We start from the raw sequence: 219,560 nt of genomic DNA, 5'->3' as shown, positions 1-219,560 counted from the left end.
TAACCAAATAATGCTTCAAATATAATGTGCAGAATAATTTTGAATTACGTTCCGCTAATGAATTTGCTTTTTTGTTCTTAAAAGTATAATAAAGTTTCAATTATATTGCTTAATATTTCGTATAAATATAACCGTCTAACAATTTTAACTGTACTAATGCTCAAGTATCAATTTTCAAGTTTTAAACTGAATGATTTACGATGAGTAATTCGGTTGTAAAAATACCGGCATGTGCCTTATCTAAAGGCACATGCCGGTATTTGTAAATAAATACCGGCAATACAATAAATCTGTACTTGTAAATTTTTAGTTTAGTTGTATCTTTGCAACTAGCTTGTTTATAGATAGATGTGCATTGTGCATTGCTTTAATTTTGAGTTGTGTTGAAATTTTGTTGTGAGTAGTTATAATTATTGTAGTATTTTTTTGTTGTTTGTTTTTTTGAAACTGTCTATTTGTGTATAAAGAAAATGTTTAGACCATGGGAAAAATCACCTACAGTTTTTCGTGCATGGGAGCAAGAGAACTCAAGTAGTAGTAGAGAAAGTGTAGTAGTCAACAATCTTTTAAGTGTAAGTGATACAAAAAAAACGGGTGTGGCAGTCCAGTGGGACTGCCGGTAGAAGTTATACTTCTATACACGCGTTCGCTGTTAAACATTTATATAGGAGTCAATCTGCACAATCATTACATATGTAATGCTATAGGTAAGAGAGAGCAGAAATAGAAAAATAATTAGTTATATAGGTATATGGTGCATCGTTTGCTGTATATAAACATTTGACCTGTAATAGGAGTATAGTAAATCAAGGAGTTGAATGCAAAAAAAATTACACATACTCTGCAGTAAAATTCATTGTTTATTTTGTTATTAATATAAAAATTACAATACAATAAATACACTGCAACATAATTCAATATAATAATATAATATAAATTAAAATGTAATATTCATAAGTATTTAAAACTGCCAATATACATAACTTACTTTACAAAGATAAAAATAAAAAACCAACAACTCGAATTATGTTGTAAATTTTCATTTTATTTTAAAATTTATGTTTTTTGCGTATATTACATATATTTAATAAGATTAACGTGAGGTTTTTAAATATTTCAAAAATAAATTCATTTGGGATTCGAACTCACAACCACCAGCGTATGAACCAAACACGTAAAGGATTTGCCAATTAGACATGACACTAACGGATTTCAAAATTGAGAGTTCTCGGTAAAACAGTGAATATTTTGAAATACAAAAGCCTAAAATAATTATAAACGTTTAATTTTAAATAATACAAAACATATAATAATATTAATACATGTTATATTATATATAATATTATATATATATATATATATATATATATATATATATATATATACATATATATATATATATATATATATATATATACATATATATATATATATATATATATATATATATATATATATATATATATATATATATATATATATATTGTGATGATGTATTATTTGTGAATGATGAGCAATGAGTGTTTTTTAATAATAATATATATATATATATATATATATATATATATATATATATATATATATATATATATATATATATATATATATATATATATATATAGTAAACTCTTAAATATTGGGGAAATCTGCAAGAAATACTCTAATGTGTATCAATTGTTTCGCCGAACGTTTTCGCCAAAGAGAATTAATTTGGCTTCTTCAGGGCTGAAAGAGAATAAATTATAATTAGCTACCATATATTATCTATTAAAACATTATTGATCTTACCGTAACTTAGAATTGTAGAGTTAGAATATTAAAAAACTTTGCTAGTAACATAGTGGTGTTTTTTGTTACTATGTGCAAAAAAAGTTTTTTATAAGGATTGAAATGTATGGTAGCTTCGAACTTGACACGCAAAGGCTTACCCAAGGTTAATCGAAAACCCAATGCAACTACATTTAAAAGGAGGTAATTCTTTGAATTGTCGGCAATAACTAAATTTTTGATTTTTAGATAGTTAAAAGTGAGGTTCTGTTTAAGCCAGAACGCAAGCGCTGACAACTTCAGTAGGTCGTATGAATCTTTATGTCGTTAAGGTTCATTGGTAAAAAACGAATGAATTTAAATCCCGGTAAAGGGAAATATTATTTTGATTTTCTTTATTTAATTATCTTATATTGTTCATGTATTATTGAATCTTATTGAGACGTATCTAAGAAAAGCAAGGGAATGTTATATATTTTTTGTTAATGAAAATTAATTATAAAGGTATGTTAGTTGTTAATGGATATATCAGTCAAGTTAGTTATCTGTGATATAGTATTGTTCTTGGTATCTGATTTAAGTAACAGGTGGTATATATCGCTTAGATTCTTGATGTCACTCTTAACATTAATGGAGAAATCGTTAAGGAAAATATAAGACATTTCAATGAACTCTCTTTTAGATTTATTGTTCTCACGGTGGAGAATTGTGGTGTTAGTATAGTCCATGAGATGACCAGTGGAATGGACACGTTTGGCTAATGCACAACGGTCAGGGTGAAGTCGAGAATCATTTTTGTGTAGTGTAATACGTGATTTCAATAATTGAGATGTTTGACCGATGTAGGAATTGTTGCAAGAGAGACATGGAATGTTGTAGACAATATTACTAAGCCTATCTATGGGAGTCTTATCTTTTATCTTAGAATAAAGATTATTAATTGGTAGGGCTGATCTACAAGCCACATTAAGTTTAATGTTGTTATTATTATTGCCAAAGCTATTTTCAACACTTTTCAGAATCCTTGTTAACCCCGGAGTGATATCTCTGAAATATGGTAATGAAAAATATTTGTTTATAGGATATATGTTTCATTACCATATTTCAGAGATATCACTCCGGGGTTAACAAGGATTCTGAAAAGTGTTGAAAATAGCTTTGGCAATAATAATAACAACATTAAACTTAATGTGGCTTGTAGATCAGCCCTAACAATTAATAATCTTTATTCTAAGATAAAAGATAAGACTCCCATAGATAGGCTTAGTAATATTGTCTACAACATTCCATGTCTCTCTTGCAACAATTCCTACATCGGTCACACATCTCAATTATTGAAATCACGTATTACACTACACAAAAGTGATTCTCGACTTCACCCTGACCGTTGTGCATTAGCCAAACATGTCCATTCCACTGGTCATCTCATGGACTATACTAACACCACAATTCTCCACCGCGAGAACAATAAATCTAAAAGAGAGTTCATTGAAATGTCTTATATTTTCCTTAACGATTTCTCCATTAATGTTAAGAGTGACATCAAGAATCTAAGCGATATATACCACCTGTTACTTAAATCAGATATCAAGAACAATACTATATCACAGATAACTAACTTGACTGATATATCCATTAACAACTAACATACCTTTATAATTAATTTTCATTAACAAAAAATATATAACATTCCCTTGCTTTTCTTAGATACGTCTCAATAAGATTCAATAATACATGAACAATATAAGATAATTAAATAAAGAAAATCAAAATAATATTTCCCTTTACCGGGATTTAAATTCATTCGTTTTTTACCAATGAACCTTAACGACATAAAGATTCATACGACCTACTGAAGTTGTCAGCGCTTGCGTTCTGGCTTAAACAGAACCTCACTTTTAACTATCTAAAAATCAAAAATTTAGTTATTGCCGACAATTCAAAGAATTACCTCCTTTTAAATGTAGTTGCATTGGGTTTTCGATTAACCTTGGGTAAGCCTTTGCGTGTCAAGTTCGAAGCTACCATACATTTCAATCCTTATAAAAAACTTTTTTTGCACATAGTAACAAAAAACACCACTATGTTACTAGCAAAGTTTTTTAATATTCTAACTCTACAATTCTAAGTTACGGTAAGATCAATAATGTTTTAATAGATAATATATGGTAGCTAATTATAATTTATTCTCTTTCAGCCCTGAAGAAGCCAAATTAATTCTCTTTGGCGAAAACGTTCGGCGAAACAATTGATACACATTAGAGTATTTCTTGCAGATTTCCCCAATATTTAAGAGTTTACTATTTAACTAATCTGCAAAGATTAAATTTCTTTTCTATATATATATATATATATATATATATATATATATATATATATATATATATATATATATATATACATCTAGCGGTTAATGTAAGCTCCTTCTAAAACGGTATTATACTAACTCCAGTAGAATATACACCGTGTATATTATTATCTAAGTAGCGCTTTATGTAGACTCCGACCAACATGTAGGATTAAGTGGACTCCACAACAGGATAAACCATTTTTGGGATCCGTATTTACCATTTTACTTATGCTTCTAAACTCCTGAGATGTTGCCAATAATTGTATTAGTAGTAGATTTTCAAATTTTACAGCAGGTACATTTTGGAACTTGAAATTTATTTAAATATCCATCAATTTAGTCATGGAAGAATTTCAGGATTATTTAGCTAATGTAGTTAAATATAAATTGTTAACCGACACATAACTTTATTTTACTTTTTAGGTTTAATAAACAAGGCGGTAATTTATGTTATTTATTTTATATATTTTTAAACATAAGAAAGTGTCTATTATAAACTTGGAAAAGTTAAATTTTCATTTTTATTAATTAGTATTTTTTTATTATTAAGTAGTATTAATAATTTAGGCATTGTCACTAAAACATTTAGATCATAAATTTACGTACATCGGATAGAGTAATCGTGTAACAGTTTATGAAAGTAGAAGCCCCTTCGGTAGGATTATAATGTTTGTTACCCCATTAATTAAAGAAAACTCTGGACAATAGTGAGGTCTTTGTAATTTTTCGATTACTGCAGTTTATGACATACAATATTTGTTTCATAGCGTAGTTGAATTTAAACTACAATAATTTATAAATCAATCTTTAATAATATACTTTTTTACTGTCTAATTTCAATAGATATATCGATTTTTAATTAAAATATTTAATGCATTAAAGTCACGTAGAGATTTTTACTAAACATTTAATTTTAAAGCTATTATTATAAAAGTCCAAAAAAGTATAAAGGTCTAGGGAATTCAATATTTTCAATATTCACACTACTGTGGCTATATATGACAGAATAGATCATGTTCGTTACACATACTAAATCTTGCCCAACAGCGAAGACGGATATGAAAAATATCAGACATGAGGAGTGTTATTTGTCAATCTAAATTCTGCTTACGACACCTTAAATTAAAGCACATTTCTCCAAAATCTATGTGATATCCCCTTAGGTAATCAACTCACTTGTATTATCCGCGTATGCCTACACAACAGAAGATTTTCCGTATCACTCAATGATAAGAATAGAAGATGAAGATGGAGAACGTAGTAGAACGGTCTCCTTTGGGGTACCGTAATGGCATCTACATTGTATAAAATTTACACAACCCATACCAGTAAATACTAGGACTTTTATTATGTAGACGATACATCTATTATTGCACAACCAAAAAATTTTGTTGCTGAAGTGGAGAAAAATCTAAATCATATCTTAAACACAATAAAAATAGATTATAAATCAATTTTAAGCCAAACCCTGGAAAAAGTCAGGCGGGCTCCTTCAATATCCCTAACAGAGACGCTTTCACAAATTTGAACATATACCTGAACCAATAGTGTCATGAAATCCTTAACCACACTTTGTAATTCACAGAACTTTGTTTAAAACTAAATGGCAAACTAGAACCAGAAAAATATTATTCTCCGCGAACTTGTCAGCTAAAAATGGGAAGCACATCCTTCCACTCTTAAAACGTAGACGCTTGAACTCTATGCTTCTGCTGCCGAATATACCTTGCTTGTATGGGTGACATCAATACATACTTAACACGTATATTTAGCTATAAATTAGTCAGCCAAATTCAGCGGATATTAAGACTCACATCCATACATAAGCTCTACAATATCGTAGTTATCAATCCACCTAATACCCGAAGATAAGTAGCTAGAGAACAAAAGAAACAAAGTCTAGATTCGTAACATCCACTCCACGAATAACAACCCATTTTATGACTAGAATCGAGGAAAAACTAGCTAGACCAACACATCTGCAAGACATACAAAAAAAATAAGCTGCTTCTCGCCATCTGAACCCTCAAAAGGAACTTCCTTATGGTAGTTATCTTCCTTAAATCTGCAATGAGGACTCTTGCCTGCAAACACCGGTTAACCTTTGTGAATCTGGGGTGATACAAGATTCATTACACTTTCTTAGTTGACTTTGCCATTTCAATCGCTCTTTTATGAAGGGACAAGGTTTATTTATTTGAACTGAACATGTAAAGTACAGTCAGTAAGCTATTACTTATATTGATCATTGCAAATTTGACACTAACTACACTTATATTGACTACATATTACCCCTAAATAGGAGATAAAACATTCAGAAGTATGTAATATGGGTGAAGTGGTATAATTGTTGTTAGATAAATTAAGCATTCTTTTCTTTTTTGTGCACTACTATCCATTTTTACACAAAAATCTTTATTTTAGCACTTAAATATTTATTTTGAGATAACCTTCTATCCAGAATTATATGTAGTTTCGCTTAGCAAATTCCCATCTGTCAACAAACGCACGTGTTGATATTCGCCGTCTCATTCGTCAAGAGGCTATTAAATATAATTTATTGCCTTAAGCCAGACAGATTCTCATGTTACAGATCCAAACTTGCCAGCATGTTTAAATTCAAATTATATCGTGTTGATTTTTAAGTTAATATATTGTGTTATATTTATGTTATAGTTATTGTTAAGTTATTTACTGGTCGTGTTATTTTTTAGAGTTTAGTTTAATTGTGATTTAATGATTAAATTTCAAGAAATTCTTACACTAATAGTTTCAAAAGTAAATATTTTTAAAAATCATATGATACACATCAGTACGACCCTATTTGGCTTTAACGTGCTTCTGTTGACAATTGGGAATATGTAAAATGAATGTAGTTTACCTTATTATTACCAGCCGCTAGCAGAAACTAGCTATTTTATGTGTTTGATCCGGCAACACTCAAGAGGTTTTTTACTGACGTAAACAATGTTTTCCCGCTAGTTCTTGCCTGGTTCTTGCATGGTTATTGTCACATGGTTTAGAGACAGTGTTGTGTGCGTATGAGAGTTCAAGTTTTACCAACTATTCTTTGAAAAACCAACGTTCGTGGCGATTAATAATAAACGTGAAAACGGTAAGTAATATTTATTTAATGTATAGTGTAATAATAACACCGGTATATAGGTATAGGACCGGATAACTAACTCAAAGCTGTAAATACATTATAGATAATTCTGTCACTTAACCTATTATCTAGGAACACAAGAAAGCCGAAAAGCGTATCTATACAAACGGCGAAGTTTAAGGCACTCTCAAGCTTATAAAATAAAAAATATACATCGTGATAATACCTACATAATTTTATAGATACAGGGTGTTCTAAAATATGTATAGCAATTCATTGTTTCTAATCAAGCAGTTCATAACATGTACATAATTTTACTGGATACAGGATACATTACACACCATTTTAATGTATACATACATGGATACATTAAAATGGTGTGTTGCAAATCGCCGTGCATATTTTGTCGAAATTAACAGTAGATTTCTTTTCAGAAAAGTCTCGAAGCAAAAAAATTGTTCAACTCGTCCTGGACAATCAAGCAAATATAGAACCTACACAATTTGGAGGTGGCTGTATTATCAATGCAGAATCGCTCACCATTGTACCAGACAATCAGCTCTTAGATGCCATTAATTTGGACCTAATTGATCAAGGTGACAATTTATTAATAACCGACAACGAAACAACTGATAACTTGCAACTAAATTCTATAAAGCTAATCACATTACAACCTGTTAATGTCTTTGAAGGTGAAGAGGAAAGTAGTAATATAGATATTTGTTCAGGAAATCCTTCTCGTGAAAATAAAGGTGAAACTGCAGTAAACGATGAAAACAACACTAAAAATTTTGAAAATGAAATTGAAAGAGAGACCATCCAACGAAGTTATAATTCAGCTACCACTGATATTCAAGAAGATATTGCTGAAGAAGTTGAAAATGAAAATGAGGCTGAAAACAAAAATGAGACAGAATTAATTAAAAATGAGAGTTCTGGAAAAGGAGACATGAAAGATGGAAAATTCAAAAATAGTACGAGAACTGAGCGCCTGCTGGTTCAGCAGGCGAACCGCCTTAAAGGATATGAGTATACAGGTTGTCATAGAAAAGGGAATGAAATAACTAAAAATATTTTAAAAAATGCAAGACAAATCAAACAACGATGCAACCATACATCTGTACAATAAAAGAGCAAACGATCCTACCTTTGTGGGCTTTTCAGTGAACAGGTAAGACAGATTATTTTTAAAAAGTTTTGGAAGATTGCATCGTGGCCAGAAAAAAAGATGTTTGTGAAAGGATCAGTGACAACACGGAAAGTGATGCGAAGAAGAAAAGATGTGAAGAACCATAACAAGAAAAATGAAGGACACGATATTTTCTTTCAGAAAGTAGATGGTGAGAAAATTAAGGTGTGTCGTAAGTTTTATATAAACACCTTATCGATAGGAGAAGGTACATTCAAAAGGTGGGTCAATAAAAATAATTATCAGCTAGACAGCTCGTCTTCGGATGCAGAGGGTAAAGATCTGCTTAATGAGTCTGAAATACAGTCAAAATCGAGACCCGATTCCGGTTTAAAATTAGATATTAAAAGATGGTTAGATATATTACCGAAGGTTCCTAGCCACTATTGTCGTTCCACTTCGACAAAGATCTATTTGGAGTCTACTTTTAGTTCAATGAAGTATTTACATGAGGTTTTTAGGAACTGGTGCACAATTCAAAGTATTACACCAGCGGGAAAATCTTTTTTTTTAAAGGAAGAAAATATCGCTATCCCCCAACCATGTAAAGACCAGTGTGACGTATGTACTAGCTATAAGCTTAAGCAGATTGCTGAAGAAGATTTTCAGCATCACTTAAAGAGAAAAGATAAAGCAAGGGAAGCGAAAAATTTGGCGAAAGGCAGGGCCTCTGGCAGAACATTAGTTTTAACCATGGATCTACAGAGTGTACTTTTGTATCCAAAAGTACTTGCTCCTAAACAAAAACTTCAGCTCCATAATTTCACCATGTATATTTTGAATAATAAGGATGTGTATCTATATGTTTGGCATGAGTCAAACGGAGGTGTCACGGCTAATGAATTTACAACTTGCATTACGGATTTCATTGTTACAAAGACAAACGAATTTGACGACTTTATACTAATTTCAGATGGATGCAACTATCAAAATCGGAATCGAATTTTAGCTAGTGCATTAAGTGATCTCGCTGTTCGAGAACAAACCACAGTTGAGCAGTTGTATTTGGAAATGGGCCACACCATGATTTAAGTCGATAGCGTCCATGCAACTCTTGAGATATATTTTATTTTCCCAATCAACTCGCCATCTGATAATGTCTAAAAAATGAGAGCTGCTCGCCCTGCTCAGTCCTATACCGTTAAAGTTATAGATTACTCATTTTTCAAAAATTTTGAAAAACAACAATCCATTCTTAAATCATTAAGACTTGGAAAACCCGGAGGTCCAACAGTTACAGACATAAGGGCACTCAGCTACATTACAGTGGGTGAAATATATTTTAAAATTAACCATTCAGATGAATACACACTTTTGCCACAAATACGACAAAATTCTCAAAACATACACACTCAGTTATATGCCAGCTCAATTCCTATATCTGAATCTAAGTTCATGCATCTACAGGATCTTAAAGATGTTATAGAAATTGATTACCATGCCTTCTACGATTCCCTGCCCTATAATGGCAACAGCGAAGGATCTAAAAAGAGAAAAGAAGACGAAAAAGAAAATTCAAGCAGTATTGCCAAAAAATAAAAGGAACAGGAGTTAAGCAGAAGACGGTTAAAACTTAAAATCTAATCTTATAGGTTTAAGTTTTTATTTTGTATTACTTTTCAATAAAACTGTTGTTTAGTTATATCTCAGCTCTAAAATAGAGTTTTATTTTTTGTAGGCGAAACCTCCGTTGTGTTGATATTGGAATCGAACAATATTCCCATGTGCAAAATTTCACCAAAATATTTCTTTATCAAATAATATAATTCAGTTGATCACTTCTACCTCGTTCGACAAAATCTATAAAGTTTTTTGTTCCTCCTGAACATTTTCTATAATAGATATACACATAGGAGGTTTCGCCGTGGCAGCGATGAGATGACACTGTCATATCAGTAGGTTATGATTACGGTCACGGGGCTCTAGGCACAATGTATGGGGACTCTTTGTCAGTTGTCACTACTTGTCAAGATCATTGTTAGAACATGGGTTTTGGGACATTGTTGATTCTTGGAGACTTTGTTAAAAAGTATGTTTAAATAAATGTATTAAACCCAATGAAATATTATTACTTGGCGCAGTCTAGTGGAAATTAAACAAAAATCATGGAAGCAAGGTTACCAAATCCATTATCATTTGAAGGCAATGTGGCCGAAAATTTTAAACGATTTAAGCAAAGTTTTGAAATATATCTGATGGCATCAGGAAAAAGTGGTAAAAGTGATGAAGTTAAGGTAGCAATTTTACTCAATTTAATTGGAGAAGAAGGCATTGAGATTTATAACAGTTTGGAATTAACAGAGGTCCAACAAGGAAAGCTAGCAGATGTATTGGAAGCATTTGAGTCTTATGTTACCCCTAGAAAAAACGTGGTTTATGAAAGATATTTGTTTTATAAGCGCATTCAAGAAGAAGGAGAGTCTTTTGACCACTTTTTAACAGATTTAAAAAATAAAGTAAGAAATTGTGAGTTTGGTGTTGAAGCATTTTCAATGGTCAGAGATAGAATAGTATTAGGCACCAATAGTAAGGATGCACAACAAAGCATGTTAAAAACAATTAATTTAGATCTGACTAAAGCTATTGAAATATGTAAAATGCATGAAGTATCCCAAGCTCAAATAAAAGAAGTTCAGAACAGCTTAGAGAAGGTGAAAATTGAATCAATTGGAAGTAAAGTCAAGCAGGGGCATAATTCAGTCCAAACAGTCAGGGGTGCCAGTTCTTCTAGAGGTGAATTTAACTGCAGAAACTGTGGGAGTGTCCATGGACCAAGGAGGTGTCCAGCATATGGAAGAAAGTGTGGTAAATATGGGCATTTTGATAAAGTGTGTTATCATGGTAGGTTAGTAAGAGAGGTACAAGTGGAAGAAAGTGAAAATAATGAAGTATATGATTTCATGATTTCATCAATCACTGTTAATGAAATTAAGAATAAAAATAATAAAGACTGGATGGAAAATTTAAAAATTAATAACATTGATATACCCTTTAAAATAGATACAGGGGCACAGGTTAACATTTTACCCAAGGTTTTTGTTGAAAAAGTTTGCAAAATTAATGAATTCAAAGAAACTAAGGTCATACTTGAGACATATGGTGGTTTTAAGATCATTCCTTTGGGTATAATAAAACTTGTCTGTAAATATAAAAATATTGATCATTTATTAGATTTTGTTGTTGTAAAGGAAAGATCAACACCTATCTTGGGTTTATGTTCTACCATAGAGCTTGATTTAATTAATAAAATTGATAACATAACACTGCATTCTAAAGAAAAATTTGTAGAAATGAATAAGGATGTTTTTTCAGGTTTAGGTAAATTTCAGAAAAAATGTAGTTTAAAGCTTAAAGAAAATGCAGTGCCAGTGGCTAGGCCACCTCGTAGAGTCCCACTTACAATCAAGCCTAAACTTAATAATCAACTAATTGATCTTGAAAAGCGAGGAATCATAGCAAAGGTTGATGGTCCTACGCAGTGGCTTAGTAACCTGGTAATTGTTGAGAAAACTGATAAATCATTACGTATCTGCCTAGATCCTCGTGACCTGAACAAGGCATTGGAACGGGAATTTTGTATAATACCTACTGTTGATGAGATTCGTTCAATGTTACAGGGTAAGTCATTTTTTACAGTTCTAGATTTTAAGGAGGGTTTTTACCAAGTAGAACTGGATGAGCAATCCAGTAATTTATGTGCTTTTGGCACATATAAATTTTGCCGCCTGCCATTTGGTCTTAACATAGCACCTGAATACTTCCAGAAATTAAATTCTGAAAATTTTGCAGATATTCCAGGTTGTATAGTCTACTTCGATGATCTATTAATTTGTGGTGAGTCAATAGAAGAGCATAATAATACACTGAATAAGGTGTTAGATAGGGCTAGAGAACTAAATGTGAAATTTAACCCAAACAAAATACAATATTGCGTTGAAAGTGTTAGATACTTGGGTCATATCTTTGATAAAGATGGGATGAGAGCTGACAACAAAAAAGTAGAAGCGATAATAAGATTGAAGGATCCAGAAAATAAAAAGGAATTACAACAAATTTTGGGAATGGTAAATTATTTAAGGGCATTCATTCCAAACTTGTCAGAGATTTCCACGCCCTTAAGAGAACTCTTAAAAAAAAGTAATGCATGGGTATGGACATATAGACATTCTGATGCACTAAATAAAATAAAAGAAGTAATTATGTCAAGTAGTGTGCTTGCCAATTTCAATGAGTAGTTACCAACTGTGATACAGACTGACAGTAGTAGTAATGGCTTGGGGTGCTGTCTCTTACAGAATAACAGACCGGTAGCATTTGCATCTAGGGCGCTAACGAAAGCAGAGTCAAATATGAGTCAAATTGAAAAGGAGTTCTTGGCAATCCTTTATGCATGCAATAAATTTCACAATTTTATCTACGGAAGGAAAGTGCAAATTGATTCTGACCATAAGCCTTTGGAGGCATTAATGCATAAAGGCATTGCGGACATAATGTCGCCGAGATTACAAAGGATTAGGGTAAGATTATCTAAATATGACATAGAGGTAAAATTTAAGCCAGGCAAGTTCATGCATGTGGCAGATTTATTATCGAGGAATTTTATAAAAGATGAAGTGGATGATGATAAATTTATTACAGAAATAGTTCATACTATTGACATGACTGATGAGAAGAGAGAACAATTTAGGACTGAAGTGGATGCTGATGAGGATCTGAAACTAGTAAAGAAATATTGTATACAAGGGTGGCCCAAAACTTTGTCAAGAGTAAGCGATTCAATTAGGTATTATTATTATATAAGAAATGAACTATATTTACTTGACGGACTAATATTTTACAAAGACAGAGTTATAGTCCCAAAAATATTGAGAGAGAGCATGCTAAGATTATTGCATTCAAGTCATTTTGGCATTCAGAAAACCCAACAGAGAGCAAGACAGATATTACATTGGCCACAAATGAACAAAAGTATAGAAGACTGGGTAAGAAATTGTAGCAAGTGTGAGATATTTAAAAGTCACAATGCTAAAGAACCACTATTACTTAGAGAGTTGCCTCAAGCACCTTTTGAAAAGGTAGCAAGTGATATATTAGATTATGGTGGACAGTCATATCTAGTTCTGATCGATTATTTTTCTAAATGGCTCGATATAGTGAAAATTAATTCAAAAACTTCTCAGGTGGTCATCAAGGAGTTAAAGAAAATTTTTTCAACACACGGAATACCCTATGAAGTCATCTCAGATAACATGCCTTATAACTCGTGGCATTGTCAGCAATTTGCTAAAGACTGGGATTTTCGGTTTGTAAAGTCCAGTCCCCGCTATCCACGGTCTAATGGGCAGGCAGAACGAGCCGTTCAAATTGCAAAAAACATGCTTAGAAAGTGTGACGACTTAGATATGGCGCTCCTGGAGTATCGAAATACTCCAATAAATGGAACAGATAAAACACCGGCCCAATTAGTGACTAACAGGGTTCCTAGATCGAAGCTACCATCAAATAAAAAGCACAAAGACGTTAATCTAAAGGAAGAGTGGGAGAAACTAGAGGCAAAAAGAAACGAATATAAAAATTATTATGATAGAAACACCAAGGTAAGAAGAGAAATAGTGCCAGGAGAGAATGTAGGTGTCAGAGAGGGTAGAGAATGGAGACCAGGTAAAATTCTGGAAAAAATAGATGAGGCACCCAGATCTTATTTAGTGCAGAAAGAAAATGGGGAAGTGGTCAGGCGAAACAGTTATCACTTGAGGCCTTCCCTAGTTAAAGCGGAAATTAAGAAGAATACTGATTTCGCACATAATGATAGATCATTAAACTCCTCATCTGGGAATCAGAGTTGTGGAGTAGAGGAACCTTCAACCTCCCAGATGAATGCTGAAAATAGAACTAGTGCTAGAATCAAAAGGCCTCCAGTGCGTTTTAAGGACTATCAAATGTAAGGGGAAAGATGTCATATCAGTAGGTTATGATTACGGTCACGGGGCTCTAGGCACAATGTATGGGGACTCTTTGTCAGTTGTCACTACTTGTCAAGATCATTGTTAGAACATGGGTTTTGGGACATTGTTGATTCTTGGAGACTTTGTTAAAAAGTATGTTTAAATAAATGTATTAAACCCAATGAAATATTATTACTGACACATAGGTTAAGTTGTAAATTTAAATATACCTAAGAGCCCCATCAGTATAATTTTTCCGTATTGTGGTATTGCGACCTCATATACACGACCTTATAAACTCATACAGTGTTGTCAATTCGCTCACTGCGCATTTTGATAATTCGGGTACAGAATACACCAATCCAACAAGAAGCGAAAGCTTTGTCGGTACCTTTGATGTTTGGAGTGACAGTGACAGTTAAACTACTTAGTACACTAAAAAAAGTAATGAAGAAGTTGTTGAAAACTGTAGTCAAACTATAGTTACACTGAGAAACGAAGTGATCATTTTTTAAGTAGAATCTGTTTTGTATGAATTGTATTTTTTCTGTAAAATTTAATACAACTTATATATCAATTCTGTACTGATAATTAATTAAAAAAACTCCCAAGTCAAAAATATCGATTGGTTTTTTTAACAAACAAATTAACATACCAAAAGTATTTTCGTACGTTAAAAACGGATAAAAAGCGATTAAATTTGAGAGTTAATTTCAAAATAGAGATGAAAAGCAGTTGATTTCTATTACTTTTTATCGTTTTTTTAAGGTTAATAAAAAACTTCATCACTCAAAATCTATATTTTTGACTCAAGACTTTTGTACTTATCAATACAGAATTATACTTTTGAAATTACTATTAACTATGTCTTAAGTTGCTGACTTTTTTTTGTTTCCTTTTGGGGAATTTCTTTGAATGTGAATATCTATTAACCTCCAACACCACGATATTTTCGCCCTCGTTCTACGCTGCGCGTAGAAACTCTGCAGCTGCGGCTAGAATGACTGTATACCCCTTCGATTTCTTTCTGTGCATCTGGGGTCTCTGAAACTTCTGGTTGTACTGTACTAAATTCAATTCGCCAGGACATATCAAATTTATGGTAGGAAAGGGTAAAAAGTTGTAATAAAACAGAATATTAATAGAAATTTATTGTAATTAATATACACGTATACCCCTTCGATTTCTCTTTCTGTGCATCTGGGGTCTCTGAAACTTCTGGCTGTACAGTACTACTTTCAATTCGCCTGGATATATCACATTTGTGGTAGGGAAGGGTAAAAAGTTGTAATAAAACACAATAATAATAGAAATGTATTGTAATTAATACTAATAATAATGTATACTGAATATCGCACCTCTGTTGCAATACCGCCACAACTCCGAAAAAGTGAATTTTGGTTTTTTGGTCTAGAACATCTACAAAAACGTCAATTTATGTAGTGCAAAACTGCCACAAAACAAAATTCAATAAATGTTCACAGTATAATATAAAGTGTCTTTATGACATTTTAAAAATATTAAAATCACAACCTGCAATACTACCACATTATGAATTGCGGCAGTATTGCACAAGGAGATATCAGTCTAGTCGACTACAATACCGCCACATTTTACTTATGGCGGTATTGCATCAGTCTTTTGGATTGTATTCAGTCTCATTTCCGTTTTGTTAGTGTGCATGTGTACTTTATTTTAGTGTTTTTCGGTGTTTTATAACCCGTTTTTTAGTAAAGTACAGTGATTTTAGAAAAAAATGAGTGGATATTCAAGAGGAAGAATAATGTTAAATCTTGTTTTACAAGAGACTGATGATTATAGGAGCCTTAAGTATTAGGTATTGTTTGTCAGACTGTATGGTTTCAATTGAACCGAAGTATCGATCTTCAGCTTGTAGTACACCAAGACAATTAAACTCAGCTTATTATGTTACTCTTAATAGTGGAAAAATTAGAATCTGCAAAAAAATGTTTATGAGTACATTTGACATAGGTGACAGGTTTATTCGTAGTGTTAGAGATAAATGTAAAAATTCTATAATTGACTACGATTTTAGAGGGAAACATCAAAATCACCAAACAGTTGCAGCAGAAATTAAAAATGATATACTTGATCATATTAATAGTATCCCTAGGATAGAATCTCACTATTTGAGGGCCCAAACGTCGCGGGAATATATCGATGGAGGGCTAAACCTTGCATCAATGCATAAATTGTACAGAGAGAGATGTGAAAAGGAGGGTAGAGAGGTAGCAAATATACATTTATATACGAAAATTTTTAATACGGAATTTAATATCGGTTTTTTCGTGCCAAAAAAAGATCAGTGCTCGATCTGCACAGTCTACAAAAACGCAGAATGTAAAGATGACTTGAAAGAAAATTATGAGCAGCATATAAAATTAAAAAATGATTCTCGAAAAGTAAAGGAAAAAGTTGCTTTAGAAGCTAAACAGGTTGAAATCGTTATGGCTTGTTATGACCTTTAAGCTGTTTTGCAAGCTGTTTTGCCATCTCCTGTTGGGAAAATTTCAATTTTTTATTATAAACGTCAATTATCTTCTTATAATTTTACAATATATAATGTAGGAACCATGAACGGTTATTGCTATTTTTGGAGTGAGTCAGTGGCACATAGAGGATCTAACGAAATTGGAAGTTCTGTGATGAAGTTTCTATCAGAACACAGTCGTGGTCAAGATGTTGTGTTCTATTCGGATAACTGTATCGGTCAGAATAGGAACAGACTGATATTATCTTTGTATATATTTTTTGTAGGAAAGTATGATATACTATCTATTACCCACAAATATTTCGCTGTAGGACATGGACAGAATGAAAGAGACAGCATGCACTCCGTTGTAGAAAAACAAAAGAAAAGAACCCTAAAATCTGAACCCATATACATTCCTGCACAGTGGGTAACTGTAATTCAAACGGCAAAAAAAAAACTGGGCAACCATATTCTGTTACGGAGATGGAAACAGCAGATATTGTAGACTTAAAAGATCTATCCCAACAATATGGAACTAATTATAATGTCGATGTCTTTGGTAATAAAGTTAGATGGAACGATATAAAAATATTGCGTGTTACAAAGAAACAGTCTACTAGTTTTCAATATAAGTATATGTATGATGAAAACGAGTCCTTTAAAACAGTAGTTATTCGGCGTACTACACGTGGTTCAAATGTTGTACTAAAAAAAGCTTTTGTTACTCCACCAAAAATTTCTGCTGAAAAAAAAAAAGATTTAGTTTCCCTCTGTGAATCCAATGTCATACCAAAGAGCTACCATCCTTTTTATTACAGCCTGAAATCTTAAAGCTTGAACTGTAGATAAAAAATAAATTAATTGGGCATAATTTATTATTTCTAATAATTCTATAATACTAATTTTTATCAATCAATTTTTTATACTTTCATACTTTTATAATTAATATTACGTTTATAATTATTTCACTTTTTGTGAAATAGTAATTATTTTTTGACAATCTATTCTGGTGTACAACGAAACTTTATTGCAGTTTTGTATGTAGCAATCGTCGGTTTTAAGTTACATCTGACTAAAACATACTCCATTCCGTGATGCAATACTGCCACATCTCATATTTAATTATTAAAATATTCAAAATTATAATAATTTAATCAGTTACTGCTTGTTTTGTATTTCTACAGTCACAATAAGATTATATAGAATGCAATGTATCAACAAAAATAAAACAATATACGTTTTTTAGTTTCTATACAAGTTGTTTTATTGAACAGTAAAACTTAAAACTGCTCTCCTGTAAAATTTACTAATTTTTACTTATGGCGGTATTGCAACAGAGGTGCGATATGAGTATGAAGCATACTGAATACTAAATAAACATGAAAAATCACTGAAGTAGAGCTACCATAAAAGTAGCAGCCCTTGTGCGTGAGACTTAAAAAATATATATACAAACAAACAAATATTTAACAAATGTATAAATATAAACAGTTACATATGCGCACTTACAAAAATAAATTCATTTTAATATAGCATGCGACATAAATATGTCAATAAATTCAAGAAATGTTATAGTTGGTAAACAAAGTCTATTTAGATATTTTTTTATTTTATTTTTTTATTGTTTTTAATCCATTGTTTTGTTTCCAATCCATTGTTTAGTTTCATACTTATATCTATGTTTTTTATAACTCCTAATTTGTTTTAAATTCTCCAGTAGATAATTGTATTATTTGGGCCCTATGTAGCCAACATAGTACGGATTTATTACATTTAGGTAAAATTGCACTATTCCTTGTATAACTAGTTGGATGCGCATGATTGCTAATGTTTAATATAATATCCTTTTTGTTCCATGTAGGTATGTGTATAAGGGCTTTGTAACAGAACAATTTACGTACAGTTAAAAATTGATTATTGTTGTATAACAGTTCGATGTAATATCTTAAATTTTTTTCATAAATAATTCTAATTAACCACTTCTGAATGTTTATAGAATGCAAGTAAATATTCCTTATTCCACCCCATTCTAAAAGACTGTTACGGAGAATTAAAACATAAGTGCAGTTGCAGTGAGAGTGGGTGCAGTCGTCCACATCTTTATTTGAGAAGTGACAGCAGATGAAAAAAGAAGAAGACCATGAAGTTAGAGATAGACTTTACTTTGGACAATCCTTAATTTCAAAATTTAGGATTGAAGTTTCTGATATCAGTGTTAAACCAATAAACTTACTCGCATATTTAGCGAATAAGTTGCTTATAATTAAGATATTTTTAATCGTCTGATGCTAATTATTTGTTAATATAGGAGACAACATTCACACAGTAAGTACTTACATATTTTTTTAAGAAATAAATGAGAAGTTAAAACTGATTATTTTAATTAAATGTTGCAATTTTGAATGTTGTTTGTAAAGATAAAATATTGTAATAAGGAACAATTTGTGTTTCGCGTTCTAAATATGACAAAAACAAGTGAATTATTTTAGTAACTTATCAATCACTCTGTATTAGGAAATAAAAGAAAACAATAGTAAAAAATAAGTTTATTTATATCTACATACAGTATACCACAAAATATATCGATCGTGAAATTGCAAAAGTTCGTGTTAATTTAATATATTGCAAAAAAAAGAAAGATTTGTATTTCACTATTTTTAAAATATTCGACTTAAAGTAGGTATAACGTCAATGTAAACTTAAAAATAATTATGACCATTTTCAGTACTTCGTGAAATAAATTGAGATTGTCCAAGTATACATTCTTTTATATTTACAATTTCTTTTACAGTGGGTTTGCTTATATGTTTTGAATTCATAACTTGTTTCTTTTTTTTCGTGGAATAAAATGTTAGCTGCTTTTTAATTTTTTTATTATGAGGCTCTACATTAATTGTTGTAGGTGAAAACTTTGTGATTGTATTTAGGTTACATTCAACCATAGTATTTTCATTTTTTAATGTTTTTACAACATGTTTTAAATTGTCTGCATTTTCAATTAATTCTATATTGTGTTGTAGTTTAGAAACTTCTATTGTAGCATGTTTTCTCAACTGTTGAATATGGTCAGTAATATTATCATTATTTTGTGACAACGTTTTTAAATGGTCTACAATTTCTACACTATCATCATTGTCACTAATACCTAAATTTATATTTCGTTCAAGCGACTTCTGTCTTAAAATTGAAGCTGTTTGACATTAATGTAAGATAGGCTTAACGTAAACCTGGTAACTATGTCAAATATGTCAATGTCAAGTCAACACCACTTCCCAACGGGGACAATGGGCGACATGATCATGTTGTAATGTATGAATATTATTAATATATGTTCAGCCAATACAGTAGTTTAATTGAGACCTTATTAACATACTTTAAACATGGCGCAGTCAATTTATGGAATCTACGTGTCCAAGGTTAAAGTTAAGTGCTAAGTTTATTAAAAAGAAAAATTTAAGTGTTCCCAAAATGGCAAGCATGGTCAATGGAATAGGTTATGTTAAGTTACCCCAAGATTTCGACCTCCAGGGTCAGAGTGCCGCTTCTGAATGGAAGTTTTGGAAAATTTCATTCGAAGATTATTTAGTAGCAACAGGACAACACGACGCTGTAGATCAGGTGAAATTATCCATCCTGCGAAATATTATTGGCCATGAATCAGCACGGATTATGGCTACTTTTGTTATCCCTGATGAAGAACTAAATAAGTATGAATTCACAATGCAGCTGTTAGATAAGTATGTGAACCCAAGAGTTAACGAATGAGGTACAACTTTATAAAACGAGTACAAGAAGATGGGGAGACATTTGAACATTTTTTGACAGAGTGCAGACATTTGGTTAGAAGTTGCAATTACAATGCCCTAGATCCCGATGAGTCATGTGAAGACAAGGCATTAAGAGACAAAATTGTTATGGGAATTAGGGATCCGACCACACGAGAAGCCCTCCTGCGAATAGACAAATTAAGTTTAAATAAAGCTATAGAATTCTGCAGAACAAGTGAGCAAAGTAGATCTCAAAATTTACAGTTTCAATATAACACAGGAAATATTAATCATACACAGAAGATAGAGAAAAAGAAATATGGTATAAAGAAGAAACCTTGGAATGAAGAGAAAGAAGTTGAAGAAGAAGTTTTTTTATGCAGAAGGTGTGCAAAAAAGCATGGTCCGAGGGAATGCCCAGCTTATGGCAAGAAGTGTAACAAGTGTGGACTAAAAAACCATTATGCAGTTGCCTGCAAGGTCAAAAATATTAAAAGTACTGAAAAAGATGATTGTGAGTCAACCTCTTCTAATGAATTTTTTGTAAGAAATGTTAACAGCAGGAAAAAGGTATGTAATGTTGATTTGATAGACACTTGGGAAGAGTATATAGAGGTTGAAAATTATAAATTGAAAGCTAAGTTAGACACAGGGGCAGATGTAAATGTTATTCCTTTAAATGTTTATAAAAAATTTAATTGTCAATTTAAAACCAGGCCTACTGAATATGTGTTAAAGGCATTTGATGGAAATGTGTCTCATCCTATAGGTGTAGTAAATTTAAATGTAAAATGTAAGGGTAAGAATATTTTTGAAGATTTTGTCATTGTGGATGGTGCAAGTCAGGTTCTGATATGTGGACAAACATGTTTAAATTTAAGTTTGGTAAAACGTATTGATTCTATAAAAATAAATAAGATAGGCCGGTCTGATTTAACAGATAAATTTATCAATGAAAATTTTGAAGTTTTCACAGGGTCACACAAATTTCCTGGCACATATGAAATTACAACAAATGATAAATTTGAACCAGTTTGCTATCCACCTACCAAGTGTCCAATAAAAATTAGAAATTCACTTAAAACTGAGCTTGATAGATTAGTCCTAAGAAAAGCAATTGTTAAGGTAGAAAACAGACCCCAGGGCAAGTATTAATAGAATGGTGATAGTCGAAAAGAGTAATGGTAAATTAAGAATATGTTTAGATCCCTCAGATCTGAATAAACATATAGTACACAAACCTAGAGTTGGGGAGTCCATTGAGGAAATATGTTCAAAATTATTAAACAAAAATGTATATTCTGTTTTTGATTTATCTGAAAGTTATCACCAACTTTCAATTGATGAAAATTCTTCATGGAAATGTTGTTTCTCTACACACTATGGAACTTACAGGTTTTTAGTTTTACCTTTTGGGTTATCAAATTCTCAAGACCTTTTTCAAGAGGCAGTTGAAAAGCATTTTGGTGATATTAAAAACATTGTAGTTTGTCATGATATGATCATAGCAGGGGCGTCTCAAGATGAACATGATCAAGCGGTCAAAGAGGTGATAAATAGAGCAAAAGAGGTGGGTGCTAGATTTAATAAAGAGAAAATTCAATTTAGCAAAAAAGAAGTAAAGTTTATGGGACAAATTTTTTCTCATTTAGGAATGAAAGTAGATCCTGAGAGGACAGATGCTTTGTGTAAATTAGAAACTCCAAAAAGTAAATTAGAGTTACAAAGAATAATAGGTTCCTTTAACTATATTAGACGTTATGTTAAAAATATGGCTGAGCACATGCAAATTTTATGTGAACTTTTAAAAAACAATGTAGAATGGCAATGGTTGCCTAAACACCAGGAATGTTTTGATAAGTTAAAGAAAATAATTTCAAATTCTCCAGCTCTGGTACCATTTGATCCAAATAAAAAGATAGTTTTGCAATGTGATGCATCCAAAAATGGAATTGGGTGTTGTATGTTTCAAAACTATGATGGTATGTTGAAATTAGTTGCATGTTCATCTAGGTCTATGAATGAACATGAAATAAATTACAGCCAGACAGAGAAAGAGTTATTAGCCATTTTTTATGGTACACAAAAATTTCATAACTTTATTTACCAGTGTGATGTTGATGTCCAAACAGATCATAAACCAATAATTTCAATTATGCAGAAACCAATATGCAAAATTGGGTCAGTAAGGTTGCAACGTTTAAGGCTAAAATTATTAAAGTACATATTAAATATTTATTATGTTCCAGGAAAGCATATTCAATTTGCAGATATGCTTTCTAGAGCTAGTTTAAAGGCACAAACCCTTGATTTAGAGATGTTTGATATGGTTCATTCAGTCTCACTATACTTACCAATGACAGATAAAAAAATATATCAGTTCAGAGAAGAAACCTCTAAAGATAAAGTTTTGGCTACAATTGTTGATTTTTATTATAAAGGCTGGCCTAAAGAAAACAAGATTCCAGAGTATATAAAGCCATATTACAGTATTAAAAATGATATATATGTTGAAGCAGGAATTGTTTTTGTTGAAAATAAAATAATTGTACCAAAATCTCTAAAACAGGAAATGATTACTCTGTTACATAAAGGTCATATAGGAACTAGTAAAACTATTAATAAAGCAAGATCTTTATTTTTTTGGCCAAACCTTAGGGATGATATTGTCCAGTTTATAAAAAAATGTAGAATTTGTGAAAAATTCATGCCAAATAATTATAGAGAGCCAATGTTAGCACAGTCAATACCAAAATTGAGGTTTAATAAAATTGCGGCTGATATTTTGGAATTTGGTGGTAAATCTTACTTAATTCTAATAGATTATTTTTCCCATTGGATAGAGATGCTATCATTAAATAATAAAACATCTGAAGTATGGCTTCAGATGTTTTATTGCAATTTATAGATGCAATGCAAGATGTTTTTTCCAGATTTGGCTATCCTCAATTTTTAATTGCAGATAATTTACCATTTATATCATTTAAGTGTAAAAAATATTACGATAATAAACAAATTACAGTCCTGACATGTTCACCTCATTACCACCAAAGTAATGGCCTTGCTGAAAAGGCTGTAGGAATTTGTAAACAAATTTAAAAAAAAAGTTTTACAGAAAACTCTGATTATCGTGAGTTAGTTTTAGAATATAATAATACTGCTATTATTTCATTAAGTGCATCTCCATCACAAATATTAAATAGTAGATCTTTGAGAACAGAAATACCAGTAAATAGTGAACAATTACAACCTAAAATTCAGAATGAGATTTATAAACTGTTATCGGACCAACAACAAAAAACAAAAGTTCAGTATGATAAACATAGTAAACGTACACCAACAACTTATAAAAGGGGGGATGATGTAGTTGTTAAGAGTAGTGTTGATAAAGTATGGTATAAAGCTGTTATTGTAGAAAAAGCTAAAGAACCCAGATCATACTGGATAAGAAAGGAATGCAATAATAGGATAGTTAGAAGAAACACAAGACACATAAGACCATCACATACAAAATCAGATGTAGCAGACATGTATCTTGAACCTGAGTTGTATCCACACACAAACCCAAATAGTTATAAGGATAATGATAATAATGATTTAAATAATGTATGTATTCAGGATAATGATTTAACAAATTTGTTTAATGAACATAGGAATACTGATATTGTAAGTCCTCATTATAGCTGCTCAAAAAATAATGATAGTAAGAAATGTAATGTTTCAAAATTCGGACGTACAATTAAACCTAGGGTATGCCTTAATCTTTAAGGGGAAGGTGTTTGACATTAATGCAAGATAGGCTTAACGTAAACCTGGTAACTATGTCAATGTCAAGTCAACACCACTTCCCAACGGGGACAATGGACGACATGATCATGTTGTAATGTATGAATATTATTAATATATGTTCAGCCAATACAGTAGTTTAATTGAGACCTTATTAACATACTTTAAACAGAAGCAACACTATGTATGTGTTTACATATTGTATGTTTTATAGAAAAATCTATACAATTACAACTAAACGAATGAATACATACATGACATTTAGAGCATGTTAGGTGACAGCATGGTTCTCCATTTTTGCCACTTCATAACTTTTTATACTGGAAGTAGTCCTGCCTAATTCTGATACATACCACATATTACTACTATTTATATTTTCAATTATATTAATTTGATTAATTTATTTTATTGCAGTTCTATGTCTTTTGTTTATAAGCTGTATATGTGATGAATTTTTTCCTTTTACCTTTTTTAAGATTCGCTCAACAACTTTATCTCTAATGAATTTATTAAGTGCATCAAGTCCTTTGTCTAAACTTTTTACCTTTTTACCATCTAAATACACATATTTTATAATTTTATGCATGCTCTCTAATCTCATGTTTGTATTAATTCCTGCATTTTGACGGTATGAATAAGCCCATAGTTGAAAATTTCTAGCATAAGTATTCAAGAAATATTCACCAAAATTTATTGTTTCTCCATCTTCAAATGTTTGCTTCATAAAATTTGGTAACAGTTTCTGAAATTATTTTTTATCGGTTACAGTATGTAAAATTTTTAAAGACTGGTATGCCATGCACAATACAATTGCATATTAACTTCACCCATAATTGACCTCCAAGCATTATAGAAAACATGCGTTATATCTGTCATAAATACATTTGGTGTTAAAACCCCCATTTTATTTTTAATTGTCTGAAAAAATTATTCAAATATAAGAGTGTCTTTTCTATTTGTTAATAAACATGCACCAGGAAACCCTTCACCCCACTCATCGACAACTACAAGAGTTGTTAATTCGAAATCGTAACCATTTAAACCGTGTGTACTATCAATAGCCACTATATTATTGCTGAACTGCAATAACATTTTTTGTTGTGATACATTCATAAGTATAATGCAGAAATCATCTTTTTTAAGCAAGAGTTTTCATCCACTTCACCTTGTGCTTTATATAATAGAACTGGATTATGCTCTAAATTCATGCATTCTTATACATACATATCAACACTAACCGCACCTGTAACAAAAGAATATATTTTTAGTTGATGTCAGCAGAATAATTAAATTTCATAAAAACTTCTAAATATAAAGTACCTTGAACATGTCTAACTCCATCCTGAATTTGTATATTAAATGCGTTTTTAATATTGTGTATATCTTTTTTGGTAAGCAAATCTATACGCTTTAGTTTTTCATCATTAAAATTATTTCTGTTATTGTCAAGAATTCTAAAAAATAATAAGTGTATGCAATTAACTTCATATACCTACATAATAATCTAATAAAATAGTTTACCTTGTTACACTTACACCACTATTTTATTTAACTTTTGTGCGATGTTGGCTCTTTCTACCTTTGGTACTGACAAATGTTGAATATCAACGCTATGACCATAATGTGTCTTATCAAAGATTGCCTTTACTCTAGAATTAGTTTCATTCTTTATAAGTTTGATCTGACTAGTACAAGCAACATTAATTTTCTTAGATCCTTGACACTTCTTCGTTCTTTTCCGAATGTGGGAAACTTCACGACTTTTTCCTGCAAAATTAAAAATAAACAAAAAATATTATTTTGTTTACAAGAGTAACTGATCTACTACAATCATAATATACATCTTTAACGGAAACTAAAGAAGCTAAACCACGAGGACAAATGTATTCTGCGTTGGAAACACTTTGAAAGTTTTTTAACCAAATCTGAAAGTCTAGAAAAAAATAATGTAAGTACCTAATGATATTTAGAAAGTAAATGGATTTATACTGACCTTCAATTGTAGAGAATTCGTACATCTCTCGTTTCATTTTAAAATTATGACAATCCTCTAGGTGCCCTACTAATTATAGTCGTAGCCTAAAAGAAATATTGCATCCCTCTAAACACTTAAACGATGTCACATTTTTATCATAAGATATTATTTGTGCATTTAAGCCATGAATTTCCTTTAAATGTCTATTCAGATTACTCTGGCTTGAATAAACTTTTGAACATTCTTTGCACATTACAACCATAATTATCTTCAACCAAAAAAAAACCCGCACATAAACGATAAACCAAAAAAATAAAGAATTGATGAATTGATATACTTTGTAATCGAAAATCGAAAGCGCGGTAAGATCTTTTCTATACTATATCTATGGTTATGCTAATTTCTGTGACTAGCCAACTTGGCAACGTTGGATTCTCTTCTACATTTAGCCGCTCCTTTTTGAGGAGTAGAAGTACATTTTGTTGTAATGAGTTGTAATAAGTTTGTTTCAGTGATAATTTTTCGACTGTTCTAACAACCATTCAAATTTAGTCATTTTGTGTCATGTGGAACAATTTCACCAAATCATGTCAACATTAGACTGATAATTGCATTCAGTGCAATTTTCAATCCCTATGACAACACGATCGAGTTTGACAACTTCATCCAAATAAATTTCAAAATGTCACGTTTCGGCAATGAGAATGTTCAAAGTATAAATGCGCTAATCAAAGAAAAAATTCCCAGAAATACAAAAATTATCCGCCGAATATCCCTCGGACATTGATGAATGCCTCATAATTTCATGACAAATTTCTCAAGCTCGTTGCTTGGTAACAGCACTCAGCCTTCGGCTTCGTGCTGTTACCAAGGAACGTGCTTTCGATTGTCATGAAATTATCTCGTCTGTTATCAATGTCCTAGGGATATAACTACTGAAAATAAACTAATAGTAAAGTAGTGTATCAATTTCATGCAAGCGAGTATCAAACAAGCGATTTACCCCAACATTTTTTGGTCCAACGAGACGAATAGTGAGAAAAACCAGTGCAAGCGATTAGAAACACGTGTAAATTAACCTCAACAAAGGTGAGTTTTTCCTTATAATTTCCATTTAATTTACCGTTACCATACATTTCCTATATTTCGAATTGAGTTTTATTTGAGTTGAACTAGTACTAAGATGAATTCCGAAATTAACAGATTAATAAGGGAAAGGGGCATATTAAAAGGTCAACTGTCTAGGCAGAGTAAGTTTTTCGAGAATCTTTCGGCGAATTTAGACGATAGAACCGCCAAAGAATTAGAAGTAAGATTAGACAAAGTCGAAGGTTTATACGCAGAATTTAATATTAAGCAAGAAGCAATAGAATTAACTGAGACGGCAGAATCTGGATTACAAGAGCACGAGGACGAGAGGGAATGCTTTTGAAAAATTATACTTTGCACTAATAAGTAATATGAAGTCAAAACTGGATAAATTTTATACTAGCAATAGTGCAGTCTCTTCAGGTTATAATTTATGCGATACTCCAATTCAACAAAATCACTCGATTTGCCCGCGATAAAATTGCCAAAATTCAGTGGCAGTTTTCAACAATGGATAGAGTTCAGAGATTCATTTAAAGCCTTAGTTGACGATAACAGTACATTGTCTAATATTCAAAAATTTTATTATTTACGATCATGTTTGAGTGATGAAGCATTAGGGCTTATAGAATCAATTTCAGTTTCGGAGAATAATTATATAATAGCCTGGGATTTGTTAAAAGATAGGTACGATCAAACGAGTTTATTAATCCATAGTCATATAAAAGAATTATTTAAATATCCTGTTATACAAAAAGAAAGTCATGTAAGTTTGAGATCATTTTATGATAGCTTCACTAAGAATTTGCGAGCATTGCAAGTTTTAGGAGAGAACGTAAACATGTGGGATAGGTTATTGATTTATTTGTTTACTAACAAGTTAGATAAATATACTCGTCGAGAATGGGAACTATTGAGAATTGAGGGCGATTTGCCGACAATGATTGATATTAATAAATTCTTAAAACAAAGATGTGAATTATTAGAGAAGCTTGAAGTTTCAAATGTAGTTCACGATAATACAAAAGAAAAAGTTCAATTTAAAGGTTTTAATAACAAATTCAATAACAATAAAAGGAATGCATTTGTAAGTACTTATCAAGCGGGATCAGGTGCGGTAACTTGTTATGTTTGTAAAGGAAAACATACTATTTTTCGATGTGAAAAGTTTTTAAACCTATCCCCAGCTATGCGGTTACCTGAGATTCGTAAATTAAATCTATGTAAGAATTGTTTGAGACCCGGACATGACATTATGAGTTGTAAGCATTCAGGTTGTAAAGCTTGCGGAGGTCGACATAACAGTCTTGTACATGTCGATAGTTCTAGGGATACTAGGGCATCTAGCGATAATACAAGGGAAAATAATAATCATAAACAATCTAGCGATAATTGCAGAACTATTAACAATGACAATCGAACATTACAAAGTACATGTGAAAATCATAACAATACACAAGTAGAAAGTAGTCATACCTGTTTTAGCGAGAAAATTATGACATCACAAATGCTTCTGTCAACAGCCTTGGTCAATATTAAGGACAGCCAAGGCAATGTACATGAGTGTAGGGCTCTGTTAGACAGTGGATCACAAAGCAACTTTGTAACAAGGAGATTTTGTGAAAAATTAAATATAAGTATGGAGTCAGTTAATTTTAAAATAATAGGAGTAGGGCAAGCGATATCCAAGTTAAATAATCGAGTGAAGCTAAATATATCTTCTTGTACAAGTGATGTCAATTCAGTTCAGTTATTGATTGTTTAGTGTTAGAAAATGCTGAACACAGTGACGTACGGTACGGCTTCAGCTCCTTCTATATATTATTCCTTCCATATATATATATATATATATATATATATATATATATATATATATATATATGTATATATATATATATATATATATATATATATAAAGGTCGTTGTATATGGATGATTATCTAGAAGGAGCAGATAGTGAGCATGAATTACTGACTTTACAAGCACAAGTGACATCCATTTTAGCGAATGCAGGATTTCAACTCAGAAAATGGCTATGTAACAAAAAACGATTATTGAAAAAATTCCAAGTAGATACAAGCTTGAAATCAAGTGTCTTAAATATAAACAATGGAGAGACGAACAAGACATTAGGGATATTATGGGACTCTGAATCTGATTCCATAAAATATTCCTTGCCAGTATTTAAAACTTACCAAGCTATCACGAAACGCATTATATTGTCGTCTATTTCGCAGATTTTTGACCCTCTAGGTCTACTCGGTCCTATTGTAATAGTTTTGAAATTATTAATGCAATCACTATGGCAAGAGCGGTTCGATTGGGATGAGAATCTTCCCGAAGAGATAGTTAATGTATGGTTAAATTTCAAGGACGACTTAATGAATATTACTTATCTTACCATACCCAGAATGGTCACAGTGTCTACGTATGTACCTGTGGAATTGCATGGATTTGGCGATGCTAGCCAAAAGTCTTATGGTTGTTGTATATATATATATATATATATATATATATATATATATATATATATATATATATATATATATATATTGATTTAGAGTATCAGCAATCGGTCAGGAAATAAAACTCTATTTGTTCAGTCTCTCAATATTTCGTCACGATTTTGTGACTTCTTCAGGAGAAAACTGTAAATTTATTAGAATAATTAATGATTATATGTAAACAAAATGAATATTTTAATACTTACAACTATAAGAATGAAAATTTTAAATTTTTTTCTGGCATATCTAAATAAATGACATATTTTTGTTTGATTTTATTAAGGAGTTATGATAACCACAATATGTTATAGAGTGAATTCCCGTTGTACAATTTTCAGCGAGTAGGTTAAAATAAACAATTACTATGACAGTATTATTCATTTTATAAAGAAAGATGGAATTATATATTATTTAGAAAGATGGAATTAATAAAATTGAGAAAGAATCAGGAACACGATAAATTGATCTATAAAATGTAATTGATGGTATGTAGTCAGTTACTGCAATACTGATATTTAGGAATGTAATAAAATTATAGGTACAGTTACTAGAGAATTACTATAATAAGTATGTGTTTAAAGGTTAAGATCTATCATATTATATATTGTTTAGTATGTTGCAGTAGATATTACTTAAATGATTGGTGTCTGTCTTATAATTGATAGATTCAGGAGTTTTATTAATGTGTACCATTTCAAGGAAAAGCCGATTTTTATAATTATCAACTTGTTCCAAGATTTTTACATTATTAAAGTCAAAGTTATGTCCTGTCTTCAAGTGGTGGTCCACTAAGGCACAAGAGTTTTTTTGTATGTTACAGTCACTTTTGTGTTGAGTGACACGTTTTTTAAGCCACTGTTGACTTTGACCAATATAACAACTTTGACATTGACTGCAATTTATTCTATAAATTATATTACTCATTAATGAATTTGGAGTTTTAACTTTTATTTTTGTGAATAACCTTGAATTTAGAAGTGGATTGTATTTAATTAATTTAATGTTCGGAAATGTTTTGAAAAGTGGAACAATTTGGTCTGTTAAATTTTTTATGAAAGGTATTTTTTTATATGAAACTGGTTGTGGATTATTTATTAAAGCTCTATTGTAAAAGTTAGTGTTATAAATAAGTTTTTTTAATATATGTTTTGGGTAGCCATTGTTTAAAAACATTTCAAAAAGTTTCTTTAAATTGACATCTAGGAAACTCCGATCACAGATTGTCGTTACACGATTTTTCATAGATACAATTGTGTTAAATTTTTGACTTCTAGGATGATTAGAATAATAATTTATAAATCTGCCGGATGCAGTATCTTTTTGATACCAATCTAATATGATTTTTTTATCATTAGTTCTTATGACTTTGGTATCTAGAAAAGGTATACTATTTTCATTTTCATATTCGACAGTGAATTGATTATTTTGATGGAGTGAATTAAAGATCGTTTGTACTGTCTGAATATGGTTGAATGGTACACTGCATATTATATCATCAACAAATTTATAAATAAATGCTAGTGAAAACGGCAATTTTGAGATTCCAAGGTCTAATAAATGGTCTAGGATAATTGTTGCTAATAATAATTGTCATAGTAATTGTTTATTTTAACCTACTCGCTGAAAATTGTACAACGGGAATTCACTCTATAACATATTGTGGTTACCATAACTCCTTAATAAAATCAAACAAAAATATGTCATTTATTTAGATATGCCAGAAAAAAATTTAAAATTTTCATTCTTATAGTTGTAAGTATTAAAATATTCATTTTGTTTACATATAATCATTAATTATTCTAATAAATTTACAGTTTTCTCCTGAAGAAGTCACAAAATCGTGACGAAATATTGAGAGACTGAACAAATAGAGTTTTATTTCCTGACCGATTGCTGATACTCTAAATCAATATTTAAAACAGTACGGTCGAAAAAATAATTTGAAAAATATATATATATATATATATATATATATATATATATATATATATATATATATATATATATATATATATATATATATATATATATATATATTGTAAAGACTACGACCGTCAATTTATATTTCTAAAGTATTCAACTAGTGAATTCAGAGGTTTAATCGGTCATTCAGGTTGGCAAATAAAAAAAGAAGTCAACTACTTCATAAGTTTATCGAAGACGTTTCGCTTTATATTTCTAAAGCTTCATCAGTTCTCTAAAATATAACAAATGACATAGAGTTTATAAGAAATACAGATGTTTATAGTTCATAACTTACATAATATTAACTATACCGCGATTAGAGCTATGTGCTTCGTTGCTATTAGCACAGCTGGCACAGAGAACAATAAAGGATTTACAAATTAAGTTTGATAAGTGCTATTTTTATTCGGATTCACAGATAGCATTATCATGGATAAAAGGTCCAGCTAGTAAGTGGAATTTATTTGTAGCAAACCGTGTAAATGAAATTCAACAACTAACAGATGTGAGTGGTTGGTATTATGTAGCTACTGATTAAAATCCCGCAGATCTCGTCTCTAGGGGTATGAGCGTTGATGAGATACTTATGTCAAATTTGTGGTGGAATGGTCCTAGTTGGCTAACTACAAATGATCTAAAAGAATTTATATCTAGTAAAATCCTAAATTTTGAAGGCTTACCAGAGCAAAAGGCTACTGCTCATCACTCAATATTAATTGATAATTTTAATTTATTCACACGTTTTTCAAATTTGAATAAACTTATTCGAGTAACAGCGTATATTGCAAGATTTATATTCAATTGTCAATTAAGGCTAAAGGTGAAAGATTTATGCGATAAGGAAAAAAGAGTGGGCTTATTTACTAGTAATGAATTAAGAGACGCACTCGACATAGTAGTAATCTTGGCACAAAAGGAGTCTTTTCCTGAAGACTTTGAAAGATTAAGTAAGGGTTTAAGATTGAAACACAATAGTACCTTATTATCTTTGAACCCATTTTTAGAGAATGGTACTATCCGAGTGGGTGGCCGGTTGCAGAAGTCAACCTACGAATACGATAAAAAATATCCAATAATTTTGTCACCTAAACATGTACTAACACGTTTAATTTTAAAATCTGAGCATCAACGATTGATGCATTGTGGGCCAACTATGTTGTTGGCTTCGATTCGAGAAAGGTTTTGGCCAATATCTGGACGTAATATTTGCAAGGGAATTGTCAGGAACTGTATCTCATGCATTAGAGCAAAACCTATACCTGGTAATTACGTTATGTTATGGGAGAATTACCAGCTACACGAATAACACAATATTTATATATATATATATATATATATATATATATATATATATATATATACCCGGTATTTAGGCGTTCCACGCCCTTCCGGTAGGGATCTATGGAGGAGTATCACCTAGCCGCAAGCCCTTATCTCTTGCCGTACTGCTCCACCATAGGCCGATCAGATACCAGCATATTCTAGACTAAGCCGCAGATCCATTTTAGAATTTTAAACTACTGCGTTAGCCTTTTTGTTTTCTATTCACCGGGCCGGGGATTTGAACTGACATCTCTCGCATTGAAGCGAAGGAGAAGCCAGCCGCCCAGCCCGCTTGGCTATCCGATCGACACAACATAACACAATACTTACCTTTCATTAATATAGGAACGGATTTCGCTGGTCCGTTTTTGTTATAAGATTGATTATCAAAAATCAAGCGATATCGGAAGAATTCAATAGTTACTTCACCGAGCAAGGAATAGATTGGCATTTCATACCTTCCAGAGCGCCAAATTTCGGAGGGATCTGGGAAGCCGGGGTTAAGAGTTTTAAATTTCATTTTAAGAGGGTTGTGGGAGAAGCACATTTAAATCTAGAAGAATTTCACACAGTACTGGTTCAAGTCGAATCAATTCTTAATTCACGTCCTTTATGCCCTATAACATCCTCTCCTGATCAGTTAAATCCTTTGACTCCCGTTCACCTTCTTCTGGGAAGAAGTTTAGTTTCGCTGCCAGACAGAGATGTCAGTATACCAGAAATGTCAGATACCAGAAAATCGTCTCAAGCGTTTCGAGCGATTACAAAAAATTCTCCAGCATTTTTGGAGAAGATGGAAGAGAGGATATCTTGCTGAACTACAAATCAGAAGCAAGTGGAAACAACATTCCGAGAGAACCATCCAACCAGGAGATATTGTCCTAGTGATAGATGAACAGACTCCAACCTTAAGTTGGCCAATGGCTAAGGTCGAACAAGTTCATCCAGGAACTGATGGAGTAGTGCGAGTGGTAACAGTCCGCATAAACAATAAAATGTTTAAACGACCCGTATAAAAACTTTGTATATTACCGACTGAAGCACAGGACATAGTTGAAAGTGTTAACACGTTTCAAGGCGGCCGGTATGTTACGGAGAATTAAAACATAAGTGTAGTTGCGGTGAGAGTGGGTGCAGTTGTCCACATCTTTAGTTAAGAAATGACAGCAGATGAATAAAGAAGAAGACCATGAAGTTAGAGATAGACTTTATTTTGGAGAGTGGAAGTACATTTTGTTGTAATGAGTTGTAATAAGTTTGTTTCAGTGAAGATAAAGTAATAGTAAAGTAGTGTATCAATTTCATGCAAGCGAGTATCAAACAAGCGATTTACCCCAACAAAGACCATCATAGGCGTGGATAAACATAACCTGGATGGGAATAGAATAGAAATATGCTTTATTGTCATTGAAAATTTTACAATTTTATGGACAAAGCTTACAACGACTCGGAGAAAAAAGACAATAACAAATTGCTTAATCAACCGTAGGAACTAATAAGTTTAAGCTACTTTGGGTAATGGTGACGCACGGGTAAAGAACCTTGCAGAATATAATTTAGATTTGTTTACTAACTTAGTGAACGGGATCGGTAAATAAACATCAAAGGTTGAATTTTCGGTGGAGTAGTCATGATTAGGTCTTGATGATGGAAAGACATGTAGGTGTTTACGAACTAAGCAAACAATTTCTAAAATATACAAAGAAGAAAGTGTTAAAATCCCTTGCTCTTTGAAGTAGACTTTGCAATGTGTTGTTCTTCTGAGGCTAAACAGATACCTTATTACTTTTTTTTATTTAAGAAATTACAACGAATTGGGCAGCTGTACCAGAAACCCTAAAAGGAATACCACATCGAAGATGAGACTCGAGCAAAGAAAAATATATGCAATTTTGGAAGATTCTAAATTGATTGCCTTTGAAACAGATCTTATTGCATAGCAGGCTGAGGCTAGTTTCTTACTTAAATCGATATGAAGGGACCATTTAAGGTTGCTGTCTAAAAAAATACCAAGAAATTTTACAGAATCAACGGTACTGATCTGGCTGTTAAGAGTTGAAGAGCCCTTTATAGGATAATGTTACTGTTTTATCCACGTTAAAAGAGAATAAATTAGAGTCGGACTAGGTTTAAGCTGAAATGTTAAATAAGGTTTTTAAAATGGAAACTTTTAGATACAAAAATATATAAAAAACAAAACGGCTATAAACAAGAAGTAGAACAGTTTAAAAAATTATGTGACAAATTTCCTAATAAATTGTGAAATCTCAAGCACTGTTGTAGAAAAAGGTCCCAAAGGCCAGAGGATATACAAAGAAATACAAACTATTCGCTTTAACATTATACATTTTGGACCCAATCCTTAAAACTTTTTGAAAAAATTCTTTATTTACCAACTAAATGTTGGTTGGAAGATATGACTGAAAACATTGTTTGTAAACCTGGATTAACTCAGACCTCTGTATTTAATGATATCCAGTTTAAAGTTAAGACTATGTCAGAATTGGATAAAAATTGTATTATATGCATTGATGAAGCTGTGCTTAAGTCAAATCCAGATGAAGCCATATATGTATGTTATAAATAATTTTATAACAATGGAAATGAATCACATGGATGTTTAATAGGAACTTCTTTCATTACATTTATCAATATTGTATGCTTTAAAATGTGTCAATAACAAACTACTATCTAGTTCTTCAATTTCCTTTGAATATTTAATACATATATGACAAACATGAATATTGAGAGCCTTTTTAATTAAATAACCACATATATACTGAAAAGCATTTTGGGTTGTCAGTTTTTCTGTTCTGTAATCACAATCTGGAAGCGAAAGAGCCTTCACTGGAGAGTATGGTTGACTACAAATTTTGTTTACATTTAAATCCATTAAACGTTTATCTAAATCATCTTTGCAATTCATTTTGTTAGAATGCATGGAATTTCAACCTTGTTATAATTTTCCACACAGTCTTGGTTAAGTCTTCTTGTTTTTAAGTATTTAAAATCATAAGACAATAAGTTACCCCAAAGCTTTTTAACACCATTAATTGTTTCAATCCAACACTTTTTTGATCGCGAACGACATGTGACATCTTTTCCTGTTTTATCTAATATTTTCAGTTTATGTACCAAATCTATCATGGAATTTAGGTAACTGATCTGAAAATCAGTTCCCTCAAATACATTTTTAAATTTGTTAGGATTATTCTTATCAGTAGAATTTAAAATATCAAACAGATTATTAAATTTTTCAATGATTTCTGTTGTTCCCAATGCATCTGATGGAAGAATGCCAAGAGAAATATATGTATACATAGAACTTGCAACAGTGTTACTTAAAATTTGAGATGTTAGTTTTACTCGCGTTTTTTCAAAAGATGTAGGATATATATGGGAGTGTGTTAGTTTTGGTGCACACTTATAAAACTGCTTTGTATCTTCATGATAAAAATTTCTATAAATGACCAAGATGTTTTTTTGTCAAGATGAAATATATGAACAATTTTTTTTTATTGACATCAAATTCTGAGTTAGTTGAAGAAATCCCCAGTAATTTACTCAATTTTAGAAAATTCGATCCCATATCAGTAACAAGACAATTCACATAAAAACCTGATTGAAACAGTTTAGAAATACATTCTTTTTTTTTTATTTAAAACACTTATACCACATCAACCACGCAGGGTTGTTAGTGGGATGACAAACACAATAGTTTTAATACGATTATGTACATTAAAAATGGTATAATACAATTTTATATCTTTTAAATAACTTAATACGTTTAAATTTTTATCTGTCAAGATGGATTTGAGGTCGTCTGGAATTCCATGCATTCTTCTTTGATTTTGGAAACATGGTCAAACAAGCAGGAAGTGTTTCACTGTCAATGAAGTGGAGCAGTTATGGCAAATTGGCGGTGGATTTTTGGTGATTAAAATTTTGTGTGTGACAGCAGTATGACCAATTCTTAAACGGTTTATAATTACTTGATCTCGTCTACTTGTGGGGTTATTCAAAGAGCTGTTCACCTTTGGGCATATTGGGTTTAATTTGGTTACTGAATTTTCCCAGTAATTTTGCCAAATGTTATTGCAATGATCTTTAATCAGATATTTCATGTCACAATAAGGATATTTAGTAATTTTTGTAGTATCTTCTAAGTTGATACGGCTTGTAGTTGCTAGTTGATCTGCTTTTTCATTTCCCCAGATTCCAGTATGCGATGGTACCCAAATGAAAGCTATGTCCTTTCCCATGGAATGAAGTGTTTCTAATTCATTTTTTACTGCTTGTATAATGGGATTTGTTGTATAAATTTGCTTTAATTTCAATAACGCATTAAGTGAATATGTAATGATGACGCACTCCATATTGTTACTCGCTTTGAAAAAAGTTAAGGCTTTTAATATAGCTGTGGTTTCACCTGTGAGTATACTACAATTTGTAGGTAAGTGTATGCTGTAGGAGTTTTCTTCATCAGAATAGTGTTATGTTTTTATAATTTCTTCTAATTTATTGTTTTCATTTATTTATTAAAGGTTCTATTTATAACACTTACAAATTTATTAAAGTCTTTATTACTAATTTATATTACACGAACAATTATACAATTTTTAATACAGGTGTTACATTTTATTTTACGCGGCGCGAATCTTCAGAAACTAACTGTTTTCTTTCCAACAAAATTTCTCTTTAAATATAAAACACAGTTATTCGAGAATGCGGCGCTTTCTCATCGAAGACCCCAGACTGACTCGTCATGTGACTCATCATAATTCAGGTCTAGAGGTTTCTGCCGGCAGGTAAACAAGCGCCGAAATGACTAGAACAAAAAAAGAATTAGTCATAATATATTTACAGTTTTAAACGCCATAATTATCGTACCAATAGTAAGCAGCAGCATGTCCATCTGGGGTTTTAGAGGCGTCGGTAAAGATTTATAAGTAGTTGGGGTAATTTGATATGATTTCTGCAAAAAGATGTTTAATTATCGAGAAGTTTGTATATGATTTCTTAGTGTTAGGTCAATGGTAAGTAGGCGGGTTGTAAATGGAGGAGAGATTGCATTTGTATATAGCAATAGACTAAGTTGATCCATGTTAAAATTTGTGACTTTTATTCTTTCTATTAGAGGAATACAGTTTGCTGTCTTTTTAAAAGAGAGGATGCCAGGGTGGAAAATTTGAGAGAAAAGAGGATGTTGTTTTTGAATTGAAATTTTGGTAATATAGTTTAGTGATAATTGTTGTCGCCTTATGTTTAGAGGTGGCTCTTTAGCTAGAACTTGTAAACTACTAGTGGGACTAGTTCTAAATGCACCAAGTGCTAATCTCAAAGCTGTAGATTAAATACCGTTAAGCCTTTTTAAGGTAGTTTTGCTTGCACAGTTATAACAAATGCAACCGTAATCTAGTTTACACCTAATGAGTGATTAATATAAGTTTATTAATATTTTAGTATCTGCGCTCCAAACTTTATTAGACATAATTTTGAGTATATTTAAGCTAGATTGACAGGAATGTTGTAGATTTATTGATATGCAAGTTCCAATTTAAAGTTCTGGTAAAAGTTAAACCTAGAAAATTAACTTCTTCTGATTGTTTTAATGCTAAATTATTTAAAGTTAGGTAAGTTGAATACCGAGATGTTTTTATTAAAAATTATGTAATGTGTTTTTTCTGTAGAGAAGTTAAACCCAGTTTTTAACGTTCAATTTTCAATCCGAGTTAAAAATTTTGTAAAATTTTAGTTGCCGATTTTATATTGTTTGATTTAGTATAAACGACGATGTCGTCAGCATAAAGACTGGCTTTAATTGGTGCTCTAATTTCATGAATAACACTATTAATAGCTATTAAGAATAATGTTGGACTTATGATGGAACCTTGAGGGATTCCATTATCTAATGTTCTTGTTGAGCTTTTAAGACCATTTATTCTAATTTCTAATTTCTGATCGATTATTTAAAAAATTGTTTACAAATGCTAGTATATTACCTTGAATCCCGTTATCGCTTAGATTTTTCAAAATGCAGTGTCTCCAAGTTCTCTCAAAAGCCTGGCTTATGTCAAAAAAAAATAGCAATCAGTTTTTGGTTGTTTGCAAAAGCTTCATTAATTGAGGTTTGTAAAGTAACATGGTTATCTTACGTCGATCTACCTCTTCGAAAGCCACTTTGATAAGGGGAAAGGAGATTATTATTTTCCAGGTGCCATACTAGACGAAGGTTTAAAATTGTTTCCAAGATTTTACACATACTACAGGTAAGCGAGATGGGGCGGTAAGAAGAAGGCTTATCTTTAGGTTTGTGTGACGTGATGATGGGAATTATTACATCCTGGGACCAAAGATCAGGAAATTTATGTTTTAGAAAACAAGTATTAAATAAATCTAGTAAAACTGGTTTAGCTGTAAATGGCAAGTTTTTTTTATAAATATTGGTGGTATGTCATCTGGTCCAGCCGAGGCGTTTTTTAAATCAGAAATAGCAAATTCTAATTCTTGAAGAGTTATAGCAATGTTTAAAGGATCATTGGTATCGTTTATGGTGATAATAGAGGATTCTATAGTTTCCTTGTGCGTTAACATTTCCTGAGGTATATCATTATTACTAGAATTTTGTTGATAAATATCAGCAAATGTTTCTGCAATAGCTTTGTGACAAGTAATTAGTGTTTGACCATGAGTTAAGGAGTTTATTTGTCTAAAAGAGTTGGAACCTTTGAGTTTACGAATTTTAGACCAAATGACAGCTGAAGGGGTCGATGAATTTATAGAAGAGACATAATTTTCCCATGTATTTCTTTTACTTTTTTTATGAGATATCTCGATCTTGCTCTAAGTTTTTTAAAATTAAGTAAGTTTTCTTCAGTATTATGCTTTTTAAGTTTATTAAACGCACGTCTTGTTATAGATAGAACTAGTGCGATTTCGCTGGTCCATCAAGGCACTGGTTGTCTATTACAGAGTTTAGTTTTACCGATATTAGTATAAATAATATCATCAGCTTCTGTTATGATATTATTTAAGGACCTAATGTCAGAGTTTATGTCACTGCTTAATTGGAAATTTTCAATTTTCATTTGGATGTCGATCTGATAGGAGTTCCAGTTTGCATTCTTTATTTTCCAAGATTGATATATTGGTAATTTAGGAGATTGAGATTTATTAAGTGTTACATGAATGGGGAAATGATCACTGCCGTGTAGTGATTCTAAAGTATTCTATAAGAGATAAGTTGACAATGATTGGCTACATAATGTCAAATCTATGGCGGAAAATGAGCCGTTGTAAAAGTTAAATCTGGTCGATTTTCCATTATTAAGTACTATTAAGTCTGAGGAATCAATGAAATGATTTAATAAATTACCGAATTTGTCAGTTTTATGACTTCCCCATGCCGGATGATGGCAATTCATATCACCTAAAATTATTTTTGGGTTTGGAATTGGATATATAAGATTTCTAAATTCTTGTAAATCGAGATCGTTGGGATAAGGCAGATATATATTGCAAATGTTAATATGTTTTTGGTAAGTAACTGTTACAGCTACAGCTTCAAGACTAGTACGTAATGCAATTGGTTTAGCTTGTATATCTGTTCTAGTGAAAATAGCTACTCCGCCACTGGCTTGGTGTGCGTTTCTATTTTTTAGAAAACATTGATAATTTCGGAGATATATATTGGTATTTTTAAAATGGGTCTCTTGAAGACAAAGTATTTTAGGAGATAGTTCATTTATTAAAAGTTTTAATTGTTCAATATGAGTGTAAAACTCATTAAGGTTCCACTGTACAATAAAAGAATCTGACATTAGATTTCCGAATAGCATTGCGGTTCATCGGACTCTTCAATTGAAGATGTTTTATTGGGGTTTAGTTTCTTCTTTAAACGGGTAATGTTGTTTTTTAGTTGTAAATTGGAGATATAACAATGGACGAAGTTAAGAATATCGATTAGTTCAGTAGCTTCATTGGAATAATTTTTGGAGATTAATTCGGGATGTTGGGCAGGTAGTATGTTTTCTAGGAAATCGCAAATCTCATTATAATTTAGAATAAATGCGGGTGATCTGTTCTCTATTTTGTCTTTTGTTCGTCGTTTTTTGTTTTTGTTCGTTTGTTAAGAGAAAGAGTGAGTTCATCGCGAGAAGTTTTATCTGATTTTTTGGATTTTTTCTTGGGTTTGTTTAGAGTAGGAGGCATAAAAAGTTCTGTGTTAGTTTGAGCATTGTTTTCAATAATGTCTGGAGAAGACGATATTTGTCTTTTAACTTGATTGGTTTTACTAGCAATGTTTATAGAAGGTGAATATGTTCCCTCTGCTAAATTTTTGGTTAAATTATTTGAGTCTGATGATGTATTGGGAGGCTTTTGGGTAGTGTTGGTTATAGGTGTTACTAGAATAGAGTCGGTTTCCATTGTTACATTTGTTTGCTCATTAGATTCCTGAACTGTTGTTCTAGATAGGATAGGTGCTAGGGAAGGGTTTAATGGGGTGAGATCAGTTCTGTGAGGACATTCTGCTTCTTTGTGACCAATAGTTTTACAATTTGAACAGTTATATCCATCTATGGACAGGTACAGACGATACAGGGTGTTGTCATGTGATATATTAAAAGAATCGGGGATAGAGAGATTTTCTAGGGGAGTGATAAATATTTGCCTTCTAAAACTGAGGACATGGCTGTATTCTGTTTCTGACATACCTATTCTTAAGATAGTCATCTTAGACACAGCAATGATACCCATCTTTTGTAGTTATGCTTCTATAATGTTGTTAGGAATTGTAGGACATGCATTAGATACTATGAGTCAGTGAGATCAGTTCTGTGAGGACATTCTACTTCTTTGTGACCAATAGTTTTACAATTTGAGCAGTTATATCCATCTATGGACAGGTACAGATGATACAGGGTGTTGTCATGTGATATATTAAAAGAATCGGGGATAGAGAGATTTTCTAGGGGAGTGATAAATATTTGCCTTCTAAAACTGAGGACATGGCTGTATTCTGTTTCTGACATACCTATTCTTAAGATAGTCATCTTAGACACAGCAATGATACCCATCTTTTGTAGTTATGCTTCTATCATGTTGTTAGGAATTGTAGGACATGCATTAGATACTATGAGTCTATCGGCTGGAGTGATCAATTTTCTTATTTCTATTTGTGATTCTTTTATGTTTACAAACTTGTAGGAGTGGAGAAGTGAGTCGACCATGCTTTTTGAGGAAAGATAAATACAAATTCGGTTGTTAGAAATTCTTGATGCGAAGATGACATTACGTGGTTCTACTAGTGATCCTACTGCTATGATGTAGTCGTGAATTTTGGTATCTTCCATACTAGACAGGACAATAGCCTGTTCTTTTGTTGGGTCTTTAAAAGAATTTATTACACTGGAATAGGAGTTTAAAGATGAAGCTTTGTGGTTGATTCATGTTGATTGAGGTAGTGTTATTTAAAATAATATTGTTAGAAGTCATGATATTTTAAGATGCCGTAAGTCCGGCCCTGCCGCCAGTTCGAAAACTGGTCGTCGTTCCGGATTCAGACTCAAACTTGTTTTATCTTTGTGTATTTTGCAGGTTATATTTCTGATAATATTGTTTATAATAATGTAATTTCGAGTACTCACGTCAGTCTATATTGGTGAGCACTAGTGTAGCACTATAACTTTTTGCACAGATGAAATAAAAATTTTTGAAAGGTAATTTACCATTCAAAATAATTTTATTTTTGGACGGCTTTAAACTTCTTTTATAATAGGAAGAAAGTGATTTGCTTCAAAGGTAGTAATCACAAAGAAATATACTAGTTGTTGTTTCCAATTTGAATATAAGCCTCGAAACATTATCAAAAGTATATTTTGTGCAACTATTGATTCCTTTTTCCCATTCCCTATATCATATAGACCAACAATTTCATCACGACCTGTATCAAAAAATAAATTACTTTTAATAGACATTTCATCAATAAAAATACTATAGTGCTTGTCCTGATCTAACATTGTGTTCACTTTTAACTTTAGGGCATCAAATAATTGGTCATCAAATTTTCAGTAATTTTTTGAAGACTTCGTTTTGAGGACAAATACAATATTCTTTCCATAAAAGCATAGGCTCTTAGGCCCAAAAAATATAGTGTTAATGCAAATTGTTTATATTCATCAGAATATCTTCTACTCTTTGGAGGTTTAGTTTTTAAAATTGCTTGAGCTTTCACTATCTGTGCTGGGGGCTTGTTTAATAACTTGTCACACATTTCTAACACATTTCTAACATAACTTGTCACACGTTCTCATGTCATTGCTTCTTGTTTTGTCTAATAGTCTTTTTCCGGTTATTCTTTTTAGTATTCTCATCTCATTTGTCTCCAAATATCTGTGCTTGTATCTGCTCTTGTTCCTGCTGTATTTATGCTCGATTGTCTAGTTTTAACTGTCTGTTTCATCGTATTGTGTCTAAGGCACCCTGCTTCTCCACTTGACTGTGTTACTTATCCCTTTATTTTCACTTCAATATTGTTGTTTGTCGATAAGTTTGTTCCCATATTTAAAGTTTAATACTTGTTTTATCAGTTGGTTTCCAATCTTAAGTTTTCACCTTGTTGGTTCCATTGACAATACTAAACTTTTCATAATATGACCATAATATGCGATATAATTTTCATATTAAATCGTTTGGCTTTGGTATTAAACTGGTGTAGTATTCTTTGGAGATCATCTTCGTTCTTTGTTATCAAAAACGCGTCATCAGCATCGCATATTATCTTTATCACCTTGTTTGCCGTTTTGGTATGTTTTTTTTTATTTTTACTAGCTTGAAACCTCTCAATATTATATAAAATATAAAAGATTAAATATTAATTACAACTGGACTCCCATGTCTGATTCCAGTTGTAGTGTTTATAGATTCTGTTTTTTTCTATTTGAACTTTTACTTCGGTTCTGTTTCTTACCTGAAGGTTCTCTATTATTTTTATGAATCCAGTGAAATTATCTGTTGTACAGTATGTCTCACTCTGTCAAAGAACTTTTCTAAATCAACAAACCTTTGTAGGCTAGTTTATTGTATTATTATACACTTCCCTGCTCAAGATACTTATTCGTCTGATATACAAATCGTTTTCTTCAGATTATTTGATATTATTTTTATTAATAATTTCAAAATAGTACTTAACAATTCCAGTGTAAGTATTTGGGTCGCATTTTACTGTTTGTAAAAAGAGAAATCATAATACTCGTTCTCCACTCCTCATGTATTCTTAATGATCTTAACCCTTTATTAAATTCACAAGGAAACAAAGTTCCTGTATTTGGCTGTATACCATATATTAAAAATTTTGAATAAAATCCTTTATAAAAATCCTTTATAAACATAGCCCAACTGGGTTTTTTATATACCTTTTTATAAAGGATTTTATTCAAAACCTTTATTAAATATTATGATTAACTGTTGTATAAGCCATATTTTATTAGTTCCTTTTCTGTTTTTCAACTTTGTAATGACTTCTTTTATCTCATGTTTCTATCATTTACGTTAATTCATTTGATTTTATTTCTGAAGTTTCAAACGCATGTTCAGTTTCCGTTGTTCGGTTTATTTGTCTAATATATTGTAATATTTTTATTAATCTAATTTATTCTTTTTATTTATTATCAAAGGTTCTACACTTATAACACTTATAAGTTTATTATAAAAAAACAGACTAACACCTGGAGTTCGGTGTCTTTAAAGATCTCCTCCACCATATTTCGGATAACCCTCCAATCTAATTGGCGGCACTCTAACTTTGGTATGGCTAACTTTTGCACGTCGGACTCTAGTACGTGCTCTCTCAATTGAAATAAGGCTTCTCATACATCTCGGTAGGTCACGGGCAGTGTCTTTTGTTACCAGGTAGAAAAGGTAACGTGATGCATCTTGGAGTTTCAAGGCTTTCCCGGGAGCTGGCACTTGGCACTGAAGTTCTGCAACTCGACCGAACTTCCTTCGAAATACGGATGCCAACCCTGGTGCGTCTTTGATACTGGCCTGGATGGTAAGGGCCAGCGAGTAGTTATCTGAAAGCGCGAGTAGATCTTGCTTTTCTTCAGTGGTAACACCATGTCTTGCTTTTCCGGTACCTCCATAGGCACCCATAAATTCCTCAAACGTGAGGTTAGACACATCTTGGACTTGATTTACTTTCACTTCTTTATCTACGTCGTGGCCACCTTCGAAAGACGCCAGCCAGTTATGGTGTACTATCATCGGCTTTCCCATCGGAATCTTGCTTATTCGGTAGATGACATCGTTGATCTTCTCCATAATGAGGTATGGACCTTCCAAAAACTGCTGCAATTTAGAAGAACAACCTTTTCGCTTCTTGGGATTATAGAGCTAGACTTTGTCGATCTTCTTAAAGCAACCCTTTTCGGCTTGTGTATCGTACCGTTTCTTCATTCGTTCGCTAGCGATCTGAAGGTCTAAACGGACCAACTAATGTACATCGTCTATTCTTCTTCGTAATTCGATCACATAATCTTCACTTGCTACATCTTCTCCAGGTCGACACCCAAACTCTAGATCACAAGGTAGCCGCATTTCGCGTCCGAATAGGACTCGTTCTGGTGTCTGGCCTGTTAATTCGTTAACAGCAGATCTGTAGGCCATTACAAAGAACCGAAGATATTGGTCACAGTCCCGCTGATGATCGGACACCATCTTTGTCAAATACTTGCCAACTGTCCTATTCATTCGTTCTACCATACCATCCGATTGCGGATGATACGCGGTAGTTCTTGTTTTCTTCATGCCTAGTCTATCACATATTCCTTGGAATAGATCGCTTTCGAAGTTCCTGCGTTGGTCACTATGGATCTCCAAAGGCATCCCAAATCGGCTGATATATTCTTGGATCAACTTATCTGCAACGGTGGCGGCCTTCTGGTCTGAAAGTGCGTAAATCTCGACCCACTTAGTGAAGTAATATGTACTTGTACCAACATGTACTTGCCTCCATTTTCACTTTCTGGAAATGGCCCAGCAATGTCCAAAGCTATTCTTTCAAACGGGCTTCCAACATTATATTGTCTCATACAAACTCTCCTTTTTTTGTAAGGCCCGTTACTCATAGCACAAATAATACATTTATTACACCAGTCTTTTACGTCGTCGGAACTGTTCATCCAATAAAACCGTTCCCGAATTCGCTGAAGGGTTTTCTTTACACGAAAATGCCCTCCTGATGGACTGTGGTGTAACTGACGAAGTACTTCGGCTATTCTGCTCTTTGGAATCACCAACTGTCTTCTCTTCTCTGAACCGTCATCATTTTTCAGGACTCGTTTGAGCAAGCTATCTTCCATGATAAATGAGTCCCACTGGGCCCAATACGTCTTAACTACTGAGCATAGGTTTGATATTTCTTGCCAAGGTGGTCGACGGGTTTCCTTTTTCCATTTTCGAATTTTCTGTACAACTGGATCTCTCTATTATTCTTCCCTTATCTTGGTAGGCGTCCAGTCGTCGTTGACCATCGTTGTTCTTAGCACTGCTACTTTCTTGGATTCGGTTTTGTTGCAGTGGGAACACTCTGCTGGGCATGGCCTTCTGGAAAGAGAATCAGCGTTTCTGTGGCTAACTCCGGCCCGGTGCTCAATCTTGAAATCGTATTCTTGGAGTCGTTCGATCCACCTAGCTATCTGACCCTCTGGATTCTTAAACTGCATCAACCACTTAAGGGTGGCATGGTCGGATCGGAATAAAAACTTTCTTCCATAGAGGTATTGATAGAAGTGCTCTACTGATTTCACTACTGCTAGAAGTTTTCTTCTCGTGACGCAATAATTCCGCTCAGGTTTTGAAAGAACTTTACTAAAATATCCGAGGACTCATTCCTGTCCTCCTTGAATCTGAGACAGTACTCCTCCAATTCCCACATTACTTGCATCTGTATCTAAGATAAACTCTCCTTCTGGCAGTGGATACCCTAAAATTGGTGCTGTTATTAAATGCTTTTTCAAGGTCTCAAAGGCATTTTGGCAGTCTGTATCCCAGCGGTAATCTCTTGTTTCCTCTGTAAGTCGCGTTAATGGCTTAGCGATATCTGCAAACTTCTTAATAAACCTCCGGTAGTAAGTACATAGTCCAAGAAAACTTCTTACTTGATGTTTGTCCGTTGGTATTGGTCATTCCTTAATGAAATAGATGTTTCCCTTATCCACGGCCACTCCTTTACTGATTATATGACCCAGATAATTAACTTTACCTTGAAATACCTGGCACTTCTTGGGGTTTAACATCAATCGGGCAGTTTTAAATCGATTAAAAACGTTTTCTAAATTCTTCAGATGATCTTCAAATGTCTCCCCCAAGACGATTATGTCATCTAGGTAAACCAGGCATGTTTTCCAAGATAACCCTCTCAACACATTTTCCATAAGCCTCTCAAATGTCGCAGGAGCATTACAGAGTCCAAATGGCATAACGTTCAATTGCCACAATCCAGATCCTGTGGTGAAGGCTGTCTTCTCTTTATCTACTGGGTCCATTTCTACCTGCCAGTATCCAGACTTCAAATCCAAAGTAGAAAACAATTTACTTCCAGCCAATGTGTCCAATGTGTCGTCGATCCGAGGCAGAGGATAACTATCTTTCTTGGTAACGTTGTTCAGGAAACGGTAATCCACACAGAACCTCGTCGTTTCGTCTTTTTTCTTAACCAGGACCACCGGAGGGACCCATGGGCTCGTAGAAGGTTCTATCACCCCTTCTTTCTTCATTTCCTGAACAATTGTTTCAGTTTCCTTTTTTTTCGCCTGTAGTAATCGTCGAGCTGTTTGACGAATTGGCTTAGCATAACCAGTATCAATTTTATGCTCAACAACGGTAGTTCTTCCCGTCTTTCCACCTTTCGGTACGAAAATATCACGATACTGCCAAAGAAATTTCCTTAATTTCCTTTTCTCCATCTGATTTAGAGACTGTTCCGCAACTGCAACTATTTGGTCGAATTTGTCGTTGGAATTATCAGATGTTGTCGCTTGACGGATTATGGATGTCACAAGTACACAAGTTCCTACTTTTGTCCCTTTCTTGATGGTCACTGGATAGTCATTGACGTTGATAACTCTCACAGGAATTTCTTTAGCCGAAGTCACCAAGTCCTTTCCAATTATGATTCCACGGCCAACCTCGTCGTCATGGTTCCAAGGCTCCATCATAACAGGTGTCCCTTCGTCCACAATTCCCTGTAGCCGCGCTAGTATGATCGTTTCGCTTCTCGCAGGCATGACTGTATCTTCTTTAATGGCTGCTTGCACAGTGTTGTCATCATGTGGATGAAGAAATACTTCCTCGTTGTCAACTTTGATTACCTTATTCTTAAAATCCAATTGGAATCCATGCATATTCATTTCGTCCATTTCTAATATAACATCCTCTTCGATGTCAGCAACTATAACAGTATGGACGAACTTTTTGATTGAATTGAATTGAATGAACTATGGATTTCTTCATGAATGTTGGCATTTTCACATGTAGCGGTCCGAAGTCGCAACCTCGTTGGTAACAGTTTCTTACGGCTGTTTATAACTGTCGGGCGTATAATGGTTCTGGTCGCTCGGGTATCCACCAACAACGTATGCCTTTTACCATTTATTTCTCCATCTACATATACACTATCTTCACGACATTTCAAAGAAGCTATTAGTATGAGAGGGTCTTTGAAAAAGTTCCGGGTCGAAGCTGCCCCCCTAAGGCCGACCCGTTCTTGTTTTCCTGGTGGTGAGTTTCTTGATTTGCGTCGTACCTAGGGTGCTTACATGAACTTCGTACGTGTCCTATTTCGCCACAATTCCAGCATCTTATGGTCTTCGTTTTTTTGTATATCATACTTTTCATCATTATAACGAGCTGGTCAAGTTTATCTTCATCTCCTTCCTCTTTTACAGTCCTAACTTTACTGTACCCGCCAGAGGCCTGCATAGCTGACTCGTATTCGAGGGCGGCGGATAAGATATTAACCAGCTTCTTGTGACGAGCTTTTCCATCATGTCTTCGGGATCTGTTGGATAAGCATATCGTACTAATCTGGCAATATCTACCTTCTAGTCTTGAAGAGCCTCATCTTTCTCTTGTCTTCAATTTTTAAGCTGCGACTGATATACATGCTCCAAATGTTCGTGGCCATATCGCATATTTAACCTCTTCTTAAGTTGTTCGAAATCATCCGTCTCCTCTACGGCTATGGTCTGAAGCACATCTAAGGCATCTTCTCGAAGAGCGATAGTCAGGTTTACAGCCTTTTCTTTTTCAGACCATGCATTCGCTCTTGCGGCTGATTCAAACTTTTTCATGTAGTTGTTCCATGATGATTTTCCATCGAAAGTTGGGACTTTAACATAAACAGAACCTCCACTTCCTTCAAATTTCGGCCGTGTTTCCAACTTACATTTCGTCTCGTCTTCTTTTGTCTTTATTGTAATTGGCTTTTATCCTCTCTCTGCTCTCCCTATTTCCTCAATCTTTCTTTCCATCTCTTTCATCTTTGTTTTGAAGGCCAACTTATCGGCAGCAACTTGTTTTTTAACGAAGATATTCTGTCGCCCAGGGCAGATATCTCAGAAGTGACTTTAGAGATTCCCGAAGGGATGTTAGTAGAAACTTTGCTTTCCAGAGAAGAAATCTCGTTAGAAACTTTGTTTTCTAAAGAAGCGATGTCGCCGGAAACTTTCAAAATATCACCAGAAACTTTGTTCTCTAGTTTCGAAATCGACGAGATGAAAGCATCTTTAAAAATATAAGTTTCTGGATTAAAACTTTCTTCCTCCAAAGCGTTCTTTAGTCGTTGGACTAACTCAGCCTTTTTTCCGGTAGAAGCTAATTCTCTATCCTCGAGATATCTTCTTAAATTCGTCACTGTGAGCTTATAAATCGTAGTCATTTTCACAATTTATTTACTATTCTACTTTTCTGTCACTACTTGTAATATTATTATTAATCTAATTTATTGTTTTTATTTATTATTAAACTTTCTACACTTTATTTAAAGTCTTTATTTGTACAATATAACTAATTTATTTTACACTAATAATTATATAATTTATCTACGTGCGTTACATTTTAACAACTCGACGTTCAAAAACTAACTAACTGTTCCTTTAACTAAAATGTCTCATATATATAAATAACCGTTAGTTCTGGAATCATGGCGAAGAATCGATGACCTTCCATCGAGGGAACTCCATTAAAAGCAGGTTTTTTATCGGAGGGGACCCTTTGGCCACTACCTGGGGTCTCCGCCGGCCGGTGTATGATCTAGAAAATACTTGAATAGAAAAGATATTAGTAATAAATATGTTTACAGTTCTGGCTCCATACGATGCGTCATCATCTACCGTAACAATATTATGTTGTCCATTTTTTTTATTGATGTGAATAACTTCTATTAATTCTTTAATTTCTATTCTTTATCCCTCTTATGAACTTTCACATGTTTTATTGTTTTCTTCGTCCTAATTAGCCCATGTACTTTGTTATGAACTTTCTTATATTCATAAGTCTTCTGCGTTTTTTCAGATCTATATTTCAGATACTTAAGCATTCTTTTTTCTTCAGATATATATTGCTATACTTTGGGTAAGCATTATAGTGTAAGTTTCCTTTTATTTAAGTTTGAGGTTCATTTTATTCCTCCGAGTGTCTTGTTTGTTTTATGTTGTTTTAATTATTTTCCCAACTAACTTAGTTATCTTCATCCCACGTGATGCTTTGTTGTTAAATTTTTTGATCTAGCCTACTTTGATATAGTTTTTTGTTAAATTTTTCTCTATTAATTTTAGTTTCTAGTATTAGTGGTTTATGTTTATGTTTCTTCATCAAATTAAGATGAATTTTTCCCAAAACTAAATTGTAGCCAGTCTCTATGTTCGCTGAGATCAGGCTTCGTACATCTAATACTTGTTTGTACTGTTTATTTGTATTTGTAAGAATATGGTCTATTATTGCATTGTGTCCAGTTGTGTTAAATATTCTTAAAAAAGTATTACATTGACTTAAATTAACCAAAATTATTATATTTCTTTCAATAAATATCAGGTTCAAATTTTTAGAAATCATAAAAATATTGTGTCATTTATAAGTGTCTGTTTAAAATACAGATTACTTAAATATTATACTTTTGCCGTTTTTAAAATCATAAATATATTTTGAGGTATCAATAACGGAAACAATCGCGAAATGACAATGAGCAATAACTTTGTTAGCTTAATCAGGAAATGAAGAGGGGAAACCCCGAATCACAGAATACACCAACCCAACAAGAAGCGAAACGAAAGGCTTTTTCGCAATCCAAATTTCTTTGCGCATGTGCGAATCCGCTATGTTCTAATTAGTTTAGTTGTCAACCTCAAAATTGTAGTTTGTTTACTACTTGTTTACGTATTGAGAAGTGTTGTTTGGTGTTTGTTTTTTAATAGTTAAAAAGAGTGTTTATATATATATATATATATATATATATATATATATATATATTTTGTTGTTATGATTCATTTTATCAGCCAAAGATAAAACTAAAAATTACTAAATAGACCATTTCATTAAATTTTCAAGATAGCCTGGAAAGTTGTTATGCTATGTAAAATTTAAAATAAGATTGGTTTTCCTCGAGAAAAATTAGTTACAGATGCGGATAATTTTTATCGATTACAAAGGCGGGGATTTGCTGTAGTTTTAAAATTGACATGAGAAGTTAAAAGCCTATATTAATATTTTTTAAATAATAACTTTTCTATTTCTCAACCTCGAGCATATAAGTTTTAAGAACACCCTGTATAAGACAAAATTGTGTACAAATGATTATATTTAGTTTTAAGAAAGTTTATTCGGGAATTGTGTATTAGCCCCAGAAACAGTAAAGTCCACATTAGAGAATAGGTAATTTAGATAAGAAAGTTTTTGTTTGAACTAAGTACCCAAAGCCGAGGTCGAGGGTAAATCTATATAACAAAGGAATCGATTATTGATTTTTCAAGAAATACAGTTAGTAGACATTATTGGTAGTTAAATTATACCTGGATATTATTATTTGTAAAGATAGAAAAAATACGTTTGATGTTTAGATTAGGATTAAGATAGTTGGAAATTTTGTTTTCTTTTGAAATCCCTAATGGCATTGTTGAAAAGAGAAAATAGTTTGGTAGAAAAATACGTCATGACTGAAAGTTGTTTGATTGGCTAAAATTGGTAAAGAGGAAAGGGAAGGACTGGAGAAGGAGTGAGAATGAATGAGAAGAAAAGACAGTCTGTTTTGTTCGATTGAAAGGGATGGTCCTGTTTGGTGGTTAGTGTACGAAAAAAGGAAATTGCCGGTTTTGTTTGTTTAAAAGTGACCAGTGTAAGAAAATTGGAACGAAGAATTAGGTCAAGTTGAGAGATAATACAATTCCTTGAATCAAAAGCATACAGGAATCGTTAGGTAAGTACTGTAAAAGGCGGGAACACTGCAGCAGGAGAAAGCCGTAACGATTGCAGGTACGAGGCATAGCAGGAAAAGGAATACGAGGTGACAGCAAGCAGGGACATATTTGGAAAATGTAGACAAGTTTCCTTGGATCGCCACAGCAGCAACTACGGAGAATTGTTTTTGGTATGAGGACATTTTCGAAGCTACAGTGAAAAGGTCAGTCTTAATTTGTTATGACAGAAATGAATGGTTTTTGCGTATTAAATACCACAGTGCATATTTACATAAACATTTCAATATTATAAAAATTTTTTTTTATCTCAAGAAAAAGTTATCATTTAGACATCATTATAATTTCTTGTATCCGTAATATTGATAAATCCAAATATTTTATATCAAACTAATTTGGGTCAAAAAAGAAAACAAGATTCATAGTTTTAATATTGGTTACATACAATAAAAGATAAAGGAGTCATTGATAAAACTTATATGATTAAACATTTAATACAAATTGATAAAATAAACGAATTTGTTATGTCAACTTTGAAATTCCTGTGTATTATTTATGTCGTTTTTACCTAACCTTTTATTAGGAAGCCACTAAGAAATCTTTTTTGAACCTACGAAACAAAGTAAGTACTAAAATTATTAATGAGCCCTGAGATATATAATTTATAAATTTTTTGTTTTGACTTTGATTAATTAGATAGTTAGTAAATTAATTAATTGTAGTAAATTAGTTTCACAAGTAAAAATAGAGTCAAAAATAGAACACAACAATATATATATATATATATATATATATATATATATATATATATATATATATATATATATATATATACATATATATATATTAAAGGTAAAAACGACATAAATAATACACAGGAATTTCAAAGTTGACATAACAAATTCGTTTATTTTATCAATTTGTATTAAATGTTTAATCATATAAGTTTTATCAATGACTCCTTTATCTTTTATTGTATGTAACCAATATTAAAACTATGAATCTTGTTTTCTTTTTTGACCCAAATTAGTTTGATATAAAATATTTGGATTTATCAATATTACGGATACAAGAAATTATAATGATGTCTAAATGATAACTTTTTCTTGAGATAAAAAAAAATTTTTATAATATTGAAATGTTTATGTAAATATGCACTGTGGTATTTAATACGCAAAAACCATTCATTTCTGTCATAACAAATTAAGACTGACCTTTTCACTGTAGCTTCGAAAATGTCCTCATACCAAAAACAATTCTCCGTAGTTGCTGCTGTGGCGATCCAAGGAAACTTGTCTACATTTTCCAAATATGTCCCTGCTTGCTGTCACCTCGTATTCCTTTTCCTGCTATGCCTCGTACCTGCAATCGTTACGGCTTTCTCCTGCTGCAGTGTTCCCGCCTTTTACAGTACTTACCTAACGATTCCTGTATGCTTTTGATTCAAGGAATTGTATTATCTCTCAACTTGACCTAATTCTTCGTTCCAATTTTCTTACACTGGTCACTTTTAAACAAACAAAACCGGCAATTTCCTTTTTTCGTACACTAACCACCAAACAGGACCATCCCTTTCAATCGAACAAAACAGACTGTCTTTTCTTCTCATTCATTCTCACTCCTTCTCCAGTCCTTCCCTTTCCTCTTTACCAATTTTAGCCAATCAAACAACTTTCAGTCATGACGTATTTTTCTACCAAACTATTTTCTCTTTTCAACAATGCCATTACGGATTTCAAAAGAAAACAAAATTTCCAACTATCTTAATCCTAATCTAAACATCAAACGTATTTTTTCTATCTTTACAAATAATAATATCCAGGTATAATTTAACTACCAATAATGTCTACTAACTGTATTTCTTGAAAAATCAATAATCGATTCCTTTGTTATATAGATTTACCCTCGACCTCGGCTTTGGGTACTTAGTTCAAACAAAAACTTTCTTATCTAAATTACCTATTCTCTAATGTGGACTTTACTGTTTCTGGGGCTAATACACAATTCCCGAATAAACTTTCTTAAAACTAAATATAATCATTTGTACACAATTTTGTCTTATACAGGGTGTTCTTAAAACTTATATGCTCGAGGTTGAGAAATAGAAAAGTTATTATTTAAAAAATATTAATATAGGCTTTTAACTTCTCATGTCAATTTTAAAACTACAGCAAATCCCCGCCTTTGTAATCGATAAAAATTATCCGCATCTGTAACTAATTTTTCTCGAGGAAAACCAATCTTATTTTAAATTTTACATAGCATAACAACTTTCCAGGCTATCTTGAAAATTTAATGAAATGGTCTATTTAGTAATTTTTAGTTTTATCTTTGGCTGATAAAATGAATCATAACAACAAAATATATATATATATATATATATATATATATATAAACACTCTTTTTAACTATTAAAAAACAAACACCAAACAACACTTCTCAATACGTAAACAAGTAGTAAACAAACTACAATTTTGAGGTTGACAACTAAACTAATTAGAACATAGCGGATTCGCACATGCGCAAAGAAATTTGGATTGCGAAAAAGCCTTTCGTTTCGCTTCTTGTTGGGTTGGTGTATTCTGTGATTCGGGGTTTCCCCTCTTCATTTCCTGATTAAGCTAACAAAGTTATTGCTCATTGTCATTTCGCGATTGTTTCCGTTATTGATACCTCAAAATATATTTATGATTTTAAAAACGGCAAAAGTATAATATTTAAGTAATCTGTATTTTAAACAGACACTTATAAATGACACAATATTTTTATGATTTCTAAAAATTTGAACCTGATATTTATTGAAAGAAATATAATAATTTTGGTTAATTTAAGTCAATGTAATACTTTTTTAAGAATATTTAACACAACTGGACACAATGCAATAATAGACCATATTCTTACAAATACAAATAAACAGTACAAACAAGTATTAGATGTACGAAGCCTGATCTCAGCGAACATAGAGACTGGCTACAATTTAGTTTTGGGAAAAATTCATCTTAATTTGATGAAGAAACATAAACATAAACCACTAATACTAGAAACTAAAATTAATAGAGAAAAATTTAACAAAAAACTATATCAAAGTAGGCTAGATCAAAAAATTTAACAACAAAGCATCACGTGGGATGAAGATAACTAAGTTAGTTGGGAAAATAATTAAAACAACATAAAACAAACAAGACACTCGGAGGAATAAAATGAACCTCAAACTTAAATAAAAGGAAACTTACACTATAATGCTTACCCAAAGTATAGCAATATATATCTGAAGAAAAAAGAATGCTTAAGTATCTGAAATATAGATCTGAAAAAACGCAGAAGACTTATGAATATAAGAAAGTTCATAACAAAGTACATGGGCTAATTAGGACGAAGAAAACAATAAAACATGTGAAAGTTCATAAGAGGGATAAAGAATAGAAATTAAAGAATTAATAGAAGTTATTCACATCAATAAAAAAAATGGACAACATAATATTGTTACGGTAGATGATGACGCATCGTATGGAGCCAGAACTGTAAACATATTTATTACTAATATCTTTTCTATTCAAGTATTTTCTAGATCATACACCGGCCGGCGGAGACCCCAGGTAGTGGCCAAAGGGTCCCCTCCGATAAAAAACCTGCTTTTAATGGAGTTCCCTCGATGGAAGGTCATCGATTCTTCGCCATGATTCCAGAACTAACGGTTATTTATATATATGAGACATTTTAGTTAAAGGAACAGTTAGTTAGTTTTTGAACGTCGAGTTGTTAAAATGTAACGCACGTAGATAAATTATATAATTATTAGTGTAAAATAAATTAGTTATATTGTACAAATAAAGACTTTAAATAAAGTGTAGAAAGTTTAATAATAAATAAAAACAATAAATTAGATTAATAATAATATTACAAGTAGTGACAGAAAAGTAGAATAGTAAATAAATTGTGAAAATGACTACGATTTATAAGCTCACAGTGACGAATTTAAGAAGATATCTCGAGGATAGAGAATTAGCTTCTACCGGAAAAAAGGCTGAGTTAGTCCAACGACTAAAGAACGCTTTGGAGGAAGAAAGTTTTAATCCAGAAACTTATATTTTTAAAGATGCTTTCATCTCGTCGATTTCGAAACTAGAGAACAAAGTTTCTGGTGATATTTTGAAAGTTTCCGGCGACATCGCTTCTTTAGAAAACAAAGTTTCTAACGAGATTTCTTCTCTGGAAAGCAAAGTTTCTACTAACATCCCTTCGGGAATCTCTAAAGTCACTTCTGAGATATCTGCCCTGGGCGACAGAATATCTTCGTTAAAAAACAAGTTGCTGCCGATAAGTTGGCCTTCAAAACAAAGATGAAAGAGATGGAAAGAAAGATTGAGGAAATAGGGAGAGCAGAGAGAGGATAAAAGCCAATTACAATAAAGACAAAAGAAGACGAGACGAAATGTAAGTTGGAAACACGGCCGAAATTTGAAGGAAGTGGAGGTTCTGTTTATGTTAAAGTCCCAACTTTCGATGGAAAATCATCATGGAACAACTACATGAAAAAGTTTGAATCAGCCGCAAGAGCGAATGCATGGTCTGAAAAAGAAAAGGCTGTAAACCTGACTATCGCTCTTCGAGAAGATGCCTTAGATGTGCTTCAGACCATGTCTGCTTCTTGTCGATGTTACCAATATTGATATAATATATATATATATATATATATATATATATATATATATATATATATATATATATATATATATATATATATTATATCAATGGTATGCCAAACCCGGAATACCATTGATATAATATATATATATATATATATATATATATATATATATATATATATATATATATATATATATATTGTTGTACTTTTGAATGTCCATAAGCAATAAAAAACCGATATACAAATTTTATTACTTAAATAAAAATTAAAATTATTGATATTTCATAAAGACACGGGCATATAAATTTTCAAACATCCTGTATAAGACAAAATATGTATTTTAAGTTGTTCGAAGAATTGTTCATTAGGCCTCAGAGACAAGACTTTCAAATATTATCGATAAGAAATTTAAATAAGTCGGTTATTGTGGAATGGATTTACCCGGAATAAAAGTGTATATAGAAAGTGTTTAAACAATAGACCGGGATTTGCGGTGGTTTTTCTCCCCGAAAGATTATATCGGTAAAAGTTTATTAACAAAAGACATTGAATTGAGAAACAGGTATCGTTTGTAGCTATTAGTAAGAAATATTTGTAAAGCAGATAGATTTAGTTAGAATAATTAAAGAATGTTGTTTTCTGGAATTACCCGAATGACGTTTTATAGAGAGAGTTGGTTCAATTTTTTGAATGCAAGGAGGTGGTGGTTTTGGCTATGAGATAGGAGAGAGGAAAAAAGTTGGTTAGTCAGTTTTCGTCGTCCAAGAAGGAAGGAGCTTTGTGATTTGTGTTTGTTTGAAGTCCCGAAGACGTAATTTACCGGGTGTGTTTATTTGCTGTGTAAAAGCTGACAGTGTGAGGAACGGGGTACAGAGAGATAGAAAAACCAAAGGGTATAAGAATATTAATATCAGACGAAGCCGGAAACATTTGGAGTTATAAACAGGCGCGGAGATTGGCTCAAAAGGAGGCTGCATAGACTAACACGAGTTGTTGGGTTGCAGACACAAGGACAGATAGGAGAAAGGTGTACGTCATCTGGACCACAATAGGAGCAGAAGCAGAGAAAGGATTTTTTTTGTGGCGTGGCCATAGAATTGCAACGGCAGAGAAAGAAAGGTCAGTCAATTTTCATTAGAGCAGGAGTGTGGTTTTCATTAATTAATTAAATAAATTGAATAAATAATAGAGACAGTTAATTTTGCGATCATTAAAAAAAAAGAATTATAAAAAGAGCTTAGTTATAACACATATTAAAAATCAATGTAAAATAACATTTGGGTCCATGATAGAAAACAACTTCTCATATATTTAAAGTTAGTATATTGCAAATATTACAGGATTGATTGTTATATAAAATTTCATTAAAATAAAGGACATCTCACATATAGTTCAGTTGAAATTCTATGTATTTTATTCAGGTCATATTACCTATCCCAATTAGGAAGCCAATTGGAAAATATTTTGAATCCACGATCAAAGGTAAATAGTACAAGTTAAGTAGCCTGAGATTGTAATTAATTAATGCTGAATTATTGTGATTAATTGGAGATTAGATCATTTAATAAATATAGACAGGAATTTTTCTAAATAAGCAATATAATACAATTTAAATAGCATAACAAAATGGCCCCCAACGTGTAAAGCTTTGAAAAATATTTCTAGTTGGCAAATTTAAAAGGATAGGAGTAGACGAGCAGATATTTGAAAGTTTATATGCCGTGGATAAAGTGAAATATTATGTAAAATTTGAGGACATAAAGATTTATATATTTTTTTTTAAGATACAATTTACCATAATTGATTTATTCGTGATATTGACAATTTATAGGTTACCATAATTGATTTATTTGTGTGATATTTACATTTGATAATTTTACCATACTTGATTTATTTGATTGATTTTGACATTTGATATTTTACTATTTGATTTATTTGTGGGATATTGAAATTTGATACTCGTACTCAAGAGTTATTACATTTAAACAAGAAAAGTCCCGTTTGTTGCAACAGACCAGTAGAATTTTATATTTGGCGGGGATAAAAACATAATAAATGCCAAACACAAGAAACAAGAGCAAAGAGAACAAAAAACAAGAAGATAAATCAGAACAGGAAGAATATTCAGACCAGGAAGACGTATTAGACATAACAGTAATGGAGGCAGAAAAACAAGAATCGGGAATAGAAAAATTAATACAGATGATGCAACTCCAATCACAGAAGATGGATGAATCACAACAAAGAACGGAACAAAAATTGGACAATTTGGAAGAAAACCAAAGAAAAATGGAACAAAAAATGGAAACGCGTATGGACAAATATGAAAACGAAATAAAAGTCTGTTTAGAAAGAAGTAGGGAAGAAACAGAGAGGAAACTAGAATTGCAGAGAGAAGAAATCGAAACTAAAATGAAGGATATTCAGAGTATGCAAGAAAGGGAATTAGAACAGATAGAAATAAAATTTGAAAATGCGCTACAAGAAGACCGGAAAGAAACGGAAAGGAGATTTAAACAAATTGCAGAGATGGAGATAAGAGGAGTAGAAAGAAAGGAAGTCATCGTACATAGCACAGAAGACGTAAAAGTACGATTTGGCGGGGATATAAGGAAACTACACCCAGTGCCTTTTATAAATAACCTAAAGGAAAAAGTCAAATACATAGGACCGTTTGCAACAGCAAAGGAAACCATCAGAAACCATCTCAAAGAAGAGGCAAATCTTTGGTTTGTCAGCAAGGAAGAAGAATTTGACAATTGGCAAGATTTTGAGAGAAGATTCTTAAATTATTTCTGGGGAAAAATCCAGCAACTACAAGTAAATAAAGAGTTACAAAATGGAAAATACCATGAGAGGATGGGCGTATCAGAAAAGATGTACGCATTACAACTCTATAATAATGCAAAACATTTGCAATATAATTATTCATCAGAACAATTGGTAGAGTTGATATCGCGACACTTTGAAGATATCTTGGAAGACCACATAAATCTCCAAAATTACAAGGACATTGACAGCTTATGTCAATTTTTGCAAATGAGAGAATCACGTAGGCATGAAAGAAGAGAAAAAAGACCGCAAGAAAATTATAGACAAAGAGAAAACCAAGAATATAGAGATAGAGGTCAAAATTTTAGAAGAGATTATACAAGACGAGAATTCATACCTAGACGGGGATACGAAAATAGACCGAACGGAAGAGAGAATTATGAACCCAGAACCCAGAGATGGAATGAAAACAGGGATCGGGAAAATCAGAGTAGAAATAACCGCCCATACCAAGGAAACAGATACAATAACCCACGGAATGAACAGGAATCTCGCGGTAACCGATACGGGAATGATAGACCAAAAGAGAACAGAAGAGAAATAAATAATATGCAAAGAGAAGAAAATGAATATGAGAGAGAAGATGACGGGCGAGAAAACACAGAAGAACAACAGGCGTGTTTTCAAGAAGGCGCTCACTAAAAACGAAGAAACAAACAGGAATTTTTTGTCACCCCAAGGAATTTATTAAACTGGCAGGAAACAATGAAAAGAGAAATGGAGTTAATTTAAAATTTGTGGATGGATTTATAAATGAGAAACCAATTAAAATTATGATAGACACAGGCTCTGAAATAACACTGGTCAACAGAAAATTAATCGAAGAAGTAAATTTAACAAGTCTAATTTATAAAATACCTAGGGTGAATTTAGTGGGCGCAAATAAACGGACATTGGCAACAATAAATGAAGGTATACGAGTAATGGTACGATTGAGAAAAAATATGTATGCACTTCAATGTGTAATAATGCCGAATATGTCACATGACATGATTGTAGGCGTTGACGAATTAACGGAAAAACATGTAGTGATCGACTTCAAAACCAATACGATGAAAATAACAAAGGAAAAAGAAGAAGAACATGATAAGGAACAAGAGAAACAATTACGGACGAATCAGAGAAAGAACAAACGGTGGAAATGAACCTGGTGACGAAGAAAGGAAAAGGAAGAAAGAGGGGAAAAGGTCAGAAAAAGATCAAAGAAAAAAAAACCTGGGATTCCTCAAAAGATGAGACGAGCTCAGGAGAAGAAGATGGAAAGATTTTGACAAGAAATGAAAGCAAAACTTGGGATTCCTCAAAAGAAGAGACGAGCCCAACAAAAAAAAACAAAGGAAAATGAAGAGGACACAATGGAGACAGTGGTGTTTTAAAAAGACAACATAATAGCTGACGCTTTAACACGGGACGAAGATACAGGAAAAAAGGAGACAATTACATTACATGTGGGATTGAATATATTGACACAAGACGAAGGGATATTTTCGTTAAATGAGATAAGGACCGACCAGGAAGGCCTAGAAGAAAGAGAAAAGAGAAGAGCAGAGCTAGAAAACGAGATATTTTTTAAGAGAATAGACGGAAAGGAATTATATTTAGTGACACCGACATTGGCAGAAAGAATCATAAAGAAACTACACGAGGAAAATGGACATATTGGCAGTAGAAAGGTATGGCTTGTGTTTAGGGAAAACTACATCAGTCGACAAGATTACCGCATTGCAAAAGAGATCACACAGAAATGCGAAGTATGCCAGAGATACAAGAGCAGGAATTTTAAAAACGAAAATATTGCAAAGAGCATTGTATCCCGGAACAACCTGGACATTATAGCCATCGACATGTTAAGCGATCTAATTGTGACCACGCAAAGGAACAAGCATATTCTGGTGATGGTGGATGTGTTCTCAATATACGTGAAATTATATAGTTGCCGCACCACAAAAGGGAAGGAATATTGAGAAAAATAGACAATTTCATCGCTACGGTAGGAACCCCAAGAAAAATTTTACTAGACAATGCAACGTACTTCCGAAATGATCGTTTCAAGGGACAGCTTAGAGAACGGGGAATCGAGACGAACTTTGTAAGCATCAGGCATCCCCAAAGTAATCCTTCTGAGCGATTTATACAAGAGGTAACGAAATTTCTTCGCATTGCAACGGATGGTCAACATCGGCGATGGGACAGAAAATTGGGAGAAATAGAGATGTACCTAAATTCCATGCCAAGTACAGTAACGAAAGAAACACCAGAATACATCATGAAAGGCGTCATGCCGATAAGACCGTGGGAAGATCCAGAACAAAGAGAGTATCGACAGGTTATAGAAACGGTTCAGAGGAGATTAAGAAGAAGCAATGAGAAATACATCCAGAGACAGGGTCATAATAGGAAACGAAGACCAGTAACTTTCCAAAAGGGTGACAAAGTAATGGTAAGAGCATTAAGAGTGTCAAATCTTCAGAGCGGTATTTGCGCAAAATTGATGCCTGTTTTCGAAGGACCATACATAGTAAACAACGAAGATGGAGTAAACAGCTATGAGTTGAAACATATGGATTCTGAAAAGATCAGAGGTATTTATAATATCCATGATGTATATAAATATCACGAACGAAGATTTAAATTTGTATAAAGTAGATAGTAGGATAGGATAATACGTAGCATAAGTACAGCTAGCATACAGGAAGTGCGTTTTAGTTTGCCTCGAGAAAATTTAGTTGCATAGATTGATAAATTTTATCGATTACAAAGGCGGGGATTTGTTGTACTTTTGAATGTCCATAAGCAATAAAAAACCGATATACAAATTTTATTACTTAAATAAAAATTAAAATTATTGATATTTCATAAAGACACGGGCATATAAATTTTCAAACATCCTGTATAAGACAAAATATGTATTTTAAGTTGTTTGAAGAATTGTTCATTAGGACTCAGAGACAAGACTTTCAAATATTATCGATAAGAAATTTAAATAAGTCGGTTATTGTGGAATGGATTTACCCGGAATAAAAGTGTATATAGAAAGTATTTAAACAATAGACCGGGATTTGCGGTGGTTTTTCTCCCCGAAAGATTATATCGGTAAAAGTTTATTAACAAAAGACATTGAATTGAGAAACAGGTATCGTTTGTAGCTATTAGTAAGAAATATTTGTAAAGCAGATAGATTTAGTTAGAATAATTAAAGAATGTTGTTTTCTGGAATTACCCGAATGACGTTTTATAGAGAGAGTTGGTTGGTAACGATATACGTCACAGAGGTGGATGATTTTTATTGGTCAATTTTTTTGAATGCAAGGAGGTGGTGGTTTTGGCTATGAGATAGGAGAGAGGAAAAAAGTTGGTTAGTCAGTTTTCGTCGTCCAAGAAGGAAGGAGCTTTGTGATTTGTGTTTGTTTGAAGTCCCGAAGACGTAATTTACCGGGTGTGTTTATTTGCTGTGTAAAAGCTGACAGTATGAGGAACGGGGTACAGAGAGATAGAAAAACCAAAGGGTATAAGAATATTAATATCAGACGAAGCCGGAAACATTTGGAGTTATAAACAGGCGCGGAGATTGGCTCAAAAGGAGGCTGCATAGACTAACACGAGTTGTTGGGTTGCAGACACAAGGACAGATAGGAGAAAGGTGTACGTCATCTGGACCACAATAGGAGCAGAAGCAGAGAAAGGATTTTTTTTTGTGGCGTGGCCATAGAATTGCAACGGCAGAGAAAGAAAGGTCAGTCAATTTTCATTAGAGCAGGAGTGTGGTTTTCATTTATTAATTAAATAAATTAAATAAATAATAGAGACAGTTAATTTTGCGATCATTAAAAAAAAGAATTATCAAAAGAGCTTAGTTATAACACATATTAAAAATCAATGTAAAATAACATTTGGGTCCATGATAGAAAACAACTTCTCATATATTTAAAGTTAGTATATTGCAAATATTACAGGATTGATTGTTATATAAAATTTCATTAAAATAAAGGACATCTCACATATAGTTCAGTTGAAATTCTATGTATTTTATTCAGGTCATATTACCTATCCCAATTAGGAAGCCAATTGGAAAATATTTTGAATCCACGATCAAAGGTAAACAGTACAAGTTAAGTAGCCTGAGATTGTAATTAATTAATGCTGAATTATTGTGATTCATTGGAGATTAGATCATTTAATAAATATAGACAGGAATTTTTCTAAATAAGCAATATAATACAATTTAAATAGCATAACAATATATATATATATATATATATATATATATATATATATATATAAAAGAAGTACTTATATATATATATATATATATATATATTATAAACACTCTTTTTAACTATTAAAAAACAAACACCAAACAACACAATTCTCAACACAAACACAGTTCTCAATACGTAAACACGTAGTAAACAAACTTCAATTTTGAGGTTGACAACTAAACTAATTAGAACATAGCGGATTCGCACATGCGCAAAGAAATTTGGATTGCGAAAAAGCCTTTCGTTTCGCTTCTTGTTGGGTTGGTGTATTCTGTGATTCGGAGTTTCCCCTCTTCATTTCCTGATTAAGCTAACAAAGTTATTTCTCATTGTCATTTCGCGATTGTTTCCATTATTAATACCTCAAAATATATTTATGATTTTAAAAACGGCAAAAGTATAATATTTAAGTAATCTATATTTTAAACAGACTCTTATAAATGACACAATATTTTTATGATTTCTAAAAATTTGAACCTGATATTTATTGAAAGAAATATAATAATTTTGGTTAATTTAAGTCAATGTAATACTTTCTTAAGAATATTTAACACAACTGGACACAATGCAATAATAGACCATATTCTTACAAATACAAATAAACATTACAAACAAATATTAGATGTACGAAGCCTGATCTCAGCGAACATAGAGACTGGCTACAATTTAGTTTTGGGAAAAATTCATCTTAATTTGATGAAGAAACATAAACATAAACCACTAATACTAGAAACTAAAATTAATAGAGAAAAATTTAACAAAAATTTATATCAAAGTAGGCTAAATAAAAAAATTTAACAACAAAGCATCACGTGGGATGAAGATAACTAAGTTAGTTGGGAAAATAATTAAAACAACATAAAACAAACAAGACACTCGGAGGAATAAAATGAATCTCAAACTTAAATAAAAGGAAATTTACACTATAATGCTTACCCAAAGTATAGAAATATATATCTGAAGAAAAAAGAATGCTTAAATATCTGAAATATAGATCTGAAAAAACGCAGAAGACTTATGAATATAAGAAAGTTCATAACAAAGTACATGGGCTAATTAGGACGAAGAAAACAATAAAACATGTGAAAGTTCATAAGAGGGATAAATAATAGAAATTAAGGAATTAATATAAGTTATTCACATCAATAAAAAAAATGGACAACATAATATTGTTACGATAGATGATGACGCATCGTATGGCTCAGAACTGTAAACATATTTATTACTAATATCTTTTCTATTCAAGTATTTTCTAGATCATATACCGGCCGGCGGAGACCCCAGGTAGTGGCCGAAGGGTCCCCTCCGATAAAAAAGGAACAGTTAGTTAGTTTTTGAACGTCGCGTCGAGTTGTTGAAATGTAACGCACGTAGATAAATTATATAATTATTAGTGTAAAATAAATTAGTTATATTGTACAAATAAAGACTTTAAATAAACTTATGTGTAGAAGTGTAGAACCTTTGATAATAAATAAAAACAATAAATTAGATTTATAATAATATTACAAGTGGTGACAGAAAAGTGAAATAGTAAATAAATTATGAAAATGACTACGATTTATAAGCTCACAGTGACGAATTTAAGAAGACATCTAGAGGATAGAGAATGAGCTTCTACCGGAAAAAAGGCTGAGTTAGTCCAACGACTAAAGAACGCTTTGGAGGAAGAAGGTTTTAATCCAGAAACTTATATGTTTGAAGATGCTTTCGTCTCGTCGATTTCGAAACTAGAGAACAAAGTTTCTGGTGATATTTTGAAAGTTCCCGGCGACATCGCTTCTTTAGAAAACAAAGTTTCTAACGAGATTTCTTCTCTGGAAAGCAAAGTTTCTACTAACATCTCTTCGGAAATCTCTAAAGTCACTTCTGAGATATCTGCCCTGGACGATAGAATATCTTCGTTAAAAAAACAAGTTGCTGCTGATAAGTTGGCCTTCAAAACAAAGATGAAAGAGATGAAAAGAAAGATGGAGGAAACAGGGACAGCAGAGAGAGGATACAAGCCAATTACAATAAAGACAAAAGAAGACGAGACGAAATGTAAGTTGGAAACACAGCCGAAATTTAAAGGAAGTGGAGGTTCTGTTCATGTTAAAGTCCCAACTTTCGATGGAAAATCATCGTGGAACAACTACATGAAACAGTTCGAATCAGCCGCAAGAGCGAATGCATGGTCTGAAAAAGAAAAGGCTGTAAACCTGACTATCGCTCTTCGAGGAGATGCCTTAGATGTGCTTCAGACCATAGCCGTAGAGGAGACGGATGATTTCGAACAACTTAAGAAGAGGTTAAATATGCGATATGGCCACGAACATTTGGAGCATGTATATAAGTCGCAGCTTAAAAATCGAAGACAAAAGAAAGATGAGGCTCTTCAAGAATATAAGGTAGATATGGCCAGATTAGTACGATATGCTTATCCAACAGCTCCCGAAGACATGATGGAAAAGCTGGCCGTTCAAACGTTTATTGATGGTCTTCGTGATCATGAAATGCAGAGAACACTGCGATTAGCTCGTCACAAGACGCTGGTTAATATCTTATCCGCCGCCCTCGAATACGAGTCAGCTACGCAGGCCTCTGGCGGGTACAGTAAAGTTAGGACTGTAAAAGAGGAATGAGATGAATATGAACTTGACCAGCTCGTTAATATGATGAAAAGTATGAGATACAAGAAAACGAAGACCATAAGATGCTGGAATTGTGGCGAAATAGGACACGTACGAAGTTCATGTAAGCACCCTAGGTACGACGCAAATCAAGAAACTCACCACCAGGAAAACTAGAACGGGTCGGCCTTAGGGGGGCAGCTTCGACCCGGAACTTTTTCAAAGACTCTCTCATACTAATAGCTTCTTTGAAATTTCGTGAAGATAGTGTATATGTAGATGGAGAAATAAATGGTAAAAGGCATACGTTGTTGGTGGATACCGGAGCGACCAGAACCATTATACGCCCGACAGTTATAAACAGCCGTAAGAAACTGTTACCAACGAGGTTGCGACTTCGGACCGTTACAGGTGAAAATGCCAACATTCATGGAGAAATATATAGTTCATTCAATTTAATTCAATCCAAAAGTTCGTCCATACTGTTATAGTTGCTGACATCGAAGAGGATGTTATATTAGGAATGGAGGAAATGAATATGCATGGATTCCAATTGGATTTTAAGAATAAGTTAATCAATGTTGACAACGAGGAAGTATTTCTTCATCCACATGATGACAACACTGTGCATTTATTTATTTATTTATTTATTGTATGGCATACAATAAGAACACATATTTAAAAAGCAATATAAAACATTACATGGAGAATTACAAACAAACATCTAATGCATTAATATAGTCTTAAACATTTTCGGTCGCATTCAGGAACTCGTCAAAACTCCAGGGAACCGCCTTCGGGGGCATTCTTCAACAATGTGACAGACGGTCTGTCGTTGCGCACCACAGTCACACTCCGGAGTAAGGGCTTTTCCCCATTTATGTAAGCTGTCAGCACATCTACCGCTTCTTGTTCTTATTCTGTTTAGCGTTGTCCATGTACTCCGGGTCAGTTCAAAGCCTGGCGGTTTCTGTTCGATACAGGCCATTTGCTGTGCTTCCTGTGGTGAGTCGCGCTCCCATTGTCTTCTCCAAGCGTTGGTGAGGTCGAAATGTTCCTGATGTAAGGAGGTGGCCCTTAACATGACCGGATATCTGGAGCGCAGTCTGTTCATTTCGATATCACGCCTATCATGGTGGATGGGTAGTTGATGGTTAGACTGGATTTTTCGATATTCTCTGAGAAGGGAGTGACTTCTTCGTAGTTTCGGCGGTGGAATGTGACTCAGGATGGGAAGCCAATAGTTGGATGTTGGTCTAATTGTACCTGAAATCATTCGCAGTGTCTGGTTTAATTGGGTGTCAATAATCTTCGTGTGTTTGCTATTGAGCCATACTGGGGAAGCATATTCAGCTGTCGAGTATACAAGTCCGATAGCAGATGATCTGAGTACGGAGGCTGAGGACCCCCATGTGGTACCACATAGCTTTTGGATTATATTATTTCGCGTTTTCAGTTTTGCTGCCGTTCTTTGTAGGTGTTCTTTAAAACTTAAAGTTCTGTCAAGAGTCACTCCAAGATATTTTGGTGTTGAGTTATGAGTTAGTAGTCTGTCTTCAAAGTGAACGGACAGTTTTTTGTTGGCTTGGGCATTATTTAGATGGAAACAGCACACTTCGGTTTTCGTCGCATTAGGCCGTAGCCTCCATTTGCGAAAGTATTCGCCCATAATGGCAAGGTCATCTGTTAGTATTGTTTCTGTAACTGCCATGTTATTATGTCTTGCTGCAATGGCCCAGTCGTCAGCGTAGCCAAATTTCTGCGAATTTGTCCTAGGTAGGTCCGCGATGTATAAATTAAACAGTAAGGGTGGCAAAACAGATCCCTGTGGAAGTCCATTGCTGAGCTTCACATAACACTGTGCAAGCAGCCATTAAAGAAGATACAGTCGTGCCTGCTGTTATGATGGAGCCTTGGAACCACGACGACGAGGTTGGCCGTGGAATCATAATTGAAAAGGACTTGGTGACTTCGGCTAAAGAAATTCCTGTGAGACTTATCAACGTCAATGACTATCCAGTTGTTGCCGTGAGGCGTGGAGGGCTGAAGTAGGGCCTGTCTCCTGCTCTACGGGCTTCTTACGGTCACGGGAACTGGACCAGGAAGAGCTACGAGTGTCCACCATCTTAGGTTGAGCAGTTCGTCTGGTTCTGACTGGTCTCGTAGATGATACTTAGATTCGTGTATGTTTCAGCTTGAAACTGTCACAAATCTGAGGAGTTTTATGGCTTTTGAGTGCGAGATCGCGTTGCGAAATGCCACAGAAAAGCGTAATAGTGCAATATACATATATATGTATATATGTTAAATATGTAAGTTCGAAATGGGTGCAAACACTTCTTGTGCTTAGTCTACGGAGTAGAAGTTCCACAAGCGTGTTTTCTGCACGAAAGATAACAGAAAATATACGGAAATGTTTGTGTATACAAACAGAAAACAGAATGCAACAATAAAAGGCAAAAATAGGTGAGAGATTCCTTAACTTACGGAAGGAATCCTCGAAATAACTTGTGCCTCCTTAACTTACGGAAGGAGACAGCAAGCACACAGAAATGTATAAATATTTTGAGCGTATGGTCTCTAGAAAGAGAGATATCGCAGCGGAAATATTTATGTTAATAAAAGCAATAATAAAATAGCAAACGAAATAGGAATATATCTGAGCGTATGGTCCGCTAAGGAGATATCGCAACGAGATATATTCAAACAGTAAATATGCAATAATAAAACAGCAGAGGAAATAGGAATATACCTGAGCGTATGGTCCACTAAGGAGATGTCGCAACAAGATATATTCGAACAGTAAATAAGCAATAACAAAATATCAAAGAAAAATGAGAATATATCGGAGCGTATGGTCCACTAGGGAGATGTCGCAACAAGATATATTCAAACAGTAAATATGCAATAATAAAATAGCAAAATAAATGGTATTTTCTCTTTTCTTTACGAAATATCACAGTAGAAAAATACAACAAAAATACATATATATATCAAAATGCACAGAAAATATAGCAATAATATCAGTATCAAACAATGGTACATAAAAGGCAGAATCTAGGTGGATGACTGGCACCGTACCTAGAGACTTAGAATACGAGGGTGAGCTCGAACTGGCCGACTACAGAAAATCCACCTTCTTTTATACTCGAAAATCCTTTGTTCTGAAGGATTGTGACATATGAAAGTGGACTTTCCGTAAGATCGACCAATGAAAAAAATTAAATTGCTCAAAAGGTGGAATAACCCTTATTCCAACCAATGAACATATTTTCGTGTTTGGAGATGTTTCCCGTACGCTGATTGGTCGGCAAATGCGAGCGCACGGGAACACAGTGACCATCAAGAAAGAGACAAAAGTAGGAACTTGTGTACTTGTGACATCCATAATCCGTCAGGCGACAACATCTGATAATTCCAACGACAAATTCGACCAAATAGTTGCAGTTGCGGGACAGTCTCTAAATCAGATGGAGAAAAGGAAATTAAGGGAATTACTTCGGCAGTATCGTGATATTTTCGTAAGGAAAGGAGGAAAGACGGGAAGAACTACCGTTGTTAAGCATAAAATTGATACTGGTAATGCTAAACCAATTCGTCAAACAGCTCGACGATTACCACAGGCGAAAAAAAGGAAACTGAAACAATTGTTCAGGAAATGAAGAAAGAAGGGGTGATAGAACCTTCTACGAGCCCATGGGTCTCTCCGGTGGTCCTGGTTAAGAAGAAAGACGGAACGACGAGGTTCTGTGTGGATTACCGTTTCCTGAACAACGTTACCCGTTACCCTTTCCGTTAAGAAAGATAGTTATCCTCTTCCTCAGATCGACGACACATTGGGCACATTGGCTGGAAGTAAATTGTTTTCTACTTTGGATTTGAAGTCTGGATACTAGCAGGTAGAAATGGACCCAGTAGATAAAGAGAAGACAGCCTTCACCACAGGATCTGGATTGTGGCAATTCAACGTTATGCCATTTGGACTCTGTAATGCTAATGCGCCATTTGAGAGGCTTATGGAAAATGTGTTGAGAGGGTTATCTTGGAAAACATGCCTAGTTTACCTAGATGACATAATCGTCTTGGGGGAGACATCCTTCACACATTTTCTCTGGGAGACATTTTTCAGATCATCTGAAGAATTTAGAAAACGTTTTTAATCGACTTAAAGCTGCCCAATTGATGTTAAACCCCAAGAAGTGCCAGCTATTTCAAGGTAAAGTCAATTATCTGGGTCATATAATCAGTAAAGAAGGAGTGGCCGTCGATAAGGGAAAATCTATTTCATTAAGGAATGACCAGTACCAACGGACAAACATCAAGTGAGAAGTTTTCTTGGACTATGTACGTACTACCGGAGGTTTATTAAGAAGTTTGCAGATATCGCTAAGCCATTAACGCGACTTACAGAGGAAGCAAGAGATTACCGCTGGGATACAGACTGCCAAAATGCCTTTGAGACCTTGAAAAAGCATTTAATAACAGCACCAATTTTAGGGTATCCACTGCCAGAAGGAGAGTTTATCTTAGATACAAATGCAAGTAATGTGGAAATTGGAGGAGTGCTGTCTCAGATTCAAGGAGGACAGGAACGAGTCCTCGGATATTTTAGTAAAGTTCTTTCAAAACCTGAGCGGAATTATTGCGTCACGAGAAGAGAACTTCTAGCAGTAGTGAAATCAGTAGAGCACTTTTACCAATATCTCTACGGAAGAAAGTTTTTAATCCGAACCGACCATGCCGCCCTTAAATGGTTGATGCAGTTTAAGAATACAGAGGGTCAGATAGCCAGGTGAATCGAACGACTCCAAGAATACGATTTCAAGATTGAGCACCGGGCCGGAGTTAGCCACAGAAACGCTGATTCTCTTTCCAGAAGGCCATACCCAGCAGAGTGTTCCCACTGCAACAAAATGGAATCCAAGGAAGCAGCAGTGCTAAGAACAACGATGGTCAACGACGACTGGACACCTACCAAGATAAGGGAAGAACAATAGAGAGATCCAGTTGTACAGAAAATTCGAAAATGGAAAGAGGAAAACCGTCGACCATCTTGGCAAGAAATATCAAACCTATGCTCAGTAATTAAGACGTATTGGGCCCAGTGGGACTCATTTATCATGGAAGATAGTTTGCTCAAACGAGTCCTGGAAAATGATGACGGTTCAGAGAAGAGAAGACAGTTGGTGATCCCAAAGAGCAGAATAGCCGAAGTACTTTGTCAGTTACACGACAGTCCATCAGGAGGGCATTTTCGTGTAAAGAAAACTCTTCAGCGAATTCGGGAACGGTTTTATTGGATGAACAGTTCCGACGACGTAAAAGACTGGTGTAAGAAATGTATTATTTGTGCTACGAGTAACGGGCCTTACCGAAATAGGAGAACTCCAATGAGACAATATAATGTTGGAAGCCCGTTTGAAAGAATAGCTTTGGACATTGCTGGGCCATTTCCAGAAAGTGAAAAAGGAGGCAAGTACATGTTGGTAGTAATGGACTACTTCACTAAGTGGGTCGAGATTTACGCACTTCCAGACCAGAAGGCCGCCACCGTTGCAGATAAGTTGATCCAAGAATATATCAGCAGATTTGGGGTGCCTTTGGAGATCCATAGTGTCCAAAAAAATTAGAGGCATTTGAACTGTGGATGTATCGCAGAATCCTGAGAATATCATGGACCGAGAGAGTCACAAATGTCGAGGTCTTGAGAAGAATGAATAAAGAAAAGGAAGTCATATTTACGATCAAAAAACGAAAACTGCAATACTTGGGACACATTACAAGAGGCGAAAGATATGAACTGCTTCGAATAATTATGCAAGGGAAAATAGCAGGAAAAAGGTCCATAGGAAGGAGACGAAACTCCTGGCTAAAGAATCTACGGGAATGGTATAGCTGTAGCAGCAACGAATTGTTTCGGTCAGCAGTTTCGAAAATACGTATAGCCCTGATGATCGCCAACCTTCGGAACGAAGATGGCACTTGAAGAAGAAGTGACCAACGCAGGAACTTCGAAAGCGATCTATTCCAAGGAATATGTGATAGACTAGGCATGAAGAAAACAAGAACTACCGCGTATCATCCGCAATCGGATGGTATGGTAGAACGAATGAATAGGACAGTTGGCAAGTATTTGACAAAGATGGTGTCCGATCATTAGCGGGACTATGACCAATATCTTCGGTTCTTTGTAATGGCCTACAGATCTGCTGTTAACGAATCAACAGGCCAGACTAGCCAGAGTCCTATTCGGACGCGAAATGCGACTACCTTGTGATCTAGAGTTTGGGTGTCGACCTGGAGAAGATGTAGCAGGTGAAGATTATGTGATCGAATTACGAAGAAGAATGGACGATGTACATGAGTTGGTCCGTTTACACCTTCAGATCGCTAGCGACCGAATGAAGAAACTTTGTTCTTCTAAATTGCAGCAGTTTTAGGAAGGTCCATACCTCATTATGGAGAAGATCAACGATGTCATCTACCGAATAAGCAAGATTCCGATGGGAAAGCCAATGCTAGTACACCATAACCGGCTGGCGTCTTTCGAAGGTGACCACGTCGTAGATGAAGAAGTGGAAGTAAACCAAGTCCAAGATGTGTCTAACCTCACGTTTGAGGAATTTATGGCTGCCTATGGAGGTACCGGAAAAGCAAGACATGGTGTTACCACTGAAGAAAAGCAAGATCTACTCACACTTTCAGATGACTACTCGCTGGCCCTTACCATCCAGGCCAGTATCAAAGACGCACCAGGGTTGGCATCCGTATTTCGAAGGAAGTTCGGTCGAGTTGCAGAACTTCAATGCCAAGTGCCAGCTCCTGGGAAAGCCTTGAAACTCCAAGATGCATCACGTTACCTTTTCTACCTGGTAACAAAAGACACAGCCCGTGACCTACCGAGATGTATGGGAAGCCTTACTTCAATTGAGAGAGCACGTACTAGAGTCCGACGTGCAAAAGTTAGCCATGCCAAAGTTTGAGTGCCGCCAATTAGATTGGAGGGTTATCCGAAATATGGTGGAGGAGGTCTTTAAAGACACCGAAGTCCAGGTGTTAGTCTGTTTTTTTTATACAACAATCATTTTTATACAACTGGAATTTGTAAAAGAGGGTCCAGTTGCCGATACCAGCATACCGTTCCAGTTCCAGTCCCGGCAAGGTTCCATGAGGAACCATCTTTTAAGAGGGGGGCAATGTTACGATAGATGATGACGCATCGTATGGCTCAGAACTGTAAACATATTTATTACTAATACCTTTTCTATTCAAGTATTTTCTAGATCATACACCGGCCGGCGGAGACGTAGTGGCCAAAGGGTACCCTCCGGTAAAAAACCTGCTTTTGATGGAGTTCCCTCGATGGAAGGTCATCGATTCTTCGCCGTGATTCCAGAACTAACGGTTATATATATATATATATATATATATATATATATATATATATATATATATATATATATATATATATATATATATATATGAGACATTTTAGTTAAAGGAACAGTTAGTTAGTTTTTGAACATCGCGTCGAGTTTTTAAAATGTAACGCACGTAGATAAATTATATAATTATTAGTGTAAAATAAATTAGTTATATTGTACAAATAAAGACTTTAAATAAACTTATAAGTGTTATAAGTGTAGAACCTTTGATAATAAATAAAAACAATAAATTGGATTAATAAAAATATTACAATATATTAGACAAATAAACCGAACAACGGAAACTGAACATGCGCTTAAACCTTCAGAAATAAAATCAAATGAATTAACGCAAATGATAGAAATATGAGATAAAAGAAGTCATTACAAAGTTGAAAAACAGAAAAAGAACTAATAAAATATGGCTTATACAACAGTTAATCATAATATTTGATAAAGGGTTAAGATCATCAAGAATACATGAGGAGTGGAGAACGAGTATTATGATTTCTCTTTTTACAAACAGTAAAATGCGACCCAAATACTTACACTGGAATTGTTAAGTACTATTTTGAAATTATTAATAAAAATAATATCAAATAATCTGAAGAAAACGATTTGTATATCAGACGAATAACAAGTATCTTGAGCAGGGAAGTGTATAATAATACAATAAACTAGCCTACATATGTTTTGTTGATTTAGAAAAGTCCTTTGACAGAGTGAGACATCTTGTGCAACAGATAATATCACTGGATTCATAAAAATAATAGAGAACCTTCATGTAAGAAACAGAACCGAAGTAAAAGTTTAAATAGAAAAAACAGAATCTATAAACACTACAAATGGAATCCGACATGGGAGTCTAGTTGTAATTAATATTTAATCTTTTATATTTTATATAATATTGAGAGGTTTTAAGCTAGTAAAAATAAAAAAAAACATACCAAAACGGCAAACAAGGTGATAAAGATAATATGCGATGCTGATGACGCGTTTTTGATAACAAAGAACGAAGATGATCTCCAAAGAATACTACACCAGTTTAATACCAAAGCCAAACGATTTAATATGAAAATTCTATCGCATATTATGGTCATATTATGAAAAGTTTAGTATTGTCAAAGGAACCAACAAGGTGAAAACTTAAGATTGGAAACCAACTGATAAAACAAGTATTAAAATTTAAATATGGGAACAAACTTATCGACAAACAACAATATTGAAGTGAAAGTAAAGGGATAAGTAACTCAGTCAAGTGGAGAAGCAGGGTGCCTTAGACACAATACGATGAAACAGACAGTTAAAACTAGACAATCGAGCATAAATATAGCAGGAACAAGAGCAGATACAAGCACAGATATTTGGAGACAAATGAGATGAGAATACTAAGAAGAATAACCGGAAAAAGACTATTAGACAAAAAAAGAAGCAATGACATGAGAAACCTATGCAGAATAAAAGAAAAAAAGAAAGAAAGAATAACAGGCAAAAGATTATTAGACAGAACAAAACGCAATGATATAAAAAAACTATGCAGAATAAACAATATTAACAAGAGAAATCATAAGATTTCCTACTTGGCGAAACTGAATTCAAATCTTTACCACTGTGCTTTCTACAAGTTGCAAAGCAGACAATATTAATTAATTGATACAATAAAGCAAAAGAAAATGGATCTGCACATTAGCAGAATGGTTCTACATAAATTTCCGTTTAGTTCTAAATAAATCTTACCCTTTTATTAATAAATGAAAACAAATTTGGGTAGTAGTAAAGAAATTTATTTTAATTGTATTAAAAATCTAAACAAAAACTAAATAAAGAATATTTTTTTATTAACGTTGCGAATGGCAATATTAGGATCACAGATTTCCTATTATTGCCACCCATGTCAATATTAGGCACTTCAGAACTACGGTTAAAAGTAACACATTTTTCTGAAAAATAAGGGCAATTAAGTAGTATACCCGTAACAAACATTTCTGAGAAATATAACAAGAACATTGAGGGCAAGTAAACTTTTCTTTGCCATCTTTAGTTAGACCTACACAGGCCTCGTGAACATAATGATGGCACACTATGCACAAGCGCATATCTTCTTTACTGCAGATGTTACAAAGGAAACAAGACCACGATTCTTCATTACTTGATTTCTTTGTCGTACTACTAGTTGCTTTTTTAACAACTTTGGTTGGTTTATTCAATTTTGATATTAATGCGAACAAATCTTTGGTAACTTGCTGGGCTTTACTGTTTAAAGCTGGCTTTCTCTTCACGATGGGTAATTTAATTTCCGGTGTAATCAGCAGTCCTGTATCTTTAAAAGAACTATTTAAGCATTTAGAGTCAGGAGTTAGTCGACTGTCATCTTCAGAGCTGCTGCTCCTCTTTTTTCATAGGTTCATCTTCACTAGAGACATTGTCTTTTTTTATTATTAGTTTTCTCTGGCACGTGATATCCGCTTATACTCGCCTCGTTTTTATATGCGTGTGCAATAGACTTGCTAGAACTTTTAATGACATCTGATAAATCTTGGGAACTACTGTGATTTACTCCGTCTTCTTCTCTGTGAGTGATCAAACTTGGTGTAAAAGCAGCTTTGTATAGCGTCTGTTCTAAAGGGATAAATGCCGGTGGCTGCAAAACCGGAGATCATGCTTGATGGTGTCATTCTTCTTCAAGTGCCATCTCCGCGGCGGAGGTCGGCAATCATCATAGCTATTCGGACTTTTGAGACGGCTGCTCTGAAAAGTTCATTTGATGTACATCCGTACCACTCTCTCAGGTTGTCATTGCTGTTAGCCAAACTGGAGTAAAAATTTCATCAAACCTCATTTTGGTAATCGCCTTGCCAGGGTTTGTTGTTAAAAACTGTAGTACTTCTTGGTCCCAAAATGTCTCAAAGCTTTTAAACACTGATTTGTCCATAGGTTGAAACTCGTGTGACGTGTTGCTAGGAAGACAAAATAAAGTTATGTTCATACAGTTAGCTGCCTCGACTATAGAAATATCTAGGTGACTTTTAGCTCCTTCAAATATTAATAGGGTAGGACAAGGGTTTCTGAATGAAGAGAAATGGTCAATCCACAAAACAAATGCTTCGCATGTCATACTACCTTTATTTGTGACAATAGCTTTTGAGCCAGGGGGCAAGTGATCAGACCAGTCAGGTTTAAACCTTTGGCATTTAAACAGTACAAATGGTGGTCCAGGTTGACTAAGCGCATTTCCGCAACCTACAATTGACACGTTTTCTCCGTGATCGGGTGCGGTTAAATGTACCCGTTTTGCTCCCCTTTTAGCAAATACAATTTGTTGCTTATGGATTGCCAATCTGCATCCTTTTTCGTCCATATTATATATGCTACTAGGTTTGTTAAATAGGTTTATAACAAAAATTATTGACGTAGGATGCTGTCAACGGCTGTCATATCGACATCCGCCATTGTCATATTGTCTATCCAGCAATCAACATGTGTGTATCTGCATAATATAGTTTTTTAATAATGTAATCTATTGTTTTATTTTAATCAGATTACACCGCATCAAGTAATGTGTTTTATTATTATTTACCTCAACCTGTGCGTTGCAACTTATTTACAGTAAAGTTATTACGAAATGAACACTTATTTCTTGAGAATCACATCCCAATCCTAACTTCACCTTAAACCTGGCGTCCCAACTAGTGGCCGAGAATGAAGATTATTTCGTGTAAGTGTTAAAGTGCATTTAATACCGTAGATTTCGCTGTAAGTATTTTTTTTTGAATCATTAACCCTACTTTCACAGCATGGCACCCTCCATTTCGCGCGGTTTTACGCTTGTCCATGCCGGCATATCGATTTTGCATCGACGTGATCATGACAGTACGGAAATCGATTAATTTCGATTATTCTAGCGAATATTCGTTGTCCTTTGTCGTTGTACGCAGTGTTGCCTATGTCCAACATAATTTCGTAGTTCTTCAAATTTTTTCAACATTTTGTTACCAAATGTCATCGAGTAAGAATCTATGGAGAAGCTATGAGCATATTAACGTGTGTATTAAAAACGGCGTAGGTAGGCGTGGCTAACGATGATACCAATATGGCGGTGGGATCATGGCCGGACTCAATAATATTAAAACTACTATGAAAATATGACTAGTTATTAAGAAGATTTAATTATAATCTAAAAAAGTGCAATACATTTTTAATAAACTATGATTTATTTATGCCGTGGTAAACACTAAAACACGATATATTATACATAAAGATAAATTATAACAGTCAAATACTATTAATTTATTCTCTAAAGTACGGGCCATTACTTTGTTTACATATTTGTATACTAACCTGTAGAACGATATTCCTGAAGATTTTTTATTAACATTGCTTCTGCTACTGCAACTACGTTGAGAACAAGAAACCATTATTATGCACTATCACAATATATTATTACAGTTTCTATAAAAGTATTATAAAACTAAAAATATTGGAAAAACAACAAACGTAAACAAATATATATATACGATCTGTCAAAAGTGTCAAAACAATCTTAACGATATGGCCGAAATAAGGTCGTTTTTAGTCACGTGATGCCCTCTCCATAGATTCTCCATAGAACTCGATGCCAAATGTAAAATTTTATCCAATTTGTTTGGATTTTCAATTAAAATATACCTATAATTATACAACTTTTTCAATAAAATAACTTTTATTGCGTATAATTATACAATTTTTTCAATAAAATAACTTTTATTGCGTATAACTATACAAGTTTTTCAATAAAATAACATTTATTGCGTATAATTATAAAACTTTTTCAATAAAATAATATTTATTGCGTATAATTATAAAATTTTTTCAATAAAATAACATTTATTGCGTATAATTATACAACTTTCTCAATAAAATAACTTTTATTGCGTATATAATAATATTAATAATGTTTAGTAATATAATAATAACGTAATATAATAATAATAATAAGCGGTATTAGGAGGACGAGGACTTATTGATATAAGCGAGCAATTAGAAAAACAGATTACTAATTTACGAACTTATTTTCAGGTACAGGCTGAGACATCTACTTTATATCGAGCAATTTGCGCAGTAGATGATACGACGCCGCTTAAACTGAGGGAACAAGAAATGCGCATAAACAATCTTACTAAGAACGAAAAAATGCGCATCTGGATGGGTAAACCTCTGCACGGGCGACATCCGAATGAAGTCAGTCAAGACTATGTCGACAATATAGCGTCGAACTATTGGCTGACATCAGGAAAGATGTTCCCTGAAACAGAAGGTTCATTACTCGCCATTCAGGATCAGGTTATACCAACCAAAAATTACCTGAAATATATCGTCAAAGACCCTCAGGTCCAAAACGAAAAATGCCGATATGGATGTCAAGCCCAAGAAACCATCCAACATCTTACCGGGGGCTGCCAGGCATTTGCTGCAACTGACTATAAGGAACGGCATGACTCAGTAGAAAAGATCCTCCATCAAGAGATAGCTTTTAAACTGGGACTTCTACAAACAAACCATCTCCCATATTATCAATACGTTCCTGAGATTATGCTTGAGAATGACAACTACAAGCTATACTGGGATCGCACTGTGCTCACAGACCAAACTGTAGCACATAACAGACCAGATCTCGTGCTAGTTAATAAACTTACAAGACAAACAACACTAATCGATGTGGCGATACCTAACAACAATAATCTGCGTGTTAAGTACAACGAAAAGATCGCCAAATACAGAGATCTGGAAATACATATAAGAAGACAATGGAGAATGGAAAGTACCCAGACGATACCTATTATTCTTTCTACCACTGGAGTCATCCCGAAGAACCTTCTAGAAAACATAAGAAAGCTGGGTCTAAATGAACATCTATATGAAATCATGCAGAAAGCTGTGCTACTTTCGACGTCTAGATGCGTTCGAAAATTTTTGGGAGATACACCGATGTACCAAGTCACCTAGGACTCGATAACATGGAAAGAGTCCCACCAGAGCTCAATCCTTTTGATACCGTAGGTATCTGGGATGAGTGAATTTTCCCCTTAGAGGGAGTGTGAGCCGTATGGCTAAATCTGAATAATAATAATAATAATAACTGTGTTATTTGACTGTGTCTATTAATGAAAACATTTTGCGTCTCTATTACAAGGTGACGAACCTCGGTCGAGAAACGATCGGCTATCGACAACAACTGTATGCCGAATTTTGCAGGGAGTACCCAGAAATTCAAGTATCTGAACAGCGAATAGCAGCTCAATACCGGGTAATTATAAGAAACAATCTTATCCCAGAGGCTAGACGCGATACCATCAGAAGCGAAGTCGAACGGGAGATTCATAACCAAGAGCTAGTTGTGGATCAAGTCTATAATCAAATCCCTAATGAGCAGATTCCTGAGCCCATCATACAAGAAACTCAACCTGTTAATACCCAGCAGGACAACAACGAGTTGCATGATAGCCTGGTAAGACAAATGGCACGTGCCGTACAAGAGTTTAATGGTACAAACCCACTTAGCAGACCACCGCTACCAAAAATAAACTCTTGTAAGAAACTAGGGGCGCTGTTACAAATTATGAACACTGAAGTCCTACCCAATTATATAGTGGAAGCCCATTTGTCCTTATTATCAATACGTCCCTGATAGAATGCTTGAAAATGACAACTACAAGCTATACTGGGACCGCACTGTGCTTACAGACCAACCAGTGGCCCACAATAGACCCGATCTCATACTAGTTAATAAAATTACTAGGCAAACAACACTTATTGATGTGGCGATACCCAACACCAATAATTTACGTGTTAAATACAACGAAAAGATCGCCAAGTACAGAGATCTAGAAATACAAATCAGGAGACAATGGAGAATGGAAAGTACCCAGACGATATCTATTATTCTTTCTACAACTGGAGTCATCCCGAAGAGCCTCCTAGAAAACATAAAAAAGCTGGGTCTAAATGAACATCTATATAAGATTATGCAGAAAGCTGTGTTACTTTCGACGTCCAGATGCGTATGAAAATTTTTGGGAGATACACCGACATACCAAGTCACCTAGGACTCGATAACATGGAAAGAGTCCCACCAGAGCTCAATCCTTTTGATACCATAGGTATCTGGGATGAGTGAATTTTTCCCTTAGAGGGAGTGTGAGCCGTATGGCTAAATCTGGATAAAGATAAATATGTCAATATGTCCCTGACAGAATGCTTGAAAAAGACAAATTCAAGCTATACTGGGACCGCACTGTGCTCACAGACCAATCAGTGGCACATAATAGACCGGATCTTATACTAGTTAATGAACTTACCAGGCAAACAACACTTATTGATGTGGCGATACCTAACACCAATAATTTGCGTGTTAAATACAACGAAAAGATCGCCAAGTATAGAGATCTAGAAATACAAATCAGGAGACAATGGAGAATGGAAAGTACCCAGACAGTCCCTATTATTCTATCTACTACTGGTGTTATTCCCAAAAACCTCCTAGCGAACATAAAACAGCTGGGTCTAAATGAACATCTTTATAAGGCTATGCAGAAAGCTGTACTTCTCTCAACGTTTGGATGTGTACGAAAATTTTTGGGAGATACTCCAACATACCAAGTCACCTAGGGCTCGATAACACGGAAAGAGTCCCACCAGAGCTCAATCCTTTTGATACCGTAGGTATCTGGGATGAGTGAATTTTCCCCTTAGAGGGAGTGTGAGCCGTATGGCTAAATCTGGAATAATGTTTATTAATTTTTCATATACATTGTATAAAAAAGAACAATAATTTAAGTATGTTATTTACTCATCAAAAAATAAACATCTGGTACTACCCGTTAAAACCAAAAATGGTCGAGCACGGGCGTCGTGTGTGCAGTGTGTATTTGATACATTAACAATCCAATAATTACATATAAATAATTAAATAAATCTAATTATACAATAATTCTGTATTTCAGTTATTTCAGTTTGTATAACGCATTTTTATGTTTTGATGATGAAAATTATACTTATTTTAATTTTATAACTTTCAGGTAGGTTATCAAAAACTATTACTAAACAGTTTAGTTACTATTACTACGACTGAACTATTATTTGCTTAATCCATTAAATTTTGTATATAGCTGCGATCCAAATTGAGAATATATTTTTTAAATATTGATTTTATTATTATCAGTGAGTTGAGAGTAGTTAGGTATATTTTATATTTATCAGGTAAGGCATTAAATATTCTTGGAGCTTGATAAAGGAGGTATCTTTGACCTAATCTTTATTTGCTACTTCCAGTTTTAACATGTTTATTTGTTTTATTGCGGGTTTCATAGGGGTGGCATAGTTTATGAAGTATATGTTTTCTATTATATATGTAAACTAACATGGAATACATATATAGTTGTCTTGTGTCCATTACTTTCAGGGCCGTTCCTGGCGAGTATGCAATGAATGCCCCGCACTCAGGCGCTAAATTTTAAGGGCGCCAAATATTTGGTTACCATTACAAAAATATTCTTACTTCTAAAACAAAAAAAGTCAGTGTTCAGTATTTCCCCGGTAAGCGCTAAAGCAATCACTTCTTCCGATTGCTATTCCCTATTATAATACCAAAATTACTAATTCAATTACCATCCTACAATTTTATTAGTGGCAGCACACGACGCGCCGTCTAATGCCGCTCGCCGCATATATTTATTGTTCTTCATATGAAGTCGAAATTAGAGAACACTTTCTGGGTTTTTTCAAAGTTTTAAATACTAAGGAGAAGGGCTCTTCAATTTTTTAAAAGAAGAAATATTATCAAAATTTAAAATAAACTTTGATGACATGAGAGGTCAGGATTACGACAATAGGGCAAATATGTCTGGCAATCATGTGGGCCTTCAAGCTCAAATTCTAAAAATTAATCCCAGAGCAATGTTTTTACCTTGTTCAGCTCACACTTTTAATTTAAGTATCAATGATGCAGCTAAAATTTCGTATGAGACTCTAGGTTTTTTTTTTCAGTTATTCAGGAGTTGTTCAATTTTTTTCTGCTTCACCCTATAGAAGGGACATTTTAAAAAGGAATGTACCAAACCTAACTTTAAAATCAGTAAGTGAAACACGATGGGAAAGCAGAGTCAAAGCCATTCGCCCTCTTAGGTGTCAATTCCTCGAAATTTGTAAAAGTTTACATGATTTGGTGGAAGATAATTCAAGATATATGAACACGAAACATTCAGCAAGGCCACTATTAGACAAAATTAAAACGTTCAAATGTATTTTTTCTATTATAATTTGGTATGATTTGTTAACAAAAGTTAATATAGTAAGTAAAATGGTCCAGAATCCAAATACAACTTTAAATGAATGCCATACAGAAATAAAAAATCTTATTATTTATTTCACTGAAACAAGGTCAGACAAACATTTCGAGATTTCATGAATGAGTCTTTCTGATAGCAGAAGCAGAAGAAAGTGATGTAGAGCAAACATTTCCATTATTAAGACAAAGAAAGACGAAGCTTCAGTTTTCGTATGAAGGTACAGATGAAACAGTATTCTATCCAAAACAAAAATTTAAGATCAGTTTTTATTTTCAAACTTTGGACAAAACAATTCAATGCCTACAAAGACGCTTTGGGGGAATATAAGTGTCACGATTTATCTGGACTTTTGGGTAATTTTCAAAATCTAGATTCTGATCTAATTAAAAGATCATGTATGGATTTGGATTTAGCTTTACAAATTCAACATGAAGGAAACGTATGCAAAGATATTGATGGTCTTGATTTGCATAATGAAATTCTGTCATACAAAGTTCTTAACCCACTCACAGACTCTAGCAAAATTTCGGATTCACCCATGGATATTTTAAATTATCTAACAAAGAAAAATTTACAATCCTTGTTTCCAAATCTATATATAGCCTGCAGAATATTCCTGACCCTTCTAATTTCGGTGGCATCTAGCGAAAGGAGTTTTTCAAAGCTAAAGCTCATGAAACATTATTTAAGAATGTCAATGTGCCAAGAAAGGCTATCAGTTTTGGCAGTCATTTCAATTGAAAATAAAATTTATGAGGCCATTGATCACAATGAAATGATTAATGAGCTTGCATCTGTGAAAGCACGACGTGTCATGTTGTAATTCCAATATGTGTTATTTAATTATTTTTCACTTGGTATATATGTATTATTTAATAAAGTTTTTTTGCATTGAGAGTATCTCCTTTCCGTTATTGTTTCATGTTATATTGCAGAATGCCTTATTAATGTGCTAATTGAGTGTTTTCTTTCTTACTGTTAACTTACATAATAATATTGTTTTAAAATGACCTTTTTTCTTCATTTAATTTTGAAAATAAAACCTTTTTTTAAATTGGTTCGTTTTAGTTTTCTTTTTACATTCATATCGTATTTTCAATCATATCACAAGAACATGTTATGATATAGGTATCTTAAAAACATAATATGGGGGCGCACAAAAAATCTTGCACGCAGGCGCTCACTACCCTAGGAACGGGCCTGATTACTTTGGCTTGAATAAATAGAAGATGACTTGAGTAAGTACGTTGTTTATATAATATTATTTTTAGTATTCTCTTTTGTAAAATATCAACTTTTTTTAAGTATGTTTTTAAAACATCACCCCAGCCAAGTATACCGTATCTAATTCTAGACTCAACAAGAGAGTGATATAATATTTTTAAATATTTTACGTCAATTATTGATTTTATATATTTGAATTTTGGAACTAAAGCTCTCAAGCATTTTGCTAGTTCATTCATATGCTTATCCCATTTTAGATGTGAGTCTATAGTTATGCCCAGATATTTTATATTAGAGGTTGTTTTTATCGTTATGTTACGTTCCATGCAGTTAATGTTTATATGATTAAATGAAGGTAGTGATACTTTGTTACTACAAAATGGAATAACAAACGCTTTTTCAAAGTTAATTGTCAATCCTTTATAATTGAACCATTGAACTATCTTAAACATATCAACTTCAATTTTATTTTTTAAATCTTTCCAAGTGTCTGCACTATACATAATAGCAGTGTCATCGGCGAAACTGATTATTTTTCCTTCGGTGTTTACGTTATATAAGTCATTTACATGTACGTTAAATAAAAGTGGACCTAAAACTGTTCCTTGGGGTACACCACATTGTAGAATGAGCTGATCACTGTAAGTGTTATTTACCTTCACAATTTGTTGTCTTTTGTATAAATAACTTTCTGATTTCTAAAATAATCAAATCAAAATGCTCAATAAATAAATAATTTATTGAGCTGATTTCTGTAATTAAGATAGTTAGTTTTTTTATCTATATTATCTGGATCTTTGACGTATTTGTGATAGAGTAAGTTTTTAGTATTTATAGATTTCACCAATCCAGCTGTTATCCAAGATTGACGCTTTAATTCGCGTTTTTTGCATTTTCTAATATAGCTGTTCTTCTCTATAAGTTCACTAAGAATTTTACATAATAAGTTATATTTGGCGTTCACATTTTTCAAATCATTATATTCTTTCCAGTGATAGTTTTCTAGATCATTATTTAATTTTTTGTAGTTTATAGCTTGATATTCTTTAGTTACATTATTTAAATTTTGCTTTAGATCGAGCGGCATGCATATAACGGTTGCTTTATGATCGGTTATACAAGTTTCTACAACGGCTGCTTTAGATTCATGATTACACTGTTTTATTACTTTAACAAATATATATGATCCAGACAGGTTTTGGAATTACCTTGTATTCTAGTGTATTTGCTGATCATAGATTCAAAATTGTAGTCGTACATCAAGTTAAGATATGCGAAGACGTTCTCATCAGAGTTGTCTTTAATATTAATATTAATATTAATATTAATATTAATATTAATATTAATATTAATATTAATATTAATATTAATATTAATATTAATATTAATATTAATATTAATATTAATATTAATATTAATATCTCCAAGTACTATATGGTAGTCGATCTGTTCAGTTTTTGCTTGTTCTAGATATTGTTCTAAATGCTGAAGAAACTCTTCTACATTAAAAAGAAGGAGAACGGTAAACACAGGTGACTAAGCATCGTTTTTTATTTTTGAGCGTAATAAATACTTGGATTACTTGACAATGTCCGATCATTACTAAGTTGTGAGAGTATACAACATTCTTTTTTATAAAAACCACTACGCCATCATTTTTATTGAAATTATAATCTGTATGTACAAAAGTATAATTTTCGTTATCATAATATTTAACATCACAAAGTTTAAATGTTTCTGTCAGTACGATGAGATCAAAATCCATATTTAATTGGTGTAATAGAACATTGAATTCGTCAAAATTTTTTGTTAGACTCCTGATATTTTGGTGAATAATTGTTAGGTTTGATTCATTAGTTCCTAGTCTAACAAATTTATTTAATTGCAATATATTATCGAACTCGTGTGTATCAAAGGGTTCAAAGTCTACATCTCTTATAAACTGATCCATGATATCCGTTTTACAAACCTTTATGTATATAACAACAATAAAAGAAAAATCACACTTATATAATTTAACAAAAAAAGAAAAATGACAACAAAAAAAAATCAAAAATATAAGGACAATTAGATCAATATAAATAGCTTTGAGAGTAATTATTTATTTATTCGATGCAGAGTTATGCCGTGTTTTATATGTTGATTTATTTTTATCTGTACCAACGGATCTTTTGGTTGGGGTCGTCTTTCCACTAACTGCTGTTGTTGATGATGTAGTATTCAGCGAAGGCTGGTGTGGAATAACGCTTGTATTTCCTCCGGTATTTCGATTTTTATTTGTTTCTTCTCTGCGATTTTTCTGGTTTTTATTTTCTAATATATTCTCGTCTTCGTCAGAGAGGATCTTTTTTTTTCTGTTTCAAATGGATGTGTTTCTCTAGTATAACGAGGGTTCCCGGGGTCACTACTTGCAGGTTTAATATCTATTGTAAGAGTTTCTTCTTGTTCTTTCAGTTCTATGGCTGTATACGATTTTCTGTTTATAATAAGTTTATGATTTTTTATATAACATATATTTGTCTTGTTTTGCCTAGCTAGTAAAAGGTGCTTCCGCAGAATTTTGTTTTCTTCCTGTTGTTGTTTGGTGAGATCATGCGATATATTTATGTTCGATCCTTTTAGATTTCGTAAGTTTTTCAGAACTTTTAATTTTGTGAGAAAAGATATAAATTCTATTTTAATCGGACTATTTAATTGTTTTCCTAATGCGTAAGTGTTGTTTATCTCGGTTTCTTTAATATTTAATTTTAATGATCTGTTTAGTTGATCGATAATATATTGTATATTTAGCTCCGGATTTTCCCTAACCATTCCATAAATTATTATGTTGTTACGTCTGTTATTATTTTCAAGTATTTCTACCTTTTGTTTTAGTTCCAGATTTTCTTTTTCTAAATGTTTTATTTTATATTCAGTTTCTGCAACATTAAGTCATAATCGTGTTTCTAAAGCTTTAATTAAGTTTTTCAATTCACTATTTTCTTTTCTTATTTCTTCCAATAGATAATTATTTGAAATTTCGATCTGTTCCATTATTTAGTGTATGGTCGCCTTTAGAGCATGAATGTACAAGACAATATTAGGATGGTAGTTTTTTAACAGCAATTATAAATGAACGGTAATTAAGAATTAGTGACTGGTTTTTTCGTTAAATCTGATTTGATTGTGAGGTTATAGTTATTTGCATTAATTATATTTGCATTTAATTATATAACTCTTTCAATAAAATCTTTTTATTGCATATAATTATATCCCATTTTCAATAAAATAACTTATTGCTCATAATTATATATCTTTTTTCAATAAAATAAGTGTTATTGCTTATATAACCATTTTACTTTTACAATAAAATAATTTTATTGCATATTTAGTGATATTTAATTGTCTGTTACATCTTGAACAATGGCGAAAGCCAATTCACAAAATCCTACAGGAGAGTGTTCTGCTCCTGCTATATAGTGACAATGTCCCAAGATCAGTTTCAATCTCTAGTTTCAGTACTTACTAATTCTAATAAACAAGTATCTGAAGATCTTTTGGTACAAATCAGAGATCTTACGAGAACTCCTACACATATGTCAGGTGGAAATTTCGTTAAATGTACTGCTCGCTTTGATGGTACTGTTAACGCTGATGTTGAAGCTTTTCTTGACAATGTAATCTCTTTTAAGGACTGCTCCCAAATAACTGTTGAGAATGCTCTTCGTGGTTTATCCATGCTGCTTAATGGTTTTGCTGCTACATGGTGGCAAGGTATTAAAAATACAGTTATCACATGGGAAGATGCTGTACAGGCCTTAAAAGATGCCTATTCGAAAAAAATTCCGCCTCATTTAATATTTCGAGAAGTATTCTCGCGTGAACAAAATTCTAGTGAACCTACTGCATTATTTGTCTCCCATATTCGAGCTTTGCTTGCACAATGACCTTATACCTTAACTGAATAGGTTCAGTTGGATATGGTTTATGGCTTACTGGTACGCAAATTACGAAAAAGGCTACCAAGAAATAAATTTCAAAACTTTAAGGAACTTTTAATAGCATCTCGAGAAATCGAAGCATCCTTAAAGGAAGGTTTAGTTGCTACCGACTCTGATCGTAGACAAAAACCTCAATCAAATCAAGAAAAGGACTCTTGCAAAATAAAATTCAAATCGAAGTGTACGTTTTGTAAACATTTTGGCCATATTCAGTCAGAATGCAGAAAATTTAACAGTATTAGTCAAAAGACTAAACCATCTAATTTTAATGATTCAGTTAGCACGTATGTATCTCCTAGTCGTCTAAATACGAATCCTAGCAATTCAAATGTACCTCCTCAACGTTCTTCCAGTGTAGTTTGTTATGGTTGCAATACTCCTGGTTATGTTCGCAAAAATTGTCCTAACTGTAAAATTTCTGTAAATCCTATTACTACAGAAGCAGCCTCTTCTATAGAGCTTCTTTTAGCAGAAACTAACAATTTGAATAATCGCTCCCTCTTACCCGTAAGTGTCTTAGGTTTGAGTGGTTGCGCATATGTTGATACAGGAGCTAAATGTACTATAGGTGGAATTAAGCTATACCATCATTTTTTAAACAAAGGTCTACACTATGTTTCCAATGAAATGAGTTTAGTGCTTGCTGACGGTGTAAGCCGCACAGTAACAGCTCATATTTTTGAATGTTTGGATCTCCTATTAGATAGATCCATACCTACAACGTTTGTTGCATTTCCTGAGCACACATCAGCTAAAACTCTTCTTGGCATAGACTTCTTAAAAAATGCTGATATTATTATTAATATCCCTCAAATGAAATTCTCATTTGCTGATTCTCCTAATGTTCAACATAAATTATTACGGGAACCTAACTCCTGCAATGCTTCAATTAACCTTCTCGAACTCACTTTACGACAGGACGAAGCCTCACAGTTAAATACTTCTGATCGTAGTACCTTACAATGCTTGATAAATCAGTACAGTGGTGTTTTTATAGAACATAATGAACCTACACCATTTGCTGAACATTGTATTAATTTAACCAGTGATATTCCAATCGCTGTGCCTCCTTATAGGACAACTCCTCAGAAAGTTGAAATACTCAAAAATGAAATCCATCATTTATTGGAAATGGAAATCATTGATGAATCCGACTCAGCTTATGCTGCACCTACTGTGCTCATTCCTAAAAAAGACGGTACTTTTCGCCTGTGCGTCGATTACAGACGCCTCAACGAAATAACTGTACCAGATAGGTATCCTCTGCCGAGGATGGACGATCTGTTGCATGCGACAACACAGACACTATTTATGACAACACTAGATTTGAAAAGTGGTTATCATCAAATAAGTGTTCGTCCATCAGATCGAGATAAAACTTTTATTAATCCTTTTGGTTTCCGAAACAGCTGACATGCCTATACCACACAATGTTAAACATGTTTTATCATTTTTACAAACTTGTAGTTGGTTTCGACGTTTTGTGCCAAACTTCGCAGGTATATCCAAACCTCTTTCAGACTTAACTAAGAAGAATGTAGCATTTGTTTGGGGACCGGCACAAAACCAGGCTTATGAAACTCTTAAAAGATTGCTTACGCAAGCTCCTATTCTGCAACAAGCAACTTTTACAAACTGTTTTATAATAAAAACAGACGCAAGTTCGTATGCACTTGGCGCATGTCTCCTCCAGGGGGAGGAAGAAAATGAAAAGCCGATAGAGTATGCAAGTCGCTTACTCACAGCGGCTGAACGTAACTATAGTACGACAAAGCGAGAAGCTTTAGCTATAGTATATGCAATTAATAAATTCCGGGGTTACATAGAAAGTTCGCCTATTATTATCAAAACAGATCACCAACCACTGAGATGGTTGATGACCTACGAATTGAATATGTTCTCGGACGAACGAATCGTCTCACCGATATGTGATCAAGGCCTATCTGTGGTCCAGACACGAAAGATATTTTTGACCTCTGTACTATCGCAATGGATGTATCAACGATGAGCAATAAGAAACTTAGAGAGGAACAGTTCACTGACTCACAGCTTAAAATAATTATTAATTGCCTTGAATCGGAAGAACCTGAATTAGTAGACATCACCCGATATACTGATCGCGGTTATGTCATGAATTAAGGAGTCTTGTATCGATATAATCAAGACCTTGAATGTGAGGACGCTCAGTTAGTAGTGCCTCAAAGTAAAATAGCCGATGTTTTGAAAGAGTGCCATGATATGCCCATCTCAGGACATTATAGTGTTGAAAAGACAATTCAAAGAATTGCTCTTCGTTACTACTGGCCTACTATTAGACGAGATGTCATAAAGCATATAAAGAAATGCATCGACTGCCAAAGGTATAAACCTTTGAATCTGAAACCAGCAGGTCTGATCCAGACACCTGTATTGGCACAACGCTTTGAATGCGTTGCAATTGATTTAGTGGGTCTAGTACCTGACACTGAAAAAGGAAACAGATGGATTTTCGCAGTGGAAGATACTTCAACGAAATGGATAGAAATATTCCCGTTAAAACAAGCTACTGCGGAGGAGTGCACAAAGGTACTAATAAGCGAAATATGTTTACGATGCGGCACCCCTCGTAGAATAATAAGTGACAACGGGCCCCAATTCGTTAGTAAAATAATGCGGCAGTTTACATACTGCCTAGGTATTCTGCAATCACTCATTCATGTTTATCACCCCGCTTCAAATCCGGAGAAACGTAAAAATCGCGATCTAAAGATTCAGATTTCTATATTAGTGCAAAGGAACCATACTAAATGGGATGAAGTGCTACCCAGTATTCATTTTTCCATGAATACGGTACCAAATTTAGCTACCGGTTATTCCCCGGCGTATTTGAACTTTGCACGTGAGCTACATACGCCCACAGATGTGCATAAAGACTTACGAGCTATTATCGCGAGTAAAACGGTTATTCCTGAGATAACGCCGTACTTGCGCAGACATACAGACATTTTACCAAGTGCGCGTGAGAATAATGAGTTACGCCAAGACGCTTCGAAACTGTACGCAGATAAACACTTTCGCGAAACCGTTGTGTTTAACAAAGGACAGAAAGTTCTCGTAAAGACTCACATCCATAGTAAGAGTGATGCAGGACTGTCTTCCAAATTTGCGCCGCGTCGCGATGGCCCATACCTTATCCTTAACCAACTTTCTCCTACTTCGTACGAGTTAGCAACTGTAACGCATCCGGATATAGCAATTGCAAAGTACCATGTATCTGCTCTCCATCCTTTTGTGGAGGATGATTCCAATTCGCCTCTAACACCTCTACATGAATTACGTAGTAGAGGACGACTTTTAAGCACGTTGCAGAAAGGTGTTCAAGATGAAACCAAAGGGGCTATCCCAAAATGACACCTAAAGCCAACGCAGCAATCGGCAAGTTCTGGTGTACCTGAAACCACAGCCAGTGACCCCAGAAGTACCTCTTTGACTGCAAAGAGTAATGGTTCTAAGCAAAGACCCAGGCGTTCCTAGCGCCGTCCTAAGCGTTACCAAGACGCCCATGAATGATGCCCGAGGTCTATCCCAAGCCCTCGCCAATAATCAGTTTTCTTCAGTATCAGTCATATTCTACTTCTGATCCAAAGGGGGAGGATGTAACAAAAATTATATTTGGCAACCCTGTTACCCATTTTGACTTAGGATGCTGTCAACGGCTGTCATATCGACATCCGTCATTGTCATATTGTCTATCCAGCAATCAACATGTGTGTATCTGCATAATGTAGTTTTTTTCAATAATGTAGTCTATTGTTTTATTTTAATCGGATTACACCGCATCAAGTAATGTGTTTTATTATTACTTACCTCAACCTGTGCGTTGCAACCTATTTACATTGAAGTTATTAAGAAATGAACCCTTATTTCTCGAGAATCACATCCCAATCCTAACCTCACCTTAAAGGTTTACTTTTTCTATGGTATTTCTCAACTTATTAAAAAGTCATCGACGATTGTTTAATTCATTTTTTGGGCTCGAGCCATATTCATTTGTTGAGATTTTCGTCTAGCTACGTCTGGATGCCTGCATAAGAATAACTGCCCTTCTCTACGAGCTTTATTTGACTCTTTATGATTTGTTGTAGCGTAAGAAAACACACTTTTCATAAGAATCTTGCTTGTAATAGGAATATATACCTCAGCTAATCTGTGAATTCTTTCAACAAGATCATTTTCTTGTCCTGCAGATAACACCGGTGATTCCAAGTTTTCTTACGGGATTTTGTGTTCTGTGATGAAGACCTAGCGTTGAGCGAGGAATGTTATAATGCTTGGGAGTACTTTTGATGGACATTCCGTTCGCTATGGCTTGCAGCGCCGAGCGTAGATCTTCTTCTAACCACTCAGCTCGTTTTCTTCGCATTCTGCAAAAAAGTTTAATATTTAGTCCCTAATATTGCCACTGGCAATATTAGGAATTATTGGCGGTGGCAATATTAGGAACAAATGACGTAAAGAAAAAAAAACCGTAACTTAAAATCCAAAAAATTTTAATATATTTTGCGTAGGGTCAACGGGAAAACAGGTTTATTTATAACGAGATCACGAAATACAAATAGCGAGCTCCTACACCATAGACTAAAAACACCGAAGAGAAAATAAGTTGCTGATAGACTAGACAAAGAGACTTACCCCTGTTGCCACCTTACTTGCAACGTCGATACTATCTGTGAGATAGAGGGTGGCAGTATTAGAAACAGTGACAATATTTAACGCACATACCTTAGTTAGAATAGCCCCGGAAAAAAGAGATAAAACGAAATTATCCACACGAATAGGAAAAAAACGGGCAATTTGCGTATATCAACAAAGAGGAAGAAGTCATTATAGTTCATTGAAAAGTTACATTGAGATTACATTTTTGAGAGGGCGCAATTATCTTTTTTGATATATGAAGTGGTAAGTATAAACTTAAGTTCAAGTTTGTAGGGTCGCCACCCTTGTCGCCCGGCGCTATCTAGGAAAAAGTGGAGCAGAGGGCTTCGAATTATTCGAAGCTTTTGATTATTATAGGATAAGAACTAACAAAGAGCTCGAAGAACTTTACCCAGACGCCAACATCATAAAAGAAATAAAGTCCAGAAGACTCCAATGGGCAGGACACCTCAGAAGACATTCTGACGAATAAACAGTAAGACTGGTGTGCCAAAATGTGAGATAATATAATAATATCACAGACTGATAACTACAAAAGTAGATTATTTCTTGAGATGTATTACATTAACAAAAATAAAAACACTTTAAATTATAAAACGGACACTGGACAGTTAAGTAACATATATTGTAACATATTGAACAAAATTTATAAATATTCAAAATAGCCAACATTCATCTTAATAACAACTAACCTTAATAATTCATCAAAGAAATATTATTCTTCTAACTTTTCTTTTATTGTTATTTCTATTTTTACAATTGAAATAATTTTAGTTTTTTATCGTATAGCTGTAACGAACGTGCTTAAGACAATTTAATCTTGACATTCAATATTTCAAATACTTCAATGTCAGTTTTTATTTGCGAAATCTTTTAAATTCTGTGAGTGTTTTAAAATTTAAATAAATGGCGAAATATTGAGTAATTTAGAAAAAAGAAAGATTTTTATTACAGACCACTTTACCCGATAATTCGAACGTATTTATATATATATATATATATATATATATATATATATATATATAATATATCTATATATATATATATATATATATATATATATATATATATATATATATATATATATATATAAATATATATAACTGTTTTGGATGGGTTGGAGTCAATAAAAGGGCTATTGGTTAACTATTTTTTTAATCTCGAGCTTTCAATTGTGTTTACAATTATTATCAAGAGCTAAAAAAGACAAAATATCTTACAAGGTTGAACTAAAAAGAAAAAACAATTTTTGTTAACTTAGCAAATAAAAATTAGTTTAGTAAGTAAAAATTGCTTAAAAATAAAAATTTTTACTTACTAAACTAATTTTTATTTGGTAAGTTAACAAAAATTGTTTTTTCTTTTTAGTTCAACCTTGTAAGATATTTTGTCTTTTTTAGCTCTTGATAATAATTGTAAACACAATTGAAAGCTCGAGATTAACAAAAATAGTTCACCAATAACCCTTTTATTGACTCCAACCCATCCAAAACAGTTATATATTTGTTCCAAACGAGTCACAAGTACTTCTTTTTTCTTATTCTTATATATATATATATATATATATATATATATATATATATATATATATATATATATATATATATATATATATATATATATATATATATATATATATATATATATATCTCGAAAGCTCGAGATTAAAAAAAATAGTTAACCAATAGCCCTTTTATTGACTCCAACCCATCCAAAACAGTTATATATTTGTTCCAAACGAGTCACAAGTACTTCTTTTTTCTTATTCTTATATATATATATATATATATATATATATATATATATATATATATATATATATATATATATATATATATATATATATATATTGTTAGAATCTCCAACATAAAAAGTGGATGTTGTCCTATAGTTGTTCTGTATGAAGTGGCATTGTTGACAGTTCAATGAGTAATGTCATAAATAGGTCATAAACTACTGTCAGTCAAGTTTTGTATTGTTCTGTATGTAAGAAGGAATAAAGTATAATTGTTGATGGCCAGACGTTTATTGGTGCATATTTCCTAAAGTACATATTTCCTTGTCTCTTGATGTCTTCAAACTAGAAGGAGGACTTCACCTAACTTAAATTATAACAGGTTTTGGGCCCAGTCCACGTGTGAACTGTGAACAGGTTAGGTTCGTACTTCATTCAGTTTTGTTTGTTGTTATTGTCGGTGAATAAAATATGGCGACCAGCAATAACGATTATAAAATTCAAGTTGACAAACTCGAGTGTCCTGAAGACTGGGCAAAATGGAAATGGCACGTTTCGATGTTATTACGTTCGTATTCACTTGAAGACATTGTAAACGGTATATGTAAGTGTCTTGAGGTTAGTGAAGATTCATCTTCAGCGGAAATACAGAAGCATCAGCAATGGTTAAAAGACGGTGCGAAAGCGGCAAGTTTGTTAGCAGGTCCGCTAGGAAAAACTACTGCCGAGCTCGTGTTGACGTGTACTCACGCTAGTGAAATATGGGACAAATTGCGTGCGAGATTTGAACGTAGCAGTATTAACATGTTAATTGAAGCCTTTTTTAAAGTCCAACGTGATGAAAAAGAAGATATTAGTACACATGTTGCGAAGTTGCAGAAACTGTTTGTAGATTTAAGTGATGAACTGCAGAATCATGATGAAAATGTTTTATCCGAAAGAATGTTAAATGGTCGGATCTTATCAACTTTAGGTAAGGACTTTGATAATTTCAAAGATTTGTGGGACACGATACCATCAAATAATCAAACTTTGAATTTACTGATTGAGAAATTGTGTACCATTGAATTACGTGACCAAAGTACTGTAGAATCTTTTGCGTTCGTTGCACGCAATAGCCCGACAGAAAAATACAATCAAAACCAAAGTATGAAGTCAAAGAAAAATGTACATTATGCAAAAGAAAAATTTCCATGTCCTAAATGCAAGAAATTAGGCCATTAGGCGAAAGAGTGTCCGTTGAAAAAATCAGCTGAGAATTTAGGTAAGAATAAAAGTGATGATACTGCTTTTTTGTCTGTTGTTTTAAGTGCCTCATCTAACAATTGTATTGAAGCTGGAAAATGGTATTGTGACAGTGGAGCCACAAATCATATCACTACAGATAAGCAATATTTCTCATCTTATACAGAATTTGCTGAACCAGAAAGTATATCACTTGGTAACAAGGATGTATGTATGTTAGCCCATGGACAAGGAACAGTGAAAATTCAAACGCATCTGAATAATAAATGGAAAGGTGCTGACTTGAAGAATGTTTTTTATGTTCCTGAAGCAAGTGCTCATTTGTTTTCTGTGAAAGCTGCTGCACAAAGGGGTTTTATTACAGTACTTGATGCAAAAGGTGTAAATATATATGATAAAAACACTTGTGAATCTGTAATGACTGGGTACTTCAAAAATGGCCTGTATACACTTGATATACGTGTTATGAAACCGACAAATCCCGTTCAAGTAAACTTAGCAGAGTCAACAGATATGTTGCAAGTGTACCATGAAAGATTTGGTCATCAGCATAAGCAACATGTAAAGAAGGTATTGAAAAAAATGAATATAGACATTGATGGGTGCAAAGAAAGCTTTTGCGATGGATGTGCAATTGGAAAAATGCATAGATTGCCATTCAAATCTAGGATCAATCGACCACAAGTCACTGGTGAGCAGATCCATGCAGATGTAAATGGGTCCATGTCTATAGAATCACTGGGAAAAGCACGTTATTACGTATGTTTTAAAGATGACTTTAGTAAGTTTCGGAAAGTTTTCTTTATGAAACACAAAAGTGAGGTATGTACTTTCTTAGAACAATTTTTAAATGAAGCTAGTACAGATGGCCATGTAGTAAAGCAACTGAGATGCGATGGAGGGAGAGAGTTTGGCAATAGAAATTTATCTGAACTTCTTGCGAAGAGAGGTATAGAGCATTGTATCACTCCACCCTATACACCTCAGCAGAATGGTATTGCTGAAAGGGAAAACCGCACCATTGTAGAGTGCGCACGTTCCATGTTAAACACATGTAAGTTGTCCAAACAATTGTGGGCAGAAACATGCAATACTGCAGTGTACATTCTGAATCGTACAGGAAAGTCATCAATTGAAAGTAAATGTCCCTATGAATTGTGGTATGGAAAGCCAATTGGAAATTTGAAACATTTAAGAATATTTGGCACTGAATGTTATGTTCACGTTAACAAGAAGTAAATTTGAGGACAAGTTGATATATGGTTATTTAGTTGGTTATGTGAATGACAGGGATGGTTTTAGGATATGGATTCCATCTGAAAGAAGAATCGTATCGAGCCACGACGTACGATTTAAACCCTGAGGTTATATGCAATTTGCGAATTGTTGAAGTTAAAGCCAAATTAGTGAACCAACATCAGTCGGAATGTTTTAGTGTGAATGAAAACTCCGAAGAAGTAAAAAGTGGTATCGGTGAAATTGTGGAATCTGAGAATATAAAAAGTGTAGAAGAAAGTGTGAGTGAAAATCAAGAAGTGAATAGAGAAGAAAGAAATAGTGATAGTGTTCAAGAATCTAAGCGTTACCCTACACGTGTTAGAAATAAACCAAAATTGTATAATGATTTTTTGTTAGATAAAGATCTGGAAAATGTACCTGATCTTGCCATGTTTACTGTGTCAACTGAATTTGAGCCCACAAGTCTTTCTGAGGCACTGTCAAGTAGTCACAGCCATGAATGGAAATTAGCCATTCAGAATGAATTGACAGCTCTCAGAATGAATAATACTTGGGAATTGGTTGATAAACCTGCAAATACAAATATTGTTCAGAATAAATGGGTGTTTAAAATAAAGAAAAATGGAAAGGGTGAAATAGTAAGGTACAGGGCAAGATTGGTGGCAAAGGGTTTTACACAGAAATATGGGGTTGACTATTCAGAAATGTATTCTCCAGTCATTCGTTTTAGTAATTTTAGGCTTTTGTTAGCGATGGCTGTTGAATTAAATCTAGATACAGTTCATTTAGATGTGGAGACTGCATTCCTGAATGGTGAGATTAATGAAACCATATATATGGCTCAACCTGAAGGTTTTGATGAACCAGACTTGGAAAATAAAGTCTGTCTGCTCAGGAAAGCTATATATGGTCTCAAACAGTCTTCGAGACTGTGGTATAAAAGGGCATACCAAATTTTGTTAAAGTTGAATTTTAAACAATGTGAAATTGAACCATGTATTTTTGTTAAAAATAGTGAGAATTTAATCTTTATTGTAGCACTCTATGTAGATGATTTTTTTGTTTTTTACAATAATCATGATGAGGTTAAAGTTTTGAAAAATGAATTAGATAAAAACTTTCATATTTAGGATTTTGGTCCAATTACACATTGTTTGGGTATGAAGATAGAGAGAAGTGGGTCAGAGTTTGAATTAAAATTAATTTAAGAACAGTATATTGATCAATCTGTCAAATAAACGTCAAAGTGTAAATACGAACTCAAAAGTTCTCCGCATTTTAAAGTTTAATTTCAGATAGTTTTACATATAAACTCAAGTTAAATTGAGTTGTCGATTAACTTTGGTCGAGTGTACATCGAAAACAATTAGGCAGTGTGAATTATAAGTACCATGGTACCAGTTTTTATGTAATATCATTGTTTAAATAGAACTAACGTTTTACGTTTAACGTACATCAAAAAGTAGAGGGCTTAAAAACTCTCTAATAACTAGTTTTCGATTGTTATATGGTTGCGTACAAAGTGGCGCCAAATATGAATATTTAAATTTATTTGAATCCTCTTCCTTTGTTAACGCTTCTGATGATTTCATCTATGATCAAATTGAAGAGCATGGGGCTCAATGAATCCCCTTGTCTTTTTCCGCTGCCTATTTCTATAGGTTCTGTAAGTTGTTTATCTATTCTAACTTTCATTTTGTTGTTTTGGTAGATGTTTTCGATAGTTTTTATAATATTTAGGGGAACTTCTCTATATAGGTATAAATAGAGAAGATGGATTACATCTTTGAGTCTTACTCTGTCAAACGCTTTCTTTAGGTCAATCAGGCACAGAAATACTGGTCTATTATACTCCTTTTTTGAATCGTAGAATTAGTTCGCTCGTTCTCCATTCTTCTGGTATTTTATAATTCTATTAATTAATGTTGTTAATTGTTCTGAAATTGCTGCTCCACAATATTTCAATAATTCGTTTGGTCGTCTTTACCTGCTGCTTTTCTATTCTTCAGGGTTTTAAGTATTTTCCGAACTTCCTGTATATTTATACTAAGCTCTTCATTTGTTGTAATTTCTGGTGTTTCCGGTTCTAGCGTCGGTCGTTTTTCTTCCTCCAATTATTATAACTACATAAAATTATTTAGTGGTATTCACGTAAAATTCGTAAATCTGGAAAGATTTGGTGATAGATAGATTGTCAGCAACAAATGTTGCTTCATACCTCATTGTGTGCGTACCAAGTTTATGTAAGGAAAAGCCAGATTCAGAAACCCTGTATATATCCTTCAGTAACTGACTTACTCTTCCATTCCCATGCTACTTTAACTTTATTATACTGGCTCCAGCGTCTGTCAGAATTGTTGCCGATGTTCGACATAGACAGTGACCTGTATATTTGTTTAGATCGCTCAAACCCAGATATTTTTCAATGATGAAGGAGATTTTTCCAAATTTATTTTTTCCAACTGGTTGTACAGTATTCGCAGAAAAGGCAAATAAATGTGCTGGACTTTATTTCTCCACAGTCCTCATGTGCTCATCTGCCACACTGGTAACACTTTGCCCATTGTTCGCCATATCTATCGTCGAAAAATTTGCCGGTGCAAAATAGACATTCCGCGTCGTTTTCATCACTTTCGTCGGACGATGAATCAGCTAATGGAAGGTCTTCACTGTTGTCTGAGCTTGAACTTGAAGAAACTTTCCTTTTCCTTTTTGATGTTTTGCCTTTTGATGTAGAAGGCTGACCTACGTCTTCATGTACTGGTATTTCTTCTTTGGGCGTTGCTGTTTCTTTTTTGTCTAACACTTTTTGTTGAATTGTTTTTTCTGGAGCTAACACACAATCCAAGTTTTTCTGGGGTTCTAGTTTTTTCGTTCTGTCAACTTTTCTCTAATTCTTCTTTGTATGGTGTTAGAGTAATAACTGAAGCCTTTCCTGATCTGGCATGTGGTTTTTTAGTGGTATCTATCTTGTATGTAGGGATTGGACAAATGTCTTTCAGAGAAACAAATTGTTTATGAGGTATTGATGGATTAGTAGTTATATGTTCTCGCATTGGATGATTTGGTTGTTCATGGTTTGGTTCTATTATTTGTTCGTCCATTTCGTTTTGTATTTCCAATGTCTCTTGAATTCCAAATTCAAAGTCAAAAAAATACGGCGACAAATAGGGACCAGTCCAGTTTTTCGGAAACCATTGCAAGAGATTTCCATCGTCGCAGTTTTGTTATACGCTTTACAAAAAAAAACTGGCAATGGCATAAGGCGACACAACACTCAACTGATTTTCTCTAAGCCAGTTTTCTATTTCTTGTGCGAAGTAAGTTTTCAGAGGTGCCATAAAAGCAACATCCAACTGTTGCATCTTATGTGTAGAATGTGGTAGGAGGCAAATAATCGTCACATGATTCTGCTTGGCCAAATCTATTAGAGCAACATTTCTCGTATGAGAATCGTGACCATCAAGGACGAGAAGAACAGGGTGTACATCTGAAGGTTTAGTGAATTTTATGAAGTGTTGAAGCTATCTAGTGAAAATATCTGCCTGTACCCAACCTAACACGTGGCATTCTGCCACTGCTCCAGTGGGAGCCCCTAGCATCAAATCTATTTTCATATTTTTTCTAGGAAAGATTATTAATATGGTGGTACGAAATCTCCTACAGCTTGCCTTTTTCTGCTGACGTAAGTGACGAAAACTGCTTCTTCCCTCTCATAGAAATTACTTTGCTATGTTTGTGCTGAACAATTGTAAGGCCTGTTTAGTCCACATTGAATATACGTTGTGCAGGGTTAGTCAGCTTAAGATATTCTGGTTCATACAGATCAAAGAACTTGGATACATTGTCAGCAGTAAACGATTTTACTTGAGCCAATAACATTGCTTAACAATGCTAACAGAGCTTAACAAATGTTAAGCAATGAAAACACAATAATGAACCTTCTTCCTCTTTCTTCTTGTATGTAGGCTGTAAAGCCTGTTTCCTCTTCAATATTAGCATCCTAAATTGTTTAAATTATCGCACCATTTTTTTCTTGGTATGCCAATACTTCTTCGTCCATTTGGTGACTTCATCATCATCATCAATCAGCCCTGAGTTGTCCATTGTTGAACATAGGCCTCCTCTAGACTTTTCCATCTGCTTCTGTTCTGCGCCTCTGCTATCCAATTGGTCACGATTCTTTTGAGGTTGTCGGTCCATCGCGTTGGGGGTCTTCCTCGGCTTCGCTTGTTAGCCCGTGGTCTCAGAAAAAAGTCTCAGCCCATAAGAAAAATTCAGAATCTCACACTGATATACTATCAGTCAGTCACACGGATTCTGGGGGGGACAAAATTCTGACATATTTTAGAAAACCATCTAACAGATATATATCTCTAAAAATTGCAACTTTCAATGCAAGAACCCTGCTATCAGAAGAAAATTCATAGAACTGGAATCTGAACTTGATAAATTTGGTGACTTATCTCGTGCTATTCGTACTATACTATTCTCTGCCATTCTACTAATGTGTTCGTTCCACTCCTGTTTCCATTTTATCACCCATCCATTTATGTCTTCTATATTGCATGCTCTTCTTAATTTTTCGCTTCTCTCCCTATCCAACAGATTTTTCCCTGATATTCGTCGGAGTATTTTCATCTCAGTTGTTTCTAGTAGTCGTCTCGTTTTATATGTGTCAGGTCTTGTCTCCGCCGTGTATGTTAATATAGGTCTTACTGCTGCTTTATAGATTCTTGTTTTTGTGTCTTGTCTTTAGTGTTTGTTTTTCCAGATTGTGTCATTAACAGATCACGCCGCTTTACTTGCTTTTAAGCTTTGTTGTACTTCTTCAACATCTCCGTAACTAGTTATATCTATTCCCAGATATCTAAACCTTGCTTCTTGCTTTATTATTTTCCCATCAATTTCAATTTTACATCGTAGTGGGTATTTAGATGTTGTCTGTCATACATTTGGTTTCTTCTGCTGATATTATCGTATTGTATTTCTTGGCTGTTGTATTGAAGATGTGTGTTAATCTTTGGAGCTCGTCTTCTGTCTCTTCATGACCTCTACGTACTGCTTATATTATTTCATCCATTATTATATTAAAGAGAAGTGGGCTTAATGAGTCACCCTGTCTGACTCCGCTTTGTACTGGTATACACTGTGTTAGTTTTCCATTTACTTTTGCCCGTATTCGATTATGTAAGTAGATGTTTTCGATGGTCTTTGTCCGGTCTATAAAATATAGATATGCTGGTTTATTGTACTCGATGGCCTTATATTGTACTCGAAAATGTACCAAGATGACAGAAAAAAAATAAAAATGTATAGTTATAATGTTTGAAAGTAGTCATAAAATCGTTAATAAGCACACGTTTTAAGACGGGGATTATAATAAAATATTACAAAAATGTTTTGAGTGAACATTTATTTATCTAATTCTATAACATTGTACATATATAGCTTCTCATTACATAATTTAACCTAATAAATATTCTATTCTGAAATTTTGATAGACTTTGAGATGATAAGTTGTTCATTTGTTTATCCTCGTTAAAGTTAACTACTACTAACTTTAAGCTAAAGTTAAGCTACGGATAGGTACCTTAGAGCATGGCGGTTGTCATCAGTTCAAGACGTTGGCTTTCTTAAGAAAATGATAATTAAAAGTAATTATCTATTCTAGTTTTTCTTTGATGGCGCTCAAAGTGGGAAATATCTTATACAACCTGTAACAAAAGAACGTATTCATATCACATGTAAGTATTTTATTAAAATTAAAAATGAATATTTGATTAAATTTTCTTTGATTTAAATGAAAGAAACGCTTGTTTTATAACCTTTTGTTGATCGGAATGAACAAATCCAAACTGATTTTTAAATATTTCTGTTTCTTCGGGTATCCGTCTATAAATTCCTTTTTCCCATGATTTTATGGTAAAGGTAAGATATTGAAAATTTTGAACATTGCAAAAAGAACTAACCTCATATTTAGGTTAATAATAAAGAATAAAACCTATTTCACCAATCTTGAATGAATGTGTTGTAATATATGTATATTATTATAAAATAAAAACTTACCCAGAGGACTTCTTCTTTGAAGAGTGCGCTAAGATTTGCCCAATCAAGTAAACACCAAGAATGACTTGAATCACGTTAGCCAAAGCGTCAAACCTGAAGTTGTGTTTGGAATATTGAACATTTGTATGTTCTTCAGCATATCTTCTACTGTTTGGTACTAATTTTACAACTGGTACAGATCGTCTTTCAATCGAATTGTGAGAAAGCGGCACAGCTAAAGCGTCACGTGTTTGTTTAGTCAGGTCTTTCACTCGAGCATCATTCTCTCTGATATTCCTTTGTATTGGTATTTGCCTTTTAATATTCCTTTGGACTGATATGCAAGTTGAAGTTTCCTGCTCAGAAACGCCGGAATTGGGTCGAGCTTCTGTTGCTTGCCTAGCGGAGTCACTTCGGGCTAAGCTAGCTCTTAGTGGGAGATCTCTTACTGACCATGATGGCATATTAAAATTTCTGGAGTAAGCATTATCATAGCGATAGTGAGTTTCACCATATCTTCTAGAAAATCTGCTACGGTCGATATATCCATGATGGATATGTTCTCTGGAGAATTGTCGTTCGCGTTGATTTCTTTCTTCGTGTTCCCTGTAGAGGTCTAATCTGTCCTCAGATCCAATGTTGATGTTTCTTTCACGATTTTGCCTGATTTCATTCATGTTGGCATCTAAAAATTGCATCGAATGATAACCGTTGTTTCTATTGTTGTGAGTTAAGCTAGATCTTACTGAGCGAACATCTCTATCTGAGATTCTTCTTTCCACATTATGTTCATTGAAGTCTCTATAACTATTGGGCACCCGTTCTATATTTCTTTCTTGGCTATTACGGAAACGTCTTGTTAAGCGATTTCGTGATGGTCGTGCATCTCTTGTCGTTTTAAAAGTTGTTCGCTTCTCTTGATGTCCATTTCTATTTTCATTTAAATTGTTATCTTGATTGTACCTAAAAGTCTCTTCCAGAATTCTTTCTCGGTTTTCCTGGCTACGTTCATGGTTTTCTATATTCCTTTGCCGATTTTCAATCATCCGCTCGCTATTTAATAAGTTTTGTTCATATCGTGATGGACTGAGATATTCGTTACGTAATTTTAGCATTCGTTCATGGCTTGGTTCCCGGTAATTTCTAACTTGAATTTCCTCTCGACGTTCTTGAAGTTGTCTTTGTTCGTTTACGCGTTTTTGGCTGGCCCTCATATTCCTTTCAACGCGCTGGTCTCTGTTGTTTAGATGACGTTCATGATTTTTGCGAAGTTCTCTTTGTCTATTATTTCTGGTTGTTACTTGTCTTATATATTGGTCTTGTTGTCTATTTTCTCTAGATAAAGTCTCTCGAAACATTTTCTCCTTACGAGTGTTAAGAGACTTCGGTTGGCTTTCTCTGATATTCTTCATTCTGTTATCGGACAAGTTGTCTTCGCGGCTTTCTCGTTGTACTTTATTTTCTCTTGTACCTCTTGATCGTCGATCATCACGAAATAATCTTTCTGGTCGGTTATCTAGGCTTCTAACACGTTGTTCTCCATCTAGTCTTACATCCCGGCTTCTTCGTTCATTTTGAACGCTTCTGATAGGAATAGTTATGCCAGTAGCTGGTGTAAAAAGGTCTCCGTCATTAAGTGATACTTGTTCGTCGCTCCAGTTGTGGTTCAGACGATCAGGTTGGATATCAGTGTTTCGGTTTGTGAATCTAGAGAACAAATTTAATATTTGTTTTATAAACATAAAATTTTTTAAATATTTAATATTAAATATTTAGGTGCACTCATTGATAAGAACGGCTTGGGAGCAACCAAGATTAAACACCGAATTAATCGTGACGTAAAATTGTAGGATGTCTGAACTCCTTATGGTGGGATCGCAAGATTTTTAAAAGGAACAAAAAAGAATAGGGCAAACCATCGTTGAATCAGTTCTTTGTTATGACTCTGAAGTATGGAAAATTAATGCAGACCTGAAGAGAAGATTGTTGGCAGTTGAAATGGATTATTTGAGAAGAAGTGCTAGAACATCAAGGCTGGAAAGAAGACCAACGAATCTATAAGAAATAACATGAATACTACAGAAACGGTCATTGATACAATAAAAAGAAGAGGTTTAAAATGGTTAGGAAACGTATTGAGAATTCCTGATGAACGTTGGCCCCAAAAACTTCACAGGTGGAAGCCTCCTGGAAGAAGAAAAAGAGGTAGACCTCGACGCTCATGGAATGAATTAGAAGTTTTTGATGAAACTACAATAAAGAGAATATTTAATATTCATAGAAAATTCTTTCGATTATTAGAAAGACAATAAACAAAATATATAGGGACAATATTAATATATAAATAATATAATAATTACGTCCACTGTTAATTACTATAAATCAAAGACAGAAGTCTACAACAGCAACTTTATTTGATCTATTAATACTGAGAACTATAATTTTTGTAGTGTAATATTCCCGAGCTAATCACACGTACCGTATCAACTGTTAGCTTGAATAAAGCCTTACTAAAAATTTGAACATTTGCTGATCGATAACAAAATCATAACATAATAATTTATTGTACTTTTCTAATACAATACAATATAAATAAAATATTTAAAATATATCTTTTGTTTTTATGTAATCAATGATTAATAATATACTAATATTTGTATATATAAGAATACTTTTAGTATTAAATTTTCTTAAAAATTTTAATATTTCTCAGCCACTCTTAATGCATTTCTTTGATTCTGATACAAAATGTTGCTGCTGCTTTTATTTATAAATAAACTAGCTGACTCGGCGAACTTCGTACCGTCTTAGAATTAATAAATATTCTGTTAAATTATTAGCTAAGTTATATTAATTATTTTTTTATATTAGATCAAGATAATTATGTTCAATAAGAGTTCAAAAAATAACTTGTGCAAGTGGTAACAAAGTAACCATTTGTTGAGTGGGTTCACTCGTGTCAATGATTTTCACTGAAGTACCTGGTGATATTCTATATTTTTCATAGTGCTGCCAGGCGCTAAAATGAAAAAAGTGAATGGTTTGCCCACACATCAACATATTACGTACAGTTGACCATGAGAAAAACAATTATTATTATATATATATATATATATATATATATATATATATATATATATATATATATATATATATATAAGATGTATATATATATAGATGTATATATATATATATATATAATATATGTATATATATATGTGTATATATATATATGTATATATATATATATATAGTAAACTCTTAAATATTGGGGAAATCTGCAAGAAATACTCTAATGTGTATCAATTGTTTCGCCGAACGTTTTCGCCAAAGAGAATTAATTTGGCTTCTTCAGGGCTGAAAGAGAATAAATTATAATTAGCTACCATATATTATCTATTAAAACATTATTGATCTTACCGTAACTTAGAATTGTAGAGTTAGAATATTAAAAAACTTTGCTAGTAACATAGTGGTGTTTTTTGTTACTATGTGTAAAAAAAAGTTTTTTATAAGGATTGAAATGTATGGTAGCTTAGAACTTGACACGTAAAGGCTTACCCAAGGTTAATCGAAAAACCCAATGTAACTACATTTAAAAGGAGGTAATTCTTTGAATTGTCGGCAATAACTAAATTTTTGATTTTTAGATAGTTAAAAGTGAGGTTCTGTTTAAGCCAGAACGCAAGCGCTGACAACTTCATTAGTTCGTATGAATCTTTGTGTCGTTAAGGTTCATTGGTAAAACACGAATGAATTTAAATCCCAGTAAAGGGAAATATTATTTTGATTTTCTTTATTTAATTATATTATATTGTTCATGTATTATTGAATCTTATTGAGACGTATCTAAGAAAAGCAAGGGAATGTTATATATTTTTTGTTAATGAAAATTAATTATAAAGGTATGTTAGTTGTTAATAGATATATCAGTCAAGTTAGTTATCTGTGATATAGTATTGTTCTTGGTATCTGATTTAAGTAACAGGTGGTATATATCGCTTAGATTCTTGATGTCACTCTTAACATTAATGGAGAAATCGTTAAGGAAAATATAAGACATTTCAATGAACTCTCTTTTAGATTTATTGTTCTCACGGTGGAGAATTGTGGTGTTAGTATAGTCCATGAGATGACCAGTGGAATGGACATGTTTGGCTAATGCACAACGGTCAGGGTGAAGTCGAGAATCACTTTTGTGTAGTGTAATACGTGATTTCAATAATTGAGATGTTTGACCGATGTAGGAATTGTTGCAAGAGAGACATGGAATGTTGTAGACAATATTACTAAGCCTATCTATGGGAGTCTTATCTTTTATCTTAGAATAAAGATTATTAATTGTTAGGGCTGATCTACAAGCCACATTAAGTTTAATGTTGTTATTATTATTGCCAAAGCTATTTTCAACACTTTTCAGAATCCTTGTTAACCCCGGAGTGATATCTCTGAAATATGGTAATGAAAAATATTTGTTTATAGGAGTATCCGAGACTGGGTTCCCACTTAAGACATCAGGATCAGCATTGTTAGTCGCGAAGGAAGGTGAAATATCTTCGTCATGGATAGTATTAAACAAAATCTTATTAACTAATGGTGTTGGATAAGCGTTTGAAATAAAAAGTTTCTGTAGGATTTGTAGGTTTTTTGTATGAAATGAAGGATCTGATAGTTTTGTTACTCTATTTTTCATCTGTTTGATTAAGTTGACTTTGGTAGAATTATTATGGTATGAGTTGTAGTTAAGGTATCTACCAGAATGGGTCGGTTTTTGATACCAATCTATTTTGATGTTGTTGGTTTCCCTGATCATCCTTATGTCGAGAAAGGGGACGGACCAATTACCATCTTCCCTCTCTATAGTGAACTGGATGTAGGGGTCATAACCATTAAAAGTGTCTAATAGTTCATCTACCTTGTCATTGGGTATAGCCAAAATGATATCATTCAGATATTTTTTACGTTACTTACGATACTTACGATACTTGACGTTGTATCCTTATTCAGCAATGTTCATCTAGGAATATGTTTGACATCAATAGAGATCAACTGGGACCGTATTAGAGGTTGTTGTTCCATGTCTTACGACAGATTCATCAGCATCGTCGAATTTCTCTTTAACAACACTTACTTCTCATTTAATGATAAATTCTATCAACAAACTTTCGGTACCCCTATGGGAGCTAAGATTTCTCCTATCATTGCAACTTACGTTATGGATTATGTATTAGACTCAGTCATTCCTTTACTATCCTTTAATATTCCATTTATTAAAAAATATGTGGATGATATCATTTTGGCTATACCCAATGACAAGGTAGATGAACTATTAGACACTTTTAATGGTTATGACCCCTACATCCAGTTCACTATAGAGAGGGAAGATGGTAATTGGTCCGTCCCCTTTCTCGACATAAGGATGATCAGGGAAACCAACAACATCAAAATAGATTGGTATCAAAAACCGACCCATTCTGGTAGATACCTTAACTACAACTCATACCATAATAATTCTACCAAAGTCAACTTAATCAAACAGATGAAAAATAGAGTAACAAAACTATCAGATCCTTCATTTCATACAAAAAAACCTACAAATCCTACAGAAACTTTTTATTTCAAACGCTTATCCAACACCATTAGTTAATAAGATTTTGTTTAATACTATCCATGACGAAGATATTTCACCTTCCTTCGCGACTAACAATGCTGATCCTGATGTCTTAAGTGGGAACCCAGTCTCGGATACTCCTATAAACAAATATTTTTCATTACCATATTTCAGAGATATCACTCCGGGGTTAACAAGGATTCTGAAAAGTGTTGAAAATAGCTTTGGCAATAATAATAACAACATTAAACTTAATGTGGCTTGTAGATCAGCCCTAACAATTAATAATCTTTATTCTAAGATAAAAGATAAGACTCCCATAGATAGGCTTAGTAATATTGTCTACAACATTCCATGTCTCTCTTGCAACAATTCCTACATCGGTCAAACATCTCAATTATTGAAATCACGTATTACACTACACAAAAGTGATTCTCGACTTCACCCTGAGCGTTGTGCATTAGCCAAACATGTCCATTCCACTGGTCATCTCATGGACTATACTAACACCACAATTCTCCACCGTGAGAACAATAAATCTAAAAGAGAGTTCATTGAAATGTCTTATATTTTCCTTAACGATTTCTCCATTAATGTTAAGAGTGACATCAAGAATCTAAGCGATATATACCACCTGTTACTTAAATCAGATATCAAGAACAATACTATATCACAGATAACTAACTTGACTGATATATCTATTAACAACTAACATACCTTTATAATTAATTTTCATTAACAAAAAATATATAACATTCCCTTGCTTTTCTTAGATACGTCTCAATAAGATTCAATAATACATGAACAATATAATATAATTAAATAAAGAAAATCAAAATAATATTTCCCTTTACTGGGATTTAAATTCATTCGTGTTTTACCAATGAACCTTAACGACACAAAGATTCATACGAACTAATGAAGTTGTCAGCGCTTGCGTTCTGGCTTAAACAGAACCTCACTTTTAACTATCTAAAAATCAAAAATTTAGTTATTGCCGACAATTCAAAGAATTACCTCCTTTTAAATGTAGTTACATTGGGTTTTTCAATTAACCTTGGGTAAGCCTTTACGTGTCAAGTTCTAAGCTACCATACATTTCAATCCTTATAAAAAACTTTTTTTTACACATAGTAACAAAAAACACCACTATGTTACTAGCAAAGTTTTTTAATATTCTAACTCTACAATTCTAAGTTACGGTAAGATCAATAATGTTTTAATAGATAATATATGGTAGCTAATTATAATTTATTCTCTTTCAGCCCTGAAGAAGCCAAATTAATTCTCTTTGGCGAAAACGTTCGGCGAAACAATTGATACACATTAGAGTATTTCTTGCAGATTTCCCCAATATTTAAGAGTTTACTATTTAACTAATCTGCAAAGATTAAATTTCTTTTCTATATATATATATATATATATATATATATATATATATATATATATATATATATATATATATATATCATCATTCTCAACATATTCTACCGATTATGGTGTAGCCTCCCTTACATATTCATTCTTCATATCTGCCCACGATTGTCGAAAATTCGCTTTTCTGTGCCATGTTTTCATGGCTCATTTCATGTTTCATTCAGGCTTGTTTCCTTATATCATAGTCCCATTTTAAATTTGGACGCCTTCTTGGTCTCTTGACGCCTCTTGAATATCACATTGTAATTCTAGTGGACCACCTATTGTCAGATCTTCCCGCTAAATGTCACGCCCAGTACCATTTTAAAGATTTAATTCTGTGGAATACATCAATAACCTTGGTTTTCTGTCTGATCCATTCTATTCTCTTTGTTATACCTAGCATGCATCGCTCCATTAATCTTTGAGTGACTTTGAGTTTCGATATTATCTCTTTCTTTAGTGTCCAAGTTTCGCAGCCTTATGTCATAATTGGTAGTTTACACTGATTGAATGCTTTTTTTGTTTTTTTATCTTCAGGTGGATTGGCATCTTCGATTTGAATATAACTGCATTTCTACCAAAAGATGTCCAAGCTAGTTTTATTCTTCTGTTGATTTCTGGAAGTAAGGAGCCAGATTTATGTATTAATTCTCCCAGGTGTACATACTCGTCTACTGTCTCAAGTGCAGTGTTGTTTATTATTATACCTTGAACATCCACTAGCTCGTTGTACATGGTTTTTGTTTTTGTCAAGTTCATTTTTAGGCCAACTTCATTGCTATCTCATTTAACTCGCTTATAAGTTCTTGTAGTTCTGCAGGATTATTGTGCTTCAGTTCATTTTGCTGAATGTATTTTTTTGAGTTGCAGTGAAGAGCTTTGGTAATATTGCGTTTCCTTGTCGGACGCTTCTGGTAGTGGTAAAAATAAATTTTTACCTTAGCTTTTGCTTGTTTGTATATATTTGCTAAAGTTTCTATGTACGGTTTGTCAATGCCTTGGTTGGTTAACGCTTTTAGCTATTACTGCCTTGGGATATATAGAATCGAAAGCCTTCTCGAAATCTATGAAGGTTAAAGCTAGCGGTATTTCATATTCTTTAGCTGTACTCATTCTCTACGGCACAAGAAAAATCATAGAAATAAAAAATGAGAAAACGTCACCGTCCGAGACAGAAAGGAAATAAGCGAGGTCATTGAAAAATTCTACACTAAATTATACTCGGCAAATACACAACCACAACAACGACGTACTGAACGAACAATAATTAACACCGGCTCAGAAGAAATACCGGACATAACCGACTATGATATAAGAATGGCCCTAAATCAACTAAATACGAATAAATGTCCGGTAGAGGATAAAATTACAGTCGAAATGTTGAAAATTGGTGGAAGAAAAATAGAACAGTGTATTAAATATTTTATTTAATAAAGTAATTGATGAAGGAAAGATTCCTCAAGAATGGGACAACTCCGAAGTCATTGTACTATTCAAGAAAGGAGACAAAGCAAACATCGAGAATTACCGTCCAATATCCTTGCTCTCACATCTGTATAAATTACTAACTAAAATCATAACCAACCGCCTAACACATAAGCTCGATTTATATCAACCTATCGAGCAGGCTGGATTCAGAAAACATTTTAGTACCATAGACCACTTGCACACCGTAAAAACACTGATAGAAAAATGCACCGAGTATAATGTTCCAATTCATATGGCGTTCGTCGATTTCCATAAAGCATTCGATTCCATCGAACTATGGGCAGTGCTTGAATCTCTAGAAAATGCACGTATAGATTCAAGATACACTAACATAATTAAAAACATATATGAAAATGCCACCATGCAGATAAAGCTGGACGAAAGCACAAAAACTAATCCCATAAGACTACAAAGGGGAGTAAGACAAGGAGACACCATCTCTCCCAAACTATTTACCCTTGCTCTAGAAGACATTTTTAAGAAACTAGAACGGAACAATAAGGGTATCAACGTCGACGGATCATACTTAAACCAATTGCGATTCGCAGATGACATAGTTTTAATAGCCGATAATATCCAAGAACTAAATGATATGTTACAACAATTAAATGCAGTTTCAGGAGCGGTAGGCTTAAAAATGAACTACAGTAAAACAAAAATACTGAGCCGAGACCAGACAAATATAACAATACAAAATCATACCATAGAAAATGTTGAACATTATGTATATCTAGGTCATGTTATCAAACTAGGAAAACCAAATCAAGATGCTGAAATTAAAACAAGAACACAACTGGCATGGGGCGCTTTCGGCAAATTAGCATATATCTTGAAAAACACCTCCATTCCTGTAAACTTAAAGAAAAAGGTGTATAACACATGCATACTACCAGTTTGTACTTACGGCTTGGAGACAGTAGCCCTTACCAAAAAATCTGCTAAAAAATTAGAAACAACGCAAAGAGCAATGGAACGAATCATGCTTGGAATATCACTAAGAGACAAGATTAGAAACACCGAGATAAGACGTAGAACGAAGATTAGGGATATTGTGGAAGAAATTACAAAAATGAAATGGCGCTGGGCAGGTCACGTAGCCCGATATAATGACAACAGGTGGACACGGAAAATTCTAGAATGGAGACCAAGGACGACAACAAGAAGCATGGGAAGACCTCAAAAAAGATGGGTAGATGACATAAGAACAGTGGCAGGCAAACAGTGGATTAGATTGGCGCAAGATAGAGAAAGATGGAAGCAATTGGGAGAGACCTACATTCAGGAGTGAATGGAAAATGGTTGACAAAGAAGAAGAAGAGAGAGCTCTACTCATTAGTTCTCGAAGCGTATGAATATGATCTATGGTACTGAATCCACTTCTGAAGACAGCGTGTTCTCTCGGCTGTGCAGCATCTAATACGTTTGTTAATCTGTTGTTGATGATCTTTGTAAATATCTGTCTATACGATTGGTAGTAGACTTATAGGTCTGTAGTTTTTGATATCCTCTTTGCTACCTTTCTTGTGAATGAGAATTATATTTGCTGTATTCCAGTGGTCTGGTATGCATCTCGATCTTAGGCAGTTCGTAAATATGCCTGCTAAGATTTTCCAGGTTTTATTGCCAGCGTATTTAAGCAGTTTCACTGTTATACCATTTATTCCAGCTGCTTTACCGCTTTTCATTTTTGCAATTGTCGATTCTACTTCTTCCGGAAGGACTTCTGGTACATCTTCTTGGTTACTGATTACTTCTTCAAGTGTGTCAGGGGCTTTGTGTAGTTCGTTGCAGAATTTAGTTACGACTTGTATTATTTCATTTCTGTCTGTAATTCTGGTGTTTTCGTTTGTTAGAGCAACGATTTGCTCCTTTCCAATGATTAATGTTCTTGTCTTCTTATAGTTTTTCCTGTTTTCGATTGCATTTTCTACCAGTCTTTCATTGTATTTTCTTATGTCTTTCTTAATACTTTTCCTTATTGTTCTTCCTTATTAAGTTCTGTGCATTGTATTTTCTGTATGTTGCTGCTTTCTTTCATTTCTCTTCTTTGTTTTAGCATTATTTTAGTTTTATCAGACAGTTTACTATGTTGATTTTATTGTTGCTGGCCTCCGATTTCTTTGACACTATCAAGAATAATTTCCATTAATTGAGAGCTGTCTATTTCTTCTTCTTCTTCTTCTTTCTCTTTATAAGCAATACTCTTTGTTCATTGGCGGATTAGTACCTCTATGGAAGGTTATTATTCCATCTTTTGCGCGGTAGCCCGATATTTCTTCTGCCGATTGGTGACTTATCTCTTTCTATTTTGACGACACGGGTCTCCTAAATTCTGCTTATGTAGTTATTCTATTCTTTTTTTTTATTTTGTGTCCATTCATTTATACATTGTACGTTATATTTTCTTCTAATGTCTTCACTTTTCTTTCGATCTCCCAGCGTTTTTCCTGTAATTCTTCTCAGTACTCTCATCTCCGCCGTTTCCAGTAGCCTTTGCATTGTGGCTGTTTTGGGTCTTGTTTTTGAGGCATATGTCATTATTGGTTTTACACTGGCTTTATAAGTTCTTGATTTCATCTCATTGTTAATGTGTCTGTTTCTCCATATAGTGTTATGATTTTTTTACTTGATCTCTCACTTCTTTGTCCAGGTCTCCATAGCTAGACAGTATAATTTTCAGTTATTTTATTTCCATTACCTGTTCAATACTGATGCCATCAATTTCTATTTTACATTTGGTTGGTACTTTGCTGACTACTATTGTTTAAGTTTGCTTAGATGATATTGTCATATTAAATTCTTTTGCTCTTATGTTAAATCTGTGGACCAGTCTTTGCAGACTATCTTCATCTTGGGCTATCAATATTGCGTCGTCTGCGTAACAGAGTATTTTGATTTCTTTGTTTCCCATTCTGTATCCTCTTCCTTTGTTATCGCTTTTGATGGTTTCATCCATGATTAAATTGAAGAACATGGGGCTCAATGAATCCCCTTGTCTTATTTCGCTGCCTATTTCTATAGGTTCTGTAAGTTGTCCATCTATTCTGACTTCCATTTTGTTGTTTTGGTAGATGTTTTCGCTAGTTTTTATAATATTTAGGGGAGCTTCTTTGTTATACAGAAGATGGATTACATCTTTAAATCCTACTCTACGCAGCAGGTAAAGACGGGATACCAAACGAGTTACTGAAATATTGTGGAGCAGAAATGACAGAACAATTAACAACATTAATTAATAAAATTATAAAACACCATAAATTACCGAAAGAATGGAGAACGAGCGAACTAATTCTATTATTCAAAAAAGGAGATAAAAAATAGCCAAAAAACTACAGAGATACTTATAAACTTATTAAAAACTACGCTAAAACTTACGACTAAAGTTTTACAAGTGCTAATAAATCAGAGGATAAGTTTGGCACTACACTCACTAGTCACTGCACTACTAGTGAGTGACTAGTGAGTGTAGTAGTGTCTGGGGGCTCGGGAGACTGAGACCTCGGATGTCGGAACGCCACAGATGCCTCGGATGCCACAGGATGTCGAAAGCTCGGCCCAATGGATATCAACGCGGTTCATCCCGGAAGACTGGTGAGTTTAATATTAATTTCTATAATAGTATTAATCTTAGCTCTAGGTTTAATTGTACTAACCGCGGAAATCTTTCCGAACATATATATATATATATATATATATATATATATATATATATATATATATATATATATATATATATATATATATATATGTATATATATATATATACATATATTTATATATATATATATATACATATATTTATATATATATATATACATATATATATATATATATATATATATATATATATATATATATATATATATATATATATATATATATATATATTCAGCCAACAAACATTTAAGGATTAAATGGCTGTGATAATCGCTGATTCTAAAATATATGACATCAAGGAGCGGAAGTGAAATGTATTCTTCAAAGATAAAGATAGATAATATCTCTGTAGATAATAAATCAAAGTGTTAATAGTAACATACTATCCCAAAGAATTTATATACTATCCATAATGTATGACGTATATTACTTGTAATTACATTTTTTTTTCTGTAAAATGTGTTTGTTGTGAAATAAATAAATAAAATATAATGACACTCCAATTTTAGAATATATATTACAAAGGCAGTTCTAGAAAAAGACTAAACAATGATCAACATCTTTCGAATAAACCTAACAAATCTCTTTCAGATTTTAAGAAATGCTTGTATTTCTTAGCAAAAAGGAAAAATAAATCACATATAAGAAGTAACGATATAATGTCAAATACAAAAGTTGGTAAAGATGAAAGATATGAGTAAAATAGATAGAAAGTAGCATATAAAGGAAAAGTTACTTACCTATCGGTTCCAGTTCTAAAACTTCGCCTGTCATATAAGTTTTCATAAAGTCTGTCTTTCTCGTTGACCTGACCCCTGGTGTCTTTTCGAAAGGGCATTTCTTCGACGAAGCTCTCCACTGACGCACGGCTTCCTCGGATACTCCTGCGGTTGATATCATTTCTGCTTAAATTCTCCAAAAATCCAAAAGTGGTGGAAGTCAAACAAATAAAAAGAATCCAGACGGACTTACTGCAAATGAGTTTTTCAAACGGCAACATGTTGGACAGGAACTGAGGACTATTTCTCGTCTTTCGAGGTGGCTTGTGTGGTCAAGTTGGTGTACAATGATTAGGTCTTGTATGTTGTTGTGTTCTGCGTCGTTATGGTGGATGTAGCCGGATGATGTGATATTTATAGGGTTTCTCAAGTTCAATTTCATACTCGGCTGGGCTTTAACTTGTTAAAAACCTATTTGCAGCAAACTGTGTGCGGTTGAAATCAATTTAGGGCTGAAAGACGCACTACATTTAATGTAATTGTGATAAATTTTACATTCTGGTACACTGTAAGATTTCTTGGGGCTGGTTTGGTCCGAATAAGAAAAGTTTCGTTTAGTTGTTTATACATATAAGGATTGTTCGATCTACGTGACCTTACAAAGAAAACGCAATTTAATTTTTTTCGACAAAAATATTTTGTTTTTAAATATTCTCTTGCTCGCCTAATATACTAATAGTGTTTGTAGAGATCCGTTTCTGTAAAAGGGCGCAGACTCATTTTTTTGAACCCTGTATTGCCCCTTGTAACTCTTAAATTACGTATTTAAAAGAGTCATAAAATACTTTTTAAACCTGATATTTCCGTAAACTTTCATTGTTTCTAGAGGTTACAGACAGATGTCTACCACAGAACATTCCAATCATACAGAAGGTCATATTTTATGCATAGGTTCTAGCAGTTGTCGTGTGTTGTTGTTAGTAGTGTTGCAGTATTGTAATAGGTGATTTTGATCACAATTTCAAGTACTTTCTATACTAGCTGACGAAATAAAAATAAATAAAACTAAAACTAAGTACATTCTGACTCTTATTGTAGCAAATATAGGCTCTGATAATAAAATATTAGGTATTTTCTGAGTAAAAAATGTTGTGTAACTTTAAAGTTACAATGGTCCATAATGTACAATATACTTTTTTTTGCAGGTGGTAACAGACATGGAACCTCTTTGTATAAAATTATTTTATGGTAAGAAATAACTAAATAATATTCAAATTAGAGGCATTTATGGATATGACTCTGAAGATTCCATCCTAGAATCCGACAGTGACGATGATGAAGTGGTATATATTTCAGAAAATGTTTGTTCGGAAGAAATGAGCGTGGGAGATATGGAAGATAATAATGAGAACCAGAAAGATGATAATGAAAAAGAGGATGACAATGACGACGAAAATGACGTGTAGAATCTCAGATTATCACATAAAAATGAAGTAATAGTCATTCTGTACAGCCAATTCAAACTTTAAAGGCAGTTTACCACCAAAACCTGGAAACCCGTATACTCCAATCAAGTATTTTAGAACGCGTATTTTGGACAATATCGTTTATCAAACAAATCTGTATTCTACCCAAAAGAACACCGAACAAACTTTAAATGTGGACAAGAACGAAGTAGAATAGTTTTTCGGTGTATGTTTGTTCATCTCAGTGTATGGTTTACTTTCAACTAGAATAGGTATTGTACAAAATGTACTGGAGAGCATCAACTCGAATTTCAGTTGTTGCAGAAACTATGAGTCGGAATTGCTGGGAACAAATAAAATGCAATATCCACTTCAATGACAATAGTCAGATAATTCCCGGAGAGGAGTTATACAAAATCAAACCGCTTTTAAAACCAGTTATAGCAAATTTTCGGAAAATTCCAATGACAGAAAAATTTAGAATAGATAGAATAATTTTGAACTGTATATTGGTAAAGAAGATCATCCAGAATATTTACCAAATGTTGGAGTCAGCGGATATGTGGTTCTTTGATTGGCCAGTATAGTTCCAAGAAATGCTTACCATAAGATATAGTTTGATAACTGGTTTATAAGTATGCAATTGCAAATTGAACTAGACAATTTGGGTATTTCCTGTGTAGGTATGGTGCGTCCTAACAGATTGAAAGGATGTAATTTCTCTACCGACAAAGATATGAAAAAGGAAGGGGAGGTTTCGAAGAGCTTATCTAGAAGAAAGAAGGAATGGTCCTTAAAGCAGTCAAATGGAACAACAAACCGATGAGTTTACTGAGTACGTTTGTAGGCACGTATCCTACAAGTCAAGTTTAAAGATGGGACAAAGCAAAGAAAGAAAGGATTCTTGTCGAATGTCCTAACATTGTAACGTTTTACAATAAACGTACTAAATCTACGTACTAATTCGTACTAAAAAGTGGAACCACCGCATTTTGTTCCATATATTTGATTTAGCAGTTGTAAATGCTTGGTTACTTTATAGAAAAGACATGCAGTTACTTATATTGTTCTGAAGCTATTTTCTTGTGGCATTTTAAATTAATTACTATTTAAATGGGAATAAGCCACAATTAAAGGTTTAAATACGTTTATTGACGTTTCAATTTCCACTTCGGAAATTGAAACGTCAATAAACGTATTTAAACCTTTAATTGTGGCTTATTCCCATTTAAATAGTAATTAATGCAGTTACTTGGTATAAAAAAAACGATGAACTAAGTGTTTTAGATTTCAAAGCATCTATTGCCGCTTGTCTTTGTCAATAGGGTAAAAGGGTAAAGAGAGGCTCCAAGAAGAGAGGAAGGCCCCGTCTATCTATAATAGAACAAGAAATAGAGTAGAAAAGAAAAATTTAAATAATTTACCTTAAATGATATTTTATAAGGCTTCAAGATAACTGCAGAGTGCCTGATGACTTTAGTGTTTATATCATAACTTTTACTATTACTTTTTTTAAATATATGCTCTTTCACGTGAAAAACTTGATTTGCCAGTACTAGATTTTTCCCTTTCTTTTCCTTTTGTGGTTGAAAAGATATATTATGATGAATTTTGAGAAACCCAGTTTTTAATACTACATTTATTTTGTACATAAACTGCAAAAATATAATTAAAAAGTTAATTATTAATAATTGTCAATTTCGCATGTATTTAACAATGTCAAACATATGTCATATGTTTAACCTGAAAATTGGTAGGTCCAAAACTGTCAGATGAAGACGGTAGGTGTCGCGTCAGTCACGCACGGAGCGAATAAAAGTAAAAATTTTTTTGCAGTTAAAAAAAATTGACAGTACACAGTCTGACAGTACAGGGTTAAGTGATTTGTAACGAGTTTGCTATCTTTTATTTACACTATTTCAATTTTAAATTACGAAAGTAATGTTGCTGTTTCACTTTACCATCATTCCTGTTTATGTGTAATCTGCATTCTGGAAATCAACAAACATAACCTAACTAACTAATAATTTTGTGTCGTTCGTTAATGTTTACCAATTTGTCATTTATCATCTTTAATTCTTAAAATAAACCTTTGTAACAATATTTTTGGGTTCTTTCTAAACAACAGCTTTTTATAAAACACCTTAGGTTTATGTATCTTACAACGTAACCAAAGATTTTATTTTATTTACTTACAACCATTGGTACATAACCAAAGATTATAAGATTAATCGTCCAAAAATCTCAGATTACCTGACAAGCTAGTAAGTATGACAGAAGTATGACATAGATAAAACGATAATTAGCGTTTCGGAAACCCAAAATACTTCTGACAGGCTGTTAATCATCGATTATTTGCTTGTTAGATTAGTTAATGTGTGTTATGTGATTGAAGTTTGATCGATGTTTCTGCAACTCAAAATGCATTTAATCGACTGTTAACAGTAGATTACCTAATTTTGATAATGATCAGTCTTTCGGAAACCGGCTGTTTTATAGTCTCTTAATTATTTAATTTATAAACAGTCATTTTACACTAATTTATTTACGCTAAAATTAATTAATATCACAATGTGTTACAAGTTTATATTTTTCTAACAATACGTTCAGACTAACTGAATCTAAATTAGTTTCATATTTATATAATTTAGAGCCAATTCCATGCTGTTCTTTAATTTTCTATTAAATGTACTAGAAATAACAGGACTCTTCCGTGACATCACGCAGATACCTGCTCCTCGGGTCTAGAAAGGACTTGTCGCTTTACGGCTATTGTGGCATCGGCATTGTTTACTTGAGGCATTGATTAAAAACTACTATAGTGTAATTATTGTGTAGTTTTTAATATATGCTTGCGGTGTGAATCAGATGAATCAAACAGGTAACGTAACAGATTAATAGTATTACTTAGAAGTACTTAGCTTCGAGGAACGTTGGATAAGTTGCATTGCTGGCGTTGAGCTACGCTAAAGTATTTAGATGTATATGGGAAGGTGTGTTATCTTGATAAAAATCCTTCTCCTTTTTAAAATGGATTTGCAAATATATATATATATATATATATATATATATATATATATATATATATATATATTCTTTGCAGATTAGTTAAATAGTAAACTCTTAAATATTGGGGAAATCTGCAAGAAAGACTCTAATGTGTATCAATTGTTTCGCCGAACGTTTTCGCCAAAGAGAATTAATTTGGCTTCTTCAGGGCTGAAAGAGAATAAATTATAATTAGCTACCATATATTATCTATTAAAACATTATTGATCTTACCGTAACTTAGAATTGTAGAGTTAGAATATTAAAAAACTTTGCTAGTAACATAGTGGTGTTTTTTGTTACTATGTGCAAAAAAAGTTTTTTTTTTAAGGTTTGAAATGTATGGTAGCTTTGAACTTGACACGTAAAGGCTTACCCAAGGTTAATCGAAAAACCCAATGTAACTACATTTAAAAGGAGGTAATTCTTTGAATTGTCGGCAATAACTAAATTTTTGATTTTTAGATAGTTTAAAAGTGAGGTTCTGTTTTAGCCAGAACGCAAGCGCTGACAACTTCATTAGTTCGTATGAATCTTTATGTCGTTAAGGTTCATTGGTAAAAAACGAATGAATTTGTTCATGAAATGAACAATGTTTCAATGAACAACATTCATTTTTCAATGAACAACATGTTCAATGAAATTCATTCGTTTTTTACCAATTAACCTTAACGACATAAAGATTCATACGAACTAATGAAGTTGTCAGCGCTTGCGTTCTGGCTAAAACAGAACCTCACTTTTAAACTATCTAAAAATCAAAAATTGAGTTATTGCCGACAATTCAAAGAATTACCTCCTTTTAAATGTAGTTACATTGGGTTTTTCGATTAACCTTGGGTAAGCCTTTACGTGTCAAGTTCAAAGCTACCATACATTTCAAACCTTAAAAAAAAAACTTTTTTTGCACATAGTAACAAAAAACACCACTATGTTACTAGCAAAGTTTTTTAATATTCTAACTCTACAATTCTAAGTTACGGTAAGATCAATAATGTTTTAATAGATAATATATGGTAGCTAATTATAATTTATTCTCTTTCAGCCCTGAAGAAGCCAAATTAATTCTCTTTGGCGAAAACGTTCGGCGAAACAATTGATACACATTAGAGTCTTTCTTGCAGATTTCCCCAATATTTAAGAGTTTACTATATATATATATATATATATATATATATATATATATATATATATATATATATATATATATATATATAAATGTTTTGGATGGGTTGGAGTCAATAAAAGGGGCTATTGGTTAACTATTTATTATTATCAAGAGCTGCTAAAAAAGACAAAATATCTTACAAAGTTGAATTAGAAAAAAAAATTTTTTTTGTTAACTCACCAAATAAAATTAGTTTTGGTTAATAAAATTGCTGCAAATACATTTCAAAAAGAATTAATACAAAAATGTCCTTATCTAATAAATGCTTCTCTGAAATTTTAATATAATTTTGAAAACAGTTTCTTAACACAAAAACAATTGAATTTATAAATAATTTAAAGTAGCGACCAATATAATAATATCTTTTTCTGTCCTCTAAATGTGTAAAAGATTAAATCTTCTAGCAAAAGCTGCTATCGGTTTGTTGAATTAAATGGCCAAATATATGATCTAGGAGGACAAATTCGTTAAACTTCCCGTGCTCGAATCGGTATCAATAAAGTATTAAAGAAGATTTAATCTTTTACATATATGTATATGTATAAATATATGTATATATATATATATATATATATATATATATATATATATATATATATGTGTATATATATATATATATATATATATATATGCATATATAATATCAAAATACAGAGAGGAGTCCGCCAGGGTTGCGTGCTGTCCCCACTACTTTTCAATGTCTACAGTGAAGCGGTATTTCAGCAGAAAAGCGCCGAAGTTTTAAATAACTTACGCTTTGCAGATGATACAGTAATAATGACGGATAACAACAATGATTTACAGAACGTAATGCAACGACTTAATGAATGCTGTCATGAGTACGGACTGAAGATAAATTTAAAGAAAACTAAATGCATGATCATGACTAAATCTGCACATGCAAATATCCAACTGACTATTAAAGATACTGTAATTGAGAGTGTTAATAACTATAAATATTTAGAAGCGTGGATAACATCAGATGTAGACCAAACCAACGAAATTAGGACCCGCATTAAAAAAATTTTTTTGTTGTCGGGATATAAGGTTAGAACTACGCCTGAGAATGCTTCGATGTTACGTGTTCTCTACTCTTGTTTATGGATTGGAAGCGTGGGCACTAAAATAAGTCCATCTGAATAAGTTGGCCGCCTTTGAATTTTGGTGTTACAGAAGAATCCTACGATTATCATGGATTCAAAGAATGTCAAACGTGGAAGTAACTAGAAGGATAGGAAATGAGGCAGAAATAATATTAACTATCAAAAGACGAAAACTTGAGTACTTAGGACATGTGATGAGAGGGCAAAAATACGCATTATTACAACTTATTATTATCAAGGCAAAATCCGAGGAAAGCGAAATGTGGGAAGACGAAGAATATCCTGGCTTCTTCGGAATATCCTTCGGAATGGGATGGTTTGAATGCAGTAGTGCAGAACTTTTTAGAGCGGCAGTCAACAGAGTCCGCATAGCCATGATGATTTCCAACCTTCGATAAAAGATGGAACTTAAAGAAGAAATATATATATATATATATATATATATATATATAAATATATATATATATATATATATATATATATAAATATAAATATAAATATAAATATAAATATAAATATAAATATAAATATAAATATAAATATAAATATAAATATAAATATAAATATAAATATAAATATAAATATAAATATAAATATAAATATAAATATAAATATAAATATAAATATAAATATAAATATAAATATAAATATAAATATAAATATAAATATAAATATAAATATAAATATAAATATAAATATAAATATAAATATAAATATAAATATAAATATAAATATAAATATAAATATAAATATAAATATAAATATAAATATAAATATAAATATAAATATAAATATAAATATAAATATAAATATAAATATAAATATAAATATAAATATAAATATAAATATAAATATAAATATAAATATAAATATAAATATAAATATAAATATAAATATAAATATAAATATAAATATAAATATAAATATAAATATAAATATATAAATATATATATATATATATATATATATATATATATATATATATATATATATATTATTAAAAAACACTCATTGCTCATTAAAATATTCACAATTAAAACATCATCGCAATTTGGCGCCCACCGCGGTGGCTCTCAATTTAAAAGAATTAGTTTGGGAAGATAAGTGCTCTCATATAATTAAATTAATTTTCATTAGAAAGAAAAAAATTATAGATTTTATTTTTAATTATATTTGAACAAGTAAAGTCTCAGAATGCCTCAAGGAAAGAAAGGTACAAGAAGCAAAAAGAATGAAGAAGATGTGGAAGTAGAAATACAACCTGTACAAGAGGAGATTTTAGTTCAAGTTCCCCAAGATACTGCAGAAATGAATCCAGAAAGAGAGGAAAATGTCAATATGGCAGCTTTGATGTCAATAATGATGCAGATGAACAAGACAATGGAAGAGAATACGAAAAAAATTGAAGAGAATTCTAAAAAAATGGAAGAGAATTCAAAAGAAGTCAAAGAAGACATGAAAAAAATGGAACTGAAAATGGAAGAGAATATGAAAAAAATGGAAGAGAATTCAAAAGAAGTCAAAGAAGACATGAAAAAAATGGAACAGAAATTGGAAAAAAATTATAGAAAATTAGAAAAGAAAATAGAAGATAATAATAATAAAATTGTAAAACAAATAGAAAAACAAATGGATAAAAAACTTGAAGCTGCAGAGAAAAAAGTAGCAAATGAAATAAAAAATATACGGAATGACTACAAGAAAAGGATAGAAAATGAAAGGACAGAAGTAAATAGGATTATTCAAGATAATAAGATAGATATAGAACAGAAAATAGAGTTGCAGAAATGTAACTTAGAAGTAAAAATTAACGAAAACAGGAGAAAGACAGAAGAAAAATTATACGATATGCAACAAAATATCCAAATAAATAATAATCAAATAAGAAATGTGGAACAGAGAATATATGATATTTCACAAATAAGAGACATAGGGAGACCTTACTTAAATTTAACAAATGAGGCTGGGATTAAATTCTCTGTTAATATAAAAAATTTGCATCCTCGAGTATACATAAATAGTTTAAAACATAAATTAAGATTGGTGAATAATATTAATGATATTAAAGATTACATTAGAATGACACTAAGTGATAATGCGGCAACTTGGTTTGCCAGTATTGAAAATTATTTAGATAATTTTCAAACATTTGAAAATAAATTTTTAAATTATTATTGGGGTGAATTAGAGCAAGCCAAATTTAGAGAAATTCTATATTTTGGAAAGTATAATCACAATTTAAGATCAAATATGGTAGATTATGCATTAAAACTGATAACGGTTGCAAAATATTTAGAACCACCACTTAGAGAGGATGAAACAGTCTTAAATGTATCTAGACATTTTGATGCCGATGTTGTGCAAACAGTAACTGTACAAAATATTCAAACAATGGAGAGTTTTATTAATTTTATTCAAAGAATACAAAAAATTTATATGACAAGTAATAATAACAACAATAGAAAAAACAATAATAACTTTCAATATAATAAGAATGATAATCAACAATATAGACAATCATATAATAATAATAGATATGGTGATAATTTACAAAATTTTAATAATAATAACAATAATCAAAATAGACAGAATTTTAATAACAATACGAGTTATAATAGACAACATTTTAATAACAATACTAATAATAATAGACAAGATTTTAACAATAGAAGAAATGCAGAACGACCGAATTACAACAGACAGGTAAATTGTGCACGAAGGAATAGAAGCTGCGAAGACAGCGAACGAAATAGTACAAGGCAAGAAAATGTGAGTAGAAGTCATAGGAGGGAAAGACATAGGACATCAGATCCAAGTGGTCAGATACAATCTGACAATTCTAACAATCAAAACTTTGTTCAGTAAACTTTCTGAATTACAAGTTAGCTATTGCTATTATGAAAAACCTTCTGAATTTATTTAGATGAAGATAAAATTATTGAATCTATTAATTTAATTTATATAAATTCTATGGCCAAAAATAAAATGATTAAAATTATGATAGACACTGGTTCAGAAAGTACTTTAGTCTCGGAGAATTTTGTTGTTGGTTGGTGCAAATAATAAGAAGTTGGGTGAAATTAATAAACTAGCAAATTTTAAAATTAATATTCTTAATAAAGAAATTAATATGCAAGGATTTATTGTCAAGGATTTATGTGTTGATATATTAATGGGAAATGACGAATTGGAAAAGAAGAACGTAAAGATAGATTTTGAAAAAAAAATATTAACTTTGGAAGGGCAAATAATTAAGTTTATGCAGAAAGATGAGGTGGAAGAAGGAATAAGAGTTGATAGGATATTATTAAAAGAAAATAATGATGTTTATGAAGAAGAAATGTATTTTGATGATAGGGAAATGTCCCAAAAGAATGTAAAGAATAATTGTAGTGAATATTTAAGGAATGGAAATTTTAAGCAGATGGGTGCCTACGAGGTGGAGTGCGTAAAATTGGAAGCAAGGAATAATGAGTACATAATGAAGAATAATTTAATTTGCAAAGAACAAGATGTGATAAACGTTAATTGCCCTGAAGAATATAAGTCAATAGTAGTTTCCATATTGCAGCAACATAAGGGACTTGTCAATAAAGAAAATAGAATTGCACAAAATTATATCCATAGTATAAAAGTTAAAGAAGAAAAAGATTTTAAAACAAAATCATACCCAATACCATATAAATACAGAGAAGAAGTAAACAGAACGATTAATAATATGTTAGAAGATGAAATCATTGAGAAGGCAGATACACGTTTCATAAACCCTATAGTAGTAGTACGTAAAAGATCAGGTGAAATCAGGTTATGTTTGGATGTAAGGAATATTAACAAGATTACTGAAAAGCAATTTGAAGCACCAATGAGTATAGATGGAATACTAGGAAGAATTACAGGAATGTCATTTTTCACTAAAATCGATTTACAGCATAGTTTCTGGTTAATACCTCTAGAAAGAAAAAGTAGACAGTATACGGGATTTCAGATAGATGGAGTAGTATATCAATTCAAAGTAGTACCATTCGGACTTCAATCATCTTGCAGTGTTCTATGTAGATGTCTTCATGATATTCTGGATCAATATGAACATTTTGTAATTCACTACATTGATGATATATTAATTTGTTCTAAAACGGCTGAAGATCATGAGAAACACCTAAAAATTATAATCAACAGATTAGACAAAGTTGGACTAAAAATAAATCAAGAAAAATGTACATTTTTTCAAAAAGAAGTAATATATCTAGGTTATAAACTTAACACTAAGGGAATCGAAATGGATCCAGAACGGACACAGGTCATTCAGGAATATAAAACACCACACAATTTAAGAACTTTAAGAGGATTTATTGGAATAATTAATTATTATAAAATAATGATACCAGATCTAAGTATAAAAGAAATTCCATTACTTGAACTGCTGAGGAAAGGTGTAAGATGGAGATGGGATCAGAGAAGAGAACTAACATTCCAAGAAATCAAAAACATTTTTCTGTCAAATTTAAAAATATACCATCCTGAATACACAAAGCCATTTATATATTAAGAACAGATGCATCAATAGAGAGATTTTCAGGGGTATTATTACAAATACATGATGGGGTCAAATACCCAATACAATTCATTTCAAGAATTACAAAGCCACATGAAAAGGGTTACTCAGTTTCAGAATTAGAACTAGCAAGTATCATACACTGTGTTACAAAATTAAGATTTAATTTGTTGGGTAATGAATTTACTATAGAAATAGATCACCAAGCTTTAACATCTATATTAAATAACAAATATGGAAACAGTGGAGTACATCGGTGGAGTCTAATACTGAGTGAATATAGCTTTGAAATCAAATACATTTCTGAAAAATCCAACATAGTGGCAGATGCTTTGTCAAGGTTAGAAAATACACCACAAAAAGGGCAGCGAACAATAAAAATTGGATTAAATCAGTTAGTAGAAAGTACTGGATTATATTCTAAAGAAGAAATTATAAGAGATCAGATCAATTTGAGTGAAAAACAAAAAGTCCTTAAGAAAGATGGAGTTTATTACAAAATAATAAATGGCATAGAAGTATATGTAATAACTAGAACTTTGGCAAGGAAAATATTGAAAAATTTACATAACAATTACATGCATATTGGTTCAAGAAAGCTATGGATGCTATTTAGGGACAATTATTTTGCAAAGAATGATATAAGTATAGCAAAAGAAATTACTACTCAATGCCAAATATGTCAAATAAACAAAGAAAAGAATTTCAAAAACCAGAACACATATAAATCTAATGTTGTATATGAAAAACTAAATACAGTTTCCATAGATTTCATTTCAAATTTAGTTCCAAGTCCAACAGGAAAAAAGCATATACTAGTGATAGTTGATTTATATACAAAATTTATTAAACTATATCCCTGCTCAAGAACAAATGTTAAAACATTGAAATTATATATTAATCAATTTTTCGAAGAAATAGGACCATTTATAAATTGCATAATAGATAACGCTACATATTTTAACAACCAAAAATTTCGGGCATTTTGTGAGAAAAAGGGAATCAACATTCATTTTACAAGTATCAGACATCCTCAGGCAAATCCTGCAGAAAGATATATTAAAGAAGTTATAAAATATTTAAGGATAGTATGCCAGGATCAACATGAAACATGGCAGCAACATATACCACAAGTAGAATATTTTTTAAATAATACACATAATAAAATACAGAGGAAGTACCAGAATATTTAATGTTTGGCCATATAGGAAACAGAAAATGGATTAGTGAATATAATCAGGATATGTTAGAACAAGTAATGCAGAAAGTGAATAACCGAATTAGGAGGAAAGCTGAAAAATATATCAGAAGACAAAATCGAAAAATAAAAAAACCAATCACATTTCAAAAAGGAGACAAAGTGTTAATTCGTTCACTTAGAAAGAGTAATGTTAGAGGAAACCGTTGTAAGAAATTACAACCAATGTTTGAAGGTCCATACAGAATCGAAAATCAGAATGGACTAAATAGTTATGTGTTGATAGGTACAGATAAAAGACTTAGACGGATTTTTCAAGTTAATGACATTTTTAAATATTATGAAGAGATTGAATAATGTTTTCTATATTTTTAACACTAATATAAAAACACTAACAGTTCACTGATATATCCATTTTATTCAATATATTTGATTTGTTAAATAGATGGTAGATTTCATTGTTGTGAATCAATTTGACATCATATTTGTTGATTTTATCCATATGGAAATTGTTTGTGCCCCAAAAACCATAATTTGGGGTTAGATACAGAATTGATTGTGTAAATGTCTTTCTAAAGATAATATGAAAAGTGTAAAACTTACCAATTTATATTGATGAAAGTTATTTTGAACGGAAAGATGGAAAATAAATTGAAGGAATTCCTAGATTTTGTCTATAAATAAACATAACACAATATAGACCATTAGGTTATATTTTTATTCTCTGATATAGCCTCCATTACTCCATTTGACATGACAGTTTGACATAGACAGACAACAGGGATGTATTTAATAGAACAATTTTAAATAAAAAATTGAATTATTTAATTTATTATATTTACTTAGGTATGTGGAGCAGAAAATTAATATTTAAAAGAAATAATATGTGAATTATTTATTTTAAAATTAATTTTGGGGTATTGAGATGATATTGAATATAGGAGAAAGAAAAATAGTGTTTAAAAAAATAATTTATAAGTTATATACTAGATAATATTAGATATAAAAAGTATTTGGTTATTTCAATAAGTTATATACTATACAATATATTTATATGAGGGAATTCTTAAGAAATTAGCATATAATAAGTGTAAAAAGTTTTTTTTATATTATGATATATTTAAGTAAGCCATGTGCATAGGCAACCAAATATACTCTAAAAGTGACAGTTAAGGGATGGTTGCGAATGTAGAAGTAGAGTTATTTATTGGTTTGAGATGTTTAATTTACATATAATTACGGATTTGAGGTAGTGTAGTTTATTAATTTAGGATGTTTAATTTACATATAAGAATTCTCTAGAACACAGAAGATAACCTTGTTTGCGAAATAGACTATTCGAGAAGGTTCATATATGTAGGTAATAGAACAATTCGAAATGATTTCTTGCCAGATGGTTCTGGAACATTGAAAAGGTATAAATACTCGGTGATTTGGATTCAAGGAGGACAGTTACTATGAAGTCAGTATAAAGTCAGTCAGTCATTAAGTTAGTAGGTGATTAGTCAGTCAGAATTAGGAAAAAAGTATAAAGTATACAATAATCAGTGATTTAGTATTAAAATTTGATAGTATTGGAAAGTATATTAGAAGAATATTGATTGGAGATTAGTAGAAATCAAATTATTATGGTTATATGGTCAATGGAGATTAAAAGAAATTAAAATTATAATAGTTATATGGTGATTGGATATTGGTATATTAAAAAGAAGAATAAATATAAATGCTATTAAGAAGAAAAATATTTTAAATTGGTGGAAGCTGATAATTGGAAAAAGTAATTTCACAAAAACAAGGATAACCGAGGCTGAGAACGAAGACTTTGAGTGGTGATTAAAATCTTTATTTTGGAGAACAGTTTCATTTAGGCATTCAGTGACAGAAAGGTACAAAATTTTGTTAACATAATTTAATTAGTGTCATAAGAATTTCAATTTAAAGATAGTTTGTTTAAAATTTACATTGTCTATATAATTTAATTAGTTTCATAAGAATTTCAATTTAAAGATAGTTTATTTTAAATTTTACATTGGTTATGTTAGATATATGAGTGCGTTTCATAATAGATACAATAAAGATAATTTCCAAAATTGCTTACAAACTAATTCTTCGAGAACCGCGATAAAAACCCTATATATATATATATATATATATATATATATATATATATATATATATATATATATATATATATATATAGTATTAAAAAACACTCATTGCTCATTAAAATATTCACAATTAAAACATCATCACAATATTGATTATATTATATATATAATCAATATTATATTATATATATATATATATATATATATATATATATATATATATATATATATTATATATATATACATATATATATATATATATATATATATATATATATTATATATATATATATATATATATATATATATATATATATATATATATATATATTGAAATGATATTGGACGTAGGAGGAGGAAAAATAGTGTTTAAAAAATTAATTTATAAGTTATATACTAGATAATGTTACAAAAATTATTTATATGAGGGTATTTTTAAGAAATTAGCATATAATAAGTGTAGAAAGTTTTATTTTAATAATTATAATATTATTGTAAATATTTTAAATATATTTAAGTGAGCCATGTGCATAGGCAACCAACTATACATTAAATGACAGTTGAATAAGAATTTACGAATATAAGTGGGGTTATAATAATATGTTAGTTTAAAAATGTTTAGTTTATATATAGTCACTGATTTAAGTTTATATTCTGATCTGAAAAGCCTAAATCTCGATAAAATTCTCGATAGAAAACTAAGGAATTCTCTAGATCACCGAAGATGGCTTTGTTTGCGAAATGGACTGTTCCAGAAAATTCAGACATGTAGGAGATGGAACAAATCGAACATGATTTCTGGCCAGATGATTCTGGAACATGGAAAAAGATATAAATACCCGGTGATTTGGAATCAGTTATCAGTTACAGTTCAGTCAGATGGCCAGTCAGTTAGTAAGAAAGTTAGTTAGAAGATAGACACATTTAGTTAGTGAAGTCAATTGTTCAGTAAGTTCAAGATAGTCAGAAGGTCCAGATGTTCAATATAATAAGTTTCATGAAGATTAATAAACAGTATAAAGATAATATTATTGAAGATTAAAAATTATGTTATGTAAAAATGATAATTGGATAATGGAAGAAAATATCAATTGAAAATTAAAATTATATAATATTTGGTGATTGGAGATTGGTGTATTAAAAAGAAGAATAAATATAAATACAGTTAAGCAGAAATATATTTTAAATTGGTGGAAGCTGATAATTGGAAAAAGTAATTTCACAAAAACAAGGATAACCGAGGCTGAGAACGAAGACATTGAGTGGTGATTAAAATCTTTATTTTGGAGAACATTTTATTTAGACATTCAGTGAAAGAAAGGTACAAAATTTTGTTAATATAATTTAGTTCGTGTCATAATTATTTCAATTTTAAAGATAGTTTGTTTAAATTTTACATTGTCTATATAATTTAATTAGTTTCATAAGAATTTCAATTTAAAGATAGTTTATTTTAAATTTTGCATTGGTTATGTTAGATATATATGTGTGTTTCATAATAGATACAATAAAGATAATTTAAAAAAGTGCTTACAAACTAATTCTTTGAGAACCGCGATAAAAACCCTATATATATATATATATATATATATATATATATATATATATATATATATATATATTATTAAAAACACTCATTGCTCATCATTCACAAATAATACATCATAACAATATATATATATATATATATATATATATATATATATATATATATATATATATATATATATATATATATATATATATTATTATTATGATTGTTTATTTTGACTTTAATCTTAGTTTATTGAGCCAATAAAAAAGAATTATAACTTATTTGTTATCAAAAGTAAAATAATCCTTATATTACCTGTGTTCGATGGATTCAAAAGATTTTCTAGTTGTCTTTTATCGGGATAGAGAAGAAAGGATAAGAATACAAATATATTATATTACAAAGATTTACGTTTCTTTATTTTATATGAACGAATAAAACAATTATTAAATTCTGTCGTTATCTTATCAATCAGCATACAAGAAAATAAATCAAATTTTTATAATAATAAGATTATAAAGCTACATACATTTATATTACGTGAAAACCAATTTTACTTAAAATTTTCTTTACTTGAAACAAGAAACAACAAAACTTTAAACTTTTGATTAGCCTAACAAAACTTTAGTTCTTAAATTTGAATGCTAATGACCATGATGTCAAACCGATCCTTCACAGATATAAAATTCAATTGTACAAACACTTACAGCTTATTTTCTTCTTGAGTTGTATGTTGGAACATACCCAGAAAAGTCCAGTCTCCTCAACGATGTGATCCCTCCTCTTTGGCAGCTCGGCTCCTTCTTAACGTCTCTGCAAACCTCCTGCAGACTACACAAAAAACACCTGATTCACTTCTCCAAACTCAGCTACTTATTTATGACACCAGGACCTCCTTTTGTCAACTTGATGCCGTAAGAATACTTTCACATATACTTTATAAAATGCCCACGGTAGATATAAGGACCTCTTTTAATCTACTTGTTATCTCCTTCTGCAAACTATTCACTTCTTTTCGTTACGCCGATATCCAAACTCACGAAACACACCCTATCTTGAGACAAACGACTCTTTCCTTTCGATCACCAAAATATAACTAACTCCTCCGGTCTCCTGATCGGCTCACAAATTCCCATTTAAAAACGGCCGTCCAATCAAAAGCTCAAATTGTGTTTACCATATTTTGGAAAAACCTAATTTCGGTTTCAGAGAAAAACTAAATAGCTTACTTTAAAATTGGTTTTGTCAATACACAATTTATACATATTTTAAAAGATTAGAATATGGTTATTTAATACTCGACTATACAAACAATGAAAAGATTAACTAGGACAGGTAAAATGTCTTCTAATTCTAAACAAAGGTTTTTTTTGATAATTTTGTTTGAAACGGAAAAAGGTCGTTTGCCAAACAAATTTCTATTCTTATCTACACTAAATCTTATCTTAAATTACTATATACATTTTTGTTTATAATGATATCTTAAAATTTTATTCTGATGGATATTTTTATTTATTTTTCTTTGGTTGGGAAAGAAACCTTTTCACCTTTTTTGAAAGTAATTGGTCTTCTTTTCCTATTTTGGTCTTGCCTCTGGATATATTTTTCGTTTGCTCTCCGCAATCTTTTCTGCACATTTTTCATTATCTGTGTGTATTCCTTTTGTTCTCTATCTTCCCATGGTCTTAGTGGCATTATACCCTTCATTATATATTCTGGGGTCTCTTTCGTTACGGTACTCGGGATGGTATTTAGATACGTTTCTACTTCGGCGACTTTCCTATCCCATCGTCGATGATGACCCTCTGTTGTAATCCGTAGAAACTTCGTCACTTCCTGTATAAACCGTTCCGAAGGATTACTCTGTGGATGTCTGATGCTAACAAAATTTGTCTCTATTCCCCGTTCTCGAAGTTGTCCCTTGAAACGATCATTTCTAAAATATGTTGCATTGTCTAGAAGAATCCTTCTTGGTGTTCCTACGGTGGCTATAAAATTGTCGATTTTTCTCATTATTTCTTCCCCTTTCGTGGTACGGCAACTGTATAATTTTACATATTTGGAAAACACATCTACCATGACTAAAACATGTTTATTCCTCTTCGTCGTCATAATTAGATCGCTTAACATATCTATTGCTACAATATCTAATTTGTTGCGGGATATAATATTTTTTGTAACGTTTTCATTTTTGAAATTTCTAATTTTATATTTTTGACAGATCTGGCACTTTTGTGTAATTTCTTTTGCGATGCAGTAATCTTGTCGGCAAATATAATTTTCTCGAAAAACCAGCCAGACTTTTCTGCTACCGATATGTCCATTGTCTTCGTGTAAATTTTTTACAATCTTCTCTGCCAATGTTTGTGTCACCAAATATAGTTCCCTTCCGTCTATTCTCTTGAAATATATGTCGTTTTCTATTTCCGCTCTTCTTTTTTCTCTTTCCTCCAATTCTCCTTGGTCTCTTCTTATTTCATTTAATGAGAATACACCTTCTTCTTGTGTCAAGATATTTAGTCCCACATGTAACGTAATTGCTTCTTTTTTTCCTGTGTCTTCATCCCGTGTTAGCGCGTCGGCTATGATATTGTCTTTTCCTTTCATATACCGGAATTCAAAATCGTACTCCTGTAGTAATAGAATGCCTCTATGTATCCGATTATTCACCAATCGGTTCTTCATGATGTGAACCAAAGCGGCATGATCCGTCTCGATTGTGAATTTAGCTCCCAATAAGTAATATCTTAATTTGTTTACACAAAATAGTACACTGGCAAATTCCAAATCTGTCACACTATATTTTCTTTCGTGAGTTTTGGTCACCCGAGATATAAAACATATTGGCACTTCTTGGTCGTTTTGTTTCTGTGACAAAACTCCTGCAAACTTTTGTATTGACGCATCAGTTCGGAATATGAATGGTAGATTATAATTGGGGTGGTATATTTTTGTTCCTTTTGCAAATTCTTGTTTTAATATTTGAAAAGCCTTCTCCTGTTCTTCTTTCCAATTCCATTTTATCCCTTTCTTCAGCAATTTTATTAGAGGAATTTCCTTTTGGCTTAAATCGGGAATTAGTTTTTTAAAATAATTGATCGTGCCAAGAAATCCTCTCAATGTTTTCAAATTCGTTGGTCTTGGATATTCATCAATGAGCTTGACTCGGTCTTCGGCTAAGCTAACTGTTGTAGTGTCCAATTGAAAACCTAGATAAATTACTTCCTTTTGGAGAAATTGACATTTTTCGATGTTTAATTTTAATCCCGCTCTGTCCAATTCTTCCAGAATTATCTTTATATGTTTCATATGGCTCTGTATATCTCGTGAAAAAATCAACAAATCATCGATGTAATGGACTATGAAATTTTCGTATCGATTTAAAATAGAATGTAGAGCCCGTACCAATGCTGCACAAGCGCTTTGTAAACCAAAAGGCACTACCTTGAACCTGTATACAATACCATCAATTGAGAACACGGTATAGTTTCTACATTTTTCAGCTAAAGGTATCAACCAAAAACTATGCTTTAAATCAATTTTAGAGAATATGTGTGATCCTGTAATTCTTCCAAATATGGCCTCGATGTTTAGAGGTGATTCATATTGTGATACCGTGGGCTAGTTGATATTTCTGGCATCTAAACATAGTCTTAATTCTCCACTACTTTTTTTTACTATTACAATTGGATTAATATACGGTGAATCACATCGTTCAATTATTTGATCTTCCAACATTTTATTAATTTCTTCTTTCACCTGTTGTCGATATTTATATGGGATCGGGTAAGTCTTCGATCGAAAGTTTCCCAAGTTTTTTACCTCAAAAGAATGTTCGTACTTTTTTGCCACTCTGTTTTCCTCATTTATTAAAGTTTCGTGTTCTTTTAACATCAGACGCACCTCATTTTCTTTTTCTTCTCCACATATCAATTTTCTTTCTTTTTCCTCAGATTCTTGACACATATTTATCGCACATTTTTCCTCCTCTTTTTCATCAATCTCTTCCTTAAATACCACTGTTTCAATCATATCCTTTTCATTTTCCTTTGTTGACACTATTTATTCTTCTTCTTCGGGGCTCATTCCTTCTTTTGAGGAATCTCCGGTATTGACTTCCTTTATCCTTTTCTTAAGTTTTCTTCCTTTTCCTCTTTGTCCTTGCTTCGTTGCCAAATTCATTTCCACTGTTTGTTCTTTTTCCGAATTATCAATTTTCTTTTTCCCATGTTCATTTTTCTGTTCTCCTTCATTTTCTTCTGTTAGTTTCATCGTATTATTTTTGAAATCTATGACTACATGTTTTTCTGCCAGTTCGTCCACTCCTACAATCATGTCATGCGACATGTTTGGCATTATTACACATTGTAGTGCATACATTTTCTCATCCAATCGTACCCTCACTCGTATTCCTTCATTTATCGTTGCCAATGTCCGTTTATTTGCACCCACCAAATTTACCCTTGGTATTTTGTAAATTAAATTTGTCAAACTCACTTCTTCTATTAATTTTCTGTTTACCAATGTTATTTCTGAACCGGTGTCTATCAAAATTTTGATTGGTCTATTTTTTATGAAACCATCTACAAATTTTAAATTAACTCCTCTTCTTTCCTCATTATTTCCTGCTAATTTAATGAATTCCTTCGGGTGACAAAAAATTCCTGCCTGGTTTTTTGGTTTTAGTGGGTGCTTTCGTAAAAAACCGTCTGTTGTTCTTCCGTATTTCTTCTTTCATCGCTGTGTCTTTCATTTTCATTTTCCTCTATTTGTGTATGATTTACCTCTCTTCTGTTTTCTTTTGGTCTGTCATATCCGTTCCGGTTTCCACGATATTCCTGTTCATTTCGTCTATTGTAATTTCTGTTTTCGGGATATGCGCGTGTGTTATTTCTGTTGTGATTTTCTCGATCTCTGTCCTTATTCCATAGCCGATTTCTGAAATCATCATTTCCTCTTCTGTTTTCCCTATTTTCGTTTTCCCTCCTGGGAATAAATTCTCGTCTAGTGCAATCCCTCCTAAAATTTTGTCCTCTATCTCTGTATTCCTGAGTTTCTCGGTGTCTGTAATTTTCTTGTGACCTTCTTGCTCTTTTTTCCTGTATCCGTGATGCCCTTATTTGTAAGAATTGGCATAAACTATCGATGTCTTTGTAGTTTTGTAGATTGATTTGATCTTCAATTGTGTCATCAAAGTGTCTTGCAATCAACTCTACTAATTGCTCGGATGAATAATTGTATTGCAGATGTTTTGCGTTATTGTACATTTGCAATGCGTATGTTTTTTCTGATATACCCATCCTCTCATGGTATTTCCCATTTTGCAACTCCTTGTTTATCTGTAATTGCTCTGTCTTTCCCCAGAAAAAACTCAGAAATTTATTTTCAAATTCTTGCCAATTTTCAAATTCCTCCGCTTTGCTGTCGAACCATAGACACGCCTCATCTTTGAGATGATTTCTGATCATTTCCTTAGCTGTCTCAAAGTTTCCCATGTATTGTATCTTCTTCTTTAGATTATTCATGAACGGTACGGGGTGAAGTTTTCTTCCATCCCCGCCAAACTGTAATTTTACCTCGCTTGTTCCCTGGATAAACATTTCCCTTCTCTCCCCGGAATTTTGTTCCTTTTTGATTTTCTCCATTTTTCTTTCTATTTCTCGCATGTCTTCTTGTAAAGCCATTTCAAATTTTGTTTCTAACTGTTCTAATTCCTTTTTCTGTACAGTCTTAATATCTTTCATTTTAGTTTCTATTTCTTCTCTCTGCATCTCTAGTTTCCTCTCTGTTTCTTCTCTGACTTTTTCTAAACAGACTTTTACCTCATTTTCATATTTGTCCAAACGCTTTTCCATTTTTCTATCATTTTCTTCTAATTTTTGTTCTATTGCTAGCCTTGTTTCCCGTTGGTTTTCTTCCATTGTCTGTTTTGTTTCAATTTGGTTTTTCTCTATTGTTTGTGTCTGTATTTGCATCATTGCTAATAATTTTTCCAGCATCCCTGTTTCTTTTCTTTTCTCCATTATTGTAGCATTTCCTTCATTATCCGATCCTTCATCAATAATTGTTTCCTCTTCTATCTTATCCTCTTTCCTTTCTTGCGTTTTGCTTTGACTCCTTGTGGTCGACATGTTAGTTAGATTATTTATCCCCGCCAAATATGAAGCTTTGAAATTTGTGCAATAATATCCCCGCCAAATATGAAATTCGAGTAATGTTGCAAAGACGAAAACTGTTCCTCTTATCCCAAATACAATAAATTCAAATAAATGCAATAAAATTTTAAAACTTTTGTCAGTTGTAAAAATCAATCAAATATCATAAATTATATCATGTAAAAATTTGTACCTAGAGAAATTTGAAATGTAATGTCATAAAAGCAAATATTATAAACTTTAACCATCGGCAAATAAATTTTCAATCAATCTGCTTTCTTTCTCTATCCGTTTAAATTTTAACTAGAAATACTTTCTACGCCTTACACGTTGGGGGCCATTTATTATGATTGTTTATTTTGACTTTAATCTTAGTTTATTGAGCCAATAAAAAAGAATTATAACTTATTTGTTATCAAAAGTAAAATAATCCTTATATTACCTGTGTTCGATGGATTCAAAAGATTTTCTAGTTGTCTTTTATCGGGATAGAGAAGAAAGGATAAGAATACAAATATATTATATTACAAAGATTTACGTTTCTTTATTTTATATGAACGAATAAAACAGTTATTAAATTCTGTCGTTATCTTATCAATCAGCATACAAGAAAATAAATTAAATTTTTATAATAATAAGATTATAAAGCTACATACATTTATATTACGTGAAAACCAATTTTACTTAAAATTTTCTTTACTTGAAACAAGAAACAACAAAACTTTAAACTTTTGATTAGCCTAACAAAACCCCAGTTCTTAAATTTGAATGCTAATGACCATGATGTCAAACCGATCCTTCACAGATATAAAATTCAATTATACAAACACTTACAGCTTATTTTCTTCTTGAGTTGTATGTTGGAACATACCCAGAAAAGTCCAGTCTCCTCAACGATGTGATCTCTCCTCTTTGGCACCTCGGCTCCTTCTTAACGTCTCTGCAAACCTCCTGCAGACTACACAAAAAACACCTGATTCACTTCTCCAAACTCAGCTACTTATTTATGACACCAGGACCTCCTTTTGTCAACTTGATGCCGTAAGAATACTTTCACATATACTTTATAAAATGCCCACGGTAGATATAAGGACCTCTTTTAATCTACTTGTTATCTCCTTCTGCAAACTATTCACTTCTTTTCGTTACGCCGGTATCCAAACTCACGAACCACACCCTATCTTGAGACAAACGACTCTTTCCTTTCGATGACCAAAATATAACTAACTCCTCCGGTCTCCTGATCGGCTCACAAATTCCCATTTAAAAACGACCGTCCAATCAAAAGCTCAAATTGTGTTTACCATGATTTTGGAAAAACCTAATTTCGGTTTCAGAGAAAAACTAAATAGCGTACTTTAAAATTGGTTTTGTCAATACACAATTTATACATATTTCAAAAGATTAGAATATGGTTATTTAATACTTGACTATACAAACAATGAAAAGATTAACTAAGACAGGTAAAATGTCTTCTAATTCTAAACAAAGGTTTTTTTTGATAATTTTGTTTGAAACGGAAAAAGGTCGTTTGCCAAACAAATTTCTATTCTTTTCTACACTAAATCTTATCTTAAATTACTATATACATTTTTGTTTATAATGATATCTTAAAATTTTATTCCGATGGATATTTTTATTTATTTTTCTTTGGTTGGGAAAGAAAAAGTATGACAATATATATATATATATATATATATATATATATATATATATATATATATATATATATATATATATTTATATATATATATATATATATAAATATATACATATATACATATATATATACATATATATATATATATATATATATATATATATATATATATATATATATATATATATATATATATATAATATATATATATATATATATATATATATATATAATATATATATATATATATATATATATATATATATATATATATATGTATAATTATATAATTATATGTATATATATACAGACATAATAGTTAATTTTATTTAAAACATTCACTAGAGTCCCTTTCCTGCCGGAGACTGTAAAAGTACTGAGGGGCTCCTCGAAGGTGCACAGTTTATATTCCTGATGTGCATGCTGTATTTGTACGGGTTGGTTCTAGTTCGGTATTGGAATTTTTTATGCATCTTGACAAAATTTCGATTTTTGGGCCTCTATTTGGGTAAAGGGCCTCCTAGGGACAAAGAAACTTGTTAGTGGAACGATGAAGTGCAACAGAAGGTTAGAGAGAAGAAAGAGGCTAGAAAAAGGTATGACAGGTCTAAAAGAGAGGAATATATATATATATATATATATATATATATATATATATATATATATACAATCTGACAAAGAGGGAAAGATCATCTGCACAGCTGTATTATGAGTTGGAAACACTAGAGGGGATAAAAAGCTTATAGGCATTGGTAAAGCAAGGAACAAGTCATCAAAAGACGACTCACGTGCGGCAGATTAAGTGTTAACAATCTATGTTGAAATAAAGCAAAAGTAGTATGAGTAGTAAATAATTTTAATGAGTCATACGCTCAAAATATTTTTAAAAATTATACACCGGAGAATACACAACAAACTTGAGCATTACATAAGTGACACACAATTTGGATTTAGAAATACACTGGGAACGAGGGAAGCCCTGTTCGTTGTGAATGTACTTGTGCAAATATGCATGGATGTTAATCAGCCAGTATATATGTGTTTCTTGGATTACAAGAAAGCCTTAAGTTCAGACATAACCGTCTTATCGAATTACTTGAAAAGATAAACTTTGAGAGACATCAGGATCATTAGCGCTATCTATTATAATCAGATCGCTGTGGTAAAAGAGAACAACGTCTTTTCAAATGAAATACAGATTGAGAGGGGCGTCAGGCAGGGCTGTGTCCTGTCTCCTACTTTGTTTAATTTGTATTCAGAGGAAATAATCCAGGAAGCACTAGAAGAACTAACTATGGGAATAAAAGTAAATGGCCGACCAATCAATAATATACGGTTTGCCGACGACACTATTTTATTAGCGGAATGTCTTGAGGATTTACAACAAATGGTTGACAGAGTGGTAGAAGTCAGTGAAGAAAATGGACTGTCCCTAAACACAAAAAAGACACAATTTATGGTAACTACAAAAGTCCGACAGCGCCAAGAAAACATAACAATACATGGAGAACAAATTAAAAAAGTTAAAAAATATAAATATCTGGGTACAATAATTAACGAAAATAATGAGTACACAGAAGAGATTAAGGCAAGAATAGAACAGACAAGAAATTCTTTCAACAAACTGAAATAAGTACTCTGCAGCAGGGACATTTTAATTTCTTTAAAGATAAGACTTCTAAGATGCTACGTGTTTTCCGTATTATTTTATGGGTTGGAGGCTTGGACTTTAAAGAAAGATGTTTCGGACAGATTGGAAGCCTTCGAGTTATGGGCCTACAGAAGGATATTAAGAATAAGTTGGGTGGATAGAGTCACGAATGTCGAGGTATTGAGAAGAATATGAAAATATAAAAAGGTTTTAAATACAATTAAAGTCAGAAAACTGCAATATCTGGGACATGTCATGAGGGGCGAGCGTTATAACTTGTTGCAATTAATAATGCAAGGAAAAATACAGGGTAGAAGGAGTCGCGGAAGAAAACGCATCTCCTGGTTGAATAATTTGAGAGCTTGGTTTAATTGCACTTCTGCTGACCTCTTTAGAGCAGCGGCGTCGAAAGTGCGAATTGCCATGATGGTTGCCAACCTTCTTAGAGGAGATGGCACGTGAAGAAGAAGAAGTATGAGTAGATAGTTGTTTCTGTTTTGAACTGAATAGGTCACACGCTGTCTGACATGTGTTAGAAAATAAGCTAAATTATTTCAGTTTTGAACCAGCCTTTGTCACGTTTCTTTTAGGTTATGTCAGTTTGAAAGTAATTGTTAACCTTTATGTTTTTAATTATTTAGAACAATATTAATGCCGTTATTTTGTGTATTTTCGTAAGTTTTACAAGTATTACAATGTTGCCTATAAGTAGAGGTAAAAGAATTGGCATTATTGGCAGTTGTTGTCGAACTAAATAATACTGATGAAAATGAGCCATTAAACCAAATAGTGGATGAAATAACTTTTTAGAAAGAGGTAAGCCGTAAGTAGTACTAGTAGTATTCTGTTTATTGATAATAGGTACATAAAAAAGTTTTTGTTTTAGGGTACTACTAAAAACGTTAATACGGATAATATAGTAGTAGAAATTAACATTGATGGGAATGTTGAATATAATAACCAAACTAATAACAGCAGTGACTGTATGATACCCAGTTAAGTGACAATCATATTATTCATGTTGGTAACAAGATGGCATGACAGGAGGTGACAAGACAGGTTATTAGGTCAGACACGGTTGTTAGGTTAAGTTACTGGCATGTGAAGTTAATATAATTGTTGCTTATACAATTACTCAATCTAGTATTTGTTTTATTTATTACACCTTCCATCAGGCTTATACATGGTGTCAGGTGTGATAATCTTTGCGTGGTGTAACCATTTCTTGTTTGGATAGGTACTCAACTGTAACCTTGTATTGTAACACGTGAGTATCATTTTTTGGTATCATCATGGAATCCACGTTTAAGCCACCTGAATCTCTAGTATTAGATGGGAATATATCTGAAAACTGGCGCAAATTTAGCCAAAAGTTTGATCTATTTATGATAGCTACGGACCTAACCTCCAAACCAGAAAGTAAAAAGCTGGCAGTTTTTTTAAGTCTGGTGGGTGACGAGGCATTAGAGCTGTACAACACCTTCACATTTGACGAAAATGAAGACAGAACAGTAACTTGCGTAAAAAAATCGGTTGCCTGTAAAGTCGGTTTTACGGGCGAAGATTTTACGTGACAACGTCTTTTTCTCGGTAGAATATTTATTGATATGAATATTATTAAATTGCACAATAGTTGTTTGCAGTTGAAACGCGGTGTTTCTTCTCAATCGACTGAATTACGATTGATTGCAGAGTGATTTAAACTACTAATTTACCTATAAACTCAGTTTCTCAACTTTTGTGTCAATCTAACAATTAATCAATCAATCATAGTTTACGATAATGAAATATTAGTGTACAATTATTTACCTTTATTGTTGTAGTTGTTGTAAATGACGAATCTAAGCACTCCACATTTTCACTACAGACACAGCTGACGATACTTTAACCACACGTGTGAACTTGTATTATGACGCTTTCTCGGTTTTCCAACGCCAAGAACGCTCGAGAAAGACAGAGACACAATCACGCACCGATTCAACGCGCCTAATTCTCTAGTGCTGCGTGCAGCGGACCGATCATGTTTGAGTGGGAGAGAGACGCAAGGCATTCGCCGGTCCGGCGGGCCTCTCTCTCGTTCGGTGACTCATCGTAACAGACGTGAGCGGGCTTTACACTTTTTCATGAGTGACTCCGAGCCACAACCTAATTTAAGACGTTGTCACGTCAAAAGAAGTTTGAAGAGTATTGTTCACCAAAGAAAAATGTCATATTTGAAAGATTTAAGTTTAATAGTATTAGCCAGCAAGAAGGGCAACCATTTGACTCGTTTGTTACAGAACTACGGAAAGCCATTAAAACAACAGAGTATAGCCAACAAGACCAGATGATCAGAGATAGAATAGTAATGGGCATACACAAGAAAGCAACACAAGAAAAACTGCTCAGAGAATCAGAGTTAACGTTAATGAAAGCAGTTGACATATGTCGAGCGATAGAAATAAGTAAAGACCAGTCTAAAATGTTACAAAATGAGTCATTAATAAATGCAGTTCAACGAAGAGAACCAAGATGTGATCGTGTGTGTACCAGATGTGGATAATCATTTGAGAGACATTCGATGTCCTGCTTGGGGTAAAACATGTGCTAAGTGTCAAGGCCATAACCATTTTGCAAAAGTTTGTAGAGAAGACCATAAAACTAGTGGGAGCAATATGAGAATCAAAGCAGAAATTCCAAGAAAGGCGATGAAAGAGCAGAAGAAGAAAGTGCATCAAGTAACAGAAGCTAGTGTAAGTGATGTGCACAGTTCAGGAAGTGAGAGTGAAGGTAGTGAGTATCAGTATTTTGTCAGGTCAGTAAACTCTAAATGTAAACATGAGGTTGGACAAGATATGTGGTCAGCTGATATTTATGTTAACAATAAGCCTGTGTCATTTAAATTAGATACTGGAGCTGAGGTAAGCACATTGCCTTTAAGTATTCTCAAAGAAATAGCCCCAACAGCACATATCCATAAATCTAATATATCATTAGTATCATATGGGGATTCAAAGTTCAAAATTAAAACTGTGGGTAGAGTTACATTAACTTGTGTTATTAAAAATGATAAAAAAGATATATCTTTTGTAGTTGTAGATACAAAAAATCAGGTTCCTTTGCTGGGGTTTAAGGAATGTATAGAATTTAATTTAGTCAAACGGGTAGATTCATTAGTAAGTTCAAAATTTAAAAATTTAAATGATTTAGTAACAAAATATGCACATGTGTTTGAAGGTCTAGGAAAATTTCCAACAAAACACCATATAACCTTGAGAGAAGATACCAAACCTCGAATAAGCACCATAAGACAGGTTCCACATGCTTTACGAAAACGTTTAAAAAATAAACTGCGTGATCTTGAAGCGCAAGGAGTCATAACAAAGGTAGATAAACCAACAGAGTGGGTTCACCCACTTGTCATTGTGGAAAAGCCAAATGGTGACTTAAGGCTATGTCTTGATCCAAAAGAACTTAATGGGGCCATCAAGAGAGAACATTTTCAAATTCCTTCTGTTGATGAAATTGTAACTCTACTTGGTAGAGGACAGTTCTTCACCGTTTTAGACATGAAGGATGGTTATTGGCAAGTGGAGCTGGATGACGAAAGTGCAGATTTAATGACTTTCGGCACACTGGTGCCTCAGAAGCAGAACATGACAGGAACTTAAAAAGGGTTCTTGACTGTGCTACCAAATACAATATAAAGTTCAATAAGTCCAAGGTACAGTTCAAACAAAGTAGTGTTAAATACATGGGTCAAATATTTTCAAAGGATGGTGTGAAAACAAGTGATAAATATATCAAAGCAATCTTAGACATGCCCACACCAGAGTGCAAACAAGATGTTGCAAGATTTTTAGGAATGGTAAAATATGTAGCCAAGTTCGTACCAAGCCTATCAAAAATATCTGCCCCGTTAAGAAACTTGACAAGATTGGATGTAGATTGGCAGTGGTCAAGTGAGCATCAAGATTCACTGGATCAACTAAAGCATCTCTTGACTAACTCGCCAATCTTGGCAGTATTTGACCCAAAGAAACCAACAGAAATTGAAACAGATGCATCACAAGATGGATTGGGGGCATATTTGTTGCAAGAAGGCAGACCTGTGGCCTTTGCATCAAGGAGCCTTACAAAAACTGAGCAGCAGTATGCTCAAATAGAAAAAGAAACTCTAGCTATTTTATTTGCTGTAAAGAGGTTTCACTACTTTGTCTATGGAGCTTGTGTAAAAGTCCACAGTGATCACAAACCACTGGAATCAATTTTTAAAAAAGATTTACAGTCAATTTCACCAAGAATCCTGAGAATGAGATTAAAATTATTAGATTATGATTTAGTTGTGTCATACAAACCAAGGAAAAGCATGTACATATCTGACACACTATCAAGGGCATTTCTAAAAAACAACAAAAAATCTGTTGATACGGAGATAGAGTTTGCTGTTCATTCAATTGTCAATGATTTACCGCTATCTGAGGAACGAAAAAATCAGTTTCGACAACAGACAATAGCAGACCCCCAACTACAAGTTGTTTTTGATTTTATCATCAGTGGTTGGCCAGAGCAAAAATATAAAATTCCAGAAAATGTCAGAAATGAAATCCATCCGTTCTCCTTGCAATACCTGAATTTTCATCGAGAGAAATTTTTATACACGATCAAGTAAGGAATTTGTCCTAAAAAGCATTAAAACATATATTCATTATAACATTAACTTGTTTTAGGTACAAAATTGCAATATTATTGAAGAGATAAATGGTAGTGTTACTGTGGAATTAGATGGTAATGAAAATGCGCTTGATTTGTTGATAAATACTCAGGGACCAGCTGCAATTTTTGAAAAAAATGTTAATGAAGACTGTGCTGACAAAAGCCAAGAGAAAACCTATTAAGTTTATCAAGTTGCTACCCGGTAAGCAAAAAAAAATGTTAATTTGATGTAATTTAATATTTTAGTATAATTTAACTTTTTTATTATTATTTTAGAGAGAAAATGGCGGAAATATCTGGAAATGAATGAGGAAATAAATTCTAGTGTTGGTGATGATACCATAGATAAAGATTATATCGTACTCGACACTTATGGAGCAAATACCAGTTCTAGTGACAATGAACCTGAGAACTATAATGAAAAAGTTGCTGAAACAGAAGAAATGTTGGGAGAAGAATGTGTTAAAGAAAAAAAGAAATCTAGTAAAAAGTTTCACAACAAAAAAAGGTGAAATAATTGCAGCACGAAGTGTTCAATTAGCTTGTGGGCCCAAATGCAGATTCAAATGCAGTGAAAAAATTAATAACGAAATACGTTAAGAAATACACAACAGTTTTTGAAAAATGGGCAATATTAATGACCAGAGAGAGTTTATTTTAAGGAACATATCTGAGTTAAAAACAAAATACCAAAAAAGTTGTCTGTACGAAAAAGGTCATACAATTTCGTTTATGTTCTATCAATGAAAATGAAATTGTAGTTTGTAAGACATTTTTTATGGTACACTAAACGTCAGTTCAAAAATGATTTTTATGGTTACGAAAAAAAAATCTCAGGATGGATTTCTGGAAAAGGATAAACGTGGCAAGCATGGACACATGGGAAGGGCTATTAACCCACAGATAAAAGCCGACATACGTGAGCACATAAACTCATTTCCATTTCTGTCGTTCAAGAACTACCAAAAAATATATAGATGGAAGTCTTAACCTGTCCACTATGTACAGATTATATAAAGAACAATGTGAAATACTACAAAAGCCTTATGGAAAGTATAATATGTACTCTACAATTTTTTCTACAGAATTCAATATTAGTTTTTTTTAACCAAAAAAGGACCAATGTGCCCTATGACATAGCTTTAATACCGTTACGGGAGAAGAGAAAGAAAATTTAAAAATGAAATACGAAAATCATCAATTAGAAAAAGTGGAAAGTAGAAAAAAAAAGCTGAAGATGTGTCAAAAGCTGTTTCCTTGACTGATCAAATAGTTACAGTTTATGACTTACATGACTTACACAGTATTAAGTGTACCTTGTGGAGAGGTTTCACATTTTTTTTATAAAAGTCGTGTATCTTGTGACAACCTCACCGTGAATGGACATTGGACAAAAAAAGGGTTTCTGCTATTTTTGTAACCAGAGCATTGCTCAACGAGGTGCAAATGAAATAGGAAGATGTGTACATTATTTTCTAAAAGAGCAAAATGAGAACCAGGTAAAAGATATTACTTTTTACAGTGATAATTGCAGTGGGCAAAATAAAAATAAATTTATTATTGCAATGTACATGTACCGTGTGCAGTCAATGAAAAAAATCGAATCCATTACACACAAATTTTTAATAGCTGGGCATACCCAAAACGAAGGAGACAATATGCATTCCTTAATAGAAAGGGAAAAAAAAGCTTAAGACCAGCCTGATTTATGTGCATGCTCAATGGAGTACTATAATAAAATTAGCCAAAAAGACCTGCCATCCTTATAGAATTAAAGGCATGACGACTGAGGAATTTCTGGACCTAAAAAACTGACTTCCTCTTTGGGAAACAATTATAACATAAACAAACAACTGGAAAAAGTTTTGTGGACTGACATTAAAATTGTTGTGGTCAAAAAAAAATAACCCATATATTCTTTTTTACAAGACATCTTATTCTGATGCTGAATACAAATCAATCAATATAAAATTTAAGTCTCCAAGAAATAAATCAGTACGTAGTTTATCTCAACTTTATACTGGACCTATTCTTATTGCATCTAATCTTAAGGACGGATTACTAGAACTTTGTGAGCTCAAAGCTATTGCTAAGGTACACTGGAATTTCTACAGAAATTTGTTGGAGCAGGAAAATAAAAAAAAATATATTCCAGCAAATAATGATAGTGATTGTGACGAGTGTGAAGAAAGTGAAACATAACTAATATTTAATTTTAATTATGTTTAAAATTGGAATAAAATATTTAAGTTATACTATTTTTTATTTCCTTGTTTAGAAACACCGTCAATTTTTTTCGGTTTTTTTATTTCAAAACAGAAATAACATGAAATTTAAAAGATTTGTTTTTTTTTTCTTTTAATTAGGTATGTTAGAGTCCACTCAATTTTGGGCGCAAACCAAACCTTAATATTCTTTGGTAATAAGAAAGGTATGGCGCCTTTTTATGCCTGTAAGCATTCGTAACACATTTTCCAAACATTATTTAAAGAACCTAACATTGGTTATGGGCCCAGAAAGAGTAATGTGTTAAAAAGTTTATTTTCAGTGTGAAGCTTGTGAGGTTAAGTTTCTGAAAAATAAGTTCTGCTGTAAGGCGGTGGCGTGGTGTGTGAAAATAATAAAAAAAATATAATAAAGTCAATAAGTATGTAAAATCGACACGAAATTATTCCTTTCAATGGAGGTGGATTTGATAATTGGAAATTTCGTCTGTATTCTGTGTTGAAACCAATGGAGTTAAATGCTGTCTTACATGAGGTACCGGCTAGTACCCGAGATGATGATTGGAATAAGAAAAATCATAAAGCCTGTATGGTGATAATTCAAAGTGTAGCAGACTCCCACTTAGAGTATGTAAAAGAAACAGAAGTTGCCTTTGAAATGATAACCAAATTAGAAGCCATTTTTAGCAAGAAAGGTATGTGCTCTAAATTTTATTTACTGAAGGAATTATTAAATCTAAAATATATCTATGGTACTGATTTGCAAGAACATTTTACAAAGTGTGATCGTATTTTTCGAGAGCTTAAAAGTCTGGGGAGCTATTTTGAAGAGTCAGATATTGCATGTTTTTTGTTGCTATCCATGCCACATGATTTTGAGGGGATAGTCACAGCTATACAAACTCTATCCGAAGCAGACCTGAAGATTGAATTTGTAAAGAGTAGGCTATTAGAATTCAGCTCAAATAAAAATAAAAATGTAACTAAAGTTATGCCATCATCATTTAGTGTGACTCAAAAAAGGTGTTAAATGCTTTAAATGCGGTAAGATGGGCCATTTAAAGAATTTTTGTGGTATAAAGAAGCTGTTATTACTATTAAAAATGTGCTGTGTGTACCTGGTTTACGAGCAAATTTGTTATCAATATCAACAATTGAAAAAGCTGGTTTTGAAATGAAATGTTTTAATAATAAAATTGTCATTAAAAGAGGTAACTGTATTTATGCTGAAGGTAATAGAAGTAATAATCTTTATAAAATCATTTTTAAGCATTGTAATTCTGAGTATGCAAACTTAGCTGTTGGTAATGAAAAAGATCTTTGGCATCAAAGGTACGGCCATTGAAATTATAATTCATTGTTACAAATATAAAATAAAAATTTGGTTAATGGGATGCAGTTTGCAAATGATGGGTTGTGTGATATCTGTGTAAAAAGCAAACAAAAGTGTTAAAAGCCATATTTTTCAAAAAGTAAAAAATCAAGTAGAGTTCTGGAAATGATACATACAGATATTTGCGATCCTATTACACCAGTATCACATAATGGTAATAGTTATTTTGTAACTTTTGTAGATGATTACTCAAGGTTTGTCATGGTGTATGTAATTAAACATAAAAATGAGGTATTTAACTGTATAAAAGATTATGAAGCAAAGGTAACATCTTTGTTTTGTGGTAAGAAAATTGCTAAAATAAAATGTGATAATGAAGGTGAGCATAGATCAAAAGGTTTTGTAGATTTTTGTTCACAAAAGGGCATTCAAATTTTATATACTCCACCATATACTCCACAACTCAATGGTGTAGCAGAAAGAATGAACCAAACATTGATGGATAGAGCAAGATCAATGATTAATCAGGCAAATATAGAGAAGTCATTCTGGGAAGAGGCAGTGCTTGTATCAGCCTTTATAAACAACATAATACAATCATGTTTGAATAAGAAAAAACTCCTTATGAGTTATGGCTAAATAAGAAGCCAAATGTTAGCAATATGCGAGTTTTTGGATGTATAGCTTATGCAAGAATTCCAGATTCTCTTAGAACAAAACTGGATGATAAAGGTTTGAAGTGCAGATTTATCGGCTATACTGAAAATGGATATAAATTATGGAACGAAAATGAAAATAAATTTGTTCACAGTAGAAATGTCATATTTGATGAGAACAATTTTAATTATTTTCCAGATAGGAAACAAACTGAAAATGATTGAGAAATGTTAATGGCATCAGAGATAAAATTGCAAAAGGGAAGATACAAGAGACAAATGAAATAACAGAAACAGAATATGTTTTAGAAGATATGGAGCAAAATGCTAGATCAAAAAGACAAACTAGGTTACCTGCTAAATTCGTTGACTATGAAATGGACATAAGCTGTTTGGCATTTCTGAGTGAGTTCTCAGATGTTCCTTAATCATACTATCAAGCACAACAAAGTTCAAATTGGAATAATTGGGAAAATGCTATTGATTATGAACTCAATGCGTTAAAAGATACATGGGAATTGGTAGAAAACCCAGAAAAAGAAAATGTTATTGGAAACAGATGGGTATTTAGACTCAAGGATGATGAAAAAGGAAAATGTTTATATAAAGCAAGATTAGTTGCTAGAGGATTTGAACAACATGATTTTGGTGAGTTTGGTCAAATTCATGCTCCAGCTGCAAAACTTTCAACTCTAAGAATATTATTGCCTATTTGCAATAACTATAATTTGGAATTAGAACAACTGGATTTTAAAAATGCCTTTTTACATAGTAATATCAAAGAAAAACTTTTTATGAAAATTCCAGAAGAATTAATAGTATCAGAAGAGGACAGAAGTAAGGTTTGTCTGTTAAAACAGGCAATCTATGGTTTAAAACAAGCTCCAAAGGTATGGAATGAAACATGTAATGGTTTTATGTTAAATTTAAAGTTTAAAAGATCAAAATGTGATTATTGTTTATACAGTTTTCTTGATCAAAATGTAAGATGTTACCTTCTTCTGTATGTTGACGACATCTTAATTGCTTGTAACAATATTGAATTTTCAACTTTCTTGAAGGCAAAACTCTGTGAAACATTTAAAATTAAAAAATTAATCAATGACATATTTAACTTTTTAGGCATTAGAATTATTAGAGATTTAGAAAATAGGACTACAGTCAAAATCGTTTACAACGACACCGGCTATAACGTACAATCGGATATAACAAACAAAATAGTAGGTCCCATAAAATGGCATACAAAAAACGCATTTACATATATTGCTTATAATGAACAAATCGGTTAGAGCAAACGTATTTCTTGGAACACTAGCAGTTAAAATATTGGTTACAGCGTACAATTTCAAGTACATATGTGTACCTCAGATGATACAACATCCATTTTTTTCAATTATGACATTTTTACACACTGTATAATAAATAAATAATTATAACCAACGCATGATGTAAATGACAGTAGATACAATGTTCAAAATAATATTGTTTCCACATCTTAATAAATATGTTTAAAAGTGCTATCCTGTAAAGTTATGAAAATGGACATTATAGTGTTGTATTTCTCACAGGTATTACCGATATTTACTATCACGAAATGAGAAGTAAGGATTTATTAATTTATGGTTATAGTACATCCGGGCAGGCATCTACACTTGATTACTTGTCCTTTAGACATTTAGACCTCCCAAGACGGGTCCATTGTATTGCAAAATTTTGTTTATATTACACCATTTGGCACAAGCCAAGAGTTTCTGAATTTAAATTCAGTTGTGTCTAGCCTTCACAGAAAACATGTCACGGAAACAATTTACTATTGAGGAACAGTGTGGAATAATTTGCAGAGTCGATTCCGGTGATTCCGCGAGTTTGATTACCCGGGAATTTAAAACGTCACGCTCAATAATTTCTGGAATGATGAAACGGCGAGAGAAAATTATTATGCAATTTAATAAGCGTGAAAAAGGAAAACGCGTTCGGTCATCAAATCACAGTGACATTAAAAGTGCTTTGCTCGATTGGTTCAAACAACAACGCGCAAACAATGTACCCGTGAGTGGGCCGATGCTTCAGGTAAAGGCTGACGCTTTCGCTGTAATTTGAAGAAGGATTTTAAGTGTAATGCTTCCTGGGTTCAACGTTTCCGAGCTCGCCACAATATTGTCCATGGAAAAATTTCAGGTGAGTCAGCAGTTGTTGACAGATCAATTACAAATGACTGGGTTGAAAATGTGTGGCCTACACTTAGGTCCGGTTATAGCGATGATGAAATTTTTAATGCTGACGAGATGGGGTTATTTTTTAGACTCACACCTGATTACACGTTAAAGTTTAAAGGGGAGAAATGTTCCGGTGGTAAACTCTAAAAAGGGCGAGTTACAGTTCTTGTTGCAGCCAACATGTCCGGTTCCATAAAAACGAAGCTTTTGGTGATAGGAAAAAGTAAAATGCCGCGTTGTTTTAAAAACGTAAAAAATCTCCCTGTTGATTACGATTTCAATAAAAAAGTCTGGATGACGTCGGCTATTTTTGAAAAGACTTTAATAAAATGGGACAGTGAACTTTTACAACAAAAGAAACACATAATTTTAATTGTCGACAACTGTCCGTCCCATCCCCCAGTTGACAGGTTAAAACAAATTAAACTCGATTTTCTGCCTCCAAATTGTACGTCCGTATTGCAGCCCATGGACCAAGGAGTTATAAGAAGTCTTAAAGCATGCTTTCGGAAAGAATTGGTGTACAAAATCATCGAAAAGAGACAGAATACCGACGATACGAAAGTCAGTATTCTTGACGCTATACTAATGATATCAAAGGTATGGGAATCTGTGCGGAAGGAAACGATCATCAACTGTTTTCGTTTTTCCGGCCTAACTAACCACTTACACCCATCCGGAATCGCATACAACGATATTGCACAAATAAGTACGACCGAAGAACTGTCAGATATTGACATCGTACTGAGTCACCAAACTAGTAAGAAAACAATGTACTGATAAGGCTGATGAAGAATTTGAAGATTTCGGCAAAATCTCTACTGTTGCTGAAGCGTATGCTGCTTGTTCCACCATAAGAGCATTTATTAAGACTGCTGAAACTTCCCAGAGTGTGAAAGAATCGTTATCGATTGTTTTCACATCAACTGAAAAAATGTTTTTTTTTTCAGAAGTTTAAGGAAGGCGACAAACAAAAATTACAGACTTTTTTCATTAAATATTCAGGTAAAATGTTCTATTTACATATTTTGTAATACATAAATGTATGTATTGTCTTTTTAAAAATAAAAAGTATATGTATGCCTACATTTTTATAATACAAAGATTTTGAGAAGCCATTATATTATGAGTATACTTTATTGACTACTTATACTTATTTCAATACATATTATACATACAGATTGAACGAATTTAAAACGGAACATACGAAATCAATGTATTTCGGCTCAACTCCGCTCTAGGTGGTTGGCCAACAAAAGGTTGTCAAATAATTATATTATAAAAATCCAATACTTCAGCGGGATGCTGGATTCTGAATTCATTCAAGAACAAGTCAAAACTCCACCCAAATAGGTTGCCTAGAATCACTGTGAAAACTAGACTAAACAAGCAGTTATTATGCTGTTAAACCACCTATCGCTTCCTTATAGTCCAAGAGATAGAGCCGAAATTTTGAACTGATCAGTAATATGACATTTCTCTATTGGAATATATTCATTGTAACTGGGTGCCTTACAGGCACCCAGTTACAATGAATATGGCACCAAGAAACACCAAGGCACCAAGTAAATATGACTTTAGTTTAAAAAAAAACATTATCATAATATCATTTTAAAACTACAAAATATTCTATAAAAGATTCAGACGATGACGTAAAGTTTTATCAAATGTTTAAGAAAAGTTTTTCTAAATTTTTTTTTTTCTTATCGGAAAAATCATTTGAAAATTTTTGGAAAAAAATCATGGTATAACTGACAGAAAATCGAAAGGATTCTACAAATTAGATTTTACCTCAAAAAATTACGAAAATTCATTTACGGAAATTTTTTTGGAAAATTTTGACAAAAACTCTACTTGACGCTTCTCAGAATAGTAACAGAAGTGAGCATACAAATTTTCAAATCAATCGGTATAAAAATATCATAATAAAATCAGTTTGAAAATTGTTACCGAACCTAAAATGCGCAGGCAAGTGGTACATTTGACCCCGTTTTATGGCTCTCTGTACCAACCCAGCTGTCCGCCCTTTTGGATTTAAAGTTTCTAGGGGCTAAATAATGAGCCATGAAAATGGCAGACATATTACTTATCGTTAATTTTTCCCCAAAAAATTGCAACTTCACCCCTGTCCGCCACCCCTTATTTATCCACTCTCGCGTCCGCCCTTTGGGATTTCGTCTAGCTAGTTATACCAAGATCTTACTCTGGGCAAATTTTCAGCCATATTATCGATCGTTAATTTTTCCGAAAAAAATTACAACTTCATCCCTGTATAGCCACCCCCTGTGCCACGAGGGGCGTCCGCCTGTAAGGCAAAGTCTTAACCCAGTTACAATGAATATATTCCAATAGAGAAATGTCATATTACTGATCAGTTCAAAATTTCGGCTCTATCTCTCCGACTATTAGGCAAGCTCCTCTTTCCTTTATCTGAGCAGTCAGAGGGATATTTTGAGCGGTGTTGCCAATCTCATTCCTCTAGATGTTTTTCAAATAAGGTGTTAACCATAAAATATTTACAAGAAAGAAAGGAAATAACTACAAACCATTAAGTTTATTTTTGTTATTAGTCTGTTGTAGTAGATTGGTAAATACAATGAAAAATATAGGCAAATATCCGATTTATTTAAAGATACGAAGATATAACTCTCAAAAAGATCCGCAAATCGGATTATTACACGGCGATTGGCAACATTGACTTTGGGCTGCGCTATAGAATATGGTGCGTCCTAAAAGGAGACAGATAGTTGAACGATATTTTATACAATGTCTATCACCGGGTATGGATTTATTTTTGTCCAAGTTTTATATTGGTCCACTATTTCAAATGCAGTTCAAACAGACATATATATTAAATTGTATGTTCCGTATAATTTAAATTCGTTCAATCTGTATATATATATATATATATATATATATATATATATATATATATATATATATATATATATATATATAATGGCTATACACCCCAGTGTGGGGTTAAACCGCAAACGCTTTCTAGATCCTATTTCTTAAGTGGATCAGTCTTTTTTGTTTATCTTATCTTCTTGACAATATCTCTCCATTTTTCCCTGTCTCTAGTTCTTCCTCTCCATTATCTGACTCCTGCCCTTTGGAGGTCTTCTTCAACTTCTTGCAGCCACTTTGATCTCGGTCTTCCCCTTCTCTTTCTTCCTCCTGGATTCCATTCTATCATTGCGTATGTCACTGCCTCATCGCCTGCTAGCCAAATGTGATCTAACTATCTAACTCTGCATTGCTTTATTTTAGTTACGATGTCTTCCTTAATTTCTGCATTTGTTCTGCTTCTATATTCATTTTGCTCTGTTCTGATTGGTCCTAGTATGGTTCTCATAATCTTTCTCTCTGCTATTCGTAAGTCTTCTTCATCTTTTTTAACCATAGTCATTGTTTCTCCTGCATATAATAATATTGGCCTAATTATGGTGTTATAAATGCTCATCTTACTTTTTTTAGTCAGTGTTTTGCTTTTAAGTAATCTTTTATTTGCAAAATAAGCTTTATTCGCTGCTAATATTTTTTCTTTTATTTCGGATTTCCTTTCTCCGGATTTACTTATTGTAACTCCTAGGTATTTGAAGTATTCTACTTCTTCAAACTCAGAACTTCCTATTTTGATTTTTTCTTTCATTGGTTTTTTCCCTAATCTTAATATTTTTGTCTTTTCTTGATTTAATCTTAGCCCCATTACCTTCCCTTTCTCTCTTATTTCTTCTAGCATTTCTTTCATTATTTTTCTGTTCTTTGCAATAATAGCAATATCGTCTGCATATGCAATTATTTGACCACCTCTTGTTCTGAGATTTCCTTTATTTATATTTCGTAGTACATATTCTAATGCTAGATTAAATAGCGTTGTTGATAAGGCATCTCCTTGTTTCATCCCTTTATTTATAATGAATTCCTCTGTCTCTCCTCTTTGTGTCTTTATGCTTATTTTTGTAGTTCTCATTGTCATTTCTATTAATTTTCTGAGTTTATGTGGAATTTTTAATTTTTTAAGTGCTATCATTAATCCGTTCCTTTTAATTGAATCAAAGAATGACCCTATCATAAAAGATTTCTTTTTCGTCTGCATTGCTTGTTTCTGTGGGGGCGTATAAATTCAAGACTGATATATTAAATGGTTTGCTGTTGACTCTAACATAGGCCATCCTTTCGCATATTGGCTTGAAATTTATAATTTTCTCTCTTAGGTGCCTTAGTATCATGAATCCCACGCCTTTTTTGCCCTTGCTTCTTTCCTCCTGAATATAACATTGTAAAGTCTTGTTTATCAATCTGTCCCTGTCCCTCCCAGCGTAATTCTTGCAGTGCTGCAATATATATTTTATATTTTTTGAGTTCTTTTCCTATTGCAATTTGTCTTCCTTATCAAATTAAAAATCTGCCCTTATAGATACTCACAAACAGCTGGTAAATGGTATTCTAGAAAAAACCTTAAGTGATAGGTATTCGTTGCGTTTTAATCACGTTGTCACATTGGATACAATATATAGAAGTTGAAAGGTTTTATGTTTTATTATGTTTAATTATTAGAAATTATTATGTTGAAGTACTCAGTGGTTTTATTAAAGTGGTGCAAGAGCTATTGCATATCGATTTCGTTGCTTGTTACTAGCACATATTTCTCTGATTTTGTATTTCCTTATTTTATATATTTTTTATTATATCGTCATCAATAATATTAAATAAAACGAGGTTCAATTTGTCTTTCTTGCCAAATTACAAATCTGCCCTCATAGATACTCACAGACAGCTGGTAAACGGTATTCTATAAAAAACCTTCAGTGATAACCCAGTCGCCGGCGCTCGTTCCACAGTGATATTCGACGCCTAAATGTTCGGTAGAAACCAAAGACTAATGAGGTCCCTTAAGCTAGCGGGGACACATGAGCGGAATCCAATTTAACCTACGTAATACTTTTTCACCAATTTTTCACTAATTTATTACCACCCTAATAATTTTTCACCACCAAACCACTCTTAATAGGAGCGATTCTGCTGGCTTAAGGTTTAAGCTAGCAGAATTCAGAAAAAAAACTTTTTGTTGATGGCATATTTTTTCACTAATTTTTCACTAATTTATTACCACCCTAATAATTTTTCACCACCAAATCCCCCTTAATGGGCACGATTCTGCTGGCTTAAGGTTCAAGCTAGCAGAATTCAGAAAAAAAACTTTTTGTTGATGGCATATTTTTTCACTAATTTTTCACTAATTTATTACCACCCTAATAATTTTTCACCACCAAACCACCCTTAATGGGAGCGATTCTGCTGGCTTGAGGTTTAAGCTAGCAGAATTCAAAAAAAAACTTTTTGTTGATGGCATATTTTTTCACCCATTTTTCACTAATTTATTACCACCCTAATATTTTTTTTCACCATCAAACCACCCTTAAGGGGAGCGATTCTGCTGGCTTACGGTTCAAGCTGGCATAATTAAAAAAATATTTATGATATACCACAGTGTTCTGCTAGGTTTTTACGAATTTATTACAACTTTAGTACCCTACTACCCCTTTAACAAAAATTAAATAAATTTGTTTTTTCGAAAATACTTTAATATATTTACACGGTGTGTGTGTGTGCGAATGTGTGTGTGTGAAAAACACTTCTGTTGTAATAATTGGTATATTTAATTAAAAATTACTACTTACCTATTACTTATTAATTACTTACTAAAAGTACTACAAATTTCACTGAAGATGTACTGATAAGTCCGAAAACATTTTGAACTTAAACCCTTTAGGATTTTTAAAATTTAATTAAATATACCAATCACAACAGTGTTTTACTTCAATGTTCGAGTTTTTTAACTATATGATATACAGCCAACTCACGGGAATGATCCCTTTTTAAGTTGTAAAATTTTGTTAAAAAATAGGCATTGTACAAAACAACAATATTGCAATTTTTAGCATATAAAAAAGTTGGTGAAGTTGGTGTTTGTGTAAATTCCTGCATTTAAAGATGTAAACTACTTTCCTTATTTGAATTTCTAGTATTTATGGGAATTATCTTCCACATTGACACATACGGATTTCAAGATTGGAGGGTTATTGGAAAACAGATCCACTATTCAACTTAAAATCTTTTTTGCAGAACATCGGAAGAGATCTTTTTCTTATAATTTTAAGGTGCTTAATCTTCATCCATAATCCAATGGGACCGAATGTTATTCCTGAAGATCGGTTTTATAGAATAAGAACAGTTATAGACTTTTTAATAATAAAATGACTGCTCTGCGTTATCCAGCAAAAGAAAGCTAGATGAATCGATGGTACGGTGAAAAGTTAGACTTAGTTTTAAACAATATACTAAACAAAAGACATAAAAGACGATATCAAGGTTAGAATTAATTCGTAAATTAATTTATAAAAAAGCAAAGAAAGACGGAATATCGCACGCAAACATTTACCTATAAATAATTGCTAATAAATCGGACAAACGCGAAACGAAAACGAAAAGATGCAGAGTATGTCCTATTCTAAAAATAAGAAAAAACCCAATTTATGAGTGTGTGGATTGTGCCGAAAAACCAGATCTCTCCGTGGGCGATTCTTTCAAACATTTCCATAAACAAAATAAATAAGTTAATATTTTTTTGTAATAACCTTTAATTTTTTCCTATATTCAACTGACAATTAATGAAAAATCGACCAAGAACTAAAATACAAATATCTTTAAATTTTTAAAATGCTGCTAATATAAATTTATTTTACTACGCAAATAATCTATATCAGCTGTTCTGACCAACCGGTAATTTCGGTCTCATTTGAATATACCTACTTAAAATATTTATATCCTAAAATGTTTTCCAATATAAATTCTTTATGTTATACACCTAATCTTAAAATTATGTTTTGACCAATCGTTAATACTCTTCTTATTTAAATAATATTAAAATATTAAATACCTAAATTATTTTTCAAATTTTCATCTACCTAATGAATACAAATCTTTTAACAATAGGTGCGCACGGTCCCGACGACCCCCCTTTACAATCAGATAAATAATGTAATAGACGTAATAAAATTATTTCAATTTGAATATTTCTTACCTGGTAATTTATTCTGTGAAATATAAAAATTCCATTGTATTTACTAAAACTCAACTTGATTTCAGTTATTTTATATTCATAAAAGGGACTAACGATTCGATTTCGCTTAGCCATGTAATACAACTCGAATCAGAGTCAATTTTTTGAAACAGGTAAAATTTATAGTTTTTGGAATAAAGTGTTTTCATATTTGTAATATTTAAACATTGAAAAAATAAATATTAGTTAGTATAGAATAACATTTGAAAATGTTTTTCAATTAGGGTAGTTGAGAAAAACATGACTAGGCTGGTAAAAATATAGTAAAATTCTAGCAGAGCACTCTTGTGTTTTCAAAAAGATTTTTTATTCACCTAGCGTCAATGTGTATTTTTTTGAATGTTTCCCATTAACTGAGGCTTAGGGGGTCAAAAATTATAAGGGTGGATCAAATTTAGTAAAAACCAGGCAAGCAATTTATATTTTCAGTTACAAGTAGAATACAGTAAAATTATAAAAATAGATTTTTTATCACCTTAAATTTTAACGTAGTAGAATTATTGACTCCTCATAGAGGGTAGTTGAAGGGTGAAAAATTACTAGGATGGTAATGTCTTAGTACAAATCTAGCATAATACTGTAGTATCTCATATTTCCGAAAAGATTTGCTTTGCATTCAACCAGCGTAAATGTGTAGATGGTGGAATTGGTGAAGTTGGTTAATATTTAGTAAAAACTAACCAGAGAGTTTCTTATTTTATTTATAAATAGTATTTAGTAAAATTATAAAACAAAACTTTTTCACCTTTAATTTAAACGTAGCAGAACTATTGACTTCCACTAAGGGTTAGTCGAGGGATAAAAAATTACTAAGTTGGTAATAAATTCGTAAAAATTTAGCAAAACACTGTGGTATATCATAAATAATTTTTTTTAATTACGCTGGCTCAAATATTAAGCTAGCAGGAATGTTTCCAAATAAGATTGGTTTAGAGATGGAAACTTATCAGGGTAAAAATACTTTTTTATGTCAGTTATAGGTAGAGGATAGTGAAATTGTAAAAAAAGATTTTTTTCACGTTAAATTTTAACCTAACAGAATTATTGACTTATCACAAGAGGTAGTTTAGGTGTGAAAAATTACTAGGGTGGTAATAAATTAGTAAAAACTTAGCAGAATACTGAGGTATTTCAAAAATACGTTTTTTTCTTATTTTGCTGGTTCAAATATTCAGCTAGTAGGAAAGTTTTCGAATAGGTTTATGGGAGCAAAGTTATCAGGATGGTCAAAGTTTAGTATAAACTTAACAAAACACTTTTTTATTTCAGTTATAAGTAGTGGACAGTAAATTTGAAAAAAAAAATTTCTCCTTAAATTTTAATCTAACACATTTATTGACTTTTCACAAGGGGTAGTTAAAGGGTGAAAAATTACTAGGATGGTAATAAATTCGTAAAAACCTAGCAAAACACTGTGGTATATTATAAATATGTTTTTTTAATTCTGCTAGCTTGAACCGCAAGCCAGCAGAAGGGCTCCCCTTAAGGGTGGTTTAATGGTGAAACAATATTAGGGTGGTAATAAAGTAGTGAAAAATGGGTGAAAAAATATGCCATCAACAAAAAGTTTTTTTTTGAATTCTGTCATCTTGAACCTTAAGCCAGAAGAACCGCTCCCATTAAGGGTGGTTCGGCGGTGAAAAATTATTAGGGTGGTAATAAATTAGTGAAAAATGGGTGAAAAAATATGCCATCAACAAAAAGTTTTTTTTTTGAATTCTGCTAGCTTGAACCATAAGCCAGCAGAATCGCTCCCATTAAGGGTGGTTTGGTGGTGAAAAATTATAAGGGTGGTAATAAATTAGTGAAAAATTGGTGAAAAAATATGCCATCAACAAAAAGTTTTTTTTTGAATTCTGCTAGCTTGAACCTTAAGCCAGCAGAATCGCTCCCATTAAGGGTGGTTTGGTGGTGAAAAATTATTAAGGTAGTAATAAATTAGTGAAAAAAGGGTGAAAAAATATGCCATTAACAATAAGTTTATTTTTTGAATTCTGCTAGCTTGAATCTTAAGCCAGCAGAATCGCTCCCCTTAAGGTTGGTTTGGTGGTGAAAAATGATTAGGGTGGTAATAAATTAGTGAAAAATGGGTGAAAAAATATTACCTAGGTTAAATTGGATTCTGCTCATGTGTCCCCGCTAGCTTAAGGGTCCTAGACTAATGTAGATAACATTGAATCTTTGTTCTGGAATATCAGTTATCTTAGCTCTTTGTGTAGCCTCTTTCATTTCCGAAAAAAATAAATTTTCTAAATATTTTCGTAATTTCAGAAAGTTGTGGAGTCTTTCGAGTATGTAAATTTCTTTTCTTGATTGGTAATTTCTCTTCCTTTCATCTTATATCTATGATATATCTTTTCTGGTGGCATTGGTTGTATTTTAATCACCCCATTATGATAGATATAATATATGGGAGTTAAAAATTTTGTATTTTATTATGTTTGATTATTGGAAATTATTATGTAGAGCTGCTTGGTGGTTTTATTGAAGTGGTTTAAGAGCTACTGTATACCTAAAATTAAATAAAACAAGGTTTAATTTGTCTTCCTTATCAAATTAAAAATCTGCCCTCATAGATACTCACAGAGAGCTGGTAAATGGTAATCTAGAAAAAACCTTTAGTAATAATCCAGTCGCTGGCGCTCGTTCCACAGTGATATTCGACGCCTAAATGTTTCGGTAGAAACCTTGGACTGTTTGTAGATAACACTAAATATTTTTTCTGGAATATCAGTTATCTCGGCACTTTGTGTAGTATCCTTCATTTTCGAGAAAATAAAAATCTAAAAATTTTAGCGGAGTCTTTTGAGTATGTAAATTTCTTTTCTTAATTGGTAATTTCTCTTTCTTTTATCTTATATCTTTGATATATCTTTTCTGGTGGCATTGGTTGTATTTTAATCAAGCTGTCACGATGGATATAATATATGGGAGTTAAAAATTTTGTGTTTTATAATGTTTTATTATCGGAAATTATTACGTAGAGGTGCTGGGTGGTTTTATTAAAGTGGTTTAAGAGCTACTGCATACCTACAATTAAATAAAACAAGGGTCAATTTGTCTTTCTTATCAAATTAAAAATCTGCCCTCCTAGATACTCACAGACAGCTGGTAAATGGTATTATGGAAAAAAACCGTTAGTGATAACCCAGTCGCCGGCGCTCGTTCCACAGTGATATTCGACGCCTAAATGTTTCGGTAGAAACCTAAGACTATTGGCGATGTCAAACGAAAGAGGCGGCACGGTGCGGTAAAAATTTGAACTAGTGCACGTAGGATAACAACACATTTTGTATTTATTTATACACACATAACATAGTTATAAACATTTTAAATATTATTAAATAAAGCACAATAAGGTAACAAAATGTTAAAAAATAAATGTAAACAGTATTGTTCTGCACCGCAATGCAGTAATTATCGATCGGAAGGAATAAGTATGCACTTTTTTCCTCGTGACAAAAATCTACAAGATCGTACATGACATTCCTTCGTTTTTTTTTTTTCATAAGTACATTCTTTTATTTTATATTGAAGTGTTACAATTTTAGTTTCTTAATTTGTTGTAATTAATGTAATTAGCCTTAAATGTATTAATATTTGTTTTACCAATGTTCATATTAAAGTTAAGTTCTCCTATTGTACAGAAGTGATCAGTAGTAAAATGTAAATAAAATATTGTATAATTTAGTTACTATTAGGACATTTACAATATGTAAATATATTAAATGTCATAATAGTAACTAAATACAAACTGCTAAGTAAGACTTTAGATTAGAAAAAGTTAGTTAGTTTAGGTTAGAAATAAATTACTTATTATTCGATCAGTAAACAAATCGTAATATTGCTTGTTTTTTATGCTAATCAAACATAAAAAAAATTGTACCATTTTGGAATAATAATGATATAAAAACAACCAAGTGTTTTATTTATATGTATTTAGGAAATAATATATCATATTATATTTGCCACACAACAAAACGTGGCCCGCCTTTAACAAGGCCTCGCCTTCTTTTAAAGGTCTTTTTGTGTCTCCTATATATTTCAAAATATCGAGCAGACTAACTTCAATTTCTTTATTTGCCATTGCGGTAACAAAAAAAATAAATGGAAAATAATAAATACGGATAATTTTGACACACAACAATGATTCACCTACAAAGATTATGGAAGCTCTGTTTTGTTTTCCTACGTGCGTGATCAGCTGATCATCTGTCAAAGCGCCCCCTATAGTTCGTTGACATCGCCAATTGTAAATGACACTGAATCTTTCTTCTGGTGTATCAGTTATCTCTGCTCTTTGTGTAGCGTCTTTCATTACCAAAAAAAAAAAAATCTTTTAAAAATTTTGGCAATTTTAGAAAGTTATGGAGTCTTTTAAGTATTTAAATTTCTTTTCTTGTTTGATAATTTCTTTTATCCTTACCTTATATATTTGATATATTTTTTTTGGTGGCATTTTATCTAGATCTTTTATGTCGTAGTTCTTTATAATGTTAACACGGTTGCGTGTTGATAAAGTATTCCGGAATTTGTCTGTTTTAGTATATAAACGATATCTTTCAAGTAATATGAATTACATTGTTTTACTTAATATATTAAACACATATTGACAGGTATAACCCTTTGTTGATTTTTCACTTGATTTTCTGAAAACATATATAATTATTTTATTTTTTGTTGAAAATTTTAATTTTGGCTTAATAGTTTTACGTCTAGTAAGTACATACATGTATGTTTTACATCTATTTCAATGATCTTGTTGCCGGTCCCAAGCCCGGATGAAGGAGGGCGGTTCTTGGCTCAGATTAGAACTTTGGCCAAGGTAAAAAAACCTTGTCTTTTAAAAAAAAGATATTCTGTTTTCGGGGGAGACTATTTATGACTTATTTTAAAAATGTATCAGTGAGCTATCAACGATCCTGCTAAAACATTTTATCGTGAAGCAGTGGCTCGAAGAGTTTGACGAAGATTTTTTTTTAATGAAATTAACGTATCTCGAGATCTATGGCCATTGACACGAGTACAAAAACATCTAGAGTATTACATTATACATATAAGATTATTACATTATCTAAGATAGATACAGTAAGTTACATTAGATTTGGAAAAATATAGTGTTACAAACTTTGTTTTTTTTTTGAACGAACAATGTTACAATATTTGTTATATACGATAATAGAATCTGCAATCTTTTAAAAAGTCAATTAGAGCACTGTACACATTTGACGAACTAAGTATCTGTTTCATGTTACCGTTTATATTATGCGCTAGTCTATATAGTCTATAATAACTGCACTCAACGAGTAAGTGATCTACTGTGAGGCGGTGAGAATCACAATGTTCACAAGCAGGTGGGTTTTCGGAAGTCATCAGGTATCCGTGAGTGAAGCGAGTGTGTCCTATTCGGAGTCTTCGAATGATGAGTTTGTCCCTCCTAGTCATTGTAGGTATCCCACTGTATGAGTATACAGTGGGATTGATTATGTGCAATTTTGTCTTTTGTCCATTCCAATGATTTTGCCATATTTTACAAGTGTTTTGTTTTATGGTTGCTGCTAGATCTTGATGAAGTTGAATTCTTTCTAGGCTTTGGTCAGAACAACTTGCTTTTCTTGCTGCGATATCTGCAGACTCATTTTCACTGATCCCCACATGAGATGGGGTCCAAAAAATGGTTATTGATATTCCTCTGCTGTGGTTTTGATGACTGATGTGTTCAATTTTTTGGACTATCGGATTTAACGAGTATATGTTAGCAATGGACTGAATTGAAGAAAGAGAATCAGTGCATATAGCTAGAGATTTCGTACTAGGAGAAGTCCTTTTAAGAGCTTTAAGGATACCATATAACTCTGCAGTGTGAATACTACAAGTGGTTGGTAGTCAGTGTAGAGCTAAGGATATGTTTTCGGTACAGACAGCACAGCCAGTATTCTTTTCATCTTTAGATGCATCGGTATAAAGAACTTGATTGTACTGTTTTGCATTTTTTGCTTCTTGAAATAATTGTCTAATGAGGTGGTTAGGAGTGTCTTTTTTTATGTAGAGTTAAACTAGTATTGAAAGCAGGTAGCGTATTGGTCCACGGAGGAGTATTGCAAGTACTGATGGGGATAGTTATATTCAGGTCTATAGCTGCTAGCAAAGGATTTACTAATTGTGGTAGAGGGTAAACAGATCTGTCTCTATTTTCAGGAGCGTGGTTGATATTAATAAGCTTAATTACTGGGTTTTTTGGACTGGTGGAAACTCTAGTGAAGTAGGAAGAGAGTAAAAGCTGACGTCGTATGAACAGAGGAGGTTCCAAAGCTTCAATGCCCATGCTTTCGGCGGGGCTAGATCGAAATGCATCTGACATATGCGTAAAGAGGTCGTTTGTATTTAATTTAGGAATTTAAGATAAGAATTACAGGCGATCATGTAGAGCATGCATTCATAATCTATTCTAGAGCGAATAAGAGCTCTATAGATTCTCAATAACATATTTTCTTCAGCTCCGCATTGATGATGTGCAAGTGCTTTCAATATATTTAGTTTCTTAATATTGTTCTGAAGCTATTTTCTTGTGGCATTTTAAATTAATTACTATTTAAATGGGAATAAGCCACAATTAAAGGTTAAAATACGTTTATTGACGTTTCAATTTCCACTTCGGAAATCGTTCTCAAAATACAAACATTAGTAAATTAAACAAATTTTGTTTTTTGTTACTTAGTGAAAAATTCTTCTAATCATTTAATTTTATCTGACTCATCTATATTGAGAATTCAGACATACCTTATATGTCCGTCAGAAAAGATCATAACATGTAATTCGTCTTTAAAAAGACAAATACATGCCATGATGACAGTAAAATTCTCCTGTTAGTGATTCCATAGTAAATTATGAGGGAAAAACCAGGAAAAAACCTCATAATACTATCCCGACATGGTAAGTATTTGATCGTGCATTTAGTTTACCTTCAATAAACATCAAATTCCGATTTTATATGTTTGTTATTTAAAAAACATAAATGATGTATTCTCTATATGTTACTGACTTACCAATACTGGTATTTTCCTTTGAATAACTTCCTCTTTCAATATGGGTAACCAGATCCTACTACATTCTGCCGAGGAATTCGCGACACAATTGGTCTCATTTAGCATAATTAGAGCCGCTTCTTTGATTTTTCTCTTTTTACCATCCGTTTCTTTTAGGACTATATTTGAATCATTCCAAAGAACCCTATGTTCATTATCCCATGCGTGTTTACAGATTTGAAATCTATCCAATTCTCTATTTTTAATATAGGATTGATGTTCACTTATTCTAACATTTAATGGTCTTGATGTTTCACCTAAATAAAACTGATCGCATTCACAAGGTATTTTATAAATGCAATTCTTTGTCCTTTCTTGTTCATTGTTAGGTTTGGTTTTGGACAAAATAGATCTCAACGTGTTTGTTGTTTTGAATGTTGTTGAAATGTTGAATTTATTTCCTATCCTTGTTGTTGTTTTGTTCTATTCGATAGATTGTTGAAAATTCCTTATTTATAAACGATAAAGGATAATCATTTTTTAATAAAACAGATGTTAACAAATGTTTTTCCTCCAAGAACGAATTTTCGTTAGAACAAGTAATTTTGGCTCTATCGTATAAGGATTTAATAATTCCCTTTTTAATATTAATATTGTGATTTGAAATTTAAATATTTAAACAACTTAGAACATGATCCTACAGCATGTGCAAGGAATAATACGAGGAAAATAACAATACCATACATAAAAGGATTATCGGAATAGCTTAAAAGGATAGGAAATAAATTCAACATTTCAACAACATTCAAAACAACAAACACGTTGAGATCTATTTTGTCCAAAACCAAACCTAACAATGAACAAGAAAGGACAAAGAATTGCATTTATAAAATACCTTGTGAATGCGATCATTTTTATTTAGCTGAAACATCAAGACCATTAAATGTTAGAATAAGTGAACATCAATCCTATATTAAAAATAGAGAATTTGATAGATCTCAAATCTGTAAACACGAATGGGATAATGAACATAGGGTTTAATGGAATGATTTAAATATAGTCCTAAAAGAAACGGATGGTAAAAAGAGAAAAATCAAAGAAGCGGCTCTAATTATGCTAAATGAGACCAATTGTGTCGCGAATTCCTCGGCAGAATGTAGTAGGATCTGGTTACCCATATTGAAAGAGGAAGTTATTCAAAGGAAAATACCAGTATTGGTAAGTCAGTAACATATAGAGAATACATCATTTATGTTTTTTAAATAACAAACATATAAAATCGGAATTTGGTGTTTATTGAAGGTAAACTAAATGCACGATCAAATACTTACCATGTCGGGATAGTATTATGAGGTTTTTTCCTGGTTTTTCCCTCATAATTTACTATGGAATCACTAACAGGAGAATTTTACTGTCATCATGGCATGTATTTGTCTTTTTAAAGACGAATTACATGTTATGATCTTTTCTGACGGATATTCTCAAGTTAAAGTTGATTTCATGTAATCGAATGAACTATCTTATAAGTAAAGTCGTCCCAGGAACGCAACTCAACAATATTGGCAATATCATTTTAAAGTCGTCTACTTTAAAATGTATAAGGTATGTCTGAATTCTCAATATAGATGAGTCAGATAAAATTAAATGATTAAAAGAATTTTTCACTAAGTAACAAAAAACAAAATTTGTTTAATTTACTAATGTTTGTATTTTGAGAACGATTTCCGAAGTGGAAATTGAAACGTCAATAAACGTATTTTAACCTTTAATTGTGGCATATTCCCATTTAAATAGTAATTATATTTAGTTTACCAGCACAGTTGTTCTTTAGATTTTTTAAGTTTATTTTCCAGTTTAAAAGGAACATCGTTTAGATACATTTCCAGGTTTTGAACGATTTTCTTTTTGGTAAATCTTAGTACCTTAGATTTTGAGCTGGAAAGTTTGATGCCGTGTTGTGTGGACCAAGAATATACGTTATTTACAGCATTTTGAATAAGATTTGATGTACTGGATATGCTTGCTCTACTACAGTAAATAAGTAGATCATCAGCATAGAGTAGAGAACTTCTTTTGAGATGTCATTAATTGCTAAGTTAAATAGAGTTGGACTTAAAACAGAGCCTTGAGGTACATCATTGAGTTGTTCGAGAACATTTGACTCATTACCTTTTATTGCAACATTAAATTTACGGTGATTTAAAAAGTTATCTATGAACGTGTAAATATTGCACTGTAATATTATAATCGATAAGTATCGGTAATATTACATTCTTTGGAATAGTATCGAAGGCGCTTACAATATCGAAGGCTGCCACAACTATATCATGTTGCTTATTGAAATTCTCGGTTATATGGTTTTGTAGTAATACTAAATCGTCCATTGCGCTGATGTGGTCTGAATCCCGATTGAACAGAGCTAATTATATTGTGCTTTCAGAAAACCAGTTGTATATTATTGATAAGTTTTTCCATTAATTTTCACATGCAACATGTTAATGAGATCGGTCTATAAGAGAATGGCTCTATTGAAAGTTTGTCGGGTTTTTTTATTGGAAGAATGATGGATTGTCTCCACAACTTGGGAAACTTTTCGTTGATCCAAAGAAGATTATAAAATAAAAGTAATTTTGTAAGTCCATTGATGGCTAAATTTTTGAGAAATATGGAGGGTATATTGTCAATTTCTGCTGCAGAATTTTTTAAGGTAGATACAGCAAAGGAAAGCTCTTGAAAAGTAAAAGGTGCGTTTAAAGCGAGAAAATCATCTGAGAGATCTGTAGTAGAAGAAAGATCTTTATGTTGAGTCAGAATATTTGTGTAGTTGTCGTTTTTGCTTTTATTGCAACAAGTGTGTTGTTTTCCCGTGCATTTGTTTAATTTTCTTTCAAACTTGACTGGAAGGATCGTCAATAGATATGGAAGATATGTATTTATTCCAACAATCTTTTTTGCTTTGTTTTATCACTCTTTGCGCTATTGCTTTTAGTTGTTTGAATTTAATCAGGTTTGACTTAGTTCTGGTTCTACGGTATTTAATGCTGGTTTGCTTTCTCGGATAGCGTTCTTACATTCAGTATTCCACCAGGGTACAATTTTAGAAGACGATATTGTGCATGTTCCAATGTGCGTTTGAGCAGCCAGGGCAATTAAACTCACTAGGGAGTCTAGTGCTATATCAGGATCTTCTGGTAGTTGTAGCTGGTTGATATTGTTTTCAATGAAGTCTGAAAAGTTCTTCCAGTTAGCTTAAGATAATTTCCATTTTGAAATTTTTGCTCTGGTCTAATAGAATTAGAAATCAAGATAGGAAAGTGATTACTGTCATAAAGGCAATCCATTGTAGTCCAAGTTAAAAGTGGTGTTAACCTTGGCTCACATAAGCTAAGATCAATTGAGGAGAAAGTGCCACTAGAAATGTTGAAGTATGTTTTGGATCCGGTATTTTAATATACAGATGTTAGAGGAGTTTAAAACATTTTCAACGATCTTTCCTGTACCAAATGTTTTTTTCGATCCTTAAAGTAAATTATGGGCATTAAAATCGGCTACTAAAATAAAGGGGGCTGAAAGTTGATTAACTAAGTTTATTAGCTTAAATTCAGTAAGGCTGTGGGAAGGTGGTATGTAAATGCTACAGATAGTAATTTTATTTGCACACCAAAGAGTAACAGCAATAGCTTCTAGTGTGGTAATTAAGTGTACTTCTTTACAATAGTACTCTTTAGAAGTATGTATAGATGTGCTTCCACTAGCTCTGATATACTTTGTTCTTAAAAAGTGATGGCTTGAAAACCATTGGATATTTCTTGTCCATTTGCTTGAAGTTTGTTTCTTGTAAGCAAATGATGTCAGTATTCGTGCCCATGATTAGTTGTTGAATGCCTTCTAGACGGGGGTAAAACCCTTCACAGTTCCACTGAATTAAATTAAAAATGAGTATGTTATGTTTTTGAAGTGGTTGTCCCTTGAGAGAGATGGTCTTCTTCAAAACTGTCTTGTGAAGATACTGAGATTATGCTTTCTGGTAATAGTAGGATTTATGGAAATGAGCTGCTCAACTAGATCTGTTTTAGTTAAATAAATACATATTCTGCTGTTTGAGATCCTTGAGGTGAAGCATATATTCCTTGGTCCCCTAATGTCTCCTATGGATTTAACGTAGTTATATAAAAGGAAAAAGACAGTTAAGATTTGATTTCACGTATAGTGCGTCTGTATATCCGCTTATACTTATTTTACCCTAAAAGGGATCTTCAGAACGGATATTCACAGACGCTCTGAACGTGAAAATAAATATTTCCTGTCTTGGTAGAAGCAACTCTAACACGGCTTCGTATAGATGCAAATAGCGACATCTGATAATAAATCCGTAAATCCTTGCTCCTTCTTTGGGAAGCGGCGCTGATTTCACTGCGTTTCAGTTGTCATTTTGTACTTGAGGTTCTTTGACGATATTAGTGAGGTAGTTTGTTTTTGGTACGATCTGATCCTGAATTGTAAATAGGAAACCCTCTGTATTGGATCAGATAATGCTCTATTGTTGATCTAGGTATTCTTGGCTGAGTTCATCTATGCTTATAAAAGCATATTTCTGTTTAATTAATTCTTCCACCTTCAATTTTAAATTTGTTTTTTTATGAGATATCAAAGTTATATCTTTAGCATATTACAGATAATTCAGGTATATCTATATATTTATATATTTTAATAAATCCTTTTTTTAATTTTACCTATCTTTATCTATATTTATGTCTATATCTACTTTTAAGTCGACAACAAAAAGAAAGTGATACATACTATCACTGATATATATGATGACAGCATACTATCAAAGAATATAGGCGCATATACTATGCTGTGGCCACAGTATATTCAAAGAATATAGACGCATATGCGTCTATATTCTTTGGTTGCATCTTAGGTTTAAGACTATGAACTTTTTATAAAGAATACCTTTTTTCGTAAAATTAATAATAAATAATAAATTAATTAATTGGACACACTGTGTTTGTGTTGCTACAGAGGATTCAGTGTCCTACCTACTTTCGGGAAATTGTTTAGAAAGATAATAAATGGAAAAATCAAAGATGATGTAGGACATCTAATTAACGAAGACCAAAGTGGATTTACGCCTAGTAGATCTTGCACTGATAACTTGTTTATACTCCAACAATTAATAGAAAAAAGAATAGCGGTTGGTAACGAAGTACATCTAGCCTTCATCGACCTAATATAATACAGTTCCAAGATTTAAATTGTGGCAAGCTTTACAAAAACTGGGCAGTAATCCATACCGATTAGGAAATAATCACTGAAGTATACAGGAATAACACAGCTTACCTAAAAATCGGAAATAGACTATCACAGCCAATAAAAGTAACTAAAGGACTAAAACAAGGATGCAGTATGCCACCCTAACTGTTTAATTTGCAGTAGCCCTCCAAAATTGGGATTGGGATGGGAATCCCCATAGGAAATGACATACTGTTCTAACTGAACTTTGCGGATGACCTAGTCGTCCTAGATTTAGATACTTATGATCTAGAATTTATTATAAAGCGTCTATACAAAGAATATAAAAAATGGAGATTACAAGTCAGCATGACGAAAACAGAATATTTAGTTATCAATTTAGATGCAAGGTTTAAAGTGTTGATAGACGAGGACGTGGAAATCAAACAAGTGGAAAAATTTAAATATTTAGGTGTACTCATTGATAAGAACGGCTTGGGAGAAACCGACATTAAACACCGAATTAATCAAGGACGTAAACTTGTAGGATGTCTGAACTCCTTATGGTGGGATAGCAACATTTAAAAAAGAAACAAAAAAAGAATATAGCAAACCATGGTTGAATCAGTTCTTTGTTATGGCTCTGAAGTATGGACAATTAATGCAGACCTGAAGAGAAGATTGTTGGCAGTTAAAATGGATTATTTGAGAAGAAGTGCTAGAACATAAAGGCTGGAAAGGAAGACCAACGAATCTATAAGAAATAACATGAATGCTACAGAAATGGTCATTGACAGAATAGAAAGAAGAGGTTTAAAATGGTTTGGATCTATGGAGAATGCCTGACGAACGTTGGCCCAAAAAACTTCACAGATGGAAGCCCCCTGGAAGAAGAAAAAGAGGTAGACCTCGACGCTCATTAGAAGGAATTAGAAGAGCGATGGAATCGAGAGGTTTGGAGGAGGAGCATGCCTTGGACCGGGAGGATTGGCAGAGGAGAAGGGAAATACGGCGACAGCTGTCTCCAAAATGTATCGTATTTACAAATTGGATTCTGTAATATATATATATATATATATATATATATATATATATATATATATATATATATATACAGATTTTTATAAAAAGAATAATAGCAGCTGCGTACAAAAAACCAAATTTATTTCAATTTTTCTTGCATGACACATGTCCTTTTTTGATATGAAGCCACTCATAAATATATATGTAAAAGTAAACCTATGTTTATTTTAAGTGAAACAGCAGGGCTTAGTTATTTTTAGTTATTTAAAGTTTTAGGTTGTATAACTGTTTAAGTTTTATTGACATTGACATATTGTAAATTGTATGGTACAATTGTCAAATTATTTAATGGCGTAAGAAATAGCATTGTTCTTGATTCTCTTTTTAGGTTTGTATATTTGTTAAGTTATTTTAGTTATGTTATTATTGTTAATAATTTATATTGTAGAATTTTAACGATAATAAACTCTTTTTAGACGAATTCAAACTGCTATCTCTTCACATGAATAAGGGTATGATATTACATTTATAAATCAAGAACTTAAGCTGATAAAAAAAATATAGTGATAACTATAAATTTCCAAGCCGTTAGTTGGATAAAACGATATTTAAGAATGAATTTTACATCAATGAGAATTTGCATGGCTATAGAAGCAAACAGTAGTGATAGTAAGAAAAATGTATATAAATTTAAGTGGCTACAGCCAACAGGGTCCCGTTTTTATTATGAAATCCCCTTTGAAAAACAACTTCAAATTGATCATTCTGAACTATTTCATCTGAAAAAAGTGAAGAATATATTAGCATCTATGAAAACAAGAGGATCCTTTAGAACATGTACTATAGCATTAGAAGACAATTTGAAGGAGATTTATTTTGATTCAGATGGTGATGTGGTTTATCAAAGTGAGTACTTACAACAGACCTTATTACCAGTGTATGAGAAGATAGAAACAGCTGAACAATTTCCATCATTTGCTGAGTTGCTCCAGAAATTTAATGACACAAATTTACCTAAAGTTGAAAAGAAAAATTTAAAAAAAATAAAAGATGATTTTGTACTTCGAAATTTTGATGGAAATAATGTTCCAATGAATTCATGGCTCAAGACCTTCGAATCAGAATGTTTGCGATGTGAGGTGGTTGCTGATGAAGACAAGATTTTGATTCTACGTTTGTTTCTTGATGGAATAGCAAAAGAATGGTTTGAATCAAAAATAATAACATTAGGCTTAGATAACAGTTTTGAGGTATGGAAAATTAATTTTTTAGATAGTTTTTGTGAAACAGGTTGGCATAATCATAGGCAAGCTTATTCTTTTAGGTATATAGGTGGTAGTATTGTTGATTATGCGTTTCGTAAAGAAAATTTATTGCTAAATATAAAGAATGATTTTCCCATTGATATACTAATTGATTTAATTGTAACAAATTTGCCAATTTATATACAAGATAATATTAATAGAGCTGACGTTACAACAATGGAAAAATTGGTAGGTGAATTACGAAAATTGGAAAGTTTAGTTATAAAAAAGAAGAATAAATTGGAGACAAAACCAAATTTTTATCAAAAATCTACTATAATACCAGAAGAACAGAAAACTACTTGTCAATATTGTGATAGAAAAGGATTCCCTGGGAGGTTTCATCTAGAGGCAATATGCCGTTTAAAGCAAAAAGATAAAAAGGTAACAAAAGAAAACAAATCAAATGATATTAAATATATTAATAATATTGCTATACAGGAGACATTAAATGAAACAGTAACTGAACAAAAAAACTAGATTTGCTGCCATTGATCAAATTAAAAGTATTCCTAAATAATAAAGAATTATGTGGAGTTTATGACCCAGGCTCAAATGTTACTCTTCTGAATTCGAAGGTGGCAAGAAAGTTAGGATTAGATATTCAAGAAGATAGGAATATGTTTAAAACGATAAATGGCAGAACAAATTTTACAGGAAAACTAATTGCAAAACTGAAAATTAATAAAATTGAGAAAAATATTAATCTTTTTGTAATTAATGATGAATATTTTGAGTACGATATTCTACTCGGATTAGATTCTATTTTAAATTTTCAAATGAAACAAGATTTTGATTTAGAGATTTATCAAAAATTGAAGAAAAAATCGAAAAATTTAATTATAATATTAATATTACAGAATACTCCATAAACTTTAATGAGGGAATTCCCACAGAACTTTTTGAAGCAAAATTACAACATTTATTGCCATATCAGAAAAATAAAATAGAAATATTACTAAATAAATATGACAATATTTTTGCAAAACATAAATTTGACATTGGGCAGGTTCAAAATAATGAAGCTCAAATTAAACTTTTAGAACATAAATTTGTTGCAAAAAGACCCTATAGATGCTCGATAGAAGACCAAAAAGAGATAGAATTTCAAATAGGACAATTATTAAAAGCAAATTTAATAGAAGAATCATCTTCACCTTTTGCAGCACCTGTTACATTGGCTTTTAAAAAAGATGAAGGATCTAAAACAAGATTGTGCATTGACTTTCGTGAGTTAAACAAATTAATTATTCCTGAACCCCAACCTTTTCCTTTAATTGACGAGATTTTGACCAAAACAAGGAATGCTAGGTTCTTTACTACTTTAGATATAAATTCTGCTTTTTGGTGTATTCCAGTTCGGATAAAAGATAAATACAAGACAGCCTTCGTTACCCAAAGTGGTCATTGGCAATGGAAATGCTTACCTTTTGGGCTTAAAACATCTCCCGCAATATTTCAAAGAATTTTAAGTAATATTATCAGGAAGCATAATTTAAATTCATTTTGTATAAACTACATAGATGACATTTTAATATTCTCATTATCATTTGAAGAACACTTAGACCATATAGAAAGACTTATGAAAGCAATTATTGAAGAGGGATTTAGGCTCAAACTTCTAAAATGTAATTTTGCAAGAGAAGAGGTTAAATATTTAGGACACATTGTGGGACACAATTCAGTTCGTCCGTTACATGGTAATTTAATATCGATCAGAGATTTTCCAGCACCAGACACGAGAAAAAAAGTACGACAATTTTTGGGAAAAGTAAATTTTTACCACAAATATATAAAAGATTCAGCTAGGTTATTAGAGCCACTACATAATTTACTTAGAAAAGATATCAAATTCCACTGGTCTTTAAGCTGCCAAACAGCTTTTGATAGGGCAAAGAATATCCTCTGTTCTGAACCTATACTAGCCATTTTTAACCCAAATGCTCCTACAACTATATATACAGATGCTAGTGTTCTAGGAATTGGTGCGGTTCTGAAACAAAAACAAAGAGATGGAGAAATGAAACCCGTAGCATACTTTTCAAAAAAATTGAACAAATATCAAAAAAATAAAAAGGCTATTTTTTTAGAATGCCTGGCAATTAAAGAAGCAATAAAATTTTGGCAATACTGGCTAATGGGAAGAAAATTTCTCGTTATTACTGATCATAAACCCCTTGAGGGAAGAGAACTTCGTACAAGACCAGATGAAGAATTAGGAGATATGACACATTTTCTTTCACAATTTGACTTCGACATTAAATATGAACCTGGAAAAGAAAATGTAGAAGCAGACTGCCTTTCTAGAAACCCAGTGTTGGAAAATATGAAAAATGCAGAAACATTCATAAGAACAGTAAACCTAGTCACATTAACTGAGATAAAACAAGACCAAAATAATAATCGACAAGTTATAGATACAATGAGAGGAACAATTTTGAACCAAGATATATTTTATAAATTAAGGAAGAATGAAAAAAGAATAATTTTATCCAAAGATTTTGGAAAAGAGTTAATAACAAAAGTTCACAAATTTTATGGTCATATTTGTGCTGGTAAAGTAACAAACAAAATTAGAAATTTTTACTACATTAAGAATATAGATTCACTAGCAAAGGATATCTGTCAAAAATGCGAGATCTGCTGTAAAAATAAAACAATAATCGGTCCAAAATATGGTCTTCTGTCACAATTGGGTCCAGCAAAAGAACCTTTTCAGATAATGTCCTTAGATACAATAGGAGGATTTGGTGGCAATCGTTCGACAAAAAAATACCTCCACTTACTTGTAGATCACTTCACCAGATATGCGTTTGCAGTTACTTCTAAAAATCAGACCACAGATGATTTCATAAAATTAATCGCCAAAATTCAAGATAAACACCCCATAAAAACATTATTAACAGATCAGTATCCAGGAATTAATTCCAAAATATTTAGAAATCATATGAAACATTTAAATATTCAATTAATTTTTACAGCAGTAGACTGTCCATTCTCGAATGGATTAAATGAAAGACTTAATCAGACATTAGTTAACAGAATAAGATGCAAACAAAATGAAACTAGAATTCGAGCATGGACAAAAATAGCTGAAGAATGTATAGAGGAATACAATAAAACAGATCATTTTGTAACCGGATATAGCCCAGAATATTTGCTTTTTGGAAAAGCAGATCCGATTGTTCCCGAGGAACTGTGTGAGACAACAAATGTATCAAAAGATAAAGAAATAGCCTATAAAAATTCGGTACGACATCATGAATATAATAAAAAACTGTATGACAAAAATAGAAAATCCTATGAATTCAAAGAGGGAGATTGGGCATATGTAGATAATAAATCAAAACTAAATAGAAAAAAACTTGACGAAGTAAGAGTAGGTCCATTTCAAATAAAAAAACAAATTTCAAATACATTATATGAAGTAGATATTGGATACAAAAAGAATGATATGAATTATTTCCATATTTCAAAATTGATGCCTTGTGATAAACCATATACTTAGATGGTTTATCATACCTTTTTGGTAGGGGGATGTAAAAGTAAACCTATGTTTATTTTAAGTGAAACAGCAGGGCTTAGTTATTTTTAGTTATTTAAAGTTTTAGGTTGTATGACTGTTTAAGTTTTATTGACATTGACATATTGTAAATTGTATGGTACAATTGTCAAATTACTTAATGGCGTAAGAAATAGCATTGTTCTTGATTCTCTTTTTAGGTTTGTATATTTGTTAAGTTATTTTAGTTATGTTATTATTGTTAATAATTTATATTGTAGAATTTTAACGATAATAAACTCTTTTTAGACGAAATTCAAACTGCTATCTCTTCACATGAATAAGGGTATGATATTACACTTACATATTTATATATATATATATATATATATATATATATATATATATATATATATATATATATATATATATATATATATATATATATATATTTATATATATATATATATATATATATATATATATATTTATATAAATATATATATATATATATAAATATATATATATATATACCTATATAAATATATATATATATATATATATATATATATATAAATATATATATATATATATATTTATATATATATATATATATATATATATATATATTTATATATATATATGTATATATTTATATATATATATATATATTTATATATATATATATATATATATATATATATATATATATATATATATATATATATTTATATATATTGTAACGAAATAGCCCATCTCCGATACGTCATAATTCTTAGAAGGATGAATCTAGAAAACGTAAGAATCGGCATGTCAATAGCGCCCGAATTCGGACTGGTGCTTTCGATGACACGAATTAGAGGTGGGCTACTCTCGAAAATTCTCGAACATAATAATTTGTATATATATAAGTAACGGTGATTGAGGTAAGTTAGTTGATAAGAGAGTACCGAACTGTAAACTATAAATAAATATATTAATATAAATTCGAACGGCTCGTTTTATTTAATCTCGCTACAGTTAGTGTCCGGTGTGAGATTTGCAAATAAATTCAGCAGTGATTTTTGAAAAAGACTTTTGAACTTTTGTAAAGTATTATTCGTCGGGAACATCCGCGTAGTTCGGTAGTGATCTTTGTATGAAAGAACATTTAAAAAGTACGTGTGTTTCTGACCAAAAATGCTGCTAGTAGAACTTTCAGTAAAACAGTTGCGTGAGCAACTAGAAGAACGCGATGTAGACTGCAGTGGGTCCAAGAAGATACTCCAAGAACGACTGAAGACTGTGCTTAACAAGAATGGAGAAGACCCAGAGACATTCCAGTTCCAGTCAGCAGAAGAAGCAGTTTTAATGAAAATAAAAAATGTCTCGCAAATGATAGAAGAATCTTTTAAAAAAAATGATGATCAATTCGGAAATGTTTCCAAAAGATTCGATGAAACGTCTCAAATGATAGAAGAATCTTCTAAAAAAATGATGATGAACTAGAGAACGTTTCCAAAAGATTCGATGAGAAATTCGAAAATGTATCTCGAAGATTCGACGAGAAATTTGAAAATGTTTTTCAAATGATGGAAGAAACTTCTAAAAAGAACAATGAAAAATTTGAAGAAGTTTCTAAAACATTCGATCAGATACAGAAAAATGTAAAAAAAAACGTAGAAGAGAAGATCAAACAATTAGAGACCATGATAACTAACACGAAAGTGCTACCACCAATTAATACGGTAGCTTTAGATCCAGTAGTGAAAGAAGAATCACCTAGAGACGAAATGACACATCATATGAGATTCAAATTGCCACCATTTGATGAAAAGTCCTCTTGGTCCATATACCTTAGACAATTTGAAGCTATTGCGACAGCCAATCATTAGACAGGACAAGAAAAAGCTGTTTCCTTAACTGCTGCTTTACGAGATGATGCTGCGGATATCCTAAGATCGATTCCTAAGGGTCAAGAAAAATGTTACCAGACCTTGTTCACTCGACTAGATAAACGTTACGGAGATGCCCATCTACAACAAGTCTACAAAGTACAAATAAAAAGTAGAATCTAACGAGCAAGTGAGAGTTTGCAAGAATTTAAAGCTAATATTGCTCGTATAGCGCTGTTGGCCTATCCAGAGGCACCAGACAACATGTTGGAAGAAATTGCTGTAGATGCCTTCGTCAATGGGTTAAGAGATAGTGAACTACAGAAAGCTTTACGACTAGCAACACCGAAAGTTTTAGATGAAGCGCTCGCTATTGCCTTGGAACACGAAACAGCTAGTCAAGCTTCACGGAGCTATCGATCACAAACCTCTGAAGAGAGCGACGAACAAAACGAGAAACGTCTGGAGGAAATCGTACGAAAAGTAGTTCATAACATGATGCCGAAAAAACGTGAACCCAGATGTTGGAATGGTAACGACGTAGGTCACATTCGTCGTAAATTGCATGAAAATAATACAACAGTCAGAAAGCTAGAACAGATCGAACACTGGGCTGGAAAAAGGCATTCAAAGGCTGAGGCTCAGTCAAGACAGCCATACAGTGTAAATCGTAATCATTGTCTTGAATTAGAAGAACGACTTTGCTCCGTGAGGCGAACCACCGTCATTAATGATCAATGGCAGCCTTAACAGCTACAAGACGCTCAAGCAGATGATCCATGTATAAAAAGAGTATTCGTTTGGATGCGTCGAAGTGAAAGACCTTCTTGGCAAGACATTTTAGTGCATGTAGTCCAGAAGTCAAGTGTTACTGGAGCCAATGGAATTGTCTAGTGCTGAAAGATGATCTTCTGTTTAGAAACTTTGAGAACGATGATGGTACAGAAATTAAGCTTCATTTGATTGTACCTAAAAGTAAAGTGTCAGAAGTATTGCGTCAATTGCATGACGGTGCATCAGGTGGACACTTTGGTATCACGAAGACTCTGCAAAAGGTTCGAGAACGATTCATCATCATCATCATCAATCAGCCCTGAGTTGTCCATTGTTGAACATAGGCCTCCTCTATACTTTTCCATCTGCTTCTGTTTTGCGCCTCTGCTATCCAATTGGTCACGATTCTTTTGAGGTCGTCGGTCCATCGCGTTGGGGATCTTCCTCGGCTTCGCTTGTCAGCCCGTGGTCTCCACTCAAGCAATTTTTTTGTTCAACTGTCGTCTTTCATTCTTGCAAGATGTCCTGTCCATCTCCATTTTTGCCTTGTAATATGTTCGATAATGTCTTTCACTCCGGTTCGTCTACGAACTTCCTCGTTTCTTATTCTATTTCTTAAGCTTATTCCAAGCATTGGTCTCTCCATCTTTCGTTGTGTCCTTGTCAATTTTTCGACTGATCTTTTTGTGAAAGTTAAGGTTTCTGCTCCATATGTGAGGACTGGTAGAACGCACTGGTTAAAAGTTGTCTGTTATGAGAACAATATCATCGGCATATCTGAGATGATTGAATATCTTTCCATCGATGCTAATACCCTTTGATTCCCACTCTAGCCATTTAAATGCGTACTCCATAACGGTTATAAATAGTTTTGGCGACAAGGTATCTCCCTGCCGCACCCCTCTGCCAATTTTTATCTTCTCAGTCATGTAATGGAGGTTAACGGTTGTTGTCGCATTTTCGTATATATTTCGAATAATATTTGCATACCTGTGATCTATTCTGCATTCTGATAGTGCTTTAAAGATAGCAACTGTTTCGACTGTGTCAAATGCTTTGTGGAAGTCGACAAACATAAGAGCAAGGGGTCTATTATATTCGATAGACTTTTCAACTAGAGTTTTAAGGCATTGCAAATGGTCGTTTGTTCCGTGTCCCGCTCGAAATCCTGCCTGTTCTTCTGATTGATAGAAATCGAGTTTTTACAATGTTGGTAGTCCTATGGAAAGAGAAGCAATCGACATTGCAGGTCCAATTCCAGAGACAAATGATGAAAATAAATATATCCTGGTAGCCATGGATTATTTTACGAAATAGACTGAGGCCTATGCGATACCAAATCAAGAAGCTGCTACCGTTGCAGAGGTACTTGTCAAAGAATTCTTCAGCCGATTTGGTGTTCCCTTGGAGATCCCCTCCGACCAAGGGCGAAACTTCGACTCAACCCTTTTTCAAAACGTTTGTAAATTGATTGGTGTCAATAAGACCAGAATGACACCCCTGCATCCTCAATCAGATGGAATGGTCGAGAGAATAAACCGAACAATGGGTAAACACCTGTCCAAAGTTGTATCAGAACATCAAAGAGATTGGGACCAGCACATTTATTTATTCCTAATGGCCTACCGCTCGGCCGTGAATGAAACTACAGGCCAGACTCCAACCTGTCTGATGTTAGGTCTTGAAGTTCGTTTGCCCTGCGACCTAGAGTTTGGCTGCAGACATTCCGAAGAACATGTTGCAAGCGAAGATTATGTCAACCGCCTGAAGTTAATAATGAACAATATTCATGAACTTGCCCGACAACACATCCAGATAGCCAGTGACAGAATGAAAGATCAATATGATTCTCAATGCAAGAGTGAAAGCTATGCTAAGTAGGTGATCTTGTTTTGCTTTATAATCCACAACGTTGTCGAGGCTTGTCTCCCAAACTGCAAAGACAATGGGAAGGTCCGTATGAAATTAAAAAGAGTATAAATGACGTAATATACCGAATTAAGAAGTTGGAGAAAGGTAAAATAAAAGTAGTTCCAATAAATCGTATTGCACAATATGTTAGTTCAAATAAAATAGAAGAAGCACGAACCCTTCAACATGAGATCAAAGATGACCGGCGACCAAGCTGTAATGAATTTATGTCAAATTACGCAGGGAGAAAGAGTGCTAGATTCGGCGTGACCACAGAAGTTCAGCAGGATCTTTTTAGTGTTCCGCATAACGTCTCTCTAGCCCACTGTGTTCCCCAAGATCTTGAGATGACTAAAGGAATCTCATTCGTATTTTATAAGAAATTCGGTCGTTTGGACGAGTTAAAAAACCAGCAGCCTAAAGTTGGAAGAGTACTGAGATTAGAAGATTGTTCTCGATCTTTGCTGTATATGGTGACCAGGAAGTCGTATACAGACAGGGCAACCTACGAGGATATATGGCGTGCTCTCACTAATTTGAAGAAAATCGTCTGTAATTACGACATTAAGAATTTGGCCTTACCCAAGATAGGCCAAGCACTAGATAATCTGGATTGGAAGATTGTCAGAAGGATGCTTGAAGTGATCTTCCGAGAAACCGGCGTACGAATTACTGTGTGTTGCATTAACCCGATGAGATCGTATCCGAGAGTACCGAACTGTAAACTATAAATAAATATTTTTATATGAATTCAAACCGCTCGTTTTATTTAATCTCGCTACAATATATATATATATATATATATATATATATATATATATATAAAATATTTAAGGAAGTTTTTAGTAGTGTAGTGGTTGTAAGTGTTCCCGTTGTCGCTGTGAGGTGTGCGGTGAAAAGATAAGCTCTTGAGTTCATTATTCAATTCTGGACCCACTTATGCGACTAGAACCGATACACATGTGCCCCAATAAATTCCCTATCAGAACTCGAGCGGATCTTTTTGAATTAATGGAATGAACCCGTAGGCGTGTTTTAGTATAAAAATGTGTAAGTTAATTTAGTAAATTATATATATATATATATATATATATATATATATATATATATATATATATTATATGTATATATATGTATATATATTATATATATATATATATATATATATATATATATATATATATAACATTTGGTCTTACATTTAATTTAATTTACTCTTAATAAACACCAAATTCTGATTTTATACGTATTAATGTGATATCAAGAATTTTAATTTTAAAACTTTACAAAAAATATATATAAAACATTATTAAAATTTTTGATTTATGATTTTTATCACACCTTTCAATTTTGTTATCTCAGGTTTTACTCGTGCTTTAATATCTATACTTTACAGCTGATGGGTTAGGTCCAAAGAATAACGAAATAAAACAACATAATATGATATGAAGATAATGTAATAAAATAAACTGATTAAAATAACTCCAAAAATTATTAGCATACAATGTTTATCAAACAAAATTCGTTCTACGTACGTGAACCTTTAATAATGCATGGATAATATAATACAATTACAATCTAGAATCCAGCTTATTATTCTACATAAACAAATCAAATAATATTCAGTGTCCTTCCTAATGCAATTTTGATATATCGATTGTACCAAGAAAAATTTGTATGAATTATCCAATTCTCTCCACAGATCTGTGTCCCCTCTCAGAACAAATTTGATCTCCGTCGACTATCGACAACTTATTCACACGTTACTAATATGATATAATATTATTTGCCCCAAAATTCTCAAATTGAATATATTATGAATGTTTCTCCCGTTGAAACGCTTCCTCTGCCTTGAGTTGTCCAATTCCTCGTTCTATGCAAAATGAACTATCAGTTCTCAGCAGCCTCCTATGTAATTGGCAATATTAAACAAGATATTGCAATTTAGTGTCTTCAATGCTCTCCTTCGAATGCACGTACCTTTCCAATGATGCCAGCCTCTTTTTTTCTCTCGCCAAACTTAATCTCTCGTTCCGAAATAAACAGCGATACGTAGAATACCAGTAGGAAAAGTTTACTTACAAATTTGTACCAGATCAGCTACCATCGGACACACTTACTTCACCAACTCACAACTTATTAAAAATATTATTTGTTTATTTATTAATTCATTACAGTTTAATAGACTATGTTACCAATTTGTGGGTCTTACCTTGTCTGCTTAAACATTTTATTCATTTATAAAACCACAGACATGTAATATTGGCATAATTACTGTAATTTATATAATTTATATCACCTACCTATGTTTTATCTTTATTAGACAACACCCTAATATGGGATTATTATTTTCAGCATTTTAACTTTGTATCGTGACCTGAAGATGCTTTGCATATTATAGAAAGCGAAACCGGTCGTCCGATTAGTTAAATTAAATTGATTGTGAGTAAGTCTAACTTATTATTTTTCTTTTACCTTTTGAAATGGACTCACACAAGCAACACATTCATGATTCATGATTCACAACTTATTCTTTACTTACTACCCCTGAATACCACCTCGAAAACCAACCATTCACTTTAAGAAACTGGAACTAACTAACTCTCTCATCTCATATATCCATCCATTCAACCTCTCATTATACACACCCACATTCACTTTCCAAATTCTTGGCCAATCAGAAATTTGCGTACCACTCCCACATAAAATCAGAAATACCTACAAACTTTCCTAATTCATATTATTTCTACAAGGACACTTAATTTCTACTGGGTATTTACGTATTCCGAAAAAATCATTTACCACTATTTTTATTGTCCTGGTCATGGCGCAAACACGGATTACGGAACACTTTATGGCTTATGGGGAAAAACCAACGTTAACTTCTATTCATTGTACCCGCACTATTCACTTGTTATATTTATACAAAAGATTATTTATGACTAAGATTACCTTTGGTTAATTCCAGGCAGCTCGGAGTATTTTTATTTTCTATAATCTCTGAAATATTGATTTCATCGTACATTTAATATTTTTATTCTTCAATTTTGCATACCACAACAGTATGTTATTTAAAAAACATAAATGATGTATCCTCAATATGTTACTGACTTATAAAAGTGGTATTTTACTTTTATTAACTTCCTCTTTTAATATGGATAACCAAATCCTACTGCATTCTGCCTAGGAATTTGAGACACATCTCATTTAGCATAATTAGAGCCGCTTCTTTGATTTTTTTTACCATCTGTTTCCTTTGAGACTATACCTAAATCGTTTCATTGAATCCTATGTTCATTTTCCCATGCATGTTTAGATATTTGAGATCTATCAATTGTCGATTGTTGAAAATTTCTTATTTATAAACGATAAAGGATAATCATTTTTAATAAAACAGATGTTAACAAATATTTTTCCTCTAAGAACGAATTTTCGTAAAAACAAGTAATTTTGGCTGTATCATATAAGGATTTGATGATTCCCTTTTTACTATTGATATTGTGATTTAATTTGTAATTTAGATATCTGTTGGTGGTTTTTTATACATCTGGGTATCATATCCAGTATCATTCTTAGAGATTAAAACATCTAGGAAAGGTAGTATGTTATTATATTCCTTTTCCGTGGTAAACGTTATTTTCTCTTCTTTATCGTTTATATCATTCAGGAATGTGTCAAACAACTCTGATGGATAAGGACATATTGAGAATACAACATCTACATATCTCCACCATACTGTCGGTTTTAAATTTTGTTTAGAAATAATATTTGGTTCAAAATCTTCGATAAATATATCGGCTAATAATGAAGATAAACTAGAGCCCATTTATAAGATAAAATATTATATTTACGCGCTAATTGTGGAGATATTAAACTTTTTGAGCTGCCTGTGTCAAGTAAGAATTTTGCATTAAGTTCAGTTATAAAATAATATGAGGCAAATCTGCTTTCATTCTATTTACATATATCATATCGGATCGTGATTTTGTTGAATTATGCAAAAATTTGAGTTTTCGTTTAGATTGGATTTTTGAATACGAGAATGGTATACCTACAGTTCTTTCACACACATTTGTGTCGTCTCTTGTAAAATGATTCTGATAAGCATCAGATTGTATTTCATAATTAATTGAGAGGATGAACTTTGGGTCATATATCCGTTATTAATACTGAGAATAGTATTTTTTGAGTGGTTTTGAAATTGTATTTGGTCGTTAATTTGTTAGTTAAATAATTGCGTGGATGTAAAATTTGGTTTAGATTTTAGAGTTGTGTTTTTCATGATAATGAGCTTATATTGGTTTTGATTTGGGGATCGATTAATAAAATTTCTTTATTGAAAATTAGGATTGTTATTATCAAAATTTCTCGGTATTGTTGGGGTTGGAATTATTATTTTGATATTGTGGTCTAAATGGTTGATATTGATACGGTGGGGATATATCTGGTATATTACATTATTGTGTTTGAGAGGATCGAAAATTTGAGCGATTTTGTGAAAAGTTATTTCTCGGAATAAAAGTGGGTGATCGAGAAATATTGTTTCTCATCGGAGCTTGTTTAGATGAGGGTCTAAAAGAATTTTGTGAATTTAAATTATTTCCGCTCTGTATTGAATATAAGAAATTTTCTTCTTCATTAACCAAGCCCATAGCTTTTTTAAACTATCTGGATTTCTTAATCTTATACAAGGTTGTAAGGATAAAGGTTAACCTGTTATATATGTTTTTAAACTTAAACCATTATAACTTTTTATTCTAATTAATTTTTCATTTGCTGTAACGTTAAGTGTATTTAATTTTGAAGCTGCTAGACTACGGGTTTCTTGGCAACGCATACCAAAATTATTGGGGGTTTCATTTCTAAAAGTCCTCAAAGTTATAAAGTCTTGAATTAAGCAATTGAGATCTCTCTGATCCCCGAAACTGAGGTTGCAGGCATCTTTTACATGTGGCTATGTATTGAGTTCGGTCTTAGACCCTATTAACATTTGAGCTCTTCCATTTAGTTTAGCTAGTATAGTTCTTAGACAAGGAAAGAAAGAGTACGGGCAACGCTCGTTTAACCAACGTTCAAAAAGTGAAGCCACTTTTCGATGTGCCCGCCATTTTTTTGGTGGCAAACAAAAAATGTGACACCAGTTTTGTTTTTGGGTTTTTTTAAAAAAAGTGAATTGAACACCGATTTGTTTTGACTTTACAAAATGGTGAATTGTGCGTATATTCTTTGTAAAAATCGCATCGAGCAGAAAACACCAGGAATATCGTTTCATAGGTAAATATTTATAATAGTGCAATTAGGTATTAATTGATTTTACTTCTTATTTCAATTTTAAACCTCAAAACCAATTTAAATTAGTATTTTAAGGAAAGGTGAGATCTAAATTAGTAAATAAGAATGCTAAATATGCATAGTTATTTCAGTAATTGTATTATAATTAATAATTTCCGACATTTCACTCACACACCATGATGATTTGCCAGTGGCGGTGTGCGTTGAGGGTTAAAATTCCATAAAAAATAAATTAAATTTCTGAGCATTCTTTTTTTAGGCATTACCATTGTTTATATAGTAATATTACTATATAAACATTATATATTATATTATTTTATTATTACTATATTAGTATTACCATGAGGTATTTTCAGTAACTCGTGGCATTACAATGTGTAGGTATAAAAGCGGTCATTAAAAGTATTATTAAGTAATTAGTTTTATTTATAAATATCTAAATTAGTAGTTTAAACTAATGTTATGATTTTACAGATTTCCTCTTAATAATACCGAGAGAACAAATTAATGGGTTCAACAAATGAATGCTGTTAATTGGATGCCCACAAAAACCAGTACACTCTGTTCGAATCATTTCGAAAAAGAATGGTTCCACACAAGTGGTGAAAAAACCTATTTATTAGGTAGTGCGGTTCCTACAATATTTGAAGGGATTAAAAAACGAAGAAAGGTAACCTTTTATAGCAATTAACACACAAAAGTTTTTTTTACCATTTTTGGTATACAATTTTGTTTCTAATAATTGAAAATATTCAGTTAAGTATTAGATAACAACCCTCTAAACATAAAATGTATTTTATATTTTCAAATTATCCCCAGTAAAGTTCAGAATCTCTTTTATACTTCCATTACACGCTATTGCTAGTAGTGTTTGTTTTAATAACCTGAAGAGCACAGGTCATTAGCACATAATTTTTTTTTTCAATTCAATACATCTTTTTTAAGTTTTAATTTTGAGAGCTTATTGGGTCGTGGTTAGGATATATGAACTATAGATATCCCCTTCACATCTTTCAATCTTGGTTATTATGACTGATACAGCTCCAGAAACTATTTTCCGAATTTAATAACTTATTTCATTGTTTTAGCGCTCTTTAGAAAGTAGACAATCTGAGATTTCAACCTCGTTGGTGGAGATCCATCAACTTCAGCCCAGGCAGGCGATGAAACTCCACGCAAGAAAAAATTAAGAAGAATGCTATTTGCGGTACAAATGAAGAGTAGAAAGAAAATCAGACAATTAAATCAAAGAGTTAGACGGTTAAAAAAACGAGACGGCTAAAATACTGTGTTCAAGAACTAGCTGGGGATTCACAAAATGTTTTAAATTCTTTAATTACAAAAAAATCACGTGGTGTTTTAACTTATCTGTCAAAAGATGTAATACAAATTTGCAATGTTTCAGAACATTTTATAAAACTGTATGAAAGCTCTTAACATACGAATAGAATTGTCGATATTATAAAAAATAAAATTATGTTTGAATGCATTCAGCTGCAATTATTTAAAAATCTTAAAGATCTATAATTTTAAAATATTTAAATATTAGAATTCATTTTATTACAAAAAGAAGATCAGAAATTATAGATCCTCTTAGAAACCATTTAACAAAAGCAATTTTGTTCCAAGGTCAGTAGTAAATTAGGGCTTACCCATTAACGCCGATTTTTTTTTTAATTTTAAATTTTTTTTATACACATAATTATCAGTAATCTTGTCCTTAATAAGGAAATATTCATGAAATTACTTTATATCCACGTCAGATGTCATTATCAAAATACAAAATATTACTAAATAAAACAAAAATGTTGTTGCTTGGTAAAAAAATGTTTCTAATAATTTAATCTGACTCATTTATATCGGCAATTTAGACATATGTTAATACATTTTAAAGTAGAAGACTTTAAAACAATATTGCCAATATTTGTGAATTTCGTTCCTGGCGCGACTTTATTGAAAGGTAGTTCATTTTATTATCAATATCCATCAGACAACAATGAATGAATGTTACGAATCTGAAAGTGATATAACAAATGCTTTTGCACGTTATTTTGAATCTATACATTCTAACACTAATCCAATAATAAAAGACTCCTACAAGGAATATGGACTTGAACAATTATGTGTTGATTGTATAACTCTAGAAGAAATCAATATTGCAATTAAGTCTTTAAAAAGTAGTGCAGCTATATGTGTGGATGGGATTCCTTCTTATCTGTTTAAGGCGTATTCAGAAGTCCTGTTACATCCCCTACAAATGCTATTTAATAAATGTTTAGAGATAAGCACGTTTCAGGATGCACTTAAGGCAGGTAGAATAACTCCTATCCACAAATCTGGAAATACGAGTTTAATATCAAATCATCGTCGTATTGCCTTTTCGTTTAAAAATTTTGGAAAAAATTATGTACAATAGACTGTATACTCATGTTTCAAAAACTTTAATTGAAGAACAACATGGTTTCATAAACAAAAAATCAACTAAAACAAATCTGTGCATTCTCATTTACTATGTTGCTTCATCCATAAATAATTCTCAAGTTGATGTTATCTTTACTGATTTAGCAAAAGCCTTTGATAGAGTAAATCATTCAGTACTATTAAAAAAACTGAGGTCATATGTACTTTCTGACAAACTTATAAAATTCTTTAAATCTCACCTTACCAACCGTACTAATGTAGTCAAGTTTGGGAGCTACTACTCGGACACTTTTATAACCAGGTCAGGTGTACCTTGCGGTACACCTGACCTTGGGTCCATGGGCCTTTACTTTTTGTTATGTTCATAAATGACATCACCGATTATATAAAATTTGCCAAGTTTCTTCTATTTGCAGACGATTTAAAATTATTTCTTGCAATAACAAATGGACATGGCTGTATTAATTTACAATAAGATATTTAAGGTATATTCACATTCTGTAAAAATAATGATTTGAACTTAAACGAACCAAAATGTAAACTATTGACTTTTTCTAGAAAGCGGGAAATCATAAGAACAGATTATTTTATTAACGAAGTAAAACTTGAAAGGCTAACAAAAATCAGAGATCTAGGGATGTTATTCACTAACACATTCTCCTTTAATGAGCACATTTTCAAACTAACTAATGATTGTTATAGACAGTTAGGCTTTATCCTACGATCCAGTAAATAATTTTATTGTGACACTACAATTAAGCTTTTTAATGCATATGTGAGGTCAAAACTCGAATATCGTTGTACCATATGGAGTCCCTCCACCATATCACATAGTGATATGATAGAGAGGATTCAGAGGAAATTTTTAAGGTCTTATATCTGAAGAAATTTGGGATTTATCCTCTTAAGGTTTCCTATAACTTGCAGATAATGCTTTTTGACACTGTGTTATTGAGCGAAAGACGTAGAAATGCCCAAATCATTTTCATATTTAATATAGTTTATTAAATCATAGATTCTCCTACGATTCTTTCATTTATAAATTTTAATGTACCAGACTAAAGACTTAGATGTAGACACACTGTATTTAAAATAACTCCAGAATACGCAAACTCCCCCATGGTACACTGCTTAATGGCAATGAATGATTTTATCGTGAGTGAAGACCTTGACCTATATAATATAAAAAAAGAGTACTATGTTATTTATTGTTTTAAAGTGTATTTATTATATTATATTATATAAATTGTATGTTCTTATTTCTTTGTATTGACCAACTGTCTGTTTATAATTGGCATCATTGCTGTAAATGTGCAGTATAAATAAATAAGTAAAATAAATAAATTTCGTTAATTTTGATTCCAAAATATTTGTATAAAATAAAATAAATTAAATAAAACATTTAATGTACAAAAATGTTTCATTTTAAATACGAATTAATCAATCCTTAAAAATACCCCAAAGATACGCCGCTGGCCACTGCCGCCTGGTGGCAGTTTGGCTTCACTTTGAGTGATACGGTTACGCGTCCTCTCTCTTTCCTTGTCTAAGGTATAGTTCGAAGTAAAAAGCGTTTAAAGTGCCATCGTTTGGCTGGCAAAATTAAATCAAATTTAATTTTCTATAAATATGGTTAAAGTGTGTGGATTACCATTATATGGTGGGATAGAATCCAAGAATAGTTTTAATAATTGATAGTTTGGTTGAGCCATTTTGTTTTCTTTGTCACTATCTAGTTCTAAGATTGAATTTATTTTGACTAAAAGGTTAGTTTAATCTAATTCACTATCAGTTTATTCACTAATCAATATTTTATTCTTGTGATTCTTAGTGGTGATTCTTGAGGATGCAGTCAGTCTATTTGGCCCACAAGACAAAGAAAACTCTTTGACTTACTGTCAAGCTTTCGAATTTATTTTAATTCTGTTTCAAGGCACCTGTGAACAAATCAATATAAAAATTATCTAGTTATAATTATTAATTGTCTTACTTACTAGTGGTGAGATTACAGTTTATGTTGTACTTTATAAAACGAAACATTACACATATATATTAAAATTTTTTCTTAAAATAACTATACAGTAGACTCCCTCTAGTTCGGCCTCGGTTGGATCGGCCGCCGGATGGTCCGGCCGGTCTTAAGAGGGTGAGTCATATCCGTTCGGGCGCTGCGGGCGAATGACCTTCGACAGGATCTATCTTGAATGTTCAGTTTCCGGCCGTCGAAGTAAACTATTTTCAGTGTGTCAGTTTAGTTTACGGGTGAACTTGTAATTGGTCGGTCGCACCTAACCTGTGACAAACGGTTTTGCCATAGCGTACAGTTTCATTTGATCTGCAGATGCATTCGTGTGTGTCTGTATTTGCTGTTTAGTGCAGTATACGACTGTTTTCGTAGTGAACATTTGTGAGCATTGGTATTGCAAGTGTAAGTTGTGCGTGTGCGTGTTTGCTTTGAGAAAAATGTTTTCTAAAATGAGTGAAAAACGTAAACATACGTTCGTAACAATGGAACAAAAACTCAGTATCCTAGAACGTCTAGACAAAGGAGAATCGGTCCAAAGTATTTGCAGAGAATTTAACGTCGGTAAGAGTACTGTAAATGACTGGCGCCGCAACCGGAAATCTATTGAGACTTTTTGTACCCAAATTGAGGCTGAAAATTGTCTACTCGATGTACCTTAAAAAACCTAAACTTGAACACGTTGATGATGCTTTGTGGCTCTGGTTTATGCAGGAGCGCAGGCGAGGCACTCCTTTAAATGGTCCAATTTTGAAGGAAAAGCCAATCATTCTTCACGCAAAACTTGGAGGAAAAGATATATTCACGGCAAGTGATGGCTGGTTGTCAAGGTGGAAAAAACGCCATGGAGTACATTTTATCAGCGTATGTGGCGAAAAAATGTCAGCAGATCAACAGGCAGCAAGTGACTTTACTGAAAAATTAAAGAGTATTATTGCCAGTGAAAAATATAGTCCAGAGCAAATTTACAATATTGATGAAACAGGTCTAAACTTTAAACTGTTGCCTCGGAAAACATTTGCCACAGCACAAGAAACGTCAGCCCCAGGGTTTAAAATAAACAAAGAGAGAATTACTGTTGCTTTGTGTTCGAACGCGTCAGAGTCACATAAGCTGCCTCTGTTTGTAATTGGAAAATCGGTAAAACCTAGAGCTTTCAAAAACTTGAATATGAGTTGTCTACCAGTGTACTACAGGGCACAGAAATACGCCTAGAATGTGAAGGTGACAGTGGCATTAAGCTATTGTATATGCCACCTAACGTGACAAGCATATCCCAACCAATGGACCAAGGGGTGATCGAGTGTTTCAAAAGAAAATACCGCAGAAAACTACTCTCTGAAATCCTAGGCAAATTAGATAGTGAGGAGGGTGGCACAAGCTTAATTCAGGCCCTTAAGTCAATAAACTTGAAAGATATTATTTATATGGCGGCTAAAGCATATGATGAAATTCCATCATCCACCTTTACAAAGTCTTGGAGAAAAGTTTGGCCAGATGTGGAAGAGATCGTTGTTAAAGCCCAACAAGAAAATCCAAAAACGAATGAAACCACTATTCAGGTGTTGGAACCAGATGACAACCTATCAATTTTATCAGTTCTTCAACAACTGCCAGATATTGAACTTACAAAGAGTGATGTTACAGAATGGATTGTAAGCAACGAGGATGAGCTTGGCAATGAACTATTAAATGACGATGAAATTGTTCAAGCTGTAATAAATCAAGAAGCTAATGACAAGGATGAGGAAGAGGATGGGGAAGAAGGAAGTAGTGAGGGAAATTTAAGCCATGAAGAGGGAAGGGCCGCACTTGAACGTGCGACGATGTACGTAGAGCAACAATCCACTGCAACAGTTGTCGACGTGATGTTTCTGAGAAAGTGGCATGACTATGCTTTTAAAAATACTCTTAATCAGAAAAAGCAAAAGAAAATTACAGACTTCTTTTAATTTTATAGGTTATGTGAAAAGTCATACGTGTACAGTAATATCCTTAAATACATTTCTAGTTTGTTTTTACAGTTCGTAATGTGTTTTCTATTTAATTATATCCTTCGAACCGTATCGGTATTTACTTTTTAATACGTGTAATAACTCATTCTCTAGTGGCACAATATGATAACTCAACAAAGCCACGTCAAAATCTTCTCTTTGGTAAGTACATAATGTTGTCAACACTTTAAAAAAAAGAATTTTGTTGATTTTTAAGCATAGTTAATGGATTTAATGGTGTTATTTTAAATTTTGAAAGTAAATCCGGATAGTCCGGCCATTTTGTAGTCCCGCCGGGGGTTCGGTCCCGAGGCGGCCGAACTAGAGGGAGTCTACTGTACTGTCACTATATATGTCATTGTCATGTTTGTTTGATTAATATACATATATGAATGAATATACAGTTACTTTATGTGGAAAGGAAAACAAGTATATATATGTATATATATATATATATATATATATATATATATATATATATATATATATATATATATATATATATATATATATATATTTATACATATGTATATATATATATATATAATATATATATATATATATATATATATATATATATATATATATATATATATTGTAACGATTGGGGTTTATAGAAAATAATTTATAAGTTATATACTACATAATATTAGATATAAAAAAGTATTTGATTATTTTAAATAAGTTATATACTAGAGAATTTTATAAAAATATATTTATGTGAGGGCATTTTAAGAAATTAGCATATAATAATTGTAAAAAGTTGTATTTTAATATTGTAAATATATATAAGTGAGCCATGTGCATAGGCAACCAAAAATACTCTCGGAGTAATTTGACAGATAGAAATTAATCATAAGGGAATATAAGTGGGGTTATATTGTTTGAAATGTGTATTTTATTAAATTAGAGTGTTAGTTACTAATTTGAATGTTTATTCTGATCTGAAAAGCCTAAATGTAAACAAAATTATTAATAGAAAAGAATGGAATTCTCTGGATCAGCGGAGATGACCATTGTTTACAGTCGAACATTCTCGATATAATGATTATGGCGGTGGATCGAACAGATATTTTTTCGAGAACATCTATATAGAAGTTAATAGAACGATTGGAACATGATATCTTACCAGATGGTTCTAGAAATCCAAAAACATATAAATACCCGTGATTTGGATTCAAGATGGCAGTTTTGGAGTTTTTTAGTCAGAAGTCAGGCCAGTTCATTATAAAAGTTAGTAGACACATTTAGTGAAGTAAATTGTTCAGAATTTTCAAGAAGTCAGTCAGAAAAGTTTAGTAAGAAATATGAAAGATTATTTGGAGTCAGAGAATCAGGTACAAATAGTCAAATTGTTTAATATAGTGAGTTAAATGAAGATTAAAAATTATGCATATAATTAATGCACATTTATAATTATACACAAATAATTATTGAAGATTATAAAAGTATATTGGAAGAAATTAAATTATATTGTGGTTGGAGATTAGTATAAATCAACTTATAATAATTGGATATTGGTATATTGAAAAGAAGAATAAATATAAATGCTGTTTGCTGGTTTGGTTGGTGGTGTATAAATGCTGGTGAAGAAAACTATATCTTAAATTGGTAGAAGCTGATAATTGGAAAAAGTAATTTCACAAAAAAACAAGGATAACTGAAGTACGAAGACATTCAGTGGTGATTAGAATCTATATACTTAGTGGAAAACAGTTCATTTGGGCATTCAGTGAAAGAAAGGTACAAAATTTTGTTAATATAATTTAGTTAGTGTCATAACAATTTCAATTTTGAAGATAGTTTGTTTAAATTTTAGATTGTCTATAGAATTTAATTAGTTTTATAAGAATATCAGTTTAAAGATAGTTTATTTTAAATTTACATTGACTAGGTTAGATATATATGTGTGTTTCATAATAGTTATAATAAAGATAATTTAAAAAAAATACTTACAAGCTAATTCTTTGAGAACCGCGATAAAAACCCTATATTATTAAAAATACTCATTGCTCATCATTCAAACAAAAAACACATCATAACAATTTGGCACCCAACGCGGTGGCTCTCTATTTAAAAGAATTAGTTTGGGAAGATAAGTGCTCTCATATAATTAAATTAATTATCAGTAGAAAAAAAAAATTATAGATTTTATTTTTAATTATATTTGAACAAGTAAAGTCTCAAAATGTCTCAAGGAAAGAAAGGTACAAGAAGCAAAAAGAATGAAGAAGATGTGGAAGTAGAAACACAACCTATACAAGAGGAGAGTTTAGTTCAAGTTCCACAAGATACTGCAGAAATGAATCCAGAAAGAGAGGAAAATGTCAATATGGCAGCTTTGATGTCATTAATGATGCAGATGAACAAGACAATGGAAGAGAATACGAAAAAAATGGAAGAGAATTCAAAAGAAGTCAAAGAAGACATAAAAAAAATAGAACAGAAAATGGAAGAGAATACGAAAAAAATGGAAGAGAATTCAAAAGAAGTCAAAGAGGACATGAAAAAAATGGAACAGAAATTGGAAGAGAATTATAGAAAATTAGAAAAGAAAATAGAAGATAATAATAATAAAATTGTAAAGCAAATAGAAAAACAAATGGATAAAAAACTTGAAGCTGCAGAGAAAAAAGTTGCAAATGAAATAAAAAGTATACGGAATGACTACAAGAAAAGGATAGACAATGAGAGGACAGAAGTAAAGAGGATTATTCAAGATAATAAAATAGATATAGAACAGAAAATAGAGTTACAGAAATGTAACTTAGAAGTAAAAATTAACGAAGACAGGAGAAACACAGAAGAAAAATTAGACGATATACAACAAAATATCCAAATAAATAGTAATCAAATAAGAAATGTGGAACAGAGAATAGATGATATTTCACAAATGAGAGACATAGGGAGACCTTACTTAAATTTAACAAATGAGACTGGGATTAAATTCTCTGGTAATATAAAAAATTTGCATCCTAGAGTATACATAAATAGTTTAAAACATAAATTAAGATTTGTGAATAATATTAATGATATTAAAGATTATATTAGAATGACATTAAATGACAATGCAGCAACTTGGTTTGCTAGTATTGAAAATGATTTAGATAACTTTCAAACATTTGAAAATAAATTTTTAAATTATTATTGGGGTGAATTAGAGCAAGCAAAGTTTAGAGAAATTCTATATTTTGGAAAGTATAATCAAAATTTAAAATCAAATATGGTAGATTATGCATTGAAATTGATAACAGTTGCAAAATATTTAGAACCACCACTTAGAGAGGTTGAAACAGTCTTAAATGTATCTAGACATTTTGATGCTGATGTTGTGCAAACCGTAACTGTACAAAATATTCAAACAATAGATAGTTTTATTAATTTTATTCAAAGAATACAAAGAGGCAATATGACAAGTAATAATAACAACAGAAAAAACAACAATACTTTTCAATATAATAAAAATGATAATCAACAATATAGACAATCATATAACAATAATACTAGGTATGGTAATAATTTACAAAATTTTAATAATAATAACAGTAATCAAATTAAACAAAATTGTAATAACAATACTAGTTATAATAGACAACATTTTAATAACAGTACTAATAATAATAGACAAGATTTTAACAATAGAAGAAATACAGAACGACCTAATTATAACAGACAGATAAATTGTGTTCGAAGGAATAGGAGCTGCGAAGACAGAGAACGAAATCGTACAAGGCAAGAAAATGTGAGTAGAAGTCATAGTAGGGAAAGACATAGTACATCAGATCCAAGTGGTCAGATACAATCTGACAATTCTAATAATCAAAATTTTGTGCAGTAAACTTTCTGAATTACAAGTTCGGCCATTGCTATTATGAAAAACCTTCTGAATTTATTTCTTTAGATGAAGAGAAAATTATTGAATCTATTAATTTAATTTATATAAATGCTTTGGCCAAAAATAAAATGATTAAGATTATGATAGATACTGGTTCAGAAAGTACTTTAGTCTCGGAGAATTTTATTTTTAATACATTAAAATTATCAGATATAATAAAGATTCCAAAAATTAAAATTGTTGGTGCAAATAATAAGAAGTTGGGTGAAATTGATAAACTAGCCAATTTTAAAATTAATATTCTTAATAAAGAAATTAATATGCAAGGATTTATTGTCAAGGATTTATGTGTTGATATATTAATGGGAAATGATGAATTGGAAAAGAAGAAAGTAAAGATAGATTTTGAAGAAAAAATGGTAACTTTGGAAGGGCAAATAATTAAATTTATGCAGAAAGATGAGGTAGAAGAAGGAATAAGAGTTGATAGGATATTATTAAAAGAAAATAATGATGTTTATGAAGAAGAAATGTATTTTGATGATAGGGCTATGTCCCAAAAGAATGTAAAGAATAATTATTGTAGTGAATATTTAAGGAATGGAAATTTTAAGCAGATGGATGCCTACGAGGCGGAGTGCGTAAAATTGGAAGCAAGGAATAATGAGTACATAATGAAGAATAATTTTATTTGTAAAGAAGAAGATATAATGAAAGTTTTAAATTGCCCTGAAGAATATAAATCGATAGTCATTTCCATATTGCAGCAACACAAGGGACTTGTCAATAAAGAAAATAGAATTGCACAAAATTATATCCATAGTATAAAAGTTAAAGAAGAAAAAGATTTTAAAACAAAATCATACCCAATACCATATAAATACAGAGAAGAAGTAAACAAAACAATTAATAATATGTTAGAAGATGGGATCATTGAGAAGGCAGACACACGTTTTATTAACCCCATAGTAGTAGTACGAAAAAGATCAGGTGAAATCAGGTTATGTTTGGATGCAAGGAATATTACCAAGATTACTGAAAAGCAATTTGAAGCACCAATGAGTATAGATGGAATATTAGGAAGAATTACAGGAATGTCATTTTTCACTAAAATCGATTTACAGCATAGTTTTTGGTTAATACCTCTAGAAAGAAAAAGTAGACAGTATACAGGATTTCAGATAGATGGAGTAGTATATCAATTCAAAGTAGTACCATTTGGACTTCAATCATCTTGCAGTGCTCTATGTAGATGTCTTCATGATATTTTGGATCAATATGAACATTTTGTAATTCACTACATTGATGATATATTAATTTTTTCTAAAACGGCTGAAGATCATGAGAAACACCTAAAAATTATAATAAATAGATTAGACAAAGTGGGACTAAAAATAAATCAAGAAAAATGTACATTTTTTCAAAAAGAAGTCATATATCTAGGTTATAAACTTAACACTAAGGGAATCGAAATGGATCCAGAACGGACACAAGTCATTCAGGAATATAAAACACCACACAATTTAAGAACTTTAAGAGGATTTATTGGAATAATTAATTATTATAAAAGGATGATACCAGATCTAAGTATAAAAGAAATTCCATTACTTGAACTACTGAGAAAAGGTGTAAAATGGAGATGGGATCAGAGAAGAGAACTAGCATTCCAAGAAATTAAAAACATTTTTCTGTCAAATTTGAAAATATACTATCCTGACTATACACAGCCATTCATACTAAGAACAGATGCATCAATAGAGAGATTATCAGGGGTATTATTACAAATACATGATGGGGTCGAATACCCAATACAATTCATTTCAAGAATCACAAAGCCACATGAAAAGGGTTACTCAGTTTCAGAATTAGAACTAGCAAGTATAATACACTGTGTCACAAAATTAAGATTTTATTTGTTGGGTAATGAATTTACAATAGAAACAGATCACCAAGCTTTAACGTCTATATTAAATAACAAATATGGAAACAGTAGAATACATCGGTGGAGTCTAATACTTAGTGAATACTGCTTTGAAATCAAATACATTTTTGGAAAATCCAATATAGTGGCAGATGCTTTATCAAGGTTAGAAAATACACCACAAAAAGGGCAGCGCACAATAAAAATTGGATTAAATCAATTAGTAGAAAGTACAGGATTATATTCTAAAGAAGAAATTATAAGAGATCAGATCAATTTGAGTGAAAAACAAAAAGTCCTTAAGAAAGATGGGGTATATTATAAAATAATAAATGGCATAGAAGTATATGTAGTAACTAGAACTTTAGCAAAGAAAATATTGAAAAATTTACATAACAATTATATGCATATTGGTTCAAGAAAGCTATGGATGCTATTTAGGGACAATTATTTTGCAAAGAATGACATAAGTATAGCAAAGGAAATTACTACCCAATGCCCAATATGTCAACTAAACAAAGAAAAGAATTTCAAAAACCAGAACACATATAAATCTAATGTTGTATATGAAAAACTAAATACAGTTTCCATGGATTTTATTTCAAATTTAGTTCTCAGTCCAACAGGAAAAAAGCATATACTAGTGATAGTTGATTTATATACAAAATTTATTAAACTATATCCCTGCTCTAGAACAAATGTTAAAACATTAAAATTATATATTAATCAATTTTTCGAAGAAATAGGACCATTTAGAAATTGCATAATAGATAATGCTACATATTTTAACAACCAAAAATTTCGGACATTTTGTGAGAAAAAGGGAATCAACATTCATTTTACAAGTATCAGACATCCTCAGGCAAATCCTGCAGAAAGATATATTAAAGAAGTTATAAAATATTTAAGGATACTGTGCCAAAATCAACACGAAACTTGGCAGCAACATATACCACAAGTAGAATATTTTTTAAATAATACACATAATTTGAATACAGAGGAAGTACCAGAATATTTAATGTTTGGCTATATAGGAAACAAAAAGTGGATTAGTGAATATAATCAGGATATGTTAGAACAAGTAATGCAGAAAGTGAATAACCGAATTAGGAGGAAAGCTGAAAAATATATCAGAAGACAAAATCGAAATATAAAAAAACCAATCACATTTCAAAAAGGAGACCTAGTGTTAATTCGTTCACTTAGAAAAAGTAATGTTAAAGAAAACCGTTGTAAGAAATTACAACCAATGTTTGAAGGTCCATATACAATTGAAAATCAGAATGGACTAAATAGTTATGTGTTAATAGATGCAGAGAACAGACTAAGAGGCATATTTCATATCAACGACATTTTTCAATATCATGAAGAGATTGAATAATGATTTCTATACCTTTAACACAAATATAATAACACTAATAACTTACTGATAGATCCATTTCATAGATAGATGGTAGATTTCTTTGTTGTGAATAAATTTGACATCATACTTGTTGAATTTTGTACATATGGAAATTGTTTTGTACCCTAAAAATCATAATTTGGGGTTAGATACTATAATTGCTATAAAAATGTCTTTCTAATATAATAAAGTGGAAAAACTTACCAATTTATATTGATGAAGTTATTTTGAATGGAAATAATTCCTAGATTTTGTCTATAAATAAACAGAACACAATATAGATTATATTTTTAATTAAGGTTATATTTTATTCTCTGATATCGCATCCATTGCTCCATTTGACATGACAGTTTGACCATAGAATAGCCGAACTGTACTCCGTTGTCCTCTGTTTTGACATAGACAGCGAACAGGGATGTATTTAACACATTTTAAATAAAAAAAAAATTGATTTATTAAATTTAATAAGGTATGGGAAAATTAATATTTAAAAAAATAATAAGTAAATTATTTATTTTAAATATTATTTTTGGGGTATTGTAACGATTGGGGTTTATAGAAAATAATTTATAAGTTATATACTACATAATATTAGATATAAAAAAGTATTTGATTATTTTAAATAAGTTATATACTAGAGAATTTTATAAAAATATATTTATGTGAGGGCATTTTAAGAAATTAGCATATAATAATTGTAAAAAGTTGTATTTTAATATTGTAAATATATATAAGTGAGCCATGTGCATAGGCAACCAAAAATACTCTCGGAGTAATTTGACAGATAGAAATTAATCATAAGGGAATATAAGTGGGGTTATATTGTTTGAAATGTGTATTTTATTAAATTAGAGTGTTAGTTACTAATTTGAATGTTTATTCTGATCTGAAAAGCCTAAATGTAAACAAAATTATTAATAGAAAAGAATGGAATTCTCTGGATCAGCGGAGATGACCATTGTTTACAGTCGAACATTCTCGATATAATGATTATGGCGGTGGATCGAACAGATATTTTTTCGAGAACATCTATATAGAAGTTAATAGAACGATTGGAACATGATATCTTACCAGATGGTTCTAGAAATCCAAAAACATATAAATACCCGTGATTTGGATTCAAGATGGCAGTTTTGGAGTTTTTTAGTCAGAAGTCAGGCCAGTTCATTATAAAAGTTAGTAGACACATTTAGTGAAGTAAATTGTTCAGAATTTTCAAGAAGTCAGTCAGAAAAGTTTAGTAAGAAATATGAAAGATTATTTGGAGTCAGAGAATCAGGTACAAATAGTCAAATTGTTTAATATAGTGAGTTAAATGAAGATTAAAAATTATGCATATAATTAATGCACATTTATAATTATACACAAATAATTATTGAAGATTATAAAAGTATATTGGAAGAAATTAAATTATATTGTGGTTGGAGATTAGTATAAATCAACTTATAATAATTGGATATTGGTATATTGAAAAGAAGAATAAATATAAATGCTGTTTGCTGGTTTGGTTGGTGGTGTATAAATGCTGGTGAAGAAAACTATATCTTAAATTGGTAGAAGCTGATAATTGGAAAAAGTAATTTCACAAAAAAACAAGGATAACTGAAGTACGAAGACATTCAGTGGTGATTAGAATCTATATACTTAGTGGAAAACAGTTCATTTAGGCATTCAGTGAAAGAAAGGTACAAAATTTTGTTAATATAATTTAGTTAGTGTCATAACAATTTCAATTTTGAAGATAGTTTGTTTAAATTTTAGATTGTCTATAGAATTTAATTAGTTTTATAAGAATATCAGTTTAAAGATAGTTTATTTTAAATTTACATTGACTAGGTTAGATATATATGTGTGTTTCATAATAGTTATAATAAAGATAATTTTAAAAAAATACTTACAAGCTAATTCTTTGAGAACCGCGATAAAAACCCTATATTATTAAAAATACTCATTGCTCATCATTCAAACAAAAAACACATCATAACAATATATATATATATATATATATATATATATATATATATATATATATATGTATATATACACACAACGCAAAAGTCTAAGGATATTTTAATAATTTGACAATACCAATAACATAAATTTCATGACCATATAAATTTGCTTGTACTATAATTGTTGATACAGACACTTACTTCTTATCAAAAAAAAAAATTGTAAAACTGATAGCAATACGTGTTTTAGAATGTTTTTTATAAGGGACAAAAAAATCGACATTTTTATGTTTTGTTTGTTTTTCATTTTAGTCACTTTATACCATTCTTGCTTAATAGGTGAGTTAAAGATAATTGTCTTTTTACCATGCAACGACAACATTTAACGTTGGATGAGATGAATAGAGCCGTGAGACTCCTTCAAGCTGGTATGCGACAAACTCAAGTTGCTGACCAGCTGGGTGTCTCCCAAAGCGTCGTAAGTCGTTTGTGGCGTCGGTTTAGAGACACTGGGAGTCCAGCCGAGCAACATCCAGGAAGTGGTCGCTCTACAACCGTCGCTTAAGACCGATATTTAATTTTAAATGCCAGAAGGCAACCAACAATTACAGCACCCGAAATGGTTAATGAATTACAGCTTGCACATAATGTAACAATTAGCAGCAGTACTGTGAGGAATCGTCTCCATGAAGCCAATCTTCTTAGTCGGCGACCACTGAGATGTCCACCCTTATCTAAAGGTAATCGCGCTGCAAAATTAACCTGATTTCAAGAGTTTCAGAATTGGACTGACAATGACTGGGCCACAGTTTTGTTTAGTGACGAGTCTAGATATGGATTTCATCCAGATTATCGTCGGACAAGAGTTTGGAGACGCCTCGGAAATAGAGAACGATTACGACATCTTCAAGAAGTGTATACATACAGAGGTGGTACAATAATGGTATGGGGCGGAATCAAGGTTGACGATAGAACTAACCTCATTTTCTCACGTGGCTTTCTCACAAGTCAGCAATATTTGGACACTATTCTTGAACCTGTTGTGCGCCCATTTGCTGCTGCTGTTGGAGAAAATTTTTACTTTATGCATGATAACGCTCATGATAACTGCTAATGTTGCGCATATTATAACAAACTGGTTGGATAACGAGAGTATTGATGTATTGCTGTGGCCAGCACAATCACCGGACTTGAATCCCATTGAGCATGTATGGGACAGGCTCCAACGAAGAATTACTCCACATATGGGCAATATCTATAATGAATTTCAATTAAAAGAGCTTCTGATAGAACAATGGACACAACTACCTAAAGCAGACATTAACAATGTGATTCAAAGCATGAACAGTAGATGTAGAGCTGTGATAAACCAAAGTGGTGGCCATACTTTATTTTAAGTTTATATTTCGTATTTTTAACACTTTATGATGGTATGTGAAAGATGGGTGATTTGCAATATATTTTTTTTTGCTCCAATTTTCTGTTTTTTGCAATTTATGGTTTTTGACATATTAAACAACAATTTAAACTACAAATTTTGCATTTATTTTTTTTTAGTTGATTACAAATAAACAAAATACGTATATTTATAAAAATATCCCTAGACTTTTGCGTTGTATATATATATATATATATATATATATATATATATATATATATATATATATATATATATATACCATATATATCTAATATATAAAATTTCCCTGTCACAATGTTAGTTACCGTACTCCTCCGAAACGGCTTTACCGATCTTTACCAAATTTTATATGCGCCTTCAATAGGTCTGAGAATCGGCTACTATCTAATTTTCATACCCCTAAGTGATAAGGGTTGTTCACCCTTAATTTTTTTTTTAATTTTTCTACGAAATTTTTTATATTTGTTTTTTTTTATAATGTTGCATTTAAAAATACATACAACCCTTAACTTTTACTTTTTTATCATCAACCCCTATTTTTTATGGCTATTTTAGTGCAAGGACAATCAACAAATCCCAAGGCCAAACAATGTCTATTTGTGGCTTAGATTTGAGTACACCATGTTTTTCACACAGTAAATTGTACGTAGCATGCTCTCGAGTGGGTAAACCATCCAGTTTGTTTATGCTCGCTAAAGATGGGCTAACAAAACATATTGTTCACGCTATAGCATTAAGAGATTGATTTTGTTTGTTAGGGTTACTATCTTAATTAATATGTGATATGTAATTGTAAGTAATAAACTATAATAACTTGAAAATAATATTGTTTGGCGTTTGTTATTTTTATATTCCCTTATCGTTCATAGCGCTCCTCGCCCATTTCACGCATATAAAACATACTTACACACTTATAATCAGTAAGGAACTTTTTGTCTACACTAGAATTTATCTAGAAACTAGAAATAATTTATAAGGCAAAACAGCGTTTGCCGGGTCAGCTAGTATATATATATATATATATATATATATATATATATATATATATATATATATATATATATATATATATATATATACATAGAGAAAAGGAGTACGACCGTCAATCCAAAATAAACTAAGGTACACTCGAAGAGTGGTCGGTTTATCGGTCAAAGTGGAGAAATAAAAGACAAAGAAGGTGGCTACTTCATCTATTTATTGAAGACGTTTCGCTTTCTGCTCAGAAAGCATCATCAGTTCATCTAAAAAGAACAATATGAAACCAAACATCCATAGAGAAGTTACAATAAAAGTGTGTTACCTTACAAAGACATGTAGCAGTCAAAGATGTTAAAAATATGAAAAAGCTTACGAAACTGGACATTTAGAGTAAAGTTGTATACATCAATTAATTGAAACTTGGTATAGTTTGCAATTTAACAAAATTAGCACAGCAAAAGAACATGTGATAAACATACATGTATATAAAAAAGTTATTATAAAAACTTAAGTAAAAAACATTAAGATTTATTTTAAAGTGTAAAGAACTAGAAAGATCATGAGAAAGCACTTCCAACAATTTATTAAATCAATTAGATTTTAAATTTAACTTTAGGTAACATTATATTTAAATAACTTATAATGTTACCTAAAGTTAAATTTAAAATCTAATTGATTTAATAAATTGTTGGAAGTGCTTTCTCATGATCTTTCTAGTTCTTTACACTTTAAAATAAATCTTAATGTTTTTTACTTAAGTTTTTATAATAACTTTTTTATATACATGTATGTTTATCACATGTTCTTTTGCTGTGCTAATTTTGTTAAATTGCAAACTATACCAAGTTTCAATTAATTGATGTATACAACTTTACTCTAAATGTCCAGTTTCGTAAGCTTTTTCATATTTTTAACATCTTTGACTGCTACATGTCTTTGTAAGGTAACATACTTTTATTGTAACTTCTCTATGGATGTTTGGTTTCATATTGTTCTTTTTAGATGAACTGATGATGCTTTCTGAGCAGAAAGCGAAACGTCTTCAATAAATAGATGAAGTAGCCACCTTCTTTGTCTTTTATTTCTCCACTTTGACCGATAAACCCACCACTCTTCGAGTGTACCTTAGTTTATATATACATATATATATATATATATATATATATATATATATATATATATATATATATATATATATATATATATATATATATATATGTATATATATATATGTATATATATATATATATATATATATATGTATATATATATATATATATATCGTAGCGAGATTAAATAAAACGAGCGGTTCGAGTTTATATAAATATATTTATTATAAGTTTACAGCACGATTATCTCTTATCAACTAAACTCTACTCCTAACATCGTTACATATAAATATATACCAAAAGTATTATGTACGAGAATATTCTGGAGTAGCCCACCTCTAATTCGTCTCATCAAAATCGCATCGAAGACGGGCGCTATTGAAATGCCAACTGTTGAGTTTGCTAGATTTATCGTTCTAAGAATTATGAAGTATCATAGATGGGCTATTTCGTTACACTGCTATCCTCTTAGATCTGAGCGTCCCGATCAGCAACTCTGGATGTAGGCCCAGGATGGCGGAATCTACAGAGCTCTCCAGCTGTGCATGAAACCCTCAAGAAGAAATAACAGTCTATAGACTTTAAAGGACACGATCTCTTCGGGTTAATACAACACACAGTAATTCGTACGCCGGTTTCTCGGAAGATCACTTTAAGGATGCTTCTGACAATCTTCCAATCCAGATTTCCTAGTGCATGGCATATCTTGGGTAAGGCCGAATTCTTGATGTCATAATTGCACACGATTTTCTTCAAATTAGTTAGAGCACGCCATATATCCTCGTAGCTTGCCCTGTCTGTATACGACTTCTTGGTCACCATATACAGCAAAGATCAAGGACCATCGTCTAATATCAGTACTCTTCCAACTTTAGGCTGCTATCTTGGGCAACACAGTGGGCTAGAGAGACGTTATGCGGAACACTAAAAAGATCCTGCTGAACTTCTGTCGTCACGCCGAATCTAGCACTCTTTCTCTCTGCGTAATTTGACATAAATTCATTAAAGCTTGGTCGCCGGTCATCTTTGATCTCATGTTGAAGGGTTCGTGCTTCTTCTGTTTCATTTGAGCCAGCATATGGTGCAAGACGATTTATGTGAACTACTTTTGGTTTACCTTTCGGCAACTTCTTAATTCGGTATATTACGTCATTTATTCTCTTTTTAATTCCATATGGACCTTCCCATTGTCTTTGCAGTTTGGGAGACAAGCCTCGACGACGTTGTGGATTATAAAGCCAAACAAGATCACCTACTTTATAGCTTTCATTCTTGCATCGAGAATCATATTGATCTTTTATTCTGTCACTAGCTAACTGGATGTGTTGTCGGGCAAGTTCATGAATATTATTTATTCTTAAATTCAGGCGGTCGACATATTATTCGCTTGCAACATGTTCTTCGGAGACCTGCAGCCAAACTCTAGGTCGCAGGGCAAACGAACTTCACGACCTAACATCAGGCAGGTTGGAGTCTGGCCTGTAGTTTCATTCACGGCCGAGCGGTAGGCCATTAGGAATAAATGAATGTGCTGGTCCCAATCTCTTTAATGTTCTGATACAACTTTGGACGGGTGTTTACCCATCGTTCGGTTCATCCTCTCGAACATTCCATCTGATTGAGGATGCAGGGATGTCGTTCTGGTCTTATTGATACCAATCAATTTACAAACGTTTTGAAAAAGGTTTGACTCGAAGTTTCGCCCTTGGTCGGAGTGGATATCCAAGGGAACACCAAATCGGCTAAAGAATTCTTTAACAAGTAGCTCTGCAACGGTAGCAGCTTCTTGATTTGGTATCGCATAGAACTCAGTCCATTTCGTAAAATAATCCATGGCTACTAGGATATATTTATTTCCATCATTTGTCTCTGGAAGTGGACATGCAATGTCGATTGCTACTAGTTCCATACAACTACCAACATTGTATTGTTTCATGGGTGCCCTCTTTTTACCAACTGGACCATTACTGGTTGCACACAGTTCACATTTCCGGCACCATCTTCTTACATCATCTTTACAGTTCACCCAATAGAACTGTTCTCGAATCTTATGCAGGGTCTTCGTGATATCAAAGTGTCTACCTGATGCCCCGTCATGCAATTGACGCAGTACTTCTGACAATTCTCTCCTGGTAATGCAATAGTTTCTTTCTGGTTTCGACAAGACTTTGCTAAAGTAAGCGATGACTTTCTCCTGTCCATCTTGGATTTGGGAGAGAATAGCTCCTATTGCACTGTTGCGTACATCGGTGTCCAACACAAATTTTCCTGCCTGTCTAGGGTAGCTTAAAATCGGTGCACTGATCAGAGCTATTTGTAATTGTTCGAAAGCTTTTTGACACTCTTCGCTCCATGTATATTCTTTGCCTTCTTCTGTCAACTTTGTTAATGGCTTAGAGATGTTTTCAAATCCTTTGATAAATGTCGGTAATATGTACATAGGCCAAGAAAACTTCTAATTTCGTGTTTATCTCTTGGTACTGGCCAATCCTTAATTGCTGCAAGTTTTTCAGGATCAGCTGTTACACCATTACTTGCTACAATATGTCATAAGTACTTCACTTCTCTTCGAAACAAGCGGCATTTCTTCGGACTTAATTTCAAATTCGCTGCCCGCAGTCGTTGAAAGACGTCTGTCAGATTATTGGCATGTTCATCGAAGGATCTTCCAACTACAATTACATCATCCAAATAAACTAGGCATGTTTTCCATGTTAGACTTCTTAAAACTGCCTCCATTAATCTTTCAAATGTGGCCGGGGCATTACATAAACCAAAAGGCATAACTGTGAACTGTCAAAGCCCTGATCCTATCGGGAATGCGTTTTTTTAACGATCAGCTGGCTCCATGTCTACTTGCCAATATCCACTTTTCAAATCGAGTGTGGAGAACCAACGAGAACCAGAAAGTATCCAAAGTATCGTCTATTCTTGGCAAAGGATAACTATCTTTTTTAGTTACCGCATTGAGCTGTCGGTAGTCAATACAAAAACGCGTTGAACCATCTTTCTTCTTTACTAGCACTACTGGTGATGTCCATGGACTGTTTGATGGTTCAATTACCCCTTGTTTGTTAATATCCTTGATGATGTATTCGACTTCATCTCTTTTCGCAAATGGAAGTCGTTTAGGGTGTTTTCTGATTGGTTGAGCGTCTCCGATATTAATTTTATGCTTTACTATGCTTGTTTTGCCATTATCCTTCTTATCAATGGCAAAAACATCTTGAAATTCTATCAGAATAGACTTCACTTTTTTAGTTCGTTCATCATCAATATCTTGGCACGTTTTAATTACCGTCTCAACAAGCACCATTGGATACTTAGATTTCAATAGTTCCTCATTAGTATTCATAGAACAAATCGAAGCCACGGGAACACACTGTCCGATCAAAGTTCTTTTACTTAACTTAATAGCAGTTCCCTTTAAATTCATAACTCTTACAGGAACAACATCTCGCATTCTCACCAAAGTTTTTGCCGTTAGGAACTCGGCATTGTCCACATTTTCGATCATCCTTAAACTTCCCTCTCGGCAGTAACCATCAGGTCTAGTCATCAGAATTTTCTCACTATTACCGGGTATTCTTACGTTACAAGTAGTTATTAAGCTAATAACATCGTCTTAGTCTTCATGAAACGGCAACTCTTCACCACTGATCTCGAGAACTCCATCTTTGATATTCAATACAGCCCCAACTTTCCTTAGTAAATCCATCCCCAATATGAACTCGTCGGAGATTTCTGCAACTAATACTCTATGTTTCACTGTGGTCTGGCCAATGTATACTGACATATTAGCCTCGCCATATGTATTAATTATCTAAACAGTTGCTGTTCTAAGCTTTACTGTTGCAGGCGATAATTTAAGATGGTCTCGTACAACTTCTGGACGTGCAATAGTTCTTGCTGGCTCTGTATCTACCAAAAACGATCTACATATATTATTGATACAACCCTCGATGTACAAGCTATGAATTCCACCGGAGGACGTAATGTTAACAATTACTATGGGGGCTGTGTTTCTCGAGGTCGGCAGTTGCCCCTTGGTGTCGCCCCGTTCTAGTTTTCCGACTGTTGTATAATTTTCTTGCAATTACGGCGAACGTGACCTACGTTACCACAATTCCAACATCTGGGCTCGCGTCTTTTCGGCATCGTATTACGAACTACTTTTCGTACCATTTCTTAGAGACGTTCATCCTTTGGTTTGTCGCCTTCTTCGATGGTTCTTACTCGATGGCTCTGTGAAGTTTGACTAGCTGTTTCATGTTCCAAGGCAATAGCGAGCGCTTCATCTAAAACTTTCGGTCTTGCTAGTCGTAAAGCTTTCCGTAATTCACTTTCTTTTAACCCATTGACGAAGGTATCTACAGGAATTTCTTTCAAAATGTTGTCTGGTACCTCCGGATAAGTCAACTGCACTATACGAGCAACATCTGCTTCAAACTCTTGCAAATTTTCACTTGCTCGTTGAATTCTACTTCTTAGTTGCGCCTTGTAGACTTGTTGTAGATGGGCATCTCCGTAACGTTTGTCTAGTCGAGTAAACAAGGTCTTAGGATATCTGCAGTATCACCTCATAAAGCAGCAGTCAAGGAAACAGCTTTTTCTTGTTGTGTACAATGATTGGTTGTCACAATAGCTTCAAATTATCTAAGGTATATGGACCAAGAAGACTTTCCATCAAATGGTGGCAATTTGAATCTCATATGATGTGTCGTTTCATCTCTCGGTGATTCTTCTTTCAATACCGGTTGTAAGGCTACTGTATTAACTGGTGGTAGCACTTTTGTGTTAGCTATCATGGTCTCTAACTGTTTGATCTTATTTTCTACGTTGTTTACATTTTTCTGTATCTGATCGAATGTTTTAGAGACTTCTTCAAATTTCTCATTGTTCTGAGTACATACTTCGTCGAATCTTGTAGAAACCTTTTCGAATTTCTCGTCGTTTTGTGTAGCTACTTCTTTAATAATTTGTGAAGTCTCGTCGAATCTTTCATCATTTTTTTAGAAGTTTCTTCAATCATTTGCGAGACATTTTCAAATTTCTCGTCGAATCTTCTGGACACATTTTCGAATTTATTATCATTTTTTCTAGAAGTTTCTTCTATCATTTGAGCGTTTCATTGAATCTTTTGGAAACATTCTCGAATTTTCCATCAATTATTTTAGTTAAAACGGCTTCTTCTGCTGATTGAAACTGGAATGTCTCTGGGTCGTCTTCATTCTTGTTGAGAACAGTCTTCAGTCGTTCTTGGAGTATCTTCTTGGACCCGCTGCAGTCTCCATCGCGTTCTTCTAGTTGCTCACGCAACTGTTTTATGGAAAATTCTACTAGTAGCATCTTTGGCCAGGCACACACGTACTTTTTTAAATGTTCTTTCGTACAAAGATCACTACAGAACTACGCGGATGTTCCCCGAAGTTCAAAAGTCTTTTTCAAGAGTCACTGCTGAATTTATTTTTTCAATAAATCAATTAACCTCACACAGGACATCAACTGTAGCGAGATTAAATGAAACGATCGGTTCGAATTTATATAAATATATTTATTTATAAGTTTACAGCACGATTATCTCTTATCAACTAAACTCTACTCCTAACATCGTTACATATATATATATATATACCAAAAGTATTATGTACGAGAATATTCTGGAGTAGCCCACCACCTCTAATTCGTCGTCTCATCGAAAGCGCATCGAAGACGGACGCTATTGAAATGATAACTCTTGAGTTAATTATGACGTATCGGAGAAGGGCTATTTCGTTACAATATATATATATATATATATATATATATATATATATATATATATATATATATATATATATATATATACATATATATATACAGTAGACTCCCTCTATAACGAGAACTGAAATGGCAGACCAATTACCTCGTTCTAAGCGGATCTCGTTATATCCAACAACAATAATACTGTGCATACATATGAATATGTAGTTTTCTAAAACATTAACTTTCTATAGTGAAGCCATTCGGAGCAATATAAGATGCTAATAAATATTCTGTTGGTTGGTCAACCAACAGAATATCGAAAGAGTCGAGCAATATACATATCTAGGCACCAATTTAAATAGCCAATGGGACCACTCAACAGAAATTAAACAGCGAATAATAAAAGCAACAGCAGCATTCGTTAGAATGAGAACTATTTTCAACAGTCGAGACATATCATTAAAAACAAAATGCCGTCTATTGAACTGCTACATATTCACAGTTCTGCTCTACGGAATGGAAGCATGGACACTGACTGTTGCATCTATGAATCGGCTCGAAGCTTTCGAAATGTGGTGTTATAGGCGCATCTTACGTATATCCTGGGTTGACAGAGTTACTAATGTGGAGGTCCTGCGTAGAATGGGGAAAGAATGTGAAATTCTCATGACCGTCAAAACTAAAAAGTTGGAATATCTAGGTCATGTAATGAGAAATCAAGAACGTTACGGCCTTCTCCAGCTGATTCTCCAAGGGAAAGTAAATGGTAAGAGAGGACCGGGAAGAAGACGCATTTCCTGGCTTCAAAATTTGCGAAAGTGGTATAACACGACTACCACTGAACTGTTCCGCGCTGCAATAAGCAAAGTGAAGATAGCCGTGATGATCGCCAACGTCCGGAACGGATAGGCACTTTAAGAAGAAGAAGAATAAATATTGTTTGAATGGCGTTTTTAAAACAAAGTTGTTTACTTTAATGTCAATGAAATGCATTAAAACAAAAAAGTGTTGTTTACTTTTACTGTCAATAATATACGTTAAAACAAAAAATCTGTATTCTGTAAATATGTATAAAGCGTATAAAGTTATTTTGTCATTTTTGACTGCTTTAAATTGTCCAGTATTCTATCTATCATATTTTCTAAAGATGTGAAACAGTTTTATCACCGAACAACGGTGGTTTTATGCTTCTTCATTTGCGTTTTGTCCTTGGATAAAGTTTCTGACAACCTTTAAAACACGTGAGAATGGTCAACCCAATACAATGACACTTGTGAATCATAAATTTTACATTTCCGACTAAGAATAATAAATTGTAAGAAGTTTATTGCGGGCGGCCCGCAGTTAAAAAGGGTATTTATTTATAGCTACGACCGGGCCAAAACGTAAAAAACACGTTTTTCAATCTTATTTTTTCTCGTTATAAGCAAATTTACCTCGCTATAAAGGGTTATAGTTCAATAGAAATTTCACGGGACATCTAATGTACCTCGTTATAAGCGAAACCTCGTAATAACCGTGTTCGTTATAAAGGGAGTATACTGTGTATATATATATATATATATATATATATATATATATATATATAAATACGTTCAAAATAAATATGTACAAAATGTTACATTAACAAAAATAAAAACACTTTAAATTATAAAACGGACACTGGACAGTTAAGTAACATATATTGTAACATATTGAACAAAATTTATAAATATTCAAAATAGCCAACAACTAACCTTAATAATTCATCAAAGAAATATTATTCTTCTAACTTTTCTTTTATTGTTATTTTTATTTTTACATTTGAAATAATTTTATTTTTTTATCGTATAGCTGTAACGAACATGCTTAAGACAATTTAATCTTGACATTCAATATTTCAAATACTTCAATGTCATTTTTTATTTGCGAAATCTTTTAAATTCGGTAAGTATTTTAAAATGTATTTGTACGCCATTTTGTGTAATGTTCAAATTGTTTTAGTTTACTCCTGAAGAAGCTGTTAAATAAATGGCGAAATATTGAGTAATTAAGAAAAAAGAAAGATTTTTATTACAGACCACTTTACCCGATAATTTGAACGTATTTATAAATTATTTTTTGGTCGAAATAATCATTTCTAATATATATATATATATATATATATTCACAATACACATAGACACAAAGTTAAAATGCAAAATAATTAAATATCAGCAGCATAAGGGCTTTAGTGCAGGTCATTACGTGAAATGTTCTTACGATGAATCTCTGTCGTTTTACCGAAGTTTCGCAGGTGAAGACTGCATGTTTGCCACGGAAATGTCAGAGTTGGCGGTATTTGTGTAAGAAAAAATTAAAGATATTGTACCTATGATTGCTACACCTAGTATTAATGATGCATCTAATTGTCACATTTGCGAAAAAAACGTTTTCAGATAAAGATGTAATTGTTCGTGATTATGATCATTTTACCGGAGACTATCGAGTATTCTTACACCAAGTGTGCAATTTAAATCATGAATGTGTTGCTTGTGTGAGTTCATTTCAAATAGGTAAAAGAAATAAAATTAGACTTACTCACAATCAATTTAATTTTACTACCAAAACGACCGGTTTCGCTTTCTAATCTTTGCAAAGCATCTTCAGGTCAAACGGTACAAAGTAAATTAAATGCTGAAATTATAAAAAGCCCATATTAGGGTGCTATCTTATAAAGAATAGATCAAAAACGGTTATACTAATTATGTCAATATTACATGTCTGTGTTTATTAATATGCATAAAATTGATTAGCAGACAAAGTGAAAACCGACAAATTGGTAAGAGATAATCTATTGAATTGTAATAAATTAGCAATAAACAAAATACTACTTAAATGCCGGTACAAGAATATTTAGATAATGATTCGTGATACATAGTTCAAACTATCCTGTATTGATAATGGGTGATCTTATGTTAATGTTGTAACTGTCTGACAATTAACGAGGAAGTTTCTTGAGGGGAGATATGTTAACAAATGAAATAGGAGTAAGGTATATGTGATTGTTAAATGAAAATGATGTTTTATATTATTTAAATTATTAATGTAATTTATATTTATTCAAGAGATATATTTTAGAAATGTGTGTTAATTTATTAAAATTTTAAAATAGTAAAATAAAAATTCAATAAATTAATAAGAAATTTTAAGATATTTAGGATGAAGATATTTAAGTACTCTCAAGAATAGCACGATCTACCTTATTTATAAGATTTTATGAATACTATTAATTTATTCTCTGGAGTACGGGCCATTACTTTGTTTACATATTTGTATACTAACCTGTGGAACGTTATTCCTGAAGATTTTTTATTAACATTGCTTCTGGTACTGCAACTACGTTGAAAACAAGATACCATTATTATGCACTATCACAATATAATATAGTTTTTATAAAAGTATTATAAAACTAAAAATATTCGAAAAAAAAACGTAAACAATCATACACGATCTGTCAAAAACGATCATAACAATATGGCCGAAGTGAGGTCGTTTTTAGTCACGTGATGCCCTCTCCATAGTTTCTAACTCAATGATATACACCTTCATTAAGTCATTTAATAATAGCGACGTTGTCGAGTTTATCATAAATCAATCAGATGAACAAATGAAACTCTGCAAATTCTATTTAGCAAAAAAGCAAAACTTCAAAAAACTCTATTTAGCATCATCTGTAAATCTTCGATTTTATCGGCCAGAATAACAGTATCATCTGCATATCGAAAATTACTTATTGGTACGCCATTAATCTTGATGCTCTCGTTGTACTCTTCCAGTGCCTCTAGAGATATTTGTTCCGTGTACAGGTTGAAAAGCAGTGGCGAAAGAATACAGCACTGTCTAACCCCTCTCGAAATGGTTACGTTTTCACTCACCATATGTCAATTCTTCATGTGGGCTGTTTGATTCCAATATAGATTTTTTATAATCTGGATGTCCTTAGTGTCAAGTCTTGTAAGATGTAATAGTTCTATGAGTTTGTCATGTTTGATAGTATCGAATGCTTTCTCATAGTCGATAAAACAGGCGTAAACATCTTTCTGTTGATCCAGAAATTTTTGAATCAAGACTTGTGTTGCAAAGAGCGGCTCTCGAGTTCCAAAAACCGCATCTAAAACCGAACTGTGTTTTACTCATGCTGTGTTCTAATTTTGCTCGTATTCTGGAATGGATAATACGCAAGAATACTTTAAGGGTGTGACTCAACTGTATAGGTGGCAAGTTATCAAAAGAAAGGGTAACTGTACTCGCGTATGCCAACATGTCCGGTTCTGACTGAAAAAAGGAAGTTAGTCGTCATTGGGAAATCTCTAAAACCTCGATGTTTCAGAGATGTGAATCAGCTTCCTGTCACATATAAATTTAATAAAAAATCGTGGATGACAGGACAGCAGAGATTTTTAGTGGAGAACTTCTGAAGTAGGACAGAGAGTTGGAATATCAAAAGATTCTTTTAATTGTTGACAATTGTACAGCCCATCCGAAATTTAACGGTTTAAAAAACATTCAGTAAAGTAATGAAGATGGAGAAGATAAACGCGGTGAATCTACGTAAAAAGATCCTAATAGACAAGATGTGGAAAGTGCTTTAAACGTTGTAAGAAACTTTATCCAAAGACAAAACGCAAATGAACAAGCATACAACTGTTCCACATCTTTAGAAAATATGATCAATAGAATGATACTGGACAATTTAAAGTAGTCAAAAATGAAAAACTTCTTCCAATTACAGAAGCAATAGTTTCTGTTATCCTTGAAAATACGCTTTATATATTTTGTAGTTGGAAAAAAATATAAGTACAGATTTTTTGTTTTAACGTATACCATTGACTATAAAAGTACAACACAACAACAAAGTACATTTAGCATCTTATATTGCTCTCCAAATGGCTTCACTATAGAAAGATAATGTTTTAAAAAACTACATATTCATAATGTATGCACAGTATTATTGTTGTCTGATATAACGAGATCGGCTTATAACGAGGTAATTAGTCTGCCAGTTCAGTTCTCGTTATAGAGGGAGTCTATTGTATATACATAGGTATATATATTGAAATGATTTCAATATGTTAAAAAGGATACAACTTAAATGGATTTTTATATGAGTTTGTTGTTCATGAATTTCATGAAGCCATCACAATGTGGGTTCGACTCTGAAATAAAAGAGAGAAAAAGATTAGTAAATTGTTAAATAAATTAATATTGACTTACCTGGTATAGTGTTAATAATTTCTGAATAGTATAGTTGCCTAGTGTATAGGTGAATCGTCTAAACCTTAAAAAGAACAAAAAAAAGAAGAATTCTTAAAAAATATTTAAACATAGAAATTTTGAAAACGTCAGAAAATAAACTGTCAAGCAAGTCTATGGGAGCTAAATTAATAGGGGTTTTGTTAAATAAGAAATTACAATGATGTGGAGATGAAAAGAATAAATTGTATTAGCATTGTAATAGAATAAGTTTTATATCTGAACATTTTTTTTTAAATTCCCAAATTAGATGTGATTAAAGTGATTATGAGAAATTAATGTGGATTGACAAATGTGTCAGAACAGGACAGTTTTATGGTTTAAAAAAAAAATAGAAGACGAAAAGAAAAAAGAACGTTGGTTGCTGTTAGCAACAAATGATAGATTTGGCGAGGCCGACAAGAAATTTTGAAAGGGGAGTCCTGAAACTGTGGAATAGGTCGGGAGTGTTTTTTTAACTCGTCTAAAGAGAATTTTAGTTTTTCCACAGTTTCCACAGCAGAGATATCCAGAATTTGTTCCAGAGAGTAAGAGAAACAATTTAACTTATAAATTATTATTGGAGTACAGAAATGTCATTTAAATTGAGAAAATTAAAATTCATGAATTAACATAATTGCGATAGGCCTTAAAAAAATTGAAATTATTAATGATCATTAAATTAAAAATAGAATAGTACGTACCTTAACTTCCGAAGAGAGGATTGATATTCCAGTTTCACCAATTATTTTGCGAGTAGTTAGTTTTCTTTAAATAAAT

The 219,560-nt window shown here is 32.3% G+C and overlaps 1 protein-coding gene and 1 long non-coding RNA gene across 2 annotated transcripts; one reads left to right on the top strand and one right to left on the bottom strand.

Annotated features, from left to right (window-relative positions):
- The first annotated feature begins 27,273 nt into the window (after window positions 1-27,273).
- On the top strand, window positions 27,274-190,409 carry LOC140439527 (uncharacterized). Its single transcript, XR_011950647.1, has 3 exons — window positions 27,274-27,468; window positions 189,199-189,394; window positions 189,813-190,409. It is a non-coding gene; the product is annotated as an uncharacterized lncRNA (long non-coding RNA).
- Window positions 103,345-117,268, bottom strand: LOC140451054 (uncharacterized). Its single transcript, XM_072544774.1, has 3 exons — window positions 116,909-117,268; window positions 104,015-105,700; window positions 103,345-103,662 (listed from the first exon to the last, which is right to left on the bottom strand). The coding sequence occupies exons 1-3, from the start codon at window positions 117,166-117,168 to the stop codon at window positions 103,611-103,613; spliced, it is 1,998 nt and encodes a 665-aa protein (XP_072400875.1). The 5' UTR covers window positions 117,169-117,268; the 3' UTR covers window positions 103,345-103,610.
- Window positions 190,410-219,560: the final 29,151 nt, after the last annotated feature.

Source organism: Diabrotica undecimpunctata, chromosome 1 (assembly GCF_040954645.1).
Source record: "Diabrotica undecimpunctata isolate CICGRU chromosome 1, icDiaUnde3, whole genome shotgun sequence".
In the NCBI taxonomy this organism is placed as follows: Eukaryota; Metazoa; Arthropoda; class Insecta; order Coleoptera; family Chrysomelidae; genus Diabrotica; species Diabrotica undecimpunctata.
This window is presented reverse-complemented; position numbering and strand designations above follow the sequence as displayed.

Bases quoted from the DNA above. Each gene is read 5' to 3' on its own strand.
- LOC140451054 (XM_072544774.1), bottom strand. From the start codon at position 117,168: ATGTTGCCGTTTGAAAAACTCATTTGCAGTAAGTCCGTCTGGATTCTT. The intron at 105,701-116,908 runs GTAAGTAACTTT...TTTGTTCTCTAG, and splicing joins TTTAGAACTGGAACCGATAG to ATTCACAAACCGAAACACTG. The intron at 103,663-104,014 runs GTAAGTTTTTAT...CTTTTGTTACAG, and splicing joins TCAAAGAAGAAGTCCTCTGG to GTTGTATAAGATATTTCCCA.